Here is a 286955-nt window from a genome sequence, read left to right as displayed (position 1 = left end):
CAGGGGCGGTTTAGCCTGGATATCAGGAAGAATTTCTTCATGGAGAGGGGGGATTGGGGTTGGAACGGGCTGCTCGGGGAGGTGGTGGAGTCCCCATCCCTGGAAGTATTTAAGAGACATGTGGACGTGGTACTTAGGGACATGGTTTTGTTATGGACGTGGGAGCGTTAGCTGACGGCTGGATTTGATGATCTTAAGGGTCTTTTCCAACCAAAATGAATCTGTGATTTTACCTATTTCATAAACAAAACTCCAAGCTTTAAAAAGTTCACACATCAGTATATTTTCTTCAGCTGCAATAATCATCAGGTTAAATAGAGAGGCTGTACTAAAGAGCATAATTAGAGAATGAAGAGAGTTCCAACATCCAACATATCCCACAACAGGAATGAATTTTTCTAAGATTTCTGTCTTTTATTAAGAGGATACATGAAAATCACCTTCTCCTTCTTCTTTCCTCTTCCAATTTCTAACGAAATAGTGTAATATATACACCACAGCAGAGTGTCCGGACTGTTTTTAACTTGAAGCAAATCAAGCACTGCCTTTACCTGACAAAGGGAAGCAGGAGAACCACGGGGAAGCACAGATTTTTGGCTTTTGTGCTTTCTGCAGTGGGGGCGGGAGAGGAGGTGATGCTGGGGGCAATCAGGACTTTCCTCCCTGCACCCATGTGCACCGGGGCTGCCCGGGGGCACCAGTACAGAGACAGGAAATTTTTACTGGAAACCACGTAAAGTCAGCAGCAGTCCAGCTGCCTGGGAGAGTCTGCAGCACACAGGTGCCTATCGCCAGGGCATGCTTCTGCCTTCTATATGGTTTGCATGCGTTTGAAATAAGCCCTACAAGAAAAAGTCAGAGTGCACAGCAGAAGGGGCCTCACAGCAATCATACTGCATGGATCAGCCCGTGCTGGCCGGCAGTGGCAGCCCTCCATGACACACATTTACCTCTCCAGCTTTGCTCCTGCACGGCGAGGCCTAGCCTGCAGCTGGGAGGGCACAGACATGCATCAAGTGCACATGCAAAAACCCCAAATTCATCATAAATGAGAGGGGCAGGGTAAATGGTGCAGCCCCTTCATCTTTCCATTCTAAAAGCTGCCTATCGTCTCCTGATTTTAACAAATCCGCATTACTACTCAGTTTCCCATTGACAAAGTAATGCAGGTGCCGTGATGCCAGAGCCCCTCAGCCCCTTTGAGTTTCAAAGCAGGATGCTTTTAGCCTTGGAGCTGGAGCCCCTGCACCCTGCAGGGAAGAACATCATTGTCTGATTGGAAGATCCTCCCTTCTATTGCAAATCTTGCTGAGACTTCCAACTTATAAAGCAGAGACAAAATTTAAGAAATCTCCTAGAGTAATAGCTGGCAAGTTACTATACATACAGCAAAACTTATTTATATCTGGATTTCAGGAATTAATTTAATTTTCTTTCTCATGCTTGCAAGATTAAATAAAAAGCAATTTATATTCCCCATAAATATGAATTACTGTGTGTTTCATTTTGACATTTTATGGAAGAAAGTATTAATGTAGACTCGTTTGGGTCAGACTACTTCCATGCTGCCTCCATAGATAAAACTGCTTGCTCATCGCACTTGGATTCAGCAAACTGGGAGAAAACCAGGAGGGTTTTTCCTCCTTTTCAGTTTCAGCAGTCGTTAACACTGGCTCTTTGTGCTCGTTTTACTGTCATCCTGACCTGGGGACACGAGGACTGCTGGGGTCAGCACGACCATCTGCAGCCAACCTGCCCTCACAGCTGCCTCATGCCTGTCCTGCCTGCATGGGCATGCTGGGGGTGCACGTGTGGGACAGCGGACAGGAGGGGGGCAGAGCCAGGCTCTGCTTTATTGGGATTCTTAGGGGGACCAAAAAAAAAAAGGAAAAAAAGAAAAAAACATTCCTTGTCGTTTTTTAAGCAGGGATGTGAGCACCTTGCACAGAGCATGGTAAGAACAGGGGAGGCACTTGCAGCATCCTCAGCCAGACTCTGCCAGTGCTGCTAACACAGACTGTCCTGCAAACCAGAAGCTGGCTCTGCTGAAGTGAGGTCTCCACTGCTGTAATGGAAAATTTCCCCTGGGGCCAAGCAAGATGCTGCTTTTTGTACTTGTCTGAGACTGCTGTGCATTCATTAGCTTCTCAGAATTGAGGTTTTTCGGTGGGTAGTTACGACCAAGTGCTGCAACAGCCGTGCTGCCAGGACCAAGCCCCAGCAGCACAGTACAGCATACCCTTCCTCCTCTTCCCCGAATTCCTCTCTCTGCACCAGCTTGGCATCCTGCACTGGGCACCCACCTCCTGCAGCATCCCCGCGCCGGGGGGATGGAGCTGGGAGCTGGGGGACCGAGCATGGAGCTGGGAGCCCAGCTGGGAGCTGGGCTGAGGGCACAAAACCTTCCCTTCCTCTTGTGTTCCCCCAAATCAACATGAGCAAAAAGAGTGAGGATGGGAGGCTTGTAATTTAAGAGAAAATAAAAGTAAAAGGATGGTATTTTAGCTCTCTCTACAAGCGTGCTCTGAGCCAAGACCCCTCTCCCTGCTCCCTCTGTAACACCCCCCGGGAGGAAAGGCATCGACATCCCACCCCCACACCCTGCAAGCCATGCTCTGTGCTCAGTCCCACACCACAAACTCACAGGAACATCGCCATGAGAGTGTGCGAGATGCTCCCAGAGCAGGAACAAACTGCAAAACTGCTGCACTTCGTTTCCCCTCTGCCATGAGCTGGAAAAAAAAGTGAAGAAGCAGAGAAAAGTAAAGGAAATGCTGAGCTACAGTAAGCATAACAGAAAGCAGGTTTTATTAAATCTCCACAATGGATGGAGAAGACTGACTCTTTATCCTAATAAAGTACAAAAAGATCGCTACAGCTGCCAAGCCAGTTGAAATATATTATTTTCTCTAGAAAGCATTTTGGGGTGGATTCCAGGCATGAGAGAGCTTTGCTTTTTAAAACTTTTGTTTAATTGAGCTTCTTGAAATAAAATAAAATAATTCCTATTAGCTATCATTTTCATTTCTGGGGGATGAGGCACCTGCTGTTTTTCTTTGGCTGTGTGCTCTTTTTGAGCATGTTGTTACTGGCTCTGGATGTAAGGGACAGCACCATTTAGTTGCAGCCCTCACTGCCATCCTGCCTCACCTGGTGCAGCCAGCGCAGCGCGTCCACTGCGAGGAGCACCAGGGGATGGGGCAGCACCGGGGGAATGACATTTGCCTCTTTCTTTCCTTCCTGTAACTAATTTTTATGCTTCTCCCAGAACACGAAGGCTTGAACACAACTAGCCACGTTTACAGAGATGCACTAGAGAGGGGCTCTGCTCCTTTTCCCTCCTTCAGTTTATCTGTGTCCTGCATTCAGGCCTGGATAGAAGCAGAACAGCTCTTGAAAACATGTCATTTACCAGCTGATCCGTAATTAGCTGCTTGCAGCCAATTCTGAAGAAGCCACAGCAGAGTTTGCTCAATGCTGAGTGAATCCGCTGCCTGAAGATGTTCACATTTTGATTCATGCCATCTGAATCCCTAACACCTTTATTCATGCCTCCCTGTAATAAAAATTCCCACCCAATTCAGAGGCCACCTAGCAAGAATAGATCCCTAGTTACCAATAGTTACAAGTTGCAGGATTTGATCTATAAACCTTATATAAATATTAAGCCAAAGAGCACTAAACTGATTAATTAGCTAAAAAACGAGGCACAGCTTTTTATTTTAACATTTATCAGTTTTACTAGGTGCAAGCAAACAGAGGTGTGTGTGAGGAGCCAGGCTCCGAGCCCTGCTCTGTTACAAGGCAATATTTCTCGTTTCTGTCGGGAAAATGACCCACAGAAACAAAATGCATTACCCTGAGAAAAAGGCACTTCCCCGGCAGGCTTTCTGGGTTGTTATGCTATTAGGGGGTAGAGCTCTCCCTGCGGTATTAATTACTGGAAATTATCACCTGAGGAGCCAGCTCCTTCCCTCCGTGAGCGGTTTTGTGTTGCAGCGAGCGTGCTGAGGCCAAGCCTGGGCTGCCTGCACTGACCCGCACCCCTGTACGGCGGGGCAACAGGGCAAATCATTCCTGGGTGTTGTCTCTCACCCAGCCTAGGCCAAGGTCCCCAGGAAAGGACACTGCATTTAATTCCAGCCATGGGAGATGCTGGCATGGTGAGAGGGAGCAAGCCCTCTGTGTGGTGCCTCACAAGCCTGCCGGGCACCCGGCAGCAGCGGGAACTGATGGTGCAGTGCCCTTCGTGCGCTAGGGGCCTGGTCCTGCCTCTAGCGAGACACAACGAGGAGGGCCGCCTCCTCCAGCCCTCCTCTTCGCCTAATGGCAGCCTGGGCTCAGGCCAAGCCTGGCTTTTCTAGCGATTTTACCACAGGAATCAGGACTGTGAAGTAACACTGATGGAGGAAGAGTTCATACTGATGGAAGGGCTGGAGAAGCTGTTCCAGAACAGCCTGTCCCTGCATAAACACATCACACACAAACCTCTTGCATGCCACATCTAGCTAGAACCCCCTGAGCTACCCCTGGACCCACCAACTTCCATAATCCCTGCTATATTTCACAGAATCATAGTCGCTTCCAGGTTGGAGAAGACCTTCAAGATCCAAGGTTGCCACCAGCTGCTCTGGAGGCAAACCACTACAAGCACAGTGCAAGCACCACGCACCGTGAGGAAACCAGCACCTCGCCCTGCGAGCAGCCAGAGGAGTGTGGCAGAAATTTGGAGGAAACGGAGTCCTGGGCAGTGGGAGGGGGCTGGCACGGACGGGATGACTTCACCCAAAGGTCGGTTCGGCCCTCTCTTAAATAATCTGTAAGATAATTAAAGCACTCCTCATGCTGTAGATTTGTCACTTTGTTATTTCTCAGCCCACCTACCCCATCCTTATTTTTAAATAAGATGCTCCGTCAGCAAGTTCTCTTGCCAGGAATATGCCTATGATCTCCAAGGAAACCTTACCTTGCAGGATGAGGAAAAATGCAAAAAATTATGTAGGATCTCAAAGACTTTAGTAAAACTAGCTTTTATGAAAATGTGTGGCTTTTCACCCATCCCACCATGTAGGTAGACGTCGGTTTAACCATGAAGCCCAGCTCACAGCAAAGCAAAACCCCAGAACCACGACCTGCACAGGGAGGAGGGGGCTGCACGGGGACAGGGGTGTCACTGCAAATAATGAGTCCATTCACTCAAACCACATCCCCCTGCAATGGTTTACCAAAACGCAATACTTTTCTCAGAGGCACATGGTAGAGGCTGGGTTTCACTGGAGAAGAAGGAAATGGGGATTTGGGGAAGTACTGTTTGAATTTATGGATAGGGAGAAGAGTTCCAGCTGTACAGAAGTTACACACTGCTCTAAATTCTGGGTTAGTAGCTGGAAATGATTCATAAAATTAAGCACTTTAAAATAGTAAATGGATATTCATTTCACAGTGAGTCGTAAACACAGCATTGTAAATATTAATCATCATAAAAACATACCAGCAAGCCTTGGTTTTAATATATGCATTCAAAATGTGGCAAATTTTGCTTCAGAGATCACATATTTTGCCAGCTGGGCATTAGTCTCAGCAGCTATACTTCAGCATTTTATTAAGCTGTCTGTTTATATCATGATCAAAACAAATAGTGCGGAGCGAGGAACGGAAAGATATTTTTTCAAACCATTTACCTCTAACAGATGCCAGCTGCTGTGTTTGTAAATGCACTTTTAGCTAACACACACCCTGCTGGGAGCCCGGGGTCTTCGTAATTCCCAAACCCCCCGGCCCCTCTACAAGGATATTGATTGCTTATTTCTGAGATCTTAAGTGCTGAGATGCACTGTAGATGACTAATAAATTCCTGCAGAAAGTGAGTTAAAGGACTGAACAAGTAATTTTGTTTTGTGGACTTTACATGTAAGGTTTCTCAGACTAGTCGCACAGCAAAGGTGCATTCAGCACCCAGGGGCAGCTGGGCCCTGCTGGGGCTGCAGCTGAACAGGGGACGTGGCCCAGCCAGCAAATTTTCCAGCTCTTATGAAATGAAAACTCAGAAGCATTCACTTCCATGTGAATCCCAGGTAGGCTATTTAACTAAAATTAGCTTGCAATAAAATTCTTGGACACCAAAATTTAAATTTCTAGCGAACCCCCAGCAGTGCGTTGTCGCCTTTCACTACAGAACCCCCTGGGAATAAACTCAAAGAGCCAAACCAGAAAATCCCCCGGCTCTGATGCTGCGGGCAGCCTGCCCTCGGGATTAGCAGCGCCTGGGCTCATGCCGAGGCACCGTTAAGCATAGAATAAATTCATTTACACGTTTGGGTTTAAGAGCTTACGCAGCTGCCCCAGTGCTGTCCTCTGACACGTTCCGTGATGCGGGGCTGCCAGCCCGGCTGGCTTCCCTCAGCCCATTTCTGACAGCGAGCAATGAAACTTCAGCCACCTCGAGTTTAAATATTTATACTTGGATCTGAAAGGTAACAGCTTTCCTGTGATGTTTTATTGTTTTATATTTCCCCCATATGTTTAAAGGCAGAAGGCTAAATATCTGTCGGGGGAACAGTAACTTGCTCTATATTACAACTGCTAATGTTTTTTGTCCTTTCCATAGCCCATTCAAATCTGATGTGTGTTGTACTCCCTGGGTTCTGCAATTAAATGTGATTTAGGAATTTGCAGGTGATGTCATGGACAAGAAGTGCTCCTGAACCCCCCCTGGGACACCCCAGCACTGCCCAGCCTGTTGGAGACGTGGTCCCGGAGGGGCCGGCAGCCACTGCTGGGTGCAATGCTGGTGGAGACGTGCTGCTCTGAGAGCCCCAGTAGTGCTCGGGGCAAGCTTCGACCAGAAATACTCGGCTAGTCCCCAAAAGCATCACAGCAGCCAACACATCCCCCTTTAGAACAAGGTGAGGGCAGGAGCCAGCTTTCAGGCATGTTTTCCATGCGCACTACTTGGAGCCAGCAGAATGAAAATCACCTGAGTGGCTTTTAACACCCCTCTGCTGCTCGCTGCTCTTTGCTTTGCACCACACTGGTTGGTCTTCTTCCCAGCTTGGTGTCACCGGCAGCATGCAACTTCTTCCTTCCCGACCTTTAGCCAAATCATAGTGGTGAGGGATGCAAAGGTGGGCAGCTGCAGGTCAGTTGCAGAGACATCTGAAACAACTGCTCTCTCCTGAATCTTTGTTGTACCCATTTAATCTTGCAGTCACACAGCTCAGAGAAGAAACGTCTGTTGCTTTAGTACTTAGTGAAGAGCTAGATGCTTTGGCACTTTGGACACGGCTGTGTCCCTGGCCCTCGCACCCACCCAGGGGCCCAGACAGGGCAGTGGTGAGTTAAACAGCCTTCTTCCCCAGCCCAATACAATAAATCAGGCATTTTATGGTTGCGGAAGTAATGAGAGGACGGGCACGCTGAGCCTGCAGACGGCGACCAGACGGGAGGAAGGGAAGGCTTGGTGCCTGCGGTAATCACGCGGATCAATGGCACTCAGGTTTCTGCAGCCCGTCCTGGGCCCCGCTCCTGATAGCAGCTGATTTATGGTAAGTAAGTGTCATCGACGGGAGCTCGTGTCTCATGTCGAAAATAAAACATGGGATGAGGGAGTGAGAGAAGGAGGGTTTCTGGTATAAAGCGGGCTACAAGGTGGAGCACAAAGTGCCAAGGTAATGTCGGGGATGTACAACGTGATTTGTTTTACACACGAGTCCTTTAAGCAGTTAAATTAACTGCAGAACAGTATTTACTGCTCTCATGTGCATCCCCTGTGCGTTATTGTGGTTTTGTGTAAGCAACAGTTTCAAGGTTTTTGTCTTGTGTTCCTCTGCAGGGCAGGGGCATGATATAGGGACATAACAGCTATTTCTGATATTAATTGCTAAGGAATTGAAACTCTTTCTCAAAAGAAATTGATAAGGAATATGCTTCTCCTTGAGTGACGTCCATGGGAAAAACAAAACGTTGCAGAAGGCAGAAGTAACAGATGTCACTCGGGCTCCCTTGTTCCCATCTCTAATTAAGTTAGGAACCAATCAGCTTTTATTAACACGATTATTTTTTTAAAGTCTTTTTTGCCTTTAGTTTAAAAATACCGCATCTCTGCTACACAAGCACTAACTGCCCAGGCAATATCTACCCATTGTCAAAGCCATATATACATGTGTATATATACGTACATGGACATGCTTTGCTCTCTCTCCCAGTTCTGCTCAGCCTCGCAGCATGTCAGCAGAGCAGAGGGGAGGCGGGGGCCGTGGGAACATCCCCGTCCTGACACCAGCCCCGCAGGGAGGAAGCTAGCTTGGCCACGGGGCCTGCATGTGCTTGGGTCAGGCCTGGCAAGTCAAGATTTACCTGGGTTTTTGCCCCAGGAAAATGTCCCAAAACTCACTTCTTTGCCTAAGTGCTACGGTCCTACCTTTGAAAGATGATATTCACCTGACGGTTGCTATTGCCTTTTAGCTTGGTCCATCTGGATCCACCACATAACTCCTGTAAAGAGAGAGGGAAAACCAGCCTGGGAGTTGACAAACACCCAGCAGTGGGCACGCTGCAATCGGTGAAGCAGGGAAAAGAAGGAAGAAGTCATTCTGAGGGACAGGAGGGGAAAAAAAGTATAAAAAGGCATGTAAGGTCTCATTGTGTGCCTTCTGGGAGAGAAAAGGGAGCTGAGAACCAGAAACTGAACAGAAAAGCTGCTCAGGAGCCCATCCTGGGGCTGGCATCCCAGCTGCTTTCAAGGTCCAGGTTGGAGCTGTTTATAAAGCTGCATGCAAAGAGACCGTTTCAGGTTTTGTGAATGTCCATGCTGTGTTATCACATAACTCAAACAACATCTCCAGACATCGCCAAGCAGAGCAGCAAAGCTCATTACGGCACTTAGCTGCCTTGTACGGCAGCACTTTGTTGTTTGCTTCCCAAATTATTTCCTTACCCCCTTTACTCCTCTGCGACATCGATTGCAGTTCTATCTGTGCACAGCTTTGCAATTAGCGGCAGGTTGGAGTGAAAGGTTAATGCTCTCTGACTTCCCCTCGAGGAAGCGCCATGGGTTGGAGCTCCCGACGCGCCTTCTGGCAGCGCTGCAGGAGCACGGCCATACAGACAAGGAGAGAGCATCTCCAGGGGTCATGTTCCCAAAGATCCCAAACGCAGCTGCTGGGACTGATCTAATTTAACTGCTAAATGAAACATGGCTCTTGCCTTGGGGACGTCTCCTTCAAAATAGGTAAGGCTGTCATGTTTCCCAAAACCGAGTATGTGTGCAGCACATCTGAGCTACAAAACACACTTTGCTGCTGCATGCTGGATGGGAGCTACTGGAGGAACCTAAGTGTGATTGCATTTCCCTGCTACCCAGAGGGAACAAAGAAATTAAGTCACTACAAAATTATGCATGTTCCTAAGGTGAAAGTGAATTAAAATGAGACCTCCAAATCAAATCAAAATCCAAGCAAGGCTGCAAAAAGGAGCAAGCCTTTCTAAAGTCTTTGTCAAGATGGTCAGAAAGGGTGATAACTCATAAAGGCACAAGAGTTTAAAGCACCAGCCAAATTATGCCAGAACAGGCGACGATATACAAAAGCGTAATGAGAAAGCACAGGGCAGGAAGGAAAGGAGACTTTACAAGAAGCAATGGCAAAACTAGCTAGAAGTGCAGCACTTAACAGATAAAGCAGTTCATCTGGGAAAAGCAATTTACAAACAGCAGAGGGGGAAGTGGTGAAAACCGTGCTCGTTCTGCTCTTGTCTCAGCCAAGAAGTCTGCAGACCAGCACGGAGAGCAGATGTTGTCGTGACGCCTGGCTGCTCGAGCAAAGAGCCAGCACTGCTGGGCAGAGCCAGCCGGGCTCCCAGCCCCTGTGTGAAACACAGACCTGTCGCTAGCTGGAGGCAGCAGCAGCAGGGTGCTGGGGGCACAGCTGGAGCAAAGCCCCGCGTCCCCCCCAGCTGCCAGCGCGGAGTGCTCAGGGCACCGCTGGTTTCGGAGGTGCTGGCAAACAGAGAGGAGACCGTCAGGAAAAAATGGGACAAACGTCTCAAGTGATCAAGACGGTGAAGTGCCAGAAAGGTGACAATAAAACGCTCTCCATTGAGAGTAGCCAAACTCTCCTTTGTACGAAGGCTGCTATTATCTCAGCTTACCTTTTGCTACTGAAGATGTCCAGCTGTAGCGAGGTGAACACGAATACCTTGCTTAAAAAACACAACCTTTGCGTAGCCACTGCAATCTGTATACAGTCTGTGGGAGGCATGCCAGCCAAAGGTCAAAAGAGGTACCAAAACCTTCATTTTTTTGTGTACGTAAAGCAGTAGACTGAACTAAAGGATTTCCAAGCAGACCTACTAAAGCCTCAGCACAGAGCTCCAGAGCTCTTTGTCTTGGATAGCATCATTAAACAGTGCTACATGCCCCTGCCACAGCCACCTGCCCCACTGACTGCGTCTGCAGGAGCATTCTACGAAAAGCATTGCTGTTTTTGGTCCCTCGCACCAGCTTCAGTTTTCATGCTCTTCCTCCCATATCACCTAGCAGTCAGCAATGTCTCCTTGTTTTTTCAAATAAATGGTATTTAGGAAATTTTTAAGCTGTGTCTTGGTGCAACTGGTCATGATCTAAATGAAGCAAAGGTGCTCTGGCTGTATGGATTTAAACCGAGGGTGCCTCTGCTCACTATCCTCCTGCACTGGATTTGCTAGTCATGGCAAACAGGAAAAGTCACAATAAGGTGGTTTTGAGCTGCTTATATTTGCAAATTCCCCTGTACCTGATAAAGGAATATTTCTGCTTTGTCTTCCAGTCAGTGTTAGAGCTGGCCAGCGTCCTGCACAAACCACCCAGAACAATAATCTAGTGTATGGGCCTGCCAGATTAGTGCAGGTCGGTGGCTTGGGCTATAGGATGCTCTCCAGTGAGAAGGCGTTAGTTAAACAACAATTTCCCCTATTTCAGAACAGAACAGTCTTTTCAACAGATAAAACTTAAAATACTAAATAGGGAAACTTATCATTTCCTTTTAAAAATACTATTTCTTTGGAAAAGTCTTAGGAAAATCTTGCAAATCTCGTTTCTGCTAATGGGTAATTAGGCAGACTGATTAGAGAAAAATTTTGCACACATTGAGTGTCCCATAATATAATAGATTGTGCAGCAATTTACTGTAGCATGGTATAATTGCTTGTGACAAAGTGCTTCCATGTGTCAGCTTGCAGTGCAGCTTCCCAGGACAATTGATTTTAGAGAGGGAGAGAACCTGAATTTATGTAACAGCAGGGTACAATGGCATTTTCTACACTGTTCAAATCTCCCAGAGTTTCTCCCTCTTATTTTTTTATTTTTTATTTTTTAACATACTGATTTGAGCATAAAAGAAATGAAGAACTTGCTTGATCGTGGAGGCATTTTACATAACCACACTGCAGCTACAACACATCCTCATGGGAAAACGACACGATGCTGTGCCCAATGAAATACGCTGATTTTTCTCTCTTGTCTGCCTTGGAGTTGCACAGGAAAATCCATTAGGTTTCAATACTGCTGCAGGGCAATTATTTTTTCCAGGGCACTCTTTGGTGGTGCCCTGTCACTGGAGAGCATCCTTGCTTCCCTTGGACATTTTTCACACTGATGCTGATGTCTGTTTTAAAAAGGCCTGCTGCTAAACACGAACTGCCCTGGTCTGTACAGCAAGCCTCCCCACATTGCTGGGGCTGGAGACAGAAATGCCTCCATACGCCCACAGCTTCTAGACCCCACTGGGAATTAATCATTAGCCCTCTACACAGCCATCCCCCAGAATTTTGTTGTGGCCAGCAAATCATTCGCTATTGACAAGCCTTTGTTGTTTCCTTGATTGTTTTTTGTGTGCGGTTTTATTATTACTATTTTAAAGTGGTCAGAGCAGTCCATCTTCTGGAGGCAGACCACTCCTGCCATGCATGTCCCATATCCAGCTCCTACCCCTGACTTTCTCCTCCTCCAGTATTTGAACAAAATACTGAACCTCAGTGAGGAACCACAGCCTCAGCAGGGCTCTACTATGAAAGCCTGAAGACGACCATGTTAAAACTCGGTTACACCTTCACATAAGAAATCAGCCAGCTTCCCTCCACGTGCTGCCCAATCTGCATAAAAAGCCAACTGAGAACATAAAAACCATCTTCATTTGGGTGGGAAACACTTCCTTTCAAACAAGGACCTACCCCTCTGCCAGCACCAGCTTTCAGCATTGCAACACCACCTGCCCGCGGGGACATCTGAGTGTTTCGTCTTCCCAGAGGGGCAGGTGCAGGAAACCAAAGCAGATGGACGTGTGTCCTGAGTGGGCATCACACCAGAGGACAGCTCAGCGCAGGAAGCATCCCATGGTCACACACATCCACCGCGCCACCCAGCTGGAGGCAACAGGTTACATGGCGCATTTTAAAGACAAGCAGAGGAGCAAGATCATGGCTGGAGAACCACAGGCCACCCAAGGATGCCTGAGAGGTTTCTTTCTTTTTGTTAAATAAAAAATGATTAATTAAAAAAAAAAAAAATTAGCTTGGCTACTTTCTTTAGCAGGATTTCAGATATACAGGCTTCATTAAAAAAGGCCATCAGCCTCCCAGGGAAAAGCAAAACAGAGTCATCCACAAGCTGGCTTTTTTTTTTTTTTTTTGATCTTTTCAATTATTCACCACTTGTGTTAGCAGCAGGGTTCAATCATCAAATGCTCCCTGACTGCTTTTTTCATGACGAATTCATGTTTTCACAGGTTTAAAATTTGAAAGTCTTCAACTCTTCAACGAAGGAGAGAAAATCAAAACAATAGCAATTAAAGCCTCACTTCTATTGTAAAGACCACCAGTTAATAAAAAAGAGACTCAAATTCAATAATTATCGTATTCCAGAGAAAAAGGAGTCAATTCCCTAGACAATTTCACTGTCACTGTCAGATGTTTGTTTTAAACGGGATGCATAATGCCACCAGCAGCCTCCCATTGCCCAAAGTCTTTTCCTGGTCCTGAGGTACAAAAAGGAAAAAATCTTACCATGGAAAGCTTCTGGTCTGCACTGTTAGTAGTAAGAGTCTGTTTTTCCCTCACACTGCTCTATCTGCCTTTGACAACTCCCTCTGCCTTTATTTAAAGGTCAGGTCCCACGTTGTGCAAGAGCAGCAGCAACCTGTGACAGGAGCCTTGGCTCCGTGTAAATCCCTGTTGGGTTATTTTCATGTATGTACCAGGATGGGCATGGGGTGCCAGGGAGCGCTTCAAGGTGGCAGCGGGGGGGCTGCCCCATCCCATGGGACCGGCCACCAACAGCCCCACCAATCCCCCCAGCACTGCTGTCCCCACTGAGCAGAACGCAGCCAGAAAGGGAAAAGCTATCCAAGCTTCATAAATTATTCCATCTTTCAATGATATCCATCACTGGCTGTTACCCATTAGACAGATGGTTTGCTAACGAGGTTTAATCTGACCTCAAAATTTCAGTTCATGATCTTGTTTTAAACATAAAATATCTGCATGAGATACATTACAAACACTCGCAGCTATATATCTTGTGATAGATTTAATGAGCCCTTCTAGTTTGATAAAAATGAGAAAAACTGATGTTATTTATTCCTATTTTTTGCACATTTAAGCATGTATTTAAATATATTTTAAACCTGTCTTAGATTAAAATATTTGGACAGTCTACCCAGCTCTGTTCCCCAGATTTGGGGGGTGAGCTTCAAAAGCAGTAATGCATTTGGCACGGTGTTTGCCTGTAGAAAAGTCTGATTCTTTGTGAGTTTTGAAAAATCTCTGACCTTTCTTCCCAGCCACAATAGGAGAAGCATGAACTCTTATTGCCTAAGTGGGTCTTAAAGGATATCCAGAGAATAGAAATCTCAGTGATGAACAGTCACGCTGACTCCTTTGATTCAAAGATAACATGAAGAAAGCGTCAAGGCAAATGACAAGATAGTTAGGGAAATGATCTACATTCACCCAAAAAGGGACCTTTAAGATTTGGTACCTTTAAGTCAAATTTGCATTTAAAAATAATTTTCTCCATTCATTAAGGAAAGTCAAAAAATTCCACTGCCAACAATTTGCAATTGTGAATTTGCTCACCTTGCAACAATTTGCAAGGTGAGCAGCCAGAGTGGGGCGGGTCCACGATGCTGCTCCGCGCTCGTGGGGATGGATGTGGCCCCAAATTCCTACAAAGCTAAAGCACCTGCTAGGAGTGGATCTGGAGACTGCTGGGATAGATCGCAAGGATCACCAAACACTTTAAAATCAAAATTAGCCTTCATCAAAGCAAGAATTATTATTTTTTTTTAATCTCTGCTTATCTAGTTTGCCACAGTAGGGCTCAGTGCTGTGCTTGCTTTGCCAGAGCAGCATTCACACCACAAGATCTCTAGAGCAGAGCATGAGGGAGCTCCGCAGGGCCTCTCCTTGTCTGAAAGAGGAAGGAAATGGCGCTGGCAATACATAAAAGAAGTCCAACAACATGAAAAATACAGGTTTTACTGAGTTTCTAAGAATGCAATTTATCTAATGACACCTTAAAAAGAAGGAAAATGAGAGCAGCACTACAGAGCTTGACCTCGTCTGTGTAACAGTGTGAACCAGGGTCACATTTTCTCAGGAAATTCATAGGAAGAGTTCAAAACTGAGCAGGTGTAGAGTTCACTGAGAACACAAAACAGACCTTTGTAGCCACAGCTGCATGCCCAGAATCCCCAAGTGCCACTTAAGAACAGTCTGGAGAATCCATAAGGTAAAGTGGTAATCTTTCATGTGAAGAAATAGCTCTTTCCAATGAAAATTTGTGTGTCCAAAGTCCAGCCTCAGTCCCCCCTCTCATTTGAGGTCATAAATGGAGCTGGGATGTTCCATGGCACTGGGATAAACAGAGCAACATCTGGAGCACAACTTTCTCAATTTGGCTTTAAGTAATGCTATAAAAGTGGTTTAAGCCATAACCCATAAAAACTGTCACTGTCATTTTTTAAAAAAGTCAGGTTCCTGAGATCATCCGCCCACATCATCCCCCTTTTAGGGCTTGGTCCTCTTCACAGCTGCAAGGACATGAAAATGCTGCAGGTCTCCTTACCCGCAGTGGGTGACATTATCATTTGCTTTTCATGACATCCTAGAAAAGTGACCCTCCCAGCTTCCTAGCACAGACCACATGTGCATTTCTGAAGGCTGCTCTGTACTTACCCACTGCTCCCACACCTCCAAGTGCCGTACTGAAAGGGCCAGGGGGCTGGGGGCACACAAAATGGTAAGCACAAAGCAATTTCTGGCCAGTCACAAGTTTCCTAACTGCTTTATTAAACCCTTTGGTAAACTGGACTTACATGTCGAATAATTTAGCAATATAAATCAAGCAAAGCACAGCTGCTTCTAGAGTTTGTTGAATGTACAGGTTAGACTAGGGAGATCAGGTTGTGATAAAGTATCGTTAGTGTTTCCTATGGGGAATTTCAGTCAGAATAACTTCAAGAAATATATGTCCTGGTCAGAGTGCTTATTGTGGGCAAAAAATTCAACAGTTATGCAAAGAAACTCTTGTGTGAAAACAGAATTATTTATCATGCTTATCCTCCAGCAAACTAAAATTAGAAATGGTTGCTGGAACAGAGAAGTGTTTTTTTCCTCAGGTGAAAATATGGGAAAAGTGCCAAATTCATCCCTGGAACTATGCCCAGAGCAAAGGCAGAGATAAATTTGGTAAGAAAGCTCTTGGCCCCTCTACTGTGCAGGAGGCGGTGCCGCTCATTACTCACGAAGCCTAACAGCCTCCCAAGTCCTGCAGCCCCAGCTCCGAGTTCAGACAAAGGGACTGAACAACTCCAGAACGAAACTCAGTTCTGCAGACAGCTGTATGAGTATAGATGAACCTTGCCCAAACAGAGTACTCAGGCATGAAAATAATTTAAAAAATCTGAAAGCCAAGCACAAAATCCCGAGGATCGAGCACTGCCCTGCTGGTGCCAATGCTACCTGTGCCATCGACTTCAGCAGCAGCAGTGTTTTACATCCAAATCGATGTCCTACCCCATTTGTTAAATGCTATCTGTGGAGGTGTTACAGGCCCATCAGGTGCTAACCCCAAACAGGCGCTTGGAAGAATACTGAAAGCAGAGGGAACACGAACAACTAGTTTAGGTGATGTTACAAAAACAGCCCCTTAAAAATACTTCTTATTTTTAGAAAGACTTTACATTTGCATAGTAGAATAACACATTCATTATTGAAAAAAAAATCAAAAGAAAGGTAAGTGGCTGCTTCCAGCTCCAGCAGATCTTTGAAGAAGCCAGCATGAGGCTTTTAAGATAGCTGAGTGTAATAATAAAACTGCAAAACCCACCCCTAAACTCAGAAGCAGAAATAAAGCCTAACATCACTTTCTACAATTAGTTGGCTAAAAGTAATGTCCTGTTGTGCCTTCTACTTAGCCACAGGTAGCGTTTGTGAAGTCAAAGGTACCAAATTAATTTTTTATTGTTATGGTCAGATAGGCGCATTGCTTCTCAAAATGTTTTGATGCATGCTAAGGGCTGAAGGAATCACTGCAATAGTGCCATGAGGCCTCTCAGTGCCTCACCCCACGGCAGCTCACCCAACATGTTCACCCAACTATTTGTCTCCAGCACCTTACAGAGAGCTATGCAGTCCTTTAAAGACCTCGAGGCTTGCATAACTCATCACATGGTGGCAGTTAATTGTACTCAATCCAACATTTTGGCTTTACCTCTACCATCAAATTTTTGTTTTCCATCCAAAACCATCATTTCCAAACAGAACTGTTTTTTGCAGGCTCCTGGAGAACTTTTCTTTGCACTAGCACCTGTTGTTTTACTCGAGTTTTTCTTTAAGGGAAATATTCACATTTAAATTAAGATAAAGTTCAATAAATATTTCTTTAATGGAAATAATTTGGGCCACTAAGCAGCAGTTTAGCAGCTTGTTAAAGGAACAAACGGTAGGAAACAAATCACGCTATTTTAAGATCAGCTCGGCATGCTGCACTGAAGGTATAATTAAGTCTTATAATAACGCCAAAGTCTTATCATACTTCATGAAGATTTTGAGAAACAGTCAGACAACTTTCCCAATTTTCATTCTGGTCTAATTGAAAGCCTACTGCGTTTATTTTAATTAAAGACTTAATTTGAATAGACGTGGCAGCTAGCTGAAGGGGGGTGGATCGCGCACCCAGCTCTGAACACCAGCGGGGCACAGGGCAGAGGCTGGGGAGCTGGGAAGATGGGGGGCTCTTCCCTGTGCCCCCTGCCCAGCTGCAAGAGCTGGGGACAGCCACAGGAGCCTCCTTCCCTCACCTGGGAGCCCTGCCTCACTTTCCTCTTGTACAACCCAGGGAACACCATCAGTGGATGCCCCACGCTGGATAACAACACAGAGGTTAGAGGCAAAGCTATTGTTTAGATTAATCTAGCACAAAATCGTTAGCATTAGCGTTAGACTTGGTGAATAATTTACATACTGGTTTAGCAGCAAGAGGAAGCCGATCAGGGTAAAAACTGTTTTCATCCCTGCACAGATTAATTTTTTTTTTTGATCTGCTTTGATCTGAAAATATTTTGATCGAAAAATAAATATTTGATTTTACACTTAGCCTGTTCATGCTGTCTGTCCTGAAGTATTAATTGCTACTGTTGATTTGGCCAATTTTTTTTAAAATTTGCTGAACTTTTTGATATTTTTTTTCAAATTGCTCTAATATTTGTTGAAATAAATGTAGTAGCTTTAGTTCTGGTTTTGTCTAATTTACAGTTAAGCTTATGACCAAACCACAATTCTCCGTTCAATGGAAGCCAACTGCATGGTGAAGCTCAACTCATTTCTACTCAAGAAGGTTGATGATTAATATCTAAATACAAAGAGGGTTTTAACAACCGTGCTTTGCAGAAGCACGTTATTTTTGTGAAAAGGACTACCACAGGAAGGACGCCCATGGGCTGCAGTGCCATAAAGCTTTGAAGTGATACAGAGCAGAGCCAAAGCAGCCCGTGGGATGGCAGCATGACCTGTGCACCATGGCTGTGGCAGTTTCGGTGCTCCATCACCCTTTCCAAGGATCATTTCCTTAATGTGGGAGCAGTTTGCCAAAACCACACCCTCCCCCCCGACCTCAGCTCCCCGCAGCCCAAGGGCATTTGGGGGGAAAAGCTCTTAAGGTCACTTCCACGGTCAGTGCCAAGCTGAAGCGATGCAACATTGCATCAGAGCCCCCAGAGGGTGCCTGGGCAGGGCTACCCTGCATTTTGGGCAGCCCAGAACAGAGGAGCCCATGGGGCTGGGGTGCAGGATGTCCCCCGAGGTGGCCACACATCCTCCTCCGTCAGAGCCCAGTCAGGGGTTTCACGGGGGCAAGGTGCCCGTCGATTTGTGCATCTCCCACACCTCCTGTTACTCTGACATATTGCGTGGAGGGCTGCGCAGCTCGTAGCCTTGGGGACCTGACGATGCAAGAGTACAACACAATAAACTCTATAAAGTACTTTTCTTGTCTCACATCCCAAGGAGCTGTACAAATAAAATTTAAAGGGTAAGGCCCTTCTCGGTTTTATGAGAAGGCAGTGCAGTAAACTGAGACTAAAAAAGGAGCCATGACACCAGCCATATGTCACCCTTGCTATACGCCTTCTTAAAATTTCAAGTCTTTTTGTCCAGCCTTTTTTCTTTAAGCATATAGTCCAGAGGACAAATTAGGAACCTGCAGTAATCAGCATGAGATTTAATAAACACATGGACAGCGTGAAGCATCTGCCACAAAAGAAACCGCTCCAAGCTGGCGACGTTCCCAGGCGTAAAAATAAATTCTTCAACAATTGTCAGTCGAGCCCCAGAGGGCAGGGAGGAGTAGAGGGGAAGGTGGCCGAGGTGCTAACTAGGAAAAAATAGCTTTACTGAACTGATCTCTATTAAAGGGAAAATGACACCTCAAGGACAGCAGGTGTGCAGCACTGTCTGTGGCAAGGCTTTTTTCTTTTTTTTGCCAGGACAAACCTTAACTGCTACTGAAACATGCAAATGTGAACATCCTTGGGCAGGCTGAGCATTTGTGCCACTGTGCAGAACAGCGGGAAGAAACAGACAAATCGAACTGTTAAAGGCTCATACGTGGGTTACGATGGGTTTCTTTTCCAGGAGACCAGACAAAAGAAAGCAGAAAAACCCTGCAGCCCCTGCAGGTAAGTATTCTGTAAGTACTGTTTTGTAGCCAGCTGGGTGAGAGAAGCAGCAGGGACCGGTTTGCTGGGGACACGACAGGCGAGCAGAGCCAACACTGGGCAGACCCAGGGCAATTAGCCCAGCCTTAATTAAGAGCAGTGGCAACACAAGCACCACTGAGGCTTGCTGATCCATACCCGTCAGTGGATGGTGCTCTGAGCAAAAACCAGCCTACACCAGGTGAGGAACAGTGCTTGGACACGTCCTCAGGCTCAGCGCTGCTGCCATGTGCCCCCACAGAGCACAGTGAGGGGCAGGCACGCCGAGCGTCCCTGGAGAACCGCCACACCACCAGGGTCAAGCAAAGACCAAGAGGAACCCAGGGCCCCCAGCAGCATGTCGTTCAGCAGGAGTCATCACCAGGACTTCTTTCCCCTGGCAATACTTTCCCCTGGCAATAGCCAGTTTTTGTGAAATTTAAAAGAAACAGTTATTTTGAGAAATACATGCTTCTTTCAAATGGGACTAAAATTGGACTGTGTCTCCAAACTAGAGGAGAATGAAGAGCTGAAATAATAGTGTCCTTACAATTAATCTAGTTTGCAGGAGACAAAACACATAAGAACTCAGAGCTGTTGTCACCATTTTTGGTGCTGCAGCAGCCTCCAACACCAGTCGCTTATTGTCAGGTTGAATGCAATGCCATGTTAGACTTCAATGGCACAGCGCAAAAGTAAAGTAGGTGTAAAAACACTGGCCTCAGACATGAGGCCTCTCTGTTTTCACCAAGAAGTAGAAGTATTTGATTAGCTTTTGCCATCACATCCACAGTGCAAGCTAAAAGCCTTGCTTAGTGAGTGTCTGTAATTACAGGTGAAAGAATTGGCAGTTTCTTTTGGAGAATGAGGGACTCGCCTCTCAGCCTGGAGAGGCACAGCACATCCCCCAGACACCGACAAAACCAGGAGGGATTGCTGTTTTCTCCTGTCCCCCCACACTGCTCACCACAGCTTTGGTCATGCCTGCGCCTTTCCTCACATGGCCATGCTAGAGCAGGTTGCATTATTTCACATTTGTGTGCACACAAAAACAAATTTCATTACTCAGCTCTAATTTAAGACTTTAATGATTTTGACATACTGCTAATAAAATGTATGTAGCTTGATGAAACTCTGCCCATACAGATTTACATCAGATTGATAGCAGCACTTCAGTCAGCTGCTCTCACTACATGCAAGGAGGCGTGTTTAGGATAAATACACCTTGCCTTCCAAATCCTGCAAAATCACATTAAAGCAGAGCTAGCAGCAAACAGACTGGATTTGAAAAGATTTTTTCCCCCACAAACTATGGCGTAAGGAACTAAAATTGGAATAACAAAATCAGGGACAGAGTAGTAGTCTCGCATTGCGCTCACAGGATTTGATTTATATTGCAGCTTGTCGTGCACATTGCTTAGAAATATGTGTAAATACAACTTACTTTTGCAGTGTGACACTAACTGAGCTAGAAAAAAATCAAGCACATTATCAGAGCTGCAATGCATGTTGGTATTGCACCACTGAGAGCAGTTTAAAGATTGATATTTATTTCTTACTATATAAATTACATCATGAGGAAAAAAATAAGAGACACTAATAAAATAGCATTTTGTTCTGTTTATTACCTTTAGATGTGAATTAAAGCAGAGAGCAATATTTTATTTTCTGTTTCATAACATGCCTTTCTGTGTTGCAAGCAATTTTGAAATATTTCAAATGAGTAGATATGCCTCAAAGCTACTGCCCTCCTGCAGTGACTTTCCTTTTAATAGCACTCACAGACATAACTCCCGCGCCTGGCTGCAGGAGCCCAGCACGGCGATGGTCCTGTCCTGCTGCTCTCCTGAAACAGCAAGGGGGCTTCAGTCCGCGCTCACCGACTTCAGCAGACCAACAACAAATACCAGATCAAGCAGAATGCTGTTACTGCAGACTCCTCGCATAACTACTGAGCGTAACTTTGCAGGGTTTTTAGAAGTGATGGAAATCCAAACAGCAGCAAATATTTAAATAAGTCTGTTTTGACGCTTTGGGTCACCTGCACACAAGCCTCCATCCCAACACGGATATTTACTTTCAGCAAAAACTATTTCAGCCCTTCAAAGCCGCTCAGCATCACCTCAGGTAACATTTTAAAGCTACCAGTTTGTGAGTAAGACCACGGCCAGGTGCCTTTGCCCAGGCAGGTGCTCACAGAGCTGCCAGGCAGCATGGCTGATGGGGTCCCAGGCTCTGGGGCTGCCCTCTCCCCCTCTCCAGCAGCTCTGCCACTGAGCAGGGCTGGGCAGCAAACCAAGGCACTGCTGGGAGCTGGTTCCCCGTTTTCCTCAGGTTTTGTCCGCTTTTAAACACTAAGTTTAAATACTAAGTGTTTGGAGTTAGTTCTAGATAATTCCAATTATGGTGCAGCTCTGTAATGCAGTTCTTGCTCCTAAAATCTGTCCCATAAAGCCACTCGTAGCAGCTGTCCCCAAGCTGACAACAAGCAAGGAAAGCATCCTGTTACATGGCTACACACACACTTCGTTGGGCAAAGCAGGTTGCAGGAGGGCTCACACCAGCATCTGGTGCGACCCACAAGGACAGATGTGGCAGCGGGACCGGAGCTCGATTTTTACCTGTTGTACACTCAGAAATAGGCACTCCACAGGCAGAGTGCCCCCATCCCAGGGATATTCTTTGTTCAGAGACACGACCAGAGCTCGAGGCACAGCCAGGCTTCCCAATGCACTCTGGGCTGACACAAAGGCTTTTTCTCAGCATTTCTTGCAGCCACGTGCAGTCACTGCTCCAGGCAGCAGCACTGTGCAGAAGGGCAAGCACCAGCACCACGATGAGAGGAGGAGGAGGAGGAAGGCTGGAAGCCCTTGGCCCCAGACCAGAGCTGTTCTGTGTCTGCAGACAACGTGACAAAAACTGACCAATTTACCTATACATTCTTGCAATGCTTAGAGACCAACACTAAGGGTGCAACTGAGAACACAGCGAGCATATTTATGCTATAATAAAACTATGGGAGAACCTTTTTTGTCCATAGCCTTTAGCTGGGTAAATCATATTTTTAAAGCCTGGGTTGCTACTGTCAAGGGTATTTTCTGCTTAAGATCACAGCCGAGCCTGTCAGCACTGTCACGCATACAGATAGCAGCTGTCTTCCCTTCATTTTAAGCATTTAAACTGTCTACCTTGTGTTGTACCTTTCATCTTTAACCTTTGGAAAGACGTGCCCTGGATCTTCTGGCATGCTGTCAGACAGAGCTGACGTGCCAGGGGAAAGCCAAGAGGGAGCAGGGGCACACAGCCCGCCAGGCACGCGCTGCCCAGAGCAGTGGGGAAGACTCCGGCCACCACCGCCTTCCTCCAAGCCCCACGCCTGAGCTGAAGGGTGCATGTGTGCTCACTTCTGAAAGGCAGAAACTTACCCTGCTGTTGGGAGCTGACCATATTGCACGTGAAGACCTGCTTTTACTGCATACGGGGTGTTTTTGCAGCACCACCACTCAAATTTAAGCAGAATTAAAGCAGCCGCTTGGCAAGACAAGCGAGCCATTAATCAGAGGGTGTAGCGGCCACTGCCAGGCAGGTAACGGCAAGGGAATGCTGTTTGCATTGCCCACACAGAGGGGAGGGAAAGAAAAATCAATATATTCTTCTAAAGCGGGCTCCTTTTCCTGAAGTGACGTTTTTACAGTGCATCATTCTTAATATTTATTCCTTCTCCAGGCTAAGGGACCATTGCTCACCTCTCCTGGCAGAGTTAAATGAACAAACAGCCCCTCGTGCACTCAGAGCCACAGCCCTGCCTGCATGGATTCCCCAGACAAGGGGCTATAACACCAGGGTGCAAGACAAGGTATAACAGCAGGGGGGCCACTTTTCCTAACGCTGTGAAATAACTTAAAGCCTATGAAACCCACCCCTTGGTCACTGCAGCACCCGAACACTCCTCCTTAGGGCGGTCCAAACACATCTTCTGATTTAAAAGTTTTCCAAGTTGCTTCTTGAAATGATTCGCTTTAACACCCCTTAAGCATCCAACATCAAATTAGTGAACAGGATTTGCTCTCTCTACACACGAGCCTGCAAAACACTCAGACACACTCGTGCACATCATTTGGTGGCCCATCCACCAGCATAGTGACAACATTTGCAGAGGCATCAAAACCTGTGGAAGAGATGTAAAAGGAAGAAATCCCTCCCCATAACTCCTTGGTACTTGCTGGGATGCTTGGTGCAAGGCTTCACTTTTATGCTGAGCAATAAATTTTTCTTCAAATAACTTTTTTTCTTCACTATCAAGGATGCTGCTCATGAAGGAAAGCTATTGCTCAGTGTAAGAAAAGAGGAGATAACTATTGACTCATATACAGCTTAATTAAAATGAGAATACAACTGTTTGGAACAAGTCATTTGGTGCACGTAATTAAGCTCTTTGGTCCTACCAAGTGAGCAAGCATTAATGCAGTTCCAGATTTCAGCCTGACAAGCTGCCAGCTAAGTTATTCCTGCACTGTAGCTTGCTGAACAGAAGAGTGGTGTTTGTAAAATGGGAATCCTTGAGAAAATCTGAAACTGTTGACGGCCGTGGTGCAGGGGGGGATGTGCCATGTGATGGATGGAGCCACACAGAGCATCCCTGGGTGCAGCAACCCCAGCACCCTGCACAGCTCCATGCAAACCCAGCCATGAGGAGTGGGGGAGTGGGGAGGGCTTGCAGCTCGGTCTTGTTTCCAAGTGAAGATCTTGGTTACAGGTGGTAATTGTGTCTGCAGCTTGAGATATCACTGCACAGCAGAGGTTTTCAGGAAGCTTTCTTTACCAGAAATGGCTTTTAAAAAAACCTGCTTATCCTTTGTTATTCCAGCCCATTCCATTAGCATTTATACACAAGGAGAAAAGAAAATAACAAAAAAGCCCACGAAGTTTTTTTTTCCTACAAAGTCTTTTCCTACAAAGACACTTGGATGTAGAAAAATTTGTTGTTTTGGAAAGACTCCTAAAAGAATATTTTAACTTGATATTAACAGAACAGAAGACCTGCAGAAATGCATACTGGGGAAGATCCTGCTCCCTCCTTGTCAATCATACATAAGTCACACTACTACTTCTTCATCCCTCACTGAGTGCTTCTTGAGATTCTTGGGTAATTTGAACCATTAAAGATTTTCAGATAAATTGCTGATGCTTTGAAGTTTCTTTCCACTGGGTTTGAGAGTCTCTTCTTCCCCTCTCCCTTTTCTCTGCCATTCAATGTCCCCAGACACCTGGAAATAAAACCCCAGGATTAGAAACAGAAAATGAGAATAAGATGATGCCATTTGAGAGTTTTTGATCATTAATGCCCAATTAGCCAGCAGTAAGGATCAGCTGAGATTTGCCTGGCCTGATGAAGCCAGCCCTGACCATTGCCCTTACCAATGCTCAGCTCATGTCCCAGCACAAGGATCATGAAACTCAACCCACATGTGAAGTGCATCAATACATCCAAATTGTGTTTTAAAGGTGGCAGAGACTGAAGACTCTAGATTAAAGTAGGATTTTGGCAGTATTCAGCCCAAGCAAAGACTGCAACTGATTTACAGCTGTGAAAAAAAAAGTGTTGATGAGTTTGTAGTGAGCTCCTGGGCTGCAGACACCAGGTTGTGCTCCTGATCCAAACTGTGATGCCCAGAGGAGTCTGGCTGAGGCACCACCACAGCGTACCAAGCCAAAACAAAAAGTACAACAACAACAAAAACTCTAACACTTCAAATTACTGTATAAATAAACCCTGTCCATAAAGGAGTGGCTACACAAAGCTTGATCCAGGCCCTGCATCTCCATCAAGCAGCAGCTATTCATTATCCAGAAGGGAGGAAGGCAAGGTCCTCATAACCTCAGCACTGGTCACCTGCTCTTTTCTTTTTTCCTCCTTTCCTCCTTCTGCAAATCCCTCTGCTGGACCCCAGCTGCATGTTTTGCCATCCAGAGATGCCAGCAGAGAGCAAGCTGAGTGCTGATCAGGCTGTGATTCATCATAATTCACCCACCCAAAACAAATGCTAAAGAAGGAAAAAAACCTGGAGCTGAGAAGGTGCAGAAGGAGAACCTCTGGGAAGCGGGAACCACACCACATTTTGGAGGCTCGTGCCTGCTGGTCCCTGCCACACCAGGGCTTAGCCCAGCTGAGCCATGGGGCCATGCACTGACAGGGGCTGGGCACACCCACGCTCACCAGCGGAAGCCATCGATCAATGCTCTTACACAATCGATGGTGCTGACTGATGACTTTGGGCCCCTTTTCAAGGAGGAATTTCATTCATGGTCAGTACGCTACCACTCCAAATAGCGTGGCTGTAAGATGGAGCATGGAGCCAGTGAGCAAGGGCAGCAGCAATGTGTTTGATAACCTTAATTACGGAGACAGCTCCCCACCAGCAGTGATGATGGCGGGGGGAAGCAGCACCCCAAGCAGCTGCAGCTCTGCCAAGACAGACTGCCAGAAAACTGCTGGGGGGTCACGGTGCATAGGCCAGCCCAGGGCCAGCAAGCACGGCTCGGGAGAAGAGCGAGGAAGGCAGTGAGATGACATGAGAAATATTGCCCATCGGTGCGGGAGGGGAGAGTCGGGGAAGCGAGCTGTCACAAAGCCTGTGGAACAGCACCAAAGTCAGCGGGTTGTGGGGAAGAGCAGGCTCGGGATTAGGGAACACTGCCCGTGCTGAGCTTCTGGGGAAGCGAGCTTACATGTGCTAGAGGTGGACCGAATACACAGCTGCAGACACGAAAACTACACCTATGAATATATGAATATTAGCCTTATGTGAAAGGGTGGACCGCGCCACATGGCCACCAGCATGCTGAGGGATGGCTTAAGACCACGTTGCTTCTCGGTGCATCTAATGCCAGTATTCTTCCTTCCCTTTCATTACGCATTATGTCCTACCTGCATTACTTTTCAATTTCAAGGACAGCAGTTGCCACATAACACCAGAGAACACTTATTTTATGATTGCACATTCCAGAATATTAATTTTATAAATTACACTTATTTCAGACAAATGGACATTCTAATTTGAAGTGAAAAATCATAAGCCTACCAGTATATCCTATTTTATTCAGAGCATGTGGAAATTATTATTTTTTTGCACTTTTTCATTTCAGAGGCCACACTGTAATTTGTGTGTCTTGAAGATACATTTATTCATAGGTCTCCTATAATGAAATTCTTATTTGACAAGTTGTCCATCAAAAAATGTTTTCAGCTGCAACAATGTGAGTCACACAGCAACTAAAAGATCTTGACTTGTACATGTTTGTTTCTCAGGCTTGTCAACTAGTAACCATTTCATTTGATGGTCTGAAAAAGTTTCTTCTCAGGAAGGCAAACATTTTTCCAGCTCACTGAGAAGAAAAGTTATTTTTAATCAAGACAGTATAAAAGTTGTTCCTTGCTCCTTTCCATCATTGCTCAGTTTTATGATTTTATTCACTAAAAATTACTTGTAATCTAGACAGTGTCAATACACATGACTAAACTGAACACAGTGACACATCCCTGGATAATTTTTTGTGTGAAGGGAAAGAAAAAACCCTTTTGCATCAAAGTCAAATACACTGACCATCAATTTTCTTAACCTAGACTGGGGAAAGACTGGGTGGGATCACATTATGAAGATAAACCACTGGGGGCACATCCATCAGAATATTATCTGACAGTCCTTATACAGACCAAATACAAGCTGAAAGGTAAAGGGCATAGAAATCTTCAGGTGACTTATCTGAACATAAAACATTAAAATAAAGCTTAAGTCAAAGAGTCTTACCTAGATAGAGAAGAGTGTCTTCCCAGCTAGGTAAACGTAGGTACAGGTAGGGTATTGATATAGTAGCCTGGTTTTAAAGTGTGGAATGCTGAGGGCTGGTTCTTGCCCTACACCCTGTATAGTCTTCATAATAGAGGAAAACACATACAAAACATTCAGAAAGCCATGAATATCAAACACTAAACTTTAGATAGAGTCTTAAGTAAAAAGCAGCTATATTTTCCTCCTCATTATTGATCTGAAAGTTTTCACTGTGAGTTTAGTTCCCAGAGGTTTGATTAGGATTATTACACACAAAGGCCCTTGGAAGCCGATGACTCTCTCTGCACTGGCTTCAGAGAACACGAGAACAGATCTATGTAAAAATGACCATCTTGAAGCGTTTCCATTCCTGCGTATTGCATTGCTTTACTCTTCATCTATCGATTCTGAAGAGAACTGCTAGAAATAATGATGTGGGATCAGCTCTACAGACAGGAATTTTCGCTTGGTAAGCAACAGACTGCTTCATGTGTGCCTGAGATTGTCAATTAAGTTGAAGACATTATTAAAGAATTCACAAAATTGCTTTTCATCACTTCTGAGAGGCTGGTACGAATTGGGCTTACAGTATCTCAGGTCTCATCAGACAGATGAGCAGCAGCAGTGGGAGATCATTCAAAACACTCATTTCTAATCAGTTCCATAAGACTCATTTGCAGAGGAAATTTTCCATTTTGGTAACCATACAAAATGCCACATCTTTCAAGGCAGCCTTATCAGAATAAAAACAACAAATAAAATGCCAAATTCTGACACCGTAAAGTTCATTGCAATGAAAACAATGAAAACTGTATTTCATTACTTCACATCTGAAAGTAACTCTATACCCAGACCATTAATTATAATCAGTCACAGACAAAAACAAAGGAACACAGTCCATGAGTAAGGTGTCATGGAACTATGCAGATGTGATCCCAGAGCTCGGTATCCAGGCCTGGAGTACAGACATCCCAAATGGTTTTGTTTATTTAAGAATTCTGTCATGCTAAAGCAAAGGTATACGTTGTTTAGATTCAATCTCATCTGCAAGCACAATACAAACAGTATAAGAAAGGTTTGCAAAAGATACAGGATATTAAAAAAACACTTGGTAAAAGGTCATAGTAACAGACAAGATACTGGTTTCCACAATAGGGGCATGGAGAAGTAAGGGCAAATAGAGAGCGATCAACTAAACCAGCCAAGAAGCAATAGAGAAAGGTAGTTACCAAAGTAAGGGGTCCTGATCCTGCCAAAAATGGGCTCAGAGAGCCCCCACCTGCTCAGCCTCCTGAATCCCACACACTGCTCCTGCCTCTAAGACTTCATCACTCTAATTCAATTAGACCAATAGAATGGTTTATTCTGGAGCTGAAAATGACATGGAAATTAAAGCAAGTTCATAAATGGCTTAATGTTGAGATCATCATCTTAGTATCCCAAAGAGCCTGAAATGCTCCCTAACAAATATTTAAGGAACTCTGAAAAATGAGAGTTTGGCAGTTTGGTGCATTGTACCCTCTAACCTTTAAGACAACAATTTCACTTTTATTTCCTATTACAAAAACCAACCTGCAGCAGCAGAACGTTGCCTTGAAATGAGCAATTGCCATCATGGCATTAGAGCTGTTCAACAAGGCTATCTCCTGAAACACGTAACTGAGAAAGTTTGCATTTTGGATCCAAACAGAGAGCTTATCTACCTGATTATATGCTGCAAAAACTTGTCCTCATCACAGCCAGCAAACTTCACCCCCAGTTTCAGCAGAGCCATGGCAACAGAAGGCATCACATTTTGTGGAGACAGAAGGTAATTCACAGAAGGAAAAAAAAAGAAGAAACTCATATTTTATTGGCACTTATTGTCCCTATCCAAGAAAACCTTCAAGCTAAAGGCTGAAGCCTCATTTTTTAATTTTATTTTTTGGTTTTCTATGATTTCCCATAAGTTTACAGAGGACTCCTAAGCTAACATAATTTACATATATAAAGAAAAAAAGCCACACTACCCTTGCATACAGAATTTTACTGATCTGTGTCTTATTCACCAAGACAACTACCCAACTAAATGTGTTTATTCCCTCCAAAATAGAGCTGATCTCATGTTTCCCAACAAATTTCCAATGTAGAAGAAAATTTCTCAGCCCATTGTTTCATCACTATAGAAGTGGCCAAGGCTGTCCTGTGCAGGTTCCATGTCTTGCGAACCCCTCTGTCTAGTGCTTAGCATCTGTTAGCTTCTATTAAACAAGCTGTTAGTATTTATTCATCTAAAAGCAAAAGTGAATGTGGTTCGCAGTAATAAAGTGTGCTTAAGAAGTCCACCTTTCCTCCACACCAAACTAATTGGAGTAGATTAACCCCGAGATCCCTAGGCATTCACACTACCAGTTTTTCACCCCAAATCCCACCTTTTGCAACACACTTGAGGCAGCAGGGCTTTTTGTTGTTTCGGATGACTAGGTAACCCCAGACTGTTGTTCTTTCTTGGTCCTCACAGAAAACTAACAGTAAGAATTTCTCTCATGCTTTGTGAAACTCAGTTTTCCAATTTTTATTACAACTATGATTTGCTCAAAATAGAGATAACCTTGTGTGCCTTTTGAGCAGCTCGTCAAAGGCTGGTGCTATCTTTAAGCTGTCTTGTTCATCATACATAAAAGCAAATTTCTCAGACCATTTTGTCTCTTATAAAGCCTCTGAATATATTTCCCCCCCAAGCCTCAGCCTAATTGGCATAAAAGTCTGATTAACTGATAGCACCAGGTTTAATGCATTCTTAATTACAAATAAAACATAGCAGGTCCATATATTTTCTGAGGGAATCGTGTCATTGCATTTAGCTGTTACCTGTGCCCCGGACCTGTCGGCAGGCACCCAGCTCTGCCCACGTCCTGTGGAAGTGCCCATCACCACAACCATGGCTTCAGGAGTCATAGCAGGGCACGTTTTATTCTCAGCAAGCCCCGGGGAGCATCTTCTCCCTTAAGTCCCTGTAACACTGCTATCATTATGAGATGTCAGGGAGAGGAAATCCAGGCTGCGCCATACATTAATAGAGTTGTTGCTGCATTCAGAGAGAACAAATACCTTATTCAGCTACATCTTATGGACACTTAGTGAAAAACAACATGCTTTACTGCCTAGTTAATTCTGAAAGTAAGGATTTATCTTACTGTTTGGTTTAGCCTGCGATACATCTGGCTCTGCTCACCTTATCAGGCTGCATGCGGCTAGGACAGCTGAGTAAGTACAATTACCCACGGCACACGCCGACGATAAACTGCATCCTGTGCGCCTTATTCAGACAAGTTCTTTCGTATTTCAGAGCAAATTTTGACCGAGTAAGGCATTTGAATCCCAGCTAAAGCACAGCCATAAACCATGTGATGCCATCCTCTGATTCCAGGGATTTTCCAGTAATTAAAGCACAGAAGGTACAAAAAGTCAGCCTACAGCTTATCCACAAGGACTACGACTTTTTCACCAGCAGAAGAAAAGTTTCTTGCTAACAGACCCAGCAGATAAAGCTGCCACACCAGCGGCAGCCTGGATGGGTGTTTACCGCTGGCACTCGCAGGTGCTGTAACACCAGCAGTCCTGCATCCTGTGTTCATCTCCACCCCTCATGCCAGGACCAGCTGCCCCGGGCAGTCTCACCAAGCAATCGGCACAGAGCTGTAGGCATATCACCTTCCCAAATCCAAAAAAATCACGGAAATTGGGACAGATGTGCCCAAAACATTGCAAGGAACAACAGCTCGGTCTGAAGGTCTCTTTTCCAGCGCCTTCAGCTTATCAGATGCGTGCAGCTTGCAGAGGCACAGCCATTACTCACACACATACATCTATATTTGCAGCACGGACTCAATTAGGGAGAAGCTGGCATACCTGCCTTAATTGCACTTCCCATTACCACTGCTGCTCAGAGGCTGCGATTCTCCCTCTCCTTTCTGGCAGCACTGCTGAGGGCTGTGCCCACTCTCCAGGTTGCTTATTAGCTAAAAGCCCAAATAACCATCACTGACACACATTTCTTTCTGGAAAGTAGCTCTGCCTGTGGCTGGGTCCCAGCTCATCGCCAGAGGGTCTGCGAGCCCCCGACAGCCAAGCAGCTCAGCACTCAGCTCCTCCTCAACCTGGCCACTCCGATCTCAACAGCACAGTTTTACTGCTTCTGCCTAATTCTCAAATTTTTACATTACTCAACCCTGGGGAATAAGTACAAATTCAAAATCAGCCTGTGGAGGTGACGCATGACATGTTTTAACCACCTGGGAGCAGCCCCTAAAACAGCATGCCCAAACCTCTCCCACAACTACAACTGGAGCAGCTGAGCCCTCACCAGCAGCTGCTTAACGAGTGTGGACTGAAGTGAGAAGTGTGAGCAGGTCACCCCCTGCAACTTCTGAGACATGTTTTGGAAGGGAGGTAATAGCCAGTTTCTGGAGGATACAGTAGTACCGCAGAGCTTCAGGTCAGAGCAATCATTTTAAGGTCTCCTACTTTGCTCCATTGGAATACTCGCACATGTATTAAGGCACAAATTCAAAGAGGCTCTAACACAAAGCAACATTCACACAGCAATTATTCAGCTCATTATTTGACACCACCAGGTAGCAACTGGGTTTCTTGTTGATTGCACCTACATGCAATTCCTCCAAAACCCATCCAACTGTGTGACAGAGGGATGGGTTTCACCCCATGACTCTCAGTGGTTTGCCACTTGGTACCTGCCAAACCCAGGCTTTGCTGTCCCTACAAACCAAAGCCCCCAGCCACAGCCCTGCCTCCGCTTCTGCTTCTCCCACAGCAATTCACAGAAACTGGAACTAGAAATATACCCTGCTAGTTGGGCATCTCCTGCTCAGCTGCAGGTGCCACCCCTGAACTTATTATTCCAGAGGGCAAGAAAAGGACTGGAGTAAAATCACAGTACAACCACAGATACAGAGAAGGGGAAGATCTGGAAAGCAGTGAAATAATGGAAGTAGAACAGGTCTGAAAGAAAAAAATATATAAAAAAAAGTTGTGTATTAAAAAGGGAAGCACTGGATAAAAGCAGATGAACTATTAAAAAAGAAAAATGGTTAAATCAAAAAGGCACGTAGCCCGTGAATAATAGATTACAACATACTCCTCTGGTGCATTTTGAGGAGTACTCAAATTCTGATGCTCATAACTTTCCTTAGAGTGCTACAGGAAAGATGAGCCCAGCCACACAACGTGCAGGGACACTACAGGAAAGATGTGCTCACTCACCCTGCAAGCTCCAAGCCCTGAACTTTGTTAGTACCACACCTGGAGGAGATTAAAAAATAGGGCTTCCACCTACTGATCACTGCCAAAATCAGCCCACACCTTCTGAAACAAGAGGGTCAAAAGAAGAAAGCTCAGGGCAGTAACTGGTATTCATTTTGAGAAGCTGCTCAGGACTCAGGTGTTCATGAAGAGAGGCCAATATTCTGGTCATGCACTGTGTCCAAGAAATGCCAGATATACCTCAGTTAAAACTGCTGAAAATACATGCACCCACTACCTTGCAGAAGAGTTTATTGGTAGTGTTGATTTAAAAAGGTAAGAAAACATCGTTGTTTAAAAACAGATTCAGATAAAACACTTAACAGTTTGACAACTATTTGAAAAGTTTCTTGAGAAAAGAGTTTGGGGTTCAGCTCAAAGTAATTCTTCCAAAAACAATATGTGGATGGAAGCTTCACCTCCTTAAAAGTAAAGTGTTTTGTGCTTTATTTTCTACTAAAATTCGTATTTCAAAAGCTTCAAGAGTTTGGTTGCTAGACCGAACTAGAGTGCTTGTCCAAACACCTGGATACAAGCAAGCGCTCAGGCAAAGAGGGCTTTGGTTCTGACTGGCAATCCCTGGAGCCCTTCAAATGGCACCTAAGCACCAGGGCAAGAGGTCCTGGCCCTACAGGAGCTGCTTGCCCTTTATTCAGACAGGCTGAGCTAAACAGGATTGACAGAACTTGTGCTAAGGAAGTGGTAAAGTTTAGTAAAATAACCAAAAAAATTCTTCCCTTAACATGTCCACATTGCCATTCTTATAGCAAATCTTGATATTTGATAAAAAATATTCTACTTTTGGACATTCTCATTTAAATGTATTTCTCAATGAGATGTTATGGTGCTCCAAAGGGGAACCACATCTGATTTTTGTATATTTTAAAGTTTCAGAGCTTTGCTGTTGCTTCTCATGTTCTGATAAGTTCCTCTCTGTTACCAACAAAGTCCTAATTCGTTTAGCATCGATGCTAAGAAATGATTCCTCCCAACAGCACAGCCTCAGGTCTAATAATTCCCAGCAGGAAAAGTTAATTGAACAGCCTTCTGGCTGAGACAACATTTGATTTTCCTTTTTTAAAACCCATCAGCATCTGCAGGTGTTTTGGCCACTTTCTGGGAGCAACTAAAGGGAGAAGTGCTTCCATTTCAGATGGGCACATTATCTCTGATGAAGAACAATTTGTAGAATGGCAAGCTTTTTGCAAAAGGGGAAGGTAAGAAAAAGTGTGATAACGAAAATCTGGTATCCTATATGCTGCTCAGCTGGACTGGTACTGGTCAGAGGAAACCAGCTCACAAAAAGCAAAGGAAGAATGCAGTGAAAAAAATAATTGCATCTGGAAACCAGGGAAGACAAAATGCTAATTCACTACATGAGTCATATGGATCTTATTAACTTCTGAGAAATTTGTTATTCCTGCTGTATCCTTTATTTTTCAGCAACTCAGAAGTGATGCTGTCAGTTTCACTTACCAACAGAGACAACCATGCAAATGATGTTTGTAGTGACCTAGGAGCAAGGCAGGCACTTCAGGGGTGATGATCTGACATAACACACAGAGCAAGCAGCACAGTTCAGCTATGTGCTGCCTGGCACAACCACACCAAGCTTTATTCTTCTTGCATATGATGGTGCATTGTGTGATTTCCTTACAGAGCAAGGTGTTTTTGAAGGCCCACAGGATGTAGGAGATCATTAGTCCCAATGGCTAGCAAATGATCTTGATCTTTATGCTAAGAAAGTTTAGTTTTAGCAAAAATGAAGAAACATCAGAACTTTCCTATATGCAAGCAGGAGAAACTGTAATTGAGCATGATAAAAAGATGCAAACTTAAAGACATAACGCCATTCTGTCTTACAGAGGAATCACCACGAGGTCAGAGGTTTGCTCTCTGCCTCACCTCTTCCCCAGCTTGGTTTACAGGCTTGGATCACTTGAACCTTAGCCGTTAAGTGGACTCGTCTGTTTTTATTTTTGGTGAAAATGGATAGCCAAGATAGCCTTTGCAATGAGGATTTCACCTATGCAGTAAACAAAGTAAATAAGGTACTGTGAGGGTCCAGCAAAACATACACCACACAGATGAGCTTCTCCCCATCCCTGCAACCAGCCATGCCAGATGGAACACCTAGCATCCAACACAGCATGTCCCCGGGCAAGGGAGCTCCCTCCACCTCCAAGTTACCGGAGTGCAGGGCACAGACCCCTGAGGCACAGGGGGTTCAGCCCCCATCCAGCACACACACACCTATATGCACAGCCCGGAGCTCTAAAATAAACCCTCTGATGCCCTGTAAATATTTAAACTTCTCAACTCTCTGCACTCAGACTCAAAATGAAAAATGCATGACTTATTCTTGGTATTTATTTTTCATGTACAAGTATCTCCTGTTTTGTCATAAAATAAATTCCACATTAGACGCAAATACATTTTAAAGATTTGCCTCTTCGGGGGAATGTATGAAATTAAAGATGTTTTTCCTGGGAAAAACAAAAAACTGCTCAAGAATTTAATTAACTTGTGAAACTTACTCTTACTAGAGATGATCAAATATAAAGTTGGAAAGATACGAACAAATGCATATATGGTCTTATGACTAAGAAAAGTCTTCTGCATGAAGGACACAATCCTTCACCCTGTAATTTTTGTAATGCACACATATATGGTGCCAGAGCAGACTTATGCAAGTAAACTCCCTTCTGGTATTTTTCAAGTGTTGAGAGGTTTTCTGTGCCAGTCTACAAGACTCCTGTCCATAGGGCCCTGGGAGCTCCGTGGCAGCCTTGCTTCTGCCCAAGCCTTGTCCCTCAGCTCTGAAACCCCTTTTGAAAGCAACCCTGCAACACGTCTTCATGTTAACTAACCAAATCCTAACAGCACCAAACACTTCAGCCAGAGTGCTTCCTAGGGGCCCTGATCTGACATCAAAACAACAGGCTGTTCTGGTTCTCATTTACTTTTTCCTTTGACTCAAATTTGATTTTATTGTTCACAAGAAGTGCCAAATGGATTCCTGAGAAGATGCAAGTGTGTTGCCTTGTCCTGGAATGGAAACATGCAGTGGGAATTGAAAAATGCAGCTTCTGTCCTAGTTTTTAAATGGAGAAGGCTACAGTCAGTACAGAAAGTTTGTTTCCATGGTCCATCTGTGGCTGGGCTTTTCCAGGTACAGGACCACCAGCAGACACAGTGAAGACTAGAAAAAACTGATCCACAGGTTTTCACCACATAACATAAAACTTTGGTTATTATAAGAGAGCACAAGAGTACAAAGAAGCTGTTTCTTTCATCTAGTAACACTTTCCTTACAGCTATTTGTACCCAGGATTTCAGAGGAACCCTAGAAAAATCACCTGCAAAGTTACATCAGTTTGAGAACTTAACAGGTTTTAGCTAAAACCATTGCTCCACAAAACTCAAAGTCAAAACCAAATTACACCACGTGAAGTCAGTAGAACCTATATGTTAGGATGAATTTACTCCTCATCACTTGTACTTCGTCCTGTAAGAAGTTTTTATCAGAAGAGCAACCTCATCTTCCTCGACAGCACCCAGATATTTGCTGGGGGGTTGCCCATGCTCCTCGGATGGAAGCCGCCTCATCCCAACCAAGAGGACATGCCCAAGGTCTGCATTACTGCCCAGAACAGCACAGGGAAATCAGGCAGAGGAGACTAGTCCCTAGAGATCTCTGGTTACAAAATTTCCTTGATTACAAAGTAATAAGGCACCTACAGGTTCTTTCCCATCCTATTTTGATGCCTGCTGCAGCATAGGCAAGCTCAAGCACAGAGCATGAATCTGGATTCCCCGAGCAGATGCCTGGTGACTGTCTGCCAGCCTTACTGATTTCCCTCTCCAGTTTTGAGCAGACGGTTTAAAAGAGGAAACAAAGCTTCTGGGAATGCTGTTATGATTTAGTCTTTTCCGGAAACCTGATATGACTTGTGTGCTCATTAAAATATAAAAATAAAACATGCTTGCTGCCCACATAGACCAAGGAGGTAGATTAAGCACCATGTACCCTCAGTCACTGAGGCTGCTAAGGCTTGAAGCATCTACCTCAAATCACTTTGTGAATCATCTTTTCCCTTTGGGGAATTGGAAAAAAAAAGAAAGCAACCATACAGCTAGTTTCATTTCTTTATCATTTCATCATTGCCACCTGCTGTGCAATATTTTATGCTTCATTTCCTCCAGTTAGGCTATTTGGGGGAGCTGGGGGGGAGGGCATATTTTGTTCAGGTATGTGAGGTATTTGTGTATTCTTATAAAGTGATGGATCACTATGGAACTTGAAGCGCAGGAATATTAACCTAGCACAAGGAATGTTAGCCACATGACTACATGGAGATCAGGCTTTAAGGTGGCTGTGACCACTCTCACTCCCTGCTTCATTCTAAAAACAGATCTACTCCTGTACTTTCAAAGTCATAAGGCAGGAAACATTTATCAACCAACATGGAAGAATGTGTTTAATTCCACAGCTATTCCAAAACAGCATCTTTAAAAGATGTGACCAGCCTAGCACATTCCTCTGACCCAGGATCAACTGGGGGGGGGGGGGGAGGGGGGCATGGGGGGCCATCCCCCTTTCGTGGGGAGCAGGACTGGCAGTTGCAAGACCTTCTCCTGCTGTACACAAAGCAAAGCTTCAGGGCTGCACTGGCTTTCCTTTATTTCCAGCCCAGGTGATGAATCTGATGCCTGAAGCCCAATTTTCTTCTTTTTTGGACTGCTACCAAAACAAACCCCAGAAAGCCTGTCGCTTTCTTTATAACCTCAGAAGAATTATTACAGCAGCTGCTAACTATTCTGGGACAGATACTGTTCCTCAAAACTACACATCCATCTTTACAAGAGAAACCTAATGATTTCTTCCTCCTCCAAGCACATATTAGCCTTATACAGATTCAGGAGCATATTTTATGTAATAATAATACAAGATAATCCCTGCTCATCACACCTCATATTGCTAAAAATAGAGGCTGTAGTAGTGCTCTGTCTCTGGGATGACATTATTAGATAAGCCCACTTGTGCTCATGCGGGTGCCCCCCGTGATGTCTGTTGGCTGGAAAGCAGCCCCCATTACCAGTACAAAGCAGGGGAAGGGACTCCCAGCACTGCCATTACATTTTGGCAGAGAAGCAAATGCATGCACTGTCACTGCTTTGCAATCATTTAACTGAATCCTTGAAAGAGGCAAGATTTTCTCCCCCCATACTTTGTTGTCCAGGACTAAGTCTCTGAAACTTGTACATTTCCTGCCCTGCAAAAACACCTTTATCCTGAGTAAATTAAAGACAGGTTTACTGACTGACTGCTGATGCAATGATGGTCACTCAAGTCTCTCATATTCTGGAAACAGAATTTGACAGCAAAGCAAGGAATGAGCTAAGTGAACAAGAAAAGTAATTTCTAATGCCTTTTTATAGACGCATGCCTGGTGTTCAAACTACCTGCCACCCCCTCTGCTCATACCACTGAGAGCTGAGCAACAGAGTTTAACTTCTTCATTGTTACTACCTAAATAACCACCATCACACAGCAGTCAGTATTTATTATTTCATGCTTTTCTAGGCAGGAACTGAGTAACCTGAAGGATGGCAGAGCCTTATTGCTCAACCTTTCTGGTATTCCAATAGCAGGCTCCCTTGGGTCCTAGGTTTCCTGGTCAAGTAGGGGGAGAAATGTTCAGACCAATGCTGGCACCCAAAAGGCTGAAAAAGCCCGCTGGTTTGCAGCTGAGCTGGAAGCAAGGGACCTCCAAAAGCTTAGCTGTGGTCTTAGAACTGATACCAGAAGACAAGCAACTTAGCCCTCAAAAATGACAATAAATTCACTTAGGACTTAATTAAGAGTATGAGTTACACTGGAAGCATGAATCAAGTCTAGATGAAAAATTTTACTTTCACGCCTTAAAACAATTTAGCTCACAGTAGGTGACAGCTAATGCTTGAAATCAAAGAGCAGGCGAAGGCAGAGGCTTCATTGCCAACATACCAAAGTGACAAGGAAATGATTACTTACATTGAACTTCTAGTTTTCTACAAGGTAGAGTGAAATATATAGATCTGGGACTTGACATCCTGATTTTTACTGGTGAGGAGAAACTTCTCCTCAGGAACTGATATTTCTGTGATGTAGTTAGTTCCTCCTTCTGCTCACAGACAAGCAGCCACCTCTGATATATATATATTGGGCTAAATGAAATGCTACAGTGCAAAACCCCTGTGGCTGACTTTAAACTTTTGCTTATAAGGAGGACATTATATATTTTGCACAACTCCAATATTTCTGCTGTCCTCTGTGACCTAAAGTTAGCTAAACAAAAAATATCTTTCCCCTCTTCTCGCTTTTCTTAAGACGGCTGTGAACATTTAAAGGTCACTTATAACCATGTTTTAGAAATAACACTGCTCTCCAGCTTCCCCTCCCCTCACCACATGCCTGACTTCTCGGATGGATTTTGTCTTGTGCCCTCTGTTCACCTGCTTCTTGGGCACGACTCCATGGTCAAAGCAGCCTGTGGGTTAAGCCCAACCCTTCCCCAGGGGCTGCAATGATCTTTGCTGGCTCTGAAGGAACCGAAGTGCCCATTTCAGAGCTATCAGCCAGCAAAATACCAAGGAAAAACCCTCTTTGGAGGTTACTGAAAGACCTTGGGTAACACACCAGTGAAACTAGATTTTACTTTCCTTCTTACAAGTGGCAAAATAAGATTTTAAATCTGAGGCAGTTGCTGTGAAACTGCATTGTTGTCCTTCAGCCAGCCCCCTTTGCCCCCAAGAACTACTCTTACAGAACCTTTAACACACACCTAACCGCTCCATCCACCTGCTCCCACCATTCGTTTCTGTTCCTGCATTAGAAATATAGCCAGTCCCACACAGGTTAGTATATCCCAAGAGTATTTTAACTTATACGGACATAACGCGGAAGCGGCTCAAATGTCAGTAATACCAACTTCTCCTTGGAAAATGAAAGTAAAGAAAAGAAGATTGGATGGAGAAGAACACAACATCAGTAGTTAACCATTTGTCCCCCACAACAGCCTACCCAATTTTTCTTCTCCTAGCCTAGAAATTCATAAAATGGTTTGAGGTGAGACTGATTGGCCTGTAGTTCCCTGGGTCTTCTTTTTTTCCCCTCTTTTTAAAAAGGGGGATTATGTTCCCCCTCTTCTAGTCAGTGGGAACTTCACTGGAGTGCCACAACTTACCAAATCTGATGGATGATGGCTTAACAACTTCATCTGCCAGTTCCCCCAGGGCCCTCAGATGCACCTCATGGACCTGTGTACCTCCAGGTTGCTTCGATGGTCTCAAACCTGATCTTCTTCTACAGGGGACAGTTTTTCGAAATATCACTAAGTTTCAGTGGTGCTGCCTGGCACCACATAAACTTTCCGTCATTCCTGTCACTGCCATTTCACACCACCACGTTTCTCCTGGGACATTTGTCTGGGAAAGCAGTTGAAGAGTTGTGACACTGTCTGCAGAAATCATGTATGACCCGAGAAGAGCAGGAGGGACACAGAACCAGCACTGCTAGCCATCAAACAGCAGCAGTTTTATTACAGCAGCAGTACAGCAGGCACAATTTTTATGTCCATCACCTCATCCACCAGCCTGAAATCACAAGCTTATTCAGGAAACAGTACAAGGGCTCTCTGCCTGTTAAAAGCCTTGCAGACTTTAAACAATTTCCAGCAAGACCAACACAAGCATCCCCTTTGTGACGAACAGTCAGACTTGTTAGCATCACTGATAAACACCAGCCTTGGGCAAAGGGGAATTGAGCAGGTTGGTTTTGTTTCTCTTACACAAACTTTGTGGATGGAGGTACACGAGCTTGGTATGAGAGGATGCTGAAGGAGGGATTCCTGTGTTGGTGGAAGGGCCCTGTTTTGGCAGCAGAACAGAATCTTGAGGGCCACAGTGCCCACGTGAAACCTTTTGCTTCATAATTTGTAAAACAAATATTAAAAGTTCAAGTTCATCATATTTAGGGGTGTGAAGTACATGCTGAACACATGATTATAGTACTCAACTCCTCACCCAAATCATGCTAAACATCACCCCAGAGAGGGAACTGATAAGGTTAGAATATAGAAGTGTAAGAAGAGAAGAAAAAAGGAAGAAAGATGATATTAGAGTGAGGAAGAAAGGAAGAGGGAGGGAATTGGAAACCTAGAACAGGCTCTACCCTCACTCCTCCACCAAGACAAGGATGCCTTCTTGGTAAGCTCTGCACCTTCACCCTTTGGTGAGAAAGGCCTAGGACAGCATTTTGCTGACACTATTATCATACAGTAGCACTACTGCAGTAAGTACATTTATCAACAGCAGTTCCAAATCTATTGTATATGTTGCCTTACTAAATACATTCAACTTTGTGAGACCATCTCAGTTAAAGCCCTTCAACTGGGCTCCGAAACAGGCAGACACTGGAATCTGGTAAATCTTAGCCCAATATGCTTGTGAGCTTTATTCATGAAGCAGCTATCAGTAAGTGCTAACTTCACATCTGTTTCTAGTCAGTGAGAAGCATCACAAGTTGATCTGAACACAGATCTTAAAATTGGAAGCTAACACAAACCCCCCATCTCCACCAGTGACCATTGCTAGCAATGAGCAGGTAGCTCACCACAGCTGACTTGCCCATTCTCTGACTCTTCCCTAAGATGGGTAAAGGGGGGCACACAAGTGCAGTCTCACTTCATAAGCTCAGAGCAGACACATTTATCACAACCAGGTGACAAACAGCTGAACAGTTGTTCACTACAGCAGGCTGGGTCAAGCACAGCAGCTGGAGATATTAAAGAGGGGCAAGCTCATTTTACAGCCTGTAATGAAGCATGCATTTATGCACGTTAAAGTGTGATTAGTCACATCTCATGCTTCAGTACGACAATTTATTGTCACAAGGATGAGGAATGATATTTCACTCCAAATTTGCTGGTTATGTGGTCACTACTGGAAAGAGGTACCTACAACTGACACTGATCCGATCTCTGCTCCTGCCCTGAGCTTAGAGGTCAAGTTAATAAACTCCCAGTAAATTACAAGAACAGGGAAGTATCAAAAAGTAAACTCTTCCTTTATCATTTCAGATACCTGCAAGTTCTCAGATGCTTTTATTCATTGCACATAAAATGTAGAATATACAAATAGAGAACTTTTGAGAAATACGAATAGTGTTCATTCCTCCAGGTGCCAGCCTGCAGTGAATTCCTGTCAAGGTCCTGCTCCACATGCCAAAATGCTTTGGGCAGAACACAACATACCGCTGCAAAACCACTGGTGCCACTTGTGCCTAGAGCTATGTCAGGGGGCAGAAGGAAAGTGGATCAGATGGAGCACAACCCTTTGATCTGCTCTTCAGGACAGCACCTGCCTTCCTGCTATAGGAATAAAAACATATGACAGCTGACTGCATTTGATCTATAACAGTGATGCACTCACACATTGGGAGCTCATATAAGCCCCCACACTCCAGGCCAATGTACTTGCTCCTTCCCAGGTGGAGTGAAGAGGTGCTGCTTCACAAGCAGCATCTGGACGTGGCCCTGGGCAACCTGCTTCAGGCAGCCTTGCTCAAGCAGGGAATTAGACCAGACACTCTCCAGAGGTCCCTTCCAACCTCAGCCACGCTGTGACTCAAATATTGAAAATGAAGATCCAGAGGCCAGTGTTTTTGCTTGAAAGCCAATTAGTTTAGTCAGTGTCCATGCAGACCGCACATAGCTGGTGTATGGCAGTGTTACTACAGCTGTAAATACCTCACCTCCTCCAGCTCTCCCATGGCTCTGGTTAGCAGTAGGGTAATTGCTAGGAGGTGTAACTTGCAAAACCCCTGTTCCTCAGCCAGGTGGATATTAGGATAATTTGAATAGCAGACCCAGGAGCATATCAAACAATAATAATTAACAACAAACAGTAATAACAAGACAGTTCTGACCTTTTACAGGGCTGAGTGGGGAAGAGCCATCAGATGAATCAAATGATTCCCAGCAAGTTTTAATGGGATTCACATCAGTCCCAAAATGAAAAGATATCCAGAGGCCACTGAAACAATGATGCCTGGCTATGCTATCTCCCTGAGCAACAAATGAAAAATAAAGTGGCAATTTACAGAAGACTGTTTCCCTGTGTATTTCAACTTTTATGGTGTTAACTTCACTTTACTGAAGATAAAAACCAATTGTATATTGGTCATACTACCCCATGCATTGCTTATACATTAATCAAGTTTTAAGCGCAAGCCTGTAGTAAGGAAGTTCTGCAATATTTCTGCATTCATTAAACATCTCCCCCTTCCTTTACCTTGGCAGTCAAATATACTAGTGGTGTTTTTGTTTTGTGTTTTTTTGTTTGTTGTTTCTTGTTTGTTTTTTTTTTTTTTTTAAAGTTTCCAGAATTTTATCAAATGCTTAAGACAAAACACTGCAGTTTTCCAATTTATCCTCATTTCTGCCTACATCCTTCAGCACAAGCTGTGCTAGTCCAGGAAAGCAGAGGAGCACTGCACACATGAAGCTCCTGGAACAGCTCCACAAAATGTTTTCTCAGCAATTCTCCTACCACCTCCCTCCTCCAAATCAGCTTATGTTGTTTTCACAGAAGGATTACAGGCTACCTGGGAATAGCAGAGATCCACTTGCAAGAAGATGAGCACCTTTTTTTGAATGTCCCCAAGAATAAGATGTGCTACTAAATGCAAAAGCAAAGCCAATTCCTTTCTAAGCTCTTATTTTAATGTGATCTGCCACTGAAAATCCCTCCAATTTGATTGCGTACAGCCCACTGCCTCCACTGCACACATGCTTTTATGGTATTTTGCCATTCAGCATTAAACTGCTCTGATCTCCCTCAAGGTAAGGAGCAGGAATCCTTAAACTTTTAGCAGAAATAAATGGCAGAAAGGTGATGGTTGCTCTTCCATACACTTCTGACAAGTGAGTGATTACATTTCTCTTAAGTGTACCTTGACAATTATCTCAGAAGATGGCTTCTTCCTTCACCACTGTCTTCCTCATTAAGGAGGAGAACAAGCCTGATGTTTATGAAGCACTTGAATTATTACCATTTGTCAACATTAAACCAAGCATTTAAAATCTGCAGAAATGCATACATTTCATCATCCAATGACCTGTGGCTCTCTAATGACTCTACCATGTCAAACAAAGGTGCAAACAGGTCCTTCATTCTGAACAGCATCTGCACAAAACCCAGATTTCATTTAAAGGGTTGATTTGCTTCTTGCGTTAATTCTCCACTTGAAGTCACAGTTCCCTTGGGTATCACAGCTGGTTATTACAGAAATTAATTTCACACAACAGACACTGAATTTGCAGCATACTGATGGGAAGCACACAAGAGCAGCAGGAACTTAAGATCAGACATACAAACATTCTTTAATCTTAAGACTGGTAGTGTGTGGAGGCCCAGAGAATCTAACAGAATCAAGATTGGTCTTACATTTCCTTTTTATGATTAAGTGGAGGAGGCTTTCATTTCTTTGAAAAATCACTGCTCAAATGAAGCCTGAGTCCTCTTCCCCAGGAAGAAATAATCAGAATATGATCATGTAAGTATTTCTGTTAGAGGCAGGAAGAACAAGTCATCAACTGAAATAAAACAAATGTTTTTGTGGAGCACGTTTCACAAGATATTAGCACTCTGCAGAAGATACTCACATGGCATCACAGAGCACCATCTATGCTTTGCCAGAATTAAAGGCAAACAAAAGGAAACACCAGAAGACTTTTTGCTCTGCATAGGAAAAGTTAGTAATGCAGTGCTGTTGTGTCTGCACTATCAGTTCTCTCAATTAAAATCCTTGTTGTTACAGCCAACCAGGTGTTGCTGTCATTATGAAGAGCCAGAGGGAAGTACATTTTTGTAAACTCTTATTTAAAGGAAAATAAGTTTCAAGAGGCAAAAACAAAAGGACAATTATATGTACCTGATGTCCAAGAAGGACACTGGAGGGTTGTAGCCTGGTGAGTGAAGATAATAGGCCAGAACTGATAAAAATACCATGTGTTTGGTTGGAAAAAAAAAAAACACAATACCACTCAAATCCCTATAGGAGAGTTGATCTTGACTAGAAGCTCAAGTTGCTGATTGAAGCAAATACTCTCACCATCAGCCAAACCATTTGCTACATCTACATTCTTCAATCAATTTACTATTCTGGGATGGGAATCTTTGAAAGATATTCATCTCTTCTAAATACGAAAGAGGAAGAGACATGAAGATTTTGACAAGCCTCACAGAATGGGGAAAAAAAAACATTTTTTTGCTATCCTGAAATGCATCTACCCTTCACAGTTAAATTGGTGCCCAACAAAATCCACTAAAAAAAAAAACAACAATTGGACATGTTACTGTTTAAATAGCATTTCTGTATATGTAAACTGGCAGCGTACACATATATAAGGTTTCTGTTTTTCTTGATGACTTTGTGCATTCCCTAGGAATTCTTATACTCCAGAGAGAACTTCTGCATGAGAACATCCCATTTCGGGAACTCGGGTACTGGAGTAGTCTCCAGTTTTATCTTCCGAAACACAAAATCTTTTTTTTATAGATTACAGAGGTGTAAGTTCATGAAGGAAGACAGAGACAAAGGATTATTTCATTGCAAAATAATTAACAGAAATAATGAGAAGAAACTCCGTATTTGAAGTCCCATCTCTAAGTGCACTTTAATTTAGATATGGATTTTAAAACTTAGACTTAGATATGCACTTGAACACGAATTAAAAAAAATCACGTCCCATTATAAGCTAGATTTAATTACTATGCGTTAATCTTTAAAACATTACCCATAAGGAGGCATAAAATCATAGTATGTGGAGATAAAGGAGCACACTGTTAACAATATATGCATCTTTGCCATTTCTCTGGTGAATTAATAGTCACATATAACCTCTTTTAAACAGACCAAATCCTCATGCACTATATGGAATACTGCTCACAATAGCTGAAAGGTGCTGTTAAATGTTAAGAATTGGAGGCTGCATGAGGACTTTTACCCCTTTTGTGCACCTGATGTCTGAGCCACAAAGCTGCTCAGAACTGTTTAGATCCAACTAAGAAAATGCTCCAAAACAATCCCCTCCCCTGCAGATCACCAGTGCCTGAGTCCCTGGGTCTGAGCTATTGGGGCCAGCATCTCCACTTGGACAATGGAGTCAGGCTGGGTAAAACACAGCCTTCAGTCGAGGATTAGTGCTTTGCTCACTTGTTTGAGAAGTCAGTTTGTCCTCTGCAACGGAGCCTTACAGTGAACACGTGCATCTTAAAAAGATTTTCCAGCACAGCTACTGATGTCGAGCATGTCACATCCCTTTTCTTTGCCTAGAATAAAGGACATGCAACGATCTCCATGGTGGAGCAAGAAAATGGAGTTCTGCTTTGGAGGGGGCAGTCTTGGAGCACAGCCAAAGAAAGGATCACAGTACACAGACGAGGATTTGACTTCTCTCCCTGTGCTCCCCCCATTCAGTCATCTTTCACATTCTCTTTGTACCGTAACTAAAAGCCTCTCTGGCTGCTGTAACTCAACATTTCTAAATAGCTTCCCATGAACCATGCTACAGGGCAAAACTAGATTACAGTTCTGCATACACAGTCCCTTCTCTCACCAAATCAAGATATTTCTCTGCTTAAGTCCCTTGAGAGGCTCAAGCCAGTACTGATATATCCTGGCTGAGGGCTTGAGCTCAGGGATAACTTCATGGCAGGTCAGAGCAGAACACAGTAGCCCTCTTGGACCCTCCAGCCCCCAGAGCTGCTTCACACAGAAACATGCTCAGACTCTAGCGACAGAACCAGGGGGAAGGAAAGCACAAGAAAAAGCATGACTTTGAACCCAGGCCTTTCTAGGAGGACCCCCTGGTTGGTATTTGCAGATACAACCATGCCACCTAGCTGGCTAACAGTCTTCTCCATTTGTAGCTCTGCCAAGTGTCAAATCCCAGTCTATCACTTCATTTTCTTCAGGAACTTACCTCCTAAATATTTAAAATTTTAGGCTAGTGGAGATACTTGATCAAGCATGAATCTCAGCAGAGATCATTTATCCCAACAGATATTCCTTGCTTTTACATGAAGGAAAAAAAAATTGTAACAGCAGTGGGTTTAAGACTTCTTGCAATCCATATTCCAGCACCCAGAACAGAAAGCTAGTACCAGCCTGCAACCTGCATTTCCTATGTCTGTAGTGCCATGCTGGAACACGATAGCTTAAGGTGCTACGTAGGCTGTTAAAGATGTCTACCCAACTCATCACGCAGGAGCACCATAGCTATCATTTTTGTGAGTCCAGAAACCCAAGACTGCATGTAGTTAGCCATGATACATACTGGTAATAGAACAAAGAAATAACAGACAGTAACTCCCACTTCCTCCTCACCTGACACACATGCACCATCATTAGTGCAAGTTCAGCATTTGTCTCCAGTGAAGGATACTCTCCTAAATACATTTCAATTAATCCTTAAATTATTCACAAATTCAACTGCTATCAGTCTGTCAAGCAAGGAAATAAGAGTCCATTTTAGAAAAGCAGAAGCTCTTATTCTGACATTTGAGAAAAATCTCCCACTAAAGCACAGCACAGAGCTCCCCATACACTGGGTTCAGGTTTCATACCTCTGCTGTGTGAGGTTAAATGCCAAGCTCCTGTCTCCAGAGCTGGGCTACCAATCGATTAGAGAACTGCACTGCAGAGCAATCAATTCCTTGTCTTCAAGGAGATTCAGATGTTTTGACTTCTACTGAAGACAGTTATTAAGGTGTCTTGTTCTACTAAGTATTTCCCAATTATATCTCCTGAAATATTGCACTCATTTCAAAGCCTCCCTTAAATCTTATTTCCTCAACAATACTGCATTATAAGTCATTTCACAGGAGGCAGAGTAATATAAAACAGCCGAAGAGATACAAATCATCTCGACACCTCCTCATCACTCAAGAGGTCAGCTGTATGGTTTGTGATGTAGGAATAAAATGAGTTAATGGACTGCTGCAAGTAAGCAGGTCATTAGTGGCCTGGGAGCTTTATGGGTAGCATCCATGAAGTCTACCCAGGAGGACACAGGCCTCTCCAACTTCATCACTGTCAAAGCCTTTGTGTGAATAAACAAAGCCAGTAAGTACTTCATAACGTGAAGTACTGAATTAAGGCTTAATGACACCACCAGAGCAGAGACACTTTTCAACCTCATCTTTCTGCTCAGAAAGCAAACTATAGCTTAACAATAATAAATTATTGCAAGCTGTAGAGCAGGGAGTTTAATGAGTTTGCTGAGAGATTTGTCATCAACAAAAAACACTGGGGGCAGCTCTGCAGGAGGGAAGCCCCCACTGGTCCCACCAGACCTGCCCTCGCACAGTACCCAGACTCCCACTGCCCCAGGGACACCTTCAGGCTACCCCAGGGAAAAGCCCCCTTAACAGCAGCTGCAAGACAGAAGCAGCAAATCCCACATCTCATGGAAGAGTTGTTCTGGTTTTGCTGCTTCTGGTACCTTTCAAGTCACCAACACAATCACATTCATGTGAGAAAGGCTTGGTTCTGTGCGCAAAAGCACAGTATTGAGGGCAGAGGAAAGAACCAAGAAAAAAAAAGTCTCAAAATTTTCACTGAAACAGTCAAAGGAAAGATAAGAACTTCAAGCTAAAATTCTTATTAGGCAATTCAAACACCAACAGCTTGTCCCCCAGCTATACGGGGAAAACAAACCTGCGCCTTCAGTAGTGCTGACAGCAAGCGCCAAACGCAGAAGCCATGCCCACACCTGGAGGGCTCTCCTACCCTCCACAGCCTAACTTATGTGCTCAGGAGCTACCTGCAGGTGCAAGTAACAACCATCTCCACTTCCTCCCTGCAAAGCTGCATCTGGGAAGGATAATATTAAAGGCATTATAGCAATTACCAAAGCCTGATAGGTAGTGTCTGTGTTGCTGCAAGAGATACCGCTCTGCACACAGACCAGGGCTGTTGGAAAACACCCAGTCCTGCCTCTGCGCCATCCCAGCTCAAGCATTCTGTAGGACACAGTCATCATCACCCTATGTCATTTTTCATCTTAAGGTGAAAAAAAAAATTATCCGAGATGCCTGTAACTTCAAAACTGACAAATCCACATGGTATTTGTGCAGGTGATTAATCATTAGCAAACAACTTGTTAATTAAGGTTGCTGATTAAAAGATGTAAACATCAAAGCTGCACCTGCTTTCTAAATTGATCCCTGTTAAAGTGTAAATATTTTATCTATACAAGATGGGAAAACAGAATGTCACCAATGTTTAATCTGTACCATTCATTACAGATTTATATTAACCTTTAGAAAAGCAGTGACTAAATCCCGGTGTTCAAAATGAACCACTGTTAAGAATTAGACCCAAGTCAATTACAAATTGAAGGATGGTGCTTTACTAAAGGACAGAGGGTGGTTATTATTATTAGTACACCATTGCAAGAACAATCCTAAAAAACTAAGGTTGAAGTGGGACTCTCCTCTGCTGTAAAACTCGCATGCAGATATAACTTAAAGTTAGACTTTTCAATCTAAATACTGGCATTTGTTCTTAACATGCAAGGAAGACATTTGCTCAAACTCCCAGGAGATCATTTTAGACCACTCCAAAGCAGAAGTGCCTCCACCCAATAGCAGCTAGCTCAGCTTGAAAGCTTCAAAACAATAGGACATGAAACTACATATGAAATGGCTTAAAGCCAAGGGATCATGTTAAAAAGAGTTAAGCATAAACACACACAAACTACATGAGTATGTTTCACTCCTTTTGTTCTGATAACCCACCATCAAACTGATTCTCCAAAAAAAAATGAGAGAAACCAGAGAAGGAGGGGGAAGGCAAATATTATTTGCCAAACAGGAAAACAAAGCACCAATAAGGCAGATTATTCTGCATTTGTCAGTATTTCTGGTTATTATGACAAAATGTAACTGCAGGGAACAGGACATTTTTCAAAATTAAACAGAAGCTATAATTTATATCCTCCATAAAATTATGCTATTAGCAGGAAGCAAGGGGGAAGTTGATAAAAATGATTTCATGCACAATTTCTAGATTTCATGTGCAAGAGAAATAGGTACACTGAGCTCAGCATTGGGAATGCATCTTATACTTTGGCTGTAATTATTTCTCTCATGCTATCATGTTACTCGACAAATGTGAAGGATGGAGAGACTACAATCCAATGTATGTTCAAGAGCTGGCAAAACAAAACAAAGTTAAGGATGAGCATGGGCTTACAGAGTTTCTGGATCTGACATTGTTCTGATGCAATGCTTCAGTACCCATAAAAATGAAGAGATGCAGGAATCAGATAGTAGTACATAATTATAATGTCAGAGGGTAAAAAATGCCTGAAAACACAGGCTAAAATGAGCGTTATTGCCTAGTGCATTATCTTCTAAACCCAAAATGACAATAGTTTTACTGCATAATTGCACTTTTATTGTTTTATTGCACTCATTAGGAAGAGCAGCCTTTCTCTCTTTATTCCTTTCTGACTACTTGTCTCCACTGCTCCTGGCTGCTGGCCTAGATCCCTTATCCAAACCTATCTGCAGAGCAGCCGGCAGTGGTCTGGAAATAGCTGGCTGGTCCTGCGGCGCGTCCTGCCCAGTGTGCAGGTGCTGAGCCCTGTCTGGAGACAGCTCCCCATGCTCTGCGAGGGGATCAGCATGGGTTCCCATGTCTCTCATCCCTGCAGTTGGCACAGGGAGGTTCCTGTGGGGCCAGGGGGAAGGGAAATGTCCCGTGCCACCAAGAGAGCAGGGGCTGTCACCATGAGACCACCGTACGTGTGTGTGTGCACATGAGACTCTCTCCTCTTGGAAGTTTGTGATTCCTCAGCACCACAAACATCAAAATCTGTGCTAAAGGCTGTTAAATCTCCAAATGTCCCCAAATCCAGCGTGTTGGCTCGGTTTGTGACTTTCTTCTTCATTTCTTTTCTCTTGGGGCATATTTCTCCTGGCGTGTGTCCATGCGGATCTGCATGCTATCAGATGTTGTAAATGGCACGGTATTCGTGCATTCAACATGGAACATTACAGTGTTCTTGGTCGTACAAAGGCAAAATGCCAGCATAACCTCTGAAGTCAGGTATATCAAGCACAAAGCTGCCTTGCTGCACCAGCTTGGTCACCCACTGAAGAAACACATAAAGGGATGAAAGAGCTCTCACCCTCAAGCCCTTGTGTAGCTCATAGAATCATTTAGGTCAGAAAAGACCCTTAAGATCTTCACGTCCTACCATCAACCTGACGCTACCAAGCCCACCACTAAACCACCTCCCTAAGACCGAAGTCTCCAGTCCTGCAGTGAGCTGGGACTTCAGAGTACAGCAGATCCTTTCTGAAAGGCCGTGCAACAAACTATCAGGAATTACTGCGGGCACTGGTAACTGAACTCACAATGCACTGACAGAAGTATTTGCAACACCTGCTCACAGTAAGAAAGGCTGTCACTTAGTTAAGTGTCAATTTAAATAGCATCCAAGACCAAATCTGAATGCACTAATGAACGAATAAATTATTGACACTAAGTGCATGGCTGTACTTGTTACACTCGTCTTGAGGGCTAAGCTTGCCAAGATGGATATAAAAATCACAGATTGTCTTTCTAAAGCCAGCTATACAAGCCACAACCCGGTTAATTCGGTGCAGGTCACACTGACTTCAATTGCACTGTTTGCTTAAATGTGTGAGGAATCATAAAGTTGGACACTCAGGCTGCTCACTCCTTAAGGCAAAGCACAGGCTGCTTTTAGAAAGATCTCCACCCCTACTGTGCTTTATAAACCATTTCTCATAAACGATGGTGGTGTTCAACCCTTGATAGTCTCCAGGTTCTCATATCTTAGTGAGCTAGGAAAAACGAGTGGCAGAACAAACTGCCTTTTTCTGTGGAACCTGGCTGTAAGATACTGAGGTAAGCCACACTGAAAACGAAGCATATTAGATATTTTGGTAGAGATGGGTGCTAAAAGTTGGGGCAAATCTACTGGAAACATTGAATGTGACAGAAAACAACAGAAGGGCTGTCAGAATCCCTCCTTCATAGCCACCTGGCTTGTATTCTTTTCTAATATTTTAATTTCTACAGCATATGGTTTCACTTCCAGGTGTTCAGATAATTTGCTCCTTGCAATGGTCATCCATTTTTCACTCCATTCTGCTACAGTACCTCACCAACAGGCCTGGCTAGAGCTTCACCCGTGATCAACTTTGCAAGCAAGAGGGGTCAGTTCACCCCTGAGCAGATGTCAACATGATTTAGACTCAGCCCTTTATGTAATCAATCCCAGATTTGGAAATCCTGGGAATAAAAAATAAACTCTGACCCAGAGTTACTTTCCCAAGAACATCTCCTTGGCTGCCGTGAGCTGGCATCCCTCTACAGCCACCCACGGCAACACAACAGCTACACAGGGGCTCTGCACTGCTCAGACCCACAGAGAGAGGGTTCAGGTCCTGGATTCATTTATAAGTTAATATTTACTCCTCAATTATTTTATATCTTAATTGTTTATTTTGTTTGATTTATTTATGGGAGGAGACATATAGGTGGACATTTACAAGAAAGAGGAGTGAATAACTTGCTGGTGACAGCTGACTGGCACCAAAGGACTGTGAATGTGCAAGTCTGTATACAGGGTTGAAGAGCACCAAATTTAACACACATCATATTAACGGGAAAATGTGGAAACGAAGCAAAGGAGAAATGTGGAAACGAAGAAGGAGCTGTGCTGCACAAGGCAATTCTCCCTAAATCAGCTCATGGGCACTCCAGTAACTGCCAGTATGGTGATATCACTTCAAAAACATCCAATTCTTGGAAAATGCTGCAGCGTATATGAGAAAAATGTTGAAACTACTAGCAATATGCATTAAAATGTTAATATTGACTCTTAAAACTTCTCATCTCAGGGTCCCCAGCTGCTTCCCAGGGGACTGGGTGCTGTTACTGCCCTGTTGCACAGGTGGGGAAGCAGAAGAGATGTCAAGCAGCCACGAGATGCTGCAGAGACTCAACAGGGGCAGCAGAAGGAATCTGCTGACTCCCAGCCAGGATGTTGTGGCCTGATAGACTTGATCTGGCAATATAATATTTCAAAAGAGTCGTGCCAACGTGCTTGAGAGTAGGGAAGTTGATATTAAGGACATCAGCCAGGAAAGCAGCAATACATTATTCAAACTGTTTCTTGAGCATTCACATCTCTGCTAGATGCCAAGGCAGCTGTCCAGATTTTATTCTTTCAATTTAGTACAAGAGATGCAAGAAAAAATTGCATCAATAACCCAAAACTATGCTCTCCGCTATTAAAATGAGAATTCAGAATATTAAGCGTATCAAACATGTAAGTCACTTCCTGCCATTTTGTTAAGTTTTGTCTTAGATTTCAAGTTCTCCCCAATTTACCTTTGTAAAGGCCAGTTCCTTGGTTAGCTCTAAGTCACTGGAAGACACCAAAGGTCTCAGCAAGCCAAACCAGATGGTGTCTCACCTCTTGAGATAAAGTCTGGATTTGGAGGAAGGGCTAAGCCCCTGTGCCTTCCTCCCCTTTGCTGTGTCTGCTCTTTGCTTATTTTCAGTCCTTCCCCAGGAGGTCTCATGGCATGCGGGTCCAAGCCTGCATCTGCTAGACACTGCACCCACCTCTTCTGGAGAAATGCTGGAGAATCAGGCAGCATTGGGAACGTGATGGGAGCTGCAGGAGAAGTTTGCAGAGTGCCTGGAAATGGCATACAGCTTCCCCAAGAATTCAATAATTCATTAAGAACTGGTTTGGACTTTGATCAAAGCTAGTACTTCATATTTGATAGCCCAAAACTCACAAGAAACACAGGCAGGCTGATCTGCAAGGCTGCATCAAATCCCGATGCCTTTAATAGCTAATTGAAAATAATAGCTTTTTTGTGGTGATGTTGATATGTTCAAAGCTTTCCAGCTGGGTGTGAAAGAAGTCAAAATGAAAGTTAAATCAAATAGCTCATTAAAAAACAGCAACGAAAAAGACTGCAGATCGAAAGCGAGCAGTCACAATCCGACCCGAACGGTAAGCCTACTTTTAGGGATCGCAGATATCGGTGGATAATTTGGGCAGAACGTGCTCAGCCAGTCATTTTCCTCACTTTGTTTGCAGGCAGTGCTGGACCCAAACCCACTGCTGCCACGCCCCGCGCAGGGCTCCCAGCACCGTGCAGCAGCTTCGGGCACGGCCACCCGCTTTGGCTGCTGCCACCTCCTCCGCCACCAGGAACGGGGCACCCAGGTGGGACAAAGCCCCCCGGCCGTGCCCACTGCAGCAGCCAGGCACAGGGGACAGCTCTGCCCCCAGCCCCACTCCCTGCAGCTCCTCCTGTGGCTTGCAAGAGCTGCACGAGAGCAAACCCTGCCAGTCAGCTTTGTCAGCCTGCCACTGGTTGAAGAGACGTTCAAATTTTCACATCTAAAAGGAGAACCTAACCCAAACTGTTGTATTACTGCAGCTATACAGAATGTCATATACTATAATGTTTACTTATACCGTGTACATATACTCCCATGTAAATCTATTTGCATGTATATTAAATCTTTCTCTACAAAGCTGTGAGTTTTTATCAGTACAAACACTTGTAAAATTAACTGAAGCATTTGTTTTTGCCATTAAGTTACCAGCAATGTAAGCAAGCACTTGGCTGGATAAAGGCACACTGAAACACGTTAGTCCCACAAATAGTAAAACATAATGATAATGCTGCCCTGAATGGAAATGATTATAAACCAGGGCAAGCACTTAGATAATGCCATGCCAGATAAATAGCCTGCCTACAATACGATATTTTCACAGCCAAATGCTAATTGAAGCAGCCTTTCACCAGAGAGTGGCATGAAGTACCCATTCTGCCAGGCTTTTAAGTTTCTGGTTTTCAATGCTGCTCTTCAGAGCTGAACACCAGGGAGAGACGGAGCCTGCACTCCTGTGGGCAGCCTTTCCTTACGGAGGAGTGGGAGAAGGAGACCAGCAGGAGGGCTGGCAGCAGACTGGGAAGCAATGAACCAACACCACCTAGAAATACTCCTGGGCTGCTGCTTCAGCCCCAGCTGGAATTACTCTTCCCCTGTTCATTTTTTATATCTTTGTTTCTCCTTCTCCTGGAAGTGCAGGTGTACTGGAGGTGGTTGCAGCATTACACGCTATGGGAACAGATGGAGAAAATTCTATAATCAAACAATTTGCAGTGCCCTGGGACACCAGGAAGGGCTTTCCCTTAGGAAGCACGAGCAGCTGATGTGACCACCTTGCTTTTTAGCAGCGTTCAAAACAGGCAGCGTGCACTGGCATGATCAAATCACTTCAGGAACCAGGTCCTGCAGGGGACCCAACATGCAGGGCCACCGGCTTTCTGAACGTCACAGTCCACCTGGGGACAGACGAGCCCAAATGTCCAGCTCAGCCCAGGTATGTAGGTGGAAGAACCTGGCGGTGCCCAAAGACGTGTTTCTCAGGAGCTTGCTGATGGCAGCCACACACCTCCCGCCAAGTGCCCGGGGTCACGTTCTTGACTGTAGCTGAGCAATCTCCAGCCAGCCTGCACTCTCCGGGTCTCTTTCCAGGAGTGAATGCATAAATGAAGAATTTACACTCAGTGTAGAAGAGCCAGAGATAAACAAACAGGACACATCGCTGGTATTATTTTGCTTTCTTGCCACGGCAATAAAAGCAGCATTAAGGCTCTCCCATAAAGAGGCTCTCCAGATACAAGTTTTATATTCCCCAGAGCTTCCCTCTGCTGCACGGCGTGACCCTGGGGCAGCAGCAGGAGAGCATTGCATGCCCAGCCCTACAGCCCCAGGGCAACATGCGGGCAGCCACCTGTTGAGCAAGCTCTAACTCATGCCGTTTGCAACCAACACCATTTTAATTAGGTTCCTTGCTCATAAAACAAACAGCGTGGCTGAGATGAGCCTGGAGGATGTCTCTGAGTGACTCAGTGTTGGGCTGGGGGCAAGGGACGGGGCTGCAGAGGCAGCAAGAGCACAGGAGTCCCTGGGTCTGGTGTGTCGGGCGCTGCAGGGTGACGTGTGGGCTGCTCGGACACAAGGCCAGCAAGTGGCAGGAAACACGTTCCCAGTATCACACCCCTCCTTGAAGACTTGAAGTGGGAAGTGCTGTTGCTGGTGTTTAAATCGGGATATAATTCAGGTTATCACTGACAAATGCTGCCCCAAATGGATGTGACCAGCCACAACGCTGCTCTGCGGACAACTCAGCCACTCCAGACGTGAAATGTTAAACACAGCCGATGGAGAATCTGTTTTATTCTTTAGATAATCTTCAAATAAAGCCTGGATTTGACTGAGAGAGTGCTCTCCCTTCGCAGTAGAGGCTTCTAATTTGTAGATAATCCCCTTTCTGAGGGATAGTCATCAGCAAACAGATTAACACTGAATTCGTCCGTATATCCATTTGCAGTTCTGACTGGATTGCCAACAGGTTTGAGAGCAGTGAGCAAAGAATCCCCAGCCCATCCATTCAATAAGGGAGATGACAGGACGCATTCATCTACCTTCCCTCCTGAATATCACACAAGGGGTCTTTCTGGCAGCCTGGGGGAAGAAGAACAGGAAAAATATGCAAAGAAGAAGAGGAAAATAAATCTCTCCATGAAAAAATGTCGTGTAAGAAAGGGGATGAGCTGAGTTCTTCCAAACCCTCGCTCACCGGTGTGCAATGACCTACTCTAACAAGCAAGTTACATTTTATTTGTTAGAAAATAAGTCAATGAGGAACCTTAAAATCTATTGTTATTTCAAAATGATTCATTTACAACACAAATTCTGTTCCCAAGTTAAATTCTGACGTGACTGAAACCCAGCAAGTAACTGTCCCTGAGCTGTCTGGGTGTGAAGAAAACAACACCAGCAGCTCTTATCCCAGAGAAGTCCTCCGTTTTCCTACAAAAAAAAGTCTGATTCAGTCTACTTCTGTTGTCTAATTAAAAAGAGCCACTCTCCTCCATCTTCATCAATGTTTAAGATAATTTTAGTATAATTACAGGTTATTGATTTGGACGGTATGATATGTGTGAGAGCTGCCCATGGTGATAGGAGAATGATCCCCATCTCAAAGAAACTCACATGAATCATTAAAGGGGCTTTCCCTAATTTGGAAACATAAAATTCAGCAGTACTTAGATAAAATCTGCTGTTATTAATTATTAGCCATTTCTTCTAAAGGAATGGTGTATTTTAGGTGGATAGCACAGCCAGCTTTGCCATGAATTTTCACTTCTTTCATTTGCTGTTTTTGGTTTTCTTCTGTCACCTACTGATATATTTTATGCTTTATTACACGACTGGATAAACTGATGCTGTGTTACTTGCAGCTTTTCAATTCCTGTTTGTTTAGATTCTACTGATGAAATTCCATTAAGATTAACAGGAAATCTTATTCAAAAAATTAAATTTTAGGGCCTTTATAACTGAGATAAAATTAAAAGACACAGATGTAAGTTTCTTTTTGCCAAGGATTGTAGCCATGCCTGGTTACAAAGTTCTTCAACAATAAATCTTCATTGTTTCCTCCTGGTATTTACAGCAACAGGAATGGGGAATAAGTGAGAAAATCTGGTTATTATTGTGTTACCTTATGTTCTTGTGCATGTGAAGCAAATGAATAAACAATTTTGATGGTGATCTCCCCTATGAGCAATTTTTCAGCGGAATGAGAGACTGAGCTTACTATAATCACTCGGTATTGTTACAGTGAATTATGGAGGCATTAAGATGTGTATCATCTGCCTGTGAAGTGAGATTTATTTTGGATCCTTTATGTTCTCCACAGTCCAAAAACTTGCTGCACATACTAAACAAGTCCTGGGGTATTAAGAAGAATCCTTTTGGAACTTGTTTTAAAGTGCAATTATTATTATTCAAAGTGCATGAGCAGCAGCCATACAATTAATGTAACTACAGTCCTGCTTAGCAAAGTGTGCAAGGTATTTCTAAGGTGCTTAGGAGAGTATCACGGCAACATCCTCACGCCATTTGATTCAATGGTAAAATTCCCAGACATTTACACAGCCGTAACAATTTTTTATTTTTTTTTCTAATTCAAGTCATTTCTCTTCTTATTTCCCAAGCAGTTCATAAGTCTCCCATGGGCTAAGCTGGATCTGCTGTCAGTGAAGTTATTGTATACCGGGAGAGACCAGTCTGACCATGCGCAGTTATTTTCTCAAGGAACATTAGGGCTCCCATGTTAGACATAGACACTCAAGCTAGATACTAACGAGTTTCCTCGTACAGACAGTTTATTGAGACATAACATAATCTTGCCCTGATCTCCTGCTGTCACACTTTGCCTCTTGGCAGGCCAGCTAGATGGAATAACAGTATTCCCAGCACGTTTGTGGGCATGCATTAAGCTTAATGCCTGTCTTATCAGCCTGCCCTGCACTGGGGTGCTATGGATCAAACTGGGTGGAGGCAGGTGTTGCAGAAGTGCCTTGGCACATTGCTGGGGTAGCTCAGGTCTCTGCCGTGCCCTCCGGCAGCTCCCCTTCCCCAACTGCCTCCGCTCACCTCGGTGCTCCCTCAGTCTGCTCGTCGTGTTTGCTTTCTGTGTGTCCCCTTGACCTCCTCCACCCTGCATCATCGCTGTGGCATCTTCTTCTTAATTTTGAGTGGTGAGGTCCCAGCTGTGCGTGTTTGGGGCCTGTACGTGAGCGGAGCAGGACCTGCTCGTCATGCACCGCCAGCAAATGAGCCTGCCCAGCCCTGCCACCATCTGGCCCCACGCTTCGGCTGGGGGCGTGATGGAATTGCTAATTGCTGTTCTCTGCAGGGGGTATTTGGGACTTAACGATGTTCCATATTCCTTGTGATACAGCAAAGTACATGAAAAATACAGCACCTAAATTCTCTGACTTAAAAAATCTAGCGAACATGTAGTGTCCCTGCAGCTTTCCAAGCCAAGAATGGTGCTGAAGCACAAAAGAGCCGAGCAATTCATTACAGAAAGCCTTGTCAAACACAGTCTGAGGCATTTTTGGATGCCTCATTTTCATCAGAAGTTAACCCCGCAGCTAATTGAGGAATCATAACTCAACTTTTTGATTGTTCTCAGTAGGACTTAACAGCCCTGAGAACATCCATTCCCATCATTTTGATGGCACTGGGTCTTTTAATCAAGCCTCACAGTTTGCGAGGACTGCAGCGTTAGTTGTCTGTTACAAATAGCTCATTGCCAAACAAAATCAAGGAGCTTCTGCCATATTTATGTGAAGAAGACTTAATGAAATTAACGCCATGGCATTATCAAAGGCTCTTTCCTGTCCCTTCTTTTATGACCAGTCCAAATCAGGAGTTGATTTCATTAAGATCATTGATTAAGATCAATGTTTGGTTCCTGAGTTTTTTACAAGTGTCAATACTGATTTTATAGTTTGTTATCTCAATCGCTACTAAAGTATAACATTAGAACACAGAATTAGAATAACATAATTAGATAGCTAATTTGCTGCAACACCAGAGGACCAAGAACTTGTAAGTCACCCTAACCATGCCAGCTCACAGGAGCCCTCAGCTGAAAGACAAACACCAGTTGGCAAAAATACATTTGACTTCGACAATGTAGATTGGATCTGCATCAGGGAGCCTTGAGGGACCAACAGGCACCAGCCCCCAAAAGTTATTTCAGTGTAGTAATATGAGATATTTGAGCAGAATGCGTGAGCTTTAGAGAGGTCAAGGCACTGTAAACTGTAGGACAGAGTTTATTTTAAAATACATACACTATATATAATTATAATACACTATATTTAAAAATATGTAACCCTTGCATTCTGTGTGCTGCAGCATGTACAGAGGTAATGGAAACAGAGGCTCTCTGGAGTTTTTCTGGCCTATTGTTTCCTTAATTTCGGCAGTGGCTGCGTGGGGCCCTAGCGCAGGCAGGGGCAGCCGTAGGGGCAGGATGCAGATGGGGAGGGCAGCACCCTGCTAGCGACCGGAGAGCTCCCAGGTCTGCAGAAATATTCCAGCCTGGACCTCAGATGCACTTAGCAAAGAAAGGGATTTTTGAGGCAACACACAGTGAATGTACGAAAATGTGCGGCTGCAATTCCAGAGAACAGACTTTCTGTGGCTCTCTGCTTTCCAAAAAAATAGGACAAAAACGAGAAGTTTCTTTCAAAAAGATTCGTTTACTCCATCCCACAGTGTGGAAGCTCAGCTCTGCACCCACTGACTCTCCTCACGCCGAGGCCATGTCCCAGCCCGTGTGGACGCTGCAGGGGTGCCACCAGGAGGGAAGGACAGCTTCTTGGGAATTAGCAAGAGAGGTGAGCATTAAAATTGGCACATGCTGCTGAAAATATATTTCCTATGCAGCTTACACTTCGTGGAAATAGACTAGCTCTTTATCTCTTAAGTACATGAACTGCATTTGGGCATATACCTTATGAAATTCTGCTTAGGAAATGACACTGACCAGATGCCAAAATAAATGGAAAAGATGAGTATCCAAATAAAAAATACAGATCTGCACGATAACATACTCCCAAATATAAATCATGAATATTAATCCAGCAAAAATGAAAGACTTAGAGGGGGAAACATTATTAAAAAGGTGGCTATTAGTCTTTATTTATCTCCTTTAGCACGGTAAACAGTCTTATTGTCTCCTGAGTCAAACTAATTGCAAGGGGAAAATTGTTGCCATGGATGCCACTGAGGTATGCTGATTGCTGCTTTCTTTTTTTTTATTATTTTAATCGGTTTCAATGGATCTTTGTACAATAAGAGTGGAAGCAAAACTGGAATTCAGATAGAAATGAGCACTCGGATGACAGACGAGACGAAATCACTTTGCAGATGTAAAAAAGCAGAGCACAATCATTTTGTATCACTTGCAAAGCCTTTTGTAATACCTCAGCTGCTCAGTCGGCAAGCGATGCTCCAGGGGAGGGCAAGCATTCCCACCAGCACTGCAGGACAGATGCACACCCACCTTAGCACTGCTCAGCGAGCCCACCAGACCGGGTGGGGGAGCAATGGGCAGGAGTCAGGACACGAGCCAGAAGGCAGAGAAAGGGTGAGGAAACGGTGTTTGAATAATTTTCCTCACCCCCTGATTCCACTGCAGACTGTTTACCTTTTTATGGAGGAAGATGCTGTGCAGCCCTCCCCAGCCTGGACTTTGAAAGGTTTGTACGAAAACAAGGCATGACCCCGACGCTCAGGCTCTCCAGCATGTCCAGATGCTGGAAGTCCCTCTCCCAAGCAGAGAACCCTGTTGCTGGCACAGAGCCCCCCCAAAACACCTTCCCCCCACTGTCGCAGGCCATGGGCAGGGCGAGCAGAGGTCTCGGAGGATGCTCGGGAACCCCCCATCCCACCAGCAGGGCCCCACACAGCTGGCTGCCACCCACAGCCCCACTCACACTTGGTTTTCTCCTCAAACTTGTTTAATTAATTTTCTTCTCAAAGCACGTGCCTGCTTTGCAGGGAGGGGGAGAAGGGATGCGTGTTGACTCCAGCAGAGAAAGGTAGTTTTTCTGAATATCAAGGGAAAGCCGGGGTTCAGAACTCCAGCAACCAATGACTTCAAAATCTGGAGTCGTTTCCTGGGACCTTCCCACACGGCTTCATCTTACTCCTCCTTTACACACTCTGAAGAAGAGAGCCTGGTTGTACAGGCACGCCAAGAGATGCGCTAGGCTTGGCTTCACTGTAGCAGTGTTCTTAACCTGAGTAATAAAACCTGGTTTGGTTAACAAAGTCCAAAAAGAAACCAAAATAAAATATTTTCCTTAATTATTTCCGAGGAATGCTGCGGGGGTAGCCGGGGCTGCAATCCGCTCGCTGCCAGCGCCCGCTGCGCTTTCCAGCTTCCTCGCAAGGCTGCCGGGACGATTAATTACATGATACTTGCAGAGAGCTTTGAAGATATCATTATGTGAAGAGCAGCCTTCAGGAAAGCATTTAATACCTATATATGATTTCAACGCAAAGTACTACTTAGTGTGATTGTACAAGCATCAGAACTGAAATTTATTAAATACCAATGCCACAGATGAATCACTTTTGCATTAAGAATGGTAATAACTTTAGATAAAAGCCCAGAACAATAGAAATTTCTATTTATTTATATCAAAAGCATAAAGGACTCAGCAAAAGGCAATTTAACCACTGAGATAATTTTTAAGTCTTTTCAGATTAATAATAAAATTCCATTTCTGCTGTCGCTGAAAAGATGAGAAGGAAGTAGCTTAGTGGGCCTTTTTTAACTTCTTTTTATTCAACATTTCAGACCCCATCTTTGATAAAACAAACAAAAATATCTTCTCCTGTCAAGAGCTAAATCCTCACAGGCAGATTTTGCTTCGTCCTCAAGATCGTGCAGTAGATGCGCTGGGTGTTTTTGTGATGCATTTTCATTGCTTAAAGAATAAAATAGCAAGCATCTCAAAATAGACGTACAATACATCACTGCTGACAAAACGGGGCAGCCAAAACCTGTTTCAAGTGGCTGAAAAAGCAAGAAATTCTCATCTACTTTGCAGTAAAATCACAGAGAGCTCTACTGATGAAGAAATTAGCTGAAATAGCATCGCTTGTTTTACCTGCAGCTTTTGGGGACAATTTGCATGTTTTCACATGGTGCAGTTAATTACAAAAATGCAAATCTAAACAAGCTACAGGTTTCATTTTGATCAAGTGATATTTAAAAGTCCTACAATACCAAAATGAACAGTACATTATAGGTAACAGCTCATGTAAAGTAACATTTGACTAGGATGTCATTTTCTCTGCATTCACAGTCAGCTCTTCATACAGCTCCGTACCAATCATGGTAGAAAGAAGCTAAACTAAAAAAAAATCTCCATTATGAGACACATAAATAAAGACTGCAGAGACAACAGTGCTATGAAATGTCAGCCTTACGTGTTTTCCTCTCATAAAGCCGATACAGGCTCTAAGCTGGTGTCCTCACACTGTACCATTCTCCCTCAAAACCATAGCAGCTCACTCGCTCTGAGATGTATGCTTAAAACCCGTATCATTTTGCAATTCATATGAATATCTCGCTTGTAAAGAACTGGTCCTCTGGTGTAAAGTTTGATCCTGCTACACGCATGCATGACAGCAGTGGCTGGAAACGCGCATATATAAACACATCAACTACTTTCCCAGTGGTCTGTTCTTTTTCACCTTCTCTAAAAAACCTTTCCCAAGTCCCTGATAATTCAAGGCAGCAGGCAGAGGTTCCTGATGTGGTACACTTGAGCATTATGCCTTTACTAGAGCCATTCCATCTTTTCTCTCTCTTCTCCATCTTCTGTACTTTCTTTGGTTTACTTTGTACAATTTTATTTGGCTTTTCCTCTCCTTTTCCACCGAGGGTGCGGAGGAAAGCTGCAGCGCAGGCCAAGTGCCAGACCTGCTGGGATGATGTGATCAAAAGCTCAGTCTGGATTTTTGAAGCTGGCGTTGCATTTACAGTATGTGCAAGTATGTGAATAATTCATTGCTTAGGATATTATAACACAGTTTTTGTAGGTCACGGTTTTCAGTGACAGACGTTTAGCATACACCAACTGTTTTAAATTGCTACATAGACTGAAATTTAATCCAAATCTGTGAATTATTTGGAAAAGCTAAAAATAAACCTTGAAAATCCCCAGCGAATGTCGTGCACGCTCAACAAAGCACAGACAACAATTTCACACGCTGTGTAATAAAGAAACAGTGAATCATCCACAAGTGCTGAAGCCATTTCACACTTGTCCAAGAGGCGGACGCTGCATGGAATGACTAGGGCTGAAAGATCACATTTCAATCCACAACGGAGTTTAAAAAAAAGCACACAGAGGGTATGACACCAAATAAGCATGATTGCATTACATATCTGCCACCATTTCATTACGTGAGGTTGGGCTGTACTTTCCTTGTCCTGTGCTTCTGGAAAGCTGGGTGTTGAAAGAAATCGTAAAGCTACAGCGAGAACCTGACTGCTCAGAAGTCAAGGTGTCAGGCTCAGCACAAGGGGTGCTTCGATGGTATCAGATGCAGCTGCCATCCCCTGAGCCGTGCTGTGAAAGTGTCTGAGCACTCTACTGTGTATTTCAAGACAAGCAGATGGAAAATTACCCATCAGAGTACTATCGCCAGCATCCTGTCGCTCACAGTGCCTCTCTTGTTGGCTGGCATCGGAGAGCTTTGTCCCCGTCCCTCCTGGGAGAGGGTTCCCTTCATCCCACAGCAGCCGAGGCCACCACGCAGCTTTGGCCCTGCTCCTCCCACGGAGCTGGGCAGGTTCCCTGCGAGGAGGAATGCCTCAGGCTGCACTTCGCTCCCTCCCTTACATTTCCAGGAACCCCGGTGCAGCAAAAGTCCTGCTAAGCCTCACAACGTATTTTATTTAACAGAAACACTTTCTGAAATAAATTAACTAGGCCCTGAAAAAATCATATTGGCTTTAAAATGTACTTCTGTCAAATATTTTGAATCAGAGATAGTTTAGAGACTTGAGCCAGGAGCAGCAGTTTGTTTTCCCACCCGTGACATCTGCAGCTGGTGGAAGAACACGACAGAACATTTCACTGCCTTGGATCACAAGTACAAAAGTTTGCTGCCAGTTTTCACAGGCTTTAAAATTTATAAAAATAAATTTTTATTAATACATACATTTTGAGCTGCCAGTCATAAAATACCTGCTGTGATTATGGATGCTTTTTATTCGCATCTTTTAAGAAAAAATCCTTTGCCAGACACATTTTTGCGGCTACCCTATAAAGCACAAAGTGCAGCTTGGACGAGGAGCTGGATGACAAAGGCTGCATGCAGGCAGGCAGGAGCTGGGGGCTAGGCAGGCGACACAAAAGGTTGCAACACCTTTCTCAGCGGGACTTGGAGCAAGAGAAAGGCAGTGTTCCCTTACTGCCAGCCTAATTCAAAGAATGCTCCCCTCCACAGCGGGCCTGCACTCGATACAGCTATGCTCCATGCCCAGACGTTTCAGTAAAAGCAAAAAGCCCAGCACGCACTTTTGATATCACAATTTACCCTCCCATGCTCCCACTTCTTAAACCGAGCTCCTTTTCCGATCAGCCACCTCCTTTCGCAGCAGTACTAATCGAGTCCCCAAATCCCTGTGCTTTTTATTGTATTTTCTCGAACTGTAACAAAGTAGCGCGTAATAAAAAATGGCAAACGTATAAAGGATCAGTCTAAAAGGGAATCGGGCGCTTTCGGCTAACGCAGCCTCTGCTGACCAGAGCTTTGCAGCCACTCGCCCTTTGAAGAAGTCGCCCTTTGCTGAGCGGTGACGATGGGAATCCAAAAAGGTCCTGAGGTGCAACAAGCTCAGGCTCATGCCTAATTCCCGTGACACTAGGAGGATGTGGACAGTGCAAGAAGATGTATAAATGCATTATAGGAATCTTGTTTCCTTCTTAATCTGTCACAAGAAAAAAAGTCCTACGTCCAAAGACTGCACGTCAGCGCCTGCTCCGCACGAACTGCTCCGGAGAGCCGGACTTCGAGAGGTGCCCGAGCTCTGAACCGTGGCAGGGCCTCGACCAGAGCTGTCCGCCCTGAGCCTTCTCTGAGCTCAGACCAGTACCCAGGCAAGCAGCACACTCACCACACTGTGCGGGGGCTCAAATTAAAATCCTGTGTGGTTTGTCCAAGGCTAAAGTTTCATCTCTCCCTCAGGTGTGCAGTGGGGTAAGACGAACCAAAAGCAGCAGGCCAGGTGCCTTACGCTGAGGATGTGTACTGCTTTGTAGGTTTTACCCCCAGCATCCAAAAGGAGTTAGAGGGGAATTAAAGACATTTTACTGGGTTCCTTCTCACTGGTGTCCACCCCATCTGGTGGGTCTAACACCAGGCAGTTCAGAGCTGAGAAGTCACAGTGCGTTACCTTGCCTTTACTCCCAGCTGTGGGCCAGTGAAGGAGCACGTTATAACTCCAGCCTTCCCCATTTCAGCTGCTATACTCGGCTGTACAGGCATTCATGAGCGGGGAATTTATAGCATCTCCCACATGCATTTTTGTTGTGTAATAAAAGCCAGGTACAACCAACAGCTTTCCTTTCAAGCTGGGGAAAAACACTCTGCCGACCAACCCGTGCCGTTGCACACCCCAGCCTCCCAGTCCCACCGGCGCTGCCTAACGGGCTCCAGAGGTCTTTTTGGGTGGTGACAGGGAGCAGAGCAGAGAAGAAACAGACAGCAAATGTCATCGTCTCCCAAGCCCCGTTTTATCAGAAACGAAGCTAAAATAACCATCATTTAAAGGCTTTGCGGGATTAGGAGTTCAGAAATCAGATGGATTCCTCCAGCTTACGGCGAATTACTGGCGCAGGCACGCCAGCGGGATCACTGGGGCATCGCACAGCCTGAGCAGAGGAGCACCAAGAGGCGTTCTGGAAAGCAAACATCTTGGATTACTGTTTTAAAGCATCCCATAGCAGCAGCTGAAGAGGAAAACATAGAAAACATTTTTACCCAAATAGAAAAACATTCTCAGATCTCTACAACATGTCCTAAATTTAAACTCCTCATTGGCAGATGCTTATGTTTCCACTGGAGCCACTGTTTAGCATAGAATACAAGTTTAAAATAAAATTTGACCAAAAAAGCACAAAGAAGAGAACCTTGCATCAAAACCTGATCAGTACATTGACAAGAACAAACATTAATTAAACCCTCCTTCCACAGTCTTCCAGGCAGCTGTATGATCTGTATTGAAGCAGACAATTTGCAATCATTTCGGCTTTCTGATTTAGAGGCGACACTGCCAAAACCCGTTAGCAGCAATCTTTGTATAGCATGGTCAGAATCCAATGCTCCATGCCATCGTACGCTGCAGCCTCAGACAAATTTTAGATGCTTATTTATAATGCATTATCTTCAAGGTCCTGAGGCGTACTTGCACTCTGCTCTCCTTCCAAGCCTGTGGCAGGAACAATAGCTTTGATACGCAATCAGCGCTGTTTGCACCATCGGGACGCTGACAGTAGAGTGATGACAATAATTCAGAACAAATCTTCGCAGGAGGCATTTAAACCATGAGCTCTTTGCTGTGGGGTTCGGTGAGAATTTATAGCTGGGAGAACTTTTTGCATGTAAAGAAGCACACCGGCGCAAAAGCAAGAGTCCTAAAAGCAAAATACGGATAAGAACAAAAAAGCCTGTCTCTGACTCTGCAAGTCCCTGAGCCCACTAATCACCATCGGATCACTGCTACAGCTGCTGATCTGATCTCAAACAGCTGTTTTAATGCTCTAAAGTACCAGGAAAAAGTTCATTGCCACATTTGCTATGTGCTAGCAAGTAACAGCTATATCTCCAGCACCCATTTCTTGCAGGAACACTGTGCAGAAATACCGCGGCTGCTTCCCACCACAAGTGCTTGAGCGAGCGTGGTGCCTGAGCTGCTGCTTCCCTTCCGAGGAAGCCCAAAGGCAGCACTCGGCCCCTGTGCAGCGTTTGCATGGAGCCAGGCGGCTGCATGTCCCTCTGGGATCGGCACCCGTGGGGCTGGTCAGCCCCCAGCCCCCCGAGGAAGCGGCTCTTCGGCACTGAGCCAGCCTCAGGGCAGCCCCCCAAGGTCCCTTCCAGCCTAACACTGTCTGTGATGGGTGCCCCAAACTGGATTCAAGGGCGTTCATCAACACAACAGACCGCATGAATACTTCCTGAAAGTACTTACGAACCCTGAAATTTGAGGTTGTTTAAGGAGCATGAGGGAAACAACAAAAATGGACAGCGTTTGTGCAGTACTTAGGCCAACACAACACAGTAGGCACTGCCTTAAGTAAAATATATTTTATTTATATTTTGCATGTAATTCCCGTTGTGTGTGCGCATGTCTGATACCTTTAAACTTGCTAACAAAAAAAAAAAATCAAAAACTCTCTCATAACCATGGCTAACTCTGGAAATTAAGCGAATTCCAAACTAGATTAATGATGACTACAGTCCTTCATTCGTGAGGCTTCTCCAATTAGTCAGCCACCAGGAAATCCCTCTCCTCTACAGTTACTATTCGATGCTGCAGGGCTTCCCTTCAAGTTCAGATTTTGGATTTCTCTGTTGAGGAAGGTGAGCCAGGAGGGAGGCAGGAGAAATCAGAAAGCTCCAGGCCCTTTTGCTCTCTCTCGCTGGGCACACACCATCTTCCATTGTGCGTTAGGAAGAATAACGCTGCTGCTGAACACGAACAGTGCCAAAAGCAAGCAGGTGTACAGGTAACATTTGGTACTGTCAGACTGATTTCATTCTCCATAGCAAGCCATGTGGACTGCCAGTACACTCAAACATGATGGAAAATTAAGGAAAAACACTTTACAGCTCTACAGGATGTAGTTTTCCATTCATAAAAAGGCCTCTATAGAGAGGGGTAGGAGCAGCAAACATTTAAGTCAAACTCAAATGAGATACTAAAAAGTTAGCCGTTTTAAAAGCCCAAACATTTATGCTGAATAGAAATTTGGCAGAATGACCAGCCAGAAAGTGTTTACTTGTTTCAAACCGATTATTGAAAAAGGCATTTTCAGCTTCCCTGTTATTTCATTCTGCAGGCATATGCCAGGGTAATTAAAAAGCCTTTTAGAGAAACTATGAAGAAGATCATTTGGAGCCAGTTTTAACGCCTCTGGGGCAGTGCACTTCTGCTGCCCATTCGTGGCGTGGAACACCATGGGGAAAGGAGGTGTTTTTTCCCTACACGTCCATAACCTCTGTCCATGTTCAGATTATTTCTCACGTTTAACATCAGATTAATGCATTAATATTGATTCTGTTGCTCTTGCTATGCTATGATTTGCAGGACTGAATATCAGATTGGGAAATGCCTGCCATGAGAGAACTGCTTCTTTTAAGCACTTAGTCATCTGTAGCACGATTTCCATTAGCATATAAAGGGAAACATTTTTACAGTGGTCTGCGTGACGTTTGTTTGCAAAGGTGAGCCCTTACAGTGGTCTTATACCAGTAACACTCATTTCTTGTTTAGCCACCTGAATTCCAAACATGACCAGCAGAAACAAGGAAATCCATTTGCATCAGACGCCCAATGAAATATGTTCTTCCACCTAGTGAAGCTCAATTTACCCTGAATTTCAAGCTTAAATTCACAGAAGACAATAATTAACTGAAGAGACAACTTTCTGGATGACAACAAATGGATTTCTTTCTCAGTGCACTAAAAAGTTTCCCTGAGAAGTGAAATAAGGTATTTAATTTAGTACATTAAAAAAAAAAAAAATCTTCTTTCAGGAAGATTGTCAGAGAATTGATTTGTCTTCCCTTCCTGAGGGACAGGCCACACTTAGCAGTGAGCGAGCTGCATTTCCACATTATTTCCAAATATACCCTTTTAGTTTTTTTTTTTTTTCTGACTTTTCCATCACACTTGACATTAACTTAAAAGCCTGTCATTGTTTTTCTCTCAACTAAAAAGAAAACCTCCTTGCTGATAGGTGCTCTGAAGTGAAACCACCTTCAGAAACAAGGAAAATGTCCATGCATTATAAGATTTCTCTTCCTACTGCTAGCATTGTTTGCGAATTAAATGCAGCTCTATTGCCCTTTAAGCTTTATCCCTATGCTTTTATCTTTAGCTTCATTAGTGGATTTTAGAACACATTTCAGACAGACTTCAAAGCATTCCCATGTAGAAAATAAAATTTCAGATAACCTGGGCTACTTTTTATTCTGATTTTTCTCAGCCATTTTTTTTTTTATTATTATTTTTTCCCCTCCCCTCCTTGCTTTTATTTCCTGTATGTAGAGGCTTCAAAGGGTCATAACTGTTGGCTGAGGGGGCTGGATGCTATTAAGCAGATGTCATTACTCCCTTCGTTTTTTAACATTTCTCTTGAGAGATTTTTTTCCAACTTTAATCCTCTCTTATGACTTTAGGATTTGTTTTTCAACCAATAGTCCAGAGTACATTTTTATTTCTAGCACTTGCTAGTAATGAAATACGGATTATTTGTCTTAAATCCATGAATTCATCAGCTATACAGCCATAGGATCAAGCAACAAGCATTACTGATCTATGTTTGATGGCATGATTTTTACGAAACAAAACAAGCATATGAAAACAATAAAGTAGGATACGTAATTATACAGCATAAAATCCCTTATTAGCTTTATCAAAATCAGTAACTAGTCATTGGACTGCATTTTAACAAGGACTCTAGTAAAAAAAGCAAAGCAGGTGAAAGTCCCACCTTTTCCCATGGGATCCGCAGCACACACACGTTACTCACCTCAGAGGGAAGCTCCCCTCAGCCTCACACAGGCTCAGACAGCAGAAAGCTACCCAAAGTGAGAATCATTTGTTATCGTCACATAGTTTTGCTCTTCATTTTCCACTAGCTTCATTACGTGTACCTCACGCACTTCCTTCCTAAAGCTTGGCAGGTATTAGTTCTACTCTCTCCCAAATTCCAGGCACCAGAGATGATGCTGGTTTTGGATGCATTGCTCCTCACGATGCCTAACATCTAAAATCTTATCTTCCTGAACTGACCTGAACAGTCAGGATTCAACTGATTTCCCAGAACCTGAATTCTTCAGGCGTTAAAGTTCTCCAAAACAATAGCAGAAAACGGCCACCTCCAGGACCAACATGCTTCACAGAAGTTTCAGGCTCCCCAGAGGCTATGCTTTCCATTCCTTTTCTCCTAAGAGCACGATGCACCAAGAGCTCCCCAGAAACAACACTGCATTCATTCTCTGATTTAGATTTATTTTTTTTTTCAGGAAAAAAGTTACATACACTCCCGTTACCTTCTTCCCCACATTGGACTAATCTGAAGCCAGTCTACTCTTGGTTCTGCTTTTTCCATGATAGCTGACAGCACAAGTGGAAGCAAAAAACAATCACGATAAAATGCCATGAGAACATAGGACCCAGCATATAATGTAATCCCATCATTTATAATGCAAAATACACCACTGGAAAATTTAATTTCATTTTTCGTAGAATAAAAGAGTGAAAAATAAGTACCCCTGTTCAGGGGGAAGAAATAAGCTGCAAAGAATACCTTTGGAACAGGGAAAAGTTCCCTATAATTCTTGACAAAGACACTGAGGTTATGTGCTGAATGCTTCTAACCAGAATACATTTTGGGACTCCTTGCGAGGGGAAGAAAAAAACCAACATCATTATACAGAATCCATTCAACCTTGAATAAGTTATGAAGCTCTAACAGAAAAAAAAAAAAAAAAAAAAAAACTACTCTGTAGCCTGGAGCACATGTGCTATGAAGTAATCATTTAGACTCACCTGCAAAACAAAAACATAACTGGCTTCATGTAGAATATGATTTCACCAATTTTTTTTCCAATGCCCAGAGATATTTCTTAAACTCAGTGTTAGAAAACAATAGTTCTAATCTCTCCAGAAACCAAGACTGCAGTTGCTAAGGCAACATTGCTTTTTGGACTCCCTTGTTCTTTGCTTAATATGACAACATTTGAAATTATTGTACCAGTGCACATAAAGTAGAAGAATTCTAAATGGCACTCTGAAATTAAAATATACATATTATATATATATATAAAATAATAAAAATAATAATCCTAGATTTTTTTTTTTCCTTAACAAGCTGTTCCTGGTTTATTAACTGAATCCCAAGACAGACATGCTGGAAGCTTCACTAATATTTTCTTTTAGCTTCACAGTGTTAAATCATATTCTGTGTACAAGCCCTCACCCTGCTGGCCAGACTACAGACTGCCTTTGAAACCGCTGTGCTTCCAAAAAGTAGCTGCCTACACGTGAAGCGACATGTGTCTAAAGATGTTTGAGACTAGTTATCTGTTTAGTTTATACATAGAAACCTACAGTGCAATTCTAAGAGCAAAAATAAAAGATCAAATATTTTAATTAAATTTAACTAATTTAATCTACCGTTCCCTTGTACAAGCAATCGAGATCAAACGCTCCTTCCCCCTGGCTTCCCACAGATTTCAGAATACAGCTGTACTGACAGGAGGCTTTCCTGGGGGACTGGAAAGGAAGGTAGGGTGCAAGACAAATATGTACTCTATCAAAACAAACGTAAAGCAAGGCAAGAAGTTTCAGGGAAAAAATCACTTCCTTTAAACATTACTGCCTAAAGTAAGTCTACTAAATGCAAATAAAAATGAGACTGTAGATAGCAAACTTGCACCTGGAGGTAACAAAAGCAATTTCAATCCCCCTTTTTCAAGCTATGCTTACTGTGAGGAATCAAAAGCATCCTGGCAAATTCAGCTCTCCTGAACCCAAATCACTCAGTCACATCACTCCTTAGGACAACTTGCATTCTGAAGTCATTCCAGATTTGGGGCTCCTGCAGCGAACTGTGGTTCTCACACCGCTGAAGCTCAAGTCTGCTCCAACAGGGAAGGAAGTGCCAGCGGGTGAAAGCGTGCAGTAAATAAAAGCAGAGTCATAGCTTGCAGAGCAAAGCATGCAAAAGTGAGGGTGGAGTGCTCGCACCAGAGGGGAAGGACATCTTTCATATATCCTTGCTCTGGAAGACGTGCCAGAGAAATCGGGGACTGCTGCTGCTACAGGAGCCAGCACCTCACTCCACTGTAAATTACAAGGCTAGAGCAAGCACTGCTCCCAGCTGCAGAATGGCAGCCCTTCTTTCAGAGGTGAGCAGGTCATGTTTGGGTAGGAAGCAGGTTCAGGTTAAGTGGGAGGCTTCAGTAACACCATTAACTCTAGATAGCAAATGTGAGATCAAAAAAATATAAATTATACCATGCCAGAAAAGGCTGATTAAGGAAAGGCCTTTTAATGTTTGTGTACAAGGAAACTGTTCATTTGGGCTCTGCTGGAGTCACTAGGATGCGAGTTTACAGTTTTAACTCTAATTTCAAGGTATGAATTTTGTAAAATAGTTACTGGGGAGCTAATTCACGAGCTGCTCAGCATCTCCACCCTGAAGTGATAGAACTGGCTTGGAGCGGGACTGGAAACAGCAAAATCTCTGCCTGTTAAATTCTGGTCCTGGTACTGCAGTTGGCTGAATTTCACCCTCTTGTAACAAACACTGGGACCCTCGGAAGCAACATCTGCAAGTGTGGTAAAACTGGCTTTCTTCTCCAGCACTGAAAAGCAATATGTGATTAGCAAACATATCAGAGATGCCAAATCAATCCCTCACCAGAATACCTTTATTTCATAGGTTGAACAACACAGAAATCACGATGCATAGCGCATTCCTTCGATATATAAATACATACAGAAGCACACACAGTGCTGAAGCCATACAAGCCGATTGCATTTTTAATCTCTTACCCGAAACCTAAGAACTACAGTGGATATTTGCAAAGAAATTTTCCTTGATCCCACAATCCAAGAAAGATTAAAAGTAGAACACAAAGGGTACGAGGCTACTGCCATGGCCAGCATGCCATAAGACAAGTCACTTAAAAATGTCTGAAAGAGGTCTTTATGGACTCTCCCTGCCCTCACACTGCGGCACCCACACCTGGGCCGGCTCCAAACTGGAACCAGCCCCGGGAGGCTGCTGGGAGCTGAGCACTGCTGCACCCTGCCTCGTTATGCCGGTGCCACGCTAACGAGGCAGGGCAGCTCCCCAGCTCAGCATCTGAGCCAAACGAGCTCACGCCCGGCCACGGAGCATTTGTTTCAATGCCTGTACCCAGACAGCACAGTATTCAGTGTTTGATGGTAGTGGCAGGGGTGGAAATCAGGTGTCAGGCACAGAAGTAAAATCCCCATTCCCTGAACGTCTGCTCCCTTCGAATGAGGAGACAACGCACCGTAAGATAGGCGGTGCAATTCAAAAAATAGAAAGACATATTACACGTTATGCAATTGCAGGAAGTACATACCACTTAAAGCTACATCTTAGGGACAGAAAGCTAAACTTACCAACATCAACTCACGCTCAGGGGCTAAGTGTGATTTTATTCTAGTTCCTAAAGTTACTTGCAGAATCTTTTGACAATGCTTGTTGAATTTTAACTCATTTTAGCAGCAAATAATTTTCAATCAGATACTTTTAGTAAAGAAACTAGTCTCCCTGTGCATGACAGAGTTAAGAAAATAGTGCCAGTTTTTTTAATTCCAAATAAATTATTGCTCTCCAACTTGAGGTTATGACAAAGTTAAGTTTTAAATTTAATTTTTAATCCGAATGTCATCATTACAATTCCACTCGTACAGTAGCTGTATGCACAAGAGCACAAGCGGTAGCTGCTTGCTCAGCACTGCATCTCGCCCTCATCCAAGTTCTGCACCAGCCTTTTACTCTTTCAGATCACTTAAGGTCACAAACAGATGAGCTGAAGTTGTGCCAACACTAAGCACAGCAAAGATCACGTCCTCTCTCTCTTACGGTATGCTCCTGTGCTCCTCAATAAAGCATTTGTCTGTTCTGCAGCACCACAGCATGGTTAACACAAGTTCAGTTTATACTGAACAACCTCCCCTATCCTATTTTTTTTTTTTTTTTTTAACACTACTGCTCCAGTTGTTTTCACACCTGGAACTTTGCAAACAACCTGGTTCACTGCTAAATTTGGTGTTGCAGTTCAGTGGCACAGAACACAGGTGCAAGTGACCTGCAATTTTTCTTCCTTTACCATACCTCCAGCCCTTCTCCCACTTTACTCATTATCTGTCCCACTGAGTTCACAGACTTACTATAATCCTAAGTGCACGTGAAATCATTTATTACATATGCAGTTTCACCTGTGCATTCATACCAGATTCATTTGTCTTCTCTAAAAGAACTTTGTCTAGGTTTCATGAGCACATCTTATTTTAAAATAATGAATATTTCAGCAATAATCACGACACCATAATTATAATGGCCATATATATTAACCGTTGGGCTTTAACAATTATTCAGGCAGGTTACTCCCTAGTTTACACACACAGTAAGTAACTTATTATTACAGTAATATAGATCAACATTAGTTTCTTCCACTCCTCTGGGGGAAAAAAAAAAAAAATCCCTAGAAACCATCCCAAAGGCTTCCAGCTCTTCTGGCAGCCCCTAAGGACAACTCTACGACATACCCCATTGACATGTCTGGCTTCTTTTGGGGCTACTTATCAGCCGATGGCTAATCACACTGTCAGGTGACTGTATTGTATCAGTGTAATCAGCAGAGATCTGCCCACACACTCCGAAGAGATGAATGCAAGAACACAATAACAGCTGTAACATAGCTGGCTCTGTCAAACAAACTGCTCAGCTTCCCAAGATGTTTTTAAACAAGAGATTAAGTAAATTCTTAGTTTCTAGCAAAACTCCTGCCTCCATTGTCCCTAGGCTATTGTTCATGTTATATGCATCCACCCCTCTTGTAACACTTCGGAACTAGATGGTAAGTTTTTTTCATAGCAATTGTGAAACCTAAGTTCCACAAAACTGTTCAAGGACTGATACTCATCACTTTTGCTACGAGCACATCATGAGATCAGCCCTCCCTAGACAGCAGAGAATTCACCCAGGAACATGTTCATAAATACAAGTCTCTTCACAACTTACATTTTGTTTGCAGAGCTCACAGCGCTGCTTGCTCTTCCCTTTCAGATATAAACAAATAAATCAGGAAACCATGTCTGAAACTGGTTTTGCACAGTACTTTGAACCGAAGCATTTACTGAGTGAAGACAGTAGTACCTTAACACAGCAGAGCTTTCCCTGCTGAAAACAGAGGACAGTTTCCTGTCTTTGGTAGCTACCTTAGCACCAGTACAGCTAAAGCCCCAGCAGAGCCCGCACCCCTTCCCACGTGTGCAGACATGCTTTGCCATTCGTACCTGCACCTTCATAGCTGCTCTGACCACATCTTTAAGTCATACCAGTCATAAATAATTATGAAGCCAAACTTCCAATGCTTTTTTGACACAGAGTATAGCCTTTTATTTATCCCTAAACCATGCAGACAACACAGGTGAATGGGATCGGTAACTCCTCCGCCAAGACCCAGGAATTCACGGGTGGGTTGACTCCTTCACATGATGAATACCAGATAAGGACCTTCTGCCAAGCAGCATGCTGTCTGCAACTGGATTTGAGCCATGTAGAAGAAAGCTGCACGTGCAGCCCGTTTACATGGAAATCTGGCCAGGAAAGTATAAACTGGACAGTCTGCAAGAGACGAGCAGTTTCCAAAAGAACTGTTTCAGATTCACAATGAAGTTTGCCAAAACAGCAGTCACTAAAGTACATTATTTTGCATTGAGAAACGAATTCAAACGTTAAAAAAAAAAAATATCAAGTCTTGAATAATACAGTAGTACAGTAGGGCACGCCAACCTGTCAGGAAAGGATGCCGATCAGAAAAACTGATGAAGATACACCAATTGTTTGGTATGACAGAAATCAAGTTTTAATATCCTGTTCACAAGCTGTCCTGTTTTATCACACAGCGATTAAACATTCAAAACTTCAACATGGTTTAAAAAAAGCATATTAAAGTAAAAGCACCTTTACAGATCAACAACTCAATCCTCCCATATTCATGCTTTTAAATTTCCTCCTTTGGTCACCATAGAAGTTAACGTCAATCTGAGCAAATTCAGCATGTCTTCATAAAAGGATAGCTAAGACTCAGCCAAAGAGACACTGAAAATCAGAAGCAAGCTATGTGGTTCACATATCATTTGCCTAATGCGTTTGTCTCCATCTTTCAATCAGGAACCCAAAAACATGCTTAGTACTGTTAACTCTTTTATAAAAAATACACCTTAAAAAGCCAGCTCAAAGTGTCAAGACAATGCTTTCCTACAGTAATTTGGCAGAGCCGCACACGCTGTTTTGCTCCCCTCACACGCTGCACAGAGAACAGCATTTGGCTCCCACAGGACAACCGGCTGGGAATTTAGTACCTTACTTAGATGAGAACTCTTAATTGGATGCTCTCACCTAAGCCCGGTGAAACTTGAGGTGTATTCTTTCAGCCTAGGTATAGTATATCGTATTAACAGAGATTTATAATCATAGAGTATCCGAGGTTGGAAGGGACCTCTGAAGATCACCTAGTCCAACTCCCGTGCCAAGCAGGATCACCTGGAGCACGTTGCACAGGTGATAATCTGTGCATTTCATACAACACCTGCATGGAATCTTAATTATTAAGAGATAATTAATTGACTTGACAGGCACATTTGACGAAGAGGAAAGCCACTGGCAGAACTAGAAACATTTTCTATCAACAAATTCCAAGTTCCACCAGAATACCGCTGCAGTGGCATGATCTTGTTGCAGGGCCACATAGATGGTAACTTTGGATCTTCGTTGAATCCCGTCTCACACAAATCCTATTAGTTATCACTTTGAACTGAAGACTACCATTGAACAGACTTGTTAAATGACAGGAGTGGGACACCTGTAAGAGCACTTTCACACCTAGAAGGTATTATATTTGTGGTATCCAATGTGTCCCACCCCCCACCACAAAAAAAAAAAAGGCACCCCAAACACCACTACATCCAAAGGGCCACATTCACAACTGATTTTAACAAACTACAGAAGGAGTTATATGGAGCTCAACTGCATTTTAAATTACAGATACTCAGAAACAAAGCAGTGAGTTGGTGCTACCTCTAAACGTACGTAATTAAAGAGAGGGTTTACACATACTGTGCAAGTTTTACCTGGCTATAACAACTTCATTCTTCGCACCAACCACTTTCAGCAGATGCATTATTTTAAATATTTGTGTATGTACCACACGCAAAGAGCACACACCTCCGTGTTGTAACACTTTATTGAAAACCAAGGTTACACTTAATTTCAGTCAGAGCTGTGGTGGATTTTCACATCAGACGAACTTCCAGCTCTCCTTTTTCGCCCTCCCCTTTCTCTCAGGGCTTCCGGCACCGGCCCTCACTGGAGGCCGCAGGCCGGGGCTCCCACAAAGCACAAAACCCCCCGATTTCAGATAGATTTGCCCCAAAAAATGCCCCACAGCCGAGACGCCCCGACCCGAACCCCCCCCCCCGGCCGGGTCCCGCCGGCCCAGCGGGCGCCAACCACCTCGCGCCCAGGGCGGGGGAAGCCGGGGCCACCCTGCCGCGCGCGCGCGCTCCCCCACCTCGGCCCGTACCAACGCGCCGTGACGCGGGGGGGAGACGGACGCGCGCAAGCCTTCGAGCCGGCGCATTCTATCTACCGCCCGGCGCACGGGGGGGATCTCCCGCCCCCTCCCTGCCCGCTCAGGCAGGCGGCTCGTCAGCCGCGGCGCTGTTCTCCCCCTTCTCAGGTGCTGTGGTACCACCCAGCTCCTGGTGGCCCGCCCCGGGCCCACGTGACCACATTCCCGGCGTCCCCCGGGCTCGGCCCCGCCGCACCTTCCCCCGCGCCCGCTCCGCTCCGGGGCCCGGCCCCGCCACCGCCGCCACCGCCGCCGCCGCCCGCGCTCGGCCCGGCCGCAGCCCCCCGCCGCCGAGGGGCCGCTCCCGCCTCCTCCCCGCCTCTCCCCTCTCCGCCCGCTCCTCGGGGCAGCCGCTCCCGGCCGGGACATGTCGGGCGGCGACTCCGCGGCGGCGGCGGCCGCGGCCTCCCCTCAGCCGCTGCCCTTCTCGCTGCCCAAGCCGCCCCCCCTCATGCAGCTGACGCCGGGGGACGCCGTCCGGCCCGTGGCCGCCGCCGCCGCCGACCAATCGCCGAAGGGCAGCCGGCTGGCGGGCCGCCCCGATTGGCCGGCGGGCAAGCCAGTCAGCCTGCTGGCGCCGCTGCTCCCGCCCCGCGGCGAGCCCGAGCCCCTGATGCCCTTCGGGCCCTCGTCGCGGCAGCCGCTGCGGGGGCGGCTCCTGGGCAGGTGCGGCGGGGGCAGCCTGCTGAGCCCCGCCATGCGGCCCGGGGCTGTCGACCGCGGCTCGCTCATGGTGAGTGCGGGGCGGGGCGGGGGGGGCGCCGGGAAGCGGGGGGGAGGCGGCTGGGGGGACATTGGGGGGGGGGGGCTGCCGCCGCCGCCGCCGCCGCCGCCCTGAAATGGCACCTTCAGGTGGTGCTTCCCTAGTGACCTGGAGCGCCTGCCTGCAGAGCTGTGGCGCAAGGCCGGGCTGCGTGCTCTGCGAGTGAATTCGTTCACGGCACAGCTCCTAAAGGACTCCTAGAACCAGCGCTTGTGGCCACAACAGAAGGCACGCGCTGTAATTCGAGCATTTTAAACGAACGACATCTCTCATCCGTAGACATTTTTGTCCTTGCGGCGTGACCATACCAGGCATCGCAAGAGCAACAGAGTTCGGTTGTTTAATAAGGAGATGGTGGTCACATTCACTGTAAAAACTCTTCCAGGTCACGTTCATTGTAAACGCTCTTTCAGACTTGGATATGAGGAGTGAAAGGAATGTGTGTAACTTTTCACAATGAGCAAACTCACTTATAGTTGTGCAGAAGAGCACACAGAAGTAGTTACAGGCCCAGGTTTAGTACGCTTTGCTGTGACAAGCCATAAGGTGGCTTGAGAAAGACTTGTGGAGGTTTCATTTGGATGTTGGTTTAGAAACTTTATTAGTTCTAATGCTCACGACTCTAGAGGACCTGGAAGATCAAATGCTTACTGTCGTTACTGCTACGCAGTGTTGAGTTAAAGTTGATTAAATAATTTTCCGTTCAGCCTCTCTTTGTTTTCAATGCTTCTGTGGGTCGTTAGCTTCACGCTCATTTTTTTCCTTTGTTGCTGCCTTTCAGATGGGACACCCAGGGATGCCACATTACCCGCCCATGGGAATGCACCCCATGGGGCAGAGGCCACCGAATATGCCGCCGGTTCCGCATGGTATGATGCCTCAGATGATGCCTCCCATGGGAGGACCGCCGATGGGGCAGGTAACGCATTTTTAGTGTCTTTTTCTTTCTTCCCATAACGATGTCAGGTCATCTCCGCTTGTAGGTAAGTCTCGTATGGCAGCTTGCAAGTGCTAAGGTTAATCATTCAGGGTGTCTTACGCCACCGCTCCTATCCATCTGCAGCGTGCAGAAACTTCTCGTTATAGCAGATAATCAATACGCTTCATTTGGCCTTGGTAAGCATCAGTAGATGTAGGTATGAACCTGTAATTTGAATAAAAAAGATGCTGCTAGTTTTGCATGGATTTTGGAGAAGTAAGGTTGTCATCTTAGTACGTATTAGAATCGAAAAGTGTTGGTTCTTCTCAGAAGTAGAAAAGATAGAGAACTTCATGTTTCTCTTGTTCTTGGCTATCTGCTCTGTCCAGGTAGACGAAAATTGCAGGGAAAAATATTTACAACTTGAGTTTTTGCAGAATTCCTTCCAGAATCCTAGGGAGGGACGTGTAATATGCTGTTATTGCTAGTGGAATGTGCAGTTCGAAAAATAAACTTGGCTGTTCACATTGACTGGTGTGAAGCTGGGTTGACGGGTAGAGTAGTCAGAATCATAGCTGTGCTTTTTGCGTGTTTAAAGCTGTATTTTAAATAATGAAAAATCCTTTCCTGTGTGGTTTCCGATTTAAGAGTCAGTTCTCTTTCTGGTCTTAAGAGGTGCTGCAGTAATACTGCTTGTGATAGTGGTTTGCCTAAGTAGAAACTGAGGGTTATCAACTAGACTGGTGAGGGGGTGACATGAATGGTTAACGCCTCAAGAAGAGCCCACGAGGTCATCCTGGCCGCTCCTTGTGCTCCTTTGCAGTACCTTGGATAGAGCATGTGCTTTGGTTTTTTTCCACTGATGCACTGAGCCTGAGAGGACTCTTCAGCGTGGTTTTGCAGCCTGTTAGATCTGCAAAATTAATGCAGTTTTAAAAGGTGAGGAGGACTTGGCTGTTGGTATGATAGCTAATGGCGTGAGCTTTTGTGTGTGCTTGTTAAAAACTTAAATAGCAATTCTATTTTATTCCTTTGCTTAACAGGCATTTTGGTTTGTTTCCTTCTATTCCACTATTCTTACCCATGTAATACGTGCGTAACGTTCTTACCCATTTCGGTGTCTAATATTTTAGTGAGCAATGGAGATAGAGAACTGAGGAGTTTTTGGTAGATGTAGAGTAAAAAGCTGAAGATGAATGGCATGGCAGAGAGGGGATTAGAGGCTCGATCTTCCTGCGGCCCTGAGGCTGGGACGGGGTGGTGATACCCTCACACCGGATGGGTGGAAGTGTCAGCTCGTGTTGGCTTGTTTCCTTGGGTGATAACCACTTTCTTCCAGCAGTTATCGGAGGTTATTTGGGAAACTTCGCAGGATGAGGTGTTTTCCTAGCTCGTCTGTCTCCTTTCTGAGGTGAACCCCTGTAGGGCAGGTGACTACCTTGCGTAGGTAACAGCAGTAGTGTGGCCTCCTCTCAGCATCAGTCAGAGGAAGGAAGGCCTTTTGGAAATGAGTAGGGTCGCCTTCCCAACAGATTTTTTTTTTTTTTTAGCTTTGTGTCTTAGTGTCACACACAAATAGAGCAGAGCTCGGGGTTTCTGTAGGACCTGGGACAGGGCTTTTAAGAAGCTTGATGCTCTCAGAGCCCCCTTAGTTGGAAGTAGCAGTGGGGCAAGAGTGCTTTCTTCTCCTGCTTCTACAGGATGGCGAGGAATAGGAGGGACCGCCTTCCAGTCTTTCCTTCCTCCCTCACCCTCCCAAGAAAACCTTGTGGATTGAGGGTGGAGCAGTAGCCCTACCACATACCCTCTTTCCCCACGAGATGCAAGATGAGGAGAGTGGTAACCTGGTGCTCCCTGAAGATACAGGGGGATGGGGTCTCTTGGCCAGCCTGCCAAGGACAATAAAGGTAAAGGGGCACAACTGGAAGGTTAAAGGGGGTTGACTTCTAGAGATCTGTTTGGGATCGGTGGCCAAAAAATTGCGTTGGCAATACCTCGATTATTTATTTTGTTCCTTTTGCCACTTTATTGATTGTTTAGCAGTTCATAGAAGTCGGGATCAGTAAAAATATTAATAATAATGGGAAACGTACAAAATATTAAACACTTTTTTCAGTAGCGTTATCAGCTTTCCAGCGTATCAGTTCAGTGCGTAACTTCTGCATAACCATCCCTTTGAGACTGTAAGCATAAGTATTGGAGCCGAGGCGAGCTTATCCGAGTAGCAGTTCCGTGTTCTGTATCCCATCAGATCACCCGACAAACTCAGATACAAGTCTAGACTCAAACTTTCCCTTGCTGTGGTACGGTGTTTATCCCCATTGCCAAGTTCATGTTGTACATGGTTAAATACTGTATGTCTATATGAAGATTTTCATCCAGATCTTTAAAAAAGAGAGTTCAGAAATCAGTGTGTTTGATGTTTAAATTCAATAGCTCTCTTCATCTTGAAGTTATTTGCAGAAATTCGTTCTTCTAGTGTCCCTGTAAAGTGTTGTTCCTTCCTGTTTGCAGAGGTGAGAGGAAAGGGAGACAGGTTGAAAGTTGCAAAAAAAAAATTGTGAGCACAACTAATCTTAGACTCTGAGTTTACCTTTCCTATGTTTAATTCATTCCATGTGGCCTTGGAAGTTTGCAGAAATTTTTCCCAACCTTTATTTTTCCTGCTTTAAGATTTCAGTAATAGCTTATCACACAGATTACATACCTCATCATTTGCTGCTGTTCTTTTGTTGAAGTGGTGGTCTTTGTTAATATTACACATCAGACTTCAGAAAAAATGAGACGCGTTACTCCTAATGTAAGTTTTTGTAGGAAGCAGAAGGGAATCAGGATTCTACCGATGTAACTTACTTTTTGTTTCCAAATGCTTAGAAGGTTCGTTTGTATTAAAGCAAGTGTCATGTAATTATTTTAAAACAAAGATGAGGCATCATATTTGATGTTTAAAATATCATAAAGTATATCTGAAGTACTGTTTAATTACAGATGCCTGGAATGATGCAGTCGGTAATGCCTGGAATGATGATGTCTCACATGTCCCAAGCTGCTATGCAGCCTACAGTTCCGGTGAGTTTAATTTCACTTTTTTGAATTTGAAAATGTCTTTGTGTCAGCTGTTTTTGTTTAGCATGGGTATGTCTTCATTTTCTTCCACTGGACTGTGAAAAAGCTATTGCTAATTGTGATGGAGCTTTATGTAGGAGATCATTTATTTGGGATTTAAAGACAGAGATATTGGGATAATGGCAGGAGAGACCCCCGGTGTAGCTTATTTTGTATATTGCCTTTCTGAGAAGCAGCTTGATGTTCCTAATTCAAGTCAACAGTAATAATTGTGTGGGGGGTGGGAAGCTAGGAATCCATATTTAAGACATTAGAGCATTTTGCTGCTGGACACCCACTTGTTTGGATAAGTTCTGTATTTGTTGATTGGATTACAATTGTACTTGGTGCCTAAATATCTGCTGATTGTTTCTACAGCCAGGGGTGAACAGCATGGACGCGCAAGTAGGTAAGTATAAGCTCTTTGTTACTGTTTCAAAGTATTTCACCAAAATTAGGTGAAGTACCAAAAAAAAAAAAAAGAAAAACCACCACACTTCTGTAAAATGTAATTTAACTGTTACTGATTCCCGGAGAAATTATTTTTCTTTTAATTTTATGTGTTTTTACCTAGGAAAAAAAAAGTAACCAGCCTTTTTTGATTGTTTTTTTTAGGTGTAACGCCACCTGGAACTCAGGTAGGTGAAAATCAAAATTCTAGAAGTCTTTAATAGAAGTGTGGTGTCGTACAAACATGGCTTTACAGATTTAAAACTTTCTTTTTGTCCTCCTTTTATGGAGCTTGCTGGCCTATCTGTGATTTAAGGCTTCATTAGATTATCAATTGGTAGTTAATGTTAAAATTAATAGCTTCAAATGCATTTCTTCTGCTTTGCCAAGGTTTTCATATGTTTTATGTGACATTAGTATTTTTATTTTAAGGAATTGAGCTTGAACTTAAGTAAAAGGTGTGCTTTTCTTGTTATTTCCATGAATTTTTGAGCTTTGGAATTAATCTTTGTCTAGTTCTTCTAGTGTGCAGGGCAGTTTATTTTGATTTTTTTTTTTGGTGTCTAGGATATAATTCACTTGCTGTTCAGATAGGTCAAAAATACCCAGCTTACTTTAAAGCTGTCTCTCTTCAGTTTTAAGTCTGCCAGTGTCAGGCTAGGCAGTTATTCAGGGTAAAGTTGTGGCTTTGTACTGAAGAAGAGTGAAAGTTGTTCCTACTTTTTTTTTTCCTTTTTAAATCTGCCTTCTGTTACACGAGCAATTTATAAGTAGATTTTTGCCTAGTGTAATTATTAAATGAATATCAGTTATTAAATGAATGAGTGAATTTCAGTTGTTCTTTTATTTCTGAGACTTGCATTCTGTGTAATTGACCTGTGAAAGGGTTGTTTCTTCTCAGCCATATTCAGTAACTGAAATGGCAGATTTTCAGAACAGATTTCAGCTACAGCTGAGTTCTGCCACCTCTGATTTCAGAAAATTTATATAAGCTGTTGTTGAAAAGCATTAAGAAGGTAATCTTGAGTTCACATGAAACTCTTGAAGTCGGATTTCCTTGAAGCAAGTTTTTCTTAGTTTTGGAAACGTGGCATGCTTTATTATTTGAAGATTATTACTCGAAGTTGCTAGGGTCTGATCCCACTAAGTTTTCCATTCTTTTCTGATGGCAATTGGCTACCTTGGATTGCTGAATGGGAGGGGAGTGGGAGACTTAATAGCATAGCACAAACTAGATTCTTGAAAACAATACCAACTTAACATTGTTTAGATTTTGTTTTGCTGCATTTCCTTTGCTACTGAATTATTTACTATATTTAATATGCACATTCAAATGAAAAACAAATAGTAACCAGAATGTCTTTTCAGAGCTCTGTTTTGTTTCGCCCTCAGACAACACATCCCGTAGTTTGTGCAGCTCAGCAAACCGCCACAACCAACAGTTCTGTTAATGAAGAGCACTCTAAACAGGTTTATCTGCTTTCCACTTGTATTGTACTTTTTAGTGGCTTTTGATAGCATCTCGGTCATCAGTTATTGTTCATCATTAATGTTATATTCAAATTTCCTAGAAATCTACATGGACGGAACACAAATCACCTGATGGAAGAACATACTACTATAATACTGAAACAAAGCAGTCTACCTGGGAGAAGCCAGATGATCTCAAAACACCAGCTGAGGTAAACTAAATTCAAAGGCAAATTACTGTATTGTGGAAGTTTGTGTGAAGGCAAGAATTTACTACATGACTACCATGCAGGATAGGTGCGCCAACAGATTTTTATCAGTGGGATCCAACTCCTAAAATAGAAATGTTGCAAATATGCTTATATCCCCTTCCTTATCTTGGTGGAATGTAAAGCTGCAAAATGGACAAAACTAAAACAGTTCTCAATTTATATGTAAATTTTCCCAATCAAAAGGGTGGCATTCTTCAATATTTAGCTAAGTGATGTGTTTATATCAGTAGGGAGGATTTTCCTTGGCAAGTAGATGCCTGTATTTGTCGATCCTTAAATTATTTCTTGGGTTAGTGCTTATGGCTCGCTTCTAGCAGTCTTCTAATTTTAAAATATTACTGTGAATTTGATTGTATGTTTTTGGTTTTTTCTCTGTTAGCAATTGTTGTCGAAGTGTCCCTGGAAAGAGTACAAATCTGACTCTGGAAAGCCATACTACTATAATTCCCAAACAAAGGAATCACGCTGGGCAAAACCCAAAGAACTTGAAGATCTTGAAGGTAATGTCAACAAAGTTGAGTAAGGAGGGTTGCAAGCTGTGCACATGCACAAGTTATGGCAAAAGACTGTTGTCAGAGCACAGGAGTTACACTTCTGCTAGAAATAAAAACTAAAGGAATTAGCTGCATGCAATAGAGTTCTACGGTCTGAGATTTCTATGGAGCATTCTTGTTTTCGTTGTTTTTTTCTACCTCATTGACACCCAGTTTTCCGTAATACCCTTAGTTCTCGCCTACTTATGTAGCGGCAGCAGCAGAAGCTCCCCCTTGTGTCCTTAAACAGGAACTGAATGAGGATGTAATGTGCTGTGGCTTGTTCGGAGCTATGTGCATGTTCTTATTACATTAGGTAATGCTTCATTTGAGTCTGTTGCATGATTTCACTCTTAGCCACCAATTCTTTGGAAACGTGGGAACTTTGGTAGAATTTTTTAATGGGTTCAGGTTTGTGAGGGGAGACAAGAAGCAGAGGGGCTACTGTAGTAATCCTCATTCACCTGGGAAAACAGGATAAAAGGGTGCTGGACTTCTGTAATACTATATAGCTTGTAATCGAGTAGGAATTGCATTTTGTTTTGGTGTCTTGGAAGAATTTTAAGAACAGTAATATGTTTTATACTGAAAGCAGAGTGTGTACTGAAAGCCAAAACTGTGTGTCAGGCTTTGCTTAGGTAATTATTTCCTGTTAATTTCTCTCAAAAAATATTATGAGAAACTGTTGTAGCAAAAAATACTAGTATGTTTGTATTGACCTTCTCTGTTGTAAAAACAGGCGGGGAGGGACACAGAACATTGTCTATTCATTTTTTTTAAACAAACATGATGATGTGCTCTTGTTCTTCACTTTTAGAAGTTTTGTTTGGTATAGTGAGGGAAATAAGATCTTGATGAAAAAGTACAAAACCAGCTGTTTATAAAGTAAATATATAGAATACTACAATGCATAAGCATCAGTGAATGTTCGAATAAGAAAGAAGGAAAGGTCTGTTTCAATAAGCTTAACGTTCTGTTCTTTAAAATAGTTGAAGTTGAAATAATTACTTTAAATTGAGGAAATCCCTTTCATACACCCTAATCTTAATTTAGTGGGGTTTCTAAATTTTGTTTCAGTTGTAATTGATTTCAGTCTTCAAAGGACAATGGTAATGAAGATACTTAAATCTGTGCTTTTATTAAATCATGCTAACAGTGACTTTTTACCATACGTAAAATATCTTTATTTAAAGCTGTATTTTGATTGTTTTTTTCCTCTTCTCCTCTAGCAATGATTAAAGCAGAAGAAAACAGGTATGTTTTTAGAGTGTTACTAGTGTTGTGTTTTATGTTAGGCTGCCTATTACTTCTTAAAAGTAGAATGTAGTCCTTGAATCTTAAACGTGGTCCTTGCATGGACAGGTTGCCCAGAGAAGCTGTGGGTGCCCCATCCCTGGAGGTGTTCAAGGCCAGGTTGGACAAGGCTCTGGGCAACCTGATCTAGTGGGTGGCATCCCTGCCTATAGCAGGGGGTTGGAACTGGGTGATCTTCAAGGGCCCTTCCAACCCAAGCCGTTCTGTGATATTATCCTATGATATAATACGTAAATGCATAGTTTCATTGAAGCCTTCCTATCTCAGAGCTGATTATTTTGTATTATTCTGAGATAAAATATTTGTAACTTGACTTAAACCTCTCCCTTCCTACTTTACCTTCTTTAAACTACTGTCTTCCCTAACCTGTTAAGCTCTCCAGTGCTTAAATGTGACCGTTGCCATTTTTGATACCTACAGCACCAAGCCTGAAGAGTCAACTGCAACGTCATCTGCTACAGGAGAAGCAGCAAACACAACCACCACAGCCACCACTGCTGCCGAAACCGCAGCAGCTGTAACCACCACCACTACTGCAGCGACAGCAGCCTCTGAAGGAGAAACTGCTGCAGCGTCTGGGACGGAAAATGAGAGTACTGCCGCAGCCACAGCAGAGGAACAGGGACAGCAAGCAACTTCTGCACCTGCTGCACAGGAACAGAGTGCGGAAACTGCAGCTAATGCAGCGGATGATTCTTCCAAGCAGGAGGGTTCAGCAGAGTAAGTAAAATTATATAGGACTTACGGTTTTTGAACTTCTGTATTTCTTGTCAGATTTGGTTAATCTCCAGTTCTAGGTGGCCAGGCTTCTTTGACAACTAGCTGTTTCTTCAGTGAAACGTAAGCATGGATCTCAGTGGCAGCAGTGAAGAATGAATAAGAAAGAGGAAGGAGTATTAAATCTATTTTTAAAAATCTAATGCCCTCTTGTCAGCCTTCCCCTAAAGCTAGTATAGAACCATTTGTGGCTCACAGCTGATAAATTTTCAATAGCTTGAAGAGTTCTCTGGGGGTAACATTATACACTTACCCTATGTGACTCTTCAGTGACTTTAACTTAGAAAAAAAATGCTTAAATACTAAAATAATTAATTTCTGTTTATAGTGCTTCTTCAAAGAAAGAAGACGATGATGCACAGCCAGTTAAAAAAACCTACACGTGGAATACAAAGGAAGAAGCAAAGCAAGCATTTAAAGAACTCCTAAAAGAAAAGGTATTTCAGTCAGTTGTTATTCTTAATGCTTTATAGAACTACGCAAGCTACGTTTACTAGGTACAGCTAGAGAGGGCTTTTGTGTTTGTTTTTTTTAAAGTCTCTCACTGTTGTGAAAGAGGACTTACATGCTAGACAAGAAATGTGGGAAAAGAAATACAGTGAAAACAATGTACAGAGTTAGCCTTTTTCAGAAGCGCTTTGGGTGAGGAGCAAGGTGTAGGATTTTCATCAGGGCTCTCAGGTCAGCTTTTTTCCTTTCTTCCTTTTACCTACTCCCACACTATCATGCAAACTAACGGTCTGGTGTTTGTCCAGGATTCAGACTGGAATGGTGAGTGATTTGATGGATACCTTCACTAGATGTTTCAGAGACAGTTTAGAGATCCATATTGAAAAACGACAAACTGTTAGGTTTGGTGTGCAGCATTCCCATGAGCTAGTCTGATTTAACATTTTTCTGTGAAGTTGTAATTTTAACAACAGTATTTAAATGTTTGTTGAAGTTATGGTTACCATTATTTTTGACTGACTGTGAGGTACGTTTCTAATAAAAATGTTGTCTGATTGTCTAAGTCTTGATTTTTTTCATCTTTGTTTTAAAGATGGAGGTGAAGTGAGAGTAAAATGAGATTCGCTTTGGTTTTCCCTCAGTGTAGTGAATCTGTTTTCTCAAGTGAGAAAAATTTCCAGGAGAATTTATTGTAGGGATAGTGATAATACCAAAGAATCTAGTTTCATTTCTCAAGCTGACTGTTAATAAACTGTTAATATAATTTTGTAACAACAAATGTTGTCTTAACCCCAAAAAATGTAGTGCTTTTCTTTCTAAGGATTTTTTTTAAGGAAGCTCTAATTGTTAGATATTGGTGCCAAAGTAATGATATAATGTCTTGACAGAGAGTACCGTCTAATGCGTCTTGGGAGCAAGCTATGAAAATGATCATTAATGATCCTAGATACAGGTACTGCTTGATTCTTTTCTCATTACATTTCTATACAAATACTGTTTGAGGTAGTTTGACTTGACTGGTGCAACTTTTTGATCGCTTTAATACATACTTGTCCATTTGTGAACATACGCTATTGTCAAGGAATGCTGTTCCTTTACTATGTAAAGCACAAGTCCTGGGTTTAATTTTTGATTAGCGAAAGATGAGGCAATTGACGGTTGTATTTTAGTCAGTTTAAATGACTTGCTTGAGAACAAAGGCATGCTTTTACTGGAGCTGAAGACTTTCTAGGCTACTTTTTGAAATGGATGGCTGCCATAAACATTGGCAGGAAAACTGGTTCATATCAATTATAAAAAATAATATTGAAATGTGTAAACACTACCCGAAAATAGGATAGTAGTTTGTTTTACTCTTAACTGCTTTTATTTATAACTTCTTGTTCTTACTACTTTCTTTTTAAATGATATTTCATTTCTCTTGAAGGAGAGAGCGCGATGACTGGCCGTATAGATTAAATATAACTTTGTCTCAAAGATTTGCATTGTTCAGATCTGTTTTATGTTTTGACTCTCTTCAGTTTTGTTTTTCTAACTTAATTTCCTTTTCTGTAATTCATTTTTTTATACAAAGTGCTTTGGCAAAGTTGAGTGAAAAAAAGCAAGCCTTTAATGCTTACAAAGTTCAAACAGAAAAAGAAGAAAAAGAAGAAGCAAGATCAAAATACAAAGAAGCTAAAGAATCCTTCCAGCGTTTTCTTGAAAACCATGAAAAGATGACATCCACAACAAGATACAAGTAAGATCAATCTTAAATGAAGTTCTGACCTTTGCTAGCTTGGCAAGTTTATCCTTAAACTGGCTGTTTGCTCTTGGTAATGCTAGCCTTTGTATTTGCTCAGCCTTGAAAAGCCGGAAAGTAAAATATTTATGGGAAGACAACTCTTCTCATTTTCACAGAATGTATTGAAGTCAGGCAAAATAGGCAGGAAAGAAAGAAAAAAGAGGTAACACAAAAGAGTGGTATACTGATTCAACTCGTATGGTTGAACTTTGAATAAGTAAAGGTGAATAGTAACACTGGGAGGTGTTTTATGTTACATCTGCCATTAAGAACAAAGAAAGCCTGATAGCCTGTTCATGGAATGTGATACTGTGTAAATGCTGTCAAATTTTGGCATGTCTGGGGCCAACATCCCAAGTGTTAAAATAGAAGTGTGATAGACTTGTCAGGTTGAGCTCATAGTAAATACCAAGCCTGCCAGAAATCCATATTATCAAAGTTCAGTCAAATTTAAAATCTCAGTTGACAAACTGTCCAGACTCAGATTTTTTTCTTCTCTGAGTACTGTATCAAGTACTTGTGAGCACTGACACCAAGCAACTTGGTGTAAGACAGGTGAGTCAGCATCCTACATTTATGCATTCTGAAGCTGGAGTCTGTTGGAATGTGGTCTGAGTGTAAAGCGGTGATAACTTCGTTAAATGTGTGATGTTAAGCACGCGAACAGTCCCTTCTGTGCTTTAAGCCTAGATTATCTTTAAAAGTTGCTTTCATTTGTTTTTCATTGATTCTAAAAGCACAATGTAATCCACGATGCTGATGGTTGGTTTCAGGTAGTAGGCATGCGGACTGGTAAGGCTTTATTCTCTCCAGAAAGACTTGATGAAGGGTTGAGAAACAGTTGTGTGAAGTTTGAGTTTATCCACCACAGTGACTTAACATTGTGCGTGGTTTTCTAGGTGGTAAAGATTCTAGGTCAATGCAGACAAATTATAGGTAATTTCCCACCTACAAAGAATTAGTAGTTGTGTGGTGTTTTGTGCTATCCTTTTAAAACTCGGGTTCTTTTTTGTTTTAATTTGATTTTATTTATTATGTGCTCTTTTTTAAGGGTTAAATCTGATAGACAGCTGTTGTGCAACATTACTGAATCTAAAGGACAGTGCAACTTTATTCGTCTCTGTCTAGTTCACAAATAGGAAAGAAAAAAGAAAGACATTGCAGCTGCCCAAGGGGAGGTGTGTCTAGTAGGCCTGTCATTGAAAATTTTCTTCAGCTGATTTCACAGGGTGCTTACTAGATTTGTAGGTGAACCTGGACTTTATGGAGAGGAATATTGATTTTTCAACTGTTTTCATTGTTTGTAAGAGGGAGAGAAAGCTGTCACAGAAGTTGTCCAAGAGAGAAATTTGGGAGATGTTCTACAAAAGCATTACTGCCTATAATGTAGCTGATGTCCCACTGTCTTGCAATAACGTGTTAAATGAGTATTCACCAGTAAGTTGTTGTATGCTTTTTCTTTCTTTGTATAGAAAAGCTGAACAAATGTTTGGGGAGATGGAAGTCTGGAATGCAATATCTGAGCGTGATCGTCTTGAAATTTATGAGGATGTCTTGTTTTTTCTGTCTAAGAAAGAGAAGGTAACTTTTGTACCTGTTTGGTGGTTTTTTTTTGACTTACCAGTAAATTAGTTTATACCACTTGGTAAAGAAATCTTGCAAGCAGTGCAGATCTGTGCGTAGTTCAGGGACAGTGAAAATGCAAACAGAATGGGAGGAATTTGTAGGAAAGACACTGGGAACCAAATAAGCATTGTTGCATTACTACATTTTCTCCTCAGGAACAAGCCAAACAGTTGCGAAAGAGGAATTGGGAAGCTTTAAAGAACATACTAGATAACATGGCTAATGTCACTTACTGCACTACTTGGTCAGAGGCTCAGCAGTATCTGATGGACAATCCTACGTTCGCAGAAGACGAGGAACTTCAGAGTATGTAAAAAGTCTACACGTTTCTTCTGGATGGAGGGAATGGATTTGTCTTTAGCAGTGAGGGTTCCCGGTTATGGCTTGCTCTTGTGAGGTTGGGAGCAGCTGTGACAGCTGCTGAGCAGTGCATGTAAAAGGGCCTGTCTTCTTTTGGCTCCTCAGAAACAACGTCAGCTTCAGAAACTGTTATTGAGTAGTCTTAATAATAAAGCATTGGACTCCTCTGTCATGGGGATTAAACTACCTCAGTAGTTGTTATCCTGTGAAATTTGGAGAATTATTTGACAGCGTAAGCAGGGTGGCAAATACAGTACTTTCTGCTAGACTGAGGTTCTTCTGTGTTTGCTTTCTTAGAAGTAGTAATCCTTTTTATTCTTCTGAGTAAGAAGGTATTTTTTCCATTATGTTCACATCTTTGTTGTAAATGGGTTGATCCTATTTTTAAGAGCAGCATATGCTTTCACACAACTGCTGAAGTATTTGATAGAGTTACTGCGTTCTAACTTCTTTCCTGTGTTTGTAAGATACCTGGGATGTTAGAGGGAGATGCACAAGTGCTCATCCACAGTATTTTCCTCATCAAGACTTCCACGCTCTGTATTGGCAAAGAAAATTTTGCCAGGTTGGAGGGGAGGAGGGTTGGTGGTTTTGTTGCTGCACAGGTCTTTAATATATTTCAGTGGTCAATTAATTTTCACCTCACTCCATTAATAGTAACAATTGGCAACAGTTATCTCTTAAGAAAGGTCTTACAGTTAGTGAGTAGCAGTACTTAATTTTTTCTCTTAATGCGCTGTTCTTACCTGTTGCTAGATATGGATAAGGAAGATGCGCTGATCTGTTTTGAAGAGCATATCAGGGCACTGGAAAAAGAGGAGGAAGAAGAAAAACAGAAAAGCTTGCTTAGAGAAAGAAGGCGGCAGCGTAAAAATAGAGAATCTTTTCAGGTTGGTGGACTTTATTTTTCTGTCCTAGACGTGTCATACAGATTAGATACTCCGTTTTTTTCTTATTTCATAGGATAGGCTAATGGGTACATATAAGGAATCGAATATCAGAGTTGCACCACTTTGTGATGTAATAAATCTGTTTGCCAGAAACTGGAAGAATATGGAAAATTAAAAATTTAACAAATATTGAATTTCAGTTATCAGGAGTATTCGTTTCAGCTGTTAGCAAAGTTGGAAGTATGATAAGTGATGATGAAATTCCAATTCACTTGTATTTTGTAGATATTTTTAGATGAACTTCATGAGCATGGACAATTACATTCAATGTCCTCTTGGATGGAGTTGTACCCAACCATAAGCTCTGACATCAGATTCACTAATATGCTTGGTCAACCTGGTAAGAACACTTTCCTTCCAACCCTGTAAAAATAAGGTGTAAAGCTCTTAATCTTGGGGCAGAGTAAAGCAGGGTTGTCTGTATGTTTTCTGAATTTTTTAAAAAATGCAGCTCTTTTATTAGAGCTAGCTTTTGACTTATTTAGTTTTTTCATCAGGATCGACAGCACTTGATCTTTTCAAGTTCTATGTTGAAGACTTAAAAGCACGTTACCATGATGAAAAGAAGATAATAAAAGATATCTTAAAGGTGAGAGGGGAAAACGCCCCATTATGCTGTTTCTCTTCTAATGCCAAATACCTATTTCAAGTGAAAACTTTGCTACCGGGAGGTAGGATTTTACGTAGCGTTGATGTCGTGTATATCACCATTAATGTGAGAATTCCTTAACTTACCTGATGCAAAGGGATTTGTTTAACAGGATAAAGGATTTGTGGTTGAAGTGAACACTTCTTTTGAAGACTTTGTTACGGTCATCAGTTCAACTAAAAGAGCTACAACTTTAGATGCAGGAAATATCAAGCTGGCTTTCAATAGTGTAAGTATTAATATATAGGAATGTTCCAAAATTGTGATAAAAAAATCCCTGTAAAATAAGAATTGGCACTTACTTTCACTGTATTATGACTACTGTTACAATATTTAAGAAAGAGGCTGTGTTTTAGAGCCGCTTATCCTGTAACAGTTCCAAAATAAAGATTGAAGAAGTGGATTTTTACCTGAAACCATAAACATCTTGAGGAAAGTAAAACACATCAGTAGGAATTCAGTAATGTTATCATGCTTATTTGTAATTTCTTAAGGGATTTTCATGCATTTCTGTTGGTCTGGCTTGCATCAGGCATTAAATATATTTTAGATTCTGTTTGAGAAACGCATGCAAGTAGTGGGTAGGTGCAAATGACAAATAGAAAACTCAAAAGGTAAACTGTCATTGGGCTTTCCAAAAATTGCATGAAACTGAATTATTAATCTTCCTTTTCGATATTTTTCAAATAATCTCACAACTTTAATTCAATATAGCTGCTAGAAAAGGCAGAAGCTCGTGAAAGAGAGAGGGAAAAAGAAGAAGCTCGTAAAATGAAGCGCAAAGAGTCTGCCTTCAAGAGTATGTTGAAACAAGCTACTCCTCCGATTGAATTGGATGCTGTCTGGGAAGATGTATGTATTGTCGCTTAGCTATGAAAGTCTTTCCTAATATATTTAACAAGCTGTTGCGTGCTAACAGTTCCGAATGGCCATATTCCATATTAGTAATTCATTGCTGTTTTTTTTACAGATCAGAGATAGATTTGTGAAAGAACCAGCATTTGAAGACATCACTCTAGAGTCTGAAAGAAAAAGAATATTTAAAGATTTCATGCATGTACTAGAGGTAATTATTTTTTCCTGATTAGAGAATATACCAAAAAAAATCTTACCTGATTGTCTCCCTTCCCACATAATTTGAGAGAGACGTTCTGTATTTCCCTAAAGGATGGATAATACAACCTCATTTTGAAAGTGAGGCACTGAAGAAACATGTTATAATTATTTGATATGTAGCTGTTCTGTTGATCTGCTTCCCTGCAAGAATTTTCAAAAGTTAACTAAAATTAACATTGTTGAAAAAGGTGTTGTCTTTTTCTAGACAGTGTGAGATAAAAATTTGAAACACATACGCTTTATGGTTCTTGTTTCAATTTCTGGAGCTGAAGAGACTTTAAAATGGCTTAATTTCAGAATTTCAAATCTTGCAAAGCAAGGTGTGCAGCATGTTGTAGGCCAACTTGAGCAAGTACTTGGATGCATTGAAACAAGGATGCAGGTAACAGGAGCTGTGTGCATCCGTGCCTGAAGCTAGCTGTCTGTTTCCTTGCTCCTGAGCGCTTGTTATTACAACTTTAACATGGCAGTACTGGTAGTGGTGTATAATTTTTTGACACAAAAAATGCTTGATTATCTTTAATCACTACTAGCTGTAGGTGCCATGTGGATGGATGATGAGAGATGTCATTAGTTTCTTGCTGTGCCCTGTAGATGAATTCTAACGTTTGCCTTTTCATGTACTCTAGCATGAATGTCAGCACCATCATTCAAAGAACAAGAAACATTCTAAAAAGTCTAAAAAACATCACAGGAAGCGGTCTCGCTCTCGTTCGGTAAGGCGTTTGATGTCGTAAAATCTACCCCTGTAATTAATCGTTTGGAATGCTGTCTTGCTAACCGCATTTTTTGTATCAAGGGCTCAGAGTCTGAGGATGATGATAGTCATTCAAAGAAGAAAAGGCAACGGTCAGAATCCAGATCTGTTTCTGAGCGTTCTTCCAGTGCAGAATCTGGTATGAGGTTTTTTTCTTTGCTTTAAAATTAGTGTTACTCTGTTATGGGTAATTGTATTCTTACCATTTTTTTCTCCATGTGTTTGCAGAGAGAAGTTACAAGAAGTCAAAAAAACACAAGAAAAAGAGCAAGAAGAGAAGACATAAGTCTGTAAGTGCAGCTAAGGTTTTTTTTGAGCTAGTTTAAGGGACAACTTGACACCTTATGGTGTTAGCAATCCTTTTTTGGGTATTTAATCACCCAGCTGCCTTTATAGTAAGCACTCTGAGATCAGACAGGGTATTGGTATAATAGTAACTTTGTTACATACACATTAATATTAAACTACTTAAGACCCCATAATTTTTTGGGGGGGTTAACCGCCACTAATCAAGGGAGTATGAAGGACTTACTAGTAGCCTGCTAATTGTTGTTTATCATCATGGCAAGTCTTGGCGTTGGCTTTTACTGTGGAGCGCTCTGTAGAATCCCTGCCATCTTTTCCTTTTGCCTTATGCTAAGCATCGTTTCTTTTGTCTGCTTGAGTATCGGGGTTGGGTTAGAAGCTCTGACATCAAATGTGCTGGAGCATCAAAAGAACCTAAAGAGCAGAAAGCTTTTCGTTCACTCTGTATCAGTTGAGGCCAAAGAGTATTTTTGGTGTTGGGTAAAGAAAGAAGTTGGTGTCTCTGGACTCTGTTGCTGCAAAGCTTTTTGAAACTCATCTATTCTTTTGTTTGTGTAACTTCCCAGCAGTTAGCTGTGCCCTTCAATAGACAGCATCCACAAAGAGTGGGGATGCTAATTGTTAGGCGCTGAGTAACACGTTAGTAACTAAAGGATCACAACACAGACAGGGTCACATAAGCTTAGTGACACTGGGATGAAACGGAATGAAAGCACAGTTGCAGCACCTAATCCCTCAGTCCAGTAAAAGCCCAGCAGCATTAAAGCAGTTAAATATGGCAAAGCAACTGTGTTAGAAAAATGTTTACCAGCCTTCACCCTTTCCAGAGATCACAGAACGTTAGGGATTGGAAGGGACCTTGAAAGATCATCTAGTCCTTGAAAGATCATCTCCCTGCTGGAGCAGGAAAAATTCTTGTTGGATGAATGGCATTTTTGTATAGAAGAGATTAATCGTATGGCACCCAGCGTGCCCTGTCTTAGCATGCACTGAAAATGGTAAATGTTTTTTTTAAGACTCTCTCCTTTTCTTTTCAAATCACTTTAGTAATGTGATTTGAAATTACTCGTTTCTGCCCTGGTTAATAGGATGTGTTAAATCAGTAACCGCTTCAAGCAGTTTCTTTCTAATATGGCCTATATTAAAATGAAGTCAGACTTCTCTGAAGTGTTGGTATTCTGTAAACTGATATCTAACACAGTTAATATTAATATTTAATATTTTCCCTTTGTTTACAAAGGATTCACCAGAATCAGATATTGAACGAGAAAAAGACAAAAAAGAAAGAGAGAGAGAAAGTGAAAAGGATAGAGCTAGACAAAGATCTGAATCAAAACATAAATCTCCGACTAAAAAACGACCTGGAAAAGATTCTGTAAGCTTTCTTATTTCCTTCTTATGTAATGCCTTTGGGCTTTATGTATCAGTGGGTTGCTGGAGTATGCAAGTTTATAGGTTCGTAAAGGGTTTACCTTAAGTAAGGTGCTAAAGCTTTATTTATGTTCCAATTCCATATATGAAAGGACTGAATGTTCAACCAGAGCTGAACCATGCAGATCCTGTGCCCTCGCTTAGTATTTAGTTGTTGATGTGTGAAATTATTTGGCTAAATGCTGTTCGTTGCTGGTGATGTAAAGTGTAAATGAGGCACGTTATCTTACAGACCGTATTGAAGCGCAGTCCGTACTGTGACAAAGTGCTATTTAGGATTAGACTGCCTTTCTTTTTTTCCATCCAATTTGCCAAATTGATCTCAAAGGAAAATGAGCAGCACAGCTGGGTAAAGATCTGACTGATTGTGGGGCTTCTGTTCTAAAATTTTAGTCCTCTTGTCACTGTTTTAGGTAGCAATTGCGATGCTGGGTGGTGTTAGCCTGATACTGGGAGAAAGTCTAAATTCTTGAACTTCTCAAGCAGGAAAATCATATGGCAGTGTACTTGTAACCGTGATACAGACACAGACACAGACACAGACACAGATTTCTAGGTTGGAAGAGACCTCAAGATCATCGAGTCCAACCTCTGACCTAACACTAAGTACTCCACTAAACCATATCACTAAGCTCTACATCTAAACGTCTTTTAAAGACCTCCAGGGATGGTGACTCCACCACCTCCCTGGGCAGCCCGTTCCAATGCTTAATAACCCTTTCGGTAAAGAAGTACTTCCTAACATCCAACCTAAAACTCCCCTGTCGCAACTTTCGCCCATTCCCCCTCGTCCTGTCACCAGGCACGTGGGAGAACAGACCAACCCCCACCTCACTACAGCTTCCTTTAAGGTAACTGTAGAGAGCGATAAGGTCGCCCCTGAGCCTCCTCTTCTCCAGGCTGAACAAGCCCAGCTCCCTCAGCCGCTCCTCGTAAGACTTGTTCTCCAGACCCCTCACCAGCTTGGTCGCCCTTCTCTGGACTCGCTCGAGCACGTCCATGTCCTTCCTGTAGCGAGGGGCCCAAAACTGAACACAGTACTCAAGGTGCGGCCTCACCAGAGCCGAGTACAGGGGGACAATCACCTCCCTAGACCTGCTGGCCACACTGCTTCTTATACAGGCCAGGATGCTGTTGGCCTTCTTGGCCACCTGAGCACACTGCTGGCTCATATTCAGCCGACTATCAACCAATACTCCCAGGTCCTTCTCGGCCAGGCAGCTTTCCAACCACTCATCTCCCAGCCTGTAGCTCTGCTTGGGGTTGTTGCGCCCCAGGTGCAGGACCCGGCACTTGGCCTTGTTGAACTTCATACAGTTGACCTCAGCCCATCGCTCCAGCCTATCCAGATCCTCCTGCAGAGCCTTCCTGCCCTCGAGCAGATCGACACACGCACTTAGCTTGGTGTCATCTGCAAACTTACTGAGGGTGCACTGGACGCCCTCATCCAGGTCATCGATAAAGATATTAAAGAGGACCGGCCCCAGTACCGAGCCCTGGGGGACACCACTTGTGACCAGCCTCCAACCAGATTTGACTCCATTCACCACAACTCTCTGGGCCCGGCTATCCAGCCAGTTTCTAACCCAGCGAAGCGTACGCCAGTCCAAGCCCCGAGCAGCCAGTTTCTTGAGGAGAATGTTGTGGGGAACGGTGTCAAAAGCCTTACTGAGGTCAAGGTAAACCACATCCACAGCCCTTCCCTCATCCACCAAGCGCGTCACTTTGTCATAGAAGGAGATCAGGTTCGTCAAGCAGGACCTGCCTTTCATAAACCCATGCTGACTGGGCCTGATCGCCTGCTCGCCCTGCAAGTGCCGCGTGATGACCCTCAAGATAATCTGCTCCATGAGCTTTCCTGGCACTGAGGTCAAACTGACAGGCCTATAGTTCCCCGGGTCTGCCCTCCGGCCCTTCTTATAGATGGGCGTCACATTGGCTAGCCGCCAGTCAACTGGGACCTCCCCCGATAGCCAGGACTGCCGATAAATGATGGAAAGCGGCTCGGCCAGCTCCTCCGCCAGTTCTTTCAGTCAGTTCTTTCAGTCAGTTCTTTCAGTGATCTTGCGCTCTGCTGTGGTGGTTCTGCATGTGACTGGTTTTGGAAGGTGTTCAGGACAGTGTTTTCAAAGACGTGCAAACATGTTTTAAAAAAAAAAAAAAAAACAGAATTGGAGGGGGGAGGAATCAACATCTTTGGGTGTCTGTGGGAATCGTTTGCCTCGCCCTGGTTAGCTGGGTGGCGCTGATGGCGCTGTCCTTCTGGATAGCGCCCCATATGCTCCGCCTCCCAGGGGGAGGAGGGAGGGCAGATGGTGCTCTCTGTATTATCTTCTTAAAATAAGCTGCTTTGGCCTCATCTGAATGCCGCTGAAAAACCCAATTACGTGGCTGAATGCGAACGTGAACTCAGGTGTGATTAAGTGGTCACTGTCTACTGGAGGACCTCAGCTTAGCTTGCAATTTCCCTCTTTCCCTCCCCGCCTCTTGTTGTGACTGCTGCTGCCTGAACGCCCTGCGAGAGAGGCGCCGAGCAGCTCGCGGGGCTTGTGAGCAGCGCGCTGGTACCGTGTGGGGATGGCTTAAATACTGCGATGCTTACAGGCATCGGGTGACACCAGAAACACTGCTCTCGAACGTGTTTTATTAGTAAAAATGTCTGTAGAAAAGTCCTGCTGGAAAATCCAGGGCTCAGCTCTGTCTGTCCGTGCAGGAACAACTGCGGACAGGTGTGCACCATGCAGGATGACAGGTTCTGGGGGATTTTAGCGCTCAGAGAGCATGTGCCTGGGCTTCAGCTGGGAGCCTCCGTGCAGAGCGTTCCCTAAAGCGCTGCATTAGGGTTAGGAGGCTAACGGGGGGCCCCTACTGTGCCTCAGCCAGAGAACAAAGCGTGGAAAATAAATCGCTCTTACCATTAACCTTTTTCTCTCTGCAGGGTAACTGGGATACTTCAGGCAGTGAACTGAGCGAAGGGGAGCTGGAAAAACAGAGGCGGACTCTTTTGGAACAACTGGATGAAGATCAATGAGAACGTTATTTATACCAAATATGTTTACATTGTGGCATAATAAAAGAAACCAATGTCTGATTCAGGATGTGGGTTCTGATATCCTGAGTTCCATTGTTGGAATAACAGTGGGTTTTAATCTTACCACGTAAATACATTCAAGTACTATTATTATGGGCATCAAATCTAGAAAAGTGAATGAAATTCTGAGTTACAAGTTGAATGTCTGTCCTTGACCTGCTAGGCGGAATGGGTGTTCTGCTCGCCACGGAGAGAGCCCTTTGAAGGGAACAACACGGTGGAAGGCTTTTCAGTTCTCGCTGGATCTTGTCTGCAGGCTAAGGAAAGTGTTGGCACCTTTCTAGCAAAGCATCTCCTAAGTACGGTCCTTTCTAGAAAGGTAGTAACACTGTCTTTCCTGGCCAGTGTAGGCAGGTAAAACTTCATTTGTAGAAAGATTTTTAATATAGTTTCTTGTGGCTTAATTTGTCTTATGAATTTGGTTTTATTTTTTGAAAGGGGAAGGCAATGGAAGGGGAGTAACGAATCCATTTCTTCATCTGTACTGCAAAAATAATCAGATCTTGGAATTGGTCTTTTATGAACTACATTCCTGGCCAAACCAGTTTTGAGCATTTACGTGAAGCAGAAGACCGGATGTCCTGGCTGAGATTCATGTTTAAGTCTCATCTCCAAGCGAATGTTTATGGTAAATAAAATGCAGATGTGGCTGACAGAAATGCAATAGGTGCTTCAGTGCAGTGCCGGCAGAGGGTGCTGCTGCTTGCAGCTGCCCTTTGTATTAGCATAAAACCTGATCCAGAACAGCTACAGCTGTTTCAGCATTTATCTTCACGTTAAGAAAATCCTAAGTAAAATAAAAATCCTGTAAATTAATTTCAATATGTTGCCTTAAGAACCTGCTGAAGAATGTACCACCAGCGTTTCAGTAGCAGCTGCAGTATCCGTGTCTAGAACCTCAGTGTGTGCTAAACCCTTCCTTAAAAAGGGAAAAGGAAGAAGCTTAAGCTCCGAAGCTCCGTCTCTTTTTTGATTGCTTTTAGGAAAGTTGTCGGCCCTGTTCAGTGACAAGCAGTGACTGCTGTGGTACACATTCTGAAACCTTTGATTGGAATATTTTTGTACATTTTTATCAATTATTAAACCTTGTCTCCTAGTGTGTACTAGTATTTATTTCTAGTTTTAAATACTGTGTACAGCTCTGATAAATTATTACTATCTTCTGATTCTTGGATTTAAGCAACATATGCTCACACAAAAATAACTTGAAGGCTGTATTTGGAGTTTTGCTCTGTTTTCAGTGCTTTTTTTCCTAATGTATGACAGCTGTTACTAGTGCAAAAATAACCCCAAAGGTCCAATTCATACAGCATATTTTCTTGCTAGGGTGGTTACGTGATTCAGGCTTCTTAAGAATACTGGTTGAGATTGCAATTAGTCATTTGAAATACAAAATGCTGGAGACAGCTGCTCTGCTCTATTTAGCAGGAAATAACTTTTTTTTTTTTTTTACTGAGTTCAGTTGGTGCTTAGATGATGGTCAGTACAGAGCCCGTTTCACTATTGTTGCTTTCCAGCTGAGAGCATTAATTGCTCATCACCCACTCACTGCCCATCACTTAAAAAACAAACAAAAAAAAAATCATAGGTTTGGGCAGTAGGATTTGTGGTCATTCTTTGCCTACAGTGAAGTGTTTGTGTCAAAGCTGGGAAGCTGCAGCCTGAAATGTTGGCAGGGGCTTTGTTCCAGGCTGCTCCCCGGCAGCAAGTGGCTCCCCACGCACAGAACCAGAGAGGGAACTTGGTGCTCCCAGGGCTGTGTGCGGTCAGCAGCGACTTTACCCATCCCATGTATTTTGTTAACCTTGTATGCTCGCTTCCCTGGATTTATATTTTAAGATGAAAACGTGTGAATAGTGGAAGAGGTAGCAATGCCCAAGTGAAAAAATAAACTGCAAATGATTTCTAGAACATGAGGTTAGCTGATAATCTTGTCTTACACTGGCTTTACATTGATACGGATCCGGGATGGGGGAAATGCAGAGGGAACTAATTTAGGATTTGGTCATAATGGTTTGCAAACACAGAACATGTGTACAGTATTTTGCTATTGCCTTGCATTTGCTGAACTTACATAAGGAAAACGTGTTTCTAAGTAAATACTACTTTTAAAAGGTTTGCCTTTATTTTTCCATTAAAAAAATAAAAATCAAATGTTTTGGTTTTTTTCATCTTTTAATCAGATCTTCAAAAAAAAAAAATCTTAAAATGAGGCTTTTTGAAAACAATCCTGGCAAGGCATAATTTATTTTTAAGGGAAATGACAAGGCTTCCTGAGTGCGTTTTGTTTTGTTTTTCCCTCCTTTTCTGTGGCCTCACCTCTCCTGTGGCCTGTCCAGGGTGCAGCAGAGATGCCCCCTGCCTGTGCCTCCCCTGCTGGGCAGCACGATGATGCTCTGCGTTCAAATGCTTCATTTCTGCCTTGAACGTTAAAGGATCTTTAGCAAAATCAGTTATTTTTAAATGTTAACGGTACCTATGATGATGTTTAACTTTGACTGTATTTGACTTGCTCTGCTTTGCTGCCCTCTCGAAGGCAACCAACCCTCGTCCCCTCAGAGCCACCCGGGGGCCGGGGCTGGCAGCCCCGCACTCCCCCCACATTCCACTGTATTTATTTTGTTAAACCTTCTAAAATTAAATCTGAATTTTGGCTAAAATATGAAGTTTGTCTCATTTAGTTTAGGCCTTTAATAGTGGGGGTTTTGTGTTGTGATAGCAAACCACTCGCCACCACTAACTCTGGCAGGGAGGCGATCATGAGCGGTTGCTGCAGAACTGCTGCTGGGGGCACGGCTGTGTTCCTGCTCCAGGTACTTCGCAGCACAGGCCCACCTCAGGCTGTGACGCAGGGACCTGGGGCCTCGGGCGAGGCCGTAGCGAAGCACAAGATGAATATTCGAGGTCCCTGGGCTGGTGGGGTGGGCGGCAGCGCTGCGCATTCAGTGGGCCTCGTGCGAGTCGGGTGCTGCAGTGGGCACCCGCTGCAAAAGGAGGCTCTGCCCGGGTGGGATGGCGGCAGGCGGGGGCGAATGGGCCTCGGTGTTTCACTTCCAGCCTTGCCCAGTCTCCAACTGCCCCAAAGAACCAGTCTTGCTTCCTTCTGTCTTTTTTCTTTTTAAAACCCAGCCCTGTGCTGAAGCCAGGTGTAGGTGGCTGCAGCGTGCCACGGCCATGTCTCCAGCAGCACCAGGACCAGGGGCACTATAAATCTCTCACACACCCCAAAAAGCCTGGATTACGGGCTAGTAGTGTAAATAGTTTATTTGATCTTATGCCAGGAACAGACCAGGAAAGTAACATGAACTGCTTTTATAAAACATTTCTAATATTGCTAAGAAGCAGGTCTATTACTAGAAAAATATTAAAGAGAACATGCCAGCGTTACAGTCTAGTTGAATGAGAATTTTTGTCTTAAGTTTAAAAAAATACCTTTGAGCTTAATATGAAAGCTACTGTTCTAAACCGTTTGACTACCAATTTATTAAATTAACTGCCAAATTTTTTTACGCAGATTCAAATACTCTTCTGTCACAAACAGTGAAGAAAGAGGCAATTTGGCATGTTCTCTTTAGCATGTCAAGTACATGTTGCTGTAAAATGCAAGAAGGTGGCAGTTTTTAAAGTCAACTTCCTGTAAATAGGTAAGCAGAGGTCAATGTGGTAACTGAGCCCCAAACTGTCCATTTAGTTAAATATAAAAACAAAAACTATAAGTTAAAATAACATTCAGATTGTATAGCACAGGCTGATGCATTTTTTTTAAACAATATTTACAATATTACCCAGAGGCTAAAGTGGGAATAAAAGAGAAGTGTAAAAACCATAAAAAAACTGCACCAATTTCGTAGCAAAATATCTGTACATTTAAAAACAGATTATCATATAACTACACATTATCCAAGAAAAATGGGACCTTCACCAGTGGTTCACATAAGCACAACATAAAAGAAAAGAAATTCAGTGGTTAAATACTATACAATAAATTTTACAATTAACATATTGATGCAACGATACCAGGAAAGGTAAGCTGTAAGCAAAATGTATCTTGGAAAGTACAACTTTATCTGCAGTCCAGTTCTTCACGTCTGAGAAAATCGAGTACCCTGCCGGCACAGAGCGCTGTGTCTCGTTACTCTGGGGTACTGGGGCAAACTGGCAGTGGGGAGTGCACAGCGTCGTTACCGTCCCTTTTTACGCTTTGGAAATGCAATGTAGAACCTCTCTGGCGTGCTACTGAACAAATGAACCCAACAAACAAACCTTAGGACTTAATTTGAACTCGATTGTCAAAGGACGCCGGGGGGTTACAACGTAGATGCAAACTCAGTTGTAAGGGGATGTTAATCCTACACAGCAGGGCACAGGATGATTTCTCTGTGCTAGTAACTGAACTGTAATGGTCCTCAGAAGCCTAATACTGATTACTGAGATGTTAATACCTTAGTGCTAATTAATAAATACACTGTTACTCAAAAGCTGCCTCTATCTGAAGAACATAGTAACTGCCGTATCCACCATTCTCCTGTGCATTTGCAATGCGTTTGTCCCCGCAGGTATCCCTCATGCCTTAGCCCTGCATTGCACACCACCGAAATCAGACTCCTAAAGTGAAGAATAGTGTTCATTTGTTACAAATCGTGTGATCACTGACCTACGCGTTACCACATCCTACCTATATGGTGTGGAGTCTGTGTATGGTGGAAAAAGGTACGGATCTTCTTGTCATTATTTCCCTATTACATACAGAAAAAGCCCTTAAATGTTTTGTTTCTTTAAAAAAAAAAAAAAAGCCAATAAGTGCATCTGAAGCCAAGGTTAATTCCTCAGCTGACAGCGCAGGAATGCATTTAAGAGCTCAGGGAGCTCGCAGCAGAGCACATCCAAGTACTACCTGTTTACAACCAGTCGGGATCCAGGTAAGGTCAACAGAAGACCGATCACTAAACTTTTACATAATCAAACCAAACTAAACACCCAAAAACAACACATATTTTACATTTTGGTTAAAAATACTGAATAAAGTATTGGTGTAAAAAGATACCCAATCAAATCAAGTCCTATTGCTTTGATTAATTTGAGCAGGTACTTCAGTTTTAGGCACTTGTTAGCTACAGTTGAGTGGAGAGCCCATCGCTGACGTTCCTATGCGTTTTCTAGGTCTTTGAGCCCTTTAGAAAGCAACGTTACCGTTCCCAAGGCTGTAAGTAAGTGGCAGAACACACAGTTCACATGGACAAGGTATCACTCGAGCACCCCCTCGACTTTACACGCGCAGGTCTCCAGCTCACATGGTTATTTCAGCACCGTTTGCAGAGCGCAAGTTCTGATCATCGAAGCGCCGCCGGACGCTTCTCCTCACCGCATCGGCCCGTCGGTATGGCTGGTTTCTAAGATCTGCGGAGAGGAAAGCGGCCGTCGTGAGCACACGCGTCTCGCCCGCGGGCACACGCACGCGCGCACACTCTCTAGACAAGAAAAGGTCCTGCTGGAAGCCAATCAAAGCAGCTTGGGTAGGAACAGCAGAAGGGCCGTCACCCCGAGGGGCACAGCCGGGAGCAGGCACTGACTGCCGTGCCCTTTTGGCTGCGCGCCCAAGCAGCAGGTAATGCTGGGGAATGCTCTGCGGCGCGGCTGAACCCAAACGGAGTTACCACGTCAAGTCGGCCTGAGCCTCTCCCCACCCCCGGGCAGCTGGTATTGATTAACCTCGTTAGCAAAGGCAACAGCAACTGAAGCCAGTTTGCAGGAAGTTTGCCTCATTCCTTCTTGCAGCCTCTAAAACCCTGGTGTGAGCTGCAAGCGTTCTGCAACGTGGGATGAAGCTCACTGAATAGGAAACACAGGGCACAGGGGTACGCGTGTTTATCAGAACAGCCTGGCTTCATGCTCCCCATCCACCCGTTTTTTCAAAGCAGGCTTTCCTCTGCAGCCAGCCTGCAAACCCACGGCTGCGGAGCTGCCCCGCCGCGACCAGCCCGGCTGGCCGCAGAGACGCTGCTGACCCCAACGCCCCTGCCCTCCGCCTCAGCACAGCACAAAATCTGTCCCGGCCCGCCCTGGCTGCTGCTTAGGGGGTGACAGCTCGGGAGGGAAGAGAAGGGAGACACTGAGCATGCGATGGGTCGAACAATGGAGAAAGCCGGAGATGGACGTTTGAACGAAAGCCTGTGTTAGGAGCGCTGTGAAGACGCGGTGACCGGCGGGGCTCCCTGTGCTACAGAGGTGCCACCCCGCAGGGTGCAGTATGTAAGGGGCACGCTTGGCACGCCGCACCTCCTGTTTAGGCAGGCTTTTATCTTTTTGCCTGGGAAACAAATCTGTGTGGGGCTGGGCACGGCCTCCCTCAAACCTCCTGGTACGCCCAGGCTCCGCAGCCCCCGGTGCCCCCGGCAGAAGGGGCTGTGCCGGGGCTGCCTCTGCTGCTCCCTGCTCCCGGCTGCTCTCGGCCCATCCCTCACACCCCGACTGGGGGGCGATGGGGACCACGCACCCGGCTGCGGGCTGGGGGCCTGTCCAGGGAACCAGGGGCTGAACCGACCTGGGGACGAGGCTGCCTGTCTCGGGCTACCTCGGGAGGGAAAGGGCCAAAACGCAGGGGTCAGCAGCCCGTGGGCTACCGAGCCCCTGACACAGAAGGGTGAGGACAAACAGCCTGGACCTGCACTGGCCTTTGGGCTCTCACCAGCACTACACTTAGCCACGACTACTGACAGGCTGTCTGGCATACAGAGAGAGGAGGAAGCTAAGTAAAAAGTGATGCTTGCCAGCTCTGTGTATCCTCCACCACCGGTGTGCTAGAAGAAATCCTTACCCTCGAGTGAACATTTGGAAATTTAGTGATATTATTCTTCTTTAGGGCTAAACAGAAAAAAAAAACAAACACAAAATGATGGTTAAGTAAAAAATGGGATGGAAAATGAAGAGCAAGTCAACTCAGCGTTCAAAGATCCGGGCACGTTAGCCAACAGAGCAAGAGGAGGGGTAAGGCCGAGGCTACGAGAGGAGGTTAGACAAGGAGAGGAAAGGACAAGAGGGCCACCCTTGCCTCTTGCTAACCAAATTCCAAGCTGCTTTGAAGATTGGCTCCAGGAAGATAACACAGCAATTAACTTGAAAGAGCAAATAATTGTTGAGCTGATTATAGTTTGCAATTTTATTAGAAGCATTCATAAAAATACACATCGCAAAGTGAAACACTGTTGTCTTCTTAAGCCACTCGATCCTTAATTCAAGACAACAGTGTTAACAAACATGCTGGGTTAAACACACCCTTCTTACACTTTACACCACAAGATGTAAATCACTCAGTTCCATGTCAAGCTTTTCCTCGTCACAATTTCCATGGTTCTGGCAAATAACTGAGTTTCCCCAGCGTCGCTGCCTCCGTCTGCCCCCGTTCGTGCACCGCTGCCGGAACAAAGCCAACTGCAGCACTGCACTGAGTCCACCAAGAGCACTGGAACTGGTTACTGCTCAATAAATATTTCTGATTTGATTTAGATAAAGTTGGCATGGAACTGAAAAAAGTTAAACGTGGATGTGACCGAATGAGAGGAGATTTGATGCTGTTCGTTTTATTCCGTATCTCACATGCAGACATGCAGGTGCTGGTTAGAAAGTCTGAAACAAAACGCGGCTCCTCGCAGAGGACGTACATTACTACGGACAACCCTTCCAAGCCAGAAAGCAAAGCCCACGAGAGTCCCCTTTAGTTCATGCAGACCGTAACTCTGCTTGGCATACAGCCGATTTATTACATGCGTATTACATAGGTAGATTTGCATACAGAGAAAGATCTGTAGGCCAGAAGAGATGACATAGAAAAGACAAGTGAACCGTCACTGCACGGCTGCATTTGGCCTCCTAAGTCTTGTCCACTGTATGCAGCCTCCACCAGATCTACCGTGACTTCCACCACTTGCTGTTCTATGGCACTTGTCATGAGGATTAGAGATGCCTTTGAAATGCAAGGATGGCCAAAAGCATCAAAGACAAAGTCGATGGGATGGAATAAAAAGTTACTGAAACACGAGAGCATGCAACAAGGGTGACAACAATACAACTTCAGGCGGACGCTGGACGTTACTATACACTCAACATTCACATGATCCTGGCTGAGGTCCGTACAAATGGAGAAGTGTCAAAAATCTACAGCAACCTTTTTTTTTTCTAAGAGCATCAGATGTGAAAGAGGAATAGTTTAGTAATGGAATTCCTCAGTGAGAACAGGTTCGCAGAAAAACCGAGAGCCACGCTTGGCGGTTCGAGCTGTAAAGGGCACAGTCTTCAGCACTGCATGGGAATAACAGCCAAACAGACAAACAGAGCAGTGAGGAGCACGGATCTATCGCATTAGTACACTGTTAGTGCTTGGTTAAGGACATCCAGGAACGGTTTTACATGTTCCAATCAGCTGTCTCATGATACTACTAGGATTTGGGAACGAGGCAGTTTTAAGTCTTTGAATAATTATTTCTTATACTACACAGTTTTCAATGGTTTTGAAAGACCATCGCTAAATGTAAAAGCCATTACTCCAGAAATGGCTGTGGTTTCTGACAGTGGCCTGTTCCAGACCAGCAGGGCTTTCCTGCCCACCTGAAGAGGCACTAGCCAGTTTTAAATGACACTTTTGACTATTTCCATACCATTGACAGGTCTTGCAGGCCATATTCAAGTGACCTCAGCTCTACCTGACATTCTGTGCCTAACCTGTATTATTACGTGGCCTGAGGCCCTCAGAGACACCCCTGTAATAGAAATCCTGGACACGAGACCATAGGAAATGTTGGGGTTATTTGAGTCTGGCCCTCCCTGCACTGGACTGCCATTTGCATGTGGACTGTCACCTTTCACACAATCTGTTTCCCCCACAGAGCAGGAGAACCACTTTGTCAACTATTTGAGTCTCAAGGAGTCTGAAGGAGTTGTAGAAGCAGTAAGCTATTAGATATTACAGCAAGTCTGCCTCCTAGAGACTATTATCTTAGGAAGCCATTAATCAAAGTTAGAAAGAGTTGTGAAAGCTTCCGCAAAAGCATTTCAACCCTGTCATCTCGTTGGGCAAAAATTCTCTGGCTTTCCTTACTGAGAGATAAAACAGCTCTCCTCCCCTCCTGCAGGAAAAAATGGCATGGAAAACATTCAGGAGAAGTAGCCAAGGAAATCCTGCCCTAAGACCTTTTTCTGAGTTTCTGTGCAACAGAAATAAATTACTGTACAGCTATCAAAGTGTTAAAATCATGTTCCTTCCACATCACAGGTGAAGAGCATGCGCTAAAATCCAAGTACCACAATCAGAGGAGATGCATGGATAAAAATTACTTGTCTCCTGAGCAAAGTACAATTTAGAAGACAGCTCTATCAGGAAATGTTTGCACACAATGTCCCGGCTGTCTCTGGCTGTGACAACGGGTTCTGTGCCTCTCCCTGTGACCCTAGGTTGGTGATCAGTGCGGGCTTTGTCTAACAAACTGAAAAGCAGTAAAACCAGAAGCAGTTTAGGGTCATAAATCATTCAGGTTTGACTAAATGATTTGCCGTAACTGTGCAATAATGTGCTGCAATTACTGTTAGTACATTTTAATGAAAATGTAGGCTCTTAATAATGTTAAACATCCATCATTCATTCCATTTAAGGGTAAAAAAAGATTTCTGGGAAAGATCTGCATGGCATGCATATCGCCACTGGAGTAACTGCTGAGGTCAGGCACTGAGCTGCCTACTCTAATATCAGACTGAGTGGGTCCCAACATGCTGCGAGAGGAGAGCGAAGAAACAGAGCACATGTCCAAGGCCTGTGCTTGTGACAAACTCCGGCAGCACTGACAGTGGACATGTAAAAGGCAAGTTATTGGGGTTTGTTTGTTACATACCATTAGCATAAGTTTCTACATTTGATTCACAACAAGTAAACAATTTCCTAAGCTGTGCTCCAGTAACACACTTCAAGTACCTAAAGCACTTACGATAGCTACTAGGCAGATACACATTTCTGTCCTTTCTGAAAGGGCCTCTGCGACTGTGGAACAAAGTGGGTTTACCTGTTATAATGTCTTCAATAGCACCATCCTTCCCTTCATACACATGCCTATTATCCTTGACTTGTCGCCGTCTGAGCTCTGCAATTAGCTCTTGCTGCTGTCTCTTTGTTTTATGTGAAGGAGACTGAAAGCAAAGAAGAGAGGATTTGTAAGGCTTCACCTCCAGTTACCCTGTTTCTCTTTTCCTGAACATTTGAAATGCCAGGTGATCCCACTTATAGCAACCAACAAAGAGTAACTGCCAGTTTTCTGCCCAATTTTGCAAGGCCAGGAAAACCCAAGGCTGTGGCAAGCTCACATCCCATGGAGAGGAAGGCCAGAGCCACAAGTTAACCTGGCTGCCAAGCTGTTTTTCTTTCTTACATTTGTAATTTAGTTCCAAGCCTTCTCCTCACTTGAAACTGAAACTCCAGCCTTTTACCTCTGAAAAGCATTAAGTGAATGAGAACAGGCTTTCCTTTCCCAAGGAAAAAGCCCGGCTGGGATTAAAGATACCTGTTAATGACAAGAGCTGTGTGAAGCAGCATCAATCACCGAAGCGGCCATTGTAGAGCCATGGGAAACCTCCTACAGCAAAGCATTAGCTCGGGGAAAAAAGAGGTCAGGAAAATTCCTATAAAATGGTAACACGGGGCTTACTCCTGCTGCCATGCTCTAAAAGGGAAAGATCTGGGAACAAACATTATGTGTCCCTGCAAGTGATGGGAGGCTCTGCACAATTCATACAGACGGCTTTTCAGACAGATAAAAGGCCAAAGAAGAAAAAAAAATTAGCCAACAGCAATATGGGCCAGATGCCTTTCTGTCTATTCAGTTTTCTTGGATTTTGCAAATGTCGAAGTAGCACAGCTATACACTTGGATTCCTTTAGCCCATTTTGGTTTTCTCCCCATAAGGAAAAAAACTTCTAGAGACTACATTTCTGGGCAACTGTAAGTCTAGACAACTTAAGTTCTTACACAGAGCTGTGGTTTCTGAATTGAATTCTCAGGAAAAACGTGAACATGATGGCTCCGGCCTGAAAGACATATCTGTTTCATACCTTTTGGTCCTGCTGCTCCATCAGTGCTTCTTGTTCCATAAGTTTTTCCATTAAGGCCTGTTCCTGCTTTTTTCTCAACTCATTCTCTTCTTCTGCTTGCTATTTATCACCCCAAAAAACAAACAAACAAAAAAAAAAACAGGTTATAGCTTCAAATTGCCACAGGGAACCTGAATATTACAAATAAATAACACAATCATTTGCTACCACAGGACTTTCCAAGAAAACAAGCTTAGGCAAGCTTAGGGTGTAGCAGTTTAACTACCTCTAAACAAAGTCTGAAAAAAATTGGCTGGGAGAGACCTCTCTAGGTCACGCAACCTCCCCCTCCCAATCCCAAAAGACGCATACTCAGGGTTAAAGGTGCAAACTGCAGCCCCACAGACATTCAGTTTCTGAGGACTCCTCCAGCGTTTCAGACAGCTGTATTGTCTTTCAGCCCTGAAAGTAATCCCAAAACAACTATTTGTGCTGCCTCAGGCCGGTGTTACTGTGCTGTCTAGGACAGCTCACGCTGCATCAAAGCTAGAGGGAGCCACAAGCTGTTTTGCTGGGAACCCTGAGCCACACAGGTGCCAAATAAATGCTGAGGACAGAAGAGAAGGTGAGGATGCTCCTGCTCACCTTGTAGGCCTTCACAAATCGGACAAACACTGGGAAAAAGACTGAGGGGGGTGTTGTCTTGGGATTCTCCCCAAAGTACTTCACAGCATCATCAAAGGCATCCTACAAAAAGCACACGGTTACTGTGCTGCACATACTTCATGATATACTCACCAGCCATTACTGCAGAACTCAGTGTGAGGGTCTACATTTCCTCAGTGTGAAACTCTTGGCTGACACCAGCACATCTACATCTAGCATATGAACTCAGGAACAAATCCACAGAACTGCTGCTCCTTCTCCTCCCTGCTGTGTACATAAAAGCATGTCCTTTGCAGTGACATGCTGCTGTTCCCTCATGGGCTAAAGCCTGCCTCAAAAGGGAGCGTGAGGGTTTGAACCACAGAGTTTGTTGAGAAGAACATCTGTAGGGTTATCACCAGGCTGACAGAGGTAAGACGTATCTGCAGCCAGAAGAAAAAATGCTAGGAAAATACTAGCACAAGCAAATAATCTAAACTCAGTCTCACCATGAAGGAGGAAGAATGGGTGGTTAGTATGTGTGAGGATACAGTATGTGTGAGGATAACAGCATGGAAGAGGTTATTTATACACCACGACAGGCCAACAAATCTTCATTCCACAAGTAATGGCCATTTTACACTGTTAAGTCAGAACGGAGGAGAACCTGGAGAGTGCCATAACCAGCTGCAAGCTAGTTCGGCTTCAGCAGAAAGCACTTGCATGTGTACAGACGGTGTTCTGCTTCTTGCATCATACAAACCCCCTTGCCAATCTTGAAGAATTAAGAATTACCTGGGCTATTTTGGCATCATCCTGCAGTTTCTTCAGCTTTCCTTCATTGTTCTGAATGAACTCCTTCAGCATTGTGTTGTGGTCGTGCATGGTGTACTCACGCTTCGTCAGATCCAGGCCCCTCTGGAGCTCTTTCACGTCCAAGAGGACATTTTCAAGAGATACTAGGAAACAAAATGAAATTGCTGAATCACTCTTGCTGCGCAAGTACCCAAACCCACAGCATGAACAGTTCCTCACCGAGAAGTGCCCCCAAACCACAGCTGTGTGTCACGCAGCCTGTGTGGCTCACCCTGAAGTCCCTCGCACAGCCACGTGTGCCTGCTGCACCGGCACTGCCACCACCACTCACCAGGCACAGGAGGTCACTGCTGCGACAGGACAGCGACAGCACCGATCCCTGTGCCCGCACTAGCTCAGCCAACCCGCTGACGCTGAGAATTCAGCATCTTTTCCTAAGTTGGCCTTACTACAAGACCAATTGGTACACACACTTAAACCACCTGTCTTTATTTTTTGGATGGTCCCAGTGGTTACAGTACCTGCAGCAGCCTTCTCCACGTAATGAAGCTCGTTGTAAAAGAGGGATACGTGCTGGTACTTCTCCTTGACAACATTAGAAATATAGTGCAACAGGGTTTGCTTTCGGTCTGTTGACTTTGTTTCTAAGAGCTGGGGAGAAAAGGCAAAAAGATAGCTGGGTTAAGGTGCAGCGGACACCAAAGTGACTAAAGTGGTGTTTGCTTTTTCCTGGTGTTTATCCAACCGACAGGAACAGCTATAAAAGCTCTTGTAAGTGTTTACCGGGTGGTTTTCAAACTGTAGACCGCAAAGCCTCCAAGGATTTGTGGCCTTCTCCTGAGGGGCCTCCAAAATGATGATTAGCCAAGTAAACTCATACAGTGTGGTGGGAAGTGCCTTCCCCGACCGCTGCCTTTACCGGCTGGAAAGCCCCGGCCGAGCCCCCAGGCAGCCAGCAGCCACTCTCAGCTTACAAGAAATGCATCGCAGCCTGTGACCCCGCAAGGTACCGGCCTCGTCACCTCTGGTTTACTCACCAGGTCTAAACTCTGTAGTTTAAATCCATACACAGCTCCTCGTTTACTGCTGTTCATGTAGTTACCGAGAGCCAAGATTATCTGCCAGAAAGAAACAGAGCAGAACATGAATTTTCAGGACAAATGCGCAGTGTCTGTGCAACCTCTGAAAGGAGAGTTTGTATGTAGGCATCCATGCATGCTTTCAGCACACATAAGGGGCGAGTGGTTGGGCTATTGAACGTAACCAAAATCAGACCTACCTCCAGTATTTTCTTAAGCTTTTGGGATGACTTTATTGAGACAGACGCAGCTATTATTGCGTGAAGTTGCTGCAGGTAAACACAGGAAGAGGGCTGGTTAATAAAGCACATCAAACCCCAAAGTAAAGTTAAATTCAACACACATTTTGGAAAGAAAAAAAAAAAACAACTTGTTTTGATCCATACAGTGGGCCCTAGCATGAATGTTACCCTGCCCTGGCATGTCAGGATTTCAAATAATTCATTTGCACTGCAGACTTAGCACATTCAGATGTGGCTGAGTGAAACTGTCTTTACATTTCAGTCCTTATTACTGTGAAAGATGCATCAGACTGGATGGGACACACATCAAAGAGCTCCCAGACCAGCACTGATAGTAACTTTTTCTGATGACACAAACAACTAGATTTTTATTTAAACTAGTTTTAAACTTCTATAGGAAAAAAGAAGGATGATATGGAGCAGCCCAGCATACAAGCTGCCGTACAAAGAGTGCCTGAGATCTCTGAGTCACTGATAAATGAAAACATACCTAGAAAAACACTTTTTTCATTCATGTAATCATTTCTCATTCTGGCTCTGTGAGAACTCATCATCACTCCATGACACTCGAACCATCTCTCAGAAAAATTAACCTTTAACTCTCTATAACCTTCACTGGCTGCCTCACGCCAGCATGCAGCTGCAATGCTCCCCACAAGCTTGACTCGCGCCACAGAGAGCAGCTCTCCTGCGGGGGCTGACGCCTCGGGGAGCCCTGGTTCTGCACAGCTAATGCATCACAGAGGCATCTCCGGGGGTTGTCTCCTACTCACCGGGGTCAGCATCTGGATGCTTTCTGCGAAGTTGCCTATAAAGGCCATGATGGTCATTTTCTGCATCAGCCTCTCGATCTTGCTGAACTGCATCATGAACCGGTCTTCGTCGGACAGGTTCTCGATGGGTTTCCTTTCCCGCTCGTAGAGCCGCAGCACTTTCACTTCGTTCTCGGTGGGCAGGAACCGCATGAGGCATTCCACGAAATCCACTGGTAGCGTTTTCAGGTCAAACCTGGGTGATAACAAAAAGACAGAAGAAGCAGTGTCACAACAAGGGTCTACCTGAAGTGACGGAAAAGTAAAAGAAGTGAGAAAGCTGCCAATGGCACAACCTCTGCCTCCTACACTGCTCAGCTACACGTCAGCCTGGGTCAGTAGTGAGAAACTATGAAGATGCTGTGATGCTACTCCTGCTCGTGTTGCCCTGGCTGGGGTGAGGGACACAGTGCTGCACATGAAGCTGCCTGCACATGAAGGTGTGAACAAGGTAGCACTGAAGAGACGACACAGGCACGAGTGCTGATGGGAACACTGCTGTTTGGCATCTTGTCTCTGTTTTGAACAAAGTGCCCAGTGCCCTCGCCTGTGCATGGCCACATCTCATTTTTATCAAAGATATGCTGGGAGGAACAAATAGCTATTTTACTGGGCCAGAGCCCCGTAAACCCCGGAGCTGCCTCAATCCACAGCAGGTTTGGGTGACTCTCCTCCCCAGGCCCAGTGTAATGCTTGTACTTCCAAATTTTGAAGATCTCACTCTTAGAGAAATAGCAGATGTTTGGCCACAAACACCACCAGGTTCTGGACGACTCCAGCACCAGCCCAAAGGAGCAGCTCCACCTGTGCTCCGGCCCTGCTGCTGCTGCTGGAGCTGGCAGCCAAGGCTCTGTACCACCAGGGGACAGGGCGCAGCAGAATTCCCTGGGGGACCTGCCCCGTCTGTCGGATACACCTGTATCACATCGGGGTTTGGCACTGCGTGCGGCGATTACGTAAAGCTCATTGTATGCAGAAGGCTTCCAGTGCACTTGGACTGAACTTGTGCGTTATGGAGCGCACTGCGATAGCTGCCTCCCCCTGACACCCTGGGCTTTGAGCGTTCATTGTAACAGAAAGGATCGTGTAAACAGGATGAGAGATTCGGTGTGCAATGGCACGCTGTGGATTCACATGAATTAGGTTCTTTAATAAAAGACGTGTTAATTTGTTAAGCCTATACAGTGATACAGCAACATAAAACTGCAAGTTAACATACTTCAGTACAAGGGAATCTGATTTGTGGGAATTCAGAACGGTTCCATCCTTACTCTTGGATTTTTTCCAGATGCAAAAACATTTACATCAACTGCCAATTCAAAACCATTCCACTTACCAAAAACCACAGTAAATCTTGAGTATGACTGCTTTGCTGACAAGTGTTTTACTTACACATGAATAGCTTTGCATATTTCATCTGCCGTCTTTCCAGCTTTCCTTAAAGTAATGGCAAGGTTTTTGGCCCTGTTTGCATCCAGTAACGTGACTTTGTTCGACCCTTTCTGAGTTATTTTTTGCTTGCTTGAAGTAAGATCAATGGCTGGACCTTGGGCTTTTGTTTTGAATATTTCTTCAAATTCATCCACATTTAAATCCTAAAAAGGAAAGAACATGATTTATCCCTCCCGCAGCAAGTATCACAGCCCGCACTGCCTAATAGTGGACCAGAGCTGCAGTAAAACCCTGTGGCTGCAGCAGAGTACTTCAGGCTGTGGCTGCGGGGTGTAGTAAACATGTGCTCCCGAGTTAGTAACCAGGAAATTTGGCCTCCACCCCAAACAGTCCATGCAGCCACGTGCATCTTCAGGGCACAGGGACCACGCAACACCTGAGTACTCAACCCTGCTCCGTGCTGCTTTAGGCTTCTTTCCCTGGCGTGCAGCCCACACGTGCCCAAACCCACCAGGCTGGACCAGCAATTTTAGGTTGGGAAAGCTGAATCTTCCTCTCGGTTGATCTGCTTTAAACAAATGCACATAATAATTGTGCACCTTTTATAATCAATACCAGCAGCTACAAGGCCTCCTTACTGGGTACCACAGGCCACTGGATGAGCTGTTTGCCAAAATCTCTCTCCGCAAAACCCAATATTGACTCAGGTTATGGACAGAAGTGGGTAGGAGAAGTCAGCAGACAGCACTCGTACCTCCAGGATCCTTTCGTCATCTATTTCGTTGAAGACTGTCCCATTGATCTGGTTGGGTTTGAGGGCGACCCAGTTGAACACTGGCATGCGGAACTTGGTCTTGATCGGCTTCTTGATTTTCACAGCTAGAGACACCAGAGGAAAGGAAATGATAAATTCCCCGACAGCTGAATAACACCCCATGCGCCCAGACTGTGGTCTTTAGAGTCGGTATTTCAGCACTGGAGAAAGAACTGGCCAGAGCTAAACTATCACCCTGAAAAACCTGAAAAGATCCTGCTGCCTCGACGGGCAAGCAGTGCAGAGAGGCTTTTACCCAGTCCTTCGGCTGGTTCAGGCCCAGCGTTTGCAGGACGGGACTGAACCAGCAGCTGCAGCTGAGGACACCTTTCCCTAAGCGATGTGAAGGGAGGGCGTGCTGCTGGCAGCCGATGGGTCGCAAAGTTCAGGCCAAGTCAGGGGACAAGAAGCAGAGAAGCCCCTCTCCCCAGGTTTTGGTACCCTGCTGCAATGGGGCAGCGCGGCTTCAGAAGTGCCAGGTTTGTCTTCTAAAGCCCAAGGGGTGGGCAGCAGCACAAGTGAGCTTTCACACAGCTGAAATAATGGGTCTGGTCTTCTCGGGTTGTGCAGAGTTTGTGTGCTTTAGTAACTTACACAGGGAAGCTACAGAAAATGAAGGTTAACTACTGCCATTAATCAGTGAACAGAGTACAAAAAGTAATGCTGGGGCAAGGAAAACAACACAACTCTGTTGCTATTCCTCCAGAAGTGCAGGGTACATCAGTAATTTCGGTAATTCGGTGCTCATTTCTTTGTAAGTTGATGTACATACAGTGTTGTTAGTCGCTACAAAATCGGGATGTTCATTAAAGTAATCAATCAACGTGTTGCTCCAAAATTATTTAGAAAATGAGCCATTTCTATCCAAACTGCAAGCAGGAAACAGAAGCCATGGTCCTTCATCTCCAGTGCTGGAAAAAAGAGCCATTTCTCTGCAAGCCTGGGCACTCGCACAGAGGCAGGCAGGTGAGAGCAGCCCCGGTGCCCCCATGCCCCCCACCTCCCCAGCTGAGGATGCTCAGAACCACAGCACTGCGCAGCACATTCGTGTTTCCCCAAGGTGCCAGCGGTTCACGTCTGATTTAGTTCAATCCAGTATTTGCTGCAAGGAAGAAGTCTTGGCTCCTTCCTACCCTGCATTTGTAGTGAGAGGAAGCTCATTTTTTGATGCTCATTTTTTGATGCTCATTTTTTGATGCTATGTAGAGATGCTAGGTTTTTTTCCCTGTGATTTCAGAAGATGGATTTTCCCAGCTTGCACAGCACTTGAGCAAATAATTATTTTACTTTTGCCTAGCAAGTCTGTGTGTACGTTTTGGGCAGGACAGAGACCACCTGCTTCAGGAGACACTCTCCCGTTGTGCACCGGAGCCAGGTGAACGACGAGAACATTTCTCTCACTTTGTCCTCCCACTTTTAAAAGAATTGAGCTGTGCATCTGTGTACCTTTCGGGCTCATGTTCATATTGCAGGGACACTGCAGAGAATAAATTACTGGCAAGACATTTCGCTCGAAACAAAGAACCATCAGTGAGTAACAGGGAACATACACAATATTCAACTTGAAAGTCTGTGTATTTTGAGAAATACATTCACCCAACTGGAAGACATGAACACGCATGATAAACTTCTGCTCATCTAAGCCAAATGGTTTTACTCTTTGTACAATTAATGTGTTTACTTCTAAATAATTCCTAAAATAAAAAAGACTTTTTTTCCAAGCTGAAACACCCATGAAAAAAACATTTCCATCTGATGCATACATTAGAATAGATTAGTAACTGCTGCTGGGTTATTTCAGGACAGGAAGGGAAACGAACTGCCTCGTGAGCCAGCTCCCACCTCAGCTAATCAAAATCCCTTAAAAATTCCCTTCCTCCTCCCTTACAGAGACCCAGCAGCAGCTGGCAAGGTAACATCCCTGGGAGCTGCACCACTGAGGGCAGCACAGTGGGGACATGGTCACGGCTGGGTACAGACCCTGAGGAAGGCATCTGTAACTGGTGGAGGCTGCCCAGTCTCAGTGCTTCAGCCTTTGGGGGAAAAAAGACAATTCTTGATGTGAATGGTGCAAAGAGTGTGGCTGGAGGACAGCTCAAAAGAAACCACACATCTTAATTACTTGCTGAAGTGCTTTGCTGAATCAGGGCCTCAGAGTGGCCAAATCCTGCTGGTTGGCAGCACCCTGAAGCTAACACGTGCTCCTGCTCCACCCAGCACCCCTCTGCGGCAGCCTGCACCCCTCCCTCCACCTCCCGGACAGGCACACGCGTCCGCGGCACACACAGGTCACAGCACAGAGGGACAGAGGGGGACAGGGGAGAAGAGAGTTAAATACTTAGCAGAGAGCAACCTACAGAAGAGCTTGATTGGCCCGTCTAATCAGGAAGCAGAAAGAACAGAGAAAAAAATGTTAGTGACGGTCAGAACAGCAAGGTTTATCGCTTCACTGCTTCCCCTCCAACCCTGAAGGGACTGTGCTGAGCAGCCTCCGCACTCGAGGAGCACCGAGCACTGCAGCATGGCTCGCTCTGCCGCTCCGTCCCCACACACCACGAGGACACCAGGCTAAGGCAGGGGTCTTCTCCACGTGGAAAGACCTCTGGAGAATAGGCTGGCCCAGCAGAGGCAGAAGAGAGCGCCTGCTTGCAAGTTTTCTGCTCTGCTCCCCCAGCCACGGTGCCAAGCAGCGCTGCACGCTGCAGGACCACTGCGCTGCTCTGGGAAACCCACTGGGGACAGATTAACCCGTAACCTCAACCAAGCATCGTCTTCTGGTTTTTTTTTTAATACACCCTGGGACCTTCCAATTCCACGATGCTTTTCGCTTTCAGAAAAAAAAAAATAAAGGCTGGAATCTGGAATACTTACTTAGTTTAATAATAAAAAAAAGCTATTAATCAGACCTTCTCAGTCTCTGGAATCATAATGTACTCTTGAGATTTCCTGCAGGGGAAGGGGTGTGATACCAATTAACATTCACTTGCTCTGTGAGACGCTTGGCATATGATAGAGAGTGCATAAAAACATGATTGAAGATGGGTCAGGAAATTTTTCTTCCTTCCAAAATATTACAAAAAGTTTGCCTTTTTTTTCACAGATATTTCTTCTTCATGTTCTGAGCAGAAATCAAAACCATGAAGCTTTGCATTTCTTTCAAAACCATATTTTGTTCACTTCAAGCCAAAAATGATGATGTTAGAAAAATATTTCTGGCAACAGCTTTAGTTTCACTGAAGAAGTCATCTCTCATAGACCAAACCAAATCTGTTTGATTGATAAATGATCTCTCCTTTTGTAAATCCCTCTAAGTATAATACCAGATAGAGATAAAGAGTATTGGTTAGGCGACTAAGAGAAAAAAAGTCCCACCTCGGTATCCTGTCCCCTCTAGTCCACATGCCCCGGCCTTGCCTTTACTTACTTTGCAGGCAAACGCTCAGCACTCTGGGGAAACGCGGGGGTGTTTTACCTGCAAGCCCTGAGTTGAAAACCACGGTGGGAGAGGCTGTCCCGGGCAGGGGGGGAGCTGACGGCGGGGGCGGCGGGGGCAGCGGAGCCGCAGGAGCGGTGTCCAAAGCTGGACCTGGGAGAGGAGGCGGTGGTGGTGGAGGCGGCGGTGGAGGCGGGGGTGGAGGCGGCATTGGCACCGTCACAGGGCCGTTTTGCACTACGGAAAGAAGGAGAGAAGAGAAGAGGTACTGCCAGGAACAGAAATCAAAATGTCACAAGCCGCCGCAGAACAACTCACAACAGGGCCCACCACCCTCCTTGGCCCCCCCTAGCTCTCCTCTCCACCTCTATACTAGCCAGGTATTTCCTGGACCCTTCACCACACTACCTCAGTATATGAGCACGGGACGAAACCACCCTAATGAAAGAAGCTAGTGGTTTTTTTCCTGCCAGCTGAAGAGCTCAGAAATGGATCAAACAAACCTGACCTGCAAGCTCGTTACAACAACTGAAGGTGGTTTTTTGGTGTAAGGCCACCATGCCTGACCCCAGCACAACAAAACCCCAGCTCTCAAGCTCCCGGCCAGCCCGTGTTTCGGGGACGTGACGCTTCTTACCTGCCTCAGATGCTGCTGCTAAGGCTGGTAATGGTGGTGGAGGTGGTGGCAAGGGGACAGAAGTTGCTGCTCCAGCAACCGGTGTGACACACGCGCCAGCCACAGCCTCTGAGCCTGCCGGCACCATCCCAGAGGCCAGAGCCACAGGAAGAATAGAGATGTCACCATCACCCTTCTTCTGGATCTTAATGGTCCCCTGCTTCTCCAGTTCATGGATCTTTTTCTCCAGCGTTGACTGTCGCTGGATGGCTTCCTCTTTTTCTTTCACCATTTTTCTCAAGGTGTGAACCTGGGTATTTGCGTCTTTGTAGATTTCCTGTGAATGCCACACAAACAAGTCATTTGCAGTTTTATTCACAAAACAGAATGCCAACACCAGCAACAGAAGGCAGCCTGACACCAGACTGTGGGCTGCACCAGGCATTATCTAACGAAGCATTTTGACACAAACCATATATCTTGATTGGGGAGGAAGGCCTCCTTTTTGTTTTTCCCACACTAGAGGTAAGGCTGTGTGCAGTACTGAGACCTACGCACAGCAGATGTACTCTACCTTGATTTTGATTTTAACTCGGAGTATCTGCTGCCTTGCTGGTTGCTCTGCCTATGAGCAGATGTTGACCCATAAGGGGAAGTATGAACAGAGCTCCTGATCTGGAGGGGAGTTGTACCTGCAAGCACCCAAGGCAGACACTCAGAAGGAACTCTAGAAGCTGCCATGCTTTGGGACACATTTAGGCTGAAGTTAGTATTACATTAACAATTTTTGTTACTAAAATAGTACACCAAGAAAAAAAGTCTGGGTTGTGCACAGAAAGCAGGCTGTGCTTGATGCTGTGCTACCTGAGTCTGAAAGACTCCAGTTCCACCTCAAACTCCCCTCCACAGCCAACCACGTGTGCAAAACTCAACCAGCAACGCTACAGACCTGAGCAATAGGATGTACTTGTCTAGTTCACTGATCTGCTGGCACACTCAAAGAGTTAAATGTCCATCTCCGAGAGCACAGACAAATAAATCTACTTGAAATCTGTTCTAGGTTCAAAATCAGAAAGCTAATGGAAAATGCTCAACCCGTTAAAACAGCCATTACCTCCCAGACATGAAATGCACAGCAGATCCCTCCACTGGAATGTGGCATCACCCAGAGTTTACCTATTGCACTTACCCGAATCACATCCAGTTCTTTGTTTCTTTGCATAAGCTGTTTTTCCAGTTCCACAATCTTTGCCATAGCTTCATTCTCCGTATCTTGGAGTTTTTCAGATAGCTATTGTACAATAGAGAAATAAATTATGTAAGTAATAGTAGTTTTCTCAAACAAAATGTCAGCAACACTTGTTGGAAAGAGCAAGGGGTCCTGCGTGGAGGAATCAGGTGGCACCAAGCGCCCTACTGAAGGGCTGATGATGATGTACGTTACCCTTCAGCTCTGACTAGCAGGCAGCCTGGCTGGAGTACAGTCACGAGCCTGTCCAGTTAGAGAGTCTACTCTACAGTGAAAACTTAAAATGCTATTATTTTGTATACACATCAAGTTTGATCTGAAACCCAAAAAACCCCACAATCCTACAATGGTGCTGTTGAAAGCCAATAGATGCCAAAGTGGTGGGACCTGTAAATATCTCCTCTCACAATTGAGCTAATTTAATTAGCAATTAATGAGAGTTCATTCTTTCCCGCGGTCTTTTGATTGATTTCTATTTTTTACCAGCCCCACAAACCTGGGGTCTGAAAGCCATGATGTTCATGTTGGCTTTTTCCATTACCACTAATCACTCTGATTCAGGCAAGGCTGGTGAAGGTGGTACTGGTCTCTGTATTTTTGAGATTAAAATCTGCAATTCTGTTATTAATATTTCTGTCAACAAATAACAGAAAATTATGTCCATACTCCTGGGATTAGTCTAGTTTGTGTAACAGGAGATCAGAAGTCAGCCCTTAATATTTTGCCACCAAAGTAAACCATTACATTTCTAAACAGCTGAAAGATCTGCGAAGCAACCCGTGCCATTTCTACCAAATCATTTTTCTCTAGCAGAAGAGCACCTCAGAGTGGCAGACACTGCACTGGAAGGGTTTTTTTAATATATTTATTCTAAGTGATGGCCATATAGGACTGGTAATAGAATGACCCTTTCTTGAAGTATGGAAAACACTTTTATTTAATTTTAAAACAGCCAAGCCACGTTTTCTGGACTAAAGTGGCTGACACCAAGAAGAGATGGGACAGAAAAGCGATGAGCAAACACCACATATCTGCACACTGCTATTTTTCAGTCCATGTTACTAAGCCCTTGCCTCCTGAGCCCAGCAACATGTTTGAAGCCATCACAGCAGCTATCTGCTCTGCATGTACCCTCCTCCAGCACGGGACACGGCCCTGCCCCACGGATTCAGCAGGAGCCCCGCGGCAGTGGCCACACTCCACCTGCCTGCTCCCGCTTCACACATCCTTGCTGCGAGTGCTGGAAGCCAAACAGAGCTTTCACTGTGCTTTTGGAGTTGGAGATCCTTATCTACTCTATTTACTGGTACTGAGAATTTGCTATGGAATTTGCCATTTCTACATAAGTTAGCTTCCCCAGCTCATAACAATGCTTTGCAGTGGCTCTGTGTGCCCAGTGCCTCCACCCAAAACCACAAGCAAATAGAAGCTAAAACCTCCGAAGCCGCAAAGCTGTGGCACCAGGACCTCCACAGGCACATGAGGCGAGGTCCCACCAGCAGGAATAACGACTGCTCTCTGCTCAGCACCTCCACGTGGAGACAATTCCCCCTTCAGCCCACCACGGCTTTTGGGGGATAAATGGGCTGGTGGTATCGAGGTACTTGAGGAATGCAGCGGGGGCCATGTAAGCTCTCAGACAGGCAGGTGCTGCACAGCAAGGACCAAACTGGCCCTTAACATACACACAAACTGCACATTGAGCTGCACGCTAAAAAGTCAATCCTATTCCTTTATAACAAGCCAGGGGCTGTGTGAGATAATAAATAAGACATTTTCTCATCAGGTCAATAAACATCTTACGAACAAATCTTTGAAGCAAGTGGTGAACCCAGTTAACTAAAATATGCAGATTGTGAGGTTCAAATTACATCATGAGAGCACCCAGGAAGTTTACCTGCCTGAGATTTCCAGAATTCCTTCATTTGCCACCTATCTTTTCATCCCCCATAAAGAAAACACAGCAGTCCACAGGCTCCCTTTAAAGTAGTACTCCTCACCCCAAAGGTTCTAGCCCCCACTATGCTTTTATGTCTACCTCTTGAAAGAAAGGGGAAATACCAAAGGCCCTGTGCAGAGCAGGCTCTGCACCACTCCAAAGGTAAAAGTGACTTCAGTTTTGTACTAACATGGGAAATATTTTCTTCCAGTTCTTCAACTCTTTCCAGGGCTGCATTCTTGGTTTCGGCGTCCTCCAGTAATGCTCCCACGTCAAAAACGTTATCCAGATAAGCTTGAATTTGCACCTGCAGTTTGTCGCTCTCTGTGTGTTTCAATTTCTGTAAATCCAAAAATAAAAAGCTGTCACTCAGCACAGGCAGCAATTTGAAGAAACATAATTGCACACAGTGAAAAGGGGAGGGAGAACAGTGGGAGCCCAGCCACTTCCAACATTCAGGAATTTTAATTTTAACATTTTAACAACACTCTGCATTTTAACATTAGCTGGGGTGAAAAATGGTAAGCAGTCATTTTTGAAGACCAAACATCCAGAACTTTCAAATAAAAATGAGCACTGTCTTATCTTCAATTACTACAGAGGGTACCACTGAGCAGGGATTTTTTCAAATGGTAGACGGACGGGGCCCTGCAGCATGAGGCACTGCCCGTCCGTACCATCTCCACGCAGCGAGTGCCTCCAGGCACGGTGCTCACAGCCCGAGGCCGAAGGTCAGCGCACGGCCTGCACCATGCAGTGCCACGCCACTGCCACAGAGAGCGGCTGTGGTTCATCCTCCCCTTGTTATCAGACGAAGATACCAATTTAGCTCCCGGACTGTAATTCCAGCTCGCAGCAGTGGGTTTTTCTCCCCTCGCGGCAGGGTGGCTCCAGGCCACAGCCCTGTCAGGCACCGAAGCACGGCAGTTTCAGCAGAGGCTGTGGGGCCGCCCTGTGCTGCCCTCCTGAAAGCTGTCGGAGGCAGCACGTTTGGGGCAGCAGGAGGCTTGGCCTCCTCATACTGCCTACCTGCTGCCTCCCCGGCCTCGCTCGTGTCCCTGCTGCCCTCAGGGCAGAGGCAGGAGCAGCCCAGATCTCCGGGCAAGGCCCACACATGCCAACAGCCCCACATTGCAAATAAGCTCACCCGTCTGGCGAGCAACAGCCACGTGTAGGAACCTGGCCATACTCACGTCCAGGTACTCGTCCAGGCCCAGTTTTGTAAATTCATACTGCAGGTGGACTCGGAAGTTCATGTCCTCCACCGAGTGGACAACGATGTTGATGAACTGCATGCAGGCCACCTGCAAGAGGAACCATCACGGGTCAGCACAGCAGGGCACACAGTGCTAGTGACCGCACTTTGTTATGGCTGCCGCCAAGGGAAACCGTGATTTGCTGTTCTGCAGCTTTTTTTTTCCCCATCAGCGTTGGATTCAGGCTTACAGGGTGTTTGTCTGTTGTGATAAAGGGAAACATGGATTCCAGAAATTAAGTCATGTCTGTGGAGCCTACCTTTATTGCACGCTGCTTGGCTTCCCATGCCAGCTCGCACTGCAAGACATCACACAAGCACACAAGTGCTTAAGAAAACAACGCCGTGTTCCAAAATTGCCTTTACAAGTGAGATTAATTTTGCAACTGGAACCCTTAAGCTGGAAAAGGGGACTTAACAAAAGGTGCTTTGTTATTTGCAGAAAGCGTGTTTTAAAATCTGTGGTTTGGTAACTGAACAAGGGACCAGACCATACGAGCTGGCACGCCACCACGTCCAAGCACAGCACAGACAAGACAAAGGCCCTCGAGCGAAGGGGGCCGTGAGCCCTAGGAGCAGCAGAGCAAGCTGCCTGCAGAAGGGCAGGAAGTGGGCCAGGAAACCCACAAAGGTTTGCTTTTTATGGGAACGTAAGGCACAGCCAAATCCCACTCTGCACATCCCCAACTCTTTCAGCTCTCGGGTGATCACCTCCATGTCGCTCCCTGAACTGCTCTGAGAGGTTTTGCCTCGTCCTTGATGTGTCCCTCTAGGGCATAAGCCAGTCCTGCTGGAGACACTGTGACAGAAGTAATACCACATTCCCAGCATTTACTGAGATAGCTCCTAGGTGTCTAGAATGAACACAAGCCTCCAGGCGACTCCATGTCTCTGGGCTGCTTTGCAGGAAGACAGAACTGAAGGCTGCCCTCTGGATTTCCAGTTTGCTACTGGAAACTGGCCAGTTCTCTGTTTCAAGGCCCAAGAATAAACTAGTGGGCAAGCGTCTGTTGTACGGTGGCCTTTGACAGCAGGTTTGGGGATGGGATGCCCATTCTCCCAACCTGAGCTAGCTCAGGAGCCATCAGGAACCACAGGGCCACAAGCTCCTGGGGTGTCTCATCCCTGCCACTCAACGTGCACCCATTTCTTACCCAACCAACCCTGCTCGCGCAGTTAGTTTTGACTCCCTGCATGGCAGAGGACTCCTTCCAGTTTCTGTGGTGAACTCTGGTTCCTCCTAGGGCCGGTGCCGGCCTTGGCCAGCTGAACACTGCTGTCCTGTCAAATCTCCCAGAGCCAAATTTCCTCATATCAAAAGCGCTCTTGTTATACTTGCTTTGGCTCTTACAACATTAGAGCCAAATTCTCATTTCCTTTCTCAGATCCTTACATACACAACTAAGGAATTTATCAAGTCAAAGAAAATTAATCTAAGAAAGTTGCTTTTAAAATGAAGTAAGTCAATGTCAACAACAGGAACCTTCTCTAAAATACTTTTGCTTTTTTGTCGTTCTTTCCCCCCATTAGATCCACGCAGTTAACTGCTGCCCCTTTGAGCTCCAGCTTCCCAGACAACTCTTGTCTTCTCCATCTAGGGCAGCCCGAAAGCCAGGTCCTGCAGGAATAGCTCTCTGTTTATCTTCACTCCTTACAACTACTTGAATTACTCGAGCTTTAACGTTACATCCTGGAGCCATTTCATCCCGTCCTGCAGAAATGAACGACTTCTGCCTTCGTAATGCACCCTTGACAAACGGTGCAGCCTGCAGGTCCCCGCAGCACAGCACCGCAGAGGCAGCGGGCAGGAGCTCTCTGCACAGCTCCACATCTCAGCTCAGCACCTTGGTTCCTCGGCTCCGCACCTCTCGTACCTCTCTTGCAGCCCCGCGCCCCCTCCTCGCCCCCAGGCACATTTCCCAGCTATTGCTCGCAGCAGCATGTGGAGCGCGTTAGGGCCAGACGGTGACAAGAATGAGCAGATCTGCCAAATCATTCGTCGTGAGCTCTCTCCTCTAGCTCTAGGCTTGTCATAAATTCAAGCCCTCAGTCAATGGAAGCAACCCAAAGGTGCAGACTTTATTACTAGTTGGGCGAGTTCTGAAAAAACTCTATTTATCCTTTTTCAAGCAAATTTCACCACTAAATTCAACCTGAGAGGACCGGGGAATGTTCTTACAGATGAAACAGGCTGCCCAGTTGGATGCTGAATATTCACAGCTCACCAGGCTTGTACAGACATGCTGGCAGGTACATTCCCTGTTCCAACCTCGCAATACACCATTTCTTATCTTAAATAAAGATGAGGGATGACTGTTTCTAATAAAGGGGACAAATCCTGCAGCTCACAAGAAGGTGGCAGGCCGCAGGCTGGTGCCACTGTCTTGCTTGCAGACTGCACTACGCTGCGCTGCTCTCCTGCTCCCCAATTACAATCACCCTTCCCTGGGAGCACAGCAGAAACAACCAAGAGTTGGGTGCTGGGGCCTGACAAATCTTTCTGTTAAATTACAGGCTGAACTGTATGCACATCTGAGAGTACTTAATGTATACTGTGACTAGCAACGTGTCCTTACTGGGACTGCAATAAGGAACAAACCCAACCGTAACATGTCACAGAGTTACTGAGAGCAGCTTGCTAACTTTAGTAAAATTGCAGGGATCACTATAACACTTTTTTTTTTAAACTATGAGAAAAAGGTCATCCTATCTTGCTCACGCTGCTTCCTTTTGATTCTGTCATCACCTCGTGGGTGCAAACCTGGCCCTGGCCACTGTGGCTGCAAGTCACTGACACTGGGGTCTTCAAAGCCAGTAGGAAGCACCCCACCAGCTGGTTTAATGCCTAATTCCTGGCAGAAAGAGGTCTTTAACACAAAGCTCTGCACTAGAACGGTATAAAGCGTCACATGTGCTTCACAGTGACCCTACAAATGGCCAACGTGACTAGGTGAGAAACTCTTCTCTCACCTACAAACAGGATCGTGTCATATTCGAGGCATTGGGCATGAGTAGTGCAAGGGAGACTGCACCAACCATATCTGAACTGCATTTGTTTAGTAATTAAAAACAGACCTTCCAACCAAAATGACCACCCACTTGCCACATGCTTTAAAGAAATAGATACGGAAGTATTTTTTATATCAAGTACGTAACCAGCCAGCTCATCCTTGTCACATCCCTCTGTCTTTCACGTGTTTCCAACATGCAAGTTGGCATTGGCATCTGTGGGTGCCAGTAACATCTTCCTCTCTTGCTGTTTTCTGCTGTGCTCCAGGGGAAGTGGATTTGGTGAATAATCATACACATGCACACTGAGGAACCAAAGCGGTGAAAACTACTGCTATTTTTATCTACAGATAAGGACAGACAGCAGCTGCAGTGAGTCTCTCCCACACTTCCCTGTCTGTGATTTTGAGGATGTTGGCCCATGTACAGAATATGCATCTTGATATTGCAGATGCAGCTATCCTGCCACATACAAATAGTACACGCAACCAAAGGCTACTTTCCTACTGCCATTGCTGTGGTAGAAGACATTTCTTGAAGGCAAGTCAACTGAAACTAAAAAAATACGAGAGTTATACTATGCAGTTTAGAATATTAAAAAATTGCGCTGTGGTAATTTTAGGCCAAGGATCATACACATCACACCGCTGCGTGTGACAGCAGGAACAGACACGCTAAGTAGGGAAACCCAAGTCTGCTGATAATAAAGAGTGCTCACCATAAAGTCTATATTGTTGTCTTCATTTCGGAAGTGCTCCATCAGCTTCTCAAAGCGCTGTTTCTCTCCACACACCTATAAAAGAATCACCACGTGTATGTTAAACTGCAATTGGCAAGAGAGAGTATTAAAAACATTTAAAAAGCAGCTTCTATGCTTGCTCAAAATCTCTCTGTCCACGTTCCCTCTCTTGTTACAAATATTCTTCTTCACGACAAATCCAGCTGAGGATTCACAGCAACCCCTGTTCTCCAATTATAACTCTTCATAGCTCTTTTCCCCCTAAAAATTTAGGGATACCCACCGCTTGTACAAGTGTTACAACAGAGTGACACTAGGCTATGCCACAGGAAGACTTGGCCTCTCTTACAGTTCAGAATTGGTTTTCCACTGTAACATAATGTAATTAGGAAGAAGACCAAATTACAGAGAGGATAAAAGGAAAATTATCACAGGCTAAATGAGGAGTGAAATGCATCAGCACAACGATCAGATGCTCAGAATTACAGAGCTGTAATACAGGGGTGCTGGCAGGAAATGCATCCAACTTGAGGGAGAAATAAGATCAAAGATAAAGTAGGTCTCAGTATATTGCTTAAATCTTATTACTCCCCCGTAGCTTCTCTGGCTGAGTCCTAGTTTTCTCAGCAGACAAATGATCTGAGTGATTCCCAACAAACTCACAAAATACTAAACACACTGCAGAGTGAAAGGGAACGTGGAGTGGGCACTGCTGCCCTCCTTTTGTTCGAAGAACAAAACCCCTGGCGAGCCCAAGAGGCTTCTTTCTTTCTTAACCAGACTTCAGACAAACATCTGGGGAGTGCTGGATGCTACTGTGAGGCGGACACGAATGAATCAGCATGATTACAACCCCAGGGAGCCAGCCACTTCACAGAGCGGTAACTCCGGCAGCTACCACCGCGGCTCCTCATTCCAGATCTGAGAACATCAGCTGTTGCTTCCCTCAAGAGCCAGCTCATCATGCAGCATTTATGTGAAATTAGCCAATGAATGGTAATTAGGATTGGTGGGAGCACTGGGTGCTTCTTTGGGAACTAAGCCCTCTGGGGCAAGGATTGGTTCTCTGGATGCATTTCTACAGTGCCTCCACAGCAGGACCACATCCCTGACCCAGGTTTCCACCTACTCCCCCAAAGCAAATTCTTTCCAAAGTACGCATTGCTATTACTAATCCCCCCTCAGCTTTCTCTTTTTAGCTGTCTCTGTCTTGCAGTATTTATCTCCACCAAGAAGGCACCGAGCAGACCTCGCTGAAGTCGGCGGGAGGTTTTGCACAGAGTTTAATGGGACCTAAACTAAGCTGATCGTTGGATTTGCAAAGCACTGCCTGTGGTGGACTGCTGGGTGCTCTTTCCCCTGCTTTCTGCTGTCTGTTACGACTGAAGGAAATCTATTTGCAGTGAGTATGACACATCTTCTGTCATTCCCATGCAAAATTGTCATAACTGGGTTATTATTCATATATCTGTGGTCCGTACCTGACGTCAATGGGATGTCTGTCACTGGATCTCTGTACGAGGTCAGTGACAATGGTTATGATGGACTATTTGATAACACTACCATCAATATTCACGGCCGCAGTGCCACAGCTTGCAACTAATGGGCTCGGTGCTGGCTCAGCAACCACACGCATCTGCTAGGCAGGGTGCCGAAGGTGTACACCAGCACTGGCTAAAATGGTGTTTAAAATGCAGCGTGTTTCCGGCTAAACCTTAGAAACTCAGAAGAAATACTTCAGTAACAAAGCCTGCACCCTTGTGAAAAACAGACCGTGCTCGTTGGTCAGGCAAATTGTCACAATCATAAACCCAAAGGACTCAGCTCTCTGTACAGCCTGCATCATGGAAGGGGTTTCAAAGCACTGAACACTCTTACGTGGGCTGCTCCACTCTGCCTGTAAAACACACGTTAAGGCCCAAGATACAGTGAAACGGAGCTGAGACAGACCCACTTGGGTGCAGCAAGTCTTGCTGTGCTGTCTGGCCCGCAGCTGTGCAGTGGGAGGAGGATGCATGACCTGTCTCTGCTTAGCAGAGGAGGGCCCTGGGACATGAAAAGGACAGGTGAGTTTGGAGAGACACCGGTCATTCAGCTTCAGGCTTTAAATCTTCCGTCTAACTCCAGGGTTTTCTTCATGGGTAATCTTCTTGAAGCCTTCCAGGAATCATCTTTCGCCGGGAGATCAAAGCCCAAACACTGTATACAGAGTTAGGGCAGCTCCAAAATGTTTCTAACCAAAACCGAGGGCAAACGAGTGAGTTCCTGCTCCTGCCCCGCAACACGCTGCGGGGTGGTGGCACAAGAGCTGGCCTCACTTAGGAGACTTAGGCTCTGCAAAGCCACCAGATGTCCAAACTCAACTCCAAAATGGCCAGAAGAGCCCTTGGGAAGATACAGAGACAGATACAGAGCTCATCATGAGCATCTGGCTGAACAAGTGGGCATTTAAAAGCAAAAGCTCAGATGAGTGCTCTCCGGCAGGGACCAGAGCATCTCTGTATTACTCTCTGCGCGCAGAACCAGGAATGGTTTCTGCGCAAAGGAGCTCAGCTTCAGTGAACATGCAGCGACCTGACCTACCTCAGGGACTTACTGTGAGCACCCTGCCAGGCACCCTCTTACCGAGGGCCGTCAGACTCACTCCTTGCTGCCTGGGAAGAGGCTGGCCGCTGCTGCTTCGTGCACGCCTCCCTGGGCCACGTATGCTCCCAGGGAGAAGCAGCACGCCCTTCAGGAGGAGAAGGGATGAGTCGCTGCAAAGAGACTCACTTCCCCCAGGAAGAGCCAAAACCAGGATCTGGCAGGGCTTCAGGGACCCACTTGCACTGTAAAGATCAAAGGCAGCAGCTGCCCTCCAATGTAGTTTGATTTCAGAGGCACACACTGGGCCTGATCCAATTCCCTCTCAAACCAAACCCGAAGAAGCCTCTCCTTGAGTTGCGCCACAGGCTGCTTAGCTGTGCTCATCCCTGCATTATTATCCAAGCCATTTTTTTCCTGCTATAGTAACTGGCATGGTATTTCAATTCAACCAACAGCAAGTCCTTCCTACACTCTTCGTACTCTCCCTTTACCACAAAACAGTTGGAGTCAATACAACAAAAGAAAAAATAGGTTCGTCTCAAGTTTGAGCTCTTCAAACAATTACACCTCTCATGTAGCCACTTCGGACAAAATGGAGAGGACTTAAACAAGATCATGTACTATGGAAATAAACGTGACAATGGCACGTAGGATCACTCAACGATACAAGCCGGAAGGACTGATTTCTGGGAAATCTAATGTAAACCGTTCCACATGGATGAGAAAAGCTGACATAAACAACCACCAGCCATTTAGCGTTGACTAATTAAATCAGGGAGCAACTTGACGTGACAGAAGCCCGGCAGACAATTGACAATCATGGGAATCCAGCAGCCCCGGCTGGCTGGATTCGGCAGCTGATAGCAACAGGAAAAGCACCAACAACCTGTGGCTTTCAGCGGCTGCTTGCAGATATTTCACACTATCATCAGATGAGTCAGTGCTGGGAACATGTGTGCTTCAAGAGAGACAGTGAGCTGACTTTCATGAAATGATATAATTTATCCTGGAAGATTAAAGAGAGCGAAACTGTAGATGAAGCCTACAGCCTGAAGATTGGCCGAAATCCAAGGCGAATGCTGAAATCAAATCCCACCGCAGAAAACCATATGTTGCCATTTATATTTGAATAAATTTCCAAGCTCTGTCATTTGCATTGGAAGTACGGCTGGGACTAAGAAAGACTGATCTTTCTTTTATTAGCATTATTCTATGTATGAAGAAAGATTAAATGGGTTACCGCAGCTATAATAAGCCTCTGTCTCTACTTAGGTTGTGAAAAAATCTTTTTAGGTTGCGTTAAGCCCACGTCATTCTCGAAGAACAATGTGGCTTTATGGAGAGCCACCCACGAAGGGTCCTTTCTCTGGAAGGGCTCTGGGTGCTAACGAGGTAAGCCCTTTGCGGACGCATTGCAAAGGTACAAAGCAGCGCTGTAAGGAAGCAAAAAGATCTGTTATGAAAAATGTTGTGACAATTGCATCCGTATCCACCTGGCAGTGCTGTCAGGTCACGCAGTTCACATCTAGACCACCCAGGAGCAAAGTTCAAACGCGGCAGCGCCCGCGCTGCTCCCACTCACGTGGCCTTTGGAGAAAGGCAGCCGGGGCAGACAGCACATGGCAACAGGGCTATTTTGAAAAAAGGGCCATGTTTTCATGCGCAGGGTCAGACAAAGTGAAAACCCAGGCAGACTGAAGCACATCATCCTCCTGCCCCAGGTAGTTATCTAACGACACAAAGCATCACCTGGGGAGCCGAGCTTGCGACCAAACCTCACCACCAGCCAACGCAGCGAGCTCTGTATGGAGACGGCAGGGAACGCACGCTGTATTTTCAGGCTTTCAAGCTGCAGCTTTGTTGGCCAACAGTGCAAATCGCACACTAGGAGCCACAGCTGCCAGACCTCTATCTCCTCCACATCTGGAGGACCGATGCTCGCACGCCTGAGACACGGAGCCCGTGCAGCCCAGGAACTGCCTGCTGCAGCCGCCCCGGTGCGAGTCACTTGTTACTAAAGGGCTAAATTTGAAACACATAAACCTTAGCAGAGGCTTTGCAACACAGCACCATTATCTGTCAGTGCGAGTGTTAAAGTGACCATCTAACCATGTGGTGCTCAAAGGTTATTTTAAGCCGCTCCCTGCTCCTTCCACAACCCTCTGAGTGCAGTAAGAGCGACCGATCTCAGGCGAGGAGCATCATTTCAGGGCACACACGCACTGTGCACATGAACACAGCCCATACTGGGTGCGGTGTTATAAACAGCCTGATGTATATGCAACCCAAAAATTCATGCGACCCTTTGTAAACCTTTCCTCCTGTCTGTGCTCCTTTGTCCCGGCGGCACAATGCTTGCTTTCTCTCCCCCACAACAGCCCACTGTGGTCAGCAGATCCCACCACGGGCAAGCAGCGCTCAACAGGAACACTTTGTTTTGACTGATTATGCTGACATTTTTGCAGTTCGCTGAAGAACAAAAAATCACTTTTCTCATAAGTTACTGGTTAAGTAAACAGTTACTTAATACTTACTAGGTTAAAATACCCCTTACTTCTCTACCAGCAGGGTTAAGGCTCCCTGAAAATACTGCTGCAGTAGAAAAGACAGCAAATGTATTTACATTTTCCAGCACTTGCAAACTGTTTCTTCTAGCACTGAGTTATTATAATGGCCTGTAAGAATAACCCAGCTCTGCTGTTTTCAGTGCTGTCACTCGTTATTCAAATAGAGAAATCTGACCCTGAATTCAGTATTGTGAAAAGTTAGGGCTGAACAATATTGTCTCACTTCGCTGGAGTGAAAACTGACGGAGGTAAACAAAGAGGCTCATTTGCCATGCCTCGGCTTTCCAGCTCGCTGCACAGCAATCCAAATGAATCCTGCCATTATACGCCCGGCATCGCTGTCGTGAGTAGACGATGTGCGATGGGACTGCAATTCTGCTCACCTGTCAGATATGGCAGAGCAGCGAACAAATAAGTCAATTAAACTGGTGTTAAACTAGAGGAAGTGCCAGCGTCCCGGACCGTGCTCCTTCCTCACCCCCGGGCCTGCAGGGAGCTATGCTGACTCTTCTCGGCCGAGCAGACAGGAAAGTTCAGACGCTGGGATAACCACAAAATGAGGAGCTTCCCAAAAGTTTCCTGGATTATCTGAATTCCAAGAATATTTTTGGCATTTCCTCTTGTCTTAGAGCAAAATGAGGTGGTCTTCTGAGAAATATGGTTCATCTTAGAAAAAGCACCTCTATTCTTTTTTTATTTTAAAACTCTAAAATTATTTCCCATATGGAGAAGCACACAAGCATCCACTCACCTTACTGAATTCAATTATTTTGGTATATGCTTATATAATAAGCAATTTAACTGCTTTGCTGGGTTAGAGCCAAAGTCGGGAAGTGTTTCCTGCAGAGAGCCAGGATTATTTCTGGCTGGCTTTCTGTCTCGCAACAGATCGCAGTCAATTCTTCTGCCTCCTCGGTTTGGTATAAAACTACAATTATGCTTATTTAAAAAAAAAAAAAAAAAAGAGTGGTAGAGCCCTCTGGTCTTTTCTCAGAAATACTTAGCTGTTATTTAAGTAAAGCCTGTGTTCAAAATGGAGATTAACAAAAAGCTGAATAAGGATCTAAGATTTTGCTCCTTAAAATGTTAGTTCAGAACGCTGCAAAGTATATTCAAAAACTGCCATTTTCAGATCTTCACAAAAGCTGAAGAAATTAGTATTTGCAAAAAAAAAAAAAGTCTTTGTAACTGTTTTCACTGTGCAATACATTAGAGCTGTTGGGTTCGGACTTTTTTCAACAAGTAAACTTACTGAAGTTGTTCACTTACTGGCTACTACACTTTTGGTAAATAAAAAGCTTATGAAGAATGCAAATTAAACAGCTAATTAGAAATGCTGCAAAAAATAAAAAGATAAAAAAGAAGCAAGGCCAAGACGAGCTGGAAAACAGCTTTTTGCATTCATAGCCTCAACAAGTTTTTATTTAGTTCTGCTTAACGAGAACTTTTTTTTTTTTGGTTCTATTTCTGGCCAATCTCACCAGATTTCTCCACCAGCCTGCTCTGCAAGCACAAGGTCCTTCAACCTAGCCCAACAGACAAAGGTGTATATCTTTATACATGCACATATATGTGTATGTATGTATATAAATGCAGATATGTAACGGGCAAAGCGTTACGGGACTTCTGCTGGGAGCGCACAACCTTCCAAAACCGCACGGTGGAGCAGCAGTAGCCCACACCCCAGCTCAGGACCGGCCCTGAGGATCCCGAGCCGTGGTTGCCATCTGGGCACCACCATGTACAATTGCAGCGAGCCCAGCAAAGGCACGGTGCGCAGGCCGGCAGCTCCCTCCCGCAGGGCTGCAGCTGCCCGCAGCAAGCCCCTGAGCCTGCCTTTCTTGTCAGCGGAGGGGATGCCCGGAGGTGATCCCCCATCGGCACCAGGTTCCCATCGTGCTCGCTTCACCCCACCTGGGAGCAGACAGACAAGAGCTGCCCCCTGTTAAAAGATGTTCTGGTCTTCAGCAGGATACCAGCCAGGTCAGCTGGGAGAGCAGACGCTTCTCAGCAAGCTGCAGGCTTGGTTCTTCTCCCATTCTCTTTCTCAGCTCTGTACAACGTTCATCTTCCCACTAGCACCAAGTGCAGCAGAACGTTTCCTGCGCACCCGCCCTCAGCACAGAGGCATGCGAGCACTATCTGCTCACTGGCACCTTTTCATTACAATTAAGCGACCTTCTCGCAGAAGAGACCTTCTTCGCAGGTTGCAGAACCCCGTCAACACACAAGCACCCTCCCTCCGGAAGGCAGCAGTGAACAACGTTGATTATGGCCCAATGTCGGGCAGATGACACAGCGCGGGGACAGTTTGACTGACACTCGCTTTGTGCCCCGAGCGAGTGGCGGGTGGCTGCCGCGGCAGCAGCAGCACAGCCTCCAAGTCACGTCCGTGCAAAGCGAGTGTGAGTGCGTGAGAAGCCGCACACGTGCACCGTGTTGGCTCCCACGGCCCCTGACGGCCACGCACAGACTCACCAGGACACCAAGGAGCCCAAATCCAGTGTACTGCCGCCTCTGTGAACCCAGAGCAGCATGCCTGCTTCAAGAAGCAGTATGCCATGAAATAATAGGAAAACAAAGGGTTTACTGTTGGCAGCAAAAGACAGCAGCTTAATTCTCTGTGTACCCACACATACAATCACACTATTAACATGAATCAACTACTCTGAAGAAGCATTAGGAAAATATATCTTGTTTTCCAATGGTGCACTCCGCCTGCTTCAATGTAAATGGGGCACAGGCTCCTAGCATCTGGTCTGTGACCCCCGCAGCTCCTACAGAGCTGTCTTGAGGCTAACTTTACTCTCATTTTCTTCCCCTGGCATTCTGCTAAAGTGCATTTGCTCATCCTGTAACACAAATCCCAGGCAACTCGGATAAAACCGTGTAGCCAGTTCTCACAAATCCATGGAAACAAGCACAAAGGACCTGGGAATATTGCTAAGGAAGCCCGGTTGCAAGTGGGTAAATGCAGGGGTCGGGGCAGTGCTGAATAGCTCGTCCAGCCAAGGCTGCCATTACCCCTTTCAAACAGCATTTTCCTTCAGCGCGAGAGGCTGGGAATAAGCGGTGGCTGCAAACAGAACCGGCAACAGGCCAGAAACTATCAGACAGATAAGGAGACAGCAAACGCCCCCGGCTATCCACGTGGGTTTCGTGTGGCACAGGAACTGCCCGTTATTTCCCCTAAGTGCAGCAGGATTCAGCCAAGCATCCTACAGAAAAAGGAAGCTTTGCACACGCAGAGCGCAAGTGGCCCCGAGCACACCCGGCGCCACTTTCTGTACGCAAAGACAAAGCTCGTTTTAACTTTCTTTCCCGTTTGCCCTGACCGAGACCTCCTGAAAAGGGATGAGCTACATGTGGCCTGGAAACTGGGAACAATTCACCCAGCGCCTGCACTGGCCTGGCAGGAGGGACCGAAGGCAGGAGGTGCCCTCAGAGGCTGGAGGTCGCTGTCCTGCCGCTAGGGAACAGCTCCCAAAGCACGGAGCAGGCTGCAGGAAGCACCACGAGATCAGCCTTCGCCATCCCCTGCTTATCCTCAGCGTGCAAGCTCCTGTCAACACGGCAGAGAACACAAAGGGGAAACACAAAGACAGATGAGAAACTAACACTGATGTCTCCCTGAAAACAACTGATTTGTTCCGTGCCATACGGACAAGGACTGCACTGTAACTGCTTCCTGCCTTCTGGCAGAACAAGAAGAAGGTATTCAACAGCTCTGTCACTCGCTGCATTGAAGCAGGGGCTCGCCTTTCCCAAAATCAGTGTGACCGTGCAAAGCCTGGCTTCCTCACCTTGCACAAAATCCTGCCTCTCCGTGCCCCCACCCCACGCTGCCCCTTCCCTCCCTGCTCTCCGTTTCCCGGCAGTAACAGCAGTTCCGGGTTTTCTCCGTTGAGTTCTGCTATGTTCAGTTCCTTCTCCAGCTCCTAGGTTGCTGCACGCTCTTGGTGGCCTCAGGACACCCATGTGTTTCCATTTGCAGAAGCGACCCGCTCGACATTATCCTAATTATTTGCTGAAAAGGCAGCACGGGGCTATGGCTGCAACGCGCAGTGCTGAGCCCGCTGCAGGGGGAAGCGCCCTGTGCACGGGAACCAAGGATTGCAGGTGAAGTAAGTGAGCAAGAACGATTTTCAAGAGACACCTTACGAAAACAAACTGTCCATTTGAAAATCCCGACCTCAGCCAGAAAAAGCTGGCCTGTAAAATCATTTTCAAGTGAAAAGCCATTTTCGAAAAGAATTCTTGACAAGATTCAGATCAGCTGTGGTTTTCTAGCTCAAGCAAACCCTGAGAGCCAAATCCTGTTCTCATTTACATCAGAGCAAAGCTCAAAGCCTAATGAAATATTTGATGTTCACCCCGATGCAAATGAGAGCAGAATTTGGTCCGAAATATCCTGTTTTCTCTACTGACTTTATTACAGGGAGAGCATTAGACAGGAGTTCAGGTTTCTTTTGAAGTTATTTTATGGCAAGGAGATAGGGTGGCAGAGATCTAGTTCAACAAGTCTAATCTGTCCTAAATACGTATGCTGTGTCTGATGAAAGAACCACAGGGAAGCTGAGGCGGCCCTGGGATGCATACTTAGAGAAGCCACACAAATATTATTGAGCTTACAGTAATTTAAAGTGGAAGTATCCTGCTAGAAGTTTAACCCTGGACGCTTTACATGTCGGTAACTCAGAGGTTTCTCATAGACCAGTTGAATGAATTATAAGCAGAAAGGCTTGAAACCACTACCGAAAGTTGCCCAGGAGGAAACTGGAAAACAACAGTACAGAGCAAGAATAGGCAGGATAACTGGACAAACAGAACAGCTGAAGGCAGAAATTAGACAGGTAAAATTCCTCTCCTCGCACACCCGCTTCACCTGCAACGCCCAGCAGGTCCACAGAACGAATGGCTTCATCAAGCACAAACAGCAGAGGAATAAATAAGGAATGGAAGACGAACTGATTGGGCTACGCAACGATTTCTGAGTGTCAGCAGGAGGAAAAAGATGACAGAAGGAAAGGAAGGAGCAAAAACTTGACTGCGGCTCTAGGAAGGAAAGGGAGCAAAAGGGACCTTGCCCACCCCTCCCTGTGACATGCACGAGGGCCTGCTCACTGAGCCCCACACTCCATCCCGACGAGTGGCATTTCTGCTAGTCGTTTGCCAGACTTATCTGGGATCCCTCGCTGTCCTCCCTAACGAGTTATGTTTCTTCTCTAACAGGGCAGTAATGAGCCACGGAGAATTTAAGCCTGGAGTATTGCCGCCGCACTTCCACGCATTTAGTGCTTCTCCTATTTAAATAAAGCACTTCTCAGATGTTACAGAAGTGTTCTCACAACAATCCCATTTGCATTCGCTTCCATCATTCCTTCATTTCACACAGCCACACTGACCACCCCTTTTGTTGGTGTAACCCAAAAGCACGGCTTTCTCCACGGTCACAAAATAATCTCAGCCTGAATTTAACTTCACCCCAGGTGAAGCCTCGCCAGTGGCCGTGCCATTCCCAGCAGCTCTGTTCTCAGGCAATACACACCAAGGCTCACATTTCGGACGGGTCTGGTCTTGCACACCCGGTGTTTCCACAAGAGGACCACACTGGAGTGACTTCAAACCTTTTGCTCCGGCTCCATATACCGGCAGGAACCTCAGCACTACAGCTATGGTAGAGCTCCACGACATGCAAATGTTTACAGAGGATGTAAATCAGAGATCGGTATCTCTCTACCAGAAATAATTCCCAAAACACAAAAAGTAAAAAACCTAACAACTTGGCTCGTTGATCATCTGCATTAACCCGCTTCGAGCAACAGTGGCATTAAGCTAAAACCTGCTACATGTTTATACACAGTCCAGCTGGGACTCATCAAGTTTAACAATTTTTGAGCTGGTAAGACTAGATTCATTTTTTCTTTGATAGTACATCCACACATATACCCAATATTCAAAATAAACCAGAATAGCAGCTTTCTTGTGCTTGATTCCCACACCGGTAATTCTGAACATTCATACAATGTTCTCAATTCCCATTAACCACCGTATGCAAACGTGCTACTCTTGAACGTGCACACATACGAATGACAGTTTTGCCCCAGTTGAGCAAACCAGAATACTTGTATTAATTTCAGCAGAGTCAGGGTTTTATCACAGAGGCTTGCTTTTGTAATTCCTTCACAAATAAAATTCTTGCTGATAGTAAAACCAGGAATTTTGCATTTCAAAGGCTTGTGTGAATTGCTCTGAAAATGGGAGCTGTAATCCACAATTCCTGGTTATTTCATCTAAGAACGTACAAAAGCATTCAGAAACAGAGGAACTGGAGTAAAGCTCTCCAAATCTCCATCAGCCCTCCCTTTCAGGGGCACAGCTCAACCGACCAAAAGGTAAAGGGAGTAATTCGCAGACTGGGTTCACCTTGTTGGGATTCCACTCTTTTACACAAAAGTGCACAAAACAATGCCACGATCACTGCCGTCTATGCAGTTCGAAGTGATTTTTGGAAAATCTACAGTTAATGGAAAATCCTCAGTCTAAGAAATTTAGATGGAAGAGAACGATCTAGCTAACACACAGAGAGCTACAGATATGCACATCAAATCCTGATAAAGCAGAAAAACGTACCTCCTTGAAGTTATCAAACGCAGACAAAATGATTTCATGCCCTCCTCTGACGAGACAAACAGCAGCTAAGAGTTCTAAGACGAGGGCCTTTGTCCTGCGAAGAAACCAAACCGTGGCAATCAATGACAAGCATGTGCTGAGCACCTTCTACCTGTTTGCCAAATGATGTGCGGATGCTGGGAGGAGTAGTTTGCATCCAGTAGTTTGCATTCAGTCTCTTGAAGCGAGTAAACCTGCAGGATGCATAATGCTGAGCATCGTCTGATCCAGGGTATTTTGAGTCTCCGGGATCATGCGGCTCTCCCCCATTTTAATGCTTCTCAAAACATGCAAAAATTTAAATCACAGATTGTACTTGTGGAAATCCAAGCAAACCCATGGCAGAACATCAATCCGGTAAAGGCAGAGCATGTCAGCCTTCCATAGCTGGCACTCCCAGAAGCTCGCCTGCACAAACTCGGCGAGGAGGCAGTTTGGGGCACAGCAGGATCACCGCACACCAGCCAGGAGCCAGCTGCCCGCAGAGCAGCCCGCTCCCTCTGAGTCCACTTCTTGGTGAACGTGCTTTTAACTCACATCTGTATTTCCCGATACAGATCTGAATTATTCTCTGTGACAATTTGCATTATTCGTAGCCCCCCTGAAAAGTAAGCTGTGGCACACTGAAGTGAGTAGAGGATGCCTCAGCACATCTCTCCCCTCTTGAATCAGAAATCTGGGCAACTGATTGACAGCACTGCTAACACAGGCATAGTAATGAGGGGGAGAAGACATCCGATTACTGAAAGAAAAGCATGCAACAGACTCACTGTAGCTCCAATACAAATAACCCCCAGTACTTTCTTACAGGGTTCACATAAGGCAAAAGCACCAACCGGACTTTATGGCCAGATGAGCTATGAGCAGATATTAAAATCATGCAGACACATATGAAATTAGTCTCATGCTTAAGCACTGACTCAAACCAGATGTTACAGAAAAAGAAATACCTTTTGGCTTTCAAAGTGTCAAGGTTATCTTTGGAAACCAGATAAAATGTTCACTTTCCGAGGAAATTTTATATGGATCACTTTCAATCCTTACTCATCAATTTTTTTTCCTGCCACAAGAAGAAAACCCAAGCTCTTTCAGACAGGCTCAAGGAGTTCTCACTATGGCTCATCAGTAATATCCTCTGCAAGGGCAGGCCATGAGCTGTGTGTGCAGGGAAAAGGCACGGAGATGGGTGTGCACAGCGTGGCCGGGAGGATGCCCAGGTCTGCAAGGCTGGCCAGAGCCCTCACCCGCCTGCTGCCTGCACATCTGCAGCTGGTGTGGGGACAGGCAGAGGACAGTACCACTGTGTTGGCATCTCTTGGGCACACACAGAAGAGATGGAGACTATGACTGCTTCCTACATTCATCCTCCCCCTGGCCTGCCAGCTCTCGTGGCACTTAGCTCCGCAGTGTGGTTGGGGTCAACGCTCCAGCGCGTCTCAGAGCTGCTGCTTCCCTTTGAGCACATCTCAGCCAACCCTAAGCACCCAAAACTCAGGTTTCTTCAAAAATCATGATGGGGCTAAAACAAGAAGTAATTAGGTTTTGAACAGCATAACATTAAATTGTCTTTCTAGTGTTCTAGCCACATTTGAATGCATTTTTTTTAAATAATCAGGAATCTAAACAACTCACCTCTTTCAAAACCAAAACCTTAAGTTGTCTCTTCATCACCTGATTTCCAGACTCAAGACACCAAAAAATGATAAAAACAATAAACTTCCCATATCCTTCCCATTACGCTGTGCCCAGGCTTGCTGACTTAAGCCTAAAGAGAAGTGAGGAAGGAAGTACCTACTTCCATCAGGACAAAATTTCAAGCGGTGCACTCCAAGGCAAGTGGACAGCCTCAGCAAAGGCGCTCTCTCCACATGGTGCTGTTTAGTTCTGTCACATCCCCTACTTTTACCTTTCCTTGCAAACATCAGTATGTCAGATCTGGTTTCATCAGACATGCAAGAGGTCTGCAGCTCCAGGCCTTGCTGGAAGCAGCTACCAGGGCCACCAGTGCGGGGAGAAGAGGGGACACGGCCCTGCAGCAATTAATTCCACTGTGGGATTACAAAACTGTGGCTGTGGTTGAAGAGACGCCCAACGCTGAGTCAGGTGCTGTACAGAGGCAGGACAAGAACAAAACCCTCTCTCGAAGACATTCAAACCTGAGGACCCCTCTGACAAAGTTTATTGAAGAAAATTTAGTTTCTTAAGGAAAATCCCATGTGAAGCTGCCCATGATCAGCAGAGTTGCACTGTAGCATGGTTGAGGAGCTCAAGCAGCAAAGATACAGCTGAAGAGTCAGCAGCTTCTGAAACCAACGGAACTACTGCTGATGGAAATTGCTCATCTATTCCCACCATAACACAGACTGAACGTGATTCAGAGTGAAGTCTGATTTTTGCTACAGGTTTGCGCATAAACATATCCATGAAAACCCCTTTCCATGTACTCTCTACTTACCTACTTCTTAAATTCTCTGATAGCAAGCACTGCCTACCTGGGATTCTTGTTGTTCAAACTTAGTGCAATTTCATTGACAGCATGTGGATGCGACATGACCATATTGAATCCGTACTGAAAAGAGAAGGGGAAAATATCGTCTCAGCTTTGAAACTGAAGTTATTATTTTTAAAACCCAACAAATTACATATCTCTGACCAGATCTGGCAGTCTTTCACAATGCTGTAAGCCAAATAAAACACTGCTGAGTTTTATCAAGTCAGTCAGCACATTTCCATCTCACACCGTGACTAACAACGACTCTGTCACCACACGTCGGAGGTACTCGGTTTGGCCACGGCAGCCAACAAAAAGGGGTCCAAGAGCTGCTCCTGCAGCACTGACAACCCCTCTGCCTGTTCTTCCCCCCCCCCGACACTTCTTATTTCTGACAGTCCAGTGTGCCATTTACTCTCCAAAGGGGGATTTGCAGTTCAGCTGCCAAAATCACTTCTCCAACACGCATGCTGCCACAGAGCAACTGCTGCATGCAGCTACTGCGCGAGTACTGCGGGGTCTGCTCTCAAAAAAAAAAAAAAGAATTGCTTTGGAAAATACGGTATCAGTTAGTACCACAACTGCACCATTGCTTGCATCCTTCCTGTTAGAAGAAAGAAATCCTGTAGCTCCCAGGGAGCTGCCATCACCACGAGCCCAGCTCACACACGTAGCAGTGTTAGAGTAACTCTTAAGACCACACAACTTGTAATAAAGGTTACCTATCACCTAGCTGTTAGCTGTTACTGTTTGAGTGACAAATCCAAAGCACCCGAAGATACCTGGGCGTGCCATATGAACACAGCATCCCACTGAAGAAACTTTGGTTTTTTGGTCCAGAAGCTTTGGTCCAGTTCATTCTTTGACTTGCAGTTACTACAACAGCCTTGCACATGACTGGCACATAAGCACATGACTAAGGGAAATCTTGTTTTCCACCAGTGTCTAACTTTAACTCTTCTAAAAATTCTCTTGTTAATACTAAATTCTGAGACAAACTGTAATTTCGTCTGTGCAGATGTAAGTCTAATGAGTTAGTGCAAAGGAGGTCCACCAAACAGGACCTGGCCCACCACGTGTGTGCTCTTATCTGTGTGCCTTCACGTGTGCCAGCTGTGCAGGTGGACAAAGGCTGTGTTATATGCAGCTTCCCAGCTACGCTGTCTAAGAACGAATAAGCATTTAAACCTTCCCATCAGTTTTACCTTAATCATTCACCGCTAACCTTTCCCTCCCAACAAGAAAAAGTGATGTGGTCCAAAAGAATGAAAAGGGAAATACCTGGTAGTTCATTATGGCCCGTAAACACATGATGCAGACGTGAACATCGTCTTTTTTACTCACTAATCTGGAATTTTTTAGCGTTCTTCGGCTTGGCAAGGTATTGTACCTGCAAACAAAAACAGCTTTCATCAGTCACAGGACTATTGTAGGTGGCCAGAAGAAAGGAACGGAAACATTCCTCCACTTGGTGAAAACGCACACATTTTTCAGTTCTGCAGAGCACGCAGCCATCTGACAATACGCATGCAAATAAAGCAGAAAGAAGGCCAGGGGCTGTTGACTTAGCAGCACGGGAAGCCCAGACACAAGGCTAACGGGCCCTGAAGGAACTGAGCAGCGCCAGGTACCAACGGGAGCAGAGGGAGCAGGACCTGCCAGCTCTCATCCACAGCTCTACCACAGCAGAGGTATCCCGTATTTTTTCTGTATATGCTCTGCTGGTGCAGACACAGACTTTTAATGAAAGTGAACAGTTGTAGGCATCAGTAAACTTATTAATTTCGGTTGCATTTCGTTTAAGAATGGTGCCTCTCTTCTACTCTGCAGCTGAGCTTTCTGAAAGCCCTCCAAACTATCCGAGGAAAATACAGCCTTTAGGAACTTTCCACAGCACAGAGGCATTAATTATTTTAATTGTAACCCCTAACTGGTAAATCAACCTTGACTTCTATTAAATAAGTGCATGGAATAAACACAAAGGGAAACCTTTCAATCTGTCATTTCTATGGCAGGGTAAATGAAAACCACATTTCAGCTCTTCCTGAGATACTGCTTATTTTCTTTAAGGCAAAACATGCTTTGGGAGCTGAGCACAGGAAACTGGAGACGAGGAGACGGCTGACATGTGAAATACATATATGTTCTTGCAGTCATACACAGCACTGAATAAACAACGAGATTAAGGCTATGGTCCAGAAACCCTTCTGACAGCAATGCACTAATAATAATATATAATTGTATGTATATTATATATATATGTATATATAATGGGTGTTGAAGTGGAGCAGGAGCAAAGCGACAGTGCCCAAGGCTTGTCCCATGTGTCCCCAGCCGCAGCCCAGTGGCCTGGAGGGGCAAGGTGGCACCAAAACAGCCCGGCCACTGCGGTCACGGAGCAGGAAGGGCATCAGCTGGCAGGCTGTGAGGCTGGCAAAACCCCCCAAGTGGTCACAGCGATCATTCTGCATTTCAAACTATCGCACTCAGGCCTGAAAGCTGAGGAAGAAAGCATAAAAATCTGCTGAAAGAAAGGCAGAAAGGAAAACACCATGACGCACACGCAATTAAGAGGTTTGTGAATTCTGACATCTGTTATGCTAAGAGCAGCCCCACTGGGGGAGGAAGATGAAATTTGTAGATGAAACTTGGCAGCTGGCGTAAACACGGCCATTAGCAAGAGCAAGGCTACCTCAGACAACTGCGGCTAGCCTCACCCTTGCCAATGCCACCTCTGCAGCCTGGACAATTCATGGGAGGGCTCTTCTTGTGTTTGATATGTGAAAATAACGCAGTGGGAAAAGCTTCAGGACTGTGGCATCCCGAGCCGTGACTAAGTGCTGAACCGCAGTTTAGACGAACCCATATTGGTACCCAGCGGTGACTCACAGCACAGCTGCAAACACCCTCAGAAGCAGGGCGAGCAGTGAGCTACGACGGGGACAGCTTCCAGAGAGAGGTCGGGCTTTTCTGCCTGGAAGGGCCAAGGGAGAACTGCATCAACGCAGGCGAGGGCGAGTGGCGGGGAGGGAGTGACGGGAACGAGCCCTCGATATTTCCTGTAACACGGGAACTGCGTGCCATCAAACACAGTCAGCGGGTGACGGGACGAAAGCAGACCCGCTTGCTCGAAAGGCACTCTGCAGAGCGCTCGGAGAACCAGGGCTCATCAGCACCACTGCTCCAAAAGCTCTTACACAGATTCACAAAGGAAAAACCCATCGACAACCACTAAACCCAGGATGGGATGACAGATAATCATCCTTGTATTAGGGTGATTAAATCTAGACTGCTGGAGGTAATCTGGACTACCAGGAGGCACATCCCGGGGTGGTTGGTGCACCCTGCACGAAGCGCTGCCCCCAGCCAGCACCTGGAAGGCACCTGACACGGCTTCAGAGGGAGCACCCCGCTGCTTTCCTCTCACCTTCTTTCCTTGCCACATTTTAAGTGCATCTGGGAGACTGCCCTCTGCACTGCCCATTCTACTGTGTACCTGCTTGTCTAATTCACGCTACTCGTTTTGTTTAAAAAGAGGCGTGGCTTTTAAAATCAACGATTAACCTCACTGTTAGTAAAGAATACTCACAAATACATGAACAAGTAGGAACAGACTACGGGAGAGGAGCTCCGGCGCGGTGCACAGCCGCTGTGCCCGGGCTGCAGCAGTGCCTGCGCTCTGCTTTCATTTCCCAGGAGCGCCGAGATGAAAGAAACCCCAAAATTCAAAGCAGAATTCAGTCAAATGGCTTTTTGGGTTTTTTTTCCATATATATGAATGCATAAATCAGCCGACGGGCACTCCAGAACGATCTCAGGCCTGCAGGAAACCTGACCCAGTTCTGCCGAGCCACGGGGAGCGTTCGGCGCACTCGGAGCGAGTTTCGGGGAGCGGACCCCGACAGGGAGCGCAGGGGAGGCAGAAAGCCCAGAATACAGGACGAGCACAGGCAAGACGTGGGCAGCTTCACATTTGGTAAGCAAAACTCCACCGGCTCCAGTTTTAACCCGTTGTTCATTCCCTCCTCTGTCAGGGAAGGCACTGCGGGGCCGCCCGGCTCACTCCAAGCTGCCAGCAGGATGTTTGTCGGGCTCTGCACCTCGCCCTGGGTGCCTGGGCACCTTGTCTGCTGCTCGTGGTGGCACCACGGGTGGGCGAGGAGCCCCAGCTGTGTGCTGCAGGGCTCCACGGCCGTGCCACCAGTCCCACCGACAGCTCCTGCGCTCTCACACCTCCCGGCCCTTCCCTCCGGTCATCCCCGGCAACAAAACGCTTTCCCAGAACCGACGGGGAAAAACCTAGGGCACCTCTTTTCCCTCCAAAGTGCTGGGGTATTCCCTTCAACCCACACACCGAAAGCACGTGCAGAAGTAATGCAGGTGAAATTACACCTTTCCTCTGAGGAGCCTGGGATGGGCAGAGCCAAGCACCCAGCTTCAGGTGGCAATCCCTGACCTGCCTGGAAAACGGCAGACGTAAATACACAGCTTCTTCTGCGCTTACCTAGGCCATACATTTGCCCTGAACAGCAGGAAAAGGAGTGCATCCCTTCCTGCGACAACAGAAAAGCAAGACCACATTTAATGTGGAGCCCATACCAAGTCAGAACTGGGAGGTGTGAAAACGCTGCCAGCGCTCGCGGGAGAGCATGGAAAAACATCTCCATATGCATTTCACTAAGTATGAAAAACACTGCAATAAAAACATTTAAAAGCCACTTCTAGTCATACACAGACCTTTCCTATAATGACTTATCTCAGCTCTAAACTACTGAAGACTGCATACATTATTTCCATTTAAATTTTAATAAGCAGAGCAATTAGATCTGTATCATGCCGCTGAGAGAAGAAAAAGGCTTTCTCGGTGTCTGGTGCATCGACTCCTCCGATTTCAGAATGCCTTTACGCATCTGTAGAGGTTTGTCAGCTCTAACAAATGGGGGCGAGGCTCCTTAAACTAGTGAAGGATGAAGACCTCGCACAGCCCCTGTCGGCGACGAGATCGGCGACGTGCGGAGCGCGCACCCTGCGGCTCTCGGTTCTGCCCACGGCGGTCTGCGACGAGGCTGAGGAACCGGTACAGAGTACGCGCTTGAGAGCTGCAGTGCAGAGAAAATATTCCCAGCACAGATGGGATTCTGCCCTAGATTTAGAGAGGTTCCCTTCAACAGATGCAAATTTCTTTGCGTAGACGTGAATGCCGAGAATCGATGAGGATTTTTTGTACAGAAACTCTTTCACAGCGACTGCACACTGCAAGTAAGGATCAAGATGCCTCCTCTGCATTAGTGGTAATTGCACCAGCCCCTGATGCTGTTTGTTTGCTTCCTAAAGGCAGGACAGCCGGGCGGTAGCTCCGACACCTCCCTTTACCCGACACGAGCCAAACCAGGGTGGACGATCTTCTTTTGCTTTTATGTCATTCCTTGTTACTAACCATCAGGCTGATGCGAGCATCTGGGTGAACTGGTGGTTTTGATTTCCTGTCTGCTGCAGGTCAAAGATTGTGTCACCGAGCGTATATTTATACTAGTAATGAAATTCAGATGGCTCCTCTTTTATTTCCTTTGCCCCTCCTTCAAAGAAGAACCATAAAACCTTACTCCTGAAAAAAGGAAGAAACAGAAAACCTGACCACGTGCAGGCTCCTGCAGCTCGTAATGCTTTCCTACTGCCAGCCGGGACGGGCCGGCAGCCGTGCTGAGCGAGCTACCCCACCTCCGGGCTCTTGGGCTGGCAGCTGGGGAAGTATTCGTGATCCGGCCTTTCCAAGCCGTGACACTGCGACCACGTGGCGAAACCAGCACCACCCAACCCTGTGCTGAAACGTACAATTTAGGGCTCTTTCCTGCCTCGGTCTCAGGGAAGTACCTTTCTGTTCAGGAATAATTTGGTCATCGTTTTTATGAAAATGCACCATGTAAGAGAGTCCTTAGATACCAAAGTCCCACATATAGCTTATTAAAACACCTGTGCAATGAGCTGGGGAACTCAAAGTAAGGAAAAGCCCTTTCCACCATGGTAAACATGCACATAACTCAAAGCAAACTCCCACCACCTCCGAGGGAGGACTTCCACGCTCAGAACGAGGACATGTGCCCAATCCAAAGGTGCAGGCTTCCAACGCGCAGCATTAATAGCAAACCCAAGTTACAGCTGCTTTCTCTTACCGTTTTTATCTTACTATCTGCTGAAGAGCATTCCGCCCTCATGTGTCCTGCTGGCTCCCTCCCGGTGGGAGCAGAGGAAGGCCCCGGGTGGCTCCCGGCAGCTCTCCCAGCTCTGCATGCGCCGGGACTCCTGGTTCCCACTGGGATTTTGGTGGCTTGGAGGAGGTGGTGTTTGCATTACAAACATTGCTTTAATGGCAGAAAGGGACTTTGAAGGGGGGGAAAATTTCCTACCAACTTTGCATTTCTCCACGGGGACCTGGAACGTGCAGCCTCCACAGAGGAAGGAACAAGGACAGGAACAAGGGAGCTGCAATCGGCTCCTCTGCCCATGCAAGGGCAAAAACATCCGCCTGGACGCGACAGAGCGGGTGGCCCCGGCGCCCCAAATGTTTCTTTTCTGGCATTTCAAACAAGGGCAACGAAGCTGGTTTTGAGCTGCACGTGTAAAGAGAATAAATCGCTTTGGGCCTCTAGTTTTTGTCTTTTTCTCAAAAAAATCTGGGAAAATTATTAATCCGTAATGCTGAAGAGACCTTTGCTGCTTAAAAAAAAAAAAAGGGGGGGGGAGAAAAAAAATTGTAACAGTCTGGTTTGGTCTTCCCCAACTCTTCTTCCCCTCTCACAGGCTGCACAGCCAGCTCAGGGCTATAAAAAAGCACGCTGGGGAGTGCTCAGCACGGCCACGCCGCACGTGTCCTACCTGACTTCAAGCACGGGAACAAGCGTTGAGACCTTCAGGTCTCTTGGTCAAGAAACCAGAAAATGGCAGGACGGGCAGCCGACTGCTCAGAAAACACGCTCAGCTAAATTAGCAAGCGTCTGACAAAATGCATGATGACAAAGTCAGCCGCTCCCTGAAGAGCGGAAGTGTAAATGGCAAAGTCCACATTAAATCGCTGTAGCATGAGAAGCAGTGCCAAAGTGGAGTCCAATTTTTGAATGCATTTAAAGCCCATTTACGGATTACGATACGTCTGTCTGGATTGCTGTCTCACTATGAACTCTGCAGATTCTGGAAACAAAAATAAGTTTCTGAGTTCAATCCACATAAAAAACTGAAGTATTAGACTCAGAAGAAAGGGAATTTCTTATGGCCTGGGACACTACGAAGTCACTATGAATATTTATCTGAAAGGAGGGTCTAACTCTCACGTGTAAGCAATGCTCTTTTTAGAAAAAAAAATAAAAAAAGAGCAGCAATAAAATCCCCAAAGATTCATCCCTGTTTTTATCCTTCTACCCTCATTTTGGTGTTTGCCTCCCAAATCCCTGTGCCTCTTTTTTAAAAAAAATCTCAGTTGCCAAGGAAACAGCTCCGAGCAGGGAATTGGCAGGGTCTAACACTGCTAAAAAGAGCTCCAGGAAGCCGAGTAAAGTTACAGCGTGCAAACGGAGAGCCTCAGCCACGCAAAGGGAAGCGCAGAAAGCCTCCGTGCCCACGGCGCCGGCCGGGAAGGCTTCGCAGAGGGGCACCCAGTCCTGGCCGTGCGCGAGGAGCTGCTCGCTGCGATGGGGCTGTGTCGTTTGCAAGCGTGCGAGGGCATCGCCCTGGCAGCGCTTCCCAGGGTTACGCTGTGCTTATCTCCTAGCCCTGCTACTGCAATTTAATGCGTACAGTGCACACCAGCTGCAGGGCCCTGAGGGTGGCAGCGGCTGACCCCTGAGGACGGGCTGGCAAGCCGGTAGCGTGATGCTGCCAGCCAGGCACCAAAAATGAGGAAACCACATGTGAAAGCTGGCAGGAACCCCTCGCCTGTCCAAAAGAGATGTCAGGATTTAATTGGGGGGGAGGTGTTGCACACAGAAGTGAAACCAAGAGCGCTCAAAGACGCAAAGGGTGGGGAAAGAGGAAAGGGAGAAAGCAGATGTCTTGTGAGCGACAGCCCCCGCGCCACCGCAATGCCACCAGCCCCGCTCTGCCCCGTCCCGTGCCCCGGCCTCGCCAGGACTCTGCCGGTCTCCCTGCACGTGGGGATCCACTCGGCTTTCTGTACGTATGCGAGACTATAGATGAGATTACAGATGAGAGTAAGGCACAGCTCTTGACCTGCAGTTAACTTAGTTCGGGAGAAATCTCCCCAGATCTTGTTTAATAAAAGGGAATCCAGGCCAAGCACATTCTCAGCTTTCATACTGGCATGGCAGGGACGAGTCTAGTTCCCGAATTTTACATTACCCTGTTGCGATTGTCAGACTCTTCCCTTTTCATCCCAGAGGGAGGCCCCTTTCCTCCTCTCTCCCCGTACATGGGCTGTCAACAAGGACAGGAGAGGAGCTCCTGCAGAGAAGAACCTGAGACCTGGGTCTCCACGCCTCAGGCACGCTGCCCACCCAGCACGGGGCAGTAACTTACTGACTTCAACTAATGCAGTCCTGCTCATCCTCCTGTGGAGACCCTACTTTGTTCTCAGGAGAAGATTCCATTTCGGTTGACCAATATTTATTAATTAATCGAAAATTAATCAAAAAAAACAAGTCTTAAAACTTCCCATCTACTTTTACCTTTCACTGTTCTTAACACACACCGTCCCCATCTACAGAAAAAATAATCGTTCCAGAACACATCAAAGATGCTGATCCTGTCCCAGGGCTCCTGCCCAAGGGCCCTGGTCCGGTGGGGGAGCACGTGGCAGACACACGCTGTGCTAGGTGACATTGCTGCACCCATCTGGGACAGGAGTACAGGTAACCGAACTCAGGAGCCTTCACTCACAACAAACTTGCTTCAGCTCTAAGAGAAAACCAAGGCTCTAGCAATATTAAAAGGTTAATCTTAACCTTATCTTAATCTTAACCTTAAAAGGTTAATCAACATGGATAATGATTAAGGCTTGGTGTCTTAGGTATGAAACTAATAATGCTTTTTGCAGTACGATAAAGAAAACTAATGCCTTGTGTCAAAGTAAAATGCATTTCAGTCTTTTCTAGAAAATCCCACTCTGCGGAAGCAAACTACACTTTGAAGTTATAATGCGATAACCACACATTTTGGAGGCTGAAATCTCCCAGCGAGGCTCAGGTGGTCGCTTACCAAGATGTGTGATTCTCAGATTATAGGGCATGGGAGCGGTTCCCATGCGCGGCACAGCCCGTGCTGCATGCGCCCTCACACCTGGCACTTACGAGGTTTTCCGGCTCGAAGCCTCATCAGCAGAGCGCAAAGTGAAGCCGCTCCAGAGGCAGGAGGGTGAAAAGCAGCTCTGGCGGCGTTTGAACTGAAGTTGCTCGGGCAGAGAAACCAATCTGATGGTGCATGAAGGGTGGGTGAGGGCAGAGGAGGGAAGGATGCAGGGGAGAGAATCGGGGAAGAACATTTGAAAGAGGGAGGGAAAAGGTGGATGTGAGGAGGAAGGAGACATTGAAACGGAAAATAAAAATGATGAGAGGGGGATATGAAAAAAAAAAGAAAAAGGATGGGAGGAAATGAAGAGAAAAAAATTTAAGAGACATGTAATGTATACCTGACTTACGCGTTTCTGGAATAACTGATCACAAACATGCCTCCCAAAGGCAGAGAGCAGGATCAGACACCCTCCTCCAAACATAAGACCCTGCATTCTCTGTTGAAGTAGGCAGAAACCAAACACACCACAAACATTGAAATCACCTTTGCAACATCAGAAAAAAAACTAGTCAACTGATTTTGCTGCACTCTACAGCCTGTATCTCTTTGCCAGAGCTGTGTGTCTGCCTCCTACTCTCTACTTTCTCCCTGATGTCTTTGATATATTCCAGATCTCACATCCGCCACCACTCAGGCTGTAGGTGGATGGCAGCCACTGAACAGGAACTAAAAAGCCAACATTAGCATTGAGTGACAAACCAGAACTGAACCTCGACTGGAAGACACAGAAAAAATCTGCAGGTCCTCACTGCTTCCATCTCTGTAGGACTCCTTTATGCTCACAGCACCATGTAACAAAGCTCTACAAAAGCCCAAAAGACTCAAAACGTGTATAGAGTCAATCCCCTTCAGCACTCCGAGCTGTGCCCCTGAGTAACTGTACTGGTAGCCTGAAGATGCTCTTCAGTATGTTTTGTAATAGTGAAGGATCGCGGGAATGCAAGGTCCTGTAACAGAGCTGACTGACATTCAGTCTTGGGAAGGGATCCTGCCTTTTCCACAAACTAAAAAGAACAACCACTGTTTGGAAAGAGAGACTTCATAGTAAAGCCTGGGGTGGTGCTCAAATTAACATCAGGTTTGAAGCATGGAAGTGGCCTTTAAAAAAATAAATCTTGTTCAGAGCAGAATGGACGGGATGTGCTGCTAGAAGAGACCATTTTGGATGAGACACCAGACCAGAGCTCCAGCCTGGCTGGATCCATGGAAATCCTGAGATGCTCTTTGGAGAAGAGTAATTGCTTCCTCTGTGCAAGTCACATTGCACCTGACGGAAACATATCACGCATCCTTAGATCATTCTGCCATTGGAAACGGAGGCAGTCTTATTCATTTCATTTCCTCAATTGCTGTGAGATGCTGCCCCGTGTTATTAGCTTAGCACTTCTTTCCACCTCAAAACCATCAGCACAATGACATGTTTCCTATGTACGTTGAGCCTACACTGTGAAACGAGGGAAGATGAAAAACAGTCTAATTGGAAAACCATGCTGACTCTTCTCACTCGGGCACTCGCTGCTTGTAGGTCACCTACTGCCTGCTTCAGTGCCTTACCGTAAAGTCGAGTGCCTGCCAGAGCGGGAGATGTTATTGCCAACTGGCGAGGGTAAATTGCTGCCTCTGTGCAGGTCTTCAATAGATCGGCTCCAAGGTTTGGACTTGTCCATCGAGTTTTCCACATTGTTCTCCAAACTCTCGAAGTCAAAACTGAAAGGAAATAGAAATTCCGAAGCTGGGTTAGACAGCAAAGATGCACATAGCGTTTTCCTTCCTGTTAAACATCTGCAGACTTGTAGGTCCCAAAAGATTACAAAAAGAAAGGAAGAAGGCACCGCAAACTAATTTCCCTTCAGCTGCAATTCAGAGCGAGCTTCAGATACATATTGCTGCAAATCTGGACCTTGACAAAGGGCAAAGCTAACCGCACGAGCGCTCAGTTTCAGAGGGATCAAACAGCTATGTATTATCCTACTTCAATGTAAAATAAATACAACATTGGCCACTTTGCAGATGAAAAGCATTGCCTTGAAGGAAAGAGGGAGAATGCTTAAAGCTGTCCCCATTTTATTGCAATAAATCAATACGTTGTGCAAGTACTAATTCAGTTTCCTCCATCAATATGTGACTGAGCATTTACACTGGCTTGTTGGCCCTCACTAATCTGCTAGCATATGTAATACATTACCATAATTGTTATAGATTTTCTTTGATTTCTGATTTGCTGCCCATTGTACTGCTCTTTCAAGCAAAAATTGCTTGTTCCCCTTACAGTTTTTGAGGTTATTACTCATGTTCACCATGTTAGAGAGGGAAAAAACCCAGCAGGCTAACTTGTGTATATTTGTATAATTTTAGGAACAAAGTCTTTATACAAATACATCTTTTTGCTGTGCACAGTTTTTTCCAGTGTTAGTAACATTTTCAAACATATAATTTTCCTTCATTGATTCAACTGCAACTCCACCAAAAATCTTGTTCTGTGCAATGGCAATATATACATCTGATGGCATCTTTTTTAAAAATAAAACATCAACTCCACTCAGCTTGAGTTCCCAACTACAATAGTATCTTTAACCCACCACTTAGTTTCACACAATTTTATACAAAAATCTATTGCTACAGTACAGTGAATGGAAAGCCTATGGACACACAAGAACTTGCCTGCCAGGAGCTGTGTGAGTAGTGGTTGATGTGGGGATGGTGCTTTGAACATGGCAGGCAGCATTACGCTCCTTGGGGCTGGACACTAATCACAAACCTATTCCTAAGGAAGTCTGCATGTTTCAGTACATTCCTTGAATTGTTTTTGCTTTGTACCCTAAGACAGTCAGAGGCTACCAAGGCTAAAAAACATCAGTAAAGCCTTAAAGATAAATAATCACAAAGGTTAAAGACTTTTTTTCCTCTATAGGATGCTATAATTCAATAGTTTAGGACTAGCATTACGATTTTCTCTGCTCCTGCTCTGCAGTAGGTACACAGTACCGGACCAAGCTCTGGCACCGAGCCTGGCAGCTCTGCTACTGGAGAAGCCAAGCATCTCATTGAGCATCTCATCAGCGTTTCCCTCTCCTGGGGGTTTTGCTTAGCCCTGCAAGCCCAGCAAGTAGGAGGCAAGCCTTACTTACGTGACTGCGTACTGTGCGAACGACAAGTACTCCACCAGAACGTCCAGGCCTTTGTTTTCTTCATTCAAGAACTCCCTGACCCATCTGTTGGAAAAATCAAGAGACGTCAGAGCATTGCACCGGTTTTGTGCAGTTACTGGAATTCTTTTCACAGAAACTGAAGACACATCCATTGCAGGAAGACAGGACTGCTGAGTAAAACCTCTTCTTTCTCACTCAGGAAAAGAGGACTTTGAAAAAAAAGAAGTCTTTTGTTTACTTAGAGGGCTTTACAAATGTACTGAAACACATGTACTGAAATGTACTGAAAGCCTTTTTGCAGCTAGGACAAGAAAAACACTGCACCTCAAAACCATAAAACCCCCTCTCCAATGCACACCCTGCGCTGCCCAGAAGCTAGACGTTTGGCCTAATAAACACCAAGGGCCATGGATGTCCCGCAGAGCTCGGCTGCCCAACTCCTCCTCCGTGCTCCATGATGCCCAGGCAGGGGCTACGTCTGTCCTCTAGTCTGTCCTCCAGCACTTCTCATGTTTATTTTCCACACCCTGGCCTCTGGCAGTCTTTCAGGTGCATACGGACAGCACACGTGGAGGAGTAATAGTAGCAAGGGTCGGCCCTGACAGCCCAGGTGCACATTTGCACATTTAGCAGTAATTTTTGCCTTCTCCTTTTTAAAAAGCGTTGACCTATTGCCATGAATTTTAGTCCGACAATTACTCAAAGCCTTTTTGGTCGACACACTGAGGCTTCTTGTGCTGAGGCCCCAAGCAGACAGATGAAACAGGCAGAAATGCGCACTGAGACGGCCTGCTCAATAAAAACCTGCAGTCCTGGCGATGCTTTTACTTGTGCTATTTGAGAAGAATTTTCTGCTTTGTGAAAGCAAAATACTGGCAACGTTACTTACAGCCAGGCTTTGTGAACTGTATCATGTTAACGCTATAAACCAGCATGTTTTAATATACATATTTTTATAGCTGCAGTGCTATTACTATTCTAGACCCAATTATCCTCACTTTTGCCCTGACTTACTTAGGGTGAGCAGCAATCTTTTGACGGCCTTCACAGAGATGTGGATTAACCCTATCATGAAAGGATTAAGGCTGAATTTTCTCCTGAGATGCCCAGCTATCCCTTACCTGAGCCCTTCAGGCTTTAACAATCAATATAAGCGGTACCATTGCCTAGCATGCAGAGATGTTTTCTGAAAGACATCCATCAGTAGATGTAAATCTAGTAAGACCAGAGGTCATCAAAAACCCTTACCCAATGTGATTTGTTCTCAAAGAAATTTCCAGTTCTCGGAGTACTTGAGTAGACTCTTGGACTCGTCTTCTGAATTTCTGTAATGGAGTGAGAAGGCAAAAACAACACTTAGACTTCTGTGATGCTATTAAAAATGCCAGCATCTCATACAGCACAGATTGAATACATAAAACATTCAGGCAAACTGAGAAACTCTCTTAAATCCTGAGGAATGCAACAACAACAGTCAGGCAGTCAACAAAAACAAACTCAGAAAAATAACTTCTGTTCCCGTGTATATTTTGAGTTTCCAGGATTAAGAAAATGAAAAGCCTGTAGATAAATACATATTTCCTTACAATACAAGCTTTGTTTTAGTAACAACCTCTCCACTGAGAACTACAGTGTTTGGACGTCACTCCCAGCCATATGTTTTAATCTCACTTTTGTGACCTTACACCCACACCAAAAAACTGCTGTAATTTCTGTCTAATTACCAAATTTGTGGGTGCGAGTCAGTAATGAACTACACATGTGCTACTATCTGCGTGCTTTAATGCTTCATGCACACAAAATTGTATCTGCAAAGTTAGAAGCTGGGAAGAGGCCATGAAATGGCAGAAGTGAAATGCTGGGCAGTAGAAAAAAGACGATGTTTCGTGTCATCCCAGTGCAGGAGGAGAAAGGACTGCCTGGCAAAACCTCCCTGTGATGCAGCAAGAGGTCCACATCACCCCAGGGCTCAGAGCAGGCTCTGGCAATGGCAGAAGACCTGTAAACGCACACCCGAGTCGAGTCGGGCAGAGCTGGGTGCGTCTGGGAAGGTTTGTCAACGTCCAGGACACAGCGAGGCCACCGCAGGGACCTTCCTGCACGCTGCGGGAGAGGGAACTTGTTCTCCGTGCACCGCCAGGAGCCCGCAGCGACATCTGGGCCTGCCTGGCTCCTAGGGAGCGCCGCGAGCTGGGTCACTGCCGGGAGCACGGGGAAAGCACAGGATTCACCTCGCCTTGCTGACCTGCGGGAAGGTGATCGGCTGCCTCTTCACGAGGGTTTTGTCACACACTAGTTAGCACCAGCGGCGTGCTGGCGCTCAGACTAAATTCCCAGCTCAGAAACCCGCTGGCAGACTGAAATAAGGGTCTCACTGCGAGGTCCTGGTGGACACACGGCACTATTAATTTCTCCTTTGAAATAGCTCGTTGAGATCAGACGAACGGTTTCTCTGGACCTCGGTTAATTAGCTCAGAGTACAAAAACCCAACGCCTCATCTCCGGAGAGAGCTGATACAATCTAACTGCAAGCAATAAAGCCCCACATCTGGGGAAGTGAAGGCAAAATACTGATGTAGCAGGAGGCAAAGACGAGAGCCTGGGGCAGGGGGGCACGACAGAAACAGGCAGCCTGTTCCCAGGCCACCACGGCAGACAGCAATAAAGTGGCTCAGTGCTTTACGGCCCCCTAGAAGCCACCAAACTGCAATTTCTTTAAAAATGACTAATTTCCACACTTTTAATTTTCCTGTTCCAAAGTTCAGCTCAGCTGAAAAGTCGCCGTTTTCCTGGGAAGAGCCATCCCCAGTCCCAATTAGAAGCCCAAGCGCACATCTCACAGCAGCGCCGGGAGCCACCTTCTCTTGGCCACGCGGGGCATTCTCAGCGAAAACGCTGACCCAGCCTCGATCACAGGCGTAACTCTGGTAATCCGAGCTCTCCCCACAATATCCAGCATCCGTCCAGGAGCCCATTTGTAAGTCTTTCCGACACGCAGCCCAGGCTGAGGAAAGGCTGCTGGTGATACAGAATAATGCGACAAAAGAGAGGAACTCAGTGGAGCTATTTTTAGGCTCCTTCGGTTTTGTCATTTGTCATGGGACTCTTATAGTAGTATTAGGATAAGAAAGGCTTCAATGTGTGCCCAGGGACTAACCACAGAGCAAAGCCAAACACACTGAACGAATTTCAAAACCCTGCAGGAGAAAAACACAAAGACCCCCGTTCAGATTTTAAAAAATAAATAAATAAAACAAACAACAAAAACCTACAATCAGCTACGGGCAAATTTTAAAGGTTTCCTCCTAAATGGCTCCCTATTCCTCGCCGCAGCCCCCAACAAGAGAAGCCCTGTCAGAAGGCATCACTGCAGCCCTGCAGACGAGGGCTCGGCGCGGGCGCGGGGTGGGCGCTTGCTGCCTGTGTCTGCAGGAGCAGCGGTGCGGCTCGGCCGCCCCTCGAGCTGGCCCTGGCTCGAAGCACTGTGTCAGGATATGTATTTTACTGCGGGGCACCCATCTCAGCTAATTGCAGGGCAGCACAAAGCAGCGACTGTCGAGGACAAGAGGAGCAGTCAATGGCAGGAACTGCTACGCTCTCCGTGCCGGTTTTTTTTAGGGTATTAGAACTATCAGCACAGGATATGAGCTGATGTCCACAGTGGTTAAATACCAAAGGTTGAGTGATGGTTCTCCGAACGGGATGTAAATTTACACTTCTAAGATCCCTGGCAGCTACTTCTAAGCCCATGAGGGCGGTGCAGAACTGTCAGAACCAGGCACACTTCCCTGCTGGTGCAGAAGCCTCGCTCGGGGACGCCCACATTCCCTTGATGCTGTGCCCAGCCCTACACATCTCGCTCCCCCAGAGGGTCGGTTGCTTCCCAGAGGGCTGGTTTCCCCAGCCTGGGACCTGCTGAGCACCGGGTAGAGGTGCCACGCTCTGCGGAAAGCCGCTCGCGTGCACAGCCACAGCACCACCTCCAGCAAACGCCGCCGGTGCAAGGAGGGCCCCTCCGCGCCTACAGGACAGCGTTTGGCTCCAGCAGCTCTCCTGTGACTAGGTGTCTACCTCAACTGACAAAGGCATCTTTGAAAGGGCAGGTGGAGTGCCTGAGTCTTTTGTGAGTCATTAGCAGACAATTCTGGATAAAAAATAGGCAGAAGTATGCGTGAGGCTCTCTGATGGGACCGCAAGCAAGAGGTGAACGCGTGCCAGCTGAACTGAATCCCTTCACGTGAACGCCGAGAACAACTCAGAGCTGCAGCAACCCCCCGACACGGGTGAGACCCACGCCACCCGGCACGGGCTTTACCTGCCACCAGCACTGCCCACATGGAAAGGCAGACCTAGAGCGTAGCTCAGTGATAATTTGTCAGACTATTTATTGAAGCTAAAGTTATTAAAACAATTTGTTTCATGTGTCAGATGGTCCCTTTCTTTGCAACATCTGTTCCTCTTTCTAAGCTGCAGAAACCGCAGTGTCTTTCCAGTTTCTCTTTGTTTGTCTCTGCGTTTTGTTACATCTCCAAGACTTTTCTCAGCTACTTTCGCAGAGCCTTTTACACAAAGGCAGGAAGGAACTGGGACCCCAGGACCATCCTCGTGGAGGAACGAGGACAAGAGGACGAGGGGAAACAGGACGCTCCTCACCTTCCTGGTCACTGCCGGGTCCAGATAGCCCTTCAACTTCTGGATGTACGTGTGCGGAGGGTTCTTCACTTGAAACCTTTCCTGCAAAGGATGTAAGAATAAACATGAGCCGTTTTATAACATTTTCATGTTTACTTATTATATGTATGAAATACATGCACGCACATGCATATTTAAACATTTTATACATAATATAAATTTATATGTGCATCCCCTGTATTTATAAATACTGAATCTACGCATATACAATATGCATGCAAATACCATATATTTACATGTGTCTTGATTTCCTGAAATTTGATATTTATATAGGAGGCATAAAAACCTGTCTTACATATTCGATGACAATTTTGGTTACACGTATAAACAAACACATCTGAAAACAAAGGGCTTCTGCCAGTCAGAGCACTGCGAGAAAAGAGAAGGGTTGGAAGAGCGAATGCGTGTCCATGTCGGACTGAAAGCCGTCACCACAAGAGCTGAGAAACCTTTTCCGTCATTTGGAACGATCCTAAAAACACACTGCGTGGTCCATTCACAGAAGAAACTTTATTTTGTTATTTGGATTTTGGAAAATTTAACGCAAGAGTAGCACGTTAGCAGTAGACAAGTAATATTTTAACGGGTACTGTTTAACTTTGCTTGTGCCTGTGCCGTGATGAGTGGGTACAAACGAGCACGTGTACCTCCTCCAGGCACAAGAACTGCTCAACTGCAATTGATTTTATTCTATCCGCCTTCCCAAAACACACCCATCAGTGCCGCCAACCCACCATCGAATTCCAGCTGCAGCACCGTGGAGGGACAGGAACCACAGGCACACCTTGACCCGCAGCCCTACCAAAAAACACCAAGCAGTGCTCGGTGGCACCAGCCCTGCAGCAACCCAGAGCGGAGAGGGGCATCGGAGCTGGGCCAGGCTGGCACGCCACGTGCTGTCACTTGCACTCCTCTCGAGGGCGTACCAACTGCTACTGAAAACCTCTGGTAATATTGAAAACCTTCAACAACATCTGTACTTCGAGTCCCTCTTGGTTTTTGCTTGCTTTTGCACGGCCAGTTTGACATTTATTCTATAAAGCTGCTGTGAAGCACAAGTTAGGCTGCAAGGAGCGCGCTGTGTCCAAACCTGTTAAGAGCATTACCCAAAGTCCTGATACTATTTGTATCTTGGAAGAATTTTAAACTATTCTGCCCTCTCCCTTGAGGAAAGATCTCATAACAATTTCCTCCTGATGTTACAGCTTCGCATTTTATAACTGATATTTGAAACCTCCACTTATTAGGTCAGGATGCAATTTTGACTACATTATCTGGAAGTTATTTCTTAACGAAGAGTGCGCTGCTGCCCAGTTACCAGAACGTACTGTCTGAACACCAAAACTTGTTCCTGTTATTATCTTGCTGCTTGCTGTAAAAAAAGTAATTTATCATGGTCAGAAAGAAAAAATGGACTAATAAATCTACCCTGTGGTCCACCAGCCCTGGGTTATAGCTCTGAAAGACAGAAAGCAAACAGTTCTTTCCTCTTTTTTTAACAATTTTTCTTCCGTGCACCTTCACACAGATGTACAGGCCAAACAGCGAGTCCCGGAATTTGGCATTTCCTTTTTATCTCAACGCAGCTCCAGAAAGACAGAGTTCTTGGCGGGCAGCTCCCTGGCCGAAGGGAAGCCAAGGGCCCCTGTCGCCCCTGTGCCACCCCGCACCATGTCCCCTACCTCGCACCGCTCAGCGCCCTTCGTGCCCCCCTGCACTTAGAAAACAGACACGATGGGCGGTGATGGAGGGGAAGGGGGAAAGCAGGAACACCCGCAGACGTTGGCAGACGTACACAGAAAAAATTAAAAGTACATCAAATAAATCATGTAAAAGATTAAGATGTCAATACTCAAAGTACCTGAATTGCTAACTTAATTCATGCACTTGTTGCAGAGCAGTTGGGACAGCTTCGCGTTTACACTTATAGCCCTCATAGGACAGTGCCAACCATGGCTTTACAGTGGGCAGGAATACAAGTTATTTAGAAGTAATTCCACCCATTAACTCATTTTAAAACTTCTTTACTCTGGCAGACAGACAAAAACGGCACTGTGCTGTAAATGAGAGCGTGGCCCATGGCAGACTAGAAAAGAGTTACCAGAGGTATCCTAACCTTGGAGACCACCACCACTTCTCTTTCCCCCCGACGCAGTTTTGTATTAGCTCCGGAGATACTCCAGCACTTTGCCATTAGATAACCATGTCCAAACGCCACCGTTTGCACCTGCCAGGGAAGGAGCGAAGCAGTGGGGCTGTCGCCGAAGAGCAGTGATGACACAGGAGCGCAGGGAGCAGCGGGCACGGCCGCAAGGCCAGCTCCTCTGGGCAGCAGCGGGTCTCCAGCTTCACAGGGCCCACGGTGCCTGGGGAGTTCCCTAGCACTGATGTGGTAATCTAGCTAATCCTCTAGAAAAGCTATGTTACTCTTTTAGATTCATTTCTCTTATTTGCTAATCAGACATCGCCTGTTCCAGTGACACAAGTCCTCACTAACAGCCGGTTTTAATAGCTGCAGTCTTCAGAATGAGCTGCTCGAAGAGGCCCAACGAGCAAACCTACTAGTAATATCTGCATTGCAGGTGTATTTTTGTTTGTTTTCTTAAAACCCAGCCATAACTATGTATTTATGCAATAATCTCTACAGCACATTCATTAAAAAAATGCTGCTCATTATTGTATAGCAGAATTATTTGGGTTGAGGGACTGTGGAGAGGTTATCCATGAACAGCAATGCTCTTCTCTAACTAGTGAGTAAGAACCACTTCTGGCAAACATCTGCTAGTCCTGGAAACATTCTGGTAGTAAAAATTTTTGTAAGGGCAGATTTGGCCCTTGAAGTGTTTTTTCTGCCTTGGAAGGTCACGAGGGACCAGCCTTCAGCGTCGCCCTGTGCCGGCACTGACTGCTGCCTCGGTGCATCCAGCTCTGACCGCCTTGCTTCGGGCTGAGATGTCGCCTGCTGCAAGGGCTCGGTGCTGGGCACTGACGGCCACCTGGGACTCACTCACCAGGTCCCACACTGAAAAGCTTGGGTCCTTTCCTTCTGGTGTTCTCGAGAGCATGTACTTCATCGGAGAGGCAAACACACGCCCCGGCTAACACTGAGGAGCTGCTGTCCACGCCTAATTCACTTTCCGTAAGGACCATAAGTAATGAGCTAAAAACTCAGACAGCTTTTCGCTGTCTTCTCCTCCTCTCCTCTTCTGGCAATCCGTAATTGCTCATCGGCCAAATCTGCTTTCAAAATAAAAATTTATATGGCCAGGAGTTTCACGCTACTTGAACTGGGAGGTAAGGGATTTTTACCACACGCATAAAAAGTTTAAAATCTATGTTCAGCTCTCCGAATTTCACTGAGCACACAGCATTAGCCAGTCGGTGACACCAGGACTCGGACACTACCGGTTCCCCTCGTGGTCACACAGAGCTGTGCCCACCAGACACAACAAAGTTAATAAATCCCGACAAAACGCCTATTTTATCTCCACTACGTGACTCATGAGCACTAACTCTACCTACAGCCCTGAAACGAGAAAGGCATGGACCAACAATAACCCTACCCTGCCTTTGTCAGCCACCTAGCATGTAAATTAATTTTGCAAGAATAAAGGGCCCTTTCTTCCTTGAAAACTTGCTGAGGAGTGGTGCTCTGTGCAGGGGAACTGTGCCTAAGAGCTGAAAAGTAAGAGTGCTGCCAGACGCTGAGATGAGCGAGCCCCAGAGCGTCCCTTTGGAGCAATAAATGACGGGAATTCAGGGAAAGGCTTGAACTGGGGGAGCACAACACTGCTCCTGTGTTTCTTTCACCAGCAGCCTCCAGCATTAGCACTTTCTTTTCCTGATGGATACAAAAAAGGGGGGTGGAGGGCTTGATTTCAGCAGCAAAGAGGAACTGCTGGATTTCTGCGTTTCCCCTTCAATGTGATCCTAAGAAGAACTCGATACATCCCCTGTTCACCCAAATCTGGGAAACGTATTTATTCTGAAACCAGGAAACTGTGGCTTTTCCAGAGATCTTCTGCTTCCAAAAACATTCAGGACATTTTCTGCATTAGTAACGTACGCTATTATTACTACCCTCGCTAGCTCGTTTCATTCTTAGCTTTCATGCACCAGGTAAGCAGGCAGGGTGTCAGATTTTACCCACAGTGGGTTCTTTAGACAAAAAACAAGCAGGGGGAGAGATTCACTGGTATACAAAACAAGTATTTTCTATGCAAAGGCTCTCAGAGCTGTAAGTGGCTACTGTGGCATGTGCAAAACTGTGAAAAGCACCCAGTCGTCAAAAAATCCAGAGCTCCTGTGCAAGGTGGTAACAGCACCACACGGTGACATACAGCCAGAGGTGCCACCTCTCGATCGTCGTCCCTTCATCCCGTTCCCATTGGGACGTTAGGGGCCTACCTGAGGTATCTGTGCCAAACCCCCAGGGCTGCAGTGTCCCCTCGTCCCACCCGGCAGTCACACTGCCCAGAACCCCCCAGACCCACGGGCACCCACGGGAGAGCCGCCTGCACCCTGCCCCGAAGGCACCTCCACCTTTTTCTCTCATTAAATCTGACAACTACAGTCAAAGCTTGTTTAATCTGAGTGTAAATGAGCACAAGTCTCGGGGTCCCTCTGGTTTCAGACGTTATCCTTCCCCAGGCCACCGTGAACGCAGTTTGGCTTTGACAGGATCACCTCAAGACTCCACATTTCTGTGGTTGGGCTCTCCCCGGGCCGCCCACCCGGGGGCTGCTGGAGGCCTCCATGCTGCCCAAAGGCCGCTTCCCGCCTCCTCTGGAGCCTCGCCACAGAAGGGCGAGAGGTCTAGAAACAACCCGGTGAAGGTATTTTGGGTGTCAGTCACACCGCGTCCACCTCGGGTCCCGCCATTCCCCACACACCTCCATCCAGCTCCTCCAAGGGAGAGGACCCGCTCTCTGCCCCTGCCACGGTTTGCCATTAGAGGGCAATGAAGAACTTCCTACGATGCTCCCAACCTCGCCCTCAACATCCGTGTCCCCTCTAATACCTCACCGCACACTGTGGGACAAAAATGCCCGGAGTACCACCGAACAGAACTCTCTGTGAAGGCAGCAAACCAAAGGGGTGGCTCATCATCTCCGGGCATGTTATCCTCTTCCCTGCTTGGATCCTTCCCAGCACTGCTCCTCTCCCCCCAGGGCCTGCCACTGGGGCCTCCAGGCTGGAGAGCCGGCACTCAGCCGCAGGGAATTAATTGTCCTTCTCTAACGACCCCCGGCTCGCCCTCCAGGGATGCTCCGGGTAGGAGAGCGAGGGCTGGAGCTCTCAAACAAGGCTCCTCGGGGTTTTCTCTCCAGGTCACACTCCCTGCCAGCCCACAACCACGGGGAGAGCTTCTGCCACCTCCCCATGCACCCTCCCCGAGCTCCTGCCTGTCCTGCTTAGATTTGTAGCTCCCCCTGGGACCGAGGTCGCCTCACTGCCTACCCCACCTCGATGACACACTATCAGGATCACTGCAAACGTGTGAGTGGCGATAGGAATACTGGTTCCGCTCTTCTCCTTCTCCTTAAATTTATTCTTTGGTCACTAGGCCAGAGAGGCAGGGCAGCAAGCTTTCAGGAAAGCCACAGCAAAGTGTAAATGACTTCTAAGTTTTATAGACAAAGGAACAGAAAATACCACCCGGGATGAGTCCCCACAGCCAGCCCAGCAACCCTTACAGTGACTCACCAGAAAGGGCCTAAACCTAATTCAAAGCAGATTTGAATTATTATTATTATTATTATTATTATTATTAAGCATGAGACCAGTAGCTGCCCACGTTTTTTAATCTCACTTTTTTAAATGTAAGAGTTACTTTTCTGGGCCGAATTCTCTCCTTTAGTAGACTCAAAATGTTTCACAGTCAAACGCCCAGGGCCTGCTTTGCAGACCACTTAGAAAATACCACTTAAGAGCAACTTTCCGTTCTTTTCCCCTTCCGACAAGCTGAACGCCAGCACAGGAAGGTAAGAGATAAGCCTGCAAACTGTTATACTGACTTACATCCTCTGTCCTTCAGTAACCAAAATAAAGGTTTAATGGCTGATATCAATAGAAAATAGTTGACATTTGCTTCCACATTAAACCCTACACGTTCCATACAAAATCTGTTCCTGTAAGTGTTTTCGGCTACGTACCGTAATTACACGGGCAGATATAAATATTTCACACACCATATGCTGTATTAGTGCTTTTACTGACACCTGCTTCACGCTGCTCCAGTTTAGAGCGGCTGGCAAACACCCACCAGGGACGTCGGGGCAGCTGCGACCCATCACGGATACGCAGCCCCTCGCTGCCCGAGCTCGTCCCCTGCACTGCGGGACCCCGGGAAGCATGGCACGCATCACACACGTCACACACGTGGCACACGTCACCCCCCTTCCCCTCGGGACCTTCCAGTCCCAGCGAGGCTCTTGCTGCGTGCTGCGTCCCCTTCTCAGAGCAACGGGGAGCGGAGCACTGCGCGTGTTGTGAAAGGAGCTGTCAGCCATGCAATTACTGCACCCTGCAAACTTCCTTCGCTGCGCTTCCACCCGCCCGACCCTCCCGTCTTGCTGCAGAGCTCGGGAGTGAATCAGCAGCAGCTGCGCTGCGGAGGGTGGGTCCGCTCTGCGGTGGGAGTGTGCACACCGGGGCTGTGAGCTCACTGCTGCTGCCTGCCCGCTGCCAGCTCCCTGCGAGCGCGGCGCTCAGCCTCGAGCACGGCACTCAGCCTCGAGCGCGGCGCTGCGCGTGCATGTCCACGCGCTGGATGTGCACGCTCTAAGCAAGCAGCCGTGAAGAAACAAATCACTTACAGTAGATTAAGCAATTTGTTCAGCGTCTCGCTAAAGTGAAACTTTAAATAGCTCAATGCTTAAGTTTTTTTGCACAGAAAACTCGTGAAAAAAGCAAGCAATTCTTTACTCAGCTTTACTTTGGGGTAATTGGATTTCATCAGAGGCTCTGCCACTGTAATGGATGAAAAGGAAATGTCTCACAAATCTATTTATTATGATGTTCCTGACCTCACAGCATGACTGTACCTTCTGCCAAACTCTCATCCTGGTACCTCTGTGTTTACTTTCCAAGGAAACATCCTACTCTGTCAGTCCCAGATCAATTATTTTCATTAGCCATTACTTTTGAAGTTTATGGCAAGCCCGATTTTGCTGTTGGCTCACAACTGCACACCCTACCTTTTCCATGCTTCACTTTCTCTACATAATGCAGCTTCTGTTCACTCGCCATGGCAGAGCCAACCTGTTAATTGTTGCATAGCACTGCCAAGTCTGCACTCCACGGCAGAGCTCGGACACCAAGGATGCCTCAGCATATGGTGCTGCTTAATCCGAGGGTGCTGTGCAGGCTGTGCAGGCGAAGGGAAGTTCACCATCACCACTCGGGTTTCGCTGAAGGTGACAGCTAGCGCCAGCTGCGACAATGGCTCATGACGTGGAAAGCCAGACGCTCACTGGATCAACACCATTCATCGGCGTTACACAGGTCAAGACAGACCCAACTCCAAGCACTCACCAGGAGGGGACGGAGGGTTGGTCTGCTCAAGATTTTGCCTTGCAAACTAAGCAACGTTCACAGCACAAGGCTTCCGTGAGTTGTTACCAACAATGGAGCACGAGGCCAAACAAATGAGTGTTTGAAACCATTCAAATCCTCTGCGACCTCCCCTTTTAAGCCGTGGGAGCGCGCTGCCCAAACACCAGTGCACGCTCTTATCAGGGTGCCCGCTAAAAGCCCTCCCAGCCGCCCTTACCTGGTCGCAGATGAGCTCCCACTTCTTCTCGTTGTCGTACTGCCGCAGCAGCCGGGCTTTGTCGGGCGGCAAGTTCATCGCATTCTGCAGGGAGAGAGAAAGCGAACGTGAGGGACCACAGCGGGCTCGGGCTCAGGAGGAGTCAGACACGAGCAAACCAAGACAACATGGCTGCGGTTGCTCTAATTGTTTTATGTGAATTCCTGTTGACAAGAGTTATTCAGAAACATTCCCTCTCAACGTCGTCTTTGGCCCCAAAAGCAGCAGTGAGTCACACGGCAGGGCCCAGCAATGCCTCTCCTGCTGCGGGGATGCGCTGGGAAGCAGGAGGAGGCAGTGACCGGAGCGCTGCCGCCCACCACGGCCCCTCTGCCCCCTCTCTTACCCTGCCTGAGCACGTCGATAAGGGAAGCGCCCAACCCAGCGGCACGCTGGGCGCTGCAGAAGGCCACTTTTCTCCAGAAAAAGTCCTGAAATGCCATTTCATTTTATTTCAACAGCAGGACACCATTCAGGCTTTAAAATGTCACCGCACGCAACCGTATCTGGGTAACAGAGCCGCCGGGGCCAGGAGCGCTGCTGCCCACCGCGATGTGTGTGACTCGCACGCGCAGAAATAACGACCTGGATGCTGCGAGCGCCACCACCTGTGCTGATGCCCATCAGACGATGCCCATCGCCTGCCGTCCCCTCTGGTGCCAGGTGAGATACCCCAGCACGGGAGGGGTCCGGGGCAGGGCAGCACGGAGCGGGCGCTCTGTCCCGGGGCAGCCTTCCCGAGGGCCAGGTCCCAAAGGCAGGGCACGGCCGCGCTGTTTGAGGAGAGCTCTGCAAACACGGCGTCTCGAGAGCCTCCCTATCGGCCGAGCGCAGCGCAGGAAGGCGAAGTGCCCGAACGCGAGGGCCACGAAGCACCTCTCCGTCTGCAGCTCGCATTCTCCTCGGCACACCCGTCTGGCCACGGAGTCACCCGAATTAACCCCCAGGACGCGAGCACTGGGTTGCAGAGCCCGGCTCCCTGCTGGGAGCGGAGCGGGGTGCCAGGCCCTGCAGCACCGCACCCCAGGGCCTCCAGCGCTGACGGGCGCTGCGCTCCCCTGGTTCAGTTGAAAAAGGTGACGGGAGCCCGCAGCACCACAGGCACAGAACGAGGCCAGAATCAAAGGCTGCTCCATAAATACTCCAGCAGTGAAGCGGTAATCAATAAACCCACGTTTAGGTACCAAGACACTCTGCTGTAGCAGGACACACCTTCACAGCCTGTGCAGTAGGTTTACAGCTTTGTCAAACCCAGCCTGTCCTGGGGGTCCTTGGAAACACCCCCGAGCCCCTCTGTGACTGTTGGGCTCACAGAGCCGGCCTGGGGCCGGACATCCTCCATTTGTCCATCGCAGTTAATGGAAGAGGAGGGGCGCGGACAGCCCAAGCTGCTGTCAGCACCCCCAAGAGCCTGTGAGCACCAGTCCAGCCTGCGGGTACGCTGGTGGACCCACCCTAAGGGGCACACTACACCTAAACTGAAAGAAACCCCAGCAATGGCCAGGATCCAGGGTCACGCTGTGACCGCAACAGCCACACCTGGACACAAGTGGCACACGGGAAGTCCTGGGCACGTGATGGAGCATTAACCGAGGAATTTCAATGCGCACGTTAAGTGGTTACGCAGTAGGGATCGGTATTTTTGAAGCACTTCATCAGAAATGCACTGGGCTGGTCGAGCCGAACCACGACAGGACAGGCGGGTACGGGGACGCGTGCGCTGGCACCACGTCCCAGCCCCTGCACGCTGCCATAGGGGCAGTCACCGCGCCGCTGCGAGGCTGCGCAGCACTGACAGCGCCAGCAGGCGTTGCACAAGCCGGGTTAAAGCCGGGACGAGGAAGCCGAGAGCTGACCTGGCGGTGGCTGCTGATCTGACACCGACACCCCCACACCGCATCCCGGCACATGGAGGGAGCACCCACGCAGGTTTCGACTCCGTGCCCACGTCCCCCTTGGCTGGGAACAGCCCCGGGCAGCCCCAGCAGGACCGCAGCCACCTCCCTCCACGGCCGTGCTCCGCCAGCACCAGCCCTGCCGGCGTGGAGCGCAGTCGCTCCCGTCCCCAGTGCAGATTTCTTTTGAAATCTTTGGTGTGGCTGCGAACGTCTCTTCCTGCCGGGAATGCTCTGACACCCGAGGCCCCTCCGGTGCACTCTGACCTCCTGGTCTGTGCAGGATCCCCGAGGAAGGCAAGGAAAACAGGTCTCCAGCTCATCTGGCCTCCTGCATCTTGCAGATGCGCTTGCTGCTCTCCCACAGGACCTGATCTACCTCCACCCCAACGGATGAGCGTCACCTGCAGCTGCAATGACTGCTCTTCCCAAAGCTTATTTTCTATCAGATAACAAATACTCTTCTTTTTGCTCATCCATGCTGTCATGTTGACAGTATTTATAGGCTGCGATCCTATCTGCCCTTGATTCCTCTCTCAGTCTCTTAGCACACACCTTATCAGTTCTACTTATCATTTTAACGCACTTCTTGGTATTTGTCCTGGGGCTTTTTCAAGTGCCATTCCTTACCTCTGAGGATGCAAACACATTTCAGAGCTCCACCACATCTCAGCTGCAGGAAAAGCTTCGCTGTTTACCTGCAATGCACGCCTTGTCAAACTGCCATCTTGTTATACCTAATCAGCTTACCGAACCAAGCTGGCGCTCGGACAAGAAACCTGCCTGGAAACCTCTGCAGAATCCAGTCATGGCAAGAGCTCAGCGTGGACGAGGGCCCGAAACAGGGAAAACAAGACCCAGGCAGCAGGTTGGTGTGAGCTCATTTCGAAATGAGTTAAATCTGATCTCATCCCGAAATGTGAACTCCTTCACTCCGCATCTTTCTGCTGCACATAACCGTCTCGTGTATTCCAACAATTACTGCAATTTACTTTAGATGGCCCTGGTCTGACAGGCAGAATTATTCCGAATACAGTGCGTACGGCCGGCTTCAACCCCTGCCCATACGCGGTGCATGGCTCGTGCCCACTTACTGCTTATTAGTGGGTTTACAGCAGCTTTGCGGTCTGCTTGTGTGCCAGCCCCCTAACACAGGGACGGGAGCCTCGGCCATGGCAGGCGCCTGCAGGTCACCTCCAGCGGCTCCTCAAGCTCTCCGCCTCCCTTTTTGGGAGGTGACAGGGAAGGAAGCTGCTCCTGCTGCCGACTGCACCGCTGGACCCATCGCTGGCGCGGTAAGGAGGGAACACACTGGGCTGGGGCTCCTCACACCGCCGGAGCCAGCTTGGCATTACCTTGTATGTGCTATGCACGATCGGTCTGAAGGGCTTCCTTAGGGCTGGATCAAATGGCACTCGTCTACTGGGAAGTATCACCCGCAGCCCCAGGCCCTCCGTTCATCACGCAGGCACACTCGGGCACCGCGCACGTCCTCCCCTCCGCGCCCCGGCACCCGCCGAGCTGCTCTCCCGGCTCCTGAGCCCCGGCCTTGGCTCTGCCCTCCCGCAGCCCCAGCACAGCCTCCCCCAGCAGCACGCTCCAAGCACCCCTCGTTTCCTTGCTCTTCGGCTGCTCTCACTATTAACAGCCGTCCCCTGCTGGAGAACGAGTTGCTGAGCCGGGGTGTTTTGACTTCGGTGGGAAGCAACACATTTGTGTTACGTTTATGCACGGCGCTCTGTCGAGCGGCTCTCCGAAACCCAAGCGCGCTGCATCTAACTGCACAGCCCCTCGCTGTTACAGCAGGAACCACGGCAGAGAAGGCTACCGAGCTGGCTCGGCCTGACCTCGCTGCTTGCAATAGTTCTGACTCCAGTCATAATTAGCCAAATGCACCAGCAGCCTGCGCTTCTTGCTCCCTGCGGACCGGGGCAGTGACTCACAGATGCCTCCTAGCCCCTGCCAGGTCCTATGGCTGTGGGCTTCACACATACCGGCGGTTTTTAGCCAACTACAGGTCTAGGGCCTGCAATTCCTCTCCCCATCTTTACCCTCGTTACCGCTCATGCTCTGAAGGCTTTTGACAGTGCAACCACTGCTGATACACCCGAAGCCCCTGCTGTGCCCAGAGGGGATGCCCCCGGCATCCCCCCTCCTGCCCACATCCCCAGCCGGTGTAACGCCAGCACCCGAGGCACGGGAGATGTGCTCCACGCCTGGCTTTGCCTCCTGCAGGCGAGCCGCCCTCTTCCTCCACCAGCACCTTCACAACCACCCCCAGAAATAACTCAGCCAGACCCCAACGCAGCGCTGCTGTCTGCAAGGGCCGGCTTCCAACCCTATTTTGGCTCCACACACGCATAACTTCTCTTTTTCCCCGCAAATTCCAAAGTTATTCATGTCTACCGCTGCGTGCCAAGTAATATAGGTAAGGTTTCCATTTCGTTTGCTCCAGACTGGCATTAGAAAGCTAGAACTCGAATTAATCACAGTAGCAGATGGAAAACTGGGGGAAATACTAGCAGGCCTACAAAATATTAAATTGCTTAAGAGTTAAAAATAAAACCAGCAGCGCATCAAGGAAATATATATTTTTAACCTATTAAACAAAACTCGGCTCTGTCCAACTTGGCACCCCCGGCAGCGTCTCCGAAGCCCGTGCCAGATGCTTCGGCAACGCGCTGCGTACCCAGACTTGTCCAGAGCCGGCCTCGTTCCACCCGAACACGCTTCGCACACGGCTGCCTTCCCTTGGCCATTTCCTGATGATTTTATCTGAATCGGCGTGACAGCGAGAGTCCAAACTAGGCTTTGAGGTGCCGGAGCACCTGAATTCACTGGGCGAACAGTGTAGCTTGTGGGTTTTGGCACTGAAACCCTGTTCAGGGCCCAAAACACGAGGCTCCCCCACGGGGTGCATCACCCGGGTGTGCGGCCCAAGGCTGGCTGGTTCGCTTGCATCTCTCAGGACCAAGAAGTGCATTATAAGAAAAAAGGGAACCCCTTACAAGGAGGGCACCTTCAAAAGCACAGGCAGGACGCGCAGGGGCACACGGTCAGGGTTACGCACAGGAAACGCTACAGCAGCAGGCCAGGTGCCACCCAGGGCCAAAGCGCCCTGGGGACGCGGTAATTTGGGAACAGAAATACCTGGAAAGGAGGGGCCGAACCAGCTCCTGTCACAGAAATGTCACAACACCCAGTGGCTCCAGCGATGTCTGCCACTGGGAGGGCTGGCACGTGGCCGCAGGTCTGGGTGGCACTGCAAGTCCCGGCGGCACCGAGCCACACGCTGCTGGGGCGAGGGGCGAAGTCTGCTTTTTGTGACTTACTCCTCGTTTTAGAGAGAATTAAAAGGCTTAATGTTTTGGAAAACAAATGCAGCAGCAGTTTGAGGGACTCAAAGGCATAAGCATTGCTAATTAACGGCATTAGGCTGTTGCTCTTTCTTATTAATCTTATCACCTTGAAGTCCAAATCCCTTTTATTTATGAATCACGACATTAATGTGCTAGCCTCGAACACGGCAGAGTCCTCCTAATCCACCCGCTCACACGGAAGGCCCTGAATGCTTTAGTAAGCCAATTAGAGCGCAGCTACCCCTAAAACACGTGAAGTTTTCACCAGCCTCCAAGAGAAAAAAAAAACAAAAAACGTTTGCTATTCCCTGGAGCTTCCCGGGGTGCCCAGGAGCCCTGGGGGCACGGCCGCATCCCGCAGGGCTCAGCCTGGCCGCAGCTCTGCAGGGAGGTGCACGGTGCTGGCTCCCAGCCTTTGAACTCTGCATCACCGTAGCTTGTGCTCTGAAACGTTGGTTGGGGCCAGCCTTAAAATTTGGGATGCAATGGTAACATGAAATTTCAATTCAGTGAATGTATCCTCAAGCCAAGCCGCAGTGCCCGTGGTGGCAGGGCAGGGCGCAGGTTAATGCCAATCCCTCGCTGAGACGCGACAGAGAAGCTTATATTCCTGCGACCTAATTCCCCGCGCACTTTCTCCTTCTGCCTTTCCTCCGACTGGGATTATTTCTGATTTGCACAACCACTCGCGAGAGAGAAAAGCAAACCTCTGTAGTTTTTGGCTCCGTGGTAGCATCGATGAAACAGCTGAGGGCTTTAATACACATAAAGCAATATTCTCGGCCTTTGTAAATGAGATTCAGATTTACATACCGACATCAAACTTTTGCTCATTACCCCAGCAACTGCAGACTTCAAGGACCCCCTATCCTCACCTGGAATTTCCTAACGTGAGGTTATTCTCCAGCTCCTCAGTTAAACTCCTCAAGCCCTCGCAGCCTGCAGACAGCCACGTCCCACCGCGTTTCACCTCCGGCTCTCCCGGTTTTATCTCCGTTGCCTCCACAATGATGAGCTGCAATCTTCATTTTTCTGCATTATGGTCAGGACTGTTTTAAGGCACAGTCTGAATTATTTTAAGCTTTTATTAATGTCTGGTGAGTTCTTACGAAGTAAATCCAAAATTGGTCCATAAGTCAAATCCATACCTCCCGACTTCGTAAAACTGAAAGAAAGCAGGCGCCTTTCCTGGCTGGGGAGAGCCTGGGAAGAAAACCCGGGCTCTTCAGTGGATCCAGGCTCACTTCTTGGCACTGCCAGGTGCCCGGGTCCCTCCAGAAACCAGGATCAGAAAGGAACCAAATTCCCTGCTGACGGCTGCCTACTGAAACGCCCCTCCGTATTTCTGTGCAGTACTAAAATTTCACTCCGGGACCCAGACACTAAACCAGCCCTAAATATTCTTGTACAATACGAAAATTTAGCTTTTTGTAACTTTCTGCACGACCTCACCTTTCAGCCCCGCTCTGGTGTGTTTATTTAGGAAAGCTGGAAGCGAGTGAAGCAATTCTGGGTGTGTTGACCTTATGAGGAATCCATGCTAAAATTAAATGTACTTATTACTCCTTCTCCCTTTTTTTTTTCTTATTAAACGGTTCCTTGATCTAAAAATACGGATGCTGCCACTGACGAGCCCTTTCTGCCACTAACCATGCCCTGTACCTGCAGGGAAAGCACCTCGAAGGGCAGAATCGGGCCCTTCAGTGCCAGGTGAGTCGCTGACATCTGCACCTCAGGCCCAGGAGTGCCTTCAGGCACGGTGTCCAGCTACAAACACCTACACATTTGGTTTTTTTTCCCCATAAAGCTTCAAACCTGATTTACAACCTCCTCTAAGAAGCAGCGGCAATGAGGATGCGCTCCGTCTCAAGAACCAGGGCCGGAAAAAACTGAGACCGAGCCTTTAATCCCGCCCAGCGATTTCACACGCACCCCGGTGGCCTGGCGAGGCTGCTCAGCGACCCCTACCTCAGGGCTCCAACAGGGGAACTGAGGCCCAGGAGTCTGGGCCAACACCCGAGGCTCCCCGGCAGACAAGGAAGGCCAACAACAGCCAGACGTCCAGGTTTCACACTGCGTTTCCACCCGGCACTGGGACGTGGCCACTCTCTGCCGTGCGAACAGCCCCTCGTGCCCCTCGTGCCCCTACCCTGCGGCAGCCACGCGCATTCCCAGGAGCCCAGCTCGGTCCTGGCACTGCCAGCAAACGGTGCAGAGCTGGCAGCAGAAGCACACGCCCAGCCGGGTCTCGCTGGGCAGTCACGATGCCTCTGACATCCGCCGCTGAAATTCCATCCCAGAAGCATCTCGAACGATTTGGTGGCAAACGACGGCCGCTCCTACCACAGGGCTGTTTATGCCGTTCAGAAGCTCAGACCCAGACTAATACTTTACGGATTTTGGAAAAGCTGAAACCTCATTAATTCACCGCTGAGGAACAGTTCCACGCTGCAGAAGCTGCGGAGCCCAGCTCTCGGCTGACTCACCCGTCCCGGCAGATGGCTGCGAGCACACCCCACCGCTGCACTCGCTCGTCCAAGCGCACTCGCTACTCATACGGCAAACCGATAATCCGAAATTAAAGACGTCCTAGTGTCGTGTCTGAGAACATCATCCCCTCATGATGTTGTTCGGTACAGTCCCTACGGAATTAAGCACAAACGCCGCGGAGCTGGCAGCAGAACCGAACGGCTGCTTATCGGTCACTGTTCCAAAGGAGAAACTAAAGCGAAGGACAGCAGCACCCAGCAGTGGCTGCCACAACCCATCCGTGCACACACGGTGAGTGCACAGTCTCAGCATAAAAGCAGCTGTAAAGAACGGTCAGTTCAGAGGCCACGCTCCTTCCCAAGGCGTAAATCTCCTCTCCGAAACACCCCGGGGCTGTGTCGCACAGCGCTGGCTTCACAGGAGGAGTCAGCCCCGACGTACCTGCACCGAACCCCCTCCTGCAGCCGAATCACGGCAGGAGGATCAGAGGCATCCTGTCCATGCCTGCTGGGGACACCGCAGTACCTCCGCACGACTGCCCCCCCAGCACACGCTGCCCCAGCACCCCGAAACAGCCGACGTGGGGCAGGAGCTCACACGGTGACCGCAGGCAGCGGGGTGATGAAGCGAGAGCAGTGCTACCCACGCACCCCCGGAGAATTTCGGAGCACCGTCCTGTGCTCCTTCTGTAAGGAGGAGAGGCGGTTTGCAGAGGACGGGAGTCATGCATCGCCTCCCACCGCCTCGCTGCTAACCTTCCCAGCCGCCAAGGCTCCCGCCCTCTTCACAGCCAAGCTGCGAGGTCAGCCTCGCCGGGGAAAAGCTGCGAGCTCTCAACAAAGCAGTAAAAGAGGCGGTTAGAGAAATTTCCTCTAACTGGAGTTTTGAAAGCAGCCGAAGATCCCACCGTGCTACAAGCCCTCCTGGGACAGGAAGAGGCCTTCTCCCACCCTAGGTGGCGGGGGGAAGCTGTGGGGATGATGCTATCAGGTGCTCCCTTCTTCTCGTACCCTCCTAGCGCCGCCGTACTGAGCTGAAAGGGCACTTCTGAAACATCCGGTTAGCTTCATTTTTCACACTGGTGTACATGAAACACAACAGAGAAAGCAACCCCTTTCTCAACCTACCACTTTAAGAATGCGTATCACATAGAAACCTGTAACTGCGCAGCCAAATTCGGAGGGTAGCACAAAAATGCCCCTGACCAAGCAAACTAAAAAGCCTCAATTCACCGGAAGCTTGAATGGTTTTCTTCTGTATGATCGCACCTCTTCCCCTATGTACGAACCCATACGAACACATTTTATTCGGTTTTTATGCTAATGCATATGGGTATTTGAACTGATCTACTTCAACATGTCCAGAAAAAAACAGGACAAACTGTGAACGCCACCACCACCCAGACATACACATAGAAGTCCCCAGACACCAGAACAAAATATGGTGAGACTTACGGGGGGCACAGACTGAAATACGGGAAATTCCTCTTAAAACCTAAGAAAAATTCCCCTTAAAACCTGCTCCCTCAAGGGCAGTTGCGGGGACGGGCTGCCCAGAGGGGTGAAGTTTGTACACGTTCACAACAGACAAGGAATAAAAGCTAAAAGGCAACAAAAACCCCACGGCCACCTCAGTTCAGTCTTAGGACGCAGAGGAAACCCCGCAGGCCAGCAGCTTCTCTGACTGATGTTGGTCTAGAAACAAAACGTTCATTTGACTAATGTCAAGGGCCTGAATAAACCAAGAAAAACAAACGAAGTCAGGGACAACAGGGAGAAAAGCCAACTGCTTCACTACCACTGTGGTGCACTAGAGAAGCGGTGCTGCCTCCACCCCTGGAGGACTTCTGTGACGTGGGCAGGTAATGCCCCGAGCCACGGCCACGCCACCTCCAGGTGGTCATCAGTAAACCCCTCCACATGTCCTGGACCAAGGAATACGTTAGTTACCCTTTTAATAAAGCTAATTTCACAAAAGATCTCCGTGTCAGTGAGCCAAAGCTCAAGAGGATGAGGCTCTCCACGAGGTACACCGGACGCCTTCGGACTAAGCAAACAAAAAGAAGTCGTAAGCAGCGAATCGACCGTAAGCGATAAGCACTTCTAAAGACCTGCGAGCTATTCACCTCCCTCTCTTCCACACTCATGTACTTGATGAGCAGCGAGAGCAATTTATCTGAAAGCTTGTTATACGTAAAAATGTAAACACGAGAAAAGGCTCCCATACGCCAAGCTTCAAACCCAAGGGAATTTTTACAGGCGAGCTATAAACTCGGGTTTACGTTGGAAATATTCACAGGTCTGACTACTGCAGGCACCACTGGAACCCAGCAGAAGAGGCGCATGGCAAGCCAACGTAAACCACAAGTGTGTGACTTCTAGCCGCAATGAGAAATTCTTCGTACAGCAGGACCGCTCTGCCCCTTACAACTGACCCCCAAGGCTCTTCCTACCTTATTTCACGTCTGCCCGGGTTGACAATAAAAGAGTTGGTAAAAACGTGTGGCGCACAAGCACACACACGCCATCATATGACTAATCCTAAAAACCACGTGCCTTCAAACCGCTAGCCCTGAGTTTTGACGTTTCACCAGTCTCGTTTTCACATATCCTTAAGTGTTTTTTTTCCTGTTGCCTTTCAGTGCCGAGGTGTCAGGCTCCAAGTATTCGGCAGCGGGATCTGACTGGACGATCAGCTGAGCAAATACTTTGGTCAAGGACAGGGCAGAGCCGCAGCGTGGCCGGGAAGGCCGAGAGCACCCCGAGGGAACACAACCAGGACGGGCTCGGTGCTGACGAGCGGCCGACGGCACATGGGACGTGCCCTGGCTGCGGCAGGGCTGCACATGAGGAAGCCTGGCGGTGCCCCGTCCCACGTCCGCGTCCCGCGGCCGGCTGCTGCAGGGAGAGGGGTCCCGCCAAGGCGTTCAGGAACGCCTGCAACAAGCAGGTAAAGCAAAGCGCCGAAAAGCGAGAACCCTCTCTTTACACCATCGGCTGCGCGCACCGTGAGGCAACTTGCCGCGCTCAGTACAACTCCGTGCTCGCTCTGACCCACCACACCAACCCGTGCGGGTCCGCGGACACCGGGCAGGGGCCGCGCTGCCGCAGCCGGTCCCCGAACAAGGCCGCGCTGTGCCGCAAGCCCTGGGGCCCGCGCGGCGACGCCCCCGCGACGCCCTCCTCGGTGATGGGAAGTTCACAGCCATTTTACTGGGGGCTTTTATGAAGCTGCCCGAGCAATGGGATTGCAGAGGCACCTCGGCTCCCTACCGACCGATGGGGTCTCGCCTTCAGGAGAGAAGGCAGAACAAGGCTGGTTTTAAGGCCTCTTTTTTTAAAGGAACCGTGTTTTTGTAAAAAAAAGAAAAAAAGCAGCCTGCAAAACAAGCTGGCAAAAGCTCCACGCGGGCGACTGAAAGCAAGTAAGCAGAAACAAGACGTGTAGGAAGCAGCAACCCTGCTCCAGGGCAGGCTCCCGCAGACAAGCTGCCCATGGCAGGCGTGCCGTCGGTGGCGATGCCCGGCGTCCACGTGCGGGATGCGTGCGCACGGGGTCCTGTGGTCCCCTCGCTGCCCCCCGCTGCAGCCGTTTCGGCATTTCTTCCCCTGGGAAAGCGGCGCCCTGGAGAAAAGGAGGCCACCGCTCCTGCCTTGTGCACAGTCACCACGGCTCCACATCACCCAAATAACCGCCTTCATTTTTACTCAGGTTATTTTGTTTTATTTGGGAAATGGATTGCAAAAAGACGATGCTGTAAACAAAGCCCGTTCCCTTCCTGGACGGCCACAGGCTGTCCTTGCCGTGTCCTGACCTTGCCCACGTCTGCAGCCCGGTAATCCTCGCCGGGAAGCTCCTGCTCCCCTTCTCCTCGGCCTCCCAGCTCGTCCTCCACCACGAGAAGGAGACTGCACAGCCCTACAGATGTCAAACTGAGCAGTACGTTAGCTTTCATGTAGCGCGCACAGGCTGCCAGACAACTCGGCATGAAATATAAAGGAGGAGTTAGTGCAGGCAGAGTCGGCCCCGAGTGCTGCCCCCGGGTCTGCTGCGAGGCGAACCCTCCTGAGCTCTGGGACACGGGACAAAGCCCTGCCAAAACCTCCCCTCGGGAAGCACACCGCAACCGAGCGGCTGCACGGCTCTGCTTGTCCTTTAAACGCTTTTACTGCAGCCTTCCCAACACGGGCCCTCAAGTTCGGTGCTAGACCAGTAAGTGCTCGCGCTTTCCCATAAAAGTTTCTGCTAGGTTAGTTTTTCCAAATAAAGCCCTAACCACATTTTCTGGGCTTCTGCTTATGCTCAGCACGCTGAAGTTTCCAGCGCGCACCGGAGTCACTCATGCTGCATAGATTCCGTCTTTCCCCGGCCTAGAAAGCTGCACTGCTTCTAATCCACCTCCAATAAACCTCCACAGCAAGCCACTGAGTCATCCGTGGTACGCCTTGCCTGACGTCACGCTCAGACAGGAACCCAAAAAATGGTATTTAAGGCAGAGGCTTGCACGTGCAAGGTACTTGCTCAAATGCTGGAGAACGATGGGGCCATTCGGGATGCCACTTTTAACCTCTGAGATGATCAGCGAACTTTTGGAGACGTCCCGTTGGTAGCACACATGCACGGGCACCTACAGACGAAGCACGGGCGTCGCCCCTTATCGCTCTCACACCCAGTGCAATGAATGCATTTTCATTTTGTTTTTTTATTCGCAGCTTCGTTCCTTACCGGCCGGCTCCTCGTCAGCAGGACGTGCAGGTCACAGAGACGAGTCACACCACGGGGGCTCGCTGCAGCCTGCCAGCTGAGGGCTTCTCTCCAGCCCCAGCCAAACTTCCAGGGTCGCCTTCATTCCCGAGTCCCACTGCTTTTCTCACCTGACAACGACACGTACTGCAATGGCCTTTGTTTATCCACAAACACGTTTCTAATTTAATTTTGTAATCCTGGAGATAGTTCACCTGCTAACCCCGCGAGATATCAGCCTCGTGACTTCCAGAGTGCGGTACGTGGAGAGTGTAAACAGAAGACGCTCATATTTCATGAAAAAACCCTTTGATGAGCGCTGATAAACTCGAACCAGAAACATGACAGGGCACTGCCCCGCAGCGTTACATCTCCTGCTGGAGCTCAGCACGGCCGCGAGCCGTTCGGGGCAGGATTCGGCTGCTGCTCCGCGGAGTCTCGCGGGTGATCCCGAGGCACCTGCAGCACCCAGGGCGCCAGCTGGCACGAAGCGGGACTTGCTGGGCACTTCTGGAGCAGGCGCTGCAAGGCAAGCAGGGCACCCACAGAGCTTAGTGAGAAGCCAGACAGCTCCGTTTAGGTGACGGCACCGCCGAAGCCTCCTAAAATCCCCCCCTCGCTGCCAAAGAGGTGGAGAAAATCCGCAGGTGTTAGCAAAACTGAGGTCATGTTTACATTTGATGAATGCATACACTTTTTATTACCGTCTAGCTTATGCTGTGCAAGCTGCCTGCTACCTGGCCGTAAATCTCCCTCCCTGAGCTAAATCCTGGCGCTTTCCCTTCGGCGGGGAGCAAGCTGTGCGGTGACACCGGCGCTCTGCCTCGGGCACTGCGGTGCAGGAGGGCACCGCGTCTCGCACCAACGCACTGGGGAACGAACGAAACCCCGTACGCCCATTTTACCCCGGGCCTGCTCCCCAGCTAGGGCAGAGCCATAGATGAGCTTTGCCTGGGCTCCCTGCAGCACGTGGAAGCCGCGCCAGCATCTGCAAAAGCTCCGTCCCCGCGAGGTCCCAGCACGCGCTGCAGCCCCGCTCCTGCAGGCTCCCGGCCCCGGCGGGCCGCCGTCAGCCTGCGCCCGGCGAGGGACGCGCCCGGTGCAGGCCGGCGGAAAATCCGCCCCGCCGCGCTGTAAGCCCCTTGGGCTTCGTCATGGCGCTGAGAAATGAAGTCAGCTAACAGAGGGCGGCGGGGCTGTTGCACAACCGTCCCGACAGGACGCACCGGGAGAATGAGAGCGGCTTTCCTGGGAAATGCCGTCCCAGGAGAACGGCAAGTGCCTCCCTGCTCCTGCCCCCACAAGCAAGCTCGGAGCGCGCGGCCCTCCCGTGCCCCTCCTGCAGTTCTCTTGTTCTGACCTTGACGCTGTAAATATCAGCAAGAGAAGGGGAAGAAAAAGGAGGCTAAGCTACCTAATGCCTTTCCAGAAGGCTCTGCCGCTCTTCAAGAGCCCCAAATTAACCGGTAATGCTCTTTTGATTAACCCCCATTAAGGAGCAGGCCGCTCGCAGAGGGCTCTGAGCGCCGGGGAGCTGAGCCCAGCGCAGCGAGGAGCTGCGTCAGGGGAGCAGAGGGGCGAGCAGGAGGAGCCCCGGGCAGGGTGAGGCTGGGCCTGGTGGCCCCGTGGGCACAGCAGGTGACACCCAGGTCCCCCTGCTTGCTGCCACCCCTGGGTCAGGGCCTGGGCTCGGCGGTGACCGCGATGGAGAGCGGGTGACGGGCTGGCACACGGTGCGGAGGGGTTTGGTTGCACTGCCTGGGTACCTGCGTCACTTTTTGCACAAGGGGCACGGGGGCTGCAAGCTCACTCGAGTGCACAGAAACAGCAAAATGACTCCTGCTAGAAAACCAACCTCCCGTCTCTTCCGGCAGCCCTCCTCGCTGCTGCTTGTCTGCTGCCATTACAGTGCAGCCATGGCACACGCTGAACAGGTCAGGCCCAGGACAATGCTTCTCCTGTCTCCATCTCCACAAGGCCACCAGCGCTTCCTCCCTAAATCATTCCTAAAGTCTGCCATCCCGCCCAGCACCGTCTGGACGAGGCCTACCGAGAGAGACACCCCGGGAGCCGGGCTGTCGGCGAGCCTCTCTGCCTCCAGCAGCGATGGAAAGCCACGCGCAGGTGTGTGTGCTCACAAGAGCCCTCGCACGTTGCCTCACTCATCATTTACAGCTGTAACCCCGGCACGAAGCAGGGCAGCTCACGTGGAAAAGCTGAGCGAGCACGCCGGGCGGCACCACGGGCGCCCACCGCAGTCCCAAGCCCTCCCCAGGGAAATGGAGGCCGGCTCCCAGGGCTGCTCCTCCTCCGTGTCCTTGAGCCAGAGCCGCCGTCCTCGGTCGCTGACCATCAACGAACGGCCTGTTAATTAGGCAGCCTCGGAGAGCTGCCACGGCTGCGGAGGAGGAAGCTGGACTCGAGTGTTTCACAAACCCCCGACTCAGGAACCACGCACCTCGACCTGCAGAGCCCGGGCGGGACGAGCCGGCTGCCGGCCGCAAGCGCCGGGACAGAGCACGCCTGAGCTCAGCACCACCCGCCGAGCGAACCGCGGGCCTGAAAACAGGCGTTCGTAGGGAGGCTCTTTTCTGGGAGCAAGCCCCCGGTGCGCGCCGCATTCACCCGGAGGCACACCGATTTGTCACCCACGCAGCCTCCTGCACACCCCGAGTGGCGCGGACGTGCAGGAGCACCACCGAGCACAAGCGAAATTCCCTTTTTTTTAACACCCAAGTCACCCGGGCACGCACGGCAGCCGGAGCTCTTCGGGACCGCCGGGATGAAGACCTCGCTGTTAAATCCAGCTCTGACTTTCCGCCGCTTCCCACGCCGGGAGCCCGGGCAGCCCCCGGCATGCCAACGAGGTTAAACAGCTCGCGCAGGAGCCCAGCGTGGCACTGCATGAAAATGAGCGTGTGCTAGCAAAGGCTCTGGGGCGGCACGGTGCCGAGGGGACGAGCAGAATTAATCCTGAGCCCACCTCGCCACCTCCCCGCTGCAGCGCGGGCACCCGCAGGTAGCCCTGCTGCAGAGCCGCACAGAGCCAAGGAGGTACCAGCCCCTCAAGAGCAAAAACTGAACGTTAGCGCATACGGTATTTATCGCAGGGATTCGGGGGATCTGGTTACATCTGTTTGGAGGGCTTTTCTTCCTCCTTAGAGCAGCGACTCACCAGGAAGCATTAACAGGAGCAAGCGCCGCATGCAAATTGGTGCGGGCACCTCTGCAGCCCTTGGCTGGCGCGGGGAGCGCTCGCGGCGCGCGAGGAGGAGCACGGGCAGGCTCTGCCCTTGCTGGGGACGGGGACGGGGACGGGGACAACGCCGGGACAGCAGAGCCGGGGACTCAGCTGCCTGCCCCCACCCACCTGCTGTCGCCACCAGCCTAGGAAGAGGTGAAGGAGGACTCATCACAAAAGGGGGAAAAAGGGAAGGCGCGTTTGGTCACGCACGAAAGTGCAATCTGCGTCAGAAGAACCGGTGTGGGACAAGCACCGCTAACCTGCACCGCACTCCTCCTGAGGCCGCGTTACTTCCCTACACGCGGGCGAGCACAAAAAGCACGCTGCCAACAAGAACCGGGGGGGCACCCAGCCGTGCGGGGGCTCTGCTCCGGGTCGCCGAATTCCCAGCTGGGGACCCCCGGGCACAGCCCTCCTGCCGCCCGGGCTGGCTCCCGTCCTCCACACGGCGCTGGGCATCCTCGCTGAGCACAGCTCCAGCTAATTAGCCTGCCTTTTCTGCCCCGCTAATGAGGCTGGGGCAGGAGCCCCGCGGTGTCACTGCGATGTCTGTATCCCAGCACAGCCCGCGCCTCTCCGTTGGGCTGGCTTGAGCTGCTCGGCTGAGCTCGGGGCTGGGGTTTGTGCTGCAAGTCTCTGAACCTCCGAAGAGGCACGGGACGAGCAAAATTCCCTCCTTCCGTGTTTCCAAGGATGGCAGCAGCGCTGGGAGGGTTCACAGTGTTATTTTTATACATATTTGCAAAGCCTAATAACAACGGAAACACTCGAAAGACTTTTCCTTTGTAAAAAGGAGCGACAGAAACCCTCTCCTGAAGGTTCCCTTGCAGCGCTTGAGACCCAGACCAGCAGAGCAGCACACGAGCCACAGGCACGAGTGCAAACCCCCACGAGCACGGCAAAACAAGCAGCAGAACCTGGCTCCAGCACCCCCCCCTCTGCCCCCCGAGCTCCCCACGGGGTCGGGCACAGCCCGGCACGAGCAGCTCTCGGGCTCAGCTCTACCTGGGGCACCCTTCGACACCTGCCCCGTCCCCAAAACAAGCCTGGGCCACCTCGGCTCAACCACGGCCGGTGCCGTGCTCGGGCTGCCAGGGGCTGAGCTGCTGGGTGCAGTCAGACTGCAGACTCCCTCGTTTCACCCCAAAAATACCCAAAACCTCCCCCCCCCCACGCGTGCAGCAAGATGCCGAGCGTTCAGGCGGGCAGCAGGGCGGTGTGGCTCCTCGGAGGTCTCCGCAGCCACCTCCAAACTAATCCTACGGAGGTGGGGTCGAAGTGGAGGAGATGGGCTTGGTCTGAGGAACCGGAGATGATGGGAGAGCCTTTGCTCCCCTCGATCTCGTCCCAGGGACCTGCAGAGGGGAAACGGGGCCGAGCCCAGAGAGCTGCCCCATCCCCGAGGCTCTGCCCCATCTCTGTGGGGCTGCAGGGAGCAGGGGAGGCAGAGGCAGGGCTCGGCCCCGAGGGCCCTTCTCCGAAGCGGGTAGTTCTGTGAAGGAGCCACTTCAGGAGCGAGAGGTGAGCTCATCTGGTTGAGTTTTGCACAACAAAGTCCCCACCCAGGCTGCGACCTCGCCGCAGGGCTGAGCTTCAAGCACTCGGAGACCCCCAGGCGGGGGCAGCCCCCAGGCGCAGGCACGAATGGCACCGTAAGGGCCAGGAGGCACGACGCTGTCCGGGGAAAACAGCGACCGAAAAGAACGACCTGAAATCCTCTTTTCTTAACGCCTGCCAGGGGACATCAATCAAACCGTCTCGTACCCAAGAGCACGGGTCACGTCCTCCTCCCAGTCTCTCTGCAGGAAAGAGGGCTGGAAGCGCCAGGCATCAGCCCCGACCAGGTTTGCCCCACTCTGGGACCAGCTCACGCTCAGCACTAAACACCCAGCACCAGGTAAACGTCCACAAACTTCTGCTCGGACAGCGGGGGAAGCAGAAAGGCAGCGGCTGGGACAGCAGCAGCAGGGAGATGCACGGGAGCTGCAGCTGCAGAGGTCCCTGCCCGGATTTCTCTTTCCTGGCACACGTCTGAACAGGCTGCGGAGCACTTAAAAATAGCTGTAAAACCCCAAATACCACGTCCAGCCTGGAGCCTGCCTGTAATTTGGGATTATGCCGTTCCCTCCGCCCTGCTCCTCCTCTTCTTCCGTGCTTGCTTTTTGCTGCGAGGAGGGGCGAGCGCTGTGCCAGCGACCTCCCTGCGCCGCCGGCACCAGGAGAAGCGATCACCAGGAGCGTGCTGCGCCTCCGTGGGCAGCCCCACGCCTTCCCCTTGCTCATTTCCCAGTGGAGCTGGTGCCACGGACTGCACTCACCTGGGGGCAGGCTGCGGCAGGTCCCATCCAAAAGCAGGTCGGTGGTACCAGCACTGGGTAGCGGACAGCTGGACGGGAATACAGCCCATCCCCTGCAAACCAGCGACACTCCTACCACGTCTTCCCCCCGAGGGGCATTGATTTCAACGCATTTGCTTATCCCAGCTAGCATGAAATGTCCTCAGGCAAGTCCTAACCATCGCTTTTGCCCCAAATACTCATTAGCCAAGTTGTTAGAAAAAGGGAAAGGAGCTTTTGGAGGTAAGCATTACTATTTCACAGCCAGTATTGCCCATTAACTGCAATTCATACCGTTAAAATGGGTAGCTTTACTGCTCAGTTACACAGCTAATACCAGCTAAAATTATACGCTGTTGGTTTAAAATGAGACAGAAAGAGAGCATTATAAGGCCAGCGTGAAGCTCCCCGAACACCACGTCCATCTTAATTCCTCTCTGCAGGAGCCAGTGCAGACCTGGCGGGGTAATGCCCATCCTAACGCCCTGCCAAGAGGAACACAGAGCAACCGGATACTTTACAGCACCACGGGACTAGAAAAGATGATCAATTCCCAAATCGCCCAGCTCAGAAAGTCGCAATTAATGCTTCTTTGCTCCCAGGACATCAGGTCTCACAGCTAAGGGCCAGCAGCCAGCAGCAGGGCTCCTGTGCAGGGCAACCTCGAGCTCTGCCAGCTTCCTCCTACGGCACGGCCGTGGCTGTGCCCATCGGTGCTGGCAAGCTCCCCCTGCCAGCGCGGTGGCACAGCAAAGCAGAGCGGGTAGGTCGAGAAACAGCCACCGCCAATCCTTCAGCTGCAAGTCTGAGAGCCGTGCCTGCAGCTGAAGGACATCTGCATGCAAGAGAAGAGCCTGTGCTCCCTACAATACAACAAAAACGCAGAAGGCACACAGGATCAGACACATAAGGTCACGCTGGACAACAGAAATAACCATCTGTTGAAGGGGAGAACAGCGCAACACTGTTCTTTAACATATTTCTCCCCCCATGCCTCTGCCTGCAGCAGGGCTGTGGCAGCAGCACCTCTCTCGGTGTTTCACATTTTTAGCAAGAGCCCTGCGTTTCCAGATAAAAGGCAATTCTTTGCACTGATACCAGCAATAAATCACCTCCGGCAGCACAACGTGAGGCCTCTCCTTCAGGTGGCCACTCGGTCTGGCTGCGGGATGGGGACCGGAGGTGGCCACAGCCCCGCGCCGGACCTCGGCGTCCCGCTGCTGGCAGCAAGCGCTGCGCTTGTGCAATCCGCTCCTCCAGCCATCCCCAGCAGCAGGCATCTTCTTCCAAAAGCATTTGTCAGAAGAAAAACAGAACCACCCAAAATTGAACATCACTCAGCTGCTTGAGAAAGAATAAACGATCTTCATTTCCAGCCCTCCCGGAGACAGAGTTCATCCGCGCCCCAGCCAGAGCCAAAGCCCGGCGCGACGGCACCCGGGGCTGCAGCAGTGGCGGACCAGGACGTGCCCCACAGCCCGTGCCGGATCGCTCCGTGCCCACCAGAACGTGAGCAGCACACCCAGGGCCGCCTGAGCAGGCAGAAGGTGCCGTGCCCGCGGCCGCCCTCCTCTCTGCCGGAGCACCGGCTGCAGAGGAGGCAGGCGTCTGAGCAGCAGGAGCCTGAGGTGCCTGAAAACTAATGAATGGAAGAGCCAGAGAGGGATTTACGCAGTGTTTTATGCAGTTTGACAACATTTAACCAGCAAGACAGCTTCTCAGCAGGCAGAGGCCGGGCTGACAGGTGGAGTTACTCATGCTCCCCCTGCTACCTTCCATGGAAAGTTAAAAAAACAGAAAACACCACGTTGGTACAACCGGGACGCTCACTGCCACAGGGCACCCCAGAAGCAGGACCGTGACAGTACCCGTCCCTGTAAGAACACAGGCAGCTCCTCCACTGGAATAAATACTTTTATGAGAAATAATATAAACGATGCAATTGTACATGGATCTAAATCACAGCAGGTACCTGGCAAGGTGCTCCCTGCACCAGCCAAGCAGGACCAGGCGGAGAGGAGATCACCGGGGTGCCGGAGGGGTGCTGGCACCCGCGGCCGGTCCCAGCACCGCCAGCAGGGGTTTTGAGGTGTGAGGGAGACCCATCGAGCTGTCACACACAGCCCACGGGTGAGCCAGGCTGCAGCACGCAGGCGGGACCCCCCCGCCACATCCTCCCCGCAGATACACCCAGCAGACCTCGCTCCAGCGCTGTCCGGGCGTAGCTCCGAGGGGATTTCTCAGTTCCTGCACCTCCTCTGTTCCCTGACAAACAGCGTCTCGACGGCCAGCCAAGCATGAGGGCAGAGGGTTATTTTAATAGAACATGTTTTACCAATTAGGATCTTGTGATATCCACCAAAACATCTAACGCAACGCAGGAAAGCCACTAATAAAGCTCCGCATGCGTACCGGGGTTTTACAGACACCATCTGAAGCTGCACATGCTTTGTTCTACTGCTCGCAAGGCCGTCACCGGAACCCCTTGAAGTCGGTCTCAATGGGTTTAATTAATTACAATTCTTCATCTCCCGGGCCGAGCCGTTCCCCTGTTCGGGTGCATTTCACACCTCACTGCATGGCATCAGCCTCCTAACATCTCTTCCACCGCGGCTCCCTGTGCACAGGCTGCCTACGGTTAGTGCCTGCTCCATGATACCGGGCTGCTGGGCCAGGACCATCAGGGAGCTACGAATAACGCTGGTATTCACGCCGACCAAGGCCTGTTATGATTTAATTAAGGACCATTAAAATTAGCACCATCCTGCCCACTACAAAGAACAGCTCCTGCCCACCCCGTGCCATTCACGTGAGCACAAGGGACCATTTCTGGGTGCTTTGGTGGCACCTCTGGAAAAACTATGCTGGGGGTGCAGCGTATAAATGAGGTTAGGACACAGCAGGGCCCTGATTTCTTCCAGTCAGAGCAAACTCCTAATGACATTACCAAGCAGACTTTTAAACTAATTCCCAGCCCTTACTGTCACCTGGTTTCCATGCAGTGTTAAGGGAAATACCTTTACCAGCTTTTTAAGGGAGATATATTTATTCAGCTTAGTTTTGTTCTTGCTGAAGTCTGCCCCGTACTGAACTCTTAGCCCCGTTGTTCGTGCAGACGGGACAGCCACCCGTCCCACCTCAAACCCAAAGTGCTCTAAGAATGGGAAACCATTTCAGCACACTCCTCTTCTGATTTCCTGACGCAAGCCACATCAGCCCTCAAGGACTGATTTACCAGCCGAACTTCTGTCCCCAAGACACAGCAGACATTCCTCACACCACTCGAAAACCCCACGTCAGCCCCAGGACCCAGCGGGACTGGTTTTGCTGCGAGGAGTGAAGCGCAGGACTCTGCAGCTGCTTCACCGGGAGCCCACGGCAGGGAGGTGAGGAACGGCGCGAGGGCAGCCGGGCCCTCCTGCGCACCCGTACGCAGCGCTGAGGTGATCGGGGACAGCTCTGCAGCCATCCCAGGCCACAAAAAGGGGACTGGCCCCCAACATCCTGAGGATATCTGGTGTGACTTCTCTGACCACCACGACAGCGAAAAGGCAGAGCCCTTCATCTTCAAAGGCCCTGTCCGGCCACCAGGCCCTGCAGCACCCTCAGCGCACACACCTACACACAGCGCTCTTCCTGACAAGAAATTCGTGCCTCCGAAGGCCTCTGAGGCTCCCTCTGTGTTAAGCCATGACTTCACTACTCACTGCTCGTGCAGAACGTGGCTCTGGCTTGGAAAGGCGTTATATTGATTTCCTGGCACACGACATCTGTTGAAATGGGCGTTGGTATTAGTTTCCTGTCTGAGTTGTTTTAAGCCAAAGTGCAAAGCCTGATATTTATGCTGATGTTTATGTTGCTCATATGTAGACATAGTTTTGACTTTTTTTTTGTTTAAATCAATAGAATGATTTTATTACATGTCTTGTGAGCAAGAGCTATCTTGCAAACAGGCCAAGCCAAAAACTCCCACTGAAGTCACCAGCACGCCTTTGCCATCCTCGCTATTTTCCCGATCAACACCCCAGACGAGCACAATCCTCTATCCCTACGTTTTACAAAACTAATCACAGTGGAGTGTATTGTTAACCTGCACGCACATACACTGGAAAATTTGACCCTTAAGACATTCCAGATAACCCCTCTGGGAGATCTACACAGCTCCAGGCCAAATCCCTGTCCCCTCGCTCTGCCAGGTACCTTCCTGGCCCACGGCTCTGGGTGCGAGCGCCTGCCAGCACGCTGGTGGCCCCAGGGGAGGCAGCTAGCCCCAGTGCAGCTCCCTTGCTGCCAGGATCCTAGCCACAGTAGGTGGGATGTGGGGATTCGGTCAGGGGAATTTTGTGAAGCAATTCCAGCTGCTCCAGGGACAGCAAGAGCAGGCAGGAGGCCTGCTGCTGAGGAGGTCTGAACCCCGCTCCCAAAGCTGGGCGCTGACCAGATCTGTGCGCAAGATCCTACAGACACCGCCTTTGGAAAGGGATACAGCTATTTCAGGCATTAGGTATTGATGTAGGAACCTTTAGATCCCAGCAAGTTTTCCTAACTGCTGACGAAGAGGCAGCCAAATTGTTAACATGACTACAAGAAGAACAACCCACGGAAACACAGCAGCACCAGAAGACCCTTCTGACAGACCTCCCCAGCTCCACACCTCTGGCCCACAGGCTGTGCCCTTGGGCAATCACTCCCGCCCCTACTCCTTCCTGCTCAGGTTTCTCCGGTCCCTGAAGCACCATGGACCAGGGTGGGGAGCCCACAGGACTCCACCACAGCTACACGTACAAAATGCAGATTTAAAACATCTTCCTCCAAGTCGTATTTCAAATATTTATGTTTTTGTTGGCCTAATCTCCGAGTTACTCTCTGCCCCACAAAATGTCTTTAAAAGAAACAACAGCAAAACAAACCCAAAGTTTACATCACAAGCAATTTTTTTTTTTGCCTCTTGAGAAAGCACTGAAGTGTAAAACCACAAATAGGCACCCATGATGAGGTAGGTTACTGATTAAAATATTAGCAGGAAGAAAAAAAAAAAAGCTCTTTAATTAGATTTGTTTACAATAGCAATAGTATCATTCTGGAGATATTCTGGGAAGCCTCCTGCCAGGAGTGATTTACCTTCCTCAATAGCAAAGGTCAGGCAGGGTGCAGATTTAGCACTTTCATGGACATCTGCTGATGCATCCGGAAAACAAAGGAGGAGGCAGGAAAGGCTGGAGTCAGCCAAACCCTGCAAAATATGTTATTGTGCAAACAATTTTTTTTTGTGTATCCCAAGAACAATAAAGTAAACTTGGCTGGGTGTGTTTTAGCGCTTATTAAAACTGGCAGCTCTCTCTCCAAATTCTGCTTTTTATTATTGCGAAATCAGACTGGGACTAAACGGTGATGTCAAGCTTTAACATGCTCAGAGAGCCCGGGTGAGCAGACAGTGTGGGTGTAGGGAGCGGTGCAGCCCGAGCAGACACTGTGTGAACAAGGAAAAACGATCCCCAGCACTGCCAGCGTACGAAGAATACAAACTAATTCCAGCAAAACAGGGGAGTACCTGCAAATAAAGGGTACTTGTCGCTTGAAATTGTTCACATCTGGTGCACGTCTTTCATTCTTGGATCAAAGTTGTTCATTAACCCGAATCAATGAAGCTGAACAAAGCCTGTGTGAATCAGGCACTGGTTTATTCATATTTCTGCAGCAGAGCTTTCTGCCTAACTTGGTGTGAGAGGATACGTGCTAATTTCTCTTCTAGAGATTATGTGTCAGAATTATGGAAGGCTCTGTAGGATCTTTCAAGAAGTCCAGCACTGAGGACTACAAAAACACAGCCTGCTGCCCTGAACCAACCCAAGGAAGGTATATTTCTCTCAATTGCTTTCCCACAGTTAGACTCTACCCTTAATTCTAGTTGCACAAATAATTACCACACAAGCTCCGTTGCCTTCCAAGTTTAATAATCCTGCGGGCTCCGAGCAGAGCTCCGTAAGCTGGCGCATCGGGGCGGCTGCGCTCTCAGGCGGCGCTGCGAGCTGCAGGGCAGCACCACGCGGGGAGCACCTTGGGGACGCCGCTGACGGTCACCGCTAACACTCCCGGGCTGGAATCGAAAGAATGGCATCGAAAGAATGGCACTGGAAAACCTACCCACAGCCCCGCGCGCCTCCGCTGGTAAATAAACGGAAACCGTATGGACCTCGGGAAAAGGGCACCGTAAAAATATACTCCGTGTTCCTGTGTGGTCTGTAAGAAACACGCTCAGCCTGTCAAGTCAATGGGACCGGCGCTTCTCGGCTCCCACGGTGCGCACGCAGAGCTGGCCTCCCGCACACCACAACAGCAGCACCCAGGCACCTCGGGGACGCGCCCGGTTCTCGCCCGGCACGCACCGGGGGTACTGAGGTGTGCTGAGGAGCCTGCAAACACCAGCGGGCCATCCCAAACACTCCGAACCCAACCCACGCTGCACCCACTGCCAGTTCGCGCGGCCCCGGCCATTGTTCCCACCAGGTTAGAGAGAAGAGAAAGAAAAGGAACATCAGCTTTCAGCTGCTGCTTCCTACATGCTGTGTGTGCGGATCACGGCTCGCATCCTGTGTCGCAGCAGCTCCATTAGACAAACCCTGTAGTGTCTGACCTCCTCGGCAGGTCTAGCTGCTCGCTGCCATCCCGCCTGCTCGGGCACAGTTTTGGCACCTGGACCACAGAGAAGGCACAGGGTGGGGGTCTGTGCATGATGACACCGAAATACAGGGCTGCTATTCTGTTCCATTTTTCAACAAAATGTCAGAAAAACGCTAACAAACCTATTTTAAAGTGTGAACACCACACATTTAGCCGGTTCACCACATACGGACACAAAGATTTCTATATATTCGCACACAGACCCCTCTTCAGAGGGGCTGAGTGCTCAGAGAGGCCCCCGAGCCGGCTGTAACAGAAGACAAAGGAATTATTTTGAAGTTACACCAGTTTCAACAAAAGCAGAATCTGGCCCCAAATAATTCCAGCCAGCTGCTGGTGCCATGTGTATACATTTGCAATGGTAAAGTAAACAATGATTTTTTGGACAGAAATCACAATAACAACTGGAAGTTAGGCTTTTGGCCTTCTTTTATTTAGCTCCTTCACCGAGCAAAAACACAGATCTGTGGTTAAAAATTTACTGTGGAAATGAAAACCGAGCGCAACAAAAAAAAAGGTAATAAAAGCTCTCCTAAGTAAACATGTTCTGGCACTATTCAGAACGCTGCACAAGAACACCGGGCCCTACCTACCGCACACTTGTGCAGTGCCACGTGTGTGCCCTAACTCACTGCGGCCGCTGCCGGGCACTGAGCGCTGGCAACCGGCAGCTTTGCAGCCGACTCCGGGATTCACATCCCCTGTGCAAGGACGAAGCTGCCAGCCACAGCTGATGCAGGCCGTGCCAGTGCCTGGCAGATGCCAGCAGCCCCAGCTCCAGCAGCCGGAGCCGGAGACCTTCTGCTGAAGCCTCACCACTGCACACAAACCCCACTGCGTGGACTTCTGGACGCTGACAAACCTTCCTGCCAGAACGGGTGCGCTCCCGGTGTACTTTACATGCACTGTGCCAAGCTCACCCTGCTACCAAACAGACAAATTTATTCAGGAGCGAACTTGGCTTTTCATTGTGGCTGCTGCTCGAGCTCATTGTTTCCCCAGCTTAGACCAAAGTATTGCCCCTGACCCAACTGCACTGCCACCTACGATGAGAAAAGGCAGCGAGAGGGCAGGGAGCCCTCCCGTGCAGATGGGTTTGAAGCAGGGCTCCGCATCCAAACCAACGAGCCACTTACAAGATACATAAATGCAACATGAAAAACACTCTTTAGCCAGCTTGTTGCTCAGGTGCACCACTGACTCACCAGAAGAGATTTACACAAAAACCACCTTCCTTTTGGTGTCACAGGCCCTGCGTGGGGCTGCCCGCCCGGCTCCCCGTGGACTGTCCGGCGCGCAGCCGCTGCAGTGTGCGGCAGGAACGGCTCGGCGAAGCGGTGCCGCGTGTTCTGCGAGAAGGGAAGTTACTGCGGCGGTCCCCTGAGATGCAACCAAGCCTGGAAATTTGTAGAAAGTCCAAGTAGCATGTTGAAATCCTGCTCCTTGAGAATAAAACAGCAAAAATTCCCTCCTAGCTTCAATTAAGCTGAGATTTCACTGCACGGAGTTCTTATCTTCCTGCTTCTCTTATCAGATACAAAATGTCTCCTGACGGTTTTTTGTGCCTGTTTTTAATAACAGCTATTCTTGCAACAAATTCTCCATTCTCTATGGAAAACGCTCAGCACCTAACCAGCCCAGGCATCGTCCAAGCCTTGGACACGTCAGTTGTGTCTTCGCAACGTACAGAACCTTCGGAAACCCTCTTCCAGTTCCACGCCTCAACCAAAGTTTTCAGTCCGTGGCTGCACACAAAAGCAGGCGGCAGGAGGGTGGTGCACGCAGCAGAGGCCTCTGCTGCCCCAGAGGAACGAGGAGCAGAGGTTAACGCGGCTGCGGTGCCCAGCGGCTTCATTTCGAGGGCGCCTGCAAAGACACGCAGCGGTCCCCGCACCGCAGGGGGACGGAAGGGAGGAGGACTCTCTCCAAACACGGAGGGGCTGGAACTTCTGAACTGCAGCTTCGGATGCAAAAGAAACGGCTCCTTGGCACTTCTACCAGCAAGGCACCCTGTCCGCCCGCAGGCAGAGCCCACCCCCAGCCCCGGCTGCGCCAGGGCTCCCGCCCGGCCTCCACAGCCAGACCCCGCGGGCTGGGCCCACTCCCAAGGCACGGCTGCAGCCGCACAGGCAGCCACCCTGACAGCAAAACCCCTGTCAGGAAGCCAAACAGCATCTGTCCGGCAGTCCCCGAGTTCCTACAGATTTGCTTTGCACACTATTTGCTTGCAATCTTATTGCTGGGACGTTAAACCTGTAAGAGAATGATGCAGGGGAAAAAAACAAACAACGCCCCTCCCTAACGCCCGGGTGGGACGGATGTGCCGCTGATTTTGAGCACCCCAGGACGGACCCGGGCTCCTTCCTGAAGACGGCAGGATCCACCAGCACCTCCTGGATCTCGGGGAGGCAGCCCGAGGCAGGCTGCTGTGCCCCCCCAGCACGGACCAGCGGGGCTCCTCCGTCCCCCTCCTCGCCCCACCGGGCTGCCTTCTGCTGGGAGCGGCGCTGCGCTGCTGCACCTGCGCAGGGCACCCGCACGGCAGTTCACCACCTGCCCTGCTGAAGAAGTCGGTCTCTAAGACTAAATAAGAAGGGAAATGCGGGCACGTGGGGGTTTTCTTTAACCTAGCTTCATTATGGGGTACCCAAATCCCTTCTGCTCCTTTGTCCTTGGCCTGTGCCGCACGCCCTGCTTCAGTGCGCTGCCCTGGGGAAACACATCCCCGGGCAGGAGAACTGACATTTTAAAGGCAAGAACAATTTCCGCAGGGAGTTTTCTGGGCCGATCCATTCCAGCAGGGCACCCAGCGGCGTTTCGGAGCGGCGGCCGCCCCCAGCCCAAGGTGCTGGCGGCGACCCAGCGGAGGTCGGGGCAGTTGTGCTCCGTGCGCCCTCGCCCCAGCGCTGAAATCATACGAGCCAGTTCCTGGAGGCGGCCAGAAAACAATATCGACTGCAAACACACGGCAAGCAATGCTGCAGGTTACCTCGGTCATTGGCCTTCGCTTGGCTGACCTCTCCCTCCAGCCTAAAACAGAAGGGCTCCTCCAGCAGCGCACGAGGACAATTCTGCACCGAGGAGCCAATTCTGCCCCGGCGGCCGGACCCGCGCTCCCCATCCACATGGGGAGCTGCTGCAGGGAGAGCAGGTAAAGCAGGAAAAAATTAACTCCTGATTAAAAAAAAAAGAGGGGAAAAAAAGAGGAAAACAGTAAGGAGCAATTAAGGTGGGTTTTTCTCCTTGCCTTTAAGGCTGGTCAGATTCAGGTCGCGGCTGCTGAGTTTCAGGCTGGCGCTGACCGACAGCAGCGCTTTCTGAAAAGGAGCCAGGAGAAATGCCCCTCTCCAAATACTTCCCTCTCGCTTAGCTTTGGTCAGCGCATTTCCTAGCAAAAACCCAAAGCCGTTACTCCTCAGCCCCGCGTCTGTTTACTTCTTGGTCGAAAACTAAGGGCTGCGGTGCAGCTTTGCACAGCTACACCACCGCATCCTGCCAGCGAGGGCAAGAGCTGTCCAGATGAAGCATCCCCGTTTTTCAGTTTCCTCACAAGTGTGCGAGCACAGAGCGCTGCACGAGGTCCCTACCAAGGTGTGCTGGAAGCGAAGACAGTCCCACCTATTCCCCCTCGAGGGAAGAAGCAGTTCTGGGAGCAGGAGCCACAGGCGGACAGCGATGAGCTGCGCGGACGCTGCTCCACGGCCGTACGACGCGGTGCAGGCTGCCCCTTGGGACGGAAATTCTTAGAGTTACACAGGCTTCCTCTGCGGTACGCTTTCACCTCAGTCTCTCACTATTCAGCAGGTATGCACAGAGCTGCACGACAGCCTGAGTCACTTCCCATGGCCTTCCTGTTGAGAAGAAAGCCCGAAGGATCCCACCGGTGGCTCGCCCCCAGCACCCATTTCTTCCCTCGGGCAGCGAGCACGGAGCCGCCCGGCCCAGCCCTGGAGCTACCTCCCTTTCCTCTCTTTTTCTCTGAACTGCTCTGGCTCTTACAGAAGAGAGAGGACAACAAGGACTAACTGGACAGGCACTAAAGACACGCGGAAGAAAAAAAAGAAAAGAGCTATCTGGAAAGCACCGAGCGCACGCCTGCACTGAAGCTGTGCGGCACAGCGGCTGCTGACATCTGCGCCACGGCAGGCAAGCCCAGATCGCACTTTGTGATTTGAGAAAAGGCCGGGGAGGGGACCCAGCAACTTCCGTGGGCATCTTTCATGTGCTCGTTAATAGAAAAAAGGCCGCGCTGCTCTTTGCCGGAGCCGCTGGGACCCAGCTGAACGCAGCCACATCAAGTGAGGAAGGCGGCAGCTGTCCAGAGCCCACAGCAAAGCCCCAGCGTAAGGCGAGAAGCCCAGACGGGAGGGCACTGGCCCCCCAGTGGGCACCACGGAGTCACCTGGATGGGAACGGGGCGAGCAGATGCTGTGCACCCACACCCACACCCCCGGCCCCGCTCCCTCCCACCCGTGGCAACGCAGGAGGGGGATGCCAGTTCTCAGCGCAATGGCAGGGTTCTCCTTCCTCATCATTCCTCTGTGGCACCGAGCTTCCCGGAACAGCCTTTCAGGCGTACGCAGCACGGTTCTAAGCACCTCAAGAGGCAAATACCTTTTCTTTAATTTGCTACACGTTTTTCTTCTAGAATATCAGGGGGCAATGCACACCCCATCCCGCCTTCCTTCCTCGGGCAGCTCTGCCACGCTGGGGTCTCCACTCCAAGCAAAGTAATCACCGGCGAAGAAATGCTTTCATGATGTCTCGGGTTACTTCATGGTCTTCGTATTCAGTATTCTCAATGAAAATAATCTGCCGTAGCATTTACAGACTATTTCGTGCCCTTTTATTTTCCACGGAATTCAAAGGCTTTCAGGGAAAGCACGAATTATTTCCGGTACTAATACCAGTGCGAAGGCACCAAATTAGATTACAGCCTTATCCATACTTGTGACGTCCTCTTCTGAGATGATGGTTTCATTTGTCCTCACGGCTTCGTCCAAGCGGAGCCCCGGGGAGATGCTGGGGCACGCGGCGCACCGCGGGAGGACGGGTCCGGCCACCCCACGTGGCCGCAGCAGGGAAGGGGACACACATACGGTACGGAGCGATGGAGACGTGCAGGCAGACCCCAGCGCTTCCGGATCTGTGCTTCGACTGTACAGCCACACGCCACCGAGGCCACCGTCCTTCACGGCCAACGCGGGGGAACAGGCGCAGCCAGTGCCTGACGCCCCCATGCAAAACCCACGCAGCCAAAGCTTTCGCAGCCCCGAGCGCCTGTTCCTCCCCACGCCACCGGGGGCTAGTTCGGATGGAAACATGCCCACAGCCACCTAGAGAGGGAGAGGAACGCCCTCCCTCCGCCCGGGGGGCAGTTCCCACCGGCGATCGCAGCCCTGCCGCGAGGGCTCGGCGTCCAGCGCGGTGGGGTGCTTTGAAGACCCGGTCCTTCATTTGCTACTTCAATGGAGCTGAGCTCTTTTGAAAATCTAGTCCTGACTAGCCGCTGCGCTCCCTTAGAAAACTGGTCCTTAATCTCTCCACATCTCGGTTTCCTCACCTTTAATTAAAGGGAATTTAAGACATTAAACTCCTCCACCGGGCTCTGCGAGGCAAACTGCGCTCCGTTCCCCTTCCTGGAAAGGATTGTGCAAGTGCCACTTTCAGGGATACGCGCAGCAGCATTACTCAAACAATTTATGATCCCCGAGAAGAAAGCCCAGGAGCATATCCCACGACGTGAAGCGTGTAATTATACCTACGGGACTCTGCCGCTCCGTGGCCATTGCACAACCAGACCACAGGCAGCGGGGCGGGAGCCCTCCCATCCCTGCGCCCACACCACCTCGGTGCCATCGCCTCCGACGGACACCAGGCGGAGGACGCCCGGCGCACGCACGCCGACACTCGCCGGCCCGGGCGAGCAGTGACAGCACCCCAGCTGCACGGCCTGGGCACGGCACCCGCTGGCCAGAGCAACGGGTCACCAATAAAACAGGCCTTGGAATTGGTCCCGTGGGATCCCAAGCACCAAAATATGCGTATGCATCCCAAGCACAGAAGCCCTGCTCATCCTGGCACCGCTGAAAATCTCTTCCCGAGAGCAGCTGTGCAGGAAAAAGCTGGGACGGGGGAGGAGAGGAGGGACTGGGGTGACTGGGGAGCACTGGGGTCCCGCAGCGCACCAACGCTCTCAGTCTTCCCCTTTATTCGGCACGAAAATTGCTGTTTCTGAAATAAACGGGATAATAAACGAGCACACAAGCAGCCTACCGGCGTGTGAAGGGGCGCCCCCGACTCGAGGTGGTGCCAGCTCCACAGGGCAGCGAGTCCAGAAAAGAGGAAAGTTGAGGGGCAAGTAGGCATGGAGGGGATTGCAACGATTAAACGGATTATGTCTTCAGCTGAAGCCCGCCAAGGGCTATTTATATAAAAACACACAACCTTTAAGCCAAACACTGAGGTGCACTGCAAACAAAAATAAAGAAGTGTAGGTTCTTGGCTGATCCCGCGCCTTGCGGCTGGCAGCCCTGAGCCTGCCAAGGGCGTCGTGTGCCTCCGCCAGCCTGTGTCCCATCCTTCACGACCGATTTGTTCCCTCGCCGCGTGAGCCAGGAAAGCAAATGACTTTATTCGAGTTTTCCATAGAAAACTCTGCTCACTTGTTGATCCCTCTCCGAGATACTGCTTGCTCCTCGCCGCGATGACTGAACGTTTACCGCAGCCTCACACAGGCACGTTAACCCGTGCTCAACCCATGCTCAGCCGAGTCACTCCAGTTCTGACGCGCCTCGAAAGGACTACATTCACCGCTTCAAGGTGAACGGCATCCCTCTTATCGGTGTAGAAACATCACGCGTTTTTTCCTCAAATGCTGCAAGTGGCAACAGAGCCATCCCCAAGTCGCAGCCTGCCTGGTCTCAAAGGCGAGGGCAGAGCAGAACGCCAACCTGCAGCTGCAGCCTGGTCGAACAGGGCAGCTTCCAAACTGTCCAACGCACCAGCTAGGTGTTTTCATTTACATTAGATGGTTTTCCTTTTCTCAGCCACGCTTGCCTGGGATGGCGAGGGGCCTGCGAGCAGCTCTTGCAGTGGTTCCAGGCAGGGCGGGCCAGCCTGTGGTCCCGCAGAGGGGCCGGGCCCGCTCCCGTGCCGAGGTGCGGAGCGCGCTGCCAGCCCGCTGCCGCTTCCTTCCTCCCGCGGAGGGACGCGTGGGGACCACCGCATCAATGCTGCCTTTGTGATCTCCTCGGCTGACTTCATTCCTAACACATATCCGAATGGAAGAAATTAAGTTACAGGACGAAGCCATGACATTTCACATCTGATGAACGCTACGGAGAAGCATGCTCAACGGGATGAGTTAGGTTTCGCTGCTGCCAAGCGTGTATCTTCAGGAAACTGATAGTTACCCTGCCAAAGGGTGGGGGGAGACCAGATTCCCTTCCTGCCTATAAATATTCTTCCGCAGCTCTGCTGCCTTCGACAGAGCTCTTCCAGATTTGAGTCGGAGGAAAAGAGGGCTGGGGCCGGCTCTGCCTGACGCAAGCCTGGAGCGCCTCCAGCGAGATCAGCGCTGCGGAGCAGCGGGGGGCGAGGAAGAAGCAGGCACAGCGCACGGGCACCATCCCTCACTCGCAGCCCTGTGCCTGCCCCGCCGGGCTGCTTGGGGTCCAGAGGGAGAAACAAACTCCTGCTCGCTGGAAACCTGCTGGAAACCATGCTGACACCTTCCCCTCCTGCATCCAAACAGGCTCGCAAAGTCTGGGCAGCAGGCGGCCGGCAACCCAAAAAACAAGGAGCCTCCATCCACCTGCCGCGCACCGCTTCGGCAACGTGCAGGGGAGAGGAGCCCAGCGAGAGCTCCAACGTCTCACCAAAAGGGAGGTCTCCGAGTCGTATTTTTAGAAAGCGAGCAAAGGAACTACTACGCAAACGCTGCAGGCTCGTACCTTAAATCTGCTCACCAGATGTGAACTTCAAAAAGTCTAAGTGCAATCTAGCCGGAGAAAATAGCTCTGCAAGTCCTGCGCTGTGTGCATCTGACCTACATCTCAGCCTCGTTCTTTACTTCTTCAGCAAAACTACTTCTTTTTTCACTTGACCTCTGATTGTTTCCCGTTCTATCCCAAAGGCTTAAAAGCCATAAGAAAGCGCATCGCCAGCAATTTCCAGGCGGGGAGGAGAGGCTTGCAGCTCAAACGAAAACCCTTAATTTTTCTGTTATCCCCTCGAGGGCCGAGCGTTTCACAGGCAGACATCTAGAAAGCCTCTATAAACAAATCTGAAAGGGCTGCTCGGGCACGGGAGGCAGCAGAACAAAGGCAGCGCTCGCGCTGCGGAAGCGCTAGGCTCCGATTCTCTCCCCAGGTCCTTGGAGCACACAGATCGGCACGAGAGCCGACGCCTGCTCCATCCTCCAGCTCGCTAAGGAGCTTCCTTCTCTGCCCTGAGACCCGAGGACGTCCAGCCTGGAAAAACGTGGCACGATGCCACGCGGCGCGGCCAAAACAACCCTGAAGCTCTGCAGGAGGGTGCCGGGTGCCAGCCGAGGACAGGGATGCGCCGCTGACCCAGTGACACGCTGACTGCGGGCAGCCCCGCGCCGAGCTGGAGCGAGCAGCTGTGGAGGGGAAGCAGAAGGTGCTCTCGGGGTAAAGCTGGAAGGCGCATGGGGAGAGGCTGGGCCGGCGGCTGCTCCTGCCTTTTGGGAAAGGGATTATCGCAATGGAACACGAGAATGGGGGGGGGAATTTCGTGTCTACTGCAGCCGTACTGCAAAGCTGCTTACCCCGATACATTATCAATGCTCAGAAGGAAATGCCTTTGCTGGCTCATCTGCAACCAAGTTTTTTGGACAAGCAACACCCCGCAGCGCTGTAAGCACCCAGCCTCAGCCCCAGGACAACGAGCAGCACCAAGCCCCCACAGCCGTACGTGCAGCTGGGCCGAAGGAAGGAAAATAACAGTAATGTTTTAGAAAAGCCCACCTTGTTTGGATTCTTTCCTCAACATCATCAAACACAGAGGCAGCGGAAGGGCCGCATTCTTCTCACGCTGGGTAATGTGTTGGGGTCTCGTTTCAGCCCTGGCCGTGCTTTGTGCAGGAGACCCCGAGGCTCCTCGGGTCCCACCGACGCGCGAGGCCGGGAGCTCTGCAGCCACGTAACTCCCAGCAGGTGCCAAACGCCGGGACCCGCACCCCTGCACATCACTAACCCCAGCGCTACAAGGACATGGTGTTCACTCACCTCTGGGGCTTAAACTGCTCTGGGTTGACACTGGTGTCAGAGCAGGGTCCCACCTGGGCAGCCCCATCCCAAGTATTTCTGTGCTGCAGTCGTCACCGCGCAGGAGGGAAGTGAGTTTGGGGACTCTGCCTTCATGAGCCTGAGACAGGTCACAGCCACAGAGGGGTTTGGGCTGCAGGGGACCTCAAAGCCCCCCTGCCACAGGCAGGGACCTCCCCCAGCCCAGGCTGCCCAAACCCCCCCGGCCTGGCCTTGGGCACCGCAGGGCTGGGGCAGCCCCAGCTGATATCTCGCTCCGTTTGTTGGTATACTCTTTAAAATAGGAGACTTCTTCAAAACAATACAAGGTGAGCACTCACATACAGTAACAAAATTGTATCCTGAATGCTACCAACACGTACCTCTCCTCTCTTTTTCTCGGTGCGTGCCACAAGCACAGCAGCAGGACACTCTATGCCTTTGCTGTTCTCTTGCATTTTATGGTGACGAGCTCTGGGGGCAAATTTTACACACAGGGGCTTTTCACTGCAAACCCTCCAAGCTAGCTGGAGGGCTTTTTTTGTTTCAATTTCTCTGAGATTTAACGGATGCAAACACTTGAATACTAGCCACGATGTGGTTCTTAAGGACCAGGTGAGCCCCAATGCCCAGCTCACAGCTGCTGCTGGAAGCCGAACCGCAGGACATGGCTGGCCTCCCTGCTGCCATGCCAGGCCCTCTGCGGGCACCGTCCCCCTCGTCTTAATTAAAACCGGTGCCATTAGTGTTGATCCACGCACAAGCACAAGCAGCAACGCTCAGAGGAGCGCAACCGAGTGCAAACGTGTGCTGGAGTACTCGTGCCACGGGACTGCCTTGAAATGCCGACCACGTATCGCCCACGGCCCACTCCTCCTCCGCTCCAGAGCGGCAGGCTGGGGGGACGTGTGTCCCGTGGCCCTTCGGGGGGCACATACCCCGTTGTCTTTTGGGGGACGCGTGTCCCGCTGCCCCGGGAAGCACCGTGCACCACACCTACACCTCGGCTCGGGCACGCGGAGCCAGAAAGGAGCGGGCGGACGCCGGGATCGGCCGCGCTCTCGCTGGAAGCGCAGACAAACTCTCCCCGGCCCGTCATCACACAAACCACAACAAAAGCGCCTGTTTGCCGGGGAATTTTTTTTTCATGAAAGAGCCCTTTCAACTCCGAGAGGTATGACAAGGAAGTAAACACGCACGTGGGTGTAAGAAAATAGAGGCTTTTCATTGAAGCCACGCTTAGCATGATCGCTAAAACAACAAGAAAATCCAGGCCCGCGCCCGCCTCCCGCACCTGACCGGTTCGACGTCTGGGGGAAGGCACCGAAGCCAGCCCCGGCAGCTGCGGCTCAGCACCTCCGAACGCCAACAGCCGTCCCCCAAAAAGGCACTTCTGACCAGCAGAGCTCCCAAGGCACCTTCCCAGCTCCCTCCAACTCCCTCAGATAACGACGTGAGGGGACACGAGCCCGGCGCACACCTCGTCCCCAAGGTGCAGGCCCAGAAACGCAGCCCCTCTGCCCACAAAGTCCCTTCTGCCTCCGTCCCCACAGACAGGGGCTAGAGAAGAGGGGCTGGTGCTCTGCTTTCCCTGGTAGTCTCCCGGCCTGCCCCCAAGGGTGGCCGCCTGCTTTGGCTCAGAGCAGCCCCTGCCTCAGGCCAGGAGGCAAAGTGGCCAGGCAAGGCCCCTTGATCCAACCAGGAGGCGTTGGGGGAGAAACAAACCAGGAATACATCTCAAAGGGATCTCCAGGTGCCCAGCAGGCGCTACAACCGCCGACCGAACGGCGCTGCTAAACGCAGGGGGCTGGAGAAACCCAGGCTCACTTTCCTTCTTTCATTTCGCTCGCTAGAAGACCAAACGCCGACGAAAGCCGAGCGTGCGTGCTCGTGCAGCCACATCAAAGCGCTAACAACCTCATCCCCTCGGCACTAGAGCAGAGCGCTTTGCATCTAAAAATACCCCAAAACTGAGCAACGCCGAGCTGTTCAGAGAAACAACAGGATTCACAAAGCTGGTTTCAGCTCACAAAAATTTGAAGCCATTCAAATTCCTTCAGGTTACGCTGCATTCTCCTAGCACATCTCTCTACCAGCAGCTCGTGCTCCAGCCAGACACCCGAGCAAGAGCTTCAGAGCCCCCCCGTGTGCCACATTTCACGTGGCTTTAGCAAAGCCAGCGGCAGCGATCTCTGCGGCAGCTCCGACCCAGCCGGAGGCACGAACACGAGCCCAGGTGCCCATCTGGCACAGTCCCCATTTCGGGCCTGAAATCCGGCCGTGCCGTTCTCATCAGCTTCAGTCGGAACGGGCTGGGCTCAGCCTGGGCTGGTATCACTGCTGCTCCTTTGCTACCACGTTTGGATGCACGACCGACACACGGGATATCGGTTCTTTAATTATCTACGACAATCCCATGAATTTACATTCCTGAATTCAACATTAGTGGCTACGCAAACACGTTATTTTTGAAGAGGCTACACCCACCTTGCAGCAGCAAGACTTTGCAGCAGATTTTACTTTGTACCCTCGGACCTCTAAATGCTTTTGTGAAGATGGATACGTACATTACACTGCTTTACAAGTTTGAGGGGAGCCAGGGAAGGCTAAGCTCGTTCTACCTTTATGGATGAGGATTTATTTATGTTAATGCTCCGGACTTTTAAAGGTCCTCAGCTACAACCGAGGCCAGGTGTGCACAGCACTTATTCCCCTGAACAGATCCTCCGACAGAGCTCCAATTTCCGAATGGCTTCCTCCAGCACCCCAGCAGGGCGATAAGAAGCAGGGTTCCTACCTCCAGCCCCATCCAGCTCCCTGCCCTGCACAAGGGGGCCAGCTTGGCGGCCAGGGGCCCCGTGCTCCTGCTGCCATCCCCTGGCGCCGCCAGCAGCAGCGCCGCCCATCCGGAGGGACGGGGAAATTCGGGGGGAAAAGCAGCGGCTTTGAGGACAAGAATATGTTCCAGCAAGTCCAGCGCTGGAGCTGTAATTTCACAGGAGGAAGAAGCTCCTGTGAAATGCCTTTCTGCAAATGGAGACAGGTATTTACAATTACCCCAGCACAAAAATGCAAAAAGTATATGTTCAGGCATGTGATCTGACTGGGAAGCACCCGTGCGTCTATGGTGCGATTCTGGGGAAGAGATTCGCGAAAGACATTACTCCCCTGGTATCATTTTTTTTTTTAATACAATCTTTTTTTGCTGATCCTTATTTTTTAGTTAGGACTCTATTTAATCAGTAAGTATATCCGTGAATGGCTCGCAATCCCGGACATTTCAGAATAAAGCATTTTAACCACCCTCTTCTCCTGTCTCAAGGTTACTGGCTTGCTGGGTTTTTATTTAATTTCCAAGCACAGCAAACTCACTTCATTAAACTCAATGAGCCTTCAACAGGGAGCTTTTGTATCAGCATCTATAAATTACCCCCGCAACAAAGAGGGGAAGGGAAGGAGCCGGAGCCAGTGTCTGCCTTGCTTCAGCTCCCACCCGTGTTCTCGGGGCTGCCCAGAGGCGAGGCGGCCGCAGGCACCTAGCACCGTCCCCAGCAAAGAGAAGGCTGCTGCTTTCCCCCAGACCCCCATTTTCCTGTTAAAAGGTGCTCCAGGGACACAAAGCCACGAGACAGCCAAAGGGTGCAGGGCACGTGCCAGCGACACGCTGGCCACAAGGAACGCGGCACGGCGACCGCTGCGAGGGTGCAGGCGGCTGCTTCCGCAGGCGCTCGCGTGGAAATGAACGCGGCAGATGGCGCTCGCTGGCACCCGGTCAGCAGCCGCTGCAGGGACACCGAGGACCGAAGGACCTGTCGTGTCCGGGGTATGGTCAGGACGGAGAGCGGCAGCTCGGGAGCTTTTTGGTGAGTCAACAGGAACTCGGCTGCAAGTCCCATCCTGCTCTTCTGCAGGAACCCTACAACTCAGATACAAGGCATTATTTATAAAGAGTATGCAAAGTATTGCTTTAAAAAGGAAAAAAAGTTGGAAAAGGTGATCTGTTGGTTTTTGGGTATTTTTTTTTTGGATGGCTGTGCTTAGTGCCGCCACGCGGGGCTCGGCAGGAGCTCCCATCACGCCAACTAGAGCTGCTCCGTCAGGGCCTCCCTTGCACGGTTCAGGGCACCCCACCAGGAGCACCGAAGGCCCGTTTTCAGCTTGCACACATGTGAGGTGCCAGCAGGGTGAGAGCCTGCACATCTCAAGTGCAACTGGAGCATGAAGAGCGGGGTCCCACTCCTCCCGACCCCACCCACAACGCCTGCAGGGCACGAGGGCAGCACTCGCGGCTCGCCGCGCTTGGGAAGGAGGCATCAAAGACGCAGGGCAGCATCAAAGCTGGAAGGTGCAGTTCCTGATTCATTCACAGCTACAAATCCACAGCTCGCCAGGGAACAGAGCGCACACGGGCCACGCTTTTACAGCTTCCCATTTGAAAGCGTCCGGCGCAGGCCAGCGCCCAGAAGCCGCTGTCACCAGCAGGACACCAACACGCTCACGGTCACACAACGGCGAATCTGCTCTGCGGCTCTGTCCCAGCTGCAGCAATGCCAAGGGAAGAATGTGGAAAGAGCAGAGTGAGAAACTGCTAATGCTGGGAGACTGCAGAACTTACACATATATCACCGTTTGTGTTCTTGGTCTCATGACCTCCCACTTCACATGCATTTGCGCAGCGTGCAACAATAACAGGGCAGGAACACTAACCAGATCTGTGTGGGATAGGAATAAATTTGGGTCTGAAATGAGGGGCATCTGTTCTTTGTAATGACAGACACCAGAGATCTGTATCTGCGAGCCAAAATGAAAGCAATAAATGCATAAAATCATGGAGAGCCACACTGCTACATGCATCCAGCCTCTCTTGACGTCAATGAAGTTGTCTATAAGTTAACTAAAAACAGAATTTGACCGTGAATATATACAGAACTGAATGTGAATTAAATGTAAATTGAACCCTTCTAAGGAGGCTGCATTCTGCTAAAAAAGAAAACACAGGAAATATGAAGGATGAAACTGATTACTCACAAGAAGCTACCATAGGGACAAAATTTCCATCCTTCCTGAAAATAAATCACGAATTGTATATACACAAAGAGCAAATGCAGCTTTTATTAAACAGACAGAAAATAGAAAGCTTTAATACGTGTCCCTAAACTTCTTCTTATACAGTTGTACAGCGCTAAGATGTACCGTGATATCATGGAAGAGAAGCATTTCACCATGCCACGATCCATCACTTCAGAACGAACGCGCTAGCACGCTGCAAAAGCCTGGGAAAAGAGAGTCTGACCTCAAAGCACTGCTGAGACACACCAAAAAGGAAAAAAGAAAATCAGCCTGCGTGGATCACCTGGGCAATGTTAAATTACGTTATAGTCACAAACAAAATGTGGCAAGATTGACCAAAATCCTGCTCGTGCCATCATGGAAATATTCCCAGATAAAGGACCACCAAAACCAGGCCGACGTGTTTAACAGAAACGGCAAATGCCTCACCTCTGCTCTCTCCTTGAATGCTATCAAAGTGCAAAGTCACCAGGAGTCCAAAATGGCACTCCTGCCCTATTTTCAGAGACAACTCATTTAGGGTAAGTGCCTGTATTACCTGCTGACCACAGAGTGCACTGCTGCTCCTCCAACCTGGAAACAACTCATTCTTTTGCAATTCCAAGGAGCCTTGCTTACGCTCCGGGACTGCAAGGCAACCTTTACCTCCAAGCCCCTCTCCTCCGCACTCCCCTGAAGGAGGACCGCCAGGGCTTCGCCCGTATCGGTGGCTGATAATCACAGCCCTGGCCGCAAGCAGGAGCAGGTGGCCGCGCAAGCTGGTGCCCACCACCCCGCTCACCAGCACGGCAGCCTGGCTGCGACCCCGCGCGTCTTTCTGCCCAAGGTGAGCGCTGAAAGGCTCGGGGCTGGCGCGGTGACTGGTGCGAGCTGTCCCCAGGAGAGGGCTGCTCAGCCACGCTGCCAGGACAGCCTTCTGGTTCCGGCCCAGCGGGAAGCTGGGCCACAGCACCGCAGCACGCTCCGCACACGGGCGCGCGGCTCCGCACGGCTTTTCTCTCAGCTGCACCAGTGTTATGTAGAACAAACCCTACACAGAAATGGCTCCTTAACCCCATGTCAGAAGAGCTCTGTTTAGGGTTTTGGCTACCTGTCAGATCCATATGCCCTCCCTTGGCTCCTTCCGAGGTGTCGGGGCTAGCATCGGGACAGCACTCCAACGGCAGAGGACTGCAGAACCAGAGAATTCCCAAGTTCTACAATTCCAAGGCGTTAAGGCACTCAAATGACAAATGGAAGTACACAGCTAAAAAAATGATATTACTGTTAAATACTTCTCGAGTCCCCTGAGGCCAGAGGACTGGAGGCGTGCGCGGATCTCATGCTCTTGTTGGACTGGAAGAGTTGTGAGCCCCGGTCAGGCGCGGCACTCGCGGTGTCCTCTGCACGTGGGTGTCCCCACCGCGGGCTGTGCACCCAGGCAGCGCCCCGCTCAGGGGGCTGTCACACCAGCACAGAGCAGGAAGGTGAAACCTTCCCAGATTTCTCGTTTCTCTTTGTTAAGCACTAAGAGCAAAGGGATTTCCCACTGCGCTCAGGGAAAGCTGATCGGCCAGACTAATCTCCAACGCATGCAGCGCCTGCAAAAAATATTGCGGTAGATGTCGTAAAAGCACTAGTCGTACGAGAGTTAAACGACGATTTTGGACACAAAAGGAGTTTAAATGCAGGGGGGGAAGGAGAGAAAAGAACCCTGGCATTTCACAAAAAGAAACGCAGCCAGAGAGACACGCAGTCTGAGGCTGAGAAAAAGGCCATTGTCTTCAATAGCTGTTTGTTAACTCGCTGTCATGTGTGTCTTTTGGGTCTTTTCTTGTCCAGATAGACTCATTTATTAAGTCCATCCAAAAACTCCTCGGCAGTACAAGCTACTCACGGGTCCAGGGTAGGAAGACTCGGCGCTGACTTGTTTTGCTACACAAAAGCAGCCCAGAGCCAGCCGGGACCTCAGCGCGGCCGGAGGAGGGTTTGCAGCAGAGGAAGATTTAGAGAGGGCTCAGTGAACAGATGGCCAGTTGAGAAATAAGGCCTCATTACGGTGAGATGCTCGTCCCCAAGTGTCAATGGCTGAAGCACAGCAAAATAAGCACCAGGCTACAGAAACTCTTTGAACTGCGGTCCTCTCACGGTAACTATCACTAATATGCTGCCCGCCAGAAAGGGACGTCTTTCTGTGCCGTTCCCTAGTTGAGTAAAATTACTCTGATTATTCCCTCTTAGCGCAGAAAATCTGAACTGCAATTAAATTAATTTCCTCTAGGAGAACGCCCCATTTTCCTGATTAACACCTTCCATGTCCAACGATGAGCATCTTTCAGCGAAACCTCCCTTGCAGTGCTCCGCTCCCTCAGCTCACCGGGCAATTTCTACAAATGGGCCAAAACCTTCGTATCAGTGAAAGCGTGGGTAGTATTTAAAATAACGCCTCCTCGTTTCACTGCATCTCACCCATCTTCAACCATTAATTTCTCTTCAGTTGCCCTTAACCACTTGCATCCCATCTTCCCAGCAGTTGCGTTCAGGAACAAGGCTGTGCTGCTCCACTCCGCTGTACTGCTGCGTCCAGCCAACGACTGCCAAGAACTACGAACCAAGATTTATTACAGTGCGGAGTCGATAAACAGCTCTCGGTTAGGACCATTTTGCACTGATGAGCCTAGATTTGGGTTTGCTGCAGCGAAAGTTTTAAGAAATTGAAAAGTTAAAACGAATGTCGTGTGTTGGAATGCATTTTAACCTAGTATAAAAACATTTGCTAGAAAGCTTTTCAGAAGAACACCCGTTCAGTCGTATTAACCGTGAACTTTGCTCCCGCTAACCTGTCCCCGTGCTGTGGCAGTGGTGGCCCTGAGGCTGGTGTCAGGTGCGCCTGAGCACCACCAAAACCTGACCCACGAGCAGCTGCCGGCAGCTGGTGCCCGCACAGCCCACTGCCGAGAAGGGGAACTCCGCTCGCAGCAAATTCCTCTGCCCTGGGCCGGTACGCACCGAGCTGCCGCCCCTACCAGCAGTCTCACCAATGCTATAATAAAAGCATTAGTCAATCAGCTCTTAATTAGGCATGCTTACACTTTTGCATACATTCCTACATCGTTCTGGTCCGTCGGAGCAGCCTACCTGAAAGGCCAGGTGCTGTCAGAAGCCAGCATCAGGCTGACGGAGCCTAGGCACATCCCAGCTTTTTGGACTCCTAAGCTTTTCCAATCCATGTCCTAAATTAATGCCCACAAAGATTATTATTGCTGCTTTTGAGTTGTCACGCCATTAATGCTGCTGCCTTCAAAGAAATTGGCGGAGGTTTATCACAAGAAACCTAGCAGGGAAGAGCACTGCTGGGTGTGTTACGCTGCTTAGCCGAACTACTCCTTGCTCATTCCTTTAAGTTTCGATGTTTAAGAACTCGGGGGGAGAGAAGCCCCGCTCAGAAAGCACAGAGAAACACAAAGCTCTGTTTATCTATTCGTGATTCAATCCCATCATCTCGCTGGGCTGGACGGGTAAGCTGCATATTGCCTCCCAACGTCACTGCTCTCAGAGACAGCTGTTTGGTGCTACAGCATTCATCACCAAGCACCCATGGCATTAGCTCAACAATGCGGCCTCCAAAGCAATAAAAAGCCCATTTTTATTTTCCGTAGTCCAGGAGTTAACCCCAGCTGAGAAATACAGACAAGCAGCGTGATTCATTTTAAACATCTGTGGGCCAGAGCCACGCTCCCTTACATCGCGCCGTGTTTAAGTTGGTTTCGGACCAGCTCTCCTGGTAGAAGGGGAATGACAGCCAGCGCCAGCGCTCCGCCAGCAGCTGAGAGCAGCCTGCCCCGCGGCACTGCTCCCTCCTAGCGCCGAACACGCTGCCAGCCCTGCTCTGTGGCAGCACGAGGCAAGGCATCAGCCCTCTGCCAACGCAGGGGATGTGCCCTGCTCCACCCCAGGCTGAGCGGGTCCGCAGCCGACCGTGCGGTAAATAACCTGCACGCTGAGGTGCTGAATGACTGAGTCTTAGTTGGGTAGCCCGGGAAATTACGAGGGAATTGTCCTCGTTTGTACGTGTAAGACATTGAAGGAGCACACAAGGAGACCTGCACACCCAACAGAGAGGAAATCCGGAGGCGATATCCCCTGCAAGCAAAGGAGCTGCACCGAGTTAGCCAGGTGAGGACTAAGGTACAGAAAAGTAGGTTGTGTGCTCAGCCCCAACAGGAGGAACCAGACGGGACACCAGAGCCTGCAGAAGGAAAGAGCATTTCCAGGAACCGCACCTGGCTCACCAACGACCTGAGATCAGAGGAGACCACGAGTTGGAAAAATAACCCCCCAGGTCTTCAGAGTAAGGCTTGAGCACAGTAAAAAGGACCAATACAAGTCTGCAAACCGTCGGGATGCAGAATGTGAAGTGACAAGCCCGGGCACACACAACCAAGGTGCTTCGTCACCCGTAAGGACACCTCTGCCACAGTGCTCAGCACAGGAGTCCTGCCATTTCCAAAGGTCTGCATCCTCCTGGCAGAGGAGATTTGAGGCAGGGACAGACTTTCCCCCATGGGAAAAAAGGGAAGAGAGAGACCCTTCCACAGGCAGTGGCAACATGGAAAGAAAGAGGAGGTTATCAAGACAAATTACCTGAGAACCTCAACAAAAGGAACAGACAACAGCAAATCTTTCCCTTGTCTTCTCAAACGTTACCATAAACCGATAAAGCTGTTGCTGCAAGTGAGAAACACGATGGGTATTAAATAATTCAGAGCAGCTCCATGCATTCGCAGGTTATTTACTGCTTGGAAATAATTGGTTTGTTTGTTTGTTTGTTTGTTTTACAGACCGTTAGCATATCCTGAGCAGCAGCTTAGGAGGAACACCAACTCTCCCACTGCTGCACACCCGTGCTGGTAACGCTGATCACCCAGGCAGAGGGCAGCGCGGGCGCCCCGTCGCCCACATCTCGCTGTTCCGCTTCCCCCAGGGTAGGGGGTGTCCGTTTTCCTGGATTTCCTCAGGAAACACGGATTGCAGAACTCTGCCCTAAATACTGGCATTTAATACACAGCCTGTCCAGTTAATACGCAGCGTTTTTTCCAAGCATCTGTCCCTCATGAACCCAAAGGATTGGCTGTACCTTTGGTGGATTTGTAGCTCTAATATTCTTAAGTTGAAATGAAATTAACACTCTAATTACAGTGCTGGAAGTCAGGCTCTCCATCATACGTTCTCAGAGAGCAAATCTCATTTGGTCTGGTGAGGGGTGACTGACATGGGCAAGTACCTTTCCCCGGCCACCCCGCATGGCTTGCACGTTACTGCCACGTTACCAAAACCTGCACGATTCTTGCATTTTGTAAGCATTCTGGTGCTCTATCTGAACGGCACGACGCTTTGCTTCTCATCAGGATTCTTCCCCAAAGCGATTATTAAACTTGACCTGAGAGAATGTGAGACTGCCTCCTCTTGTCTTTACTTGGAAGCAGTTAATTGATTAGCTGTCAATTAGCATCAAAGGATCGTTTCCATTGTACTCGACCCTTCCAACGCATCTGCAGGATAGTGAGAAGAAAGGGAATACATGCACAAAGCTCTGTGTTTTTTCTGTTATGCATAAACACTGGTAACAGAGCTTATTAAATCTCACTTGAGGTTTTACTGGCTTCTTGATTCATAAATTAATAAAAATTACTTGACATTAAAAAGAACGGCTTTTGAGGATTCCACATATGAAGTCTGGTAACTCCGTATCTGTGGCCGTAGGGCAGCTCTAAGGAAAGGTGAAGTTCAAATACGAGATGATAAAGAACCTCTCTGCAACGTGTCTAATCGACTCACTGCCAGCCCACACCAGTTTGCACTGAACTCGAGTCTGACGAATACACCAGCAGATGGACTCGAACAAGATGGCTAGGAATTGCGGCTGCATTATTTAAACTAACTTTCCTATGTAAAGAAATGCTCTAACCCGAAATCTCTCTGTTACCTGCTCCTAAGTACTAAATGCCCTTGGGCTGTGCATCTGGATCGCCCTCCAGCAGAATTCTCTGTGGCATTTTTCACCACAGAATGACAGCAGGTGTGTGAGCACCACGCACAATATCTCCCCAGGACCCGCTACGGAGCAGCAGTGGACTTGGTGCTGCACCTGCCCATTTGCTTTTAGCGGCAAAAACCTTTCCATCGAAGGCCGTGGGTTTTGCTTTCCCTTTAAGAATTACAGCACTGTATTTCGATTAGAAGCCAAAACGCTAAGTCTGCCATGGTCTGCCAGGGCCATCCAGTCACTGCGGGCACCTGCTCACGGGAAGCAAGCAATGACATTTACACTGTGTGTCATTTTTCTTTACATCAGAATGGAAGCGTGGGCAGTATCTGCTGCTGTCTGCTTCACGGTTACAGTATTCATTTAGAAAGGAAAGAGAAAAACCTGGGCTGCGGGCTTTCTCTTTGGGCTATTACAGTATCGGTCCAGAAGGGAAGCTTGGGGCCGCTGCAGCAGTCTGAGAGCTCACCAGGTAAAGGAAATTTCTCATCACCAGGAACCTGTGCACCAGGTTTTAAACATCGTGAAGCCGATCTTTCTGAGCCCCGTGCTGACTGCAGACGCTCTGCTGCAGTGGGATGTCATTTCCGAGCCCTCCGCGCAGCGCACCAAAGAACACTTGCATTGGCTTTTAGACTGCTTTTACATTAGAAAAAAAAAACCATATGACATAAAAACTTAAATATGTTTTCCAGATGATTTAACGAGTAAGTAAAAAAGCAGTAAAAACCTCTACAGATCCTAAATCGTGTACGACTGAGATTACAAGCAGAATGGTTATGCATGTAACATACCCTCCACGCAACGTGGAGCTGCCACAGGCCAGAGGCTCTGGGAGATCTTCGGAAGAGATATTGCATACTAATGTGAAAGTTTTATACTCTCATTAGTCCGAGGGCTGAGCATGTAACAGAAAGCAAGGAAGGAACCCAATTGTAAAATGCTCTCCAAAGATGTCTACTCTGGGAGGTTTTTAAGTACGGTTGTTGCTTTCCCTAAGGCAAAATAAACCATCTTTTCATTTTTCAGGAGTTCATATATAATATGCTGTATTCAGAAATAAATACATGCTTTAAGGAGATAATACCATAAACAGAAAGGAGTTGGTTTTGCTTCTAAATTTTCGATTAAATTTGCAATTGCAATGACATGAAAGTCACTACTACTAGGCTAACGACACTAGCTATTATTCTGCCCCTCTTGTCAGACTACCTACAGATGCTCGTAACTGTGACAAGCATCGACTATTTCAGTGAAGCCGCTATTTAGGGTCTGTCTGAGGCTGAATCTTCAACCCAAGACTTTCAATTTCTTACCGAAAAGAGCCAGGCTAAGAAAACTCAGTGGTTTTATCCACGTTAGAAGTGCTCTGGGGTTAGCAAAGGCACAGCCCTGACACACGGACGATGCCTGCTCCTGCCAGCTCGCCCCGTGCCCCTGAGCCCTGGAGGCTGCCACTTGGAGCAGGGCTGCAAACGAAGCCCGTGCTAGCTGGCTGCGGGCATGTGAAACAACACGCGGCGGCGAGCACTCCGCAGTTCGGTCCTGCTGCTCCCAACTGGGTAGGCAGAGAGGACATCTGCCTTTCATTGCGCTGCCCGGCAGCTCGCCATCTGCAAGAAAGAGGCTTGGTTGCAAGCTTAACGGTTCGAACTTTGCTTTTTTTTGTATATAATTTATGTAGAAAATGCAGAGCTTCAGTGTATTTCAAAGCGTTGACTGTGTACATTTCTAGGATGAATCTTCTCTAATTTAAGAATGCAGTGTGTTGTAGATTAAAACTAACAAAAGGCAGACCAAATTCTGCCCTCAACTCCCTCAGCGAAGTTCTTTGAGAGAACTACGGGTATTAATTTCATTTTATGCACCCAGACAAGTGAACAAAAACCATTTGTCCACTCCCGTAATTCAAAGAACTACCACACGTACAGGGAAGACTGTATTTTTGACCGAGAAGGAGGAGCAGAGATCACCTCTGGAGTGCATCAACTCCTCATAAATTTGTCAGATTAGGACAACAGATTAGATTTGCACCTACACGCACACAATCACCAGCAGCCCTTGTTGACCTAGGTACAAAGATTTCTTACAAGGTAGTGCCTTTTGCTGCTGTTGCCCCGGCCCCCAGCATGGCCAGGCAGCACGATTTTAAACAAAGTGTAAGCCCAATTCCTATCCCCCCCAAGATGCCTTTGTATCACTCTCGGAGTGGGAGAGCCTTTAATGTCACTGAAATCAGGCCCCACGAACATAATGAAAAGCATCTTTCAGAAACATCAGCGGCATTCAAATTAAAAGCAATAACCACCAGATGTTATAAACAAGCCATACATCTCATACGGCAAAAACCATCGGAGCAGGGGAATAACATGCGCTTCAAGGGATCTCCCTGTTTACACACGGAGTGCTGGCATACACACAGCCTCCGGGCGACCCGAACAACAAAAAAAAAACAAAACAAAGCTCATTCGTGTGTCAGGACACCTGTACAGCACGGAGATTTCGGTGAGCAGCATCGCGACCGACACAGCCGCGTGGCGGAAGACAAAGCCACAGCGGCGAGGAGAGCAGGCACGGTGTGCGCGGGGCCGGGCGAGCCGTGGGGCACGGGGCTCTGTGTCCCAGCTCCCGATGCTCTGCACTAAACGGCACCATCTTCTGCCAAGTCCTCGCCTTCCTGCAGATGGGATGATATGGGGAAACCCTCAAAAAAAACCAAGGTTTTAACCCTGGGGGTGCAGTCCCAGCAAGAAGAGAAGGAGAGATCCGGGGGCTGAGGAACTGGTGCCTCACCAGCCCGTGCAGACGACCACATCCCGTACCTGCAAGCAGAGGAGGGCATTCATTCCTCTGACTCACAGGACGCGTGTGCTGGCTCACAGCAGTCCTAGAGGCTTTACCTCGCCCTCCCGCCCCCAGCCCGCACCCACTGCGCCACCGAGCACGGGAGGGCGCGGGTGTCCCGAGGCGTTGGGCCAAGGCCGTCCCCTCGCCTCGCAGTTATCTCCAGCCGCCCGGCGCGACGCAGCCCGATAACCGGCCTCCGCGTCCTGCCCTCCGCTCCCAGCGGGGCCGGGAGGAGGCCTGCAGGAGACGCGGGGCTTGGCTTTAAGGCAAATGCCCTTCAGCGTTAGCCCGTGACCATTTGTCTGGGCACTGCCGGGGGACTTGAAGGACTGCAAGGCTCTGACAAGCCTGCGGGACACAGAGCCCGCAGCCCTTCGAGTGACCTCCTCCTCCCTTGCGAGGGAGCAGCCCAAATCGTAAAAAGGAACGGTTTCTCTTTCATTTCTTACGAGCTGCAGCACTTGGTGACATTTTCCAGAGGCCGGAATACAACATAAAAAGAAAAGAAAAATAGGCATCACAATTACCTGAGATTTGCAAGACTTTATACTGCGCAAAGAGGAGCTATGAGGTGGGAGTGCGAGCACCGCTGGGTGCTGGTGACAGAGAACGCAGGGACCTTTACAAACCGGCTGGTTTGTAAGTCACAGACCGCCCTGATGAAAAATAAAGAGCAAAAAGAGCGCAGAAGTAATGCTAACGTGATATAACACGGGGTAATAGATGACAGTGCCTCTCACAGGACATGCGCCTTCAGGTGACCGATGCGATAACCAGGGCAGAAGGATGCCGTGCCACGCTGCCTCCCTGACCATGGCGAGCACACTGCTTCCCCACAGCACTGCCAGCTTCGGCTGTGAGGGGGCAGCCACTGAAGCAAGGTCCTGAGGCACAGCAGCCGTGGGACGGTGAAGCACGGCCTGGCAGCGCCCTGACAGCTCACACTGCACCGGATGCGGCCTGGGCCCGGCATGGCCGCCACCAGCCCCGCTGCTCCCGGGCTCTGTGCGCCTCCCGGGTCGGCACGCTCCCAAAAGCCCTCCCACCACCCCCTTTTTCAAACTTTTACCGTCACGATGAATTTGCGTTAAATGTTGTCAAATTGCTCCCCTGCTGCTCAGCAGCCCAGTAGGCAGGATCCCTGCCCCCAGCTTACCCACTGCCCAAGTCCCCAAGCAAGGCAGAAACAACACGCTTCTGCCTCCTACCAACGCAGAAACATTTAAGCCGCGCTCCCTCACACAGTGTGCTCGCTCACGGCATGCTGATATTTCTTCAGCCGCATTCCCTCCCACAAAGTTAGAAATGCCTTCAAGATAATTCGGGGGAGACGGCGCAGGCTGCTAAGGCAGTTCCTCCGCCGAGTCTGAAGCGTCCCGTTAATGTAACACCTATGCCTGCAGTGAAGCGAGGGAGCCCTTCACGTTTCCAACGACCGTGCTCGATGTGCCAGCTTGCAGCCTGGCTCCTCCTAACTTCTCCATGCAAGACCACAGCGCTGCCCACGTCACTGCATGGACCCACAAACAAAGCACAACAACCCAAAGCCAAGTCTGTACTTAGGCCAGCACTCATGAAAGTACTAAAAGCACTTAAGGATCCCACACGGGCAGTAAATAACGCCTGCACCCCTCCCAGAGCCCTCCGAGGTCTCTCCTGCCCCCTATGCAGGCGGTTGAGCAGGAGCGAAGGCCACCCCAGCAGGCGACGGACGGCAAAGGCACTGCCCGGTGCCTGGAAGATGCCACGTGGCAGAAGGCCTGGAGCAAGAGGCAGACACGAAGGCCTCCCGATCTGCACTTTAAGAAGCCTCTGGGCTGCGCTGGCAGTAACGCGGCAGAAGAACCACGCGAGCACCGCGCCTGCCGAGCACCGAGCTGCGCTCTCCGCCACGCGCAACTTCTGAGACATCCCCGCGGAGGGACCCGCGCAGACACATCCGAGGATGGAGCCTGGCCAGGAAAATCCATAAATCTACTGATCTGCTCTATTTTAACCACCGCCTAAATCCTTAGTATTACAGTGCACTCAGATGCCGCACCAGCACCCAGCTCCCGTGAGGAAAGGCAACGTTGCAAACCGAAAACTGTGAACGAGGGATTAAGCAAACTAGGAGGCTCTCCTAACTGCACGAGGAGGAGGCAGCCCGCAGCCAGGCCCCCGGCACCCCGAGTAGCAGCAGCAACTTGTAAACCAAAATTAGGTCATTACTAAAAGCTGGAGACTGCAGCTTCTACAGAAACGGCAGATGTGTCCGTGGAGGCAACACGACGCAGCACAAGGTCAACCACACGAACAGCCCGGCAGGATAAGGGCGGCCACACTCAAGGCCTTAACCGGTGTTTTGGCTACACTGATCTACGTGTCAGCAAAAGACACCCTATTCTGCACCAGTATCTCTGTGAGAAAAACTCTCGCTGCAATAAACAGGCTCTGAACACGGCCCTCTTGCGAGATGCCAGCCCCGCTGGGACGAGCGGCCTGCGGCACACACAATGCGGGCACCGCTGGGGTAGAGCTGCCTCGGGAGGGTACTTTCCTCCGAGTAATTCCTCAAGTGACCACTTCTGAAAATGGAATAAATCTAAACAAGGATTTTTTTCAGTGTTCAGAGGGGAAGGTTTTCTGTTTTGCCTGTCTTTTCTGCATCGTATGTTTCGGCACAGCAGCAGCAATTGGGAGAACATACCCACGCAAGCCTGTAGGTTAATCTTAGAAATATTACAACAGGTTTCTGTCTCAATGCAGACACCTCCACGTGCTTATTTATGTATACTCCCTGGGTGGTTTCAATACAAGAGCTGTGTTTTGTACTAGAAACATGAGGAATACTCTGCCTGCGTGGGCACCTCGAGGATCCTGGAGCACCTGAGAGCAATCTGGTTTTAATGGACAATTAATTCACTGAACACCTTACAGGCGCATCACGATAATTTTCTCTCCGCTGGCTAAACAGAATAGGGAATTCACCTTTAACAAAGATCCTCCTTCAGAAACAAATGTTAGCAAAAACAAATAAACAACAGCTTTGAGCTTTCTAAGTACAAGTCCCTTTCTTTCTCGGCTGTACATCTTCTTGCCTCTTCGAGCCACGCAAGTTCCGTGCCAAAGAAGAACTTCACGCTTGATCAGCCTTTGCCTCCCTCCTGTTTGTAGGTATCTGGGTTGCCCATCTTAACAGAAAACGCAGCGCGCTCGCGATCCGCTGACTGCCAGCTGTAATCACTGCCGTATCTGAGGATGCAGGAGCAGTATCAGCATGTGAAAACTGCGAGCTGGTTTTCCTGCCCCGCTCTGTGAACAACAAATTCATTTGCATCACCCTTGCTGATCAAGGATCCTGCTGTTGCTGAACACAAAAGGACGCAGCTCACGTAAACTCTTGCACAAGTTCTGTTATATTTTAATGGAAGCACCTCATCTTCTGCCAAAATCCTCCTCAGGACAGAGGAAGCCCACCTGCACACTGCTCTGCGCGGCAGTCTGGGGTTACAGGTGTACACAGCTGTATTTCGGGCAGGATTTCTGCTGCTCCCGCAGCAAGCAGTGGCAGGACAGCCGCCGCTCCTCCGATGACACCGCAACGGGCTCGCTGCGTGAGACACACCTCGCTTGGAAGGGAGGGCAAGCAGGCATGTATGTGAGCATGGAATCCTTCACAGGTGCTGGTCTATTTTAATTAATACAAAGTGTTAAATTGGGCTTCATAAATTTCTCTTTTCCCATTTTCCAGCCGTTGGATCCCAGCCAGCTGAACTTCTTACTTTTCATGAACGCATTCAGCACAGCGAATGTGCACATGGAAATCACCCTTGAATACCTACCTATTCCAGGCATTACAATTTCTCATATAAAAGTGCATTTTCAAAATAAAAAGAAAAGCATTTTCCCCCGGTGTTTCGAGTACATCGTTCATGCACTCAGCCATCTCCACATTAAAGAAGAAATTTGTCTTTCTTCTACTGATAGAAGACACAGAACTAATTCCCAAGTCAAGACGATTCCTTACACCCTCACGACCTCCTTTCATCTTCCTTTTCTTCCCTTTAACGAGACCCAGCACAGCTCTGATAGTGCCTCTGCTTCCCCACAGAGAGGCAGGCAGTCTGCTCGGTGCTGGCACCGCTGCACCAGCCACCTCTGCCCGCGCGAGCTGCCTGCGGATGAACGTATCCTCTCCCACCTTCGTCTGGCCTCACAGGTCGGCCAGTTCTGAAATACAGCTTGTCGTCATCAGAAAAGCACGTTTCAATCCATACACTGGTGCATACGCACAGAGGGACAAAAACCGACATCCCACCTCCAGCATACGGCAGGAAATGAAGAATGGGAGCAGAAGGTGAGGAGCAGACAAAACCTCAGGAGATGGTAAAATGAGATTTTTAAATGCATCAAAGAGGAAAGATGTCCTAAAATGCCAGAAAATAAACAAACTAAAACGCTGCTCTTCGACTTCCGCGTAGCTGAGAGAGACAAATGAAAGGCTTTAAAGGAAAGCTCATATGGGTCTGCAAAGGTGACTTCAAAGAGCCGAATGCCAGCTGCCAGGTCCCAAATCACCACGCTAGCTGGAGAGGCACAGCGGGCTTCCCAATGTGTCAAACACATGTTCACAGGGGGAGGCAGCGAGGATTTCCATTTTATTTTCCCAGTGGTTACAGCAAGTGCGGGGAAGTTGGGAGACATTTACTTCTAATCTCTCTTCTGCTGCTCAGTTTTGGGGGCTCGTGGCAATTCCAGCTTTATTTTTCGAAAGATGATGACGGTAACTCTCACCCCTTGTCTTCCCGCTGCGGCACAGCGAGGCTTGGAGAAAGACTCGCAGGTGAAAAATGCTGCAAAGCACAAAGCTCGTGTTTTATTTAACAAAAAGAATGATGTGCATTTACCATACTTGGATATTCATTTACATGACCAAGAGAACAGGCGTTTGTATTTGCAGCTCGGAACGGGAGCAGAGCTGCATTTTCACAGCTCCACGCCCCCTTCCCGTGCGCGGGGAGAGGATCACTGCAGAGATGAGTGCACCAGCCTCGTTCGAGTTTTAGTTCAAGTTGACTAGTTTTAGAGAACAACATTTGCAACAACTCCTCAGAGTTATCCGTAAACTAGATGTGATCACAGAGGGACTGAAATTATTACCAAATTCTTCCCGGCCTAATCCGCAGCCTACGTTAATAACTACCATGACGCCACACTTGCTTCTTCAGCCTCCCTGAAGAGCTTTGGTAGCCTGGCCACCGAGCAGCACCTCGTGCAGACGCACCGACAGGCAGATCTCCAAGGCAATGCCTTTTGGAGGGGGTGCCGCGCCCCGCGATGCTCAAATACACGACCGACTGGGCATGCCTAGTTTAGGGCCAACCCCTCTCCAAAGCTCACGCTGCTCCAGACGCACCCTGGCCACCAGCGCCCCGTTTCGGTGCCAGGTGTCACGCCTGCCTCTGAGCGTGCAACACGGCTACCGACGTGTGCGGCGTTGGGTTACTGTGGCTGAGCGAAGAAAAACACAGCGCGGATCTAACAGAGCGGCGAGGGGCCGCAGCTACGCAGAGGCTCCCGTGCACGCACACAAGATCAAAGCTCCCTCTCGGCCACACTTCGAGTTCAATGTTTGTGATAGCAATTCATTCGATCTTCTCTATTTGCGAGGCTCGCAGAGCTGGGCAGAAAGCCCTCTGAAGCACTCCCACGCACACTAAATAATTGGAAATGTTTGTCCGACAACCGCTCAGTAAGCTCCACGGGACCGCCCCCATCGCTCCCAGACCCTTTCGGCTGGGTGCCACGCACCCAGCGGGGGCAGATAGATGTGCGCGGCTCGCCTGCCTCCGACGAGGAACGCGGGACGACAGGAGTCAGGAGAGGGACATGCCAGGACATCGGATGGGTGAACAACCAGAATTTCTGGATTCAACAATTTGCTTCTTCGCTTTAATTACTGGCTTCTGAAAGGCTTCAGAAACTCTGCCAATTTGTGCAACCCTCTATTCTTTGCTTTTGGCCTCGACTATACAGTCATTTTGGAGACAAACAAGTAACAGATGTACAATCTATATTCTCCCCAAGTCCTTTTATAGTAAAATGACTTCTGGCCAGATAATGTGTATTTAAAACAAAAAAAGAAAGAAAGAAAACAACAACAACAATTCCTGTATTTTCAGATATCTCCCACAACACCCAAACACACCCCAGAAAAACTAAGACTTCTTCACAGCCTCCTGCAGGCCTCATCCATCGTCCGTCTGGGACCAATTTCTGTCCTCAGCCAGCATCCGCGTGGGGAAAAGCGGACAAAGCAGACCACGAACGCAGGAGAGGGCAGGGCAGCCCTGCAGGATGCTGCAACCCCACCAAGCAGGCCCGGCAGCGCCCCTTCCCTTGCCACGGGGGCTCGAGGACCGGGTGCGAGTGCCTCTGCCCGCTGCGCCCGGACACGGCTCCCGGAGGGACAGGAGGCCGTGGTTAGCGCTGCCTCTGTGCCGCTTGGGCATTTTAACCTGCTAGGGGTTTCCTGAGGATCCCTCAGGGCACAGAGCGGGCTGTGCTGACTCCCGTCACCTCCGCTACAGTCCGGGAGCAGTGGCTGGGGCATCCCCCTAGGTATACTTCCAAAAAACAAAGCACAAAGGCACAGCAGGAGGGCGTCCAAGAGCACGGCCACCAGTGCTGGCGCTCCCAGCCGAATCCCATCCCGCCCCAGCCCCGATCGGCACCGGGCGGCCCCGGCACGTGGACGGGCAGCTCACGGGGTGCTGACACGGGGGTGTCCCCGCGTGCCTCCCCGCGCTCCAGCTGCAGGACGCCCGGGCGGGCACCGTTCCAGCCCCGGAGTCGCTCTGGAGAGCTGCAAGGCGGAGTCCTGGAGGTCCACGCATCGCACGGCGCTCCTCTGAAGGCCATTCATCTCCAGCACAATGCGGCTATTGTGCTGCCTTCTGAATATCCTCCCCAAATATATGTTTAAAGATGCACAGTGACGGAAGACAAGCACTTGTTTTGTTAGAGATCCCATGGTAGACTGAAAACCAACACGCAGCTAATTTCTCCAGTATGTTAGTTACAACAGAGTAGGGGCAAATTATACGTTACCCAAGCCTTTATGCAACGAAACGCCGGGGAAAGGCAGGAAGGCGCTACTTTAGGAGGAGACGGTGCCTGGGACAAATTAATGCTTGCCTTCTCCAACACATCCACGCGTTACGCTGGGCATCTAGAGTTACTAACACTAGAAAGCAGATGATCGAGGTCGAAACGATCGGCGCAAGGGAAACCACGCTCAGTTAAACCAGGGCAGCACGTCACGTAGCTCCTGCTGCCTGCACACCCGGGAGCCCTCCGCAGAAATCGAGGTCTCCTGCAGGACACGGGGCGCTGCTCAGCGACACCGCGGTGTGAACCAAGAGCCCAGCCCTTTGGTTTCAACTGACGCAATCGCATGAAGTCCACGAGCTAAAACCCTGCTCATTTTGCTATGCTGACCCTTCGGAATTGAAATTAGCAGGGCCTGATAGGTGGGAAACGGCTACTTGTCAGGCAACACCACCCAAAGGCGTTTTTAGCAGAGATGCAGGCTGAGGTGATGCTGGAGCTCTGAAGTGCTCAAGGCTCGGGCTAGATTTCTTTCCAGCACAATTATAAATCAAGTTGAATGAGCTGGTGTCACTCGTTTCCCATCCCAAATTCCCAGATGGACTCTCCCAAACAAACAGAGAGGAAAACAAGCAATAATTCATCTCAGTTTGTCTAAAATGTGGCTACACATCACTCGCTGCAGAAGCCTTCCCCCAGCGAGAGCAGCTGCCTCGCAGCCTCGGCTGGGATGCGCGTTTCTCCCTCTTCCTCTCGGGAAGCAGGACGTGCACTTTTGCTTCTCAGCCAGTTTTGAGGCTCTGTCTTCAGTCGCCAAAGCAAATGACCTTTACCTCTGGCACCGTACCTTGCTCAGCAGCGACAAGCGCCCCAGGCCCATGCCCCAGTGCCACCAAGGAGCGCGCTCCGGACGCGTGCACTGACGGGGACGAGGCACTGCCCTGAGCAGCCTGTCTGACACAGCCCTGCCTTCTGCTGTCCCGCACGGCTCCCGAGAGCACGGCACCCGCAAGAAACCCGCGAGCAGTCGCCCCGCTTGCTGCTTTCCCCCGTGGCTTCCTGCATCAGCAAGCGCTCCGATCCCCACCATAATGCGCTCCATTCAAACGCACGAGACAGCCCAGATGCTTAAAAATAAACTGGTGCTGAAGAGCGTGGCTGAATTAGCACGCTTTGCATAATTAATTTCATTGTGCTGTGGAGAGCCCTTCAGCTCGTGCTCGGCGCGGGGTCGGGACGGCAGCTGGGGCGCGGGCAGAGCTGGGTGCGAGCGCCCCGGGGACACCCCGTGGGGCGAGGGGGCAGTCACCGGGCTGCCACCACGCCGGCTTCGCGGGAAGCCCACCTTGAAAAAGCAGAGCAAAGGCCTTGCCGTGTGTTAAATGACTTCGTATTTGCAGTTTCTGGTATTGAAGAGCGTTGTTTAGGAGCGCCCATTTAGCAACCTGATTTCAAAGCGGCTGCTGCTCCAAGCACAGCACCACGACACGCCGCAGCGCGGCCAGCGGCCGGGGCAGAAAAGAACAGCAAAACTGAAATCGATCGCGGGGATCTTCCCATTTCTCAAAGGGAGCAAACAATAGATCGGATTTATCCCCGTTTTTCTGAGCTGGAAGGAACAACACTGAAAAATGGGCAGAAACGCTGACAGCTCAAGATTAAAAACGTATTTGGGGGAAATGTTAAGAACTGGTCTTCCTTTCGGTAGCACTCCAGTGACCAAACAAAAGATCAGAAAGTGAATGTCAAAACTTGGTTTCACTTTAGGACGCACTCAAAGCCACAAATAACAATGGGGAAAAAAAAAGAAAAAAGGAAAAAAAAAGCAGTTCCTGGAGGGTCACTCACCCCCTCGGAGTAAGAACTGGCTGACTCAGACGACAGATTTACACCACCCTTCTGAACAGACTGGGAAAAATATTTTATTCAGCAGGTGGAAGCCTGCAAGTGGGAGCAGAAGACAGGCAGGACCTTGTTAAAAACAGCCCAGTGCAGCCCTGCAGGAAGGCACCAGGGCTGCCCCACCTGCGAGGGCGCAGGGCACCCACGCCGTGCCGGGAACGTACTGCCCTCCTGTTAAACAGCCGCACCAGCAAAAAGCAGGGCTGGCAACTAGCGTGCATACCTTCAGGCAGCTGTTTTGTTTTACAGGGGAGCTGGTCTCTTTACAAAGTTTCTTGAATAATTTACAACCTTTGTCAACCGGAGCAAAAATACTAGAAAAATGAGATGTTCCACCGACTGGGGTTATTTTGAACAAATACGCGGGGGAAATCTAACGTTTTTGTTTGCTTTTGTGTTTTTGCTGGGTTTGCTGTTCAGGATTAAAACGTTTCTGCAGACTTTAATACTGTTTACTCGGCGTGGAAAGGTAAAGCATCTTGAGAGGCAAAGCACGCCTGAAAAACAGCGACAACGGCGGCACGTGGTTCTCACCTGGTCCTGTTCTGTTCCGCCGGGAGGTGACTGACCCGCTGTTACCCACCGCAGACATCCATCCCTCCTGCCCCAGTCCGTCCCCGCACCCCCTGCTCCCTCCCTGGCCACCCCAAGCACGCTGCAGTCACGAGGAAGTGACACACGCAGCTTGCCGGAACGGGTTCAGACCTCCAGCACAGCAGCCCAATAAATCAAGGCGATTATTTTACATGGAAATTCGGTACACACAAAAATATACGCACACGCATCCGCTTACCCGTTTTTGAAGCCTTCCAGGTTCCCAGGCGCTGAATTAATTTTAGGAATGTGAGTAACCTGCTGGCAGCTAAACACCCACTGGGCTACCCTCATGGTTCAGATGCTCAAAAAACACCAAACCACACAGCTTTATCAAAATATTCTACTGCGATACCTGGGCAGAACTACTTGCAAATGCCATTTACAAGCCAGCCTGACAGATGTTGTACCGTGAAGCGATTGTTCGCTCCATGAATTTAACCCGTCAGAAACATCTATTTTTAAACTTGCCTTATTAGGTTGTTTCTTCAGGGAGAAGGTACCATTGCTCAAACCATTTAAACGGGATCCCGAGGAAAGAGCCCAGAGGCAGAAATCTGTCAGACAGAAGGCCTGAGCAAGAAAACACAACAGGGCTTTCCAATTTCTGAAATCTAGTAAGCTACTTTTCCTGAATGCTGCTCCTAAAGCTAATTCAGCATCTCTCAGCTTCCATCACATTGCTCTCAAATCCCATCAAAACAATGCAAATTTCGCCCGATACAGGAGTAGAGTGTCGCAGTTGAAATTCATCCCCAGAGAGTTACGTCAGGTTTGGGAACCACAACAAGGACGTCGGTGCCCCACCAACCCCACCCAAATGGCAGGAACCAAACACCACCTTGCAGACATCCCCGGCAACAACGTCACGTTCTTTTAATGCTTTGCAGACTCTAAGCTGTATGTATTATACAACAATGCACAATGCATTTGATAGAGGATTAGGAAAAAGAATGGAAAACAGCTGGGAAACGTTACAGACTTTCACCCCGAGCTTACAAATTCCTTAGCAATAGACACTGCGCTGCTCTCTCGCCCCGTACGGAAAACGATGCTCGGACCAGATCCCCGGTGAAGAAGGAGAAGTAGAAGAAGCGCTGCCCAGCAGAGCCCCGTGTGCGGGGACCTTCCAGGCAGGTCCCATCTCCCCGGAGGCAGAGCGGAGCAGAAAGCAGAACCGTGTCCTCCCTCCGCGTCCCCCAGCCCCTCAGACCCATCCCTCCGTCCCGCGGGACCGGGCACAGAGAACTCCCCTGTAAAACCAACCAGCGCTCGGTGGGGGTAAGAGGATATTTCCTGCTAACCTCACCGCAGATATGTAATCCAGCAGTCAAATTATGTCAATCACAGCTCATTAGGCAACAATTTACCCTGCCAACTCCGTCCCGGCCGCTTCCTCCAAACCACGTGTCGTTTGCAAACACGCAGCCCCGTTAGGGGTTCAGAGGGAGACCACCCTGCTGCCGGAGCTGCTGCCGCTGCGAGGGGGAGCCTGGCTCCTGCCCCTGCACCTCCCGGCTCGCCGCATCGCACGCTGGTGCCACGATGTCTGCGGACACATGCGGCGCGCTCGGGCCGCGCCGGCGCTCGCACACGCTGAGCAACAGCTCCCTGTTCGATAAAATAGGGTTGGTTACTCGCATTCGGGATTTACGCGCACGTGCCCCGTAGGAGAGAGACGGGAGAAAAAAAATCCGAGGCAGCTGAAGAGGAAGATGGAGCACGGTGAGGGACTGGCTCCGGCAGGAGGTTCCTGCGGCCTCGCGGCCCAGGGGCTGTGCTGGTGCTGGCGAGCCCCAGAGCCAAGGCGAGAGCTGGGCTCCATCCGTCCCAGCACCCAGCACCCCTCGTCGGGGAACGGGGAACTCGGCGGCAAGAGCGCAGGCATTGTGCTGCCACCTTCCTGGACTTTACGCTCTCGCACGAGCTGGGAACCAAGGGAATTATTACACATATCCCAACAAAAGGGAAGAACGCCCGTCAGTTCGATAGGATGGAAAAAATGACACAGCTGGCAGATCTCTCTCAGATGATCCTCCACACGTCTCTGTTAGGTGCACACCATCAATGTCCTCCTGAAATGCACAGGCAAATGACCCCTGGTCCTCCCCTGCAGAGACAAGTAAAAACCTCATTGCAGCAAGGAGCCCAGGGAAGCGTGTTTACTTCACCAGTCGCTAAATCCATGGCAGATAACACAGGTTCACAGGGACAATCCTCCCGTGTTACCGACTCCAAGGACCGGGAGGTGTGATGCAGCCAGACCCGGCCCTGATGTCCTTCACCCTGCTGGGCAGCGTGGCACACACCCAGCCCGTCCTCAGTAATGCCCGTGGCACCGTTACAGGCGAAGGAACGTATCAGCACCGTTAGATTTGAGAGCTTCACTGGAAAACAGTGACCTGGAGCACTTCTCCCATCATCTCCTGCAATTTACGCGCCTCAAACCTCAAAGAGTGAGGCTAACCAAGGAGGCAATAAGATGACTGTGTGTGATTGAAGCGGACAAACTGCTACATCAGAGACCTTCCACAAAACGAAGGCTGCTAACAAGCTAGCAAACACAAGCTAGCACACACGTGTACCATCTCCAGGCGCCCCGCTGCTCGTCCACCCACTTCACAGACCACAGAGCTATTGGAGTAGACTAGGGTAGCATGTTCCAAGTGGAAAAAATAAGACAGCAGCCAATGTTACAGCACTTACGGCAAAAACATGACCATCCTGCGCTCTCTTCATGGACATGCACGTGGTTCAGAGGGCGGCTGCCACGAGCGTGGCAAAGCAGGAACCTTCCCCACACGGCCCCACAGTTTATGCACAGAGACGACCTGCTCAGCGTGAAGACCGTGTACCTGCAGGCAGCTGCACCTTCACTGGTGTCAAAAGCAGTCTTGGAAACATCATTAGCAGCAACAAAAGCGCTATTGCAGCAAAGCCCTTCGGGATCTCATCGGTGCGCGAGGAACGGTTATGCCAGGCTAAATTCTTAAACCGGAGTGGCGAGAAGGTGAGCTTCAGTCCTAGGAAGTTCAGCATCTCTTTCTTCATACTCATCTCCTGACTAATCCCCTCTCCCTACAGAAAATACTCCTCATCTCTGCTTTCCCCCAGACTGCCATTCCTTTCTCATTAATCTCTGCTATTTTACGGCCTGCCCAGTGCTGGGGTTTAACCAGTGCCACAGCCATCTTCCCCTCTGCACTGCAGAGAAAACAAAATAATAACAGCCCTGGAGTTTATTCTTCCATAAACTGGTCAGATATTTCCTGGAAGCTGCAACAAATACCAGCCATCCCTCACTGGTTTCGAGAGCAGGCTAAAGGCAGTTCTCAGCTTGCTGTGCCAGCAGCGGCCCTTGAGCCCCATCTTGCAGCTCCTGCTGCCAGGCGCGGAGCAGGGACCCGACAGACCGATCCCACAGACGTGCCTGCACTGCCGCCGTTCCCTCCAGCAAAGCAGTGGCCGGTCCTCTGAGCCTTAATTTAAGTCCACCTTCTGCAAACAGATGCCACCCACTCCTTGCAAGTACCTCAAGAAATCACAGGCCTGGCCCTGCTATCTCCCGTATTTATGTTACGTGTTTATCTACGACGCTCTGATGCTTCTCCCTTTCACCGACCCAGTCAGTAGGTCCCCAGTTTTCCTCCTGCTGGCTGTGCACGCAGGTTAAGCCGGGCTCGCCCTGGGTACGGTGTGCCGAAGCAGGGCTCACGGGCTGCACGCGGGGGCGTCCCCCCGCCAGCACAACGCCCGCGGGTTTCCCCGACAGGCGCGGGGCGAGATCAGGCGTTTTCCAGTAAACCCAGTAATCGTAACATCTCACTCACCATTTGGCTCATCGGTGGGGGGTTCCCAGCTGAATAGGCTTATTCTTTTCTTAGACACGATAATCTAATTGGGTCTAACCAGAAATAATCCTGCGCACATACCAGTGAGCGCCCACCCCGAGCAGCGGCACCGCAGGAGCCGGGGGCCGCCCGTCCCCATCCCCGTGGCTGTCGCAGGAGCCACTCCGGCAGCTTTCGTGGGACGTGACGGGACCTCGGGGTACGGCACACACACGGGTTTATGCCCCCCCCCCCCCCCCCGCCCAGCTCCTGGCTTTCAAGCCAAAAGCGAGCGCAGTGCCGGAGCCCCCGGGTGCTGCCCGCCTCCTGCGGCTGCGGGACCACCGGGACCACCGGGACCACCACACCAGGGCCGGTGCGTGGCGCCGGGCGAAGCTGCAGGAGCAGCAGGGTTCCGGCCGGGCAGCCCTTTGTGCTCCTCAGGTGGAGGGATCCAAACACGGCCAGAAAGGAGCCGAAGCAAGAGGCAAAGTCCGCGCGGCCGGCCCGCCGCCGCCCAGCCCCGGCCCGGCCCGGCACAGCCCGCAGGTGCCCGGGGGCAGGCGGCCCCAGCCCGGGGGGGCTCCGGCGCAAACCCCCCGCTCCCCGCCGAGCCCACCCGCCCCCGACCCGGGGCAGCGCCGCGCTCCCGCCGCCCCCTCCCCGCCCCCGGCCGCCCGCCCGCAGACAATGGGGCCGGCGCTCACCAGCACGACGGCGAAGCGCTCCTCCAGCTCGCCGGGCTCGGGCATGGGCAGCTTGAGGGGCACGCTGTGCGCCCGGAGCTCCGTCTGCTGCGAGTCCACGCTCCCCGCGTTGCCCATGGCGGCGGCGGCGGCGGCGGCCCCTCCGCGCTGCCTCCGCGCTCCGGAGCCGCCGAGCCAGGCGGGCTCGGCGCCCCGCGGTCGCCCTCTAGCACCGACGGCGGAACGCCGCGCCGCCGCCCGGCATGGCTCGCCGCCCTCGCCCTCCCCCCGGGGCGGGCTCGCTCCGGCTCCGGCTCCGGCTCCGGCTGCGGCTCCGGCTCCCCCGCATGCCGCCCCGCGGCCCGCACAAAGCCCCGCTCCGCCCCCGGCCCGGGGCGCGCTGGGACTCGTAGTCCCGCCGGCCCTCCTCAGCCCCGCCGCGACCCTCAGCCCGCCCCGGCCCGGCCCGGCCGCCCCCGGCCTCCATTTTACCTCACAAGGGCGGCCCGGGCTCTCCCGCGGGGGTCGCCTCACACAGGCAGCCCCTCGCCGTCCCCGCACGGAGACGGCGGTTTGGGGCGCCGGCCGTGGTTTGGGGCGCCCAGCCGTGTTTTGGGGAGCCCGGCCGTGGGTTGGGGCGCCCAGCTGTGGTTTGGGGCACCCAGCCGTGGTTTTGGGGCACCCAGCCACGGTTTGGGGCGCCGTGACAGGAGTTGGGGTGAAGATGCCGCCCTCGCGGCTCCGAGCCTTGTTTGTTTAGAGCCACGCGAGCTGTGTAAGGGATTTTCAGGGAGCCCTCCTGGGGCGGCCTCGCTTTCCAGCCCCACAGACCGGGTTTGGGTTTCATGAAGACAGCAGGATGGGGTGACAAATAAATCCCAAAGTCCAAGGTGATGCCGCCTGAACAAGCCCATAAACACGACAGTGTTGCCTCAGCGTCACCCCGCAGATCGCCCTTGTCCCCCGTGCATCAAAGCCGCCCTCTCGCCAGATGTTGTTGTCTGACTTTTTTTACCATTTCCTGTAAACTCTCTCTGGACCAAAAAGATCACGACGGTCAAGCCCAGACCACGTTAATGCTTGGAGCTGGGCTGCTCTCCGTTCACCCCGCGGCATTACAAGCACTAGCCCAGTGGCGAGGTGCCTGCCGTGGGCTTGGAGGAAAACTCTGCAACTTGGCCAAGATGGCATTGACCCATTTGGTGACCCCGCTGCATTGCACTGATACCTCCAGCTGAGGCCTGATTCCTTCCCTGCCTCACACCTGGCAATCCGTATCCCTGTTTTACATTAGTGTTCGATTGCCCTTCCAAAGAGGAATGAATTTCACCGAGCCTCACCGTCACGAGGGCACACTCACTGACTCCTGGCCCGTTCTTGCTTTGGCATTGCGGAGTAGGGGTTTGCATATGCATCGCTTTGGTGCACGGTGCTGTGCCAGCTCGCAATTATGAATAAAATTGAAAACATCATTAAAGGCTTTCAGCCATTATGTGCGAAGTTCTGCATTTCTGCTGCCAGCTAGTTCAGGAAAGTCAGTGAATCTCATGAATCAAATTACACGAGGATTCACTAGTGCTGTTACCTGGCAGGCAGCAGTAAATGTACCGGTGCGCTCTGCAAGGGGGTTTGGCCAGATCCATCAATTTCTGCTGGGATATAGGATATTTTTGGCTTTGCCTGGTAGGAGTTGGTAACTATCCATGTGGAGATTCATTTAGGGGGAAAGAAAAGCAAGAAAATGTGCATGATTATTTAGCAACAGGAGAGCGTGGCACGATTGGAAACATTCTTGTCCAACAGACAAGAATTTCTTAAAACTGCTTTGCTAACACCCTAAAATGCTTACAATATCCTTAATAAGATATTTTTTTAGAACTGTAGACTGCCCTTTAGTTAATTAAGCTTCTCAAGACCCCTGTGAGATAAGGGATCATCAGAGTATCACAGACGAGGGCTGGGGGTCAGGCTGCAGGGTGACACAGACCGTCTGTAGCCACGGGTGCTCTGTTTGCCCAGCAGCGGACCTGCCTGTGCTGCAGAGCATTCCCCATGCCCCGGCTGCCAGTGCAAAGCAGGGCCACAACAACTTAGTTTTCTGAATTAGGGGAAATCATCTCAGCGTTATTAAGGCCCTCTGGATGAGGTAAGACATTTGGGGACCAGGAGCTGCTGCTAGCCATGCATACCTGGGGAAGGTGAGGATAACGGCAGGTCAAACTGGATTCCTTGGCTGACATTGAGGCAAGGAGCCATGGGCTGTCCTTCAGCCAGTTCAGCTCCAAATCATGCTATAAGGCATATGCAGTTCAAAACCAGACTTGCGAAATTTTTAATGAAACTAACCATCCATGAGCACGGTGACTGTTTACCATAAATGCAGCATGCACAAAGGGAAGGAATTCTTTTAAGAGAACAAAATTATTTTTGAACAATTTGTTGTAGTCCGTCGCTGGGGTGCCAACATTTGCAAGCATTAAAATCAGCGCGGCAGCATTGCTGAACAAAAAGCTATTTAGCTGGCTCACACTTAAACTAAAGAAATTATTCTGGGATAAAAATTAATTAACAAGACCTCAGTTTTGCAATTATTTATTTAAACTAGATAACCAGCTACACCATTTCTAGTTTCCAGAGTTCATCCCAGGCGTCCGAGCTGTTCATGCTGGGTGATGCCACCAGGGTGTCACTGGCTGAGCCGGGGTTAATGGCCACACCAGCTCCGCAAGGGCTCCAAACCATAATCGCATGTGGAATTTCACTGTGGAATGAGACAAATACTTCCCAGCCTTTACCGAAGCGATCCGATAGCTCTGTCACCAAGATCTCTGTGTCAAAACAAAGCTGGAAGTTTGGGTTCAAGCCTTTCTTAAATTCCTCTGATCTGCTGGACTAGGATCGTTTTATGAAGCCTCATTTTCGCCAATGCTCAGCATTTCCCGATGGATCCTGAGCTGACATTTCTGTGGAGTTCCAGACGATTTGATTTAACGCTTTTGAAGCTGGAGGGTCAGTGTCAGGCTTTAATAAATAGCTAGGTACTAGCTCAGCAATGGCAGAGGCAGTGTTCATTCATAATAAAGATGTACTGCGACCGTAAACTCCATTGTGAGCTGAGCGCGCACACTTAAGAAGAGATTATTGATTGCAGCGCAGTAACAGCTGACCTTGCCTGGAAGACTACAGAGGACTTCTTCTATAATAAATGGGAAAAAAAAAAAAAAAAAGCTGGATTCTGAGAATAGCCTTTGCGAGGAAAATCATCTTCTGCGGTGATATCCCAATGATAGGAAATCAGGGACTTGATAGATAGTCTTTATCTTTGCGCACATCAGCTGTTAAAGAGGAGGAGGTTGCACCTGGGGTTGCCGTGTTTTACCCAGTACGACATATCTGCTAATCTACCTCAGTGCCTGTTAGCCTTGTATTTATAGGGATTTCCTCCAAGTACCAGCAGCCTGCCTTATCTAGCCCCAACAGATTGCAGAAATAAGTTGTAAAATAATGGTCGGGCCTGCTGGACTTAACAGTATTGCAGGTTATCTTTGAGTGGTACATGTTTTGTTTGAAAATTAATTAAATACAAATCAGTAAAGCACCTGGAACGCGAAAAGTCCGCAGTCACTCTGAAGGGCCTTACTGATCGTCACGCTGATTTCTTTTCTACAGGCGCCTGTACGTCAGCACCTAAAGCCTCATCGGCTTTGATCCTACCTCCTGCCATGGCGGTGGGCACGTCCCCGCTCTGCTAACATCCCCTTCCATGCCCGTGTCCACAGCCTCATCGCACACGCCTGTTCCTGCACCCTGCGCCGAGATCTGAGCCTGTGATAGCAGATGCAAATGGCCCGAGTCCCAGCACGCCGAGTTATTAGGCTCATATCTTGTTAGCCCTCTGATTTCTCTCTGTTTGCTAGAAATCAGATTATTAACTTTGAATCTGATTTACTCGCAGCAGCTACGCTCTGCTGTAATGGCGCTGACGTCCTTGGACTCGCTGCCAGCGCTGGTTTGGGGAGATCAGAGGCAGCGCCTTGGAGCCAGGCCGTGACATGGGCAGCAGTCGGCTCTGCTCAGAGCATCCCGATGGCAGCGAGCTCCAGACACAGCATCCCCACATCTCCGGGCGCGGGGACCTGCAGCCGCTCAGCCCAAAAGCCGCTGGCACAAGGATTTTGCATCTCTCTTCCGACCCTTTATTTATTTCTTAGAAATATTCAGGCTCAGTCGCTGAAGCAAGGCTGTGTGCGCGGCAGAGCCGGCGGGGACGCGGCAGTGAGAGCTCTCTCTAGAGTCCAGAGAGTGCAACTCTCAGCGTGAATCCGAACACGTGCGCTTGGCAGAAAAGCCGCGGTAATGGCAAACAACCCGACTTGTGCCTCTGCCACTTTATTGACCCGGATTTCTGCAGGTGAGGCAGCGCCGGTTCGGCACAGCCACGACTGCTCGCCGAGAGCAAACCTGCCTGGCACTGCCGGCCGGGGGGATGCAGCCCGGGGTATTTTTAGCAAAGCTCCGATCCTCCTGCTTTCCAAGACAGCTAGTCTGAGCCATCGGCCCACGGTCTGGGGAAAAATTTGGTTACAGGAAGCAGCACGAGCATTTGGTCCGTGGGATGGAGCGCAGAGAGCGTCTGCTTTAAAACATGTCCCCGGGAGATGTACTCACAAACACGGGGTGCTCGCTCAGCTGTCACGCTTCCTCAGGATCCTTAGAAATTGATGTTATTTATGGCTGAAGTTTTCCACGCACCGGGTACAGATTTGCAGTGCGTGCTCTCCCAGACCCCCACTGGCACACGACCTCCACACCCTGCCTCCCCATCCCCTCCTGCACCCATCGGGGCTGCAGCATCGCCCGAAGCGGAGCAGGGAGAGGCTCCCCCGGGCAGCACCAGCCCGGATGGGTGCAGAGCTCCCCGCACGCCCCCAGCCTCCAGCCACAGGCAGGGGTCCCCGCAGCAGCCCCAGCACGGCTCAGGAGCTCCGTGTCCGGCCCGATGGCATCCCGTTTGTGAGCAAATGTCCCTCGAGTGTTGTCTTGTGGCGCGGCTGGGAGCTCGCCGGAGATTTACGGGCAGGAAGGCAGGCAGACAAAACGCAACTTCTGAATTCCCAGAAAGGCAAAGAATTGCAAACGCTCGTGAAAATGAGATAATGGAGCAGAAAATAATGGGAGGGGATGAGTCAATATTTAACAGCGCTCGTATCTGGGTGTAAAGCAGCACTTTCTGAACGCGGCTGGAGACGGAGGCCAGGCTAGATGTGTATCTGTGCGCCTGCCCGTAGCTTTCAGCTGGCTGCAGGACCCGTGGCTATCAAAGGAGCGTCAGAGCCATTGTCAAGGCGGGGACGTTTTCTGACCTCGGCGGATTGTTTTTATTAATTGCAAAAATACTCCTTCTCCCCTTGTCTTCCCAGAACGCCTGCCAGCGTGCGGGTCCCGGGACCGAGCTCCGGCGGCTCCGCGGCCTCGGCTGGCCGGCGGCCGTGGGACAATGGCAGCATTGTGCCGGGCCGGGAGGCGAGCTCGGTGCGCGTCCACGCCGCGCTCAGGCGTCAGCGCCGCACAAGTTTCCATTGTTTTGCCACCAGGGCCTCCTGACAAAAGAACTCCTGAGGACTGTTAGGCAAGAGGAATACAATTAATTTAATTTTTTCAGCCGATAGAAGCCGTTTAGAGGCCTTAAATGAGTTTCAGAAGTCATGAGAAAAATATGGATTTCAATTTGCAGGGCTGATGAATAACATTTGTCTCTCAGCGAGCAGGGGAGGGGAGGGCTTGCGAGCGCTGGGCTTGCTCGGTCTCTGCAGCACCTTGCCCAGACCCTGCGCATCAGAGCAGGCTTCCTGACCTCCCCGTACCAGCTTGGAGCTCCCAGCAGACACCAGGGCAATGCGGATGGCACCGTTTAAGGACAGAGCGCAGGTTTTCCGTGTGCAGCTGTAGCCCGCGAGGTTCCGCCTTGTCCCACCAGGAATGCAAGGCCAAACTGGGATCCAAAACGGTGTCCCAGCTTGGCAGGGCTGGTCTTCTGCGAACCGCCGGTCTGAGCTCCAGCAGCCTCGGCGGTGGCTCCGCAGGGGAGCGTTGCGCACGGCCGTGCCAGCTCGGACACACACCTGGAGCTCCGGAGCTGCTCGGTGTGCTCTGTCTGACCATCGCAGCTATACACGTGCTAGAACTGATGCGTGCACCAGAGCAGCCCCAGGAGGCACTGCCTGAGGCCTCCTGCCCCTGGAGGAACGCCGGTGGTTTGGGCTGGCCGGGCTGGCCGCGGCTCGCCGGGCACCCCAATATCGGGACGCACCGCGCCTGGTCCTGGGCCGGCTGCCGGCCAGGGAAATCTCCCTGGGAATGAAGCCATGAGACAGAGAACACGGGTTTCCTCGTTATTAGTAGCATAATTAGAGCGTGTTTCCCAGAAAACAGGATGGGGTGACAAATTGGCTCTTTTCTTTGCGTGGTGCAGAGCCCGGCCTGAGCCGGGTTGTGCCCGTGTGCGTGCCCGCTGTGTGCTTTTTGAGACGCGTGTCTGCATATGCATGCGTGTTAGATCTACAAACTTTTTAATGTTTCACAGGAAATGAAGCTGTTGCTAGAGAAAATATTTACAGATGGGTAGCAGTCGCTACACCCTTTTGGCTGCTCTTTGAGTGCTCGCCTTGCAAATCGCATCGTTCAGCCACAAAAGCAGGCCGAGCTAGCAATTACTGCTTGCGACGGGAGACGGGAGTGGAGTGTGACCAGCGGCTGTGCAACGTGCTAGGACGTGTGGCAGGGAAAATGCTTGCTCAGGAGGGCTTTGGGCAGTGTCCTGACGCGGACTGCAGCAGCGTTATCTGAAAGCCGTTTATCGGAGCACTTCTCCGGACCCCACTGCCGCCCCATTCCTGCCGACTCAGCTCCTCTTTGTTTTGCTTCTCTCTCCTTGCTAGCGAGAACAGAGATGCTGCAGTGCATGGCTGGGTGGGTGACCTCAGCCTCGATGCCAAACGGATGACTAAAATGAATACAGAAAGCACAACCCATTGTCTTCTCGCTGAAATGCCAGCTTTGTTCCACGTGGGGCTGCCGGCTTATCGGGATAACCCCTTCGATGCTGCGCCGAGGTTCCAGCCCTGCAGCCCGTGGCCCGTCATTAATTCAGCCTTGCCGAAAGCCGCGGTGTCACCTAAAGGCTCGCGTTGTACCTGGCAGGCAGCAGCCCCCGTGGGACAGCGGGCGGTGCGGTGCCGCCGGGTGAAAGCAGCTCGCCCTCGGCGCGCCCCGGGTACCTGCAGCGCTCGGTGCTCCACGTTTCAGCGTTTAGACCCCGGTGAAGGGTCAAACCCACCCTCGCCCTCCCTGTTCCCACTTGACCAGCACAGGGTGCTGTTTGCGGGGCCGGCAGCTTTCCTGCAGCCGCTGTTGTCTCCCCAGGGGCTGCAGGAGCCCCGGCACGGCCCCGATGTGGCCGTGGCAGAGCGGCAGGAGGGGCAGTGAAGGAAGGGCTCCGCCTGGGGACACGATGGAGAGGGCGTGCGGTAGAAGTCTGTGCAGCCACGGGAAGTTACTCGCTAATTCTCGGCAGAGGTCACGTTGTGGGGTCCCAGACTGCGTTCAGCACACCCCCGGAGGAGCAGGGCTATTCGTGGAGCAGTGCGGGTGCAGCCTCCGAGCACGAAGAGCCCGAAAGGCCGGGCTGCAGGGTGCTCCAGGTGGCAGATCCCCGGGGGAAGAACCTCTCTGTTTTTAAACACATTTCTCAGTGTATCCCCTTCTGACCATTCCCAGAGAGACCTTTGGCTCCTGCTCTTCTAGACCTTAATCCCTTTCCCAGCTGAAATGACCGGGCTGTGCCGCCCTCCCGCCCTGCAGTCCCCCCGCGGGCACGAGCCCAGGAGCGGCCCGGCAAGGCCCAGGCCTCCCGTCGCCATTTACCAGCAAGCGAGGTCTCGTCGTGCCGTTGCTTGGAGTTCAGTGAAACTCAGAATTTAAAACCAGCGCAGGGGGGCTGCACACAGGTGACGACGGTCCCGTCCCCCCCCCCCCCCCCCCAGGGCTGGCGCTGCTCCCAGTCACAGGCTCCCTGCCCAGGGCCGCGCTGCGGGCTCGCCGCTGCCAACCTGGCCACGTCCTCCTGCGGCAGCCACGAGCAAATACACAACCAAACCCAAACAGAATCCACCCCGGCCAGCTCCGAGCATGCCTTCCCCTGTGAAAAATGGGGCAGAAGAGTCGTCGGTTTTTCACGGTGTGGGTGTGATTAATGAACTTAATCACAGGACACTTTGATCCGTCTCCTGTTTGTGAAGGATAGTCGAAAACAAGAAGGGCTGCTACCCTTGGTGCTTCTGTAATTGTGTTAATCATGGAAACCAGGGAGGCTTTTGCATAGTCAGCACTTGCATGCATTAGAAAATATATTTGCAAAACACAACAACACTCGCTTTCATATTCCGAAGCCAGGGAGCATATCCTAGTTGGCAGAAAGCTCAAAGGAAATTTATGAAGACCCAAAAAACCTTGCAGGAATTTAATTAAACTTGAACGTTGCTAACACTCACACGTATCTGCTTATACGGTGTCATCTCCAGGCGAAGCTGCCTCTCTGCTCGTGTCTCCGGCTGTTCCAGGCTCCGTGGTCTGGCCGCTCGCTGCCACCCGTGCGGGGCGATGCTGGGTCCACGCCAGCCCCGCAGGCCCATCCTTTGCCCCTCTCACAGCCCAAAATGTGCAAGCAGAATGGGGAGAAATGGCCCATACTGATTAACGGGGTCATGCTCTCGGTCCTGCGCAGGAGCAAGCAGAACCTGCAGCTGGAAAATAGCATTTTTTTGTTAATTTGTGTTTTGTTGGTGGGGCTGTGCAGGGGCTGGGTCTCTGCTGCCTCTCACACGCAGCACGCTGTGCTCCGCCATGCCCACGGTGCCAACGTCCCCACCGCCACCGGGCTGCTGGCACGCGGTCCCAAACGCCCCCCAGACGCCAGGCGCTCCCAACCGCACCCATCGCTGGGTCACCGCCTGTCCTTCACCTCACCTTTGCCCCCGGCCGCGCAGTTTGGACGGTTTTAGCATCTTTGGAGGCAGTTAACATTCCAGCCAGCCCTGCCCACCTCCCCCAGGCCCCGGCCCCGAGCACGCCCCAGCCCCGGCTGTGCCTGGAGCCAGCCCCGAGAAACTGGGGTGAGCCCCAGCGCAGGGCAGCCGGCAGCCGGCCGTGCCCGGGGAAGGCAGAGAGAACATTTATGGAAAGGGAGGAAATGAGGGGAAAATTTAGGCTGGATTTAAAAATTAAACTTTTTTAATTAGTGAATTCTTTACCGCAGAAGAATTTACATTGGCTAGTATACGATTCCTCATTGCTTAAGGGATTTAAAACCAGACTGCTCTCCGCTCCAAAAAAGTGCTATAAGCAACAGTTCTTTGCTTATAATGAACTGGAAATACTGGCAAGGCTCCATCGCCTTCAAATATTTTCCCTTGTATCTTCGGAGGTTAAAATAAATTATTCTGAGATGTAACAGATGTAGAAGGCAGTCAGTGACATTCCTCCGCCCTTCCTAGCCGAGCTCGCCTTCCTCTGCGGCACTCAAGGGGCAGCAGCGGTTGTCACCCTCTCACAACGACGGGCTGCCCACGACGGCGCTGCCACCGCGGTGCCCCAAGGCTGTGGGACGCGGCGCTGGTGGGACCTGCCCGCTCCTGGAGCCCTGTCCCCGTCCCTGTCCCGCCGGCAGCGGCCTTCCTAAACACCTTCTTGTGAAACACCTGCGGCGTTCTAACCGCAGAGCTGCTCCGTGCACGAGGTTTTGGAGGAGGTGATGCTCGGCATCTGGCCGGTGGCTGCGCACGTAGGGCCCGGCTGCACCTCCGCTGTCCCCGCTGCGCCCCGGGGCTGGCCAAGCCCTTGCTGCGGCCCACGGAGAGTATCGAGCAGGTCTGTTTCTGGGGCAGCAATGAAATAAGGTCGTTTCCATCACCACGGGATCTCCTGTGACATAATATTTTGACTCAGACGTGTGTTTGCTCATTAGGATCATTCGTCTGCGTTCTGGCAGATTGGGCTTCAACGTGGACCACAGCCCCGCCGCGGGGTTTGGGCTGGAGGGGCCTCAGAGCCCACCCCTGTCATGGGCAGGGACGTCCCCAGGTCCCCCTCCTCCCTGTAGGCTCTGAGAAAGAGAACGAGGGATGCAAGGAAAGGCGTTGGGATGAACCATCCAGCATTTGGTGGGGCAATAGGTGACAAAATGCTTTTAAAAACCGTCCAGTTTGGTGCCGGCAGCTGGAGGAGGACTCGGGGCTCGGTATGGCCAGAGCGGGTGACACTCGCCGTGGGTCAGCACGCCGCTGGGCTCCCTGTGACCCCGCATGGGGCTGTAGCCAGTCAGCCATTTGGGGATGGGAAGCTTTAGGCTTCTCACCGTCTCCTTCTTCTGCATTTAAAGCAAAATTAGGAGCGCGGAGCAGGAAGCCTCGCGGCTCAGCTGCTGCCGTGAGCAATGTGAGAGCTGCAGCCTTTTCTGACGACACAAACAAGACGGGCAGCGGCAGCCCTACATAAGTCAAGCAGCTCCCCCAGACCCTTGGCGCGGTGCCTTTCTTTTCTTCTTTTTTTTTTTTTTTTTTTTTTTTTTACAAATGCCAGAAGCATTTTCTTTAGAAAAATGTAAGTCACCGGTGGCCAAACCAGCAGATTTGCGCTTTTGGTCCGTGTCCTAATGGGGTGTCAGTGCTGGCTGCTGCTCCGGGACGGCCGGCGGCCGGCACCAAGCTCTCTTTTGCGCTTCTCCCCCCTCGGCCGTCCCCTGCCGTGGGCCACCAGCGCCTGTCCCACCTCTGCCCCGCACCGAGCGCCCAGCACCAGCCCCAGTGTTGAACAGGAAACATTATGGCGGCTCTTAGCACGATTCGCTAACCCGATTAAGCTGCAGTTTTGCTGTCCTGTAGGAAAGTATCAGACGGCACAAGCTCTGTGGCAGGGAGAAGGGGCTCACAGGGCAGCTCCCCGTCCTCTGTGCATGCCCCAGGCACCGGGCTCCTGCTACCTGCACGAGCATTCCCGTGCATGCGGGACGTTGCCTCCGCCACGCTCCACTGGGGCTGAACCGGCTGCTTCAGCCAGCAGCCCCAGGGCAAACCCGCTGGCCGTAATTCGTGTGGAATAAAGGAACCGGCTCAAACTGAGCGGAATTGGTTCCCCTGCTCCAGTTAATGTTTCCGGGCGGCTTTGCTCGCAAGCCGTGTGAATGCGGCACGAAAAGAGAAACAAAAGAAGTACGAGGCTGGCTGAAAACAAACGAGCTTTCCATTTTTAAAAATTATAAAATAAATTCAGAATGGCTTTTTTTCAATTCGTTGTGAAATGCTAGCTGGGTTTGCAGCGATGGAGGGAATTATGCAGCTGGAGCTCCCAGGACGGCGGAGGGAAATGCTGTTCCCAGCCCGCCTGTGTGATCATGCCCCTGCGGTGCCTCTTCCAATTTAAAATCATCCATTTATGAGGTTAGAAACTGGCAAATTACTCATTATTTTCTGCTCATAAACCTTTTTTCATTTGAGGATCTCAGAGTAGTTTATAAACATGAATTTAGCCACAAGACAGCCACGCAGGGCCTATCCTAGCCTATCCTACTTGTCGAACAGGTGTGCAACCAGGGGCAGATCTGGCCCAGTTTGCCAGGAGAGGACATTTCCGACAGTTTGGAGAATTTCCTTTCAGTCCTCCCGTGGCAGGTTTGAAGTACAAAAAATGCAGGGCCGGGAAACTGAAGGAAACGTTTTCTCCGAGACACACTTTTAAGGGAAATTCAGGCGATTTTCTTCGAGGCAGAGTTAACTGCAGACTGCATCAGTGCGACGTCGCTGATCCTGACGGGTGAGCCAGGAGCATCCTGGTGGCACATCTGGGCGGGCCTCTGCTCTTACGGGTACCACAGGATCCTCCTGCGTGTACCCGCAACAGCAAAAAAGCCACTTCCCTCTCCGCCAGGACCCCTGGCTGCCAGAGAACCTGCAGCTTGGGGTAAATCCTGGAAAATGCACAGCTCGAATCAGCAGACTTGTGTTGCTCGCTGCACGTGGGGGTTCATTTTGTCGGGCTGGCTCCTTTGTCCCAGTCCCTGTCTCATGAACTCCCGAGTCTCTCTCTGACACGGGTCTGTTTTGATTTGTTTTGTTTTTTTGCTGAAGAAGTGGAACAAGACTCGCAGCACCAACCGGATACGTTTTGTCCTGTGCGATCAGCTGGTTGCTGAGCATACATTAAACGTGTGTGACCGTGTCTGTCTGACACAGCGACTGCCGGGCCGCGCTGCTGTTTTCTCTCCTACTTCAGCATCCATAAAGGCGGGTGTAGGAGCTCAGAAATAATTAAAAATGTACATCTGTGTGCTCTGTGCTGCCTTGCTGATTATGTGCTTGAAGGCACGGAAAGTGTGTCCAGATGCTCAGTCTGGAGTTGGGATGAGCACCCCAAAATAACGCGCAGCCTTGTTGCCCAGCACCGAGCTCTGCATTTGCACTCGCCGCTCTGAAAAGCACAAGCCAGCCTCAGAAGGGTTCCTAGGAGTCCCAGCACGCCGAATGCAACCCCTTTGTTACCAGAGCTGCAGACAGGTCCAGCTCTGCCCCCGGTCCTGCTTACACACTGTCTGGGCGCGAGCTGCCACCGGACAGCGAGATGCGAAGCAGCGTGCCGGCGCTTCCCGTTCAGAGCGCGAATGCGTGCACTGAAAGGACACTGAACTCGGGGGCTCGTCAGAGGAAGCATCTGACCCGAAATTTGGCTTGTGAAGCAGTCGGGGATGCATCGCGGCCGCATTCTGCCCTGGTGGTGCCTTTGTCAGGGCGGTGGCTGGGAGGTGACTGCTGCATCGAGGTGCTGGGCGGGCGCTGGGCATGGAAGAACTGGGGAGAAGTGGGATGCATCCATACTGGCCCCCTAACCTCTCCCCCTCCGTCTTCTCCATGGTGGCTAATATAAGAAAGATAAATAACGCTGTGAAACAACAGGTACAAGGAAATAAAACTTTTAATTGGGAAAAAAATAATCTATTTCAGTTAATATCAGCTTGATTCCAAGTGTATTGCAATAACCATGCATAAAAAGGCGTCTTAAATGCTTGCATGAGGAAACTTGAATGCTTAATCTGTATAACAAAAGCCAAAAAAAATTAACAATAATGAATCAAAGTCTTTAAACAGTGAGGGCATGTTGCATTTAAGTGGCATCAGGCTGTGTATAAAGTAAAAGTCACTATAAAAACGCTCCAGCTTTTCCATACTTGTTTCAAGCAGTATCTTTTCGCATGCAAGGGCACGAAGGATACGAGGTCTGCTCATCTGTTGAGCAGAAAGCAGTAAAAATGCAGAATACTAACACTTGAAAGAGCGTGCTGCTCTCCAGCTTCCCTCATCACAAGCCTCACCTAACAGAAAAATCAGAAGGGCTGGGGGGGAGAGTCTTCGCGTGGACATCTTGAAATGCTTTAGCAGAATTATTTTCAGCATTTCTCTGCTTAATCAGTTTCTCTGTCTGCATGACTCCTACACAGAGCACCAAGGGAGAGAGACCATTAGAAAAAGAGGAAAAAATATTTCAGTAAACCACAAAAACTGGCAAGTAAACTAGGGGGCAGCTGGGGAAATACAGAGAGCCCAGTCAGTTGCAAAACAAAGCTCAAAGTCTTAGCAACTCACTTCTGGGCTTTTAGGCAGTAGGGAAAAGCTCCCTAAGTGCTACCCAAGTTCTTTAAAAGCAAACATTTTGGACAATATTAATTGTCCTTCAACACATCTGTTATAAAAGTTAAGGCTTGAAATTAAATATTATGACAACACATTGTTATAAAAGTGACGTGGGAAGCTCAGAGTGGGCCCCTTTGATGTGTGACAGGGCAGCACAGAGCGAGCAGAAGCCGATCCGTCGCTGATACAGGCACCAGAGCCTGCAGGTGGTCCTCGTGACGGCACAGCAGCCAGCGCGGGGGCACGGCCTGCTCGCTGCTCGGGGGGAGCAGACTGCCAGATTTGGTCCGGAGAAACGAGTTCAGAAGTAACTTTTTTTTATAGTTGTTTTTCTGTCCTCCTCGGTAGGGCTTCGTAGGAGTTATTCTTAATGAACAGCTTGTTCCTGCAGGACTCAAATAATTGGCAGAGCCCTATTTTTTTTTTCTTTTCTCCTCCCATGTCTTGTTATTACTGCGGATTTAATTATTTACCGAGGAATTTGGGTTTACTAAGGGCCATCGGGAAATGTCCTGTGGCTTTGGTTGTGCTGTCACCTAGAGCAGGAGTTCCGTAGATGCTTCTGGACTGTGCACAGCTGCTGGAAGGTGAGGGGCTCAGCACCGGTGGTCCTTCCCCATCCTTCACCTCTGGAAGCGTGACAGCTCTCAGATGCTGCGTCCCACCACGACCAGATAATAAATGGAGTGAACGTACGCGAAGCATTTCATTTGATTCCACGTCAAGGTGACAGAAACAACACTGTGGTATTTTAGGAAATGGGGAAGACACCCAAGCCCGATTCACTGACTGAAATCCCAAGTTTCGATTTAATTACTGAACTTGAGGCGGAGGGAGGGGCATTGCGCCCCGCGCCGCCCTGCCACCACCGCCTCCGCCGGCTCACCTCAGCCCCGCCGCAGCGAGCCGGCGGCGCCCCCTGCAGCCTGCCGGCGGCCTGGCACGGCTCGGCCCGGCCCGGCTCGGCTCGGCCCGCCCCGGGGCCGCTGCTCGGGGACACCGCGCGGCCGCAGGAGCTCAGGGCCTGGGGACAGGCGCTGCTGACACACAGCGTGCTGAGGTGCCGGCGCTGCCTCCCCTCCTGGAGGGATATGGGTATACTCTGGTATGTTCTTCAGGTGAAACTCGGTTCCTGGTGTATAACCTTTAATTATTCCCTCACAATTCCTTTAAATTACAGTATGTAATCGTTACTTACTCCCTCACAGTCACGCCAGGGGGTGCTCCCCGTGGGTGAGCCCCTCACGGGGCGCAACACCAGGGGGCTCTGGGGGGCCTCAGAGGCCGCCCGGCCAGGCCCCGTGCCGCACTTCGAGCCCCTCAGCTTTGGCCTTTGTGCTTTTACGGGAGCTTTAACCGCGCACCCCGCAGCGGAGGGGATAAGTTAGGGCCCGGTAACCGTGCCCCGGGGGGGCGGCCAACATGGCGGCGGGGCAGCGACACCGCCCGGCCCCGCACCGCCACAAGATGGCGCCCGCCCGTGACGTCACACCAGCACGGGGGGGCGCGGCCCGTTGATAGAGGGGGCGTGGCCCGCGGGTCGAGGGCGTGGCCTATGGGACGGGGGGCGTGGCCTGTGGCTCGAGGGGCGTGCCCTCCGCACTGCGCCGCCGCGAGGCCCCCGTGCCGCCGGGCTGCCCCGGCGAACGCCTGCCCGCTGCCGCAGTGCCGCCCTCAGGCGCGGCGCGGGCGGCCGCGGGGGCCTTGCGGCGGGGCGGGCGCTGCCCGGTGCTGGCGGCGGAGGAGCGGGGCCGGGCCGGGGGCCGGGGGCCGGGGGGCGCTGCCGCCGCCATGCCGCTGTTCGCCGCCAACCCCTTCGAGCAGGACGTGGGTGAGAGAGCGTCCGGGAGGGTGAGGGGGAGGCGGGGGACGCGCGGCCGCAGCCCCGCGGCGGAGCGAGGCCTGGCGGCGGGGCCCGGGCCGTGCCGGGCCGGGCCGGGCTGAGGTGGCCGCGGGCAGGCCGAGGGCGCTGCCTCAGCCCCGCTGGGCGCGCCTGCCCCGGCCGCTGCTCCCTCGCCTCAGCTGCGGGTTGTCGCCTGGTTTTCTCAAAAAAAAAAAACAAAAAACAAAAAAAAAGCGCCAGTTTTGGCTTAGGGCGCCGAAGAAGGAAATTAAAAAGCTACCTGCGAGGGTCAGGTGTGCGCCTTCTGTCAGGCTGCGGCTGTAGGCTAAGAGGAATTGTGCGTTCGCGGGGTTTTTGGCAAGGCCGCGGTGCGTACAGGTGGGAAGGGCCGGGGGCAGCGCCCCTCAGCGCCCCTCTCTTGCTCGCCACAAGCCCGCCGTGATCCCAGGGAGCCTTCGCAGTTTGGGCACCGAGTACCCTGCCTGCCTTCCGCCCCCGAGCCCCTGTGGGACTGCAGCGTCGAGCCGCGATTGCAACGAGCGCAGTGGGGTTGTTTGGGATGCCTTGCGGAGTTCCCGCGGGTGTCCGGGGTTAGCTTTCACCTCGACCTGCGCGAGTGAAGGTTTTTGGCCTGGGACTGTCGCAGCTGCGTGCAGCGTTCGTTGCCAAACCCAAATGCTTCAGGAGTATTCTTTTATATGCTATATTTTTATAGCAGTATATTTTCGGTAGAGTTGCAAGGGTGGCAGTCTGTGCGCTTGTGCTTTCTTAAACTTTGCTGTATACCTACCAGGCATAACTGCTTGCACACACTGCTTCTGTCAGAATTTAACTCTTTTATGTTACTGTTTTTTCTTCTTTTTGCTTAAGAAATAAGGTACGTACCAAGCACGTAGGTGAGCCCAGCCGACGTCCTGGTGCCGCAGGGAAGGAGAGCTCCTCTCCCGTGTTCTCCTCCACCCAGATCGTTTGAATTCCCCACTGAGCCGCTTTAACTCGCGCGCTTTGGCACAAAACTTATTTCACAGAGCTGTTTGGCCGACGCGTTGGATCACCTGTGAAGGAGATGAGTTTGGAAATTCAGCAGTTTAAAATCGTCAAGGGCTGCAAAGCGCTGGTGAAAGCGAGGGGCAGGGCTCCCCTGAAAAGGTCCCAGGGAAGAGCAGGGCCCCGCTGCTGGGGACAGCGACAAGTCGGGTCGATGCAGCTATCTCCTCAGCCCATACGTTTCGTGCTGCGGTTTTCTCAGGGCACCTTTGGAAAGCGTAGATAAGCGCTCCCTCGCTCTGCCACAGCTGGTTTTGTTTTCATGGTCCGAAACGTGCGCGCCTGCTTTTCGGCAGGGCTGCCTGCAGTCTCAGCTCCTGGCTGCTGCCTCGCCTGTAGCTGCGGTCCCGCGGGGTTAACCTCTGGGACGGTTTCAGAGGAGTTTGCTTTCCTTCAGCTGTTTCTCTTGTTAAGAGGCGAGCCCAGTGCCTGAGTTCTTTACAGGGTTAGAAGCGATTTCATTTCCTGCCTCATGCTCTTTGTAGGTCGTTCGTTCGCACGTGCTGTTCTCCAGCACAACCCTTGCTGTCTCATAGCCTTCGTCTCTCAAGCAGCTCTTCCTCCAGCAGAGGACAAGTCTGCGCCGCCTCAGCTGGCGAGCAGCTAGCCTGCTGTCGTGGGATTGCGAGCACGACCAAGGGAGCAGGAAGTCTTTGTGTAGCTTGAATGACTCCCAGGCCTGCCCGCGGGGTCACGGGTTGCTGGTGACTTGGTGATTTTGTTTCCTTGGCCTTTGCTGGAGCGTTTGCCTGGGGCGTTTGGTTGTGGTGCTGTACCTGCCTCTTTGTGCCGCTTTCCCTTGGCGGCCCGTGTCCTCCTGTGCCAGAACTGCGTGTGCTTGTCGTTCTCCTCTCGTTTCCAGCCGCCGAGCTCGTGCTTCTGGGAGGATCTGTAATTGACTCTGAGTTTGTGTTCTGTCCTGCTAACTGTCACCTGTGGCTGTCTAATCCAGCCCTGATTGCTTTACGTTTCTCCTTACACGATGCTCTGGTCCTCCCTCTCACTGGAGACACCTCCCAGCTTTCCGCTGGCGTCCTTGTGACCCTTCCTCCCGCGGTCAGTGTCAGCCAGGGTTTGCAGCGTTGCTTTCCCGAGCGATTCTCGAGGCACTCAGGAAGTAAACGCTCCCCGCCCTGGGAGTGCTGTACATCCCAGCTCGCCTTCCTCACGGTGTGGAGCGAGCCAGGAACTGTGGCGAATAACTCGCACGTGGCTTCCTCTGAAATACCTCTCTGCGTCTGAGGAGCAGCTGGTGCTTGAATTAACCCCTGGGAAGGTGTCCTCCCGGGAACACCACCTGCCTTCTGCTAGAACTCGTCACCTCCCCTTTCATTTCGCAGTGATAATTCTTGCTTCAGCGCTTGGTGTAAGGCCTTGCAGATGTTTGAGGACAAGCTGGTTGCGGGTTTTGGTGTCGTTGGTGCTTGGATCTTTCTCTCTTTCACTTCTTTAAATCTTCTCAAGCCCTCAGACTTTACCTTTGTTTGAGTGACTCAGCTTCCTGGCCTCTGAATCTGCAACTCCATGTTTGTTTGTTTGGTGCAAGACGTGATTATGGAGAACCTGCAGGGTTTTGTAGCTCTCAGACCGACGTTGGGAGTTGTTTACTTTTCGGGCCGTTGGCCAGTTGACTCGAAACAAAATGTCAGGGCAGCTTTTTGAGGAAAAGTATCCCGGGAAGCCTGCTCACTGGACTGGGTTTTCCCTGCAAAAAGGTCTCTCAGTGCTCCCTTTGGCCAGTCCAGCTCTTTGCAAGGGGACGTGAGGGAGGGGAGAAGCGTGGTGCGGTGCCAGGGGAGCCTTAGGTGGGGTGTTGGGGAAGAATCTGGCCAGGCGGAGGGCAGGCAGGCACGGGGCAGGGCTGCCCGGGGCAGAGCTGGGGCCCCAGGGGACGGGGCAGCAGTGGGGCGCGGTGGTCCTGAGGGGCATTTTCAGCCCGAGGGGTTCCCCCACTCCTCCCGGGGGGTTGAGCAGCTAATTACCCAGGGCCATTCAGTTAATTACCCGGGTCGTTACAAGCAGGGCTGCCGTGCAGCGAGGACCAAGTGGACCGTGCAGCGTTACTGGAAGTGCAAGTCTCATGAGCACAGGGATCATCTTCATAATCGCTCATTACGTCAAAGCTAGACGACTTCTTTGCCTCTTCTCTGGTTTGGGTATGCAAAGGCATGCAAAGGTGTAGGATTATGTTTTGGGTTTCCAGAAATTTGTGTGGTTCTGCTTTCTCTTCTGAAAGCCAGCAGTCGGGAGCGGGCCTCCGGTTTTTAACCTTTCACTTTTGTTAGACTGGCTCTGTTTTTACAAACTTAGAGTGGTGCTACGTCAAACTCCAAATACAAGATTGACTGCGCCTACAATTTTTTATTTCACGTCTGTTTTGGAGGCAAATCAGCCTCTAGAAGGTTGTCGTTTCAGTGATCAGGCTTTAACTAATGTCACATCAAGCTGGAAGGCTCCGTGCGCCAAGTCCCCGTGTGACTGCTTGGTTTTCTCTGTTTCTAGTGTAAAAATTGACGCGGGGGGAAAAAAATCGTTGCGTTTGAGTACTTATTTTCTTAGCTGACGCGTTGTTTGGCATTGCCGGCAAGCTTTGCTCGAGGGAGCTCAGGACAGAATAACAAAACACCGCACACGTTCGAAGGCTGCGCGCCGGGCAGCAGCGAGGGCGAGCTGTCAGCGGCCAGCGTTGCCGATTTCCCCGTCGGCGCGAGGCGCTGTGCGTGCAGCGGGACGCGGAGCTCCAGCTAAATTCACCAGCAAGAGGTCTGCGGAACGGTGAGAAGTGCCCCGGGTAGGCGCCAGCGGCACGCTGCTTCCCCCGGCAGGGACTTTTCCTGATGGGTCCCCGTGCTGGACCCTTGTTTTTGTGCGTTACCTGTCCCCTGCTTGGGGAATAAAGGGGAGGAGAGCCGGTGTGATGAGGCTGGAAGGCGGGACGGTCAGCTCCCCGTCCGGGTGCCCTGGGCACCGGGAGGGCCCTGGCACGGTGCGCGGCAGCAGGGCGTTGGTGAGGCGTTACCGTCTTTCCTACGAGAGCCGCAGGCCGTGTTCCAAGGCAGCACCTTGACGAGCAGTCCTTCCCTTGGCAGCGGTACCAGCGAAGGGCTCCCGTCCCCTCCCCTCCCCAGCTGCTCATCTTCGCGCTCTCCTCTCTTGCATTGGCGCGGTTTTTCCTGCAGCTGCGTGGCAGATCAGATCGGATCGGGGAACCGATCCAGTTCGAAGTGATTAATTGTGTTGCAGTTTTTCATTTTTCTGAAAATATTCCAAGCAGCAACGCAAATAAACAGATTGTACTTTTACCAGCGCTCCTGTAAAACTAAGCTCAAGCCTGGTGTTCCTTCATCGGCTGGAGAGCTACGGAGCACAGGCTGTTAGGTTTTTCAGGTTTGTATTCTCTTAGCACTGAAGGAACCTTGGAAAAGGCGTCTTCCCACGTCCGTTTCCTCTGATCAAGGTCCCCATCTCGGCATCTGCAGAGTAGTTACTCTTCAAGATGATTCTTCGGCTGGAGCTCGTGTTAAGCAAGAAGGCAGACGCTGTTAATCCGTCACGCTGGCAAGGAAGGAAACGTCAGAAGCTGCACGAGATTGCTGTAGGGCAGCCTCCTCGCTGCCAGCGGGACCGCGTCTGCCCGTGGAACGGCGTGCGTGGGTCCGGCAGGAGGGACCTGCGTTTGGCACGCAGCTGTGTGCTCACAAGTACACGCGAGAAGTGTTTACGCCGCGCCCGCAGCTTGCAGGCTTGCACTCTGACTGCGTGTAAGCAGCCGAAGCGCTCTGCGTGTCCTACCTGTCCGTGCCCACGCGTCTATTTCAGCCCAGTTCTTTGCTGCGCTGTCTCAGAAGAGGTGGCTTTTGCAAACCCAACAGGTGTGTCTGTCAAAGCACCTTAGGCGCATTTTATGGATGCGATTAAGTTCTTTTTAAAGAACCTCTCCAGAAGTTAGTTACCTTATTTGATTCCTTTTCCATTTTAAAAGGAGTGCGGTGGAGGGAAAGAGAAGGGAGCGTAGGAAGAGGGAAGTGTAGCGGCCTGCGTTTGGGGTTTTGGTACCTCTCAGACACGTGGCGGTGCCCGTCTGCAGGCTTGCTTTGCTAGCTGTGCCCGCCTGTATCAAAGCGCTCCTGTGTCTCAGGTGAGTTTGCATCCTCCCGAGTCAGGGGGCATTGCTGGGACTGGAAAAAACAAGGTGCAGAGCTGGTCGCTGCTGTCTGTGGTGTTTTGAGGCTCCAAAGACTCGGGCGTGAAACACAACCTTGTGTTTTCTCAGCTTCCATGCCTTTCTCTTGACCTGCCGCCGCCTCTTGGTGTTCACCGTTGTCTTTTTGCTCGTGGACAAAGAGGTGTCTGTAGCGGACGCTTGGGGGTTCAGAGCAGAAACAGCTTTCAGCTGGGGGTGCCACAAGGCAGCGGGATGTGCCCGGCCTGTTGCGTAGGCATTGGTGCTGGTTTTGTGGGCACAGCTGCTGCTGCTGTCGCTGGATGAGACGGATTAATTTGGCTGGCAGGTTCCGATGGCAGGATTTGCACCCCGGGGATGGAGGCGTGCAGGGTGATGCTTTTAAAAACGCAACTTCAGCTGGTGGGCCTTCACAGCAAACAGCAGGCTGAAGCTGTGTGCAGCGAGCGTTGCATTATGCTGTTCCCGGTGTCTCCTTTGTGCTGGTTCAGTACTTGCAGTTCACATACCCAGGCAATGCCCTGCATACACGGGTTCTTTGTTTTGCTTTTTTAAAAACAAATGGCATGTTAGGCAGTTCAGAATTGCAGGCCCTCCTTTGTTTTCAAGAACAAGCACTTAGTTTAGTTTTAGTGTCCTAAAGATATTGATGCACTTAAAAGAAAATCCAACACTTACGTCTTTTCTGGGGAAGTATTTTAAGGAGCTTTGTGCTGTAGGAACATGCTTTCAAGCAGCATTTGCTTCCCTTGAAGAGTAATTCCAACCCGTGAAGATAACGTGTGGCCAAAATTGCCAGCTTCCATTCCCCCTCCTTGGTCTGCTTTTACATCTGTAATGGAAGGTTCTGGGGGCTCCGCTGCGCTCGAGTTTTCTTTGTGGAGGCCGCCCTGCTGCCAGGGGGTGTTTGTTGCAGCTCCTGGCCGCAGAACTGAGCGGCGGAGCTGGTTATCAGAGAAGATGCTTAGCTGCACACCCGAAAATGCATTTGTTCGGGGTAGTACTGCTGTCAGCAGGCCGTGTCGTTTTGGACCAGCAGCTGTCGCAGAGCGCCATCGTGTTAATAGTTAGTGACCCTTTGTGCTGCTTTAATCTGCTAAATAGCCTTTAAAGTGCTCAGTCACTAAGGGACTTAGTGACTTCTCTTACTCGGAATGCTGTAAAAGTAGTAATTATGATATCGCCAGGATCGTTTATGGAGTGCGTTCTGATGGAATTACCACGTGGCGTAAAAATCTGAAAGCTCTTACCTTTGAGCTTAGTCAAAATACTAAAGTGGCGTGTTAAAATCAAATCGTAAGATGGCAGATGTAATGCATAAAATATTGCTCTTATGAGTTGTTTTAATAGAGCTGTCATATTTACGTGGCATTAAAATAACGTGGTTGTAGCAAAAAGTCAAAGGGGAGGCACAAATAAATGCCATTACCCCTTGTCTGCTAACATCGAATGGAACGCTGAGAGTGTTAAGTAGGGATCCGTTCTTTACATAAAGCAGTTCGGGTTTTTGTTGGCCGCTTTCGGGACCTTCAGTAATCCTTCCGTGTCGCTTTCATTTCTCTACACTTGTGACGTTCAGATTTCTTGAAAAAATCTAGTAGAGGAGTGTTGTAAGAAGTTTATTGAAGGAGGAGGTGGTTCTCCCTTAGAGGTCTGAAAGAATTTATTTATTCTCCTTGGAAATAAAAAGGAAATTATATATGATATATATAATATATCATTCATATATATATATATATATATATATATATATAAATCATAATATATATTATATATTATATAAATTATGATATATTTCACAAGGAAAATTTAATTTCCGTGTGAAATGTATCCTGAATGCAAAGATTGGAAGGCCTTGGGTAAACTCTAACTTAGGGTTATGGCCTAAACTTGGAGTAAGCAAGCAAAGTGTACAGAAGCAGGTTTTTCATTATTTACAGCATTACACTTAAAGTTGTTTCACTTTTTGGATCTTTAAAACACTTAATGCATCTGTTAGTCCCGTGCTGGTCTTCCCATATGAAAATACATGCAGAATGCTTCATAAAACAGGAGGAGTTAGCCCTCTGGAAGACGCTGCCTCTCAGCATTTTATATGGGGAGATCCCTTTTTTGTATGGCTGTGAAGGTATTTGCTCACTAGAGTCTGAATTTAATAGGGTATTTTTATGCTTAATCAGTCTTGGTTTTCTTTGCAGAAAAGGCTACAAACGAATATAACACCAGCGAGGACTGGGGTCTTATTATGGATATATGTGACAAAGTTGGCAGTACTCCTAATGGGTAAGCTGTGTCTCAGCATCACGACGTGTAACTTCATCTTCCTGCGAAGAGGAATACTGTTTCAGAAGAAACACATCTCAAAATGCTCATTGTAGTCAGACATGCAGGAAATGCTACTGATCTGATGCTTCTGTAAGCTCTACAGACGTGTGCAGTTGGCTTTAAAATTCTTTAAAAGAAATATTCCAACCAGATTTCCAGTAGAGCAATTGGGAGACGTTGAATGCATCCCAATGTTATGAGGTTTTGCACAGTAGACCAAGTTATTTATATTTAATGATCTTGCATTCTTCTTGAGAAGGAGCTATGTCAGTAGGAAACGGTGAACTAGTTTCTTTGGAAAAAAAATCTAGTTAGGACAGTTTGCTATTTATGATGAGGAATTTATCTGTTTGTTGATTAGAAAGGATGGGACTGATATAGGAGAAAAGGGGAAAAAACTGAGGTCAATGCCCACCTTGATTTGGATCAGTTTAGCCTAAGTGGTGATACAGAAACGTAAGTGGTAATTCAATGATCTTACAATTGTCAAAAGTATCTGCTCATTTTTAAGGTAATCTTTTTGAGCAATAAAATGTTTCAAATTTTGTAGTCAACTTGAGCTGGTACATACTTGAATTCTCAAGTGATCTTAATTTTTTATCATTTATTTGTAATATTTAAAGGTACTACACTGAGAAAGTTCTTTTTGTATTAATTATTATGTAATAATAAGTAATAATAAGTAATAAAGTAATAATTATGTCCTGTCCCACAGGGAAGAATGGTGAATCTGTTCAATCTGGGAATCTTCAGTCCTCAAGGGAAAAAAGTGTAGAATATTCTTTGAGTCCTTTTTAAAAATCTTTAATGCTAGAAAACATCTGTAGAGGGGACTATTTTAAATCCTCTCCTTCTGGGGAAAAAGGGATTGTAAAAACTTAAGTTTCCTTTGTGTTAACGTTCAAGTGTCTTGAAAATGGGATCCAAGAGCTAACAAGCTGTGAATGTTTTTAAAATTAAATCTATAAAGAGCCTTTCCAGGAGCCAATTAAATAGCCATTCAGTCACTGCTGCTGCAGAGTTATCTTTTTATAAATGAAAAGACATTTCTTTCATTGTCGATTTCAAATCTATTTTGTCAACGTAGTAGCAAATGCTCTCTTTGTGACCTGTCAGCAGTACTATGGAAACTAATACAAAATGCCAGCATAAAAATGGAGTCTGCTCCAATTCAGCACGTTTAAGAACAAGGAAGTAGTTAAATATTTTTTTCAGGCTTGCTCTGGGAAAAGTTTAGGTTAGGTTCCATTTACATTTCTTAAAATAGAGACGGTTTTGTTTGCTTACCAAACTCGAGTAGCTGGTTTCATTCATTCTGCAAATTAGGTCAGTCACATCTATCGCTAATACTTTGTGTTCCTTTTGTAGAGCAAAGGATTGCCTTAAAGCCATCATGAAGAGAGTAAATCATAAAGTTCCCCATGTGGCTTTGCAAGCGCTTACAGTGAGTAAACTGTCCCTGTTTTCCAAAACCTTTCCATTCCCTTAGGTTATGGCGCTATGAAGTGCGTACTGATAATTAATACCTTTCTGTGCATCTGCACTAGTAGTGGGAGAGTGCGTGCTGAACAAAGGGTGAACTTTTTCTGTGCATGCTTTTATTTTGGATTATTGTTGTCATACATCTTCACCATTGTATTTCTGTTGCCAGCTTTTAGGAGCCTGTGTATCAAACTGTGGAAAAATATTTCACTTAGAAGTGTGTTCTCGTGATTTTGCTAGTGAAGCTCGAGGTATAATAAACAAGGTAATTATTTTATAACTTTGGGGGGGAGAATTATTTTGGTGATTTCTTTGCTTTCTCTCATCGTAGCAAAGAACTGGCAAAAGTAATGCTCTCGTTAATATGCTAGCTAATAAAATTTTCTAGTTTTGGTGCAGTTGCAGATACTGCTGGCTGTTTGTCTTATCCCTGAAATTTGTGTATTTTCATTTACTACCTGCCCCAAATTGTAACAAAATTACACGGGCAATTTTAATTATAATCTGTGACTCTTCCTAAGCCAAATTAATTTGATAGTAGTGAAGGCAGCTTTCCCTGAAAAGAGTTTTTATTTGGCTTTAATGAAATTCATAAGCTAAAGTGCAAAAGGAAAACAGTGAGAAAGTTAAATTGCATTTTTACAAGGAAAAGGAGGAAGGCTTCAGACAACTTTAGTTTCTAGAGATTCTCAGAACACTGGATGAGGAGTTAACCAAGAAAGGAAGACCTAAATGGTTGGGGTCAAGCAGCTGATGGGATCTAAATCTAGATGTAAAGAACTGAGTAAGCAGAACCTGCTTTACCATAATTACTGCTCCAGTTGGAGACAGAAATGACTAAAGAAGATAGTCTTCAAATATATGGGAGGCCTGGAATCATCAGAGGTTGAGCAAAGCAATTAAGGAAACTAATAAAATCGCTGGGAAGCAAAATGAGTTCATGGCTCTTCTGTTTCTTGCTTTCTGTGGAAAAATAGGTCTTGAAGTCCTCCACTTTATTCTCATTAGCCATGGTCCATTCTGAAATAGAACATTGACCTTCATGGCATGACAGTACTTGTGGATGTAAAAACAAACCTCTAATCCCACTGAAGAATCGCCTACTGGAGCATAAATTATTTTGTTGTTGGGAAGTACTTGTGTTTTCCCCTGTCCCTTGCCCATTTGGAGAAAGAATCCTCAGAGGGCCTGTAAAATTGTGCTTCCTCCTTTTCTCTGAAAGAAAATTAGTTCAGACAAGTGTAACAAATACCTTTGTGCTGATAATGAACCTACTGGGTTACATGGTTTATTTCAACTAAATGCATGCTTGAGCCCAAACTCGTCAATGTTCTTACTGTTCAGCGTGTTTGTGGGCGAGCCACAGGCTTGCGTTGTGGTCTGAAGGACGCTCAAATGGGAAATCGTGGCCGCGCACCGCGTTTGTGCAGTCCCACGCTTTCATCTGTACAAGGCAGGCTGAGGCAGGTAGAGGTGAGCCCACCAGCCCCAGAACCCTCACTCACCAGCAGGTATCCTGGTGTTAGTTTGGATGCTTTGGGTTCAGATGGTAATCTTTTTGTTAATTGGAAGGAAAACCAGAAAGCGGATGGAGTCTGAAATGCTTAGTCCACGTTTTACCCTTGTAACATTGGCATGACAATCACGTACGTTAGCTGCTGTTAGGAAGTGTTGCTCTTTTTGCTCCAATGTTTTTTCTAAGGCTATTAGAAGATTAACAGCAGCTCAAGTTTAAGGTGTGCTTCTGAGGTATGCTCAGAAGTGTGTCCTTTAGCCATGTAGTAGGGTGATGCGTGAGTCTGACTCGCTTTTCTCAGGTGGTTTATCTCTTGGCATGAGGTTGTTAGCAGGTAAAATTTGCAGTGTTGCACAAAATCAGTGGTCCTGCCTGGATTTAGAGTAGCTCTAAATCATTTAGATGAGGGTAGAGGACAGAGAAAGGCATAGAGGTAGGCAGCCTGAATCTCCAAACTATTGAGGTGGAAGCATGGCTAACATTTGAAAAATTGAAAAGTTTGTCAGTCTTTTTCCTTAACCACTTAAAATTGACTCCACTAAAACTACAGCAGTATGTGTAGGTGAACTGCCTGTAAATTCCAAGTTTTGGCTGTGCAAGAGAATTTGCCTCAGAGGATTGCTGTAAGGGTTGAAGGAGGATGCTCCAGAGGCTAAACACGCTGTCTGTAATATCTGAATCAATGTATAAAAGGTCATGTATGCTAGGTTCTGTTCTCAAAATTTTCTTAGTGTCTTATTGAATGCAATGAATTGATTATTAGGGTATTTATAAAAAAAAAAAAGGCTTTGGTAACAAAGTTTTACAACTCTTTCTGCTCACTTTGAGGTGGAATTATACCTTTCTGTGCAATTTTGTCTTCTAGGCTCATCCAAAAGTATCTGAGAAGCTGAAAGGTCTAATGGTGGAGTGGTCAGAAGAATTTCAGAAGGACCCACAGTGCAGCTTAATATCCGCAACAATTAAATCTTTAAAGGAAGAAGGTGTAACTTTTCCTGCCGCTGGATCACAGGTAAAAGCTGGTTAGGAATACTCAGTACTTCTGCTCCTGTTAGCCCTCTGGCAGTGAACAAAATGAAAAGCTGTCCGCAAGAGATCTTAGGTGCTTTTGGTCAGAGGAGAGTAGGATCCTTGTTCTGGTTTGGTTGCCTCCCGATACCGAGGTTATTTCATTCTGCTTTTTTTATTTCCTTGCCTTCCAAAGAAAAATAAGAACAGACTAATAGCTATTTCATGATGTCCTCATGAGTTGTTTCGTTTTAGATCTGTCTTTCTTCAGATCACTTTTTTAGAGCTCTGTCGAGCTGTCGCTGCCTTAACTCTAAGCAATCCTACACCCACACTTCGTACTTGGTGTTTCATGGTTCTAATTGCTCACTTGGAGCACACATCTTTTTTTTTTCTTCACAGAGCCTCATGAAACAAAGGGCAGTATCTGGAACTGAGACATCTTTGAAGATGATCTGTTCTGTGCTGTGCTTTCCTTTTCTAAATCCCCATTTCCTGTTTCAGTTTTCTGTCCGTGTCAGGAGTTGTCCTGGCTCTGCAGTGGTGGGTGCTCCAGTCCCTAACCTCACTTGCTCTCTGTGTTTTCCTTCTGCTGGTGTATTGTGCCTGATCATCTAGCTGCCAGATATGGTGACAGGTTTTCTTATTTTCTGCGCTTTATTATCGATGCTTCTAAATATTATGTTCAGTGTGAGTTAGGCGAAGATCAATCCTGAAAATCAGAACTGTCACTTCTGTTGAGTTTTCCTTACGTGAAGTTTACTTTTCTCTGTATTAAACAGAGTTGTTTTTAATACTTTTACAATCTTTCCTTTCTCTGCAAAGACGTTTTCACTTCTGAATCTAGGATGAGCATTAAAACATACGGTAGAAACATGGAAGATAAAGAGAGCTGCAACCAGTTGTGCTTTCTTTCCTACTAATACATATGAAGTTATATCTTTGTCTTTACTTCGCACACTTCACTGCAAACAGTAACACTGAGGTTTGTTAGTTTCTGGTATACTTGTACAGAATTGTTTTCTAGGACCATTGATAACCGCAGTGTCTGAAACTAGGTTCTTCATTCCTGCAGCATGACTTCCGTGTTGGAGTGAAAACTCTAGGAATGATTTCTCTGTGCTGTTGTGGAGACTCAGTTAGTCAAGTCAGCAGCTCCTAACGTTCGCTTTTTGTTTCCACACTCCCAACAACAGAGATTGAGGGTGTCTTCTGGCGTGACACGGAGAAAAATCCCACTTTTTAGCAAGTCCAGCTGCAGCTTAATAACTTGGGTCTTCACAAATGTAGGACTCCAAAGAGCTTTCCTTCCCTTTTGAGGGGAGGTATGGAGGGCAAAGGCAAAAAGAGTAGTCATTTAAACAGAACTCATTTAAATAATGATAATGAGTAAGTATTTAAATGACATCTTTTAATAAACGAGATCTCATTATTTATTTTACTTTGTTCGCTGCTGAAAACAAAATAAAACATGGATGAGATTCCGGACAACAGTAAATTTTTTCATCTAGATCATCATCTTGGGTCGGTAATGAAACCTTCTGATAAGGCAACTAATCAGGAACAGCTTATTACTAATTTTTTAAGTATATAATTATAGAGCTTTCTTCTTCCTTTGTACCATGAACTTACTCTATTGTTAACACATTTGCAGGCTACCACAAATGCTGCTAAGAATGGTTCATCATTAAGTAAAAACAAAGAAGATGAAGATATAGCTAAAGGTAAATTACTAGTCACAGCCTTGGGTTAGGCTTGTGCTCTGGAGCGTTTTGTTAAAATGCATAGAAATAAGCTGTACCCTCTTCTGCTGCAAGAACTGAACGCGAGGGCACAGCAGGTTGGGAATTGAAGTTTATGTTAATCATGCGCAAGTTATGAAACATTTTAATGTCTTACCTTTTCGTTCTGTTGTAGGGCAGAGTAAAGCTGTTGAAATGTAATAAATGGCTCATAGTTTGGAGAAAAAAATATTAAACATAAAGACCGTGTTTATATTATTAAAATATTTCTTTTGATTAGGAAAGCAAACTGCCTTTGTATACAGGGATAAAATATACAGACTTACCTGTTTTATTTTCCTCTCCTAACTGTAGCTATTGAATTGTCATTGCAAGAGCAGAAACAGCAACAAATGGAAACCAAATCCTTGTACCCATCTGCAGAAATTCAGCAAACCAGTCAGAACTCAAGGAAGGTGCGAGCTCTCTATGACTTTGAAGCTGTCGAGGACAATGAGCTCACCTTTAAAAGTGGAGAAATTATTTTTGTTTTGGATGACAGGTATAACATGCTCAGATGAAGGTGCCTTTATTCCACAACTGTTTTGTCGTTAGCAGTTTTTTCCCCCCAGGGCTTTCTTTTCCACAAGCACATGTATTGTCACCCTGGCCTTCCCCAAATCCCTTTGTCTTCTGCTATTTGTTCCGTACCCCAAATTGTTTTAACCCTTGAAAAAATTATATCTAACATTTCTCTGAGGCCATCCTTGCCCTCCTTCCCCAGTTCATATATTTCTCCAGGGATTGGCCATTTCTTTAAAAGAACCTCCCCCGCCACTGCAACACTGTGGTGCTGCTGGAGCCTTTCTGTGGCTGTAATCAAAGGAAGCTGCCTTTTCTCTCTGAAGTTTTCCTGTGCAGCTGTCTTGCTTTGCCTGCTGAGGTTCAATGGAGAAGCAGCATGCTGTGATTCTGATGGACAGCATCCTGGTTAAGCTCGGCTTGCTGCTTTATATAATAAAAATAAATAAATAAATAAATAAAATACCAGTGGCAAGGAGAAAGTAGCCTCTGCCCAGCCGAACTGACTGCATGCCACTGGCCCAGTTATCGCTGCCGTTTGTGACCTCAGGGCGGTTTTGGTGCAGAGGGAACCTCTGTGTATTTCATTAGATAACCGTTCTGTGGTGGAGGTCCAATTTGTAGCTTTTAAAATGTTAATGGTTATAACGTCATAAGAATAGTTATGCACATTGCAGTACCGAACTCTAGCTGATACCAGAAATTGTTGAATCTCTGGCTGTCAAGCGTCACGTTTGCTAGGAATAAAACTGAAGAAAAGTGCTTCAGGTAGTTATTGTCACTCTTGTCGCTGTTGCTCCAATGATAGCTAAGAAGCAGAACCTACTAACGCTGCTCTAATTTAACAGGCTGTGACAGATTAATTATATTTCTAATGTTAGTCCCCACGTGTGTACTTCTTGTAAACTTCTAGGTGAAGCTATAATGGGCTATCTAATCACTCTGAAGAACTGAGGAGTTGCGCTTTAAGCTTGCAGTGATTGCTGCTAAATGGTTTTACTTCCCCGAGCCCGCCCTTTCTCCTCCCCAGCTCCTGCTTTTGGCTTTGCTGCTGGGCTGCTAATCTGTACAGACATTCTCCTTTACCTCTGTTACTGGGCACCTAGGGAAATAGTGTCTCAGATATCACAGGTTTTCAGTCAAAAGCGCAGAATGTTGCTGATGCTCAGAGTTGATGTTCAGGGTTTTGTAACACGGCTTTATTTCCCCAGCGACGCCAATTGGTGGAAAGGTGAAAATCATAGAGGAGTGGGATTGTTTCCGTCTAATTTTGTGACTTCTGACTTAAATGTTGAACCTGAGGCGGGTAAGTTAGCTGCTAAAAAGCTGACACATTATTTTTAGAAAGGCAGCCTTATGGTGGAAGTACTAATTAGCCCATCAGCAAAATAATTTCCTGAAATCAGCCCAAGAAAAGAATTGAGGGAGAAATCCTGACGTTATTTCAAGCAAGCAAGCATATACCACTGCTGTAGCTCACTTTAACGATACATTTTGATTGTAAGTTGTTACCTTCTCCCTGTTGCAGTAGTTCAGTTCATTTTGCCGTAATTCCTAGAGAGTAACGTAATACTTCTCCAGCAGCTAGGTGCATCACTGCTTGATGTACTTACTCAAATTTCTATCTCATTTAAAGATTTGATGCTAAGCAATTAAAATGTGTACTTTAAGTTAACATAGTAACGCAGCCACAGGAAAGAAACTACTGTTTGTTCTTGCAGCAACTGTGGATAAAAATTGTGTTCCTGAGGATACTACAGAAGAAATTAAGAAAGCAGAACCTGAGCCTGTATATATAGACGAGGTATGCAGTCACTTTCAATGTACAAAAGTACTGATATTTTTAAGTGATTAAGACATTGTTTTGATGCTGCCAGTTAAGAGAACTTTTTTTTTATGTAAAGACCTTTTTTAATTCTAAAATTAAAACAGTCTCTGCCATGCTTCAGAAATAGCTTTTGTTGACCTTATCTTCCACCTTTCAGGACAAGATGGATAAAACACTGCAGGTACTTCAGAGTATAGATCCTACAGATCTAAAGCTTGATTCTCCAGACCTTCTAGACTCAGAAGGTACTTTGAGCACTAAGTTTGCTAATTCTTGTATTTCTTCTCACAATTCTTTTCCGTCGATTAAGCTGGTAATTCTTTTGTATTTATGTTAAGCTCAGAGAAACCAGGGTATCTACTGTCAGTGTGCTGTAGAATAATTTATTTCACAAAGGGGGCATGGGGATATAAGTATAACTCTGTTTTCTAACAGTTTTCAAGCTAAATCCCTGTTTAACAGAGCAATTTGCTTAGCATCTAGCTAGTATACTCTGCCTGATTTTTGCAAGAAATACCTACCTATCAAAACTCTACATGAAATAAGCAATTAATTGTAGGTCAAAATTTTTCCAAAGTACTGCTTGCTAAGAGGGGAGGGGAAGTTCAGCTCACTTAAGAGCTGGGTAGTTCAAGGTGTGCAAGAACAATTGAGTGTACTTTGGGGGGGGAAAAAAAGTTTTCTAGAATGGAAAAAGTGGAAAATAAGGGAATATCTTCAGTACAGGAGGCCTAGATAGATTCATAGGCAGTATTCCAGTAAAAGGTGAGAACCCCATAAACCTTGGAGGTGGAAGCAGAAATGCAAAATTTTCTGTAGTTTTCATCAGTAGTCTTCTGTTTGTGGAGGGAAAGTGAAGAGAGGATGACAAAGCAGAATAACCAGAGTGTTTTTCTTCTCTGGTTTGGAGGAATTGGACACGCCTGATAACTAGGGACACTGTCCAATTTTGTATGCTTAGTGTACTTAAAGTATATTTTGGCCGGATTTAAAATTCAGTTGTGAAGTACGTTAACTACTTTGACTCTTTTGTCGTTACAGATATTTGCCAACAAATGGGTCCAATGATAGACGAAAAACTAGAAGAGATAGATAGGTGAGTCAGAATGTAGCTTCTGTGTGATTTACTGATACTTCAAATTGTATTAATTTTTTATTTTAATTTTCTCCTTCATCTCCCAAGGTAGAAAATCTTGCAAGAAAAAATTAGACCATTCTGCTTTTACTTTTTAACATTTACTACCCACACCAGGACTTCTGTACTTCAGGTTTTGTTGCTGTTCTCCTAAGCATACTGCATAAGTTACTTGGTGTATTTTGTATTAGCACTTGATTGTGGGCTGTTCTGTCTGTCTGGAACTTGACATCCTCATTCTGATGCTCACTGCCCTCCACGACAGGAAAATCTGTTCAACAGCATCATTACCCCTTTCCCCTCAGACCCAGGGATATTTAATGGTGAAAGGAAAAATCGATTAACGTCGTGGAGTTGCCTGCTTTATTACAGCTAGGGAAGGATGGTGGTTCACCACTTTGGCTCTCCTTCACTGCTAGAAGGAACGGAGTGGATTCTGACCATTTTATGATATAGATGTGCAAGAAATCAGCCATCTATCTTCCAAGATTTTTTTTCATGCATGCTCAAACCTGTTTAATGAAGTACTTTCCTTCTTTACCATCTAACACTAGATGTTAGAGCAACTTAGTGTTTTGCATACGTTTGTTCTGAAACAGAAAACATTCAGAATTATCTGAATTGAATGTGAAAGTTCTGGAAGCTTTGGAGCTCTATAACAAACTGATGAATGAAACGCCGATGTATTCAGCCTACTCAAAACTCCACCATCCCGCACAATACCCACCTACATCTTCTGGTGTTTCAGTGCAGGTCAGTACCCTCTTCTGGAAATAGAGACTTTCCTAATATAGATTTCCATTTAAAAAGATGACACCAAAAATGAAGCGTAGGCTTTCTTGCTAGCCTACGAACAATCTGACATTGCCTGGTGACTTTCTATAGCCTTTAGAATAAAATATCACTTATACACTAGAACAGAGTACTTTAATTTGCAGTTGCCTGCTCATACAGTAAGCTATAGATGTTAATTTTGCTCACTTTAACATAAAGATGATTTATTGAAAATACTTAAGATTCTTTCTGTGATTTTTTTTCCTAGTGAGAATTGTGTGTTTCAGCAGCTTGGTGGATATTCTTGCGATGAGTCATGTTCTCAGTCTTAAAGTAAAATGTTACCTTCTTATCTAATAGCAGGGATGTGAGTGAACTTGAATATTCGTGCATTAATCATGAGCCCAGTGCACTTTTTGCTAAGTATAGAAACCTTCATCTGGTTTTAGCTCTTTTTTTCCAAGGGGGGAAAAAAAAGGTATTGTATTAGTGGGTGTAGTTGCTCAAAACTGATTTACAGTATCTCTTGTGTGCCATATTGGTGTCCTAAGAAAACAAAAATAGAGGGGAGAGGGATTTTAAAGATCCTTTTTTAAAGAAAGCATAGAATGAGTGTTTTTACTTCAAGTGAATTTTACTTTAATGCCAATTGTTCAGTGGGAAAAGAATAAAGAATAGTTGCCATAGCAACTGCTAGATCTGAAAATCTGTCAGTTAAAGTAATTCTATGTCCTTAACTTCTGGTAATGATGAAAAATTCAGTATATTTGGAGGTTAAGAAGTAACATGAGCCAAAAGGCAACAGGAGTTTACTATTTCTTTCAAGATACATGCTTCCAGCAGTGAAAATGTGAGATAATGCTACTCGTGCTGGGCCCAGCACAGTTACTTGACACAAAACTGTCCGTTCCTTCAGTGTCCCTATACTATCCCAAGTCCAAAAGCAATGAGCAGTACAGACTTCCATAAGCATGTTATACCACCTGCTCTATCTGAATTTTGAGTGAGAACTTGCGTTATCTTAAATCAGAGATGCCAGAAACTAAAGTTTTTTTTGTTTCCTCTTATGCTATAGTCTTAGAATATTCCTCTGTTTTTATTCCCAGAATGTATTAAATAACAAATTTTGTATGGTGCTCATCCCACTCAACCGTGTTTGTGCATCAAAACGTGTGAGGACTGAACATGGTAAAGTCAAGGGAGATTACAGAAAAAGAAACAAGGCTTCTGGGAGGGGCAAAGGTCTTGTACGTGATACAAAAGGATCGTCCAGACAGTAAGGACAGACCTTGTTAGCAGGGCATTTTTGAAAAAGGTGCCTGCTGATGGCAATAAAGGATGCCTATTCACAAGTCATGTGTTAGGAGCTAAGTTGCGTGTGTTGGTTTTAGAACGTTGCTGGAAAATTGACGTTCATTGAGCCTTGGAATCCTGATGTATTTGTTTATTGTAATTGTGTTCTGTGCCACATTTGCTGCTGCTTAATTGAAAATAAAAGGTATGCTTTTTTTTTTTAATTAACAGTCATATCCTGTACAGCCACCTAGTGGAAACTACATGATCCAAGGTGTTCACCAAGTCACCATTTCCCCAGGTTATGGCCTAGGACCTGATCAGATGGGGCAGCTGAGGTCTCTGCCTCAAAATATAAATTCTTCCGGAGCAACTCAGCCTGCTCAAGCTGCCTATTTAAGGTATCATTTCGGCAAACTCTTACGTCACCCTATTCCTGATGGTAATTTTACTGCTTTGCCTAGAGGCTGTATCTCCATGAGGTATTTACAGTGACGCGTAATGCTGTTTAACCACTCCGAAGGTACACAGATTGCTTTTGGGCTAGGCAAAATTCTCACTTGCAAATCTGCTTATCAGAGAAATTGTCAGTGAACTTGTCAGAGTTAGACTTGGTTTGGTTTGTTTCGTTACAGCCCAGGACCAGATTCTGTGCTGAACCAGACGTACGTGAACCAGAATGCTGGTCTTCCATCAGCTGCCAGCACAGCTGCCTACAGCCAGCAGCAGATGGGAGTATCGGTGGATATGTCAGCCTACCAGAACAACGCGTCCAGTTTGCCCCAAGGACCAGCTTATCCCATGGCAGTTCCTGCTCATTCCGTTCTGCAGCAACAAACAACCTACCACCAACAGCCCCTCCTTTAAAAACAAACCAGGCTCATATTTCTAAAATAACGAATACAGTTTGCTGAAGCTAATGATTTTTTATTAATACCTGTCACAGATATCAAAATGCATTTTCCTTTTTAAGTAACCCAACTTAGTGCATTAGGGTGATGCTGAGTAAAAATACACATCAGAACCGGTCGTTAATCGTTTGCTTAAAGGTAGTTTGAACTAGATTAGGTAACGGTTTAAAATAATTTCAGATTACTTTGAGCCCTTAGTTCAGTGGTTTCAAGAAACGCCGTTTGTGAGTCTGAAAATAAGTAAAAAGATTGGCCAGAAATAATTTTTTTAATGTGTTTCTGGAAACTTGAGGACGCATACTCAGCGGTATGCGTTGCTCTCATTACGCATTGTCTCTTCTGGTGTCTCACTGTAATCTTTCTATCCAAGTAGCTTCAGAAAATCTCTGCTGATTTAGACACCTCCTTCTCTCTGTGCTGCTGTCGTGAGCTTTATGACACGGTGTGCACTAGATAATTGGAACAGCTGCACGAGTTAATCAGATGAGAGCTGGAGGAGAAAATGATTTGATACTGTGACGGAGAGGACCATGTACCTACAGAAGTATGAGGAATGATGTTTTTGCAGTGCTGCCTATTAGATTTTGGGAAACTACAGAGAACTCTGATGTGTTTCTCGTGAAAGAAATTGCGGGGGGTTGCTTGAACTTGCTTTTGGCAGAGGTGGTACATGCAAGGGATGCTCCCAGCAGACTGTGGGTACTCCGGATATGAGGTGCTGAGCCAGGGTCTTGTACAGAATGTATTTTCTTTTCCTTTTTCTGTTGTATGTAGAAGTGAAGGAGAACTGTAGTTCTGTATGGTAAAGGAGGGGCTCAAGAATGTTTGAAGCTTAAGACTGAGAATCCACCTTTGTTCCATTTCCATTGGGGAGGCAAGTGGAACAGGAATCATCTTTATGGGACCAGGGGGTTCTTGCCTCTCTAGGATTTCCTTTTGCTGCTGCCATTTACATGTCTAAATAAACACTGGTTACAGAGGGAAACTCTTAAACCAGTTGGGAAAGGTGTATTTAACAGCCCGCGTATAGGCAGACTACGCGTGCTCTGTGAGTGTGCTCCTCATTTAATACAAGGAACGGCTGCATATTGAAAATATCAGACGTCCTTAGAAAAGGAATTGTCTTGGGACTGTGGAAGTGAAGCATTTGGTGGCTAAGACAAGAAATCTTAAGAATTTCTTCCCTGATGCACTTTTTAATGGGTAGGTTCTTTTTTTTTCCTTTAAGGAGGAACAGTTGAGCTGAGTTACCTTTCAGGAATGTTTTTTCTTTTATGGTTTCAGCCTCTGAAAAAATCACGTAGTTCTCCTGTTTACCTACTCAGTTTAGCATAGTCGTATTTATACATATTTTAACAATTTTACGATGAGTAATAATCTTTAGATTGGGAAAATAATGAAAGCAAATCACTGATAAAACATCTTGTTAAATGTCTGAAACTCCAAAAATGTCTAAATAAGTATGTTTGGTGTATAATTTTTCTACCAAATGAGAACTGTCAGATTGTAGACTGTTGCTGAGTAATAAAAACCACCGTTCACTCAGTGCCACCTCCATTGCTTTTGCATTTTATTTAATTACTTAGTATCGTGACTTTATTCGATTGCAGCCTCGTGCTTATGGAATAAGGGATTCAGTACCTGCTCTTTAAATCATTATTTAAATCTGTGCAGTTAGAAAGAATCGATTATCTTTCCTTTTGAAATGACTTTAATTTTTTGTATCCTTCCCTCTGAAGTAGTTTAGTACGAGTAACACGTTGCAATACTGAAGTATTCCAATAACTTTTTCCTTGTGTTAAGAGGAATAATTAATTTCAATGCTGCTGTTCAAAATTCTTATTGTTTTGAGATTTTTTGTAAGAGTTTATTTCGTTCCAAACTGGTTTATAATCAAACTAGACCTTGCTGTCATTTATATAGATTTTTCCATGTTTATTAGTAAATGAGATAAAGGTAGGTATTTTTATTGGATTCAAAACTTTGATCCAGCAGAAATATTGAGTATCCTAAGCGGAGATGGCTAGACAGATGTGATTTGATTAGTTTTAATTATTTTATGAATATAAATAATGTATATACTCATTTGTCTGAGATTTTCTACACAACTACATATATGCATACTGTTAAAGCCTGAAATTTTATATAAAAGCCAGATTTGTGATTGTCATCTCTTATTCTGAATTCTGTGATATGCAACTTGTAGATAGTGTAAAATAATTTAATTATTAAAATAGTGTATTTAGAGGGTTTTGGTGTTAATAGGAACTGTTTTTCCTCTTCAAACTTCTATACATTATCATATTTATTTTTAAGGCCTGATTGTAACTGAACATGCTGCCAAAGGATTTATCTAACTTCGGATTTCTACACTAGGTTTATTCCTACTGTTTTATAACAGGAATCAAGGGTAGATAACTTCTGCTTTTTCATATAAACTCTTAATAGTTAACATAGAAGTTTGTGCAACTTTATAATGAGAATTTTATTGTAATATTTGTTTCATGGATGTTAAAAATATCAATGCTAGATACATTTTCTTCTAGTGTGAATTGGCAACCTATTACGTCTAAGTTACAGTCAACTGAAAGCAATGATTTCATGTCTGTAATGCCACCGTTCAGAGGTGTGTGTTGAGACTCGTTGGTATTTCATATGGCCTTGATGTGACAAATGCATTGTCTATTAAATTTGGTATAAAAATTACAATATTAAAATTGTTTCTGTAACAGGTAGACCTTAAAATAATGTTCTGTGTTCATTTAGCTTTTGTTCATTGATGTCCATAGGCTTGTGGAACAGTAATTCTTTTGAAGGCTGTCCTTTAGAAAGGAGTGCCGAGCAGGACCTGGCTGTAGCTGCAATCTCTTACAGTAATTATTTTCTGATAGGAAGGGTTTTTTCTTATTTTTGTCTATGCATCTTTTCTAAGACATAATAGGCACTACTCTTGCTTACATTGAACACTGTGATATATTTGTCGAATTAATAACTTTTTAGAATTTATGGCTCGTACCAGTTAAATTTTACATGAAACTGACTGAAACTGTTTTTGAATCAGTGAAAATGAGAAATGAAGGAAAAGAAATGTAAATGGGGCAGGGTCTGAGCACTTCCGGATTTTCATCTCTCTGCTGGCTCCACTGGAATTGTAACGTCTGCCAGCTAGCGAACTGACCCCAGCATACAGCATGCCTGAATTTTGAATGCAGATTGTGGTTCTACTTCTATTTTGCCTGGGGTTTGAGGTGAATATGTACTGGTTAATAGACGCGTCACAGTTCTTACAGAAAATTATCTTAAAGAGTTTGCAGTATTAAGAAGAGGGGATGTGTTTTAATGGAATATCCGTTTGGCCTCCTGTCTGCAATATGTGTGCATTGCCTTGTGTGAATAAAACAAAGTTTATTTAACAAACACGGGCAAAGAGTCTTCTGTTTACTACTCAGGTTAAATCCTTGCCAGAAAGACAAGGCAAAAGCTGCATGAGGAGCCACTCACAGCGTGAATCGTGAACTTCACTGCTGCAGCCTTCACCTTCCTCCTTCCCCAGCCTGCTCAGCCTTGCGCCCACTTACCTCCAGCTCATCGCGCTCCCACGCGCTCCCAGCAGCGCCAGTGCTCTGGAAGAGGCGAGCTTAATTTCAGAGCCATGCTGCATTTCACCTCTGCTGGATGAGCTCCTCTAATCGGGAACCCTTGCTCGTTACCTTTGGTTGTCTGTAAGCTGGGCTCAGCAGGTTAGAGTGCTGCTGCATGCTGGTTGCTAACCAATACGTATGTTAACCACTATGGGGAACAGAGGAGAATAACCTTAAAGAAAATGGTAATGCACACAATTGCCACAAATGGTAAGGCGTTCATATAGAAAACACAATGAAATTTTAAGAGCAGTGTATCGCACATCCTAAGAATGAACCATAATTACTTAGGGCTTATTATAGGTTTTCAAGGAGATGAAGTACCCAGAAGGATTCTTAGCTCGAAGTAAGAATAAATCCTTGTGCTTTAAAGGCGCCTTCTGCTGAGGCTGTGAATGGATGCCAAACCAATGTGTGCAAGGAGCCTGCTGCACCTGAGGATGGCATTATTAGACACAAAGCACCGCGCTGCACTCCACCACTTATTTACAGCACCCTTTTGAGGCACTGATCCTACTGGCTTGATTTCAGGTTACTTTAAACTACACCTCTGAACCTTACAAAGCCAACACATTTACTGGCAAATACTTTGTTCTTCATTTCACATCTCAACCATGACTATGTCTCGCTGAAGTGAGATGAGTGTGTAAATTTTCTGGACAGTATCTTAAATTGGGAAGTGAGCCACATAGCCACGCTAAGAATAATGTTAAAAGTATCCTTACTAGTACCTATTTAATGATTAAGGTGAATTTAAAAATAATCTAATTTAGACTACAGCATTCATGACCCACATTCATCTCTGATAAAGAAACCAGGCTGCCTAATTTCATCCAGGGTTTAAAAAAAATTAAAAAAAAATCTACAGTTTGTGTCTATAGTGTGAGAGAAAGAAATGTGTTCACCCTGTCGTACCTTGGGCTTTCAGCAGAGGTGTGCTTGTTCTGTATGGATCCAGTGGGCATCAACCTTCAGAGCATGATTTGAGCCTATTATGTAGGTGCTTGCCTTATTGCTGCCTTGATTTCACACATCTGGTATCTGGGTGCACTAATTGTTTTCGCAAACTTTAAAGGTCATGGCAGCTGGCTGGAAAAGGTAGCTCTAACATAATTCTGAATATAAATAAAGTTGCTACCGCATACGTTGGAGAAATGGTGGTGCTTTGATGCTTTTGGCAGCTTGCTTTCTTGATCCCTTTCCCAGTTGGTTGAGAAAAAGTTATTTTCCAAGGGAGCTGATCTGTGTTCAAAGCTTTCTGGAGTAGAAGTGGGATCAGTTCAAAGATGCACACATTTCTCATTCGTTTCAGTGGGAGGTGTAATGTACTTGTAGCTAAAGCACAGGAGTGGGAAGCAGGAAATCCAGGTCCTGCTTCCACTTCTTCTCCAGATTTCCTGTTTGACTTCAAACAAGTTGCTTCATCTCTTGATTTATTTTTATCCCCCCGTGCCCTGGAAATTACAGAATTCTTTATGAATGGTAGTCGATGCAAACTCACACCAATCGATACTTGGAAGTGCTAGGTGGCAGCGCAATGGAGGCTGGGCTGGTTCACACAGGTGCAGCAGCTGGGGACCAGTTCCAGCTTTAGGAGGCTGTGCTGGACTTGTAGCCGGGACTTGTCCGGGGCGCCTGCGGTCCTCTGCGGTCTGCCAGGGCCTGCGGTAGGGACGGGGTGCAGCAGGGAGCCCGGCCGGGAGGCAGCTCTCGTTCCCGCACCAGACACTGTACCAAAAGCTCTGGTGATTTCTGGCAGTTCGTGATCGTTTCTGTTCATCATAAATGATTTTTTTTTGTAATAAATCTGTCAGCTCTGAGAATTACCTACCCAGCTAAGTCCAGATACAGCGCTCCTCAGCGGGCCCCTCACAGACAACCCCAAGAGAGGCTGGGGAAGAGCCGGGTGCGGGTGCACCGCCCGATACACCGCCAAGCTGGGGCGAGGCGAGCACAGAAAGCTCCACAGAAAGGCCGTTCCTGCTCTTTAACTTCAGGCAGGTTTCCACACGGGCGCGTCCCCCCGTCCCCGCCAGCCTTCCCCTGCCCGTGCCGAGCCCGGCTGGCAGCGCTGAGGCGGGGCCCGGGGGCACCCAAACGGGGCCGGGGGCCGGGCTCGGGGGGCGGTGGCGGCGGCGCTGTCGGGCCCCCGGCTCCCCTTCGACGCCTCACACGGGCCGTCGAAGGGCAGCCGCGCACCCGACCCGCCCCGAGATGGCGGCGGGGCCCCGGCCCCGTCCCGCCCCGCGCCGCCCGCCCCCCGCGCTGCCTCCTCCCCGTCCCCTCCCTCCCGCCCTCGTCCTCCTTCCCCTCCCCTCCGCGCTCTCTTTCCCCGGCAGCGCTGAGGTGCGGGGCCGCGGGAGCCGCCGCCGATCCTCGCTGCCATGGCCGCGGTGGGTGCTGCGGGGCCCCCGGGGGGCGGCCGCCGCGGGCCGGGCCGTGCCGGGCAGGGCTGGGTTGGGCAGGGCTGAGGCGGGCGCGACCCTGATGTCTTCGCCTTCCCCGGCGCAGGTGACGAGGGGCACGGCGACGCGCCGCAGCCGGCTGAAGCGCTCCGACGGCAGCACCACGTCCACCAGCTTCATCCTGCGGCAGGTGAGCGGCCGGGGGCGGCTCCGGGGGGCTCCGGGGGGCTCCGGGGCCGGGGGCTCCCCCTCGGCCGGGCGGGTGCAGCGCCCCGGCTGCGCCTCAGCGCCCCGCTCCTCGCCCTCAGCCCCCGGGCTTCGCCCGGAGTTGGCGAAGTTGGGCGGCCGGCTGTGCGTGGTTATCCTTTAATTTCACCGCCCTGAGGTGGTCGCAGGGCGGTTTGGCGGTGCCGTGACCACCTGTGGCTCTGCGCTGTGGCCGTCAGGGCCAGCGGCGGTCGAAGTCGCGGCGCCCCTCTGGGGGAGTTTTGGGGCGGGTGGGACCCGGCGCCGTGAGCCTGGCGGTGGTGACCTGAGAGGCCTGGAAAATGCACCTGGGGCCGTGACTTCTCCTGAGAAACACCCGTGCTGTGTCTGCCTTCCAGTTTGTGAGCCGTGGTTTATGCTCCAGGTGGATTTCTCAGCTATCCGCTGTGGCGGTGCCGGCAAGAAATCCGCTTTTCCGAGAGGGCAGGAGCCCAGGTTTTAGTCCTTGCTTGCTCTGAAGAGTCGAAGGTTTCTGCGAGACGTGTGCTTGCAAAGATGTCGTGCGCCGGCACCTCAGTTCGGGGCTCCAGGCTCCTCGGAGCTAATTATACCCAGCCCTGCTTCCCCAGGCGTTACAGGAGCAGCGGTAGCAATTTAGATGAAGCCTCCTGCTAATAACTATTTCTGCCCTTTCTTCTTCTATTTGCAGTCTTGTGCTCTTGTCTGCCAGCTGTCCCTTGGTAAAACAACGGCTAGCAGCCGTAGCCACCGAACCTTCGCTTTCTCTCCCGAGTGATGTTTGTCAGAGTAAATATTATTAATCTGCTCGAGAAGGAGAAGAGGTAAAAGGTTCCTTGGCGCATGGCCCTGACTTCACACTCGCCCAAATTTCTCGGTGCTGTTAGTAGAAATTTAAAGGAGCAGAAGGAGAGCGGATGAGGGTCCTTGGAAAGCCAAGGGAGGCTTGTTGAGCGTGGATGCCCGTTTTGCGGAGACGTGCGAGGTGTGGGGCTGGTCCGTGGGTTAGGGGAGGGAGTGTGGCGATTCCTCGCTTCCAGCAGGGCGAGGTGCGCGTGGCAGGAGGAGCTGGAGGGGATCCCAGCCGAAGGAATCAGAGATCCAGCAACGCCAAGAAAATGGAAGGGCAATTCCAGGCTGGGTGAGCACATGGTGGTAGTTGAGCAGGTGATGCAGGTGGCTGCGGGCCCTTCCTGGAGATGTCCTGGAGAATTTTCAGGGTGTCGGAAATGCCACTTCAAGCGATTCACGGGTGTTGTGCTCACGCGGGAGGCTGAGGGCTTGTGACTGAGACACACTGAGGGGAATCGGCGTCATTCCTGAGCATGGGATGTCCAGGGGAGAGAGTTTGTGCCGCGTGGCACTGAAAGCCTCGCACGTGGGAGTGCTCACGGCAGTACCTGGGGAAAGCCACGGGTCGCGTGAAAGCCGCTGCTCTTCAGACAAGCGAGCTGGATGTGACGGGTGAATTAGATTGCATCAAGTATCTCAGTTGTGTTCAAAACACGCTGAATGTTTCTTCTGCTTTGCACTTTTTTTGGTCTCATGGCTTAGGACTCAGTGTGCTCTGGAGGCACTGCAGGATTCAGTGTGTTTGGTGCCTTCTGGAGAAGGTAGGGAGACTTGCATTTACTTTTCAAATCTCTCTCGATGGGATAGTAGTGTGTGCTACGTGGGTCATAGCACATTTGAGGGGCACTGACAAATACCTAAGGCTCCTCATTTTGATTTAGCAGAATAATAAATAATATTTTGTGGTTCTTGCATCCCTACGTTTGGCTGAATTAGGATGGAAATTGCAGTGTGCAAGGATTATTTGCCTGTCCTCTACTGCGACAGTCCTGTGGCTTCCAAGGTTTGGGTTTCAGAACTTCGGCTCCTCCCGTGGATGATGTGCACGCAATATTCGCTGTGCTCTCCACACTGCTGGTGTGGGTGACTGCTGTAGTCACAGACACCGCTTGTAAGCACATGTTGCAGGCATTGTCCACGTGAAAACACACGTTTGAGTGAGAATGAGGGCAGCTGCGTTCCTCAACGTCAGTCCTTTCAGAAAAGTCAGGTAGATGCATTTCTTTTAGTCACTCTCCGAGATGACATTTTAGACTGCAGCGATTTCGGACGGTAGGAGATCCACGGTCATTTTGTATCTGGAGACCTTTGGAGCAGGCAAGTGCGTTAGTTCCCTACATGAGATCAGTAGGAAGATTTCACTTGGATTGTGTGAGCTGAGCAACAAAAATAACTCTTGGGTTGCCTCCCACCTTCCCCTCGCTGAGGGAGCGTGAGTAGAAGAGCTGCATCAAAGAAGTGTTTAGGTAAGGGTCGCGTTAGTTCTTCCTGTGCGTTCAGTACAATGTTCCTCACCATATGGAAATTCTGCTCCTCGCCACTCCTGTACACACTGCGGTGTTTCTGCTGCTCCTTTAGTGCTGGAACGAGCACTTCAGGGTTGGCATTTTTTCTTTGAGAAGTGGAAAGAAAGTCCTGGTAACAGGACTTGTCTTCAAGTAATGTTGGAGACGTAAGTATAATTAAAAGCAAAAAGAAATTCTGTTAGTAAGATTCGCAATATGCGTCTCGGAGGAGTTTAAATCTGTTTTGGATCTTGGATGTGTTATGAGTTGTGAACTAGTTTTCAAAATACCAATGGAAATTTTACTCTTTTCCTTCCTTTTGTGTAAGGGGAGGCACAGGTCCCCCAGCCTTGAGCTCTTTACTTGACTTTTCATTATGTCACATGTGATTTTTGGTTTAAATTCATAGGTCAGTTTAACTTAGCACCAGAATAATGTTTGGACAAGCTTCTGAGGTTGTGTTTTTGTCAAGACCGTGCGGTGATAAGTACGGGCAGTCGCTTTGAGTCTTGTGTGTGTCAGCAACGGCAGAGCTACAAATGTACCGCGCGCGTGGAAAGCCGACGGTGCCCGTAATTGCCTCTTAATGGAGAAGCGCTGCACGGCAGGACAGGCGCTGAGTGATGTACAAGTGGGGACAGGTAGGCACGGCTGGAAATCAGGCGGCTAGTGCGAAAGAACAATTTCTCCAGAGGGTAAGGTCACTCGTAGCCTCGTGTGACCTTCAGGCTGCCTTGTGGGGGCACCGAGTTGTGCAAAGCGGTAACACACGTTGCCTTTCCTTCGGTGTGGGGCGGTTTTAGGTCCTGTGTTAGAAGGTGGGCACACGAGTGAGCAGCCTGCTCGTCTGTGCTTTGCTCCACCGGCAGCACGGGGCAGTCCCCTGCCGCCCCCAGCAGTCGAGGCACCTGCTGCGGTTGGTGGCGTGTCGTGGGCAGCACGAGGCGGTCTCTGGGGAGGCCCGGCTGGAGCCGAAACTCGTGCAGGTTCCTGCTGGAAGGCCGTTGACATCAGCAGTACTCCTTCCACTCCAGCTCACCTGGGGCCCATTCCAGGGCTAAATTGCTTTAGGGTCCGTGGGGATAAACGTTTAGTTTGTTTAATGCCAGTAACAATCATCAATTACAGCGCTAATTTGTGAAGAGGTCTGGAGCTGTTCTCCAGTTCGGTAACTGGAAGCATTCCTTTCCTGAAACCGCTGTCTGCAGCGCTGTTTGGTGGTGGCAAAGCAGGACAGCAGCTCACGACGCTGCTCTCTGTGTGCTGTGGGTACCTCTGGCTGCTGCAGGAGGGCTGCTCGCTGCTCAGCCCCATCCAGCCCGTACCTGGGCAGCAGAGCTGCTCCGGCACTCCCAAAGTGCTGCAGGTTTCGGGGTGCTGCTGCCTGGGCGCCTCTGCCTGGGTGGCAGAGCCGAAGCTGCGAGCAGGCCTGGCGCTGAAGCTGTTAATGCCGTGCTTGAGCGAAGGCCGGGCGTACAAAATTGTTCTTCTGACGTGGCAGGTGCTGCTCAATTCCATTTAACAAGTCCCTTAAGGGACAGAAGTCAATTATCAACATGGTGGCATAAGAGAATAAGTAGGCCAGCTGAAAACATATGCTTATAATTTTGCAAACGCTGTAATAATAATTCATTGTTGGTTTGTTTGTTTTTCCCCGAGGATTTTGTTTCCACCCTTTATGTTGACATGACGTGACTTGTAATGCAATTATTTTTTCCTTTGACTTCTGGTAGCACCATTTTTGTTGCCTGTGCTTTCTTTCAAGTAATTTCATTGGGAAAAGTTGGGTACCCGTGAACAACAACAAAAGTCGCCCAAAGGCTATGTCACAGCGCCATGTCTTGCCAAATAAAGTGCCCCGGTGGCTGCTCCCTTGCTGCAGGTGGTCCTGGTGGGGTCGGTGGGGCAGAGACTGCACCTCCTTCTTCCCAGGTATGTGTGCCAGGAGTCATTAAAACCCTTTGTGTGTCTGCTGATACAATTTTGGGAGGAAAAAGCTCAGAGTCTGTGTAACTGGACTAGGGATGCCCAGGGGCAGTCGGTGCCTGAAGCAGGGACTGTGGCACGAGGAGACGGGACGAGCAGCGCACCCGAAGGGGCTCCGTGGTTGTGCAGGGGGCACGCAGCCACGTCCCCTCCTCCAGATGCGGCCGAGCAGCAGATCTCAGCAGCACCCTGTGTGTGAGCCGGCCCCTCGCTGCCGAGGCTGCTCTCATTTGGGGTGCGGGAAATGCTCACACGTCTTGGTTTTGGTTAACCACCTTCCAGCCCCTCCTGCGGGCACGATTAAACTAGCATACCGGCTGCGTGATTGCCTGCAAAGAGGATGAGGAATGCCCGGATTCCTCCATCCAGGGAGGCGAATGGGTCTGGTAGCGTGGCAGGTGAGCATTAAAATGGTGCAGCTGTGGCACATCTGGGACATAAATGTGGCAATCAACCCCCTGTCTGGATCCCAGCTTCCTCCTGGCCGCGGATACTTCCCTACCCACGAGGGCTTCTTGCTGCCCCAGCGCTGCTCCCACAAGCTCTGCCTCCTTCCCTCCCTGCGGCGTCTGTCTTCTCCTCCGAGGTCCCCACTCCGCCTGCCCTCTCTCATTTAGGGCAGATTTTGTTAGATGAAGTCTTGTGAGCTGAAGGAGGGATGGATTTTTGCCTTTGATGGGCAGGAGTCGAGTTTAGGGTGCCTATGCTCTTAAAGACACGACCAAAATTTGTCTGTTTCTGGACCTGACGGTTTGACCTTCATTCTGCAGGGCTGTTACTTGTTATCTCCTGTGCCTTGCCAGGCAAGCGTTGTGGTAATTCCCATGTTGGAAATGAAATACGGGGCTGTCTGCTCTTGGACACCAACAGGGCCCTTTAATAACATCCTCTGAGAGACTCGGAGTAGTCACTGGAAATTCTCTTCACCTCTTGCCAGAGACTTTGAGTGTAGTTGTCCGCTGCAAGCACATCTAACTACATAAAGCCATATTTAGACATACATTTTATTTCTGGAAGGTTTTTTGCTGACTATTTTTTAAAGATAATTGAAGTTAGAGTTGGCTTTCTTTTAAGACGGTTAAACCTAGCGTTGTATCTCTGGTGGTGCTTGTGCTCGCTGCTTTTTCATCTGTAATATTGAGAGGAAAAGGAAACAGGAAAAACCTTCTGTTATTTGACCATCTCCTAAGCCACGGCAACATTTTTAATGGTTGAAAAAAAAAAGTGAATATCTCTCAAAAGAGTTTTGTTGCTTTGTTTTCAGGTTAGTTATTTTTTCCTGTGCCTCTGGACATGCGATTGTGGTGTTCTGCCTGCGGGACCAAGCGGTGTACTCTAGTTGGATGTTGGCATCCACATTCAGTCGTCTCTTTGTTCGGTCAAGACAAAGTAGTTTTTGTATATCAGATTTGGAAAGCTCTAAGGGCATCTGAGCCGTTTGTGTTGTTGTTTGTAAAATCTGAAGGCCTTTCCCTTAGCACACACGACACGTAACCAACCACCCAGTCGCCATCTCAGGTGTCTTCTCAGCTGTGAAGCGCACGAGTTCAGTCGTCTGCCCAGGCAAATGCCAGCTGAGTTCTGTACACCAGCACTTTTCAAGAGCGTTGCATGGCCTGAAGTACAATTTGGAGCTTTTTAGTTGATGTTATTTGCTGACTGTACTGTAAAGTGGTGATCTCGGGTGGGAGGGTGCCTGTGCTGGGTTCTGTTGCCAAACTGACAGAGCAATCTCATTCCTGCTGCCGGTTAAGAGGAATTAATTCTGGTCTTTGCTGATCAGTGATGTACATAGGCAGATGCAGTGATCTTTTCGTAAACTTTTTTTCCCCTTCCATTCTTGTTTTAAAGCCATCTTCCTGAGGATGTAGTGAGCCATCAGTGGATGACCTTGAGACGTTGGTCTTCTGTAACACAGATTCCTGGTAGCGGGAGGTGGGTGACGCCGAGTGCTGGTGTCCAGTCCGGTCTAGATGTGCAACAAACCAGGCATTTCTCAAAACCAAATGCTGATTAGATTGGTAAAATATATATCTGCAAGGGAGCAGATCAGAATCTCCGTGATTTACCAGGATGAGCTCAATTCTACGATGAGTCATTAATTTCTAAAATATAACTTACTGTCATGGAATATGATTATGCCTTCGACACAGGGCTGGATCATTATTTCTATCCAGCATTTAGAAACTGTTAAAGCATTTGACAGGTGAATAAAAGATTCATCTCTATCTCCAAAGAATGCAAGGCTTGTCTTCATGGCAGAGCGGCATTGTTTTAACTCGCCTTTGTTCTCAAATCCGCGTGCTTAACTGGTACAGCAGTTGCCTCTCTTAAGTTAAACCCTGCTGAAGCCCAGCTGACTTTGGTTTAACCTAGCCTGCAGACTCGCACTAAGGCAAAACAAGTTGTGCTGGAACTGAAACAGATTTCCATGGGGCGTCTTGTTCTAGCACACCAGTACCCCTCTGACTTGGGGGCTGGTTTGCAGTCTTCCCCTGCGCACAGCACCACGGAGGAAGCGTACAGAAGTTGCCGTCAGCTCTGGGAGAAGTCGGTCAGTGTTTCCAGCCGGCGTCGCCATGGCCTGAGCTTCGTTTCCAGCCGTGGAGATGACTTCTGAAGACAGCCAGCTGCTGGAGGGCACCGCTGAGGGCAGGCTCTGGTGGTGTCCGTGCCCGTGTCCCCCTGGAGCCCGTGGGTGCTCCCGAGCAGCGCGGGGTGGCACCGAGCTGATCCCAGGCAGCGGAGCTGAGTGCGCTTCAGATGCACCTTTGCTGCCTGCACGTCCCTTGGAGTGTCCTCCTTTCTTGGCCTCCGTGTTGGGCACAGCTGGAGGCATCTGGCTGTCCCACGTAGGTGTGTACATCTGGAAGCTGCACTGGCCTTTGTCACAGGGCTGCCTTGGTCCCCACGTCCCAAAATCCTGCCTTGGTTGGGTTTTTCCTTGCACATCTGGGTTAGGGGGTGGCCGCGGGGTGCGCTTCACCAGTCTGAAGTGGCAGTAGAGGGAAACTTCCGTGGCTTTTCTTGTTGGGAAACAGAGAACAGGAAATGTGGCTTCCCTCCGTAATCCTGCCATCACCGCGAGGAAGCCAGCAGGCTCCCCGCGAGTTTCGGTTCCTCATCTGGAGAGCGAGCGTGGCTGCCTGTCTCTGTGTCACCGGGAGGCTTAATTGAATGCTTCTTAATGCACTAATTGAATCTCAAATTATGTTCCCATTAGTCTTCCGCTGGAAAAGGAAAAGGATTTTTGTCGTTGTTTGCAAGCAAATAACGATTGGATTGCGACTGCGTGCTGCTAATAAATAAATAAAGAGGTCCCCGAGCTGTGGGGTTTGTTTGGGTTTGTGCAGAGCTACCTAGGAGCCATCGAGGCAGGTTCGTTACGCTTGGCTAATGAGAAGCTCTCATCCGTGAGCACGGCACGTGGTGGTGAGGACGGGTCGGCCAACGAGAGCATCGGAGATCGTGAAGGTGACGGAGATCGTGCAGGTGACAGCTCGCTATGTTAACAGCATCCCTTCTGGGTGCTTGGTGGAGCCGTTGGCACGGGTTCGTGGAAGCCCGAGCCCTTAAAATCTCATTTAAAAATGTTATCCCCTCTTCTCCAGCAGATGTGCTGACCGGCTTATTGTCTCCATGGGAACAAGGTTTCATTTTTAAAATAGCCTAAAGTCACACGAGAGAAGTCAGATATTAATAGCAGAGGCAGCGTAGGTATGAATAAAAAATAGGGTTTGGCTCTTCCTCATCCAAAATTCCCTATAGTTTGGAGTTGCCTGTCTCTTTGTGCATGGTGTGGGTGTTTGTTTCCATGTATCCTCCTGGCGTGACCTATAAAATTAATTCCCCTTATCGCACGGTGTTGTCGCAGTGAAATACGTGGTACAGTGCCGCTCGGGACACGAGGGCAATACCCGGTGCGTGCTGCGGGATAGGTAAGCAGATGAAAATCCTCCACGGAGGCGCAGGGGAGGCTCGGAGCTCCGGCACCCCAGGAGCCCTGCACCTTCCCCTGGCCTTCGGTGGCCTGGCCGCAGCCTCACCGGGGGTCTGTGCCCTGGGGTTGCAGCCCTGGCGTGTCTTCCACGTGGTACCAGATCGTACAGAAGCTGCAGCTGGGGGTCACAGCGCCACGTGGGGAACGAGAGCCGCTTTCGGGAGCTGGAGCCCCGGGAAGGCTGCGCCTGCGTTTGCTGTCAGGCAGTTTCTATGGACACCGGGAGTTTGTGTCAAATGCAATCTCGGTGCGATTGTCTGTGCTGAATATAGAGGAAGCTGAGATGATTACATGGGACTCCAAACCTGTATTTGTTAAAATGTGTCGTGGTGCTTTGAGAAGAATATGGTGGTGACAGAAATAGCTTTTTCCTAAAATCGTCGGGTCTTGGGTGACCTGCGGAGTTGGAAAAATAGCTTCTTAGCTCCTTTGTGTTCATTTCAGGGCTACGTGGGGAAGCCTGACGTGTATGATTTTCACATTTCTGCTCTTGGAAAAATAATACAGCAGAGCTCCAGCAAAATAAAATTCGGCGTGCTTAGGTTTGGGTCGGAGCTTCTTCTGCCACTCAAGATGTTAGCAGGATCTCTGGGTTTTATCACACTTGCCTGTTAGCCAAAAACTGTTAGAAAGTGATTTTGGTAGTTGATCAAGTGTATTAACCTAAAGAATGTCAGGGCACAGGGAGAGTTCCTGCTGTCAGTACGTGTAGATGGGACTCTATATAGCTGGAAGGAGTCGCTTGTTAAGCGCTGAAACCATCGGTCCAGAGAATTACAGTCATAAAAATACAAATAACAGAGAATGCAGGTAAAACCAAATGAAGATTGCGGCTGGAATATTGCTGCTTCTGTGCAGGAAGAGATGCTCTGGGCTGGCTGCTCCGTGTGGGCCCCTGGCGCTTGTTTCTTCCGCTTGCCCTCCACGGCTGTTCTCGCACCACCACCACCTCCTGTCCGCCTCATCTCCGTGGCCAGCCGAGAGCACGGCACTGGTGGTGTGTACTGAGCCACAAAAGGGTTGGTTTTTCTTAAATATGGAAGAGGTGGGGGGCCGAAAGGGCACCTCGTCCAAATGAGCTCTCACGATGGGATCTGTTGTGCCTGGGCGGGGCGTTCGTTTCTTGGGCGATCTGTTCCTAGCGACTGAAACTGAGCTTCTCGTTAGGAGATGTTTCATCAGCTGGCGTTCTTTTTTTTTCCCTCTTTTATTCGTCTTGAAATTATTAAGGAAAAAAAAAAAAGACCTCAGCACAAAAGCCATTTCTTAGGTTTAATGGCCAGTTGGGGTTAATGGCCCGAGGCACATTAACCTGCCAGCCGGCCATTCATCTTCCCGCTGCCTCGCAGCACTCATGGCTTAAATATTATGTTCCCGTCTTGCCTTCGATGTCTTGTTGGCCTCGTGGGGAGGAGCTGCCCCTGTGGGGTGGCAGCACTTTGTGAGAGGCCGGAGACGTGGCGCTGCGGGACGCTGGAGGCAGTGAAGGCCGCCTCCGCGGCTTGCTGCGGTGCCGGGGGGCTGGGGCTTCCCAATCTAGCCTGCCGGGTGGGAGAAAAAGGTCACGGGGACACGGAGATGTGAGGAATGAGATGGGGTTGAAACGGCCACGGGGAGGTGAGAGTGCTGGGAGGAGACGGGGGAGCGGGGATCGAAGCCAGGGTGTGGGCTGGGGGACAGGGAGGGCGCCTGTGAAGCGAAGGGAGGGCAAAGCCGGGCGCCTTGCCATAGAATCAGAGCGGCTCGGGTTGGAAGGGACCTCAAGGATCACCCAGTTCCAACCCCTGCCATGGCAGGGACACCACCCACTACATCAGGATGGCCAAGGCCTCGTCCAACCTGGCCTTGAACACCTCCAGGGATGGGACAGCCACAGCTTCTCTGGGCAGGCTGCTCCAGTGCCTCACCACCCCCTGAAGGAAGAATTTCCTCCTAACATCTCATCTAAATCTCCCCTCCTTTAGTTTAAAACCATTCCCCCTCGTCCCAGCATTATCCACCTGAGCAAAAAGTCACTCTCCATCTTTTTTAAGCCCCCTTTAAGTACTGAAAAGCTGCAATAAGGTCCCTGCGGGGCCTTCTCCAGGCTGAGCAGCCCCAGCTCTCTCAGCCTTTCTTCAGGGGAGAAGCTCATTTCTAGGACTGCGGCCATCCAGCCTCAAACTGCCCGTGCAGGGCGGCGTGCTCCACCTGCTGAAGTGTAACCGTGCGGGTGTGCGAGGCAAAGAGTAGGAAGGGGGGAAACCACAAATACCGACTTAATTAACTATTTTAAATTTGACTATGGACGTTCTGGGATATTTTGTTGCTGTTGTTTTCTTTCAGGAAATGTTGTTCTCTCTCTGTGTCATATCCTGCGTTTCTCTCTTAAAACTGACTGTGGACTCAGCCTGTCGTGACACTCCCTGGTTGATGAGGGCTGCCCAGTCTATGGAGTGCCACCAGCAAATTAGTAGAGAGATATGAAGAGATGAGGAAAAGTTTAAAAACAAATAAAAAAGGGGGCAAAGAAAAACGAAGAGGAGAAAAGAGAGATTGAGAAAGAAGGGGCAGAATACGTCCCTCGCTGGTTTGCAGAACAAGGAGCGTACAAACTAAAAATGTTAGTGGAGACTTGCCAGAACGGGTAACGTTGCACAATTATTGTCTTCTACAGCTTTCCCCGCCCTTGTTGGGAGCTCGGGGTGTGCTGCATCACTTGCAGGAGGCAACGTGGCAGGGGACTGCCACTGTGAGCTGCAGGAGGTGGAAGATACCGGCAGCTGCTGGTCATTCATTTCTGGTTTTGCACTTGTCTCTTTTATTTTTTTCTTCCATTTTTTTCAACAAGAGCATGAATTGGCAGTCTTAATGGCCCCTAAACACCAACCTCAAGTTGTGGTACAGGAGAGGACACTTGGATGCGGGTGCTTTATTCTTAGCGTTATCCAGTAGTCAGGAGGCAGACAGCTTTTGCTGTCAAACACGATTTTCAGAGCAGGAAAGTGCATTTAAAAAAGTAAAATGGTGCAAGCCTTGCCAGGCAGAGCACACCCATATGTTTGACTGCATTTTCAGGCCTGCCTTCCTTGGGATTTGTCTAACGAGCTTGCCTCTCATGACCAGAGCTGAAGGAGCTACTTTGTAGGCTGATTCTGTCTCCCCAAGAACAGCACGAAGGGTGGCATGCACGTGGTGTGTCCCTGCTGTGCCGTGTGCCTCCTTCATCCTTACCCGTTCCTCTGCCAGTTTATTTCTAAGGCCGTGTCCTCTCTTGTCAGACGTGAAGGTGCAGAAGGTTTACTGCTGTCCCTGGTGGGCATCTTTGTGCAAGCTTCATATTTCTTATTAGAATTTCTTATGCAACTGCCACGTTTTCTGCGTTTTCTGCTCTTCCCATCTTTGCTTGTAAGCGGCGTGGAGGCGTTCCCTGCACAACGGGGCCGGCTGCTGCCTGTGGAGCACCACTCCCTCCGTTCGGGCCCTCTTGCTGCTCGCATTGCAAGGCTTTTGCAAGGTTTTGCACTCTGCTCCGTGAAATGTGTGGTCGCTCCTAACGGAGCGTTTGTTCTGCGTTTCAGGTTCATGCAGGTTTTGTCCTTGCTAGAAGCCAAGGTGTTTTATTTGTTCATTTAGTGCACTTCAGGATTTTTCTGATTTAGAGCATTAACAAGTGATTGAGAGCTGACGTCCCTCCATGACAAATCTCCTGCCGTTTTAAACTTCTGCATAGTCTTGTGCTTTGGGTCCTCTCTGAGAGTTCTGGTGGCTTAGAAAGACTTCTGCACTCTGTCGTTAGCTCTGGGAATTAGCAACAAAACAGCAGCGAAGGGTCGCCACGCGGTGAGCCTCTTTCAGGAAGACGGTCCCTTTTCCACTTGTCTTGGACCACACGCACGTGTCAAACCTGCAGCGGTTTCACCTGCAAGTGCCTCACCTTCCTCTTCGCAGATGACTGTTTTCTGTGCTGGTGAAATGAGAGGTTACCACTTACATGCAGGAAAAACAGAAGTGTGATGAATTACAAGCCGGTGTAATTTATGCAGAAGCAGTGTGGGGGAAATTGCAGCCCACTCTTGTTCCACATAAATTATGCATGTACCTCCTTGAAAATAGCTACAGAGGGTGTTCGGATTTTTTTGGCTAATGAATCATGCCCTAAATTTCTACAGTACATACATTGACTCAAATGTCTCCCTTTTGCCCCACCTTTATTTTTAGATCAGCCGTAAACTCCTGCTGAACACGCAGTTCCGGATGTTTCTTTATTTTCCTTACGACAGACCTGTGCTTTGAAGACCCTGTTTTGAGAAGGGGCTCCTAAATTTACTACTTCTCCCAGAGCACTCCCACGTGAGAGCTCGCACCTCGTGCTTCGGAGCTCTCTGGAGAGATGCCTTGGCTGTTGTAGTAAGGGTATGCGTGAATAAGGGCGTGCTTGTGGGGACGCAGCCGGCTCTTGTGTTCTGTCATCTCCCTGCAAGCTACAGCTGCTGTGGTCTTCACAGCTGGGTGGAGGGCAGCGCGAAACCTTTGGTCCTGAGCACAGCAACCAAGAACCTGATGAAGGAAGCAAAGAAGGATGCTGCTGGCGTTTGCTTGGCATTACGGGCCAGAAGAACGATGCTGCCCGCCGTGCGAAGTCCGCTTGGTGTTACCGGCCAGAAACTGGCGGAGCCTGGGGATGGCTCGAGGTGTGCCGAGCCCTGAGCAGCAGCCTGGGTGCAGCAGGGCTGGGCTCTGAGCGTCTCCTCCTGCAGCAGCCGAGCCTTTGGTCCCGCTGCCAGACAGCGGCTGGGAGCACCGCGGCCACGGGGCGGTTCTGGAAGGGAGCAAAGATGCACAGAGGAGGATTCGAGAGGTGAAGGATTCATGGAACACGAGGGGATGAAACAGCTTTGGGCCTAAAATCAGCCTGCTACGGGGATGCGGCGCATTAGAGAAAGAACAAGCCGTGGAGAAGTGTGATTTTCATGGTAATAAAGGTGTGGGCGCACCAGCGTGGGCATGCCGGGGAGCGCGGCGGCACGAGGCTGCGGCTGGAGCGCGCGGAGGCTTCAGCTGGCGGGGAGGGCCACTTCTCGCTTGGCACGGACAGGGAACGAGGAATTTCAGGGTGCTGGAGAGAGAGACACGGTGTATTTTGCCGTGTGTTAGGAGTGATCCTATATATGGAGGGACAGAGCAGATCTCATGTATAATTTCTTGAGGATTTTTTTCCTTTTTTCCTATTTTTTTTTTTGTAAGCGCAATATTTCATTTCCTTTGCTGCACCTAAGCAAACAGCGATTGCGTATCTGGGGCCAAATCTCTTTTGCTCTGTCCTGCTCCTGCTGAAATCACTGGTGTCCTTCCATGGCAAAACAGGCAGGACTGCCTGAGCTAATAATGCAGGGTATTTTTCCCCTGTCTGCCATTGTCAGTAAAATTGAAGTTTGCTGCCCCTGCCCGTCTACATTGTGATAAATGAAGGAAAAACCACTTCTGGGAATGGCCCCCAAAGCAATTTGGTGTGCGACGGAGAAATGAAATCCGCCTGGCCGGGGGAATGACGCATGGCATCAGTTGCTGGTTGAGATTTCCTACGCGTTGCGGTTAGAAAAACTCAGTTTTGTGTAGTCTGGTCTTCTGGGCTGCTGAAGCCTTCTGTTGCTGAGTTGTAGGCTGTAAGTAGTGCCGGAGCTCGCAGCTTGGCCTGGAAGGGCTCCATGAGGACGGACAACGTACCGTGCCACTGGGTAGTGAGAACAGCCATCGTTTGGAGCCGTGTGCTGAGGGGTGCCAGCGACACAGCACGGGTTCGATATTTACGCGCTGCTGCCTCGCTCCTCATCCTTTGAAAGTTCCTCAGCATTTCAAGGCTTGCTTACTTAAAAATAAGCTGTCAATTCTTAACAATTCAGAGAGCTCTTTAGCCAATTTCAGTGGCGTGTTTGGGTGAAAATTTTGTCTGACGACCTAAAAAATAATAGTTGTTGTTGCTCTCGTTTCTTTGTTATTCATAGAGGAAAAGTACCTGTTAGATGTGAATGTCACAGTATTTATCTCCAAATACAAGACGATAGCTCTAGTTAATAGTCGTGTCTTCTCTGTGCTAGCACTCCCTTCACCTCCGTGTCACCATTGTCACTTTTAGAGTTGCAGAAGCTACACCTGAAGTCTTTTACAACCTATTTAATGTTCTGTTCTCAATTTACGTTTGAATTGCTCTTAAGCCCACCAGCCACAGGTTGGCCAATTTCTGTCTTTCCGCTTCCTGACGGACTGTAATTCTGTTCGGATTTCATTGTGCTTGTGGCTGTCGCTTTCATGACTTCTCACCTGCTCTGCTTCAACTTGCTGCTGCTTTAGCTTTTGGGTCTCGGGCTCCAGCGTGCACCGGAGCGCTCCTCACCTACGGTGGTTCCCGTTTTTTGCTCATTTTCTTGGTTTTGGGTGCGGGAGGCGGTGGCTCAGAGCACCGTGGCCAGCCCTCCCTGCTCTTGTTCCTCAGCCAGCATCGTCTCTGTCCCTAATTACCCCAGGTGCTGAAGGCGTGCTGCTCCAGCTGCTAACAAGCAGTGGGAGTGCACCGTGTTAACTTCCGGCATTAATCCCGTTTGGTTTTTCTCAAGTTTGTGGTGTTAAAGATGGATCACCCTGCTCTCCTCAGCGGCTTCAACCCGTGCTTTTTTCTCACGCAGGTTTGGCATCAACCATCCCTTCCTCGGCACGGTACGCTTTAACCCAGCCACAGGGTGAAGTGCCTGGTTCAGAGGGGTGCTGACTGCCAGCACCCGCCGTCAGGACAGCGCCCGTTCATTAGCTCTGCGGGGCTCACCTCTGTGCTGCTGTTCTGTAGGAGGAAAAAAC

The 286955-nt window shown here is 48.2% G+C and overlaps 3 protein-coding genes across 13 annotated transcripts; 2 read left to right on the top strand and 1 right to left on the bottom strand.

Annotated features, from left to right (window-relative positions):
• Positions 1 to 77759: 77759 nt before the first annotated feature.
• On the top strand, positions 77760 to 99693 carry PRPF40A (pre-mRNA processing factor 40 homolog A). Of its 6 annotated transcripts, none has more exons than XM_035566097.2 (26): positions 77760 to 78297; positions 79109 to 79246; positions 82235 to 82315; positions 82730 to 82760; positions 82967 to 82989; positions 84194 to 84271; positions 84373 to 84483; positions 84923 to 85043; positions 86306 to 86330; positions 86811 to 87110; positions 87496 to 87604; positions 88505 to 88569; positions 89191 to 89355; positions 90873 to 90981; positions 91182 to 91332; positions 92143 to 92276; positions 92562 to 92676; positions 92834 to 92925; positions 93098 to 93214; positions 93700 to 93837; positions 93956 to 94051; positions 94731 to 94817; positions 94901 to 94997; positions 95087 to 95148; positions 96405 to 96539; positions 99534 to 99693. In XM_035566097.2, exons 1-26 carry the CDS (start codon positions 77932 to 77934, stop codon positions 99624 to 99626), a joined length of 3039 nt encoding a protein of 1012 aa, XP_035421990.1. In that variant the 5' UTR covers positions 77760 to 77931; the 3' UTR covers positions 99627 to 99693. The 6 variants fall into 6 exon arrangements, with proteins under 6 accessions (XP_035421990.1, XP_035421988.1, XP_035421987.1 ...); XM_035566095.2 differs by having other exon boundaries at positions 77875 to 78297; positions 84170 to 84271; XM_035566094.2 differs by having other exon boundaries at positions 77875 to 78297; positions 84170 to 84271; positions 92822 to 92925.
• A 3239-nt stretch (positions 99694 to 102932) lies between these two features.
• FMNL2 (formin like 2) lies at positions 102933 to 230370 on the bottom strand. 5 transcript variants are annotated; one of them, XM_035566103.1, is made up of 27 exons: positions 230148 to 230370; positions 168022 to 168105; positions 160209 to 160289; positions 156804 to 156880; positions 155535 to 155618; positions 153961 to 154113; positions 144391 to 144499; positions 143111 to 143187; positions 140580 to 140673; positions 128773 to 128847; positions 124984 to 125094; positions 123981 to 124130; positions 121792 to 121893; positions 120624 to 120939; positions 120026 to 120223; positions 116494 to 116618; positions 115740 to 115942; positions 114309 to 114543; positions 113494 to 113562; positions 113252 to 113332; positions 112736 to 112865; positions 112194 to 112357; positions 111399 to 111500; positions 110775 to 110873; positions 109733 to 109856; positions 106454 to 106547; positions 102933 to 105083 (listed from the first exon to the last, which is right to left on the bottom strand). In XM_035566103.1, coding segments are annotated over exons 1-27 (3255 nt in total). In that variant the 5' UTR covers positions 230265 to 230370; the 3' UTR covers positions 102933 to 105082. The 5 variants fall into 5 exon arrangements, with proteins under 5 accessions (XP_035421996.1, XP_035421998.1, XP_035421995.1 ...); XM_035566105.2 differs by having other exon boundaries at positions 106501 to 106547; positions 230148 to 230290; XM_035566102.2 differs by lacking the exon at positions 106454 to 106547.
• Positions 230371 to 245574: 15204 nt separating this feature from the next.
• Positions 245575 to 267061, top strand: STAM2 (signal transducing adaptor molecule 2). Of its 2 annotated transcripts, none has more exons than XM_035566087.2 (14): positions 245575 to 245693; positions 253134 to 253218; positions 254629 to 254704; positions 254912 to 255007; positions 257124 to 257270; positions 258921 to 258990; positions 259363 to 259549; positions 260781 to 260875; positions 261291 to 261373; positions 261555 to 261642; positions 262439 to 262493; positions 263132 to 263285; positions 264831 to 265000; positions 265235 to 267061. In XM_035566087.2, the coding sequence occupies exons 1-14, from the start codon at positions 245654 to 245656 to the stop codon at positions 265464 to 265466; spliced, it is 1578 nt and encodes a 525-aa protein (XP_035421980.1). In that variant the 5' UTR covers positions 245575 to 245653; the 3' UTR covers positions 265467 to 267061. The 2 variants fall into 2 exon arrangements, with proteins under 2 accessions (XP_035421980.1, XP_035421983.1); XM_035566090.2 differs by having other exon boundaries at positions 245655 to 245689.
• Positions 267062 to 286955: the final 19894 nt, after the last annotated feature.

Source organism: Cygnus atratus, chromosome 6, assembly GCF_013377495.2.
Source record: "Cygnus atratus isolate AKBS03 ecotype Queensland, Australia chromosome 6, CAtr_DNAZoo_HiC_assembly, whole genome shotgun sequence".
Taxonomy (NCBI): Eukaryota; Metazoa; Chordata; class Aves; order Anseriformes; family Anatidae; genus Cygnus; species Cygnus atratus.
This window is presented reverse-complemented; position numbering and strand designations above follow the sequence as displayed.

Excerpts from the sequence above, each read along its gene's own strand:
- FMNL2 (XM_050711751.1), bottom strand. The coding sequence starts at position 230,264 with ATGGGCAACGCGGGGAGCGTGGACTCGCAGCAGACGGAGCTCCGGGCG. Across the intron at positions 155,619-156,803 it reads TTGAGAACAAATCACATTGG|ATGGGTCAGGGAGTTCTTGA; the intron begins GTAAGGGTTTTT and ends TTTTTCCAACAG. Across the intron at positions 113,333-113,493 it reads AGCTTAAGAAAATACTGGAG|ATAATCTTGGCTCTCGGTAA; the intron begins GTAGGTCTGATT and ends TCTTTCTGGCAG.
- PRPF40A (XM_035566094.2), top strand. The coding sequence starts at position 77,932 with ATGTCGGGCGGCGACTCCGCGGCGGCGGCGGCCGCGGCCTCCCCTCAG. Across the intron at positions 82,316-82,729 it reads CTATGCAGCCTACAGTTCCG|CCAGGGGTGAACAGCATGGA; the intron begins GTGAGTTTAATT and ends TTGTTTCTACAG. Across the intron at positions 87,605-88,504 it reads AAGAACTCCTAAAAGAAAAG|AGAGTACCGTCTAATGCGTC; the intron begins GTATTTCAGTCA and ends ATGTCTTGACAG.
- STAM2 (XM_035566087.2), top strand. The coding sequence starts at position 245,654 with ATGCCGCTGTTCGCCGCCAACCCCTTCGAGCAGGACGTGG. Across the intron at positions 258,991-259,362 it reads AGATGAAGATATAGCTAAAG|CTATTGAATTGTCATTGCAA; the intron begins GTAAATTACTAG and ends TCCTAACTGTAG. Across the intron at positions 265,001-265,234 it reads GCTCAAGCTGCCTATTTAAG|CCCAGGACCAGATTCTGTGC; the intron begins GTATCATTTCGG and ends GTTTCGTTACAG.